The 267510-nt window shown below is 44.5% G+C and overlaps 8 protein-coding genes and 1 pseudogene across 16 annotated transcripts; 4 read left to right on the forward strand and 5 right to left on the reverse strand.

The window, feature by feature from the left end:
• The first annotated feature begins 3940 nt into the window (after positions 1 to 3940).
• On the forward strand, positions 3941 to 7187 carry Commd4 (COMM domain containing 4). 2 transcript variants are annotated; one of them, XM_075965800.1, is made up of 8 exons: positions 3941 to 4034; positions 5117 to 5188; positions 5412 to 5477; positions 5668 to 5707; positions 5941 to 6060; positions 6195 to 6293; positions 6611 to 6787; positions 6918 to 7187. In XM_075965800.1, the coding sequence occupies exons 1-8, from the start codon at positions 4032 to 4034 to the stop codon at positions 6956 to 6958; spliced, it is 618 nt and encodes a 205-aa protein (XP_075821915.1). In that variant the 5' UTR covers positions 3941 to 4031; the 3' UTR covers positions 6959 to 7187. The 2 variants fall into 2 exon arrangements, with proteins under 2 accessions (XP_075821915.1, XP_075821916.1); XM_075965801.1 differs by having other exon boundaries at positions 3942 to 4034; positions 6213 to 6293.
• Positions 7188 to 11985: 4798 nt separating this feature from the next.
• On the forward strand, positions 11986 to 18168 carry Neil1 (nei like DNA glycosylase 1). Of its 5 annotated transcripts, none has more exons than XM_075965805.1 (11): positions 11986 to 12187; positions 12287 to 12426; positions 13444 to 13899; positions 15527 to 15646; positions 15736 to 15808; positions 16004 to 16103; positions 16457 to 16584; positions 16973 to 17000; positions 17149 to 17210; positions 17371 to 17533; positions 17680 to 18168. In XM_075965805.1, exons 3-11 carry the CDS (start codon positions 13466 to 13468, stop codon positions 17751 to 17753), a joined length of 1182 nt encoding a protein of 393 aa, XP_075821920.1. In that variant the 5' UTR covers positions 11986 to 12187; positions 12287 to 12426; positions 13444 to 13465; the 3' UTR covers positions 17754 to 18168. The 5 variants fall into 5 exon arrangements, with proteins under 5 accessions (XP_075821920.1, XP_075821921.1, XP_075821922.1 ...); XM_075965806.1 differs by having other exon boundaries at positions 12292 to 12426; XM_075965807.1 differs by lacking the exons at positions 11986 to 12187; positions 12287 to 12426 and adding an exon at positions 12448 to 12998.
• A 560-nt stretch (positions 18169 to 18728) lies between these two features.
• Positions 18729 to 29556, reverse strand: Man2c1 (mannosidase alpha class 2C member 1). Its single transcript, XM_075965809.1, has 26 exons — positions 29253 to 29556; positions 28847 to 28969; positions 28421 to 28544; positions 27116 to 27186; positions 25898 to 26075; positions 25465 to 25654; positions 24289 to 24395; positions 24004 to 24114; positions 23509 to 23601; positions 23278 to 23394; positions 22990 to 23085; positions 22766 to 22911; positions 22315 to 22438; positions 21861 to 21982; positions 21672 to 21757; positions 21422 to 21577; positions 21122 to 21213; positions 20878 to 20972; positions 20589 to 20693; positions 20348 to 20504; positions 20110 to 20253; positions 19692 to 19801; positions 19521 to 19600; positions 19215 to 19363; positions 19028 to 19137; positions 18729 to 18950 (listed from the first exon to the last, which is right to left on the reverse strand). The coding sequence occupies exons 1-26, from the start codon at positions 29432 to 29434 to the stop codon at positions 18824 to 18826; spliced, it is 3195 nt and encodes a 1064-aa protein (XP_075821924.1). The 5' UTR covers positions 29435 to 29556; the 3' UTR covers positions 18729 to 18823.
• A 2382-nt stretch (positions 29557 to 31938) lies between these two features.
• Sin3a (SIN3 transcription regulator family member A) lies at positions 31939 to 85723 on the reverse strand. The gene is made up of 21 exons (XM_075965808.1): positions 85447 to 85723; positions 72923 to 73143; positions 69610 to 69786; positions 67856 to 67962; positions 66612 to 66894; positions 65121 to 65372; positions 64300 to 64452; positions 64015 to 64173; positions 61622 to 61711; positions 58131 to 58249; positions 57348 to 57558; positions 56420 to 56536; positions 54074 to 54312; positions 52623 to 52806; positions 50977 to 51550; positions 48164 to 48333; positions 42632 to 42805; positions 41356 to 41448; positions 40431 to 40525; positions 34529 to 34736; positions 31939 to 32944 (listed from the first exon to the last, which is right to left on the reverse strand). Exons 2-21 carry the CDS (start codon positions 73109 to 73111, stop codon positions 32714 to 32716), a joined length of 3825 nt encoding a protein of 1274 aa, XP_075821923.1. The 5' UTR covers positions 73112 to 73143; positions 85447 to 85723; the 3' UTR covers positions 31939 to 32713.
• A 14368-nt stretch (positions 85724 to 100091) lies between these two features.
• Ptpn9 (protein tyrosine phosphatase non-receptor type 9) lies at positions 100092 to 180343 on the reverse strand. 2 transcript variants are annotated; one of them, XM_075965811.1, is made up of 14 exons: positions 180148 to 180343; positions 143234 to 143377; positions 140773 to 140862; positions 139966 to 140090; positions 136155 to 136260; positions 130224 to 130334; positions 127126 to 127192; positions 126864 to 127011; positions 120236 to 120329; positions 115946 to 116012; positions 106828 to 106906; positions 105503 to 105653; positions 102807 to 103014; positions 100092 to 101916 (listed from the first exon to the last, which is right to left on the reverse strand). In XM_075965811.1, the coding sequence occupies exons 1-14, from the start codon at positions 180208 to 180210 to the stop codon at positions 101702 to 101704; spliced, it is 1668 nt and encodes a 555-aa protein (XP_075821926.1). In that variant the 5' UTR covers positions 180211 to 180343; the 3' UTR covers positions 100092 to 101701. The 2 variants fall into 2 exon arrangements, with proteins under 2 accessions (XP_075821926.1, XP_075821925.1); XM_075965810.1 differs by having other exon boundaries at positions 126864 to 127192.
• LOC142846021 (protein Spindly pseudogene) lies at positions 130798 to 132588 on the forward strand (annotated as a pseudogene).
• A 14296-nt stretch (positions 180344 to 194639) lies between the features above and the next one.
• Snupn (snurportin 1) lies at positions 194640 to 221524 on the reverse strand. Of its 3 annotated transcripts, none has more exons than XM_075965813.1 (9): positions 221448 to 221524; positions 218481 to 218643; positions 216166 to 216310; positions 210005 to 210109; positions 209675 to 209771; positions 203723 to 203820; positions 199521 to 199598; positions 196802 to 196882; positions 194640 to 195177 (listed from the first exon to the last, which is right to left on the reverse strand). In XM_075965813.1, the coding sequence occupies exons 2-9, from the start codon at positions 218636 to 218638 to the stop codon at positions 194866 to 194868; spliced, it is 1074 nt and encodes a 357-aa protein (XP_075821928.1). In that variant the 5' UTR covers positions 218639 to 218643; positions 221448 to 221524; the 3' UTR covers positions 194640 to 194865. The 3 variants fall into 3 exon arrangements, with proteins under 3 accessions (XP_075821928.1, XP_075821927.1, XP_075821929.1); XM_075965812.1 differs by lacking the exon at positions 221448 to 221524 and adding an exon at positions 221256 to 221276; XM_075965814.1 differs by lacking the exons at positions 196802 to 196882; positions 221448 to 221524 and adding an exon at positions 221256 to 221311.
• A 4909-nt stretch (positions 221525 to 226433) lies between these two features.
• On the reverse strand, positions 226434 to 227447 carry Imp3 (IMP U3 small nucleolar ribonucleoprotein 3). The gene has a single exon (XM_075965815.1). It carries the CDS (start codon positions 227361 to 227363, stop codon positions 226809 to 226811), a length of 555 nt encoding a protein of 184 aa, XP_075821930.1. The 5' UTR covers positions 227364 to 227447; the 3' UTR covers positions 226434 to 226808.
• A 6208-nt stretch (positions 227448 to 233655) lies between these two features.
• On the forward strand, positions 233656 to 245534 carry Snx33 (sorting nexin 33). The gene is made up of 2 exons (XM_075965817.1): positions 233656 to 236781; positions 244106 to 245534. Exons 1-2 carry the CDS (start codon positions 235311 to 235313, stop codon positions 244357 to 244359), a joined length of 1725 nt encoding a protein of 574 aa, XP_075821932.1. The 5' UTR covers positions 233656 to 235310; the 3' UTR covers positions 244360 to 245534.
• The last annotated feature ends 21976 nt before the right edge of the window (positions 245535 to 267510 follow it).

Below are 267510 nucleotides of genomic sequence, written 5' to 3' on the forward strand. Positions count from 1 at the left end.
CAAACAGACAACAAGAAACTTCTAAATCCTGGGCCTACTGTGCTTCTCCAGGGTGCAGCAATGAGACTGCCTGCCCTCAGTCTGTGGTTCAGATGCTGTTGCTCTCTGCCACCTCACAGACTGACCGGCGGGGGGAGCTCTGAGTTTCAGCTATACTGAATTTCTTATATCTGAGTCTTCTTTCATCCTCTACTTTTACTGGGAAATGTCTTTTTTTCTTTCCTATTTTTCATTTATGAGACCTTTTAATTTTTAGGCCTTGATTCAGGATTTTACCCTTTCTTACTGGGAAAATCCTTTATTAAACATTTTTCCTTTTCCATCAATAACTTTTCTTTTATTTCCTTTCCTTTCCTCTTCTCTTTTGAAAAGATTTCCTTTTTTATCTCCTGTCTGTCCTTTTCTCTACTGAGAGGGCCCTTTTCCTTCATTTATTCTCTGTCTCACGAGCCATTCCATTCCTATCTTTAATATTTGCAAAAACTGCGCAGTTACCGCTTTTTCTTTTGACAAGCATTTAGCAACTGTGCCTTTTGTTGCTCCTGAGATGGTGAATTTAAATTCCCCATAATCCTACCAATGCTGGAGTTCTCTTACCCTGAGAGCAAACTTTCCTCCAGTCCTTAAGGAGTCCAAATCCACTGTTGTTCTTCAAGCCCCACATTGGTTGCCAAAGTTGTAGGTCAAGTGTGGATTCACATGGGTCCCTGGATGGAGGGCTCAGGGGGTCTCTAAGAATGAATCTAGCCTTGCCAGCTGCAGGGGGCTCAGTCTCTCACAGACTGAGTCATCTCCCCCTTTTGTCTAAATAAGAGCATTCCAAACCCAACACAAAACTATATACAATAGGAACAGATATCAAGTATAAATTACAACCAATATAAACAATATTATGCAAGGAACACATGACAATTTTTTTAATAAACATTCTATTCTAAAGAGTCTAAGTCTTGCATCAGAAACTGGTTTGGCTAAATCATAAGAGGAAAGTAACTAAGACTATCTAATCTTCAACCCCATTGAAGGCCTGAGAAGGGAGATAATATTACTTGAGTAGTCAGGAAGTACAATCAACCTTGTCGAGCAGACACACAGGGAACAGGCTTGGCAGTACCTCAGCCTCTTTCTGCCATCTGGTGGCAACGAGGCAGAAAGACATGAGCATATGACAAGCAGGGGGACAGAACCTTTGGTTACCATGGGACCCTACGCTACATCAGTCTGAGGGAGTCACCCATTCTGCCCTAAAGCTCTTGATAATGCCTCTCCCTGGGCAAGGTCTCAGTCACTCCCTCCACACTGGCCCTAAGTCACCAAGCTGCAGAGATGGAAGGACTGTGTTAGGCCCACAGTCACAAGGGACACCATGGTACTGCAGAGACCCAGCCTGATCCACCCAGGTGAGTAGGCACGGGCAGAGTGATCCTGAGGAAGGGACAGCTAAGAACCTTCTTCCAACCCTTCCTTGGTCTAGAGAAGACCCCAAAGAACATGTTGGTGTACTGAACAGCGATGGTTAAGCCTACCTTGTTGGGGCTCCCAAGGTTCAGTCTATTATCCTAAAATGCTGGTAACATCAGGTGTCCTCTAAAGGCCTGGAAGGAGACCCTGGAAATGCTGGCAGTAAGATGCCTAAAGGAGACAGAACCAAAATGAAGTCAAAGGGGGGAGGCTTCATCCCCTTTAGTCCTCTGGGGGCCCCGTGAGCAAGTGTAAGAGCAGTTTCTCAATACCTGCTACATAGTCACGGCCAACAGAGTTCCCCTTGTTTCAGACAGGGTCTCATGGAGTCCAGTCTGGCCTTCAACTCTTGGGCATTCTGCCCATCCTCCCTCTTCTAGCATCTAAGAGGTGGGATTCTAGGTGTGCACACCAGATTGCTTTTCTAAGCCAGGTCAAATATTCCCATCTGAACAAATAGCATAGCAGTGCTTGGGGGACTCACTCCCAGAAGCCTCAGGGACAAAGCAAGGGTGATAATATAGCCATAAGTGCTAACTTGTCTGCCTGCCAGGCCTGCCCTGCCTGGCACTGATAGCATTAGGGGCACATGCTCCTTACCTTGTCCATTTCTATCAGCCCAATGCTTGATCATCAGGCCTCCAGTCATCCTTAAAGGTGCTGCATGGGAACAAAGGGCAGGATGGGAGAGCTCAGCACCCAGCTGAGGTCATTTCCCTCCCTCCAGTGTGAGCACCCCTCCCACGCCCAAGTAATTCCAGCCTAATGCCCAATGGCCCCAAGCATCCTAAACAAAGACCTCCACTGGGAACGATCTTTATCCAGGGACCCAGAAAATCCATCAAATGGCTCTTCCACCCCCTATGGGATGTAGGAGGTAAGAACCTACTGGTCAAATGATAAATCTGTAGTTCTTGAGGATGTTCCAGGGGTTTTGGGCCATGAGGACTGACTCCTCCCTTATGAACTGGCTTACCCTACCTCCTGTTACCCTAATAACACCAGAAAGGTAAACAGCAGCTTTGCTACTCACTGGGATGTAAATTACCATACAGGGGCTGGAGAGATGGCTCAAGGGTTAAAGTGAAAAGCACCTGTTGCTTTTCCAGAGGACCAACTTTGGTTCTCAGCAACTACATCAGGTGGCTGTAATTCCACTTCCAGGGGATCTAAAGTCATCTTCAGGCCTCTGCACATGGGGCACATATACACACAGAGGCAAATACGCACCCACACAAATAAGATAAATAATATGCATTTTTAAATTAAAACTAATGTCCGGTGTTAGGAAACCTGCAGGGAATCTTTCCTGGGTAGCTAAAATGCTTTGGCCCTCTGAGCTAAGCACCCAAGAGCATTCACAGAAGTGAGTCAAATGCACAGCCACACTTGGAGATAAGGGGAATGGTACTGTAACGTTCCCTTTCCTTATTTGGGTACTGGTCATGTGATTATGAGGGAGAGTGCAGTTAATATAGATTCTCTTGGCTTAATGCTTATGTATAATTTCCTGTATGTGCATCATATTTTAATAGTCTTATTCATTTTCATTAATATTTTTGTTTCTGTATATGTGGGGTTTGGGGGGCCTTTTGTTTTTTGGGGTATGTGAGACTGCACCAGTGTATACATGGGGGTCAGAGGTCGGCATCTTTTGCCAGAGTCTTCGAGCTCCACTTCCCGCCCCCACCCAAGTTTTTCTGCACTAGGAGCGCACAGATTAGTCAGGCTAAGGGGCTGGTGAGCTCTGGGGATCCACCTGTCTCTATCCACACATACCCGCCCTGCAGTCCAGCGTTTTACATGGGTGCTACCTGAACTTGTTTGGGTCCTCAGGCTTGTCCTGCATACAGTTCATCGACTGGGACTTTTTCCATAACCTGGACTTAGGTTTCCCTCCCTTTACGTTAAAATTTTATTAATTTATTATTGTATGTGTGTGAGGTATGTGTGGGCATATTTGTGCCACGGTACGTATGTGGAGGTAGAGGACAATTTCTGTGCGTCGGTTCTCACGGAAGCCTTTATTCGCAGGTGCCAGGATCGAACTTGGGTGCTTCTCTAAGCCATCTGGGAAGTTTTAAGATTGGGGAAACAAGTTCTCATTCTGTAATCCAGGCTTGCTTGAACCTCTGATCCTCTTGCCTCACAGTCTCTCAAGGTTTGGCACTACCGGTGCGAGCCCTCACTCCCTGGGCATTCCGTAAGATGTTTTTTTTTTTTAAACAAAAAAAAAAACATCCCATGCTCCTTCGCTTTATGTATTGTTCACAGAGGAAATCACGGAACCCACCTGAAATAGCCTGGCTTGTGGGATCCTGACTCCAACCTAATGAAAATTTTCCCACCCCTTTCTTCCTGCCTTGATAATTCCGGTGAAACGCGGGCAGGCTGGTTGTTCTGGGAGGGATCAGGAGGTACACGCGTACGTACTCAGTAGTCTCGATAGTCGGTTTTCGCCTTAACGTTCCGCCCTCTAAGCCTTTACCAGTCGGTGTCACGTGACCGCCGAGTCAGCTGACCTGTGTTGAGCCGGAAGAACCCCTGGAAGGAGTCGGTCTCTTGGCACCATGGTGAGGGATTAGTAGAGATGTGAAGATGGGTTTCGGGCGAGAAGAGGCTTGGTAGGGAGAGACTCTTCACTGGCGCCTCTGGGTGCGGCGGGGCGGCCGAGTCCGCAGGCGCAGCCACGCATCACAGCATGGGCAGGGGACCGCGTTCATCCCTGGGCCTGGAGGGACCCACCCGGATTCTCACGCACTCACCACGGTCCCACGAGGACCTCCCGCGGGAGCCCACTTCCCCAGATGTCGGGTGATCAAGACGAGAATATGCTTAGGATCAGTCCACACCGTTAGGAAACCTCTCCGCTTTCCAGAGCCAGGAAGTGGTTTTTGATTGGATGAGCTTCCTGACTCATACATCCATTCATTCAGCAGATTCATGTTGAGCGTCCAGCCAGCACAGGCACCGCGATTTCAGCTGCAAAAGGAGAGGGCAAGGCAGAAGCAGGGATTGGCAGGCATAGTTCTTTCTCCAACCGCGGAGACTTTTTGAGCCCTCTCGGTGAAGGGTCGTTTGTGTAATCCTTTCGGGAAGCAGCGGCAACAGAAGGGTGTCCTAAGAGAGAACAGTTGTACAGCCTCTGGAAGAGCTAGGCCCCCGGGAGAGTGCACATCTTGTCTCGCTAGAGCTTCGTGAAGATGGGGCAAGATAAGCAAAGATCAAATCTTGCTGGGACTTGGATTACCATTTATCAAACTAGAATTCCCTCCGACCGCCCACAGTGCCTTGTAATAAAGAGGAAATTATGGGAAGTAGGATCTGGTGCTGTAACTCAGTGGTAGACATGCCCGAGGCTCTGATTTTAAGCCCCAGCACTGCCAACAACAAGGCCCCAAAAACCTAGAATCAGGTAGCATCGAGCAAGCTGTTGGGCTGGAGCATAGTGGGCCTGCCACCTGTTGATGCTTGCTGAGCAGATAGAGTAAAAGTCAGAACAAGGTCAGGTGGCATGCGGGCAGGGAGAGCGCAGCACCCAAGACAGTCTGGTGATAAGGAGAACAGGTGACCAGAGAGTGTGCATCCTGAACATGGATCCTGGGCACACCTCAGCCCTTTCTGCAGCCTGACTTCCCACCTTACCCTCTTACAGAGGTTCCGGTTCTGTGGCGATCTGGACTGTCCTGACTGGGTCCTGGCAGAGATCAGCACACTGGCCAAGATTGTTGAGTGCACCAGTTTACTTGGGGTTGGGGGGAGGAGGGAGGAGCTTGAGACTGGGAGCCTGGGGTGGGGGGGAGTTGGGAGTGGGGGGAACGGAGTCTCCCTCGTGGGACCGCCATGCTATGTGACTGTGACTGTGGTCACGTTCTTCTTCAGTCAATCCTCCAGAAATGAGGGGTAAGGTGGGTGGGTCAGTCTGTCTGAAACAGGGTCATCCTTTGCAGTCCTCTGTGAAGCTGCGGCTGCTGTGTAGCCAGGTGCTAAAGGAGCTTCTGGGGCAGGGCATTGATGTGAGTACAGGACCCAACACTCCATTGACCGATAACCTTATGAGCCCCCATAGAAGTCTGTTCTGAAGCCTCTCAGCCCCCTTGGACATCCCCTTCCTTCCCAGAACATTCCTTACCGTAGGATCTGGGCTAGGGGCAAGGGGCTGGAGACAGGGCTCTAGCACCCCCTGAGGACCTCCTTTCCCCACAGTATGAGAAGATCCTGAAGCTTACTGCTGATGCCAAGTTTGGTGAGTACCCCGTTCCGGGAACCACAGCCTTCCTTGACCCTCCTGCTTCAGGGGAGGACAGGAAGGGAAGAACCATATTGCTAGTCCTGTCCCCACCCTCTCCCAGCTTGTGCTGGTCCAGTAGTATTGCCCAGGGTTCAAGAAACTTGGGGTCCAAAGCTGAAGATAACAGGGCAGGGGGGTGGTCGGGGTCACTGTGCCATCCCCTGCCCAACCTGTGTGCCCAACTGTAGAGTCTGGAGATGTAAAGGCCACAGTCGCGGTGCTGAGTTTCATCCTCTCGAGTGCAGCCAAGCACAGTGTGGACAGCGATTCCTTGTCCAGTGAGCTACAGCAGCTGGGGCTGCCCAGAGGTATGCAGGGTGGACAGGCAGGTGGGAAACCTGTGGGGAGGGCTTCCCGGAGGATACACTGAGGCTTCGTGGGCCCTGGATCCTGAGACCCACCCTCTAAGCCCGATGCCAGGCTCCACCTGCCACCTCAACAGAGCTCCGTCTACCTGCAGAGCACGCCACCAGCCTGTGCCGCTGTTATGAAGAGAAGCAGAGCCCCCTACAGGAGCACCTTCGGGCCTGCAGCTTGCGCGGTGAGTAGGAAAACAGCTGGTGGGGGGGGCGGGGCTGGGCTGTACTCTTGAAGGTACAAACACAAGCCAAACGCCTTTGCTCCGGAGGAAGCCTGAACCACTGGTGCACCCAGAGCAGTTGAAGGGTTTAGAACTGGCGAAGGATCTCACGACACTATGGCCTGAGTTTCTTTTCTCTGAGGCCCATGGTTGATACTCAAGTACTTGTCTGTCCTACAGGCCTGGGTTGAAGGGTTGTGAAATGAGCCCCGTCGGGGAGTGAGGTGGGTGACTTCCTGGCTTGCCTGATTGACAGCTGCCTGACTTCTTGCCTGCAGTGAACAAGCTGGCCAATGTGAGCTGGCGGGTGGACTACACCCTGAGCTCCAGCCTGCTGCGTTCTGTCGAGGAGCCCATGGTGCACCTGCAGCTAGAGGTTGTGCCTGCCCCGGGTGCCCTAGCCCAACCTGTTTCCATGTCCCTCTCGGCAGACAAGTTCCAGGTTCTCCTGGCAGGTGAGACTGGACCTACAGGGGGTGGGGACCCACCTGGGTCTGGCTGACTTAGAACTGGCTATAAAGGCCAAGCTGGCCTTAGACTAGCTTCTGTTCCTTGTCACCCTCCGTGTACCCCCTTTCCCTGCAGAACTGAAGCAAGCCCAGACCCTGATGGCGGCTTTGAGCTGAGAAGGGTGTGGGTGTTCCTGGCCTCTGTGGAGCTGCCCTGCCTGCACTGAGTCGCTCCCCTCCACACGTCACTTCCAAGGGTGGCTCTGTTCTCTTGGCCCTCTGGCTGCTGGCTTTCTCCATGGGACTCCTGGGGATCTTCCATAGAATTCCCTTCTTTCCTTTGAAAAAAAAATACTTATCGACCATTTTTTACAGGAAAAAAAGAATAAACTTGTGTACAGAAACACGTATGGGGCTTGCTTGCTTCTGTTGTTTTCGAAAGAAGTCCTGAGGCCAAGTTGGACTCCACCTTGGTATCTAGTTGAGGTCGATCTTAAACTTGTAATCCTTCTGCCTCTACTTCTTGAGATTACAGCCATGCACCGCCACGCCTGGTTTATGTGGCATTGGGAACAAACCCAGGGCTTCATGCGTGTCGGGCAAGCTCTTACGTCCTACCCTGCCCATCACTTATTTCCTCAACCCTGGGACCAAGGACCAGAGTGAACAGCATGTCTACAGCTAGGCAAGTTGGGGTACAAACTCTGACTTGTGAGGCTTTTGGCTCTGCCCCTTCTGCCCTTGTCTTCAGGCTCCCTGCAAGTGAATGACACTGGGGCTGGTGCGTGGGGCAGAAAAAAGAAAGAGCATCTCCTTGCTGTGGTTGCTAGGATGAGAAGACTCCAAGCCTGAACTCCTCCTTAGCAAGAGGTTGGGTGCTGCAAACTGAATGTTCACACACACACACACACACACACATACGTATACACACGCACACATGCACGCACACACACATACACGAACGCGCATACACCATGTCTGAAGCCACCCCTCTGTCCATGTATCTAGAAGGGCCCTGTGAGGGTACAGTGAGTAGGTGGCCTACATGGGGAAGGAAGGATGACTCCAGAAAACTGTCCCTAACCTTCAGACACACTGAAGACACACTGAAGACACACTGACAGTGTACCTAACAGATGTACCCCACCGCTCAGTGTGAGCCCCCACCCACAGAGTGAAAGGCTCTTTGTAAAAGATGGACCTGGAAACTGAGTGGTGGTGGTGTACATTTTTAATCCTAGCACTCAGGAGGCAGAGGCAGGGGAATCTTTATAAGTTCAAGGCCAGCCTGGTCTACAAAGCAAGTTCCAGGACAGCCAGGGCGACACAGAGAAACCCTGTCTTGGAAAACAAAACAAGTTAAGATGAGCATGGTAGTCAATACCATTAATCCAGTCAATGCCTTTAATCCCGCACTCCTGAAGCAGAGGCAGGTGAGTCTCTGTGGGCTCAAAGCCAGACTGGTCTGCACAGCCAGTTCTAGGAAAGCCAGGGCTATATAGTGAAGCCCTATCTTTAAAAACTTTTTTTAAATGTTGATGTGAAAGTGGATATTTGCATGATGCTGAGGAAATAATCAGTCTTACACCCAGCTGCCCCCAGGTAGGAACTGCATAAACAAAGTAGCTTGTCTCACAAGAGAACATTTTGGCTGTCAAGAGGAATGAGCTAGGGAGTATAACAGCACAGGCAAATCTGGGAGTAGACGGCAAAATATATTCCCTATACTGTGATAAGGGCAGTTAACATAGATGGCTCAGGGGTCAAGGTACTTGCTTTTGATTCTGGAAACCCATGTAAAAGAACAGGATGCAGTAGCAAGCATTTACAATCTCAGCACTCTTAAGTCAATCAAGACAAGGAGCGGAGACAGGAGAATTGCCCAGAAGCCCTGGTGATAGCTAGGCTGGGGTACAGCGGCATAAACGAGAGAGGGCTGCTTCAACTGGCAGGAGAGAACTGACTCCTGCAAGTTGACCTCTGACCTCCACATATGCACTGTGGAACACAAATGCCCCCCATCGTATACACGTCACAACAACAACATAATTAACAAAAAGAATACAACATGGGAGCCATCCCATCAACGTTCTGCTGCACAACAGTGCTACCTACAGATCCCAGGCTGCACTTGCTCATCTTGGACAAGGGAAACTTTATTCTTACCATCACCTTCCTCCCTTCTGCAGCCATCCTACTGTCCCTTTGTATGTTTGGTTAATTTAGATGCCCCATGGAAATGGAATCTCAGGGTCCTTCTGGACCCATCTACCACTTGGCATGATGTCCTCAAGGTTATCTATGCTGCTGCCTGTGGCGGGCAGTGAATAACATTCTACTCTGCTTATAACCCTCGTGCTGTTTCTTAAGACTCATCTTTATAACTTGTGCGTGTGCCCAGGTGTATGTACACACGTGCGCTCACTAGTTCATGTTCTCACACACAAGTACAATTGCCTGATGAGACCAGAGGTTTCGGATCCCCCTAGAGCTACAGTTGTGAGCTGTCAGATGTGGGTGCTGAGAACCAAGCTTGGTCACAGTCTTGGCCTTTTGTCACTGCAAGACAAAGGTGACCAAGACCACTATGATTGGCAGAGTATCTGAAGAATAAGTGCTTTAACCACTGAGCTATCTTTCCAGCCCAGTATATATGCCACATGTTTCCCCCCCCCAATGCATTTTTGTTTGTTTTTTTTATGCCACATGTTATAAAAATCTGTGTATCCACAGATAACTAGCACGGTGGTTTCTTCTCTGTAATGCTATATATATATATATATATATATATATATATATATATATATATATATATATATATATATGCTTTTATGGGTCTAATCTCCTGAGTGTGAGGAGCATGTATTGTAAAACTTGAAGACAATTCTGAAGCCATGTTTGAGGCCTCTCAGCAGTAGTGTTCCTCCCTCCCCCTGGGAACCAAGAATGTAACAGCTACACATGCACGTACTGAGATGTTGGGAACTTTCCATCTCCCTGAATAGGGGCAAGATGACCTTCAGGTGTTGACTCAGTTCCTGGTGTTTTGATTGAGTCCCTAGGAAAGGGGCAAAGTGACTCTCAGATGTTCCCCCTTACCTCATCTGATCTGGCAACAGCTCTCCAGGCAATTATTGATAATAGACCTTTTGAATAAGCCAATCAAAATAGTTAATAAACAACCCCCAGACAGCCCCCTTGCTTCTGTGTTTTTTTCCTTTAAAAATAGCCTGTATCAGCCATTCGGGGTCTTTCTAGCCTCTTGAATGCTGAAAGACCCTGTGATGACAGAATTAATAAAATCCTCATGCTTTTACATCAGCTGTGGTGTAAGAGGTGGTCTCTTGGGGTGACTCCTCCTCGGTAATTGGAATTTAGGGTCCAACCGTATAATTATGTATTTGTCACGCTCAGCCAGGTGTGGCAGCATCTTTAATTCCAGCAGGGACAGGTGGATCTCTCTGAGTTTGAGGCCATCCTGGTCTACACAGCAAGTTTCAGGTCAGCTAGGGCTATCTAGTGAGACCCTGTCTCAAAAACACAAAACAAAACAAAATGCGAAACCCCCTCATACTTGATGGTTAGAAAGATGGAGAGCACTTGCTGCTCTTTCAGAGGATCCGGTTTCAGTTCCCCGCACCCTATGGTGGAACAAAACCATCTATAATTCTAGTTACAGGGATCCAATGCCTTCTTCTCACCTCAGAGTGCACCAGACAGGCACACGAAGCACATACATACATATAGATAAACACTTACATACTTAAAATTAAAACAAAGTAAATCTTTTTAAAAGCGCATACTGAAGCCAGGCATAATGGATGTCTTACTTTCCTGTTGCTGCGACAAAACACCATGACCAAAAAATGTCATGATATTTCATTTGTATTTTAGTAAATAAAGCTTGCCTGAAGATCAGAGAGTACAACAGTTCCACTGGGCAGTCTTACAGACCAGGCAGTGGTCACACACACCTTTAATCCCAGCAGCTACACTAGTTCCCCAAAGAAGCCAGCAGTAGTGGTGCACACCTTTAATCCCAGCGCTAGGAATGCAAAACAGGAAGAAACAGCTCTCAGCTCAGTCTTATTCTGAGGATTCATGGAGGCAGGATAGTCATTTCAGCCTGAGGTAGAAGTAAGAGCCAGTAGCTGGCTGCTTTGCTTTTCTGATCTTCAGGTTGAACCCCAATATCTGTTTCTGGGTTTTTATTAATCGTGCTACAAAGGAAGGCGACTTATAGAAGAGTTTGTTGGGGCTTAAAGTTTCAGAGGGTGAGTACGTGGCCATCATGGCCAGGAGCATGACCTCTGGAAGGCAGGCATGGCACTGGACAGTAGCTGAGAGCTTACATGTTAAGACACAAGCAGGAGGCAGAGAGCAGAGGGGGGTGGAGAGGGAGACAGAGACAGACAAAAATGGTGTGGGCTTTTGAAACCTCAAAACCCGCCCCCATTGATACACCTTCTACAAGGCCACACTTCCTAATTCTTCCCAAACAGTTCCTGCACGCGGGACCCAGGTATTCAAAAACATAAGCCTATAGGGGCCATCCTCATTCAAACCACCACACCTAGAACCCCAATTCTTACTGGGGAGGTTGAGGAAGGAGGATTGGAGTAAATTGGAGGCCAGTTTGAGTTCCAGGCCAATCAGGAATAGATAGCAAGACCCTTCTTTAGCCTTCCTCATCTAAAAATAAAAACAAAAAAAAATTGAGAAGTAAATAAACGGAAGGGCAATCATGGTTGTTGGTCAGCGCCGGGTAAATGCAAAACACCCTGCAGAGGCTTTCTTTCTCCGTTACACTTTTTAATCCTTCTGCTTCCACTTCCCAGGGCTTTTTGCTTTTGTTTTTCGAGGCAAGACCCAGGCTTTTTGAGGCTCAGTCCGAATAGTACTTCTCTCTTCTCTTGTGCTCAACCTAGCCCACTCCCTGCCGCAGCTACACACAGGACTTCCTCAGGTTCTGTTCCTGCACTTTGCATTGATCCCTTGTGTTTGTCAAAAAAGTATCTTGTCTACACTTTGTACGTCTGAGGTTGTGACAGTCAGACGAAGCAAACCTTTGGGTCTAAATCCTGACTTTACCTAAGGCTGTCACAGAGCCCCTCCCCTACAGAACTGCGGATTCAATTTAAAAGCCTGTTATTGCCGGAAGCACTTCCTGCTCCGCAGATAGTGATAATGTTGTTTATTGTTAAGCCTGACTGCACTGACAATTACGGTCCTCTCGGGTCCCCAGGGAGTTTATCGTGCACCTGTGTGTGTCTTGCACACAGCTTGCAGGTGGTTCTACACAGTCAGTGCTGTTTCCGGCTGCGGGTGTCAACCCTGGCCAGACTAACTGGTAACTTCAACTGCAGACAGTTGCGACTCCGGGCACCAGTTCTGACCGCGCTCACCGTAAGACGAATTCTTTTGCCACCTCCGGGCCTTGCGACTGCCACAAAGCTTGCCTACCACCCGGGGATCTCCGTAACTAAAGAACTCCATTCCCTTCAGCGCAGCCTGCCAGAGGAACTACACTTCCCAGAAGAAACCAGGGCCGCTACGTCCTCTCCCAGCGTGCTCTAAGGTTCGGCAAGCCGCTGCAATTAACCCCTTAGTAGCAGCAGCCTACTTTTGAAACACAACCAGCACAGGTATCCAGCTTGGATGCGGGCGTTACGGGTCCTCGGTGGAACTGAAGATCTAAATTACCTGGGAGCCTGGGAAGGCAGGAAACCCCAGATTTTGTTGGGGTGGGGAGGGAGTCCCATAGAGAACTCCGCCTGCTCGGAAAACTAGGACCCTAAAGGTTTTCCCCTAACCGAACTTTTCTTTTGCCCTGGATAAACTGCCTGTCCTCTCGACACGTACCTTCTCCTCAAATAGCAAGTAGCAAGTTCTCCTCTTTGCAAGTAGCAAAGAGGGCGTGAGGGCAAAGAACCAGACCCCGGTTCTTTCTTGCACCCCCCCACTACAGCTACCCCACCCCACACCTGGTGTAAGAATAGGGCTGTGCACAAATGAGGCATTCCCTCCTAGTTCTGCTCCCTGCCCAGACTAGAGGGCAGCTGGGAGGGAGCCTCTCCGCCCTGTATTTGTGGTGACAGCAGGCTAGGTCTGCTGCTGCTGGCCCAACATGCAGTTGAGTTTCCACCTCCGTGAATGCTAGAGAAACTCAGGGCCAGTCTAAGCTGTGGTCGAGCAGATAGAGCCAGCTGAACAGATGGTGAGAACCACTGAACTCTGGGAGCTCTGAAGTCAGGATGTGGATGGGGAGAAAGCAAGCCTTCCTCCACTGTTCTACTGTGTGTAGTGGGAGGGACAGGTTTGTGGGTGGGTGGGTGGGTGGGTGGGTGAGCACGGAGGACACAAGGTAACAGGCTTCAGCAAGGATCTGAACTGTATTCTAAAAGCGGGTATGGAAGCCCATGCAAGGAAAGCATTGGTGAGCAAGACAGCCATCCTGCCATCCTGCCTTCCAGCTTTAGCTTCCTGGTCCCCTGGCTTTGCTAGCACTTTGGATGGGAAACAGAATGCAACTAGGTCAGCATTTTCCTGCCTATCCTAGATGGCCATGCGCCTCTCTGCCTCCCCCTCTGTAAAACCTTGGTGACAATTCCTACTCAACAAGATATCTTCTGGCACAACCTGTTGCCCTCTTCCCACTACAGGGGCCGCCATTCCGCCTTCAGAATGCCGGAGGGCCCAGAGCTGCACCTCGCCAGCTGCTTTGTAAATGAGACCTGTAAGGGGCTAGTATTTGGCGGGTGTGTGGAGAAGTCCTCTGTCAGCCGCAACCCTGAGGTGCCCTTTGAGAGCAGTGCCTACCACATCTCAGCCGTAGCCCGAGGCAAGGAGCTGCGCCTGACTTTGAGCCCCCTGCCTGGTGCCCAGCCCCCTCAGGAGCCGCTGTCCCTTGTCTTCCGCTTCGGTATGTCTGGATCCTTCCAGCTGGCACCTGCAGATGCACTGCCGCCCCATGCCCATCTACGCTTTTACACGGCCCCACCTGCCCCCCGGCTTGCCCTCTGTTTCGTGGACATCCGCCGTTTTGGCCACTGGGATCCTGAGGGTGAATGGCAGCCAGGCCGTGGACCCTGTGTCTTGCTGGAGTATGAACGGTTCAGGTAGGACTATGTATTCTAGAATACCATCCAGGCCCCTGAGAGACAAATCCTAGCCCCGAATGAGCCTCAGTCTCCTGTCTATGGATTGAGATGGTGTCAGGGCAGGCCAAAGGAAGGACAGCCAAAGGTCTGAGGACACAGAGACAGCATTAGAGTTGGACTGGGGCCCAGCATCCCACCTTGCTTCCCGGTGGCCCCAGGCCATCAAGGAAGGTGGAGGGCTTTCAAAGCACCCTAAGTAACAACCTGCACAGTGGGGAGAGGGTGGTCTAGTGACTGTTAGTCAGGTTTTGGTGGTCCTCACAGTCTGCCTGGGGCCTCCTCTGATTGTCCCTGTTTTCAGACATTCCTCTAAACAGGCAATAAGAGTCTTTACTCCAAGACAGACCCTGTAGGGTACAGCAGTGGGCAGGGTAAATGTGTCCCTTTGTCCATGGCACTGATATGCAGGTAAGGCATGGGGCCAGGACACCACAAAATAAATTCACAGACTTTTAGCCAAGTGTGGGGAGCATGTCAGGAACAGCCACTCACGGGAAGTGATCTTTGAACTGAGATCTGGCTGGTGGAGGTGAAGCCAACTATGTAAACTCCAGGAGAGTCTTGGCAGGAAATGAAAGTGTCTCTGCAGGTCAGGGGTGGACCTGGCACATTCTCATTTTCCTTCTTGGGAACAGATTGTGCCTCTGTCGAGCCCTAGACTTGGTCACATCTCTGTCACAGAAGCACTTGACTCAGGAAAGCCACTCTCCATAGCCCTCGGTTGTCGTTGTCTGTCTTTCCTTGGGAGGTGAGGGCTATGGACTGTTTGCCAGGAGGTTCTAGTTTATCTCTTGACTGACTTCAAAGCTGTTTCCATGGTCCTCCAGCTGGGTGCTTTGGGCGGGAGGGGGGTTAGAACCACACAGAAGCAGCTACATTTTTTTTTTCTTAGAATGTCTCATCACACTCATGCCCACCACCCAGCCAGTCTTCATACTTTGAGGGAGTAGGGGCAAGTTGAGACAGGATTTCACCCTATCCCAGGACGGCCTGGCATTTGATACATACTCATAGCAGTGGGGTTATTGCCTCACCAAGGTGTGTGTGTGTACAGGGGTACAGGGTCTTATCACGGAGCCCTGCCTGGCCTGGGATTAGCTATGTCAGTAAGGCAGGCCCCAGACTTGCCTCTGTCCTTCTGTCTCAGCCCCTCCAAGTATTGGAACTTCAGGTGTGAACTACCATGCCTAGCTGAACATTTTTGATTCTTTAATAATAAACAGTCCCACTGGGCAGTGGTGGTGCACGCTTTTAATCCCAGCACTCAGGAGGCAGAGGCAGGTAGATCTCTGTGAGTGCGAGGCCAGCCTGGTCTATAAGAGCTAGTTCCAGGACAGGCTCCAAAGCTACAGCGAAACCATCTCCAAAAACCAAAATAATAATAATAATACTAATAAACAATCCCATGTTATTCCCATGTAGCAAATAGGAAAACTGTCCCAATAGTACTGAAACCAGACAGTACTGAGACCGTTCCTCCTTGCATTCAGGAACTGCTCCCCCCCCCCCTTCCCACCGCCCTTTATCCCTATCCTGAGGTGTGGGATGGGTCTCATGCATCCAGCTTGCCACCCCCCTCCCCCAGGGACAACGTACTTCGGAATCTATCAAACAAAGCCTTCGACCGGCCCATTTGTGAGGCCTTGTTGGACCAGAGATTCTTCAATGGCATTGGCAACTATCTGAGGGCAGAGATCTTGTACCGGTCAGCAGGCAGGCTGTGGGAACAATGGCTGGGGTGGGGCATGGGTGATCCTATCCACTACTTAGCCTGGGCCCTCCCCACTGTTCCAGGCTGAAGATCCCCCCTTTTGAGAAGGCCCGCACAGTTCTAGAGGCCCTGCAACAGTCCCGGCCGGTGAGGACGGTGTGCAAGCATGTGTGTGGGTTTGTGTGGCAAGGGTAGAGCCAGGTGTCTCTACCTCAGCTCACCAAGTGTGTGGAGGGTGAGGAGGGGGTGTGAACCACATCAGAGGTCTTGCTGAGTTCAGAGGGCAAGTCCACTGTTTTCAGCGTGAGGTGGGATGTGTTAACACCTTGGTTCTACCCATTCCCCCTTCAGAGCCCAGAGCTGACTCTGAGCCAGAAGATCAAGGCCAAACTGCAGAACCCAGACCTGCTGGAACTGTGTCACTTGGTACCCAAGGAAGTGGTTCAGCTGGGTGAGGCCTGGGAAGCCAAGATGGCCAGTGCTCTCTGCTTTAGCTCTGAGATACTGGGCAGCTAACCTCTTGACCCTGGACAATGGGAGTTTGCTAAACAGACCAGGTCTCTTGGCAAGTTCCCACTTCCTCCCAGCTTCCCATGCAGTAGGAAGGACAAGGATTCATCCTTGCTGATGGAGAGGGGCCAGGAGCCAGAGTGGGAGGATGCCAGCCCAGTCACAGTGGGAGAAGACAGTGTGGCCCTGACTCGGTCCATCAGCTTCTTTAGCTGAGCTCTGAGCCATGGTGAACCTTTGTTCCTCCCACTCCACAATGCTCCCTCACCTCTGACTGGTTCTTCTGTCCCTCAGGGGGCAAAGGCTATGGGCCAGAGCGTGGAGAGGAGGATTTTGCTGCCTTTCGAGCCTGGCTGCAGTGCTATGGCGTGCCAGGCATGAGTTCCCTGCGAGACCGGCACGGCCGTACCATCTGGTTCAAGGTTTGAGCCCTACTGCTCCCATAAGCACATGGAGACCCTAGGGAAGCTGGTGGGGCAACAAGATAGGAGGCAGAGGTCTAGCCAGGTGGAAGTCTGCCAAAGATAACATCATTCCTGAATGTATAGTTCTCCAATGTGATCCTCTTCTCCTTGGAGCCCCAGGGTTCAAGCCAGTAGAACAGCTGAAAGCAGCTGTTTGTGTGTGCGCATGTGTGCTCGCGTATGTACACACACACACACACACACACACACGGTTGGAGGGACTCAAAGGCTTCCTAGACAGGGAACTATACTGATCTGAAAGGATATGTCCTTGCCACTCCAAGGAAAACTGTCCCTTCCTTCACCAGACCAGGTTGATTCCAGAATTATCCTCATTCCATTTTAGGGTGATCCTGGACCCTTGGCACCCAAAGGTAAGCAGTTCTTAATGTAAGAGATAAAGAGCTGGAAGACCAAGGGCTGGCCTTGCACCCCATCCTCCATCCCTCTCCAGCCTTGGAGTCACCCAGCAATAGGAGTCTAGAGAGGGATGCTCTCTAACTCCAGAGCAATGTCCTGCAGGGGGCAGATCCCGGAAAAAGAAGTCAAAGGAGACACAGCTGGGGGCCGAGGTCAGAAAAGAGGTAGGAGAGCCGGCCCTGCCTCTTTTGTGCTTACTCCTGGCCAGCTGTCTCCCCCCTCTCAAGGGTGTGTCAGTGCATGGTGGGGATGTCAGTGGTGGGTCCTAGTGAACCTGTAAACTGCTAGGAGGGAAACCTAGTAAGCACCCCTTTCCTTATCCAGGACCTTCCACTTTCGAGCAAGACCATTTCCAGGACTCGGAGGGACAGGAAACACACCCCTAAGAGTATAGCTCAACAGTCTGAAGGGACCAACCTCCAACAAAACCAGGAAACCACTACAGCCCCCAAGAAAGGAAAGAGAAGGGGGCGACTAGCAGCCACAGGTGGACCTTTTTAAACATCCTCCTGGAGCTGGGAAGGGACCCCTGGGAGTGGCTCTTCAGGGCGGATGGGAGGTAGCACAGGGTGGTGGAGGGAGGGAGGCCTAGTACAGGACACATGGTCACTGCCTTGCCTGCTCTCACCACAGGTCGCCGCAGACCTCCGAAGAAGAGTAAGGCCGATACCCGATCCCAGGAGGCTGGGAAAACTTCAGCCTCATAGAGGGAGGTCTCCTTGCTTGGCATTCCTTTCCCTGCTGCCTTGCTGTGGATCTAGGGGTTTGTCTGATCTCCCGGAAGCAGTATTTGTAGGGCTGTGTGCCCTAGGCCATCTGACTTTTCCTGTGCAGCTGTTTTTTGAAGGAGGGTCTCATATATCTTAGGCTGGCCTTGAGCTGGGATGTACCCGAGGAAGACAATGAACTCCTGACCGATCTTCAAGCCTTCATTTCCATACCATAACTGCTGGGATTACAGGTGTGAGCCACCTGACCCTGCTAACTGATTTTTCTATTGTCTTTTCAAGGGTTTCTCTATGTAGCCCTAGCTGTCCTGGAACTTAATCTGTAGACCAGGCTGGCCTTGAACTCAAGATTGGCCTGCATCTGCCTCCCAAGTACTGGGATTAAAGGTGTATGACATCACCCCGCCTGGTTTGTGATGATTGTAAATATCATCACATTATTTGAAAGCCCACATGAAACCATTACCAGACTAGTAAATTTGAACTTCTTGGTTTGGCTGCATGAGGTATGATGAGGCCAGGTTGGAAAGGCATGCTGCATGGCTCCACCTAATTATAAAAATGTAATTCTGCCTTCCACCTTCCTCACCTACTCAAGACTTACTCAAGAGGACAGTCTGCCTCTGCAGGGCCAGCCCTCTGCAGACCTGGACTCAGGCAGTCCAGGATTCTTCGGGGCCTATGGCCAACACTCGCCGAAAGCCTTCCTCCCAGCTGAGGGTGGTGGGGTGGGAAGATGTGGGGATGTGTGTAGGGGCAATCTTAGCACCTTTGCTGTGGATACAGGAGGAACCCTTTATCTTAAGGTCACCTGAGGTCTCCGGTCTCTCAGATGGGGTCAACAGCCAGACCCTTCATACACAGGTTACCTTAGATCTTGCCCCTGGAAAACACCTCTCTCCATCCTCCTTACAAGCCAAGAAGTGGTCCTAAGAGGAGCAGCAAGGCTCAATCACAGGGCTGCTAATCTAAGCATTTATTGCACAAGATGCTTGTTTTGGGCTGGGGAGGTGGAAATGAGCAGTTCCCAAAGCTTTCCACAACATGACTCAGTTTGGTGGAGGCTGAAGCACCAGCAAAAGGGACCTCACTTGAAAGGGAGAAAAGGTAAGCTTCAGGCGGTTGTCATGAAGGGACAGGTGACCAGTAGGGTCTCGCTGCTCCAGGAGATTACAACTAGATGGAGAAAAGGAGAGGCCATAAGGACCGACAAGGGCAGGGCTCCCACCTCGACCTCTCTTATTCCCACTTACAGGATGGCCTCCTGAATGGGCAAAGATGTGTATAGCCAGCAGTCTACGTGGCTGCCATGGGCCTCATACAGCCTTAGAACCAGTGTGCGGTGTTGATGGCTCTTCTCAGCCTGTGAAAGGAAGGCAGGGCAGTAGGCAGCCAAGAACCTGTGCCTCCCAGGAACCTCCCAGACTATCCTGCCCTTGCCTGCTTGATGGTCTCCAACACTACTGCGGGTGAAGATACAGAAAAGGCACTCCAGGTGGTGGCAGGCGCTGGGCCTGGGGCCGGCAGGGCCAGCAGAGGAAAGTTGAGGTTGTAGGCAGCATGGATAACACCAGCTTCTTGGAAGGAACCTGGGGAATGACCAGAACAAAACACATGTGACCGCTGGGAGCTCCCCACCATGCCTCTGGAGGAGATATAGGGCTAGGCTGCTTCAGTTTACCACAGTGCCTGCTGGAGGTTCAGGAAAGGGCAGAGAAGGGAGGGCCCCATCTCCCTGGTACTTACCCTTGTGAGGCATCAAGGCATAAGTGAATTCATGGCGCCCCATATCAGCAGTAACATCTGGGGCCTTGGGTGCACGCAACCTGGAGTGGGAAATACGGGAGGGCTGGAGTTCCAGCACGGAAAGCCGCAGGCACCCATGCCAGCCCTGCGCCCGACAGGCCCCGCACTCACAGTGAGAGGCTGAGGACATTGCCCTGCACGGATGCTCCGTACTTGCAGTTGTTGAGCAGGGCCAGCCCAAAGTCACACTCAGACAGATCTATCCAGCGCTGGGCCCACACCTGAAGGGCAGACCCACGCCCATGGGTGGCTCTACCCCAAAGCTCTTTGCAGTAGAAGCCCATGGTTGTGCCCTAGCTGACTCTCAAGGAAGCTTTGGGCACGCCATCCCACCTGTGCCTGCTTCCTCATCTGTGAAATAGCAACAGTGGCCATGGCATCAAACCAAAGTAAAGCATTTAGCAGATGCCTGGCCCATGTGAAAATCACGGTGTCAGGCATTTCCCTCCTCTTGCTCACAAACCACACTAGTCTCTCCTCAGTCAGGGGTGAGTAAAAGCCCCCCCGACCCCGATCCCCCATGTCAGACCTCATATCGAGCCCAGTCCCAAGAGGTGTTATAGTGGGTAGGCCTCTGAAGGTGCCCAAACTGGATCTCATAGGTAGCCTGGGGGCTCCGTATGCGAGCAGGGAACTCCACCTTCAGGAACTTGTGGGCCTCATGCCAGTGCACCTGGGAGAGGGATGGAGGGTGGGGACAAGAGAAGGGCATCCGGCCTCCTCACCAGCCCCTTCTGGGAAAGACGGCCACTATCCTGCCCCTCTACCTCAGTGTGGAAGCGGACATAGGGGCAACCAATGTCCAGCACAACTTCCTGGCTGAGCCGACTGCTGGGGCTGATCTGCAGCAGGAACCAGGCACTGCCCCGAAGGCCACCTTCAGTGCCTATTGCCAGGGTCCCTGCCTGGCCCCGCACAGGCTTCCTGTGGGATGAATGTGGGGGGTACTAAGTCAGAGCAGCTTGTATCCACAACCACAATCACCCCTAGGAGCTGCCCAGTGTGTACCGTGTCTCTAGATGATAGTCCATGACATCCCATGCATCCCAGTACAACGGCACATCATCAAACAGCACGAACTGGTTCCCCAAGGCACCCTCTGCAATGGCCTCCCTGAAAGGACACAGGGTCGCTATAACCTTGCTCTCTCCAGGTAGCCCAACCTGCCCTGCCCCGTGCGTGGGTCCCAGCCTAGAGGCACTGCTTGGACAGTGTGGTGGCGAGGGGACAAGAGAAGAGGGCAGAGCTTGGGATCTATCTGCAATGCATGGGGTTAAGAACAAAGAAGGGTTGGCACCTGCCAGAAGCCACCAGGACCAGGGAAGTAAGACAGCCAGTTGGATCCAGTCTCACCCGGATGATGCCATTGTCCAGAGTCACAGAACTATCAGTCTTGGGTGGGAAAGGCCTTAAGCTGAGTTAGCTGTGTTCCCCACCTCCAGTCCAACCCTCTTAAAGCTGTACATTACCCTAGTACCTTGTTCAAGACCAAGGAGCATCCCAGAGTAGGCCCCACCCCATTGGGGGCTGCTAGGACTTACCTCCTGCACCACAAACACAGGCTGCTGGGGCAGTAGGGGCTGCAGTGAGGTGGGAGCAGGAGCATAGCCAACACTAGGCACTGTCACCAGGGCTGGGGACAAGGCCTGGGCATCAGTGTAATCCCTCTGACCTTCTGGAGACCTCACGCAGGTTAAGGATAGGTTGAGTGGGATAGGATGTAGCTACTTCTCTCTAGACTGGGGTAGCCCAAAATAGAGATCCCTGGGGGAGTATCCCTGCCACGCTGCCTAGCTTTGGTTCCTCCTGCTACAGGACTAGCCTTCCCCTCCAGCTCATACCTAGGCTGTGAGCCCCACCGGGCTTGGGCAATGCCAACACTTCAGTGCGCTTCCAGGGCAACGTGTTGACAATAAGGAGGCCCTCAGGACCTGGCTCCCCAGCACACAAGGCCGCGGCTGCAGTACTGAGCAGTGTATTGCCATGGGAACGGATGTCTGAGGAGAGATGGGTTTGATCATGGCTGGGCATGGAAACACTTGGCCCTGGGTGGAGAGCAGCAGGACGGCTATGGACTCAGGCCAGCCTCACCTTCATAGTAGCTCATGGCGTCTTCTGCCACCAGCTGAATGCAGCTTCCGGTCAGCACATCATGGAACTGGTTGAGGAGTAGGAGCCTGCGGGGACCAAAGGCAGAGACAGGGAAGGCTGAGAAGGGCGGCCAATGGGGGGGGGGGGTTGACATGTTAGGTGAGCAGCAGGAAGGGACACCTGACTGACCTCCAGAGGTGCTCCAGCTGGGCAGCTGGGTATAGGAACTGGGCACTGCGGGCTAGGGCCAGGCTGCTCAGCAGTTCCACATCATGAAGGATTTGCTCACATTCCCGGTTCCCCTTCTTGAGCTGTGCCCAGGGTGGGAGAGTCAGGTTGGAGTCTGCTGTGACCCAGGATACCTTCCAAAGCTCTCTCTTGCTCAGAACCCTTGACAGTCGCCCAAGGTCACTTGGACATAGCCTCTCACAGGAAACTAACCTCACGTGGCCTCCCACCAGAACCATCATCCACAGAAGCCCTGTCCCACCCCCTGCCTGTGTGCAGGATTTACCCTGCATTATGCCTTTTTTGAGCCCCTACTTGGAGGAGGCCACTAAGTTCCACCTTTGCCCCTCCCCATCCTTCCCCCACAGTCCCACCCAGACCAAGGCCTCTGCTAGGCTAGTAGCCTGGCCCTGACCTGGGCATGAGTAGTGTAGGTGCCATTGTGCAGTTCCAGGAAGAGTTCCCCAACCCACGTGCACAGCTGTCCCGAATCTCTCTCCAGTGCTGTGAAGAGCTGCTCAGGAGACGACAGCTGCACCCTGAGGAAGACCACAAGCCTGGGCTCCCACTCGGGAGTCCTATAGTTTGCCCTTGGTCTATGGTGCAGACCTGAGGGGCCAGAGAAGACACGCCCTAGAAAACTCCATAGACAGTGCTGCACTCTGGTGGGGTTAAGAACTTCCCTCCACCCTATCCCCAGAGTGGAAGTTTGGAAGATTGGTGGGCCAGGGCTTGAGAGACACAAGGTCCAGGGGAGGGGTTGTGCTTCATATATAAACAAAGAGCAGACTCAAGGCAAGGGCTTAAGGGCAGGGCTACATGAAGGTGTCTTGAGAGCCTAGGACTGATGTTGGCTCAGGCCTGACCTGGGCAGCCCATCGGTATTGCTCAACCGCTTTAAGCGGTCCAGCATGGTCTGTGTGGGGCCACCACCCCCATCCCCGAAGCCGAAGAGGAAGCCACTGTGGTTGGTCCGCCCCTTGTCCCGGTTGTTGGTCACGGTCTTCAGCACCTAGATGGGTAGGGACAGGTCAGCCTAGGCCAGGATACCCAGCCCTCTCTGAATCCCCAGCATTACTGAGCCCCTCACCTCCTCCACAGTGCCCTGCATTCCGTATGAGTCTCCAGGTGGGAAATGGACCAGCACCTGGGAGCCATCCAGCCCCTCCCAGACGAAGGTATGATGCTGCCGGCAGAAACAGGCAGAAGCCAGAGTCAGGTCTGAGGCCGCGTGGGCCATCCACATCCATGTTAGAGGCCTACCACAGCCTAGATAGGGTTTTGGGAGTCTGTCCAGGCCCCCTCAAGAGACTGGACAGGGGTAAATGGATTACGTGGGATCCAAACCCTGCGACCCTGTCTCCTGGGGCTTGCTTACTGGGAAGGAGTTGACCAAGTTCCAGCTCAGTTTCTGTGTCAGGAAGCGCTTGATGCCACAGCCACGCATGATTTGGGGGAGCTGTGCTGAGTATCCAAATGTGTCTGGCAGCCAGAACTGCAGGGAGAAGGCTCTGAGCTCTGGGAGGAGCCACCCCAACCTCAGCCCTCTGTACTGTGGGTCAGGTTCCAGTGGTCTGTGTATAGCCTGGTGTGGCAGCTCTCAGCCTACCTCAGAGCACACCTTCCCAAACTCTTGCAGAAAGAAGTTCTGGCCCTGCAGGAACTGCCTCACCATGGACTCTCCACTGGGAAGGTTCCCATCCTGATGGGGGGCACAGCAAGAGAGCTGGCATTAGCAGCAGACTGAACTCAGGCAGAAGCTTGGGCCAACTTCACTCGGTTGTCACGGTGCAAGGGGTGCTCTAACCCAGGGTTATGACCCCAGAGGAGACCGTCCTGCTCATTTCTCTTTTTTTTTAATTTTTATTTATTAATTATGTATACAATATTCTGTCTGCGTGTATTCCTGCAGGCCAGAAGAGGGCACCAGACCTCATTACAGATGGTTGTGAGTCACCATATGGTTGCTGGGAATTGAACTCAAGACCTTTGGAAGAGCAGGCAATGCTCTTAACCGCTGAGCCATCTCTCCAGCCTCCCGTCCTGCTCATTTCATGCTCAGCTAACTAGCTGCTGGAGGACGGTGCGAGGAATGGACACTTACCATTTCCACCCATGTGCCCCCCACAGGCACAAACTGTCCGCGGCAGGCAAACTCCTGGAGCCGAGCATGCAGGCCAGGGTAGTGGTTCTTCACCCACTGGAGCTGTTGTGCCTGTAGGGAACATGGGGTAGGAGCTGGGCCTGGAGTAAAAAGGACCCTACTTACAGTCCAGCAGCTGTGGCCTTGTGGGTAGCTGAGAGTGAAGAACACTCTTGGCCTTTGAAGTCCCCAGACCATAGGGAACTTCAGGCCCACCCAGCATGCTCCACGTTGCTGCCTTCTGACCTGAGAGCAGACAAAGATGAACTCAGGGTCCTGCTCCATGAGCTTCACAGCTGTTGACCAGCTCCGGGCACATTTCCGCACAGTCTCCTTGAAGGGCCAAAGCCAGGCTAGAAACAAAGGGGGCCAGAGTTGAGAGACAACGAGGCTCCTGTTCTTCACAGTTTTCCAGCCCACCCCCTCTCTTCCCACCTCCAAATCTTTTCAGATCCAGCCTAAGGTTCCAGAGGGTCTGCCAAGCCCTCTTCCCATCCATGTCTACCCTGCTAATCCTTATGGAATCCCTCCTGCAGGGTAGGAAAGGGTGGGAGAAGATGGACTGAGAGCAACTGCCGGGACACAGGCTCCAGGCCATAGACGAACATTAAGGCTCAGATTCCCCAGAGGCAGAGGTACCAGAACACAGCACAGGACCGTCTGTACAAGCTGCGCTATGGGAGGTACCTCGAGTGCCTGCTGACCTCTAGGCCTCAGGTCCAACCTCATTAGCCCAGGACACCACATGGTGGCTCAGCAGACAGAGCCCTTGTTGCATGTTCAGAAATCTTAGCTGAATCAGAATTGATACAGCAAGGATCTTGTTAAAAACATGCATTTCAAGTTCTGATGACTCACCCCTGTAACCCAGCATTCAGGAGGCTGAGGCAGGAGGACTGCTATGAAAACCTGTCAATGCTACATAGCAAAAACCCGAACTTAAGCACAGTAACAATGGGCAAACAAACAAAAACCCAAAGATCTCAGAGATAATACAAACAGAAGTATTCAGTTCAAAGCTGAATACTTGACCCTTCCTGGAAACCTGCCCCTGTGCTTGGGGGATCCCTGTCCCCACTAATTCCATTTTTTTCATTCTCACTAATTCAAACATCAGTTTGCTTACGAAACCCCTCTGGACTTCCTAATCTAGCTAGGGCCTCTTCTGGCCCCAAGTTTCATAAGCAACATCACCATGCCTGGCCACCCTGGGGCCGTCAGCCTCCACAAACTATTCAGTGTCTGTCACAAGGCCTCTTGAAGCCTGTGTTTTTGTTGGAAGAATAAGTAAGCCACAGTTGGCAGAGCCCATGAGCCAATATCCCTGAGTCATTATACACATGAGAAAAAATAAGGTCCAAAGAGGGCAAAACTTACCAAGAATTATGTGTTTGCAGGCACACCTGATACCCAACAACCTACCTGTATCAATATGGCAGTGCCCCATGGCATGGATGGTATGTTGGCTTTCACCTCCATGTTGGCCAAAGAACGTGGAGGCCAGGGCTTTGGCTGCTGAGTAGGTCTCAGGCTGGGCAGGGTCACACACATTCACCATCTGATTGGCTGTGTACAGGGCCTGGAAGCTGCGCTGGTTGTCTTCCCCGAGGCCCTGAGGCAGGGTTCTGGACTTTAATGCCTTCTCAAGCACTACTACAGAACTAGGCTCCAGCTGGTCTCGCAGGGGGTCTCAGCAAAGCTCCCCCACTTCTAATCCTTTATTCCTCCAATCAATACCATCCCTGCTCTGTTTGCACAGGAAAACTCTACTCTGACTCTGAATTCCCAGTGATCCCACGCAAGAAACAATCTTGCTGGAGCAGGGCTCAAGATGAGGGGTGGGAGGCTATGGTACCTTGGCCATGCCCAGTAGCAGCTCCAGGTCCACCAGGAGCTTATGGACATCACGATGGAACACAGCCAGCTCAGCCTGGCTCAGTCGGAACATCTTCTCCGGGTCAGGGGCTGCAATCATGCTTCCTTTCCCAGCCCCCAGAAGCCCATTGCAGGCCACTTCTATGTAGAGGGTCAAGCTATAAATGTAGAGAAGCAGTTTCAGGACAATGGACTGGCAGAGGATTCTGGGAGCCTGAGAAGAGGGCAAGGAGGAGGCATTCAGTTGACACCTTCCCATTCAACGTCATGAGGGAAGACTTTCTGACTCTTCTCCCAGCCCCTCCCCTCCTAAATCAGGTGATTCTCATACGGAGTTCTCAGTACAAAGATTCTTCCAGAATCTTCAGCAGTTTCATAATTCTATGAATACCTGTCCTCCCTTGTTGTCAAGAGCACTTTACCATGGTCCCAGGGTTTGAACGTATCTGAAACAGTGTACAGTTAAATATAAAATACGATAATGTAATCATGCATGGTGGCATCCAACTTTAATGCCAGCACGTGGGAAGCAAGTGGCATGTAGATCTGTGACTTCAAAGCCAATCTGGTCTACATAGTGAGTGCCAGGACAGCCAGGGCTACCCAGGGGGACCCTGTCTCAAACAAAATAAAACAAAAAAACAAACAAACCAATAATGTCTTAGCTTTTGATGGTATCATAGCCGCCCCCTCAATATGAAAAAAGAGGACTATAAAAGCTCTGAGTGCAAAATCCCAAAGATGTGATTCTCAATTAGTAAACGGAGTTTGCTGACAGAAACCTGGAGACTATGGACGCTGAGATGTGAAGGACGGTCATCCCTGGCTGGAAGGATAGTAGAAGTGATTCGTCTCTTGACGTTTATCATAAGAAAGAAGATATTAAGATTTAATTTATGTATCTATGTCTGTGTAAATGAAAGCCACATGCATAGAGGCACCCTCAGAATTTAACTGGAGTTACAGGCAGTTAGGAGCTGCCCGCGTGGGTGCTAAGAACCAAACTCAGGTCCTCTAGAAGAGGAGTAAGTGCTTTTAACTGTTGAGCCATCTCTCTAGCCCTACACAGTAAATATTTTTATAGTCATGGGGGAAAAAAAATCAAGCTTCCTATAACCAAAGGATGTGCTAGGAGGTACTTTTGAGGTCACTCGGCCTCAGCTCCTCCCAGCCTATCAGGCCCCTGGGACTCGCTCACCTCCGAGGGTCTCCTTCTCCCAGCTTATCAGTTAGAACATAACTGGTCTTTTCACCCTCTTTGGTCAAACCCTGGTAAATAAAAGAAAGGCAGGGACTGAGGACTTTGGAAAATTCAGTGGAAGTGTAAAGCCGAAGGAGGCCAGGCTCTGCCGTCCAGTTGCTCAACCCCAAGTCTTCTCTACCAGGAAAAGCTAGGATACACTAATCAGGGACACCTGGTAGCGAGCGCCCCACCTACTGATGACCAGCACACAGCGTAAGTTTGTTAGCTGATGGCCTAATGGAAAGGATCCTTGGCAGGGGTTAGAAGGACCGGAGTGGGTTCTGATGGCCTCTCCCGTGAATATATAAAAGGAAATTCCATGGAATGAGCCAGATATGGTGATACAGGTCTATAATTCTAGCTACTTGGGAGGTGGATGGGGGAGGATAACAAGGTCAAGGCTACTAGCACAGAAACTCTGCAAGACCCTTTTTCAAATTAAATGGTGGGGGAGGGGTGGATTAACAAAGTAGTAAGAACACGTGTGTCTAGCACTTATGAGGTCCTGGGTTCAGCTAACTAAAAAAAAAAAAAAAAACTCAATAAGTTTGAGACAGATTGCTCATCCCTGGTGTTCAATGAGATGGGTCCCAGATGTTCCCAGGTGTTTAGACTATGAAGGGAGGAAAGTTGGGTAGGGTCCTGCTTTCTTTTAGGCCATTCCCACCCCAGATATTGGAATTTGGAATGGAAGTTGTATGAACCATAAACGAAACCTCTTGGTTTTTTTTTTTTCGAGACAGGGTTTCTCTGTGGCTTTGGAGCCTGTCCTGGAACTAGCTCTGTAGACCAGGCTGGTCTCGAACTCACAGAGATCCGCTTGCCTCTGCCTCCCGAGTGCTGGGATTAAAGGCGTGCGCCACCACCGCCCGGCCTAAACCTCTTGGTTTTTATCTCTATAAATGGACATAAAGTTCTATCATATAGGATTACAAAGACTAAACCTGGCATGGCATTTAACATACCATTATATATCTGGGGAATGAGATGTGGAGATAAGAGATACATTACTCATGGGAAGATAATTTAATGCCTTACTTTATACTATTCTAGAATGATCTGAAGTTTCTCCAATAAATATATATTAAATACAATAAAAATAGCTTATGAAAACTGGGACTTCATAACATTCAAATGGCAATCCCCTCAGTTCTGAACTCATGAAACCAGTCCGGAGGCCCGGTAATTCAACCGTGGCTTGTGCAAAAACCAGGGCTAGTCTGCGGTTATGTCTGGGTCTGGGGGGTGGGGGTGCCTCACCTGGGCAGGTTCCCCATCACGCCAGACAAGGCTTTCTCCATCACTTTCCCAGCAAAGATGAACTTCCTGGCCCACCCACGCTTCGGGGATGACCAGTTCTACCCGGAACCAGCAGGTCCACCATCTGTAAGAGAGCTATTGTGATGGACCTAGGAGTGGAAACCCTGTTCTGACGTAGTTCCTTGAATTAAATGTCAGCAGGGCCTGAAGACTTTGTCCATGCATCTGCAACATCACAAGCTTTGAGCCAAAGAACAGAGAAATGAGTGGAGAAAAAAAGAAGCACACTAAAGGATAAAGATGCTTCTCCCAACAGAGGGCGCTACGCTCTGCCACATAGCACTCTAGGGACCAAGAAAATGAGGCGTGGCCTTCGGTGGTGAGGACTTAGAGGGGCAGGGCTTCCCGAAACTGGGTGTTACCCACGTGGGTCCGAAGCTGTCGCCGACCTGCGCAGGGCTGAAGTCCTGCTGCACCGCCTCCTCGTAGGGAAGTCTCTCCGGCGTTAGGAAGCTGGAAAGTGTCACCCGGCACCTGTCCCCGAAGAGCCTGGGCGGGAAGAGCCAATGGGCGCGTGCCTGAAGCCGCCCCCTTTCCACCCGTGAGCCAGCCGACCGGTCGGAAACGCTCTCTCTCAGCCTAAGGCCTTGAGGACTACCAGGCAGCTCAGCAGCACATACCACCCTCTGCTCACTGCTCCCCAGCCCCTGCCTTGTCCGCGGCGGACACTTTCTTCCGCGGCCCGGGGGGCCACAAGCCTGGGTTTCCCTCCGGAAGGGAAGGAAAGAACGCGCGGATGCGGTTTGCAGCCACGCCGAAACAGGGGCCACACCTGCCGCGGAGGTTACAGTCTGTGAAGTAGATCGGGGACACGAACTTCTCCACCCGCTCAAAAGTGGTACGCCAATGCTTCAAAAACGGGGCTACCGCCATGGCGAAGCGCCCACTTCTCTCCCCGGAAAACCCTTGGTGCTGCCGTGTCACTGCACCGCCTGGAACCAAAGGTTCCGGCATTTGACCAGCACCTTTCCTAGCCCGAGCAACTTTTCTTGGGACACCAGCAGCTTTTGCAAGATGCTGACTTTGGGGAGCTATCCTGGTGAAAACCGGAAGCTGCGCCTTCGCGGTTCTCTTCTCATCCCAGCTGTCAGACAGCTGGGTAAATTATCCTTTAATAAAATGGTAAGTTTGAGCTGGTTATGTGGTTCGGTAAGGAGAGTGCTTGCTTAGCATGCACGAAGTCCTGGGTTCGTGGAGGCGGGAGTGTAAATTGAAGGATATCCATGGCGCCATAGGGATTTGAGAACAGCTTGGGCTGTGTAAGACTGAAGAGTGTGGAACCTCTGGAAGGTCCTGAAAAAAAAAATTAGGCCCTGATGTGGGATTCCCCAAATCGAGTTAATTTGCTTCCCTGTGGCTTCACTTCCGGGAGCACTAATATCTGCTTAATATGAAAAGGGCAAGGCTCCCTCGAGTGTGTGGTCAACCTAATCGGCAGTCTAATCGGCAGTGTATTAAGAGTAGGGGAAAGGGGCTTTTACATACATTATATACATCACTGTTGGCCATCACCAAAATGTCTGGAATTTTGACCTGATGCAGCAGGTCAACAAGTGCAAGAAGTTTTAATGTCAAAAGCCGACCCCCAGCTTTAACGTTTACCAGAGTATCTGTAAAACCGCTAGAAGAAAACAGAAGATCAATAGAACTAGCCTGTTCTAATGGAAGTAACTGGGTTTGCATTTCAAATTCAGGTTATTTAGAAAAAAACGACCAAGATCTGGGCGTGGTTGGCGCACGCTCTTAATCCCAGCACTGGGCAGGGAGCAGGGCAACAGAGGCAGACGGATCTCTGAGTTCAAAGCCAGTCTGGTCTACAAAGCGAGTTCCAGGACGGCCAGGACTGTACAGAGAAGCCGTCTGGGAAAAACAACAACCAAAAATACGGCAGTCCAAATGTCATTTAAAGATAACTTTCTGCTTTGTGAAAGCTTGACCAAAGTTATCTGTTTTATTGGTTCCCAAGAACTTTCTCTCCTGAACTGGACCTAAAATCCTATCCTGACCTGCAGGAAGGTGCTGTACATAGTAAGACTAACCATGGGTAGCAACAGGCAAGGCTGCCTCTACTCAGACCCATTTCCTGCCAGGCCAGCATGGTCTTGAGGGAGCAGAGCAAGGGGTGAGCTATGGCTGAGGAAATCAGATTGTCTTCCTGGCATGCTTTTTCATTAGGCTATCACCTTCAAGAGTGACAAAAACACCTGTATTCTAGAACTTGGGAGTCCTGGCTACACACGCCCTGCGTCAGACAAATAAAAGAAGCTCACTTTGTATTTTGAAAACCCAGGAGTCATTTTTTTCCATTATGGTAATGTTGAGAATCTATAAAACGTTGCTATATTTTATTGGGGGGGGGATGGGGACTGCCAACGACACAGTCCCTCCTCCTACCATGTGGGGCCCAGGTACCAGTTATTTCTTTAACTGGAAAATAACATGATACCCAGTTCTAACTATGAGGGCTAGGAAGTCCAGGTCAATCATATTTGAAGATCCTTAATGTTCATGTTTCAACTTATGTAACTTAAAAAGTGGGGTCTAGATAGATGGGTGAAGGTAATAATAGCACAGATTAATACATTTATAGTCAAACCTGACAACCTGAGTTTGATCCCTAGAACTGACTTCAAGTTGTTCTAACTTCCATACACATTCAAGTGTACACACAAAAATAATTTTTTTTTAAAAATTTCATTTTTTGAGGCAGGGTCTCTCTGTAGCCCTAGCCATCCTGAAATTATGTATGTAGTCCAGGCTGGTCCTGAACAGAGACCTGTTTGCTTCTGCCTCTGAGTGCTAAGATTAAAAGCCTATCGCTACACTCTTAAAAATGTTTGATCATTGAAGTTGCTAAGCAAAATATAAAATTCATTCCCTTCCAACTTCTTCCAACTTGACATTTACTTCGGCTTGGTATCTTGAGTTGCTGCCTCATTCCCAATAAGGAAAATTAAAATTCTGAAAGGAAAGTAAAAGCAAAAAACCTGGGTGTGCCTGTGTATGAGTGCATTTTGGGAGTTAGCCCGCCCCTTCCATCATGGGATCCAGAGATCAAACTCAGGTTATCAGGCTTGTGTGACAAGCACATTTACCTACGGAGCCATCTTCTGATAGATGCTGATTTGACAAATTCAAGTACCTATTTATTTAAAGCAAAATCTTATTTGTAACCTAAAAAAGAAACTAAAGCCAATCTCTATAGTAGCTCTTTGGTGAGGACAAGGGACTTGGGTTACTTATTTCCTTAAGAACCAAGCTTTATTTACATTTAAAAAAAAAAAGAAAAAGGGAAAAAAAGAAGAAAAGTTGGAGGGGGAGACAAGTTTTACACAAAAGTACTACAATGGTATCTCCCTTTGGTAAAAAGTGTAATAAATGTCTTGTACATCTCTTTATAGGTACTAAATCTGGAGCCACATAGTACTATGGTACACAAGAAGCTAGAGCACTTATGCTAGCACATCAAAGCATATTTCCTTTAATAAAAAATTGACAGTATGTACATTATTTACAAAAAAAGAAAATCCAAGTTAAAATTGTGTGTGTGAGTGTGTGTGTATGTGTGTGAGTGGGTAAAGCTGGTGGATGGCACTAGGGCAGACTAGTAAAGAAGCAGGTACAAAACAGTCCACAGGAGCTAAAAAGGAGGACTGACTGGAATTTGTTGAGGCTGAGAACCAGAAGAGGGAGGAAGGTGGGCTGCAAGGACTCAGAAATGAAATCCACAAGGTATCAATCCCAAAGCCAAACAGCAGATCTCAGATAAAATCTAACAGGGGATCTTAGATGTGCTCAAGTCAGGGTGTCATCAAATGCAGTCTCCTCGCCACCTTTTGGGGGTAGGGAGAGGAGCAGTGACCATCAGTTACAGTCCATCTGTTTTGTAAATGCGCCTCCATCCATCCAAAGAGTAACAGCATCTGGTTGTTCATCTAAGGTCAGGTCACAGAAGTTCTGGTTTGAGCTCTGCTGGTGTGTGCAAGCAAGCTGCCTGTCTCTGTGCTTGCATGGACTTCACTCCCTCTTGGGCAGGCTAGTACCCTTAGGAAAAGTGCCAGTTCCAGCTTTCTAAGGTATCCGTCCACATTCCTTGTGTATATCCTGCTTGGTGCCAGGTTGCACTGGTGGCTTGAAAGGCATCTTCCTTGATTCTTCAGTGTGTGCATACATATGCACACAGACACACACACACAGACACACCCCTCTGAGCTACCTGCTCTGGCTCTGGAGTTAAGGGCCTTTGAATACTGTGCCGTATTTGACACGATACTTGTTAATGCTCACGAAGTGCAAAGTCTCTGTGTCACAGGTGGTGGTGCAGGGCACCAGGCCCTCTAGCCCCTCACCCATGAGCCACTTGCTGGTCTCTGCTGCCATTTCACGAGGCACATGCTCCTTGGTCCATTTATCTACCCAGGCCTGAAACCGCTGATGCAGACGCTTGCTTACACGTTCATGGGACTAAAAAAGAGAGAGAATATAAAATAGGCAAACAAACCTTTCAAATACAAAAGGCAGTTATTTATTTGTTTGTTCGAGACAGAGTCTCACTATGTAGCGCTCCCTGGCCTCAAACTCAAGGTCTGCCTGCTCATGCTTCCTGGGTGTTGGGATTGAAAAATAATGCCACCACCCCTGGCTAATTTTATTACTTTATGTATATATAGTGGGCAATTCTGCCTGTATGTATGTGCATTGCCATCTATGTGCCTGGTGTTTGAGAAGTCATAAGAGAGCACTGGATCCCCTGGAACTGGAGTTACAGACAGTTGTGAGCTGCCATATGGGTGCTGGGAATTGAACCTGGCTCCTACAGATGAACAGCCATGTTCTTAACCACTGAGCCATCTCTCCAGACCTGCCTGTAGAATGCTATCTTTAAAACAAAACAAAAATAAATAAATAAATAAATAAATAAATAAAGTAAGGTAGGTTGGCAAAATACCTCAGTGGGTAAAGGTACCTGACACTAAGCAAAATGGCCTATACTCCATCCCTGCACCCAAACAGAGGAAACAGCTCATCCTATGACTTCCACACTCACATAAACACAAATGAACACATAAAATAAATGTAAACAAAGGGGTCCCAGTATATTTGAAACAAAATCTGACGCATGACCCATTGAGACAAAAATGTGCCTTCGCCTCCCCTCACAACTGCACAATGTCTCCTTTCTCTATAGCCTTCAACCTGACCCACTGTTTCTATTTTCGTTAATATGCCAATGCCTTCCCTTCTTCCCAGCCTTGCATCTTACATTTCTGTTGCAAAGAAAACACTTCTCCCTTAACTCTACAACTTGTTATTTAGGTCTCAAGTATCCTGGTCTTGAGAAGCCACAACTGAAATCCCAAATGTCAGTTCCTTTGACTTTTTATTTCCTTTATAATGCACAGAAACACTACACACTTGCTTTAGTTTGTGGCTGTACCTGCTGTAACACAAGCTACATAAAAAGTGAGACAGCCCTTGAAAACAGGGTCCACACAAACAAAAGATGAGACACTGAAATGGAAACACTGGGAAATGCTTTTTTAGAAAGTAACACCAGGTGTTTAACAAGCTCTTGTAGGTTAAGCTATAGGCAAAACTCTGAAGCCTTCACCCCACACAGCCATCCTTCCAAATGACATTTCTTTAGACATCCAAGAGAAATCTATGAATGACCCAGGACACTAACACAACACAGCACCAACAGCTCTTCTCCCCCAGGGCCTGAAAGATTCCAACACTTTTGACACATCTTGGGGGTTTTAGGTCTGAGAATCCAAAGATGTTCTAAAGTATGTGTGGGAAACAGGAATTTGGGGACCATGCCAAGACGTTCTACTAAGAAGTGTTCCTCCATGAACTACAGATCCCCAGCAATTTCTATTCTTTAAGCCATGAAGTCTGTGGTTCTATTACAAGATCCTAAACAAACAAACACACCTGCTCACATAAGGACTGTTCCAGAAACAGGCTTTTATAAAAAGGAAATAATTCACACCAGTGCAGCAGGACTGGGGGCAATGTAGAGAAACCCCAACCACCAGTTCTCACCTGATGAGCTCTGAGTAAAGCGGTCCTCCGGTACATGTAGTCCTCTGACTTGATCACATACACCATTTTATAGGAGTTCAGCTTGAACCTACACTCCAGTTTATCTAGGCTCTCTACATTCTCCATGGGCTTCTTGCTGTTTCCTTCTTTTCCTTCTTTCTCCTGTTGCTCTCGACCACGCTGACACTTTCGGATACGCCGCAAATTTCTACGAAGCAGAAAAGCCCTTCAGGTTGAGAAAACATCTCTATACAGATCTCCATGACGCCTACCAAATGCTCTTTCCTTATGTAAGTGCCTCACGATTACTTACTACAATTTTAGCTACACATACATAAAAATGTGCAATGGTCTATATCCTTTTTCAATAATTTATTTATATTTTATGTGCACTGGTGCTCTGCCTGCACGTATCTGTGTGAGGGTGTCAGATCCAGGAGTTATATAGGCAGTTGTGAGCTGCCATGTGGGTGCTGGGAATTGAACCCAGGTCTCTGGAAGAGTAGTCAGTGCTCTTAACTGCCGAGCCATCTCTCTAGCTCTCATCTCCATCATTTTAGTGTCTTGTGATGAAATGGGAACTACCCATAAAGCCCCTTTGTGTACTGAAGGAAAAAAGTATTCTTGAAAGGTACTTGAGCAATTACCAGACTTACAAATGAAAGACAACAGAATAAAAACTTAGCCTTGAGAACATGCAAGATATTTTCTCAAAAGTGCACATTACATCAAGAAAAACAACATATTTATTGTCAATGATAAGATTGGAACTTTTGAATAAAACAGAGCTTTGGAGAAAGTGACAATAACTACCACAAGCTCCATGGCTTCCAGGTACCTGAAAGTTGTCTGTGATAAAAGCACTGGCAGAAACAAAGGTGACTTTTAGAGGGATAATGTAAAGCACATTGATATTTATTTAGCATACTTAGTAGACTTAATGCCTCCCAAATAATTAATCATCTATGAAAACAATTTACTCAAGGCACAAGACAAACCACAGTGTTTGCTAATGTCCTATAAAGCTCATAGACACTGCATATTACCACTTGCAAAGTCTTTTTTAAAAACTTAAAAGCGTGTGTGTGCACACAAATGCTTGCACACATGTGTGGAGTCAGAGGACGAGGTTTGGGAATCTGCTCTCCTTCCACCATGGATTCTGAGTAGGAATTCAGATCTATCAAGCATGTTCAACAAGCATTTTTCTACCATATGGTCCACCCACTTGGAAAATACTTGTCAAAGAACAGGACCCACCACAGTCCAAAAAGCCTGAAAATAATCTACAGCTCTATATACAAGTGAGGCTATAATTTCTTTTTTTTTTTTTTTTTTTTGGTTTTTCGAGACAGGGTTTCTCTGTGGCTTTGGAGCCTGTCCTGGAACTAGCTCTGTAGACCAGGCTGGTCTCGAACTCACAGAGATCCGCTTGCCTCTGCCTCCCGAGTGCTGGGATTAAAGGCGTGCGCCACCACCGCCCGGCTTATAATTTCTTTATTTATATTAAAAAAAGGCTTGTAAACTTTGTTTTAAATTAGCTTTGCAGTAAGATCATTTAGGAAAACATAGTGGGGCTTCATATCTTGCTTTTATGTTTGTTTAAGACAGTGTCTGGCTTCTAAGAATGACATCACTTCTGATCTTCCTGTGTAAGTGCTGGAATTCAGTTATGCACCACCATGCCTGCTTTGTATAGCCTTGGAGCCAAACTCAGAACTCTATGCCTCTAAGCATTGGCTGGGTTTTTGTTTGTTTTGTTTTCAAGACAGGGTTTTTCTGTAGCTTTGGAGACTGTCCCAAAACTCACTCTGTAGACCAAGCTGGCCTCAAACTCATAGAGATCTGCCTGCTTCTCTCTCCCGAGAGCTGGGATTAAAGGCGTGAGCCGTCACCACCACCCAGCCCATCTTTCAGTTTTAATCTCTAATCTGGCAAATGCAATTAGCATGATCACAATGAATAAAAGTGTTTTGGGAACTCAAGCCCTAAGAATGCACAAAGGCCCCAAAGACAAGGAGTCGGGCTGGTGAGCTGGCTTAGCCCTGGCTGGAAGGCACATCAGATGGCATTCAATCCCATGGTGGAAGTAAAGAACCAACTCACACAAGTTAACTGTCCTTTGGCTTCAACAGGTGCTCTACGATACATGCACAAACCAGATCATACCTACCTCCTCAGCTGAAGACAAATCACTGTCAACTAAAACCTGGCTCTTCTAAAAGTCCTACTTTGCTAGGTGTGGTGACACACAGCTTTAATCCCAGCATCTGGAAGGTAGAGACCAGCCTGGTCTACAGAGTGAGTTCCAGGACAACCAGGTCTACATAAGAGACCTGTATCAAAATCCCAAAGTTATGTTTATTCTGCTTTTCTTTGTAAAAGGGTATTGAGACTAAATTCATCAATATTTACTTTGTATTTTAAATTAGAGAAATAAACTAAATTTATTCTTTTGTATTTTTGCCTATATTATATACTTAGAAAAACATTATCTAGTACGTTATGAAGTTCATAAGTAATGGACTATAAACTAATGTTTGTCTAAATCACTTGGTGAGCTTTAAACTTCAAGAGAAAAATGAACAATTACTGTGTTCAATTCAAATATTAATTTTAGATGGAAATATAAACCAGTAGATATAGAAGAAAAAGCTTGAATTAATCTGCTCTTTAGAAAAAAAAAAAGCTAATAAGTTACATGGAAGATGAAGTTGGACCCTTGTTAACTGATTTATATTTGCTGTTTGACCACTAATCAGTTTTCTTAATGTCTTTATTATGTAATTCTTTAAAAAAAAAATCCTGAGATAAAGTCTAACTATATTGCTGAAACTCAGGGTCTTCCCGCCTCTGCTTCTAGAGTACTATATACATATGCCACAAGACCCAGACTCAAGAGGTGAAGTAACCAACTTTAAAATTACTCTCATGGGCCAGTGTGGGGGCTCACACCTTTAATCCCTCTACTCCAGAGACGGAGGCAGGCAGATCTCTGCAGGTTCCAGGCCAGCCTGGTCTAAACAAGTTCTAGGCCAGCCAAGGTTACATAGTGAGACCCGGTCTCAAAATAAATTAAATAAAAATAAAAAATAAAGGGCTAAAGAAATGGCTCAGCAGTTAAGAGCACTTCCTGCTCTTCCAGAGGACCTGAGTTCAACTCTCAGCATTTATGGCAACCAGGGGATCTGACATCTCTGGCTTCCGTGATCACCTGCATTCATGTGAATATACACTATACACATAATTAAAAATAAAAATCTGTAAAATTATTCTACACATCCATTTTCTCTCTTTTTTTTTAAAAAAAATTATTTATTTATTTATTTAGTATGTATATAATATTCTGTCTGTGTGTATGCCTGCAGGCCAGAAGAGGGCACCAGATCCCATTACAGATGATTGTGAGCCACCATGTGGTTGCTGGGAACTGAACTCAGGACCTTTGGAAGAGCAGGCAATGCTCTTAACATCTGAGCCATCTCTCCAGCCCCCATTTTCTCTTTTAAATCAGATTTAAATTAAAATGGCTGTACAATAATGGTTTAATGTTATGTGGTTCTTATATTTGTGAATGAAAACTATTTTGCCTTTAAATGTTAAATAAATCATATTAAGAAAAATTTCTACCAACTATTTCCATTTCCTAACCAGATTAAAGGAAAACATACTTTTAAAATATTTAAAAATTAAAAAGTTGTATGAGGGTTTTGATCCCACGTATGTATGTATGTATGTATGTATGTATGTATGTATGTATGTATGTTAACGCACCATATTAGTACCAGGTGCCTGAGGTCAGAAGAGGACATTCTCTGGAACTCGAGTTATGGATGGTTGTAAACCACCATGTAAATGCTGGGAAGTGAACCCAGGTAGTCTGTAAGAACAAGTGCTTGTAGTAACCACTGAGCCACCTTTCTAGCCCCTGGGAAACAATTTTTATTGTCAAGTATTTGAAAACTGTGGTGCACACCTTTAATCCAAGCACTTGGAGACAAAGGCAGAGAGTTCTGTGAATTTCAGGCCACCAAAACTCTATACTGAGACCCTGTCTGAAAACAGAAACCAACCAAATAAATCTTAAAATGTGACATGACAAGATGATATAGGGTTGATCTCCACCCTGCTGAGAAATGCCTGGCAAATGCTCAAAGCCAGCTACGCAGACCGCTGAGTACAGAACCTGGGAAACCCTTTTCTCTGTGTGCTGAGACGAAGCCGGTCATCCTTGAATACAGTGTTTAGGAATTTGAGGGGTTGGGTTTTATGTCTTTTTTTTGGAGACTTTTTTTGAGGGTTTCACTCTGTGTAGACCTGCCTGTCCTGGAACTTGTTCTGTAGACCAGACTAGCCTTGAAATCCGAGATCCACCTGCCTCTGCCTCCTAAGTGCTGGGATTAAAGGCATAGGCCATCATGGCTGGCTCTAAAATAGAGATTTTGCTCTCAGTTTTAAGAGAAAATAATGGGTATGATGTCCTTGTCAGCTTGACTAATCTGGAATTAACTAAAACCTAAAACACGGAAGATATACCCGCGAGAGACTTTTGCTTAAAGTAGAAAGATTTACTTCTAATCCAGGATCTTTGGGGTGGGAAGACACCCCTTTAATCCAGATCTTTTGAACTGGAAGCTCCATAACTGATCTGGGCCACACTGATGGAGACCTATATGAAATGAAAAGGAAGCTTTTACTCCTTGCCTGCTTTCTATTGCTTTGCTATCAAGTATATTCCTTCACTGGCATTAGAGCCTACTTCTTTGAAATTCTGACTTATACTGAAGACAGCTGAGACACTCAGCCAAGTGGACCAAACAACTACTGGATTCTTGGACCTTCCATTCATAGCCAGCTACTGTTGTATTAACTGGACCACAGCCCAATAGCAATTCTAATAAATCCCCTTTCTAAATACATTTATTCTCTAAGTTCTGTTCCCCTAGAGAATTCTGATTTATATGGAAGGGTTGTATTGTATAGCCCAGGCTAGTCTTGAAATCCCAGCAACCCTTGTGCTAGAATTTTCCAATTCCATGATCACTGGTATAAACCACATAACTGGCTCATCTATCCAATTTCTACTTCTAAAATAGTTTTCAAAATCAGAGGATTAGCATTAAACTTGTATGTATATGGGGAAAAATTTAAAGTTCTAAACAGAAAAGAATTACAGAGCGGCTACAAGAGATTTGGAGGCCCTTTCTATCATCCCCAAAACTACAAAAGTGGTTCAATGAATCTAAAATGTTTATTCTTCTGTCTGGAATTTTGGTACATGTCATGAAGACGGTCTCTATTTTTCCCCCCTTCAAGGTAAAGACAGGGTTTCTGTATGTATCCTTGGCTGTCTTGGAATTTGTTCTATAGACCAGACTTGCCTCGAACCCAGGGATCTGCCTGCCTCTGCCTCCTCTGTGCGGGGATCAATGGTGTGCCTACACGTCAACCTCAATAAAACGCCTGGCATCCAGTCCAATGAGCTTCTCTGGGAGGCAGAGCCCCAAACACAGTGATGGTTTGGAGGTATTATAGGACTTGTCCTATGTGACTCTGCTGGAGAGGACTCTTAGAAGCCTTTTCCTTTTGCTGATTCTGTTCTGTATTTTCTTGTGACAACTGGAGTTCTGAGTATGGCTGCATGCTGAGTCATGCTAGTGAATCACTGATCCATGGACACACACACTCTACCCGACGGAGTGAGGACCACAGGTTCTCTAGTGTTCTCGCCTCTTGAATGTTGGAGATTTTACAGGTAAGGCAGCAAATGCTCTAATACCATCCTCAGCAGACATAACAGATGAACAATTTAGGAAAACAAGACTCTCAATCTGCCCTCCATCTGCCCCCTCCATGCTGTGAACAGTATGTAGCACCACCAGAGGTGACTCTGCAGACTTGCCTTGGGAGAAATACTGGTTTCTGTGCCAGATGTTCTCGAAGTTCAGGAGATGTAGTATCAGAACTCATGTATCGCTCCACGTAGTCTGACCAACGCTAGGAAGACAAATGTAAGAGAAAGATCATAAAAATAGCTACATGAGTCTAATCCTACCACAAACTATCCAAAGACTATAGATTTTAAGAACAAAATAGCCTAGTGTGATAGTATACAAAAGTAATTCTAGCACCTGGGAGACTAACACAGGAGGGACTGCAAACTTGAGGTCAATGAAGGCCCGGGGGGGGGGGGGGGGGGTAATCACTCAGATTATAGCTCAGTGGTAAAGAGTTTGCCTTTGAACCCCAGAACTGTGAAAATAAAAAGTAACACCATTTTCCCTAAAGAACATGCTTATTACTTAAACGCTATTAGCCAACAAGATAGCACATTTGAGATAGTTATCAAAAATAAATCTGTAGAAACTGCAAAACAGTGTCATTGATACATTCCACACTAATAATTGGAATACTGACACCTCTTGAAAAAAAGTAAAGTTCTGACAAACATAAGCCAAATGGTCTCTTCTTATTCTCCCAAACATCATCTATGTGGCCTGGCCCCTACTTATATTACCATTGCGGACCAATGATAATATATTCCCTCAGTTAAAAATTCCTGGGCTCACCAGGCAATAGCGGCGCATACTTTTCATTTCAATACTTGGGGGGCAGAGGCAGGTAGATTTCTGAGTTTGAGGTCAGACTAGTCTACAGAGCAAGTTCTAGGAAAGCCAGGAGTACACAGAGAGACCCTCTCTCAAAAATAAGTAAAATAAAATAAAAAGTAAATCCTAAAAATATAATCACAGAAACCCTACAGAGCTACGGCTCCCAAGAATTCAGAGCAACTAGGCAAGCTCTATGTGAGATATACTTGTCCATACCTCTGCTTCCACAGGGTCATCTGAATTCTCCTCTTCTGTGTCCAAAAGCTCAATGGTCAGTTGAACCTGGCCTTGACTCTGAATGAACATTAGCTGAAAACAGAAGAAGACCGTAAACACATAAAACAAAATTCCCAAGGCTATACACCTAGACTGTCATAATGTCGGTGGAAAGGCATTAAAATGATAAGATTTTATACCAAAGAAAAAGATGAGGCTATTGAAAAGCTGCTGATATATCTCCAATACTTAAGGCTCAGGAAAGAGTAGAGTCACAAAGATTTTAAGAGCCAGAAGACCAAGACATCTGTTTCAAGATAGTGTCTTCTAGACATAACAGGGAAGCCACATCCACGAAATCTCAAAAATAGGGTTATTAAGACCTGCATGACATGAGCTGATATTCCAACGTGGAAGGGAAATTTCACAAAGGCCCACCATTAGATGAAGAGATACAGGTAGTCACTGGCTGCTGAGAGAGGGAGAACCTATTTTCTCCAGTGACAAGCCCCAATAGGTTACCCCAGGTGTCAGTCCTAAATATATGTACATATGAACACCACCAAATGAACTCCGTGGGTTGTATACATACATGACAGTGAACATTAAAGAAGAGGCCATGAATCTGAAAGCAAGTCGGAAGGGAACACAGGAGAAATTTGACGGAGAAAAGAAAGGGGTAGACATGATGTAAACATGGTATTCACGCAAGAAATTTACAAACATTAAAAATGAAAAGAAAAAATTGAAAAGAAATTAAAAAGAATATTCTGTTGGGCTAGCAGGACAATGGTCCATTGATTTTTACACATAAACATTTTCCAAAAAATATTTACAAAGCATTGTAATTTTTTAAAAGCTGAGATTAAGGAAGCTTGTTTTTTGTTTATTTTACTGTTTTGTTTTAAATGCAGTAAAAGTAACTGGGACTCTCAGCTCAGTTGGTAAGATGCTTGGTGCCAAAGAAGCACGGGGATCTGGTTTGATTCCCAATACTTATGCACAACTCTGGCTCATAAGCACAGCACTGGAGAGACAGCCAGCCCAAAAAATAAACTCAGTGAGCTCAAGGCCAATGAGACAGAGTATATAAAAAAGGGGAGGGGCACAAAACCTGTACAGTGTACAGCTCCTGCTGAGCACATACATATACACACACACACATACACACACAAACACACAAACACGAGTGAGCGAATGAATGGCAGGAAAGGATCAAAGTAGACTGTCCAAAGGAGACTTGGTTTTAGAGATCAGCTTCAGTAGCAGCTCCTACCTTAAAGCAGTTCTCATCTGACATAAGCTGCTCTGCTTTCCTCTGGTATGTTGATTCCAGAAGGCTCCTTGATGTCTGACTGTTCAGCTGGCCTCCAGTGGCTCCATTATTGTTTTCTGCCAAGTAAAGGTCAGTAACCTGCACACAGACCTCATCGCTGACAATGTGCTGTAGCTGGAACGAAGAACAGACCAGTGGTGAGCGAGGAAAGCTCTTTTCCTATCCTCTAGCCACCGCCCGGCAGGATTCCTAATCCTTGTACAAAACCTAAAACTGAAAAAGTTGCAGTATGGCCAGGTGGTGGTGGCACACACTTTTAATCCCAGCACGCGGGAAGCGTGATCTCTGTGAATTCAAGGCCAGCATGGTCTACAAGAGCTACAGGACGGGCTCCAAAGCTACAAGAAACACAGTCTCAAAAAAAAGAAAAACAAAACAATAACAAAAAGGTTGCTGTATAAGCCACGTGGGGTGGCCCATGTCTTTGATCCCAGCACTCAGGAGGCAGAGGTATGTGAGGTATGTGGATCACTTTTGAGTTCAAGACCAGTCTGGTCTACAGAGTGAGTTCCAGAACAGGTAGGGCTATGTAGAGACCCTTCTCCTCGCCACCTTCCCCCAGCAGCTCACCTAATGAGCAGAGCTGAAACTAGAAGTCAAGTTCCTAACCCAAGGCCAACTTTCTCACCATCAGTCCACTGGCCAGTCTACACCTGGCAGAAGTATAATCCTTAAATTGTGCATGTTAATTCTTTAATTTTTTTTTACCCCCAAGATTGGGTTAAATTAAACCCAGAACCATAAAAGGTTACACCCTTTGCCTTAATCATGTGGTTGAAAATTGTTAACCTTTCTCTTAACGGAGGATTACAGGAGGCTTACTAGACCTAGTGGCTTATGTTAACAGCCCTAGAAAGTTAATGCACCCTGTGGGCAAACCCTGACCATGACACACGCTAGACAAGTGCTTGCTACAATAATGGGCAACATACCCACCCCACTATTTCTGTTTTGATTTTCCTCACTATTCTTACTATGAAATCAAAATTCTCCTAGATGACTCCAAGGGTAAAGTTGATTGACTTCAAGCTTGATATCCTGAGTTTAACCCCTGAAATCCACATGGTGGAAGAAGAGAACACACACCCATAAGCTATTCCCCTGACCTTCACATATCCACATGACACATAATATACAAAATACTTAAATAAATGTAAAAACAGTAACTCTCACAAGTGAAATGAAACCCTACCCATAAAAATAACAGAGCAAAATATGTTAGGACTGGGGTATATATAGCTTAGTGGTAGAGGGCTTGCCTAACAATACAAGGCCTTGAGTTTAGTCCCTAACACCAAACTGACCAAGCCCTAGAAACAGAAAGCATAAATGATAATTTCAATATTGATTTATCTATTTTACTTAGTCATTCTTATGCTGTCATAGCCACTAAGCCATTCTACTTTTAGGAAGATCTGATTTTTGAAGTATAAACGATCTGGACATTACCATTGAAGTTGACCTGGGAGCACAGTAAAAGCTTCACAAGTTTTAAGTGGGGGAGAAAGAGGAGCAAGGTAAAAGTTTATCTAAGACATGAACTCTCTGTTCCATGAAGACTCACCCTGCTGGCTTAAACCTTGTTTTTGTTTTTTTTTGTTTTTCGAGACAGGGTTTCTCAGTGGTTTTGGAGCCTGTCCTGGAACTAACTCTTGTAGACCACGCTGGTCTCGAACTCACAGAGATCCGCCTGCCTCTGCCCCCCCCCCCCCCCCAGTGCTGGGATTAAAGGCATGCGCCACCACTGCCCGGCTTAAACCTTGTTAAAGTGGACTGAGTCCCTGTTCATATCCTCTTTTAGGTTTCTGGCCTCTCAGAATCTTTGGAAAAGGAAGCACTATAAATCCAGACACAACCGGCAGCAAGTATACTCACACCCACATTAAGACATTCATCTAGTAACCTGAAATGTTGTAGGGATAGTTTTGAGGATTCATTTTTATTTTTAAAAAAGTAATTTTTCTTCTTTTTTAAATAGAGAAACACCTGCATTGAAAAGCTTCAGCACCAAGGCCAGAGGTGCTCAAGTCTCAAGAGGGCTGGAGAAGGCATATGTCCAATGCAGAGAAACACGAGAATGACGATTCAAGGATAAAGGGATGCTTCCCTTGTCAGGCCCTCACATTATGGCATATTTGAGCTCTATCACAAGGGATCTGAGACTGCCTACTTAAGAATTAACCCCTCCTTGTTTTTGAGACAAGGTCTTATGTATCAATCTGGTCTTGAACTTCCTATAATATAGCTGAAGATGACCAACTTTTGGTCTTCCTGCCTCCTCTTTCAAACTGCTGAGATTATAAGCATGTTACCATACCCACTTTATGGAGTGTTGGAGATCCAACCCAGGGCTTCATGTATGCTTGGGAATTAACTCTATCAATTCAGCTAACTAAAGTTCCAACCTGAAAAGGGTAAGACAAATGTATGGCCTGACCTTGAAACTTGTTCAACCAGAATTGAACTCCAGGGGACCAAGAAGTAAAAAAAAAACAAAAAAAAACCTCTCTATTCCCTGAAGAGTTATGACAAGTGGGGTGGTTTGAATAGGAATGGCCCCATAGACTCATGTGCAGGAATGTTTGGCCCATAGGGAGTGGCACTATTAGGTGTGGGTGGCCTTGCTGGAAGAAGTGTGTCACTGTGGAATGAGGCTTTGAGATCTCATTTGCTTAAGCTACACCCAGTATGGAATACAGTCTTCTGCTGCTGCCTGCTGACCAATCTGACCAACTACCTGACCATGTCTGCTTACACGCTGCGATGCTTCTTGCCATGAGGACAATGGACTGAACCTCTGAAACTGTAAGCCAGCCCCAATGAAATGTTTCTTTTATAAGAGTTGCTATGAGTTGGGCGGTGGTGGTGCACGCCTTTAATCCCAGGACACAGAGGCAGGTGGATCTCTGTGAATTCAAGGCCAGCCCGATCTAACAGAACGAAATACAAAACAGCAAAAACTACAGAGAAATCCTGTCTTGAAAAAAATTAAAATAATAGTAATAATAATAAAAAGGCTGGGCAGTGGTGGTGCACGCCTTTAATCCCAGCACTTGGGAGACAGGTGAATTTCTGTGAGTTCGAGGCCAGCCTGATCTATAAGAGTGAGTTCCAGGACAGGCTCCAAAGCTACAGAGAAACCCTGTCACCAAAAAGAATTGCTGTGGTTGTGGTATCTCTTTCACAGCAATAAAACCCTAAGACAAGAAGCTTGAATACACTTTTAAAGACACATGAATTTGGGTTTCTGAAGGAAACTCCTGTTCTCCAGTTTGTAAAAGTATACTGATAGTGTTAACCACACAAATTCATAACCAGATTCTGCTAAGTAAATTAATCCTATTTCAAACATTAACCGAGGGCTTATAAAAAGTTAATTTTATCAGCTTTCTTTCAAAAATACTGGGTTAGTACTATGAAAAACGGTTTGTTCCTAGTTATAGCCAATAGTAAGCTTGGAAGCAGAAATATATATGGGGGAAACAGAGCTGGTAACTTATATACATTTAAGAACTCAATAGGGATTTGTCTCTCAAATTATGAGTATAGCTGACTATCACTCACCAACAAGACAGACCCCTTTAAAGGGAAGGCCGAGGAGCTTTTTCAATTTTCAGAGATGTCTCACTAACAACTTTCAGTAAGACACAAGATTCAGATGCATGCAGCTTTCTTCACCCATCCCAACAAGATTCTGTGAGCATTCAGAGGCCGGTATCCTTCCAAAGCCAAGAAAAAACCAAGGGTTCTTTGCAACAGTTAGTATTTTCCTCAAGGGAACTCTCGGCCTTTTCCTCTACTGAAGCAGTGTGGACTCCTGGGTAGAATTTGCTTTTTCTATCTTTCTAGATCAAAGCATTTATGTCTCTGATCCCCTAGGAGTTCAAATACTAGTACGAAGTCTAACCCTGAAGCAGAAAACCTATGACAGACCTCCCAGTCAGAAGGATAACTCGGTTAGAAGGAATCACATTGGCTGGGTGTGGCATCTCACACCTGTAATCTCAGTATTCAGGAAGCTGACACAGAAATAATACTAGCTCAAGATCAGCCAATGCTATATTGTGAGATCCTATAACAAACAACTCCACATATTTAAAATTCCCAAGAATAAAATGTAAAAGCAACTACAAGCCATACACAGTCTCAGATAATTGAGGTAGGCAGGGCATTATAAAAGACTTCTAATATTAAATAAGGCAAATAGAAGGCAATGTTACATCTATGTTTTCTTCTTAAAAAATGTTAGGTGAACCCCTATGTACTCTATCCATGGCCATTAGGACAGGCTCTAAGGAGGGTCACACTACTACAACACAGAACAATATATGATCCAAATCCAAGGCTGTAAGAGTTGTGTTTTGTTAACAGGAGAAACAGATGTTGTCCAGCTATTTCCTCTGAACAGAAACATCAGACTTGGGAAGAACATAAAACATACAAGGCTCAGTAAGCAAACATAGAATAACACCCCTCAATACACAATGAGGTCTCATGTATCCCAGGTTGGCCTAGAATGTAGCTGAGAAATACCTTGAATTTCTAATCCTCCCATAAAAGTAGTAACAGTATCTGGGGAGAGGACATTCTCTCATAGGTCAAGCTGCCTTCTGGTTGTGCACAAGTAATGTGGGATAGCCGGGTGGTGGTGGCGCACGCCTTTAATCCCAGCACTCGGGTGGCAGAGGCAGAGGCAGGCGGATCTCTGTGAGTTCGAGACCTGCCTGGTCTACAAAGGGAGTTCCAGGACAGGCTCCAAAACCACAGAGAAACCCTGTCTCGAAAAACCAAAAAAAAAAAAAAAAAAAAAAAAAAAAAAAAAAAAAAAGTAATGTGGGTTACCTTTCTATATACTGTGAATAAGTTTTAATTGGTTAATAAAGAAGCTGCTTTGGCTTATGGCAGGACAGAATATAGCTAGATGGAAGATCCAAAGATACAAAGAAAAAGAAGGCAAAGTCTGGGAGACACCAGCAGCTACCAGAGAAGCAAGATGTGAGGTAACAAGTCATAAGCCTCACGGTAAAATATAGAATAATAGAGAGTGGTTATTCAGGAACTGGCAGAATTCAAGAACTTCTATGAATTGTCAGCCATGCTGGAATGCGTATGGTGGGCTTTTGGGCTTTTCAATGATGTGGCTGCCTTTGGGTTACCTATGTTCATTAAGTAACCACCGTAAACATAATAAATAGTTCAGTAAGCTAGACTTGATTAGAACTATTTCTTTGGTTTGTTGTCAGTGCATCATAAGGGGTAAAGAGACGTTTGTTCATTGTCTCCCCAGGAAAAGCCACACAACATACTTCCCTTAAAATTGGTCCTTTCCTTTCAGAGACATAATTTATAAACACGGTTACATGGTTAAGCTGTTTTCCTTTCCCCATAGAAATGTTGCTTTTTGTTTGCCTAACCCACTTTCAGGTAAGGACACCTTCCCTTGGTGGTCTAGGCTCCACCATACCCTCTCACCTGTCTGACGATGCTCTGGATTAGTTTGTCCATAGTAAAAGCAATGTAGGCGTGAATGGTGAACATCTCTCTCAGTGAATCTTCGTACTGTGATGAGTCTATGTTGCCATCAAGCAGGCTCCGCACCATGTCCAGGAAAGCTGGATAATAATCTTCTACATCAACATCCACTATAGGAAAGATGAGATAGGTAAGACCTTACTCTGCTAAGACAAGCTCAAGGACAGAGAGCAGGGAATCCCATAGCTGATCTATACACCATTTGAAAAGACGAATACCAGATACGACTCAACCCAATTCAAACAGAAATGAAATCTGATAGACTGTAATCGCCAGCACTGGCCATCCAAGAACAGTGACTTCCAACACAGACTGACCGCACTGCTGAGTTCTATGTCATCTGAGAGCCAAATATCCCAAGAGGGTCCTTCAAGTTGCTGGCTCCCCCACTTACACAGAATCATTTCTCAAGGGGGATATTTGCACATAAAGCTATTTCAATGAAAAGTAAAGCATAGAAAAGAAAAGGCAGGCATAGTTAGATGCTAGCTAGCATTTCGAAACCTCTTGGCCACAGAACAGTTATTCAAATTAAGACCCCTATGAATGAACTTATCTGATTTTTATAAATGTCTTCTTGTTTAAAAAGGATTTGCAGGAGCTGGAGAGATGGCTCAGTGGTTAAGAGCATTCCCTGCTCTTCCAAAGGTCCTGAGTTCAATTTCCAGCAACCACATGGTGGCTCACAACCATCTGTAATGAGGTCTGGTGCCCTCTTCTGGCTTTCAGGCATACACACAGACAGAATATTGTATACATAATAAATAAATAAATAAATAAATAAATAAATAAATAAATAAATAAATAAATAGGATTTGCAATGCTGTATCTAACTAGTGACATTAAATGATTTGTACTTGTTGCACATGCAGCACTTCAACCAATAGCTGGGATGAATCTTACTAGTAAAGAGACAGCCGCTAGGACAGGGCACAAGGAATGGGGTTGCCTAAACTTACTAATTAGCACCCATTTATGCAGAGTTCAAAAACTAACCTCATCTTGGGCATTGTGGCACATGCCTATACCTGAGGAAGGTTAAGGCAAAAGGATTTCTCAGAGTTTGAAACCAACATAGACTACATAACAAGTTTTTGGACACTGAGCATTTTGAAGCAGGAGGGTCTCAAATAGAGAGGGGGGCGGGCATGAGGTTGTTACTGGGTCTTAGCTTTATCCTCTTCCTTGTTCTCTTTAATGATGAAGTATAGAAAATTTTATAGAGCTGTAAAATTCTATTTGTGGGGCAGGGGACATGGTTCAGTGGGTAAGAACACTTCCGACATAAAAGGAGCCACAGAACCCATATAAAAACCTGGCTATGACCACCTGTACCCTCAGCACTGCGGGGTGGGAAGAAAGGAGAAGCACTAGGGTGTCCTGACCACCAACCCAGCTCCAGGTTCAGTGAGAGCCTGTCTCAAGGAGTAAGGTACAGAATACTAACAGACACTCCCTGTTCTCACTGCACATGCACCACCTCATACAAAAAAATCTTATGTCCTTTTTCATATATGTTGCACTTCAATAAAAAAAATTCATTAAAAATGTTAATCACAAAAGGAACTCTTCTCGTTGATTAACTGGCCACCAAATTTGTAAGGGAAAACAAAGGAAGATCCACTTAAGGAAAACGGGGTGGATCTTATAGACAGGCAAAACGAACAATTGCTGTTTACAACAAGCTACTAGCTGGAGTTCTATCACAGAATATCACTTTCTCTAAGCCCACGAAAGAGACAGACAGCCTCTGAAATATGTAGGATAAAGTGGAGTCCAAACCATAGATTTGTAGCCACAGCTGTAACTGAGATGAGGTCTGGATGATCACTGAAGAGCAGACTATTGCAGTCTAGGTCAGGCTAAGACAGTTATCAAGCCCAGATTTGGCCACTGTATTTGTAATTTCTACCAATACAGAAAGAATCACCACACTTAAGCCCCAAAATTATTACTTTCAAGCTAGATCTAATACAGATAAAGGTTTTTCAAAGAGATTCCTGGTGTCATTAGTTCAAAAGATAAGAAGCTAGGGTTGTACCCAGGATTCCGATTTACTAGTTCATGAAGCTCATGGAAGGGAAGCCTGTGAGGAGACGTCTGGCTCATAGGTTAAATACATAACTGAAGAGTGAAACCGTTATCTGGAAGCATGCAGCACAGCATGCCACAAGGCATATGGTAGCTTCTTTAATGAGCCCTTGGTTTTTTTTTTAATCTTCTTTATTCCTCTGCTGTCTCACACCATTTAGAGTCCCAATTCTTTTTTAGAAAATATCAGAATGAGCCATGAAGCCCATTAAAGAGAAGCTTGCTAACACACATCTAGGAACTTTCCTATTTGCCATAAGCATGAATAATGAGGAATTTATATATTGTTATGGAATGGAATGAACTATGACATTTCTTCTCATCTGAAAGACTACTCATTAACCTGCCAATGAATCACCCATCCCTCACATTCCACAGTGCTAACAATGGACCCATGTGTCCAGAAACTGGGGACTACACAAGGTGCTATGTATACATCCTTCCCTAACCCTCAAGCAACCCCATAAAGTAACAATTACTGCCTCCATTGTATTGGTTCATTTATGGGTTCATGGGTTTAAGGAAGGTTACACAACCAATTAAGTTGCAGAGGTATGATATAAACCCTAGTACCAAACAAAAGCAACTGCAAATTTCATGAGGCCTTGAAGCCAGTCATCCAACCTACATACATTCTGAAAGCCAACAGTCTAAGCACTCACTAGGCTCTTTGAGTCGCAGCTGTATGGCAGGGCTATCACTCTTGTCTCGCTTTATGCCTAGCACCTCCCGTTCCCACTCTCTCTCGCGGTTTTCTTCTTCAATTTGTCGCTCAGCTTGAGAACAAATCCGTAGCAGCCTCAAGCAGAGAATCTGATGCAGTCGCATAAAGATATACCAGTTATTATTAACATAGAAGAGGTTATATACTTCATCCATCCCTCTTAACTTCTGAGCTGCTGTGTTACTAAATAACAACTTGGACTTAGGGGGACTGCCCCCAACACCATTGTGCTTCTTAGGTGCCCCTGTGGCTTCGTCCACATCCATTTCTTCCTCTTCTTCTTCTTCTACATCTGAGAGATCACCTCTCTGAGCAAACAGTAGATCGGGAATGAAATGATGCATAATTTGCTTGATTTTGTACTTGTCCTCTTTCTGAATGCCTGTCTGCCTCTTCACATGATGGATGATCAGAGCAGCAGCATCTTCTAGTATCTGCTTGTCTTCATAGGCAAGGGAAAGGTGTGGGCCAACAGGTACGCCAGCATTCTCTTCTGTAGCCTGTTCTTGTCTCTGGAGGAATAGACACAAAACCATTGTGACATGTATACAGCAACAAGCTTACAAGACTGTATCAGCAATGCCAGGCGGTGGTGGAGCACACCTTTAATCCCAGCACTCAGGAGAATCTAAGCAAGATCAGCCTGGTCTAAAAAGCTAAGAACCAAGTTCTAGGATCACCAGGGCTATACAAAGAAACTCTGTCTTGAAAAACAAAAACAAACAAACAAAAAAGACTGCACCAGCAGCACATTATATTATGAACCATAGTGAGAACTAGGCACACTGGCACTGCCTGTAACTCCAGCCTCTGGATGGCTATGACAGAAAAAGTGAACATGCTAAGCAGTTTGGGCTTATCCAGTGAGATTCCCATCTCAAAACAGAGAGACAGATACGTAATAGTGGCTACCCAATCTGAAATACAGGAACTTAGCTTAATTTTTATCTCTCTTCCAAATATTCATGGGTACTATGGTCATTGTGGCTTGATAAAAAAAGATTGGTACCTTCAGATATTGAAGACTTAAAAGAACAGTCTTTAAAATTTTAGATTAGCACTTATGAGTGATATAAAAATATTAGGGTGGAGTTTGTCACATGGAGGTTAACATGGTCAAACATAGACAATTAAGTGAAAAAGTTCACTTACTATTTTTATTCTATGAAACTCAGATTCACTTTTAGAAAGCCTCCTACCTCCTGAGACAGGTCAACTTCTATTACCCGATTCTTGGCTCCTAGTACTATTTACACTCCCGGTAAGTGTGCAGAGTAACAGGGATTGCCAACACTTTTTAAACTGAGGTAGATAAGAGGGTTTCCACAGACACAAGATATTTGTTGGGAGAAGTGGGGGGAAGGGGACCAAAGGTATAAACTGAAACCAGAATGATAAATTAAGAAACTAGAGGAAGGACTAAGTGTAACAACCAGTCTTAGGTCTAAGATGTAGACTAGGAATCAAAAGTTATGACGGACTCTACTCAAGAAGAAAGAATCAGCAGCTCTCAGTGACTGGAGAGTGAAAGCCAGGCTGAACACAGAGACCAAAGCTGACGGAGATGTAGCTCACCCAGCTTACCTCATCATAGATGCTCTCAATCTCATTAAGTAGGCTCTTAGACCTCAGGACCTTGGTGTCATTCTGTTTGAAGTTAATGCCCTGGTGATCCAAAGACTTCAAGTAGTACTTCTCATTTTGCTCTCGCCACACCTTGTTAAAGCCTCTCTGAGCTTCTCGCCATTCTTCCTCTTTCATCTTCAACCTTAGCAGGGTGGGAAAAATGTAAATAATAATTGAGAATTTAGAGGGTGTAGGAATGGGAAATATGCCAGGCTTATATTATTTGATGTAAACTCGAACCTATGCAAATTCTGATCAATGGTTGATACTAGAGATAATATCCTTGGTATTACGTAAATGAGGTTTTTTGGAAAGTGGGGCGATTTTGTTTTTCTAGATAAGTCTTACTGTGAAGTTTTGGCCTAGAACATGCTATACAGACCACACAAATGGTCAAACTTAAAGTAATTCTGTCTTCCACCTCCTCATTTATGATATTATAGGAACGAGAACCCACATCTGGCTTCCTACCCTGAGTATTGAGAAAGTTGAGTGAAAGTTGGGTGTGGTGGCAGATGCCTTTAATTCCAGACCTTGGGAGGCAGAGGCAGGCAGATCTTTGTGAGTTCAAGGCCAGCCTAGCCTACAAAAGTTCCAGGACAGCCAAGGATACACAGAGAAACCCTGTCTAGGAAAAAAGAAAAAAAAAAAGGTAACATCAATGAGGTCTCCATGAGGGAGCATGGAGAAGTTTCTGAGACAAGGACTCACTTTGAAGCATTGCATGATTTGAAATTGACAATGTAGACCAAGTTAACATCAAATTCAAATTTACAGCAAACTTCTTCCTCCCTAGCATGAGGACTATAAGCATGAGCCACATATGGCTCCGAAAAATCTTCTTGAAAAGTTGCTTCTACGTCATGACTCAGAATGCTTACTGAGCTAATGAAATCCAAAGTCCCAAAGAGGGCATTTGGTGAAGGGGGAAGTTTGCAAGTTCAAAGCCAGTCTGGACAATATAGTGAGATGTTATTCCAAAACAAAGTTCTTAAGTACATACAGATACAGACACAGACGCACACACAGATTGGGATATGGTAAAACATTTGTTTACCAAGCATATTACACAAATGGTCCTAAATTCAATCTCCTCTACTGAGAAACAAAAACTAAAACATAACCCTCAAATATAAAATCAAAGCACACTGTCATACACTAACTCACTCTCTCTCTGGCACAGGAAACAACTCAGGGACTTATGGGTGTTACGCAAACACCTGTCACTGAGGTGCATCTCTCATCCTCATCCGTTCCCTGTCAACATTTATTCCATCTGGAATTAAAACCCTTAACCAAGTTCCACCATTCTACTCTGTCCCCAAAGTAAAACAACCAAGGAAGAAAACTGAAACTCTAATAGGATACTGAACCTCTCAGAAGACACACAAAAGCCGGAAGATACATGCCTTTTAAGAACAATTGGAACGGCAATGGAGGGATTCTTCCTCAGACCATCGATGATATCAGCGGCTTTATCGGCATATATCCTCTGGAGTGCTTTCCGATGGATGATTTCTGAGGTGCCCCCAAGGGTGTTATCCAAGCGAAATTTGGCTTGTTCCTCAGCAGACAAGCGTGAAAGCTTTTTCTGTATTGCTTCCAGAACCCGGATTGTTGCAAGATTGGTCTCTAAAACTACATCAAGCTTAAAACAAAACAAAAGAACAGAACAGAAGAGGGTGCTCAGGCCAAAACCATAACATAGCAGAGCTGGGAGAATAAGGAGAGTGTCAAATCCCTTGAGACTGAAGTCATGGTTTCTATACAAGCCACGTAAGACTCGCTATAGTAACATGTGAACAATGGCACCTACTACTTTCATAAAGCTGTCTTCTAGAAGCACATGAAGTGATCAACAGTCATCACACCTATCACAACTTCCACACACTGTTTAGCACTGCTGACCACAGGCCAGTGGGACCTAAGAGAAGTCTATTCTACTGATATATTTCCTTACACTTTTGTTTGTACTGAGACAAGGCCTTACAATGGATGACCTGGAACTTGCAATATAGACTAGAAGGGCCTTCAACATATGGCAAGTTCTTGCCTCTGCTACTTAAAGGCTGGGATTACAAATGTGAGCCACTATATCTGGTCTAATGTATAAGAAAACAATCCCAAAAGACAGTTATGAGATTAACAAGTTTGGGGGTATTAAATATGTCTAAAAGATTTAAATATTAAGTTACTGCTTCACATCCAATAGCAACAAATTCAGGATTATCCTTTCCTTTTGAAACAGGTTAGCATGTAACCCAGACTGGCATTCAACTGTCCATGCAGGTGAGGATGACCATAAATTCTTAAATCCTTCTGCCTTCCCTTTCCCAGGGATTATAGCTATACTCCATTGCCCTTGCTTAAAAATGATTTTCAGTTGATTAAAAACATACCATAGAGGCTGGAGAGATAGCTCACGGGTTAAGAGCAATGCCTGCTCTTTCAAAGGTCCTGAGTTCAATTCCCAGCAACCACATGGTGGCTTACAACAATCTGTTATGAAATCTGGTGCCCTCTTCTGGCTACAGACATACATGCAATCAGAACACTGTATACATAATAAATAAAACTTTTTAAAAAACAGGAAAAAAAAAACCTTCCCATAGAAGCCAGGTACCCAGGAGGCAGAGGCAGGTAGATCTGAGTTCAAGGCCAGACTGGTATACAGAGAGAGTTCTAGGATAGCCAGGGCTACAGAGAAACCCTGTTGAAAAATGAATGATTGAATGAATGAAACTTCCCATAGAAATTAACAATACAATTTAGTTTTCTGAAATGACTAATTAGGTCATTAATTCCAGGGCTGGGGTGGTTTGAATGAAGATAGCCCCAATAGGCTCATATATTTAAACAGTTAATCCTTAGTTCTAAAACTGTCTAGGAAAAATAAGGAGGTGCAGTGTTATTGGAGGAGGTATATCACTAGGAGGTGAGCCTTTAGGTTTCAAAAGACTAATATGATTCTCAGTGCATTCTCTCTGCCTCCTGGATATGGCTCAGGACCAATATGAGAGCTCTCAGTTGTTGCTTCCCTCCACCACATGGACTCTTACCCTCTGAAGATTTAAACCAAGTCAAACTCTTACAGGTTGTCTCAGTTATGGCATTTTATCACAGTGATAGGAATGTAACTAAGATGGGGGAAAGATGACAACCACCAGTCACCGGGGAGACAGCATGATTGCTCTGCAGAGGGAATGAGCTCTCTCCCACTGATCTGAAGAAGCAGGCCCAGTCAACACAGTGTAATAAATATACTAAGTCAGATACACACATGCAAAACACAATTAACTCCTTTCAGTGTGGTATTAGTAAATGTCATCTGATAATGGAGATGTTTTTTGAGCCTAGTTTCAGAAATTCTTTTCCTACAATAGGAATCTCTGCTAGCCAATTCATTCATTCTAGATCTACCCATCCCAGTGACTACCTTTACGATTTAAGTCTTACCGGCATGTACCACTAGGGTTAATTCTTTAATCTTTTTTTAAAATAATTTATTTCAGTTTATTTTATGTGCATTAGTGTGAAGGTGTCAGATCCCCTGGAACTGGAGTTACAGACAGTTGTAAGCTGCCATGTGGGTGCTGGGGATTGAACCCAGATCTTCCTGAAGATCAGCCAGTGTTCTTAAGCACTAAGCCATCTCTCTAGACCCATCTTTTTTAGTTAATTCATACACAGTATTTAAATACCCCTTCATTTATATCTTCCTTGTTCCCCAAATTTCAAATCACAAAGGAGGATACCTCAAATCGTTCATCTTCACAACGATAAATATGTTCTTCATACTGAGTTTTCTTGGAACTAACAAAAGTGGAGTCTTCAGACCACGATGGGAAGGAAACCCAGGTATCATTTAAAACCTTTGGATAGAAAAAGAGGAGGCAGAAAAGCTTGTAAAAATTTACTGGTAATTAAGCACTCTCAATAAAAAGACAATGCTACAGAGAGGAAAAAACACAGGCTAGCTTTATGTCGATTTGACACAAGCTAGAGTTATCAGAAAGGTGGGGAACCTCAGTTGAGAGAAAATACCTTCATAAGAGGAGTAAAACCTGGCTATATGCAAACCTGTAAGTTATTTTCTTAACTAAAGATTGATGAAGAAGGGCCCAGCCCATTATGGATGGTTCCATCCCTAGACTGCTGGCCTTAGTTCTACAAGAAAGCAGGTGAGTAAGACATGAGAACAAGCCAGTAAGCAGCACCCCTCCCATGGCCTCTGCATTAGCTCCTGCCTCCAGCCCTGTCTGAGTTCTCGCCTGATTTCTTTCAGTGATGAACAGTGATGTGGGAAGCACAAGCCAGACAGTTTTGCCCCCAAGTCATGGTGTTACATTAGAGCAATAGAAACCAAGCTAAGACACCTAGTTGATAAAAGAAAAAAGAAAGTTCTGATTAAAAGTTTTCTTTTGAAAAAAAGAGAAGGTACATGCTTTCACAATTCATATAAATGCTGGCCTTTCTTGTAACAGGGTTAGCAGATAAATAAGAGCACTTGTCATCAGATCAGACCACCTGTGTCTGAACCTGGAAACCCACATGGTAGGAGAAACCCACAGCTGTCATGCTTATACACTTATCAACCAAATAAATGAAAACTTACAAAACTCTGACCCTGGTACTATCATTACGCTCTTTTGAAGAATCTGAAGATCCAATGCTGACCCTTACCTCTTTACACAAAGGAGTCCGTCCTGTACACTTGGGCTGCTGGTAACTTTTTGGTAGGGCTCGGTAGCTAGAGCCCAATCTTTTACAAGAGGCATAGTCGATCTCCATGGCAATGCCTTCTGTAGCTCGTTCCTTGGGAAAACTTTCCAGATGTACAGACTCCTTATAGCCCAGAAAGTTTTTAAACCAATTAAACAATTCAGGGAATTTCCTGAAGAACCAAACAAAAAACTGGTAAGCAATTTGAAGCAGGATGCGGTTATGAGGAACAACATCACAATTGCTACCAGAGACAATTATTTTCTCCCTGAGAAGCATCCTTTAGTTAGTTAGGTTCCACTTTCCTTATATAATAATGCTCTCCAACAAGACAGTAAGAAACTAAGAAGCCATTCTTTGGCTCAATACTGCTTCACTGTTCATATAATCCTCAGGACAGCAAATATAATCAAGATTCTAAAGCCTGGGTGATCAGTGTCTATAAACATCTAGTGCTGGTCAGACAATCGAGAGACCATGACTGTTGCATCATTAGCTGATACGCTGTCAACACATTTCTTCTCTTTGTTTTTGAGACAGGATCTCTCTGTCTAACTCAACTTCCTCTGCCTCCCTGGTGCTGGAATTAAAGGCCTGTGCCACCACACACATCCTGAAAGTTAGAAGACATGAGGCCCCTTCTGGCACTGTCCTTTGTGGCAACTCAAATACCTTTGTCTATTACATGCCTTCACAGTCTCTGTACTGTCATATCAGAAGTGCTAGGCTGTTCACCTCACTTACCCCAGAAAAGGAGAGACCAGCTGTACAAGCTCAGCCCGGGAGATCACCTCCTGGTTAAAGATAACCAGACAGCGCAGAAAGTTTTCATAGGCCTCTGCACTCCGAAGAGCCTTTCGGACCTTACAGAAACAATCAAAAGAAAAATAATTACAAGTAGAATCAGGGTCATCAATTTTTTTAATAGGGTAAATTTAATCTGATATTTACAAAGGAATCAATGTTACTTTGTTTAGATACAATCAGAAAAATCACCCTAAAAAAAAAAAGACACTGTAATATGTCTCTAAACAGCCTAAAATCGATAGGAATACATGTGAACCACTGACACTGGATGGTAAGAACACAAGGGGTCGTTTCACTAGTCTCTTTAATTTTACATGTGTTTAGAATTTTCTATAATTAAATCATGAGATCATGCACAATACCTTCTCAAATGTTTGCTACTCCAGACCATGACAGTTACAAAGCTTCGGTAGCCCGTCCTAACAGATATTTACAGGAATTTTTATTAATACTGTTTTCATATTCTTGTTAATAAATTTTTTTTGATTTTGTTTCAGGCATGATGTCATATAGCAGAGGCAGACCACTAAACTTGCTATATATAGCCAAGGATAGCCTATAAATTCTGGATACTCTTCCTCCTCAATGTGTAGAATCTCAGCATTCTTGAGGTGGGGCAGCAGGAACAATTTCAAGACCAATCTGCTCCTGAGGCCAGCCACAGGTGCAACAAGATCTCGCTTCAAAAACCAAAAATGAGCTGAGGGGGCTAGAAAGATGGCTTAATGGTTAAAAGTGCTCTTCCCATTCTTGCAGAGGACCCAGGGTTGGGTGCCAACAAACATGAGGTAGTTCATAACCACCTATACATGTGTGGCATAGAGGAGTTCATAAAGGCACATATATACACCTAATAATTAAATCTTAAAAGCAACAACAAAAAAAGCCTGAGAATATGGATCAAATGGCTAAGGGATTTTTCCATGAGCAGAGGACCAGAGTTTGTATTCCCAGCACCCACATAAAACATCAGGCAAAGCAGTACAAAACTGTAATCCCAGCTATGGAGAATTAGAGACAGGAAGATCCCCAAGGCTTGCAGACAATCCAGTGTAGCCAATTAGTGAGCTCTAGGTTCGATGAGTCCTTGTCTCAAAAAATAAGGTAGAGATGCAACTGAAGACAATACCTAACACTGACCTCTGACCTCCACACACAGATATGCACACATGCGTATAAACAGACTCACACATGAAAAAGTGTATACACACACCTCAAACAAACAAGGAACTGAGATGGTTCAATGAATAAAGCACCTGGAATGCAAGTTTGAGGAGAGAACTGGGATCTGCAGACCACATAAAGCCAGACGCAGCAGTGTACGATCTGTAATCCCAGCACACCTACAGGAGGCAGACAGGAGATTCCCTAGAACTCCAGGGCCAGCTACCTTAAGCTGTCAATGGTGCTCAGCAAAAGACCCTGCCTCAAAGTAAGGTGAAAGATGAGGACAGACATTTATGTTTTGATTGCACACGCAACCCTCCCCCACACACATACACATATTAGGCTATTATCCTACTTACAGAATTGAAAACTAACATTTTAAAAGCCTCTAAAATTAAAATATTTAGCAGCTTACAAAAAATGTAAAACTACCAAATGAGGTAGTAAGTCTGGAGTGTTAGTTTTAAAAGCCGGTAGTTAGCACTCTGGATCTGCATGCCTAGGACTTGCCAACACACTTGTCTGTTCAGATTCCTCCTCCTTTGTAGCAGGAGGCACAAAACAGGCACTACACAGAACAGACTGGAATTCACAGATGCACAACCTTGATAGGAAAGGCTTTTTACTAAAAAATAATTTTTTTTAAAGATTTATTTATTAATTATGTATACAGCATTCTACTTGCATGTGTTCTGCAGGCCAGAAGAGGGCACCAGATCTTATTACAGATGGTTGTGAGCCATCATGTGGTTGCTGGGAATTGAACTCAGAACCTCTGGAAGAACAGTGAGCGCCCTTAACCTCTGAGCCATCTCTCCAGCCCCTAAAAAATTATTTTTTGAGGCAAGATTTCACTGCATAGCCCAGGCTGGCTGACAATTTGTGGCACGTCTCCTGCCTCTGTCTGTCAGGTGCTAGGATTGAGTGTGCACCACTACACCCAACTTCTGAAATATGAATTTTTAATGTTACAGATGAAAGAAGACTGCACTTTTTGTAGTGTATGCCATTCATTTCCTTTTAATGTATTAGCTTTTAAACTGTCCAACAGGCCCTAATGATAGTCACTCAACCTAAATGATAAATGCACAGTAAATCTTTTGTCATTCGTTAACCATTTCTTTTTCCAGTGAATTAAAAAGAAACTTTGAGATAGTTACTATAAACATACTTTTAATTGTATATATCTATGTATGTATACATACACATATCTACAAAAAATGTACTACTAATACCATTATCCTTCATCAGGAGAGCTCCTGAAGACACAGAGACAGACAACTATCTAGAACTATCATTAATGCAACCATTAAATAATTTGTTTTTTGCCAACACCCAGAGGTCCTGTGAGAAGCCTGTCAACTGCCCACTTTACTGATGGAAACTGCTTGCTAATCATCAGCTCGCTCTAAGGACAGAATCAAATACAGAAATAGTCAAACTAAAATAAAATTCATGGTGTCCACCAGAAACTTCAACTCTAGCTACTGCATAAAAACACTTAAGATCTTTGAAAACATTCAAGTAGTCAAGAGTTCTCAAGCTAAGCATAGTAGTGTGTGCCTATAGCCTATTTAGGAAGCAGAGGAAGAAGAATAGTAGTTAAAACTCATCCCTGGTTTCAGAGCAAGTTTGAGGCAAATCTGGGTGATGATGTAAGAGAATTCTCACTCCTGTACCACCAGGCAGTGGAAGAATAACTAGATTACAAGTCACTTAAAGCACTGCAGCTCAACTGCTGAGAACATGCCTAGTGTGTGTGTCTGAGCCTCTGAGCTCCATAACCAGTCTAGGAAAACAGGGCATGGGGGCATATACCCTTGTTTCCTAGCACTAGGGAAGCAAAGGCAGACATAATTCTATGAATCTGAGGTCAGTCTGTTTTACACAGTAAATCCCAGGCCAGCTAAGACTACATAGTGAGATGTAGTTAAGATCCTCACTTTAAAAAAAAAAAAAGTGTGTGTATAAATAAAAAATAAAAAAAGAACAGGTGGGCTATTATGTGGTGGCACTTGGGTGGCCAAAGAAGGATCAGGAACTGAAGGCCTAGGCTACAAGGTGAGCTTAAGGCCAACTTAAGTTACATATAGAAAAAATTCTGTCTCCAAATAAAACAAAATCAAAGAATTAAATACAATATTTAATTCTTTAATTAAACAATACCAAAAAATCCTCATCAGTTGACATATTTTAAACAAATCCTTGGAGATCAGATGATCGTCCTTAACAACTACTATCAAATGTTACCCATTACTTACCTTATCAAAAAATAATGATTCTGTTCCAACACCATGCTTGCTGGCATCTGCCATTGAAGATTCCTTTAGACTAAGCAGTTTGGGTTTTTTCTGGAATTAAAAAAGAAGAAGAAATAAAACAAAAACAAACACAGAGTGATTTTCTTTAATTTTGCTAGAATAGCTCTACTACTAATAACATGAACAAATGAGAATTCAGCCACAAATTTCTATCATAACCTTTTCTTCTACTTTAGTTTTCTTGACAGTTTCTTTCCATCAAAGGCTTTTAGATCACTCTGCTCACAGACGTTTCCGCTTGTGACCAATGTTTAGAATTAATGTGACCAATGTTTAGAATTAAATTGTGCTGGCTTTAATCTTAGGATACTCCTGCCTCTGTTACCTTCAGAAAATCCTGAATATTCGAAACCATAACTTAAGCCTGGTTTGTGAAGTTCAGAGGTTAAGTTCAAAGACTCTATTGGAGCTATCTGCTGTCCTTAATTAAGACTTTGTGGTTCAGGACAGGGCTACACAGAGAAACCTTGTTTAAAAAAAACGAGAGAGACAGAGACAGAGAAGAGAGCGAGCGCCTGTGAGAGTGAGTGGGCAGATGCACATTCAAGTGAAACCTCTGCGTTACTGACGACTAAGGCTGGTCAGCTGGAGACAAACTGACAGCAATTAAGAGACCAGCCTCACTGAGGTGGTAAAGCTGCTGCTAGAGGCAGCCAAGGTCACACCTTGAAGTGGAAGTCAAATTTGGTCATGTGTCAAAGTCTTCCAGGTGTTACTGGAAAGCATAAGAGAACAGCTGAGGCTTGACACAGGGAGAGGCTACATGAAGGGGCAGCTGAGTAGCAACTAAAGCCCTAAGATTAGAGGGGTCACATAGAGAACCTGAGGCTTAGCAGCACAAAAAGCCTAGGAGAGGCTACTGGTGAAAGGGCAGCCTAGCTACATTATAAGAACCGAGCATTCTAGAGATGTGAGTACCATTAGGAGGACTGCTAAGAACACCAGCAGTGGAGTAGAACCAGCCTGAGCTTCGATGACAATCTGTCTGCTGCAGCGGTTGGAGTCAGAAAAGTGAACCAGACACTTTGGAGGAGCAGAGAAGACTAGAAGAGGATCCCAGACATTGGACACAGTTCTTTAAACAGCTCGGGTTTGGTTTTACTTTAATCAGACTGAGGCTGTGCCCTGGTCCTTCCCACTTAAAGAAAGTAGTTAGCTCATTTTTGATTTTACAGGAGCCCATAATGGAGAGACTCTAAACTTTTAAGGAGAGTTCAGATTTTTAAAATACTGGCTATTTGAAAGAGACTACTTTTTTTGGGGTGGGGGAGAGGTGGAGACAGGGTTTCTCTGTAGTTTTGGAGCCTATCCTGGCACTAGCTATGTAGACCAGGCTGGCCTCGAACTTGGAAATCTGTTTGCCTCTGCCTCGTGAGTGCTGGGATTAAAGGAGTGCACTACAATAACTGGGCTGAGACTGAGCTTTTAATGTGTTTAAATTTGTAAGGACTGTGGGAAGTTTTGAAGTTATTTATGTTTTATTATATTCTGATACTAATGTTAATAGACTATTTGGGGGACAAATGAAAAAGAAAAGGTTCTACTTGAAAACTGATGTTTGAGCCAGGCGGTGGTGGCACACGCCTTTAATCCCAGCACTTGGGAGGCAGAACCAGGTGGATCTCTGTGAGTTCGAGGCCAGCCTGGTCTACAAGAGCTAGTTCTAGGACAGACACCTCTACTCCATATCACACTTTAGAATTCCTAGAGAAATTCAACACTGAATACATACAGCTTCCTTTTTTATCACCAACACACCTAAATCAAAGAGAACAAGCTACGTTTTCTATTGACAGTTACTGTAAGAAGTTACTAACAGGAGGTTAAGATTTCCCTCTAGCACGGCCCAAATTGCTTTCCTGGAAAACTAAGATAAAACAGGTAAGATCTGTCAACCCAAAAAGAACCAAGGAAAGGACAGACCCCTAGTCAAAGTGATTGAACAAAGCCTCTGCCATTACAGGGGCACTATGCTCAAAAGAGTTGAGCTTCCTCAGACACAATTTACTTATTTATGGTTTATCAATTTATCAATTTTATCAATCTTCTTCCTGCAACACAAGGCAAGTTTAACACATTTGATCATGAGAAGAATTAGTAAATCTTGGTTTAAAAAAAAAAAGAGTAGGAGGCTCACAGCAAAAAAGAGATAATATAGGAAAAATGCAAAGACTGAAAAAAAAAAATAACAAAAACCACACTAATCCACACAGTGAGTGGTTCTTCCTACCTACCTTTTGCAAAGCTGCTAAAAAGCTCTGTAGGGAAATTCTGTGACCTATAGTACTTGCTCTGGATATACAGGTTCCGAGCACCTTACTGTGTACTCTCACCTTCACTGGTGGCGTGGCTCCTGTCCCAGAGTGTCTGCGGATCTGGCAGCCATTCTGATTGGGCCTCTGTGGCTTGTTGTTCAGTTGGGGCTTCTTCACAGTACCCCCATGGTCATTTCTCACCGAATCAACCTTCTCAGCAGTTGTTTTGCTTAAAAGCTGATTAAGACATATGAGAAATTAATAATCTGATCAAAGCGTCATCTAAAAAAGTCCACTCTAACTATAGCTTTCAAACTTATGGTGACAATCTTAAATAATATAGTTTGTCTAAATGAGACCTACCACCGAGCTGTTGGCATCTGGCAAGAACTGTCCAAACTCAGAAAGCAGATCCTCCTGGTTTTTGAAGAGACGTGCCACCTGGGCATACACCTCCTGCTCAGTCAAAGCTGGAGTGTAGTTTCCTCCAGCTTCCTTGGCATTCCGCTGTTCTTTCTGAAGAATGACAAAAGAGACAGATGATACATACTGCTCTGAATCCTACACCACACACGGAACAATTGTTTTCTGAAATATGTGATATGTCTAAATTATGTTATCTACTTAAGTTACATTAAAGAAAGTATTTAATTACTATTTTGATTGCAGCCTTTGAAAAAGATGCTGAAAGACGGGTCTTTATAAAACTAAGAACATATAAATGCTGTCAATTAAACTGATAAAACACAAGACATTAGAAAATCTTGTCCATGTTCTCTTGTAAATTAATCATGATATACAAATTACCCTCAGAGACTTGCACCATGAAAAAAGCATCCTCTTAACAAGCTAGTGACCTTAAAAATCCTGACAAGATGCTGCAGAACGAGCAAAGCAGGTGAGTACAAATGACTTCCTAAACACCATTACAGTTCTAATCAGGTGATATTCCCAGTAAGAACTATTGGGCATAATGGATATTCTAGCTCTCCTCAGACTAGATAAATACTCGGAGACTGACAGACATGTATGAGTCTAATTTGACCACAACAAAAACAACCATTTCTGAGCTAGGTGTGCTGGCAACAACCAACATCCCATCTGCTTAGAAGGCTGAGGGAAGAGGATCAGAGTCTAAGAGTATAAGACCTGCTTAAAGGGGGATAAATGAGTAACCCCCTTACCTGGTATGTGTGCAAAATCTCCAAGAATGCTTTGTAGATGTCTGGTTGGCCCTGGAATCTGTTCTTGATCTTATTAACATAGTTGATGGCATGATTAAACTCCACAGGTTGATTGTTCTGCAAAGATGGGGCCGTTCCCAAGGAGATTGTCACTGGTGTGTGAGGCTGGACCGGTGGAGAACGTGGGGATGCATATGGTGGGAGTGGGGGAGTCTGCTGACTGGCTGGAGTATGTGCTTGTAGTTGGGAAGGCTAAAAAGAAAAAAGTCTTTATTTTCCTCAAGAGCATAGGTGGTTTGACACTAGGGAAGAAAATTCAAACCAAAAACCCAAAACAAAAACAAAAACAAAAAAAAAAAAAAAAAAAAAAAATCAAGGTATTTGATCAACCCATATCTTTTTTTTTTTTTAACTCATCTAAGCCATTAAGTACTGATCAATTAAGCCAAGCCATTTTGGTTCAATTCAAATGATAGATAACAGACTTTTAACATTCTGACACTATCTCAACATCAAATTTTCTAAACACAACCTCAAATAAGAAGCTATTTCTAATTATAAATTTTTCACAAGCAAATTTTAAGCTCACTAGCTTAACAGGTGCAAATTGAAAAGAAAAACTCATCCTACACAGATTTTTAATGTCAAGAATAACACCACAATTAATTGTGCCCATAATCCAATATGAAATGTTTTTACACCAGCTCTGTTCAATAGAGCGCTCTAAAATGTCATCAGACACAAGAGCCACCAGCTACATGCTGGTTCTTGAGACATAAAATTTAGCTAATATGACTAAAACGCTGAATTTGCTTGACCTAAAATCCAATCTTATGTAGCTAATGACTATTCTATCTAGATCAAGAGTATCTTCCACTTATTGTGATTATCAGCTGACCTGCCAAATGGAGCAACTTGATTGTGGTTTTTGAGGCAGTATTTTATACAACTCAGGATATCATCAAATTCCTTATCCGACTACCTCCACCTTCCAAGTGCTGAGATTTATAGACATGTCATCATGTCCAGCTCTGCAACGTTTATAAAATGGCAATCATGTAAGTAGAGTCTAATTTAACCATGATAAAAACAATCATTTCTGAGCTAGGTGTGTTTGTAACACCTAGAGTTACAGTTACTCAGGACCACCAAAGCCCAGGATTATAAGACCAGCCTGGGCAACACAGAAAACCCTAGTCAAAAAACAAAGCAAACCACACACATACTTTCATTTCTTCCCACCTGTGGTGTCAAAGGACTACTTACTACAAAGCCAGTTCAGAGGCTAACTAAACAGAAGCGGAGGGCAGAGTCCTACAGTCTGCTGGCATGATGACTTAATGAGTATAAACATGAACCATGTGATTGGGGTGAGATGTCAACATCCTCTCTAACGACATCACTGTTGTAACTTGGATATCTATCTGAGTCTACTACAGGGGAATGTCTGAGAAGTACTGTCTAGGGATGCGGTGTCTTCCCATGACTCACCTTGCTGACTTTGGCAGGTGTGGGCTGAGGAGCTGGCTGAGTGGGAGCTGGAGCTGACTGGGCTGAAGGCTGAGAAGGATGTGGAGGTGGTGGTTGAGGCTGGGGCTGGATGCCATGGGTGGGGATCTGATGCACCTGGCCAGGAGTTGTCACGTTCACCATGTCATTAGTCTGCACCTCAATTTTGTAGCCAGGAGGCAAGAAGGTATTGAAGCCCATGATCAGGTCAGGATGGCCTTTAAATAACTGGGACACACGGCTAATCACACCTGGAGTATCAATGCTGACAAAAACAATTACAAAGAAAGAGAAGTGATAAAAGGCAGGCTTGACAGAAAACCTAGAGGAAAACTAACTTCTATATTTTCTCTAAACAGGAAAACATAATAACCAAGGCCAAAGAACTTAAATTCCAAAGACACTTAGCTTTAGAGTTATAGGTTTGGTCAAAATTTTAAATAAAATATACATTCATGCACACAATTCTATCAAACAGATGTACAGAGAGTACATCTCTGTAATTCCCAAGCTGGGCCCAATCTTTAATATACCAGTATGAACTGTAATGGGTTTTATGTCTAGACTGTTCAGGTGAGTTACTCTCACACAGTCATGCCAGAATAGCAGGGCATCTTACAACAATAAATAAATAAAATCAATTTACCGCTATTACTTCCCTGACTGAAATAAGCACCAAGAAAGATTTTAGTTAAAATTTTCTAGTACACAGGACAGCCAGAACTATTTCACAGAGAAGCCCTGTCTCGAAAAAACAAAAGCCAAACAAACAAAAAGCCTAAAAACTCTGCAATTTCCATCATGAAATCGAAATACAGTGATGCATAGCTGTACATGCCACTTGAGAGGCTGAGGCAATAGGGCTGCCCAAAGTTCAAGGCCAGTCTGAACTACATATAGCAAGACCCTAATCTCAAAAGCATTCCCCAAATGAAAATAATAATCTATAAAAGGGGGTGATGTGTATGTATATATACATTCCCACTAAAAATCCACATGCTGGGTTGGAGAGATAGCTCAGAGGTTAAGAGTACTACTGACTGCTCTTCCTGAGTTCCTGAGTTCAATTCCCAGCAACCATAAGGTAGCTCACAACCATCTGTAATGAGGTCTGGTGCCCTCTTCTGGCGAGTAGGCATATATGCAGACAGAGCACTATATATATAATAAATAAAAATCTTAAAAAAAAAATGCCAAGCACAAACTTCAATGCACAAATTTTTTACCTCTGAGATTTAAATTCCTTCATGATATCAAGGAAATCATTGTAGACCTGAGGCTGACTACCAAACTGCAGCTTCACCTGGTCGAGATAGGACAGGGCATCCTCCACCTGAGGCAGGGATACATTTCAAATAGGTAAGAAGTCAAAACTTCTTAACAACAGATCATCCATATTCAAATCAAGACAGTAAGTGAATTATATATGAAGTACCAGAAATTAGTATGAACACTTAAAATATGATTCAAATTTAAAACAGAAAAAAAAAAACTCAAATTCTGTACCCTTGCCATAAATAATTCTATAGGGAATGATCAGTGATAATAATTATATTACCATAGTATTCACGTAGCCATTTTGTAAGTACGTGCTAAGATACAACACAGCACAACCAACACAGGTGGTGAAGATTCAATAACAAGTTAAAATCGTAACTGCACAGAAACTGCTCTTATCTAGTATAACTCCTAACACAATGGGTGTAAAACAATGACCGAAAGTCATAACAGCACATGGAAACAGCATCACTTTCTCTGTCAAAGCAAGGGAAATCAAAGAGGTGATTTATAAGCTGAAACCTAAAGACAAGTACACATTAGCAAACAAGTACATGAGGCCCTGTGAAGAATGTCAGAAGCAGCAGCAAGGGAATAATCTTATGTAGTCTATCTGCAAAACTAAAACCAGTCAGTCTGCTAAAAAAGGATGATTTATATCCCACTTGGGATGGGGGACTGAATGAGATTTCATCAAAATATTAACCATGATGGCACAGTATTTAAAGTTTATATATTGCTTATTCTGGAAATTTTTTTCCCAGTTTTCAACAAGCTAACTATGGGTAAATGAAAAAGCAGAAAGCAAGCTGTCAGGTAAGAGGAAGGACTACATTAGGGAAAACAAAGATCAGACATTTTTGACACACAGATGCACTTCGGGGCATACTGCTCCTCCCACATGCAAGCCCCTACATAGAATTAAGCTATTATAACCAAATGAAGATAAAACAACTCTCATCACTCCAGTTTTAATTTACATTGTTTTGTATGTGGTTTCAAACTGATTTACCTAAGTGTAAATCAGAAAAATTGAAAACTAAGCAAACGCTACACACACACACACACACACACACACCAACAATACTCAAACAAAAATGGAACAAAAAGGTTAGCCGGAACACAAGCTTCAACCAGTTTTCCCAGATGCTCAAGTACTCCAGAGCACCACTATGCATTCAGCAGGACATATGAAAACACTGACACTTCAGTCACAGCTATTGTCCCCAAACTGCATTATAAAATGTGCCTCAAAAGCAGCATGTTTTACAAAGCACAGATTTAAAGATGCCCACAAATTCAGATGTTCAGAGCATAGAAATATTAAGTCTGAGCTATATTTTATATTATGGTGAAAATTTGTTATTCCCAAATTGGACTGCTCCCAGATATGTATGTACTCAATAAAAATCTTATAATACTAAGAAGTCTTGCTTCTAAAAGAAAGCACCTCAAACCCAGACTTCATTTTCTAAGTGATCCTTCAATTCTGGTGTGTTTGAGTATCATGCATTCATACAGTGAACATTTTCTGAGTGTATGTTTTTCTGGATTAGGCACAGACAAAGGAAAATATACAAAAAAGGAAATACACATAGGATTCAAAAGCAAAACTTCTTGTAATTCAAACCCCACTCTCTTAGGTGAAGGCATTACTTCCTGCCGAAGACACAATGACCCAAGTAAAGAAACAGAATACCACCTTTAGCCTCTGAAACTGCTGCTGTCCCTGCACTGGTGCAACTGGTGGCGCTGGGTGGGCATGGCTCTGGACCACCTGGCCTCCGTGAGGCTGGACAGCTGTGGGGTGATGATGACTGCTATGAACTGCTGCTATGGCGGGCCCATGACTGCCAGAACTCTGTGGCACAGCTGAGACCTGGAGTGAGAAAAATACAGACAAATTCAGGCTTGGGCATTCTTCCTCAAACACATCTGAGAAATAACACAAATCTACAAAGCATGCCTATGTATTTCTTCATGCACAAAGATACTAACAAAACGAAATGTCCCAGAAAAAAAAGGAATTACTGATGTTATAGTCCTCTTATATTTAATGTTTTACAGATGTTAAAAATAATTCAATTTCAGCAATTTCAGCAAGGTGTGGGGCACATATCTTTAACCCCAGCACTAGGGAGGTGGAGGCAGGCAGATACCTCTGAGTTCCAGAACAGCCAACACACACACACACACACACACACACGTGTATATATGTATGTACAGTGAGTATATGTGTGTGTATATAAGTACATACAGTGAGACCCTGTCACAAATAGTAATAATAGTAATAAATCTCCTGAGCACTTCTCCTATTTCAAAACTATTAAAGCCGAAAGTAGGAGCTCATGCCTATAATGCCAGCACTTTAAAGCTAAAGAAGGGGCTGGAGAGATGGCTCAGTGGTTAAGAGCACTGCCTGCTCTTCCAAAAGTCCTGAGTTCAATTCCCAGCAACCCCATGGTAGCTCACAACCATCTGTAATGAGATCTGGTGCCCTCTTCTGGCCTTCAGGCATACACACAGAACATTGTATACATAATAAATAAATAAATAAATAAATATTTTAAAAAATTAAATTAAATTAAAAAAATAAATAAATAAAAAAGCTAAAGAAGGTGGCGCTGCTCTAAGTTTGAGGTCTACTGGATCGATATAGAAAATTTCAGGTCAACCTAAGCTACAGAGGGAGATCCTGTCTCTAAAATGAAGAATAAGTAAATAATGGGGGAAGGACAGTTTTAATGTCAGTAGATCTAACTGTTTCATCTCCAAATGAGGAGACTGAGCGATGTAAAATCTACTTTCTCTATGCAGTATAAACTGTACACCCCAACTTAGAAAACAACAAGGCTTTTCACAAATTCTCACAAGTTTATAAAAATCACTCTGTGCCGGAGAGAGAAAAAACAACTGTGTGTAAAATTACAGATATAAAAGAAAATTATTATATTATTAAGAAAATGGATAAGAAAATATGGAAGGGGCTGGAGATGCAGCTCAGCTGAAAGAGTATGTGCTCAGTGCTCCTGAAGCCTCGGGCTCCACCTCCAGCACTCAGACTTGATGTGCTGGTGCTTGCCTGCAAGCTCAACAGCTGGAAGACAGAGGCCAAAAGTTTAAGTCTTCCTCAGCTACACAACAAATTCAAGGACAGTCTGGGTTGGAAGAGACCTTACCTCAAAGAAGAAAAAAAGGGGGAAAAAGAAAGAAAAAAATTAAATAAATTCTACAAATTCTAATCCATACATGTTTCATAAGGGGTCTCAATCTGAGCTTTTCTATTTCAAATTATGTGTTTTACAGGTTTTCATAAAACTTTAATCATATGGCCAGACAGTGGTGGCACATGCCTTACTCTCAGCCCTTGAGAGGCAGAGGCAGGAGGATCTCTGAGAATTTAAGGTCAGTCTGTTCTACAGAGCTAGTTCCAGGACAGCCAGGACTGTTACACAGAGAAACCTTGTCTCTAAACCCATCCCCCCCAAAAAAGACAAAAAGCAACAAAAAAACTTAGTTATATGGGCTGAAGATCTGAGCTCAGCAGCAGTGCTTGCCCAGCAAGCAAGGGCTGTGGACCAGGTTGATGGAGGAAGGTCATTGGTTAATAAAAAGAAACTGCTTGGCCCTCATTGGTTAGAAGATAGGTGGGAGGAGTAAACAGAACAGAACGCTGGGAGGAAGAGGAAGTGAGCTGAGACTCCACAGCTCTCCTCTCCGGAGCAGACGCCTCAGAGAGAAGCCATGCTCCCGGCTCCTGGGCAGAGACACGCGATGAAGCTCCGACCCAGGATGGACATAGGCTAGAATCTTCCCGGTAAGCGCACCTAGCTGTGCTACATAGAATATTAGAAATGGGCTAGTCCAGGTGCGAAAGTTAGCCTAGAAGGGGCTAGACAGAAATGGGCCAAGCAGTGATTAAAAGAATACAGTTTGTGTGTTGTTATTTCGGGCATAAGCTAGCCAGGCAGCCGGGATGCTGGGGACGCAGCCCTTATTACTACACCAGGTCCCTAGAACTTTGAAGTAACAAGAGAGCACCATTAATTATCCTCTGCTAATATCTGAGACAGCTGCGTTTACTACAAACACACACCACTGAGGATATATACAACTGTATCTAACAGACAAGATAACTATAAATCTATTTGGAAAATAAAAACAACCCCACAAAGCAAAACCCCTTTTCTTCTAGTCCTAAGTTAATAATCATCTGTTACTTACTGCTCCATCAGCCTCGCATGCAAGTATTACACTGCTTCACAGGAGACTCCTGAGAAACTGACACTCAGGTGCTTACTGGCACATGAGGGTCTGAGTTCAATCTCTTATCACTGAAGAATTAAATTAAAATAAAAAAGCCAAGTGAGGTGTAGTAGTATATGCCTTTAATCCAAACACTTGGAGGCAGAGACAGACAGCCTGGTCTAAACCAAGACTTGCAGGTCAGTCACAGCTACACAGTGAGACCCTGCCTAAAGATAAAAAAAAGAAAAAGAAAGAAAGAAAGAAAGGAAGGAAGGAAGGAAGGAAGGAAGGAAGGAAGGAAGGAAGGAAGGAAGGAAAGAAGAAAGAAAAGGTAGTAACAAAGAAGGGTTAGTGGTTACTGATATGCACAAGACCCTGGAATTAACCTCAACTAACACAAAAAAGCAAGGTAAGGTGGCACAAGCCTATAACCCCACAACTGGGAAACTAAAGTAGGAGGACAGAAGTCCAAGGCTAGTCTGGGCTCCATGAGAACAAATTTCACAAAGAGAGAGAGAGAGGCCTTAAGGAGGTGGAAGAAAGATTAAGGGTCAACAAGCAATATGCAGAGAACTTCAGAGGTCATTACATGACTTTTGTTATCTGGTGGTTTTCACACTACCATATGCATATATTCAAAACATCTCCATATGTATTTCACGTCAAGTTTTTCGTGGGTAGCTCTATGCTCTATAAAAACCACTCTCAATGGATGAAACCACCACTCTCACCCCTTATTCCTACTCCCTCCCCTGGCTCTAGCTTACCTGGTAGTTGGGTGCCACTGAGTATTGAATTCCTGTAGCTGACTGCATGGTCTCAGATACTGCTTCATACACAGGAGGGGCGGGGGCAAGTACCCGGTGCTGGTGAGGAAAAGCCTCTGTGCTTCCAGGAATCCTTCGCTGCTGGGCTGCATACACCGGTGACTCCTGGTCATCCAAACGTCGCTTCATTCTGCACTCATGCTCAGGAATGCACTACAAACCTGTAAAATCCAAAAAGTAACAACTAAAATCTCCCTCTAGTATGACGCAGTTCCCCAAGTTTAATGTAAGCCTGACTTTCAGAACTGATCTACTCATCTTAGAAATGATCACCAAATAGTTTACACACACCTCACAGCGAGCAAGTTAGGATTAGGAGAGACGTGGTTCAGAGAGAGTTTTAATCAATCTGGTAACACTAAGCTGAAAATAATCCTACAATTCAAAACTGCAAGAAATTTTAAAAATCTCCTTTTCTAGTCATTCTCCTGTGGTGGTTTCAATGACAGTGGTCCCCTAGGTCATATATTTGAATGCTTGGTTCCTAGTTGATAGACTGTTTAGGAAAAACTAGGAGATGTGACCTTGTTGGAGGAGGTATGTCACTGGGTGTTTCAAAAGCCCACACCATTTCCAGCTATTCCTCCCCCCCTTCCCCCTCCCTCTCTCCCCCCTTCCTAGTTGTGCCTCAACAAATAAGCTCTCAGCTACTGCTCCAACCCCATGCCTGCCCAGCTGCTCCTGGCCACGATAACCCTGACCTGTAAAGAAGCCCCCAATTAAAATGCTTTTCCTCTAAATTGTCCTGCTGATGGTGTTTCTTCACATCAGTAGAACAGTAGCCAAAGGTAGCTCCCAAAACACTATTATAGCTAATACTAGTTATATACTCATATGCTGCAAATACAACTCTCAAAATTTAGTACTGGCACAGAGTATGCACACTATGAAGGTGAAAGGAGGGACTAGTATTAAATGGGTTTCGTTACATAATTATCAATTGTTACAACAAAGCTATCATAGAGTGATGATATGCCAGAAAAATGAGGTCCAAGGTTACGTTAAAAAAATAACGTACAGCCAGGTGGTGGAGCCACACACCTTTAATCCCAGCACTCAGGAGGGAGAGGCAGGCAGATCTCTGAGTTCGAGGCGAGTCTGGTCTATTGAGCAAGTTCCAGGACAGCCAGTGCTACATAGAAAAACTGTCTCAAAAAAAAAAAAAGTACATCTTAAAAAACTCTTGTTTTCAAGTAATTTTTAGCACCTCAAACTAAAAAACTTAAGATAGAATAGATGGCTTCCAAGTTTCCTTCTGGCCCTTTCTCACATTCTTTAAGTACAAGAAGTTTCTTCAGCTTAACAATACCTTTGTAGGGAGTGGCATTCTCATCAAAGGGTACACAAAGTCTAAATGCACTTTGTCCAGGAACCTACTTTTTTCCTGAACATTTCTGACATCAGTATCCTTAACATAAACATAATATACTACAGTTAAGAAGAAATACTTAGAAGCCAGCAAGATAGCTCAGTAAGTAAAGGTGCTTGCTGCCAGGACTGACGGTCTAAATTCAATTCCTGGGACCATAATGGAAAAGAAAAAGCAACTGTAAGTCTCCTCTGACTCTGACACACTCTCTCTCTCCTCTCTCTCTCCTCTCTCTTGCACACATGCACGCACTCCCTGGCACGCATACATACATGCACCCAGAAGAAACACTATGCAAATGAAAGAGGGGCTGGAGAGAGATGCTCCAGGGGCTGAGTGCTTACTCTTCAACCATGAGGACCAAAGTTCCCATCCCAACACCCACACCTCTTAGGTCACAGCTCGCTGTAACCCCGACTAAACAGGATCCAGTCTCTGCAGAAACTTCACTTATGTGCACAAGGACACAGTCCTCCCTCCCTCACCCCTGCCTCTACAACATATACACACACAAACACAATTAAAAATAAAACAAATGAACAGGCAGGCAGACATTCTGTCTACTTGGGCTAGGGAGAAAGCTCAATCAGTAATGTGCTTGCTATGCAAACATGAGGCTCTAAGTGCAATCTCCAGAATTCATAAAACAAATAAAACTGGAACAGGAGAGACAGTTTACTGGTTAAGAGCACTGGTCCTTTCAGAGGACCCAGGTTTGAGTTCTAGCACCCACACATCAGCTTACGACAATAATTCAGCAACTCAGGTTCCAGGGGATCTAACACCTTCTTAGGGCCCCAATGGCAACAACCATGCAAGTAGTGCACCGACAAGCATGCAGGTAAAAACTACCATACACACAACAACTTTTAATGTATAAAAACTTAAAGACATCAACCCTATTTCAAGAAGATAAAAATTATAGTTATGGACAGGCTTGGTATTGGGGGACAGCTTGCAGGAGAATTGCAGTTTCGAAGTTCAAGGGCAGCCTTAGACAACTTAGACTGTTTTTCAGAACCAACTTTATTAAAGGGCTGGGCAGTTAGCATCTGTTAACCCGACAGATGCAGAAGTGGTAGGTGAGCCAGAGAAAGAATCTCCAGAGCTTGCTGGCCAGCGAGTCTGGCCAAGTTGGAGTGCTCCAGGTTGAAGAATATACCTTGCATGCATGTGTGCACATGCATACATACACATATATATACACACACACAGGAAAGGAAAATTCAGTAATGGCTAAGATTTAGTACATTATTCCCCATATCTGAAGACTCTTAATAAATACAATAATTAATCTTTTCAAAAACTTCAAGCTACAGATATACTCTGGTCTATAACTTTAGATCCAAGAATTATTCCCAAGTTTGTATATGATATAGTACATCCGACTTAGTTAACTAGAGTTGAACAGACAGACAGCTCTGAGGGGAAATCATTTAAAATGCCAAAATGCCTTAACTGATTATGATTACCTACTAAAAACTAATTTATTTAGTTCAACATTAAAAAAATTATACACATTAAAGGGTTAAGCATGTTTCTGCATGTTATTTGAGAGCTAGAAGTAACTAAGGAAGTGTTAAGAACACTGATTGTTCATGCAGAAGACCTAGGTTCAGTTTCCAGCACCCGCATAGAGGCTAACATGCTATTTGACAACCAAAGTGTCACAGGTCACTAAACCTCCACCTATTTTGGGAGAGAAACTAGATTAAAAAAAAAAATAAATGGATAAACTACAAATTCCATAAGAACTGCTGGCTGCTACTTCTAGCCACAAATGAAACCAGAGTTTGGCTTAGCTTTTATTGGATTAAAACTTAGATGTTAATCTTTTGAGATTAATCTCTACCAAAATGCCAATATTTTATAAATGATAAATAAACAAATGTGTATGAAGAACATAGCAAAGGAATATGAAAAATAGAATATTTTTAGGGCCGGGCGGTGGTGGCGCACGCCTTTAATCCCAGCACTCGGGAGGCAGAGGCAGGCAGATCTCAAGGCCAGCCTGGTCTACAAGAGCTAGTTCCAAGATAGGAACCAAAAAGGTACGGAAAAACCCTGTCTCGAAGAAAAAAAAAAATATTTGTTAGGAACTAGATTCTAGACAAACTCTCTTGAACTTTTATAGCTTTGGCCCTGGGCCTGTGGGGGTTTTTTGTTTGTTTGTGATACTCAAATGCTAAGTGAGTTTTTCACTGGTTAAGTATTAAAAGCATCTTAATTTATTGTGAGATCATGTTTTAACATTTGTTTTGCTATTTTTTTTAATATTTAAAAATTTTCTTCGAGTATATGGGTGTTTTACCTGCACATATGTCAGTGCATAACATGCATACCTGATGCCTGAGATACAAATAAGTCAAGCTAAGAGGTGGTATTGCACATCTTTAATCCCAGCAATCAGGAGGCAGAGGCAGAAGCAGATGGATCTCTGGGTTTTAAGACCAGACTAGTCTACAGAGTTTTAGGACAGCCAGGGCTACACAGAGAAACCCTGTCTCTCAAACAAACAAACAGAAAGTAAAAGTAACTGTAATTTGTGGGTTTCTGTGCTGGATCAAACCCAGGGCCTTTTGTAGGCTAAGCAACTACCACAAAGTTGCATGCCCAGTCAGAAACTACTTTTATGACATATTTAACCACATTTATTTTCAGAACTTTTCTTCCTGGATCATTTATATAAAACTGAAGAGATGTTATCCAGAGCCTGCGTTTTCTCTTAATTATGCTATTTTGTCAATTTCCTATCTCCCTAACGAATCACTTCCCTTTAAGTAACACACCCACTCCTTTACTCCTCATCAAGACAGCTGACATACTTCCCAAGCATTTCTCGCCCTCTATTCTCTACACCGCTTTCAAAATATCTCTCAAATAGGAATCTGATCTACCACTAGTTTCCCAATACTTTAAATACAACCCATGGGACTGCAAAGATGGCTTGGCAGTTAAGAGTCCAGGATTCGACTCCCGACATCCACATGGCAGCTCACAACCTGTCACTCTACTCCAAGGGGTCCAATACCCTCTTCTCTCCTCTGTAGGCTCCATACCTTCATTCACAAGATGCACAAACATACACTCAGGCAAAATACCCCTACACATAAAAACGTCAAGTTTTTTTTCTGTTTTGTTTTTTGGTTTTTGAGACAGGGTTTCTCTGTGGTTTTGGAGCCTGTCCTGGAACTAGCTCTTGTAGACCAGGCTGGTCTTGAACTCACAGAGATCTGCCTGCCTCTGCCTCCCAAGTGCTGGGATTAAAGGCGTGCGCCACCACCTACTGGGAGCTCACCAAGGCCAGCTGGACTGTGACTGAAAAAGCATGGGATAAAACTGGACTCTCTGAACATGGCGAACAATGAGGGCTGGGCACGGGGTTTTGATCCTACGTAATGTGCTGGTTTTGTGGGAGCCTAGCCAGTTTGGATGTTCACCTTCCTAGATATGGACAGAGGGGGGAGGACCTAGGACTTACCACAGGGCAGGGAACCCTGACTGCTCTTTGGACTGGAGAGGGAGGGGGAAAGGAGTGGGGGGAGGGGGAGAAGTGTGGGAGGAGGGGGAGAAAGGTGGGAGGAGGGGGAGGGAAATGGGAGGCTGGGAGGAGGTGGAAACTTGTTTTTTTTTTCTCCTTTTCTCAATAAAAAAAAACTTAGAATAAAAAAATATGTACACCATGATCTCACGCATATGTACACACAAACCACACACTCAACACATATATTCTATTCTATGTAAATGTTACATCAAAAGGAAAAATGCTGGCTAGCACGATAGCTTGGTGGGTAGGACATCTGCTGCCAAGCCTAACAGTCTAAGCTTGATCCCTAGAATCCACATGCTAGAAGAACAGACTGACAACTTCAAGCTGTCCAATGTCCACTGAAGTGCTGAGGGATATTCACACTATGGAACACACCAAATAAGCAAACAGTCAAGTGAAAAACCACTATAAACAAATACTGTTCTATCAAGTACTTTTTATAAGTGTACTACAATATGACTGAGACATACATCAAGAAATTAGACTTCAGGGGCTGGAGAAATGACTTGGTTAAAAGTGTATACTGCTCTTGCAGAGGACCTGAGTTCAATTCCCATCAGTCATGTTAAGCAGCTCACAAGCAGCTGTAACTCCAGTTCTAGGGAATCCAACTTCTTCTGGCCTCCCTGAGATCCTACATGTCCACATGTCCACACACACACACACACACACACACACACACACACACACTTAGAAATAAATCTAAAAGATAGATGGGGGGGGACTCAGCAAGTAAGAGCACTTGCTCCTAAAGGGAGGACTTCACATAGAGAACTGAATTTCACGATGATGCTATCCTCCATCATCAGGACTACTGTTAAGATACCTAAGGACACTCAACAGCTCAGAGAAGGCACATGGTTTTCTTGTGTCTCTCCTGTAGAGTCTCCTCTTCCTACATATCCAAGTGCCATGTCCCTCCTCTGCACCTCCTACAACAGGTTGCAGTTGATTCTTAAAGCATTTAACGTTCAATGATGTGTGGTAAAAGCATGTCTCTACTTGTCTTTCCTGACAAGAATGTTAAGTTCTTAGTGACAAAGACTGTTCCTCACCAGCCCAGAGCAATTTAAGCAGGTGCTCAATTAAATGGGTGGCGCTTCAATTCACTCTCAGAATTAATTCAAGGCCCAATCCCCCCCTCCCCCTGGTTTTTCCCAGTAGCTATGGAGCCTGTCCTGGAACTTGCCCTGTAGACCAGGTTGGCCTCAAACTCAGAGATCCACCTGCCCTGCGTCCCAAGTGCTGTGATTAAAGATGTGTACCACCACTGCCTGGCTCCAATTCTTTTATTAAAGATATGTTTATTTTAGTCAGGCAGTGGTGGTCTACACCTTTCATACAGGCAAATCTTTGGAGGCCAGTCTGGTCTATACAGAGTGAGTTCCAGGACAGCCGGGGTTACTTATCTCGAAAAACGAACAAAACAAAAAAAAGATGTATTTATTTTGCCTGTATGTCTGCCTGTGTACCACTTTTGTGCCTAGTACCCACTAGACCAGAAGAGGGCATCGGATTACCTGGATCTGGAATTACAGATGGCTGTGAGCGCCATGGTGCTAAGAATTCAACCCTAGGTCATCTGGAAGAGCAGTCAGTGCTCTTAACCACTGAACCATCTCTGCAGTCACCCCACCCCCATCCCAAACCTTTTTTCACAAAGCAAAAACTGATAGCTCCTCAAAATAAATAACACAATTAGCACAATCCTACCTCTAGATCTTGATCCAAGAACTAAAGAACTTGAGAATTATTCATAAAAACACAGAGTAGGAACGACAGCTCAATGGGTAAACACACTAACAGCTCTTCCAGAGGACCCAGGTTCAGTTCCCAGCACCTACACGGAGGTTCACAACAGTCTGTAACTCTAGTTCCAAAGTATCTGATGCCCTCTTCTAGTCTTTTTGGGCACCAAAAATGCACATACATACTTATAGGCAAAACATACAGAGAAAATGAAAATAGACAAACGAATCTATAAGGTAGAAAAAAAAACAAGTTAACTGTGGTATGTTACACAAGAGTACTAACCCTTAACCAGGAAGAAAATTCTGACATATACTACAACATCAGTGAACGGTGAGGACAAACTAGGTAAAAGAAGCCAATCACAAAAGATAAAAGTGAGTGTGCTATGCAGTGGCACAGGACTTTAACTCCAGTGCTCAAGAGGAAGAAGCAGGTAAGAGCTCTGTGAATTCCAGGACAGCCAGTAATACGTGAGACCGTGCCTCAAAAATAAAATAAAAATTAAGGGGTAGGAACTAAAGAGTGAGTTCAGCAGTTCGAAGCACTTGCTATTCTTTCAGAGGACCAGAGATTAATTCCTAGAAACAGTATCAAATAGTTCATAACCACAGCTCCAGGGGATCCCATGTCTCTGGTCTCCAAAGTATTCACATGTATACTTTAAACAATAAACACTTCTGTTAAAGAAGACTTACTGCTTCATGTATATAAAGTTCCTACAGTGGAAGATGAGTAAGTTCTGAAGCTGGACGGTGGTAAATGTTGCACAGAATATGAGTGGGGGGTGTGCATGTGCGCGATGCCTACTTACAGTTTTCTTCTACCACATTGAGTCTTAGGCATCAAACTCAAGGCTATGAGGTGTGGCAACCATTGTTTTTACCTGCTAAGCCAACTTACAGGCCATATTTCTTACTGGCCTCAAGCTCACTATATACAGTTGAAACTGACTTTCAACTTACCTCCCAAGTACTAGGATTGCAGGTTTGTCCCCATACCTGGTCTCATGAGGTTGTGGAGGCTGAAACCAGTGATTGAGACACACAAGGCAAGCACTCTATAAACTGAGCTCATATTCCCCTTACACAACCCATTTTCTTAAGTACACACATTTGTTATGATTAAAACACACACACACATATGCACACACATTTTACATTCTACTCTCTCAGTAAAGCAGAGGCAACTTTACATGGTTGAGGTACTGGAGGCAGACTCCCTGGATTCAGATCCTGTCTTAACCACTGATGTGGTCTAAGCCGCTCTGTGCTATTCTCTCCTCAGTCACTTAGTCTGAGTTTGTGAGGCAGGATCTTATGTAGCCCAGGCTGATTTAAACCCTCTAAGTAGCAAAGGGCTGCCTTGAACACCTGACCTCCTGCCTCCATCTCCCAAGTGCTGGGATTACAGGTACTGTAATCTCTCCTGGCTTTTTTTCTTCCCTTTAAAAAAAATTCCTATTGTATATATGTATGATTTTAAAGTGTGCACTTGTGCAAAGGTCAAAGGACATCTTTGTGCCACTGGTTTTCTCTGCCCACCTTTATGTGGGTTCCAGGGATCACACTCAGGCCTTCAAGCCCTAGTCACAAGAGCTGTACCCACTGTGCCATACTGCTGCCCCTATTTATTTATGTGTGCATGTAGAAGCCAGGTCAACCTCAGCTGTAAGCCCTATAAGTCCATCTTATTTTTCAAACAAGTTCCTTTCTGGTTTGGGGTTGGCCCACACAGGTCGATCCCAAGAGCCTCCCTATCATCTACTGCTCCCCCAGTGTTTGGAGTTCAAGCCTAGGCTACCAAGCATTTAGATTTCGTATATTCCAGGAATAGGACAAGTCCTTTACTTGAACGGCATCTTTGCTGACAGACATTTCCCTGGTCCCATGCCTTGTTTTCTTTGAAATATTTATTATTGTTGGGAAGGTAACTAAGATGTGATGGTCAGAGGACAACTTTCAGCAATCAGTCTCTCCTTCCAAAGTGGATTCCTAGGATCTAATTCAGTCTTAAGAGTTTGCACAGCAAGTGTCTTTACCCACTGAAGCCACCTCATCAGACATCTTCACTTTTAAAACATGTATTTCAAGTCAAAAATGTAATCAGCTGGGGCAAAGTAAGAAAAAAATCAGGTTGAGTTCTAGGCAGCCTGGGCTACAGAGTGCATAGTCCATTTATTTCACCACTCCACAATCCAAAGCTGACATAAAACTTAAATTACATGTGTGTATAGCACTCACACAGATACCTATGCGTATACACACACACACACACACACACACCCTTTAACAAATGTACAGTGCCTCGGGCAGAGTCAATTCAGTAAATGTAAACCCATTTTACCAGAGGGAAGAAGCTATTGTTTGAAATGTACTGTCATTTTTTAAGAACATACAAAAGATATAATTTAACGTACTTTCAGCTGGGGGAGTCATCTGAAACTGGAAAGCACTATGTTTGATTACTAAAGGCCATGAACACAACCTCTGAATTTTAAATAAAAATTCCTAGACTAAAGTTGCCCTGGATAGCTTTTCAGTATATTGGCTGCTCTGTCAAGAGGGCTTTGTTTTTGCCAGAGATCTTGTTAGATCAATACCCATCTTGATTCTTAAAAAAGAAAAAAAATGGTAATATTTAATTTTTAGATATTTTCCTACCATTTTTAATTATGAGTATGGAGATGGAGAATCTATGTACCTGTATTCAGGTGCCCATGGAGGCCCTGGAGCTCCAGTTACAGGTTGACATAGGCACTGAAAATGGAACTCAGGTCTCTGCAAGGGTAATACATATTCTTACAGCTTAGCCACCTGTCCGTGCCCCCAATGCTAATAATTCTAATCTATTTTAACTGTGAACAAAACTAAAGCATATAATACTGATGTATGGAAAAGTACAAAAAAATCCTAACTAGTTTTTACTTGAAATTTTTTTAATTTTATTTTTAAAATTTTTATGTGCATTGGTGTTTTGCCTGCCATTTCTCTGTGAGGGTGTTGGATCCCCTGAAACTAGAGTTATAGTTATGAACTGTCATGTGGGTACTGGGAATTGAACCCAGGTCCTCTGGAAGAGCAGACACTGCTCTTAATCCCAGCACTCGGGAGGCAGAGGCAGGCGGATCTCTGTGAATTCGAGACCAGCCTGGTCTACAAGAACTAGTTCCAGGACAGGCTCCAAAACCACAGAGAAACCCTGTCTCGAAAAACCAAAAAAAAAAAAAAAAAAAACACAAAACACTAAGCGGTCTCTTCAGCATCTCTTACTTGAATTTTTAAAGCCTAGGATTTGTGACTCCAGCATACTATATACTGTACATTCTATAAGAATATATCTTATGCTGGGTGTGTGGCACACGCCTTTAATCCCAGCACTTGAGATGCAGAAGCTGGCTGAGTTCCGAGAGTTCTATGCCAGACTGGTCTACAGTTCCAGGACAGCCAGGGCTAGGAGGAGAAACCCTGTCTCAAAGACCAAAAAAAAAAAAAAAGTCATCAGTATTTCCCAGACTGAACTTCAAATGGCAGAATTAACTATAGGTTGGCCAAACTTTCCTCAAAGGCAAAGTATCATCCACTACCTTTTAAGTTTATACATCTGTAAAACACCCAAGCTCTTAGTTTTTGGCCTCCACATCAATTCTATTACTATTGCTAATTCTTTAGCTGAAAGTGAACACTTCACCTCTTTAAGTATTGCACAGTGCATGGTTTTCAGCCTCTACTGAGCAAAGGACAAATCTAGAACTTGCAGAGATGGCTCAATACAGAGGACCTGAGTTGGGCTCCCAGACCCTTCCCAGGTGGCTCACAACCACCTGTGAACTCCAGCTACCGGGGATCTGACACCCTCTTCTGACCCTTGCGGGTGGGCACACACACTCGTACACACAAACCACATACTATAAATCATTTTTAAAAAGCAGTTTAAACATACTCATTCAGACAGCAGTACCTAAATAAGGATTCAATGTTTACTTTCCATAAAAAGTTATTTTTCTAAGATCTAACAACATCCCATCTAATATATATATATGGTTACCTATGCACTAAATCCATAATGGCCAAAGTAACTTTGCAGCACAGGTTGGTAGGGGTATGCTATACAGAGTCCAACCTACTTTATATCTAAAAAGAGCAACATTAAGCTTTATGGACTAACCATTACATAAAATCAAAAGAATACTAAATTCTAATTTACGTTTGGGGTGCTATGATTATGTAACAAAACCTTTGGTGAGAGTATCAGTCAAGAAATCAGAGTTTTTTAGTTTAAAAAATCTTAGCCAGGTAGGGATACAGAGTGAAACTCCTAACTTTAAAAAAAAAAAAGGAAGAAAGGAAGAAAGGAAGGAAGGAAGGAAGGAAGGAAGGAAGGAAGGAAGGAAGGAAGGAAGGAAGGACTGGCAGTGGCACACACCTTTAATCTTAGCACCGGGGAGGCAGAGACCAATGGATATCTCCAGCCTGGTCTACTGAGCGAGTTCCAGGACTGGCTTAAAACTACACAGAGAAACCCTGTCTCGAATACGCCCCATCTTCCAAAAAAAAAGAAGAAAAAGAAAAAGAATCAAGCCTGAGATACATAGTCTAGTGGTAGAGCAATGACTATGTGCCTCTGATAAATTCCAACATGAACATTTTTTTTAATCACCTTTGTCAAAAACCAGTTGAGACTAAAATTTAAATTCAATCCTTTCTATAAAATTAAAATCTCAGATTTGTGAGCAGCTCGAAGGACAAAACTGAGTCTAAAGTCCTAAGGCACCAAAACTGGTCGCAAATTTTAGCTATCTACCCCGCTGATGCGAAGCTCCGCCCATAAAGCCACACACAGTCGCTGAACAGCAAGAGAACTCCAGGAAAGGTTGGCGCCCTCCACGTTTCCAGCCCCTGATGGCTCTGACCCTCCCCCACCAGTCACTGCCGCGGAAGCATGGGCACAGCATCAGCCGCACCCCGCCGCGGACACTGAGAGGACACTGAGCATCTCCTCCCAATAATTACGACTAAGAGGAGCCGCTGAGCATGCTTCTACTCTCTTAGCTGTTACGGCACCAACCACGATGTTAGGAGCAAAGTAGAGAAGACTACAGCTCAGGGTCCCTATGCCCACGGCAGAATAAACTAAAGAGCCACAGCATAAAGTCCGAACACCTCCACTGCTCCCCGTTGGCGTGAGCCCCTCCCACCCACAGGGACGCAGGGCGGGGCACACACGGAGCCCCAAGTCCCGGCCAGACGCAACAGCGGGCTTTCCCCGGCGCCGCTTCACTGCCAAGGAGGCGGAAACCCCGGCGGGGGCGGGGCGGGGGGGCGTGGCATCGCAGCCCCGAACGCGCCTTCCGGCCAACCGGATCCCACGAAGGCGGGGGAACACGGGTTTCACGCCCCCTTGCCGCCGCGCCCTGAAAGCCGCACGCGGGAGACCCCCCTTCCCGACCCGCAAACCCCGCGGGCCCGAAGCGATGCAGCCCAAGGCCCCACCCACGCGGCGGGGAGGAGGGGCGGGGCCGCAGCCGCAGGCATTTAGCGCGAGTGCGTCCCGCCCCTTTCTCCACCACTGCACGCGCGCCGGCCCCGCCTCTGATCGGCGGGACGAGGGCCCGCCCCTCCGTGCGCACCGGGAGTACGCTCTCCTCCCCCCTCCCGCACGGAGTGCGGCCCCGCTCCGCCTCCCATAGCCACGCACGGGAAGCCGAGGTCAGCCCCCCCGAAAAACACACGCCCTCCAGTCCCAGGTTACCCGCCACCCAGCTGCCGGGCAGACCGCGACGCGGCGTGCTCTTACCGCAAAAGCTCCAGCCACTCAGCCTGCGCGTCGCTCCCGGCGAGAGCCTCGCACCCAGCACGGAGGCCCCGGAACGGCGCGGGCACAGGCCCGCAAGAGCGGACTGGCAACCACCTATGCGCTCACGAAGCGGTCACGGGCCTGAGTGCCCAGACTGGGAAGGAGGGAGGGAGGGAGGGAAACTCTAAGGGGGGAAGGGGAGGGGGGAAGATGGAGAAACCGTCTCTGCCGCCTCTACCGCCGCGGCCGCTTCTCTGTTACCCGGGAAATCCCGCCCACTCTCCCAGCCCGCCCCGCCGAGGGAAGGCTTAACCTCGCTCCGCCACGGGATATACTACCCATCCGTCAAAGATTGAGCCAATCACCGCGCCGTACAGACCTACTCCCGCCTCCTTTCCTCGCTGGGAGGGGAGGGCGAGCCGCTCACCTTCTCCACGCCCCTATTGGCGGGGAGCGTCCCCAACTCAACCCCGCCTATTGGAGACTGATTGCCGGATCCCTCCCCCAGGCTGCAATATTATTGGAGGAAGAAAAGCACCTCCTCACATTTCATTGGAGAGTCCCACATATCCCTCCCCATTACCGCCCCAGCCACAGGCCTAACAAATCGGCTCCCGCCTCCGCCGGTCACCGCATTGGAAGGCTACCTTCGGTTCTCTCACAGCCCCAGGAAGGTAAGTAACCAATGTGGGGTAAAAATGTCTGTAAGTGAAGCAGACTCCACCCACCACACTGCTGGGCCAGGCCCCGCCCCCAGCAATCTGATTGGATTATCTTGGCGCCGGTAGGAGCCGCCATTGGACACGGTGCCGGTCCAGGAAGGAGCCCATTCCGCCCTGCGCGATGCTGAACCTAAGCAGTCCTTTTGTGGAATGTTTACACTAGAGACTGAAGCTCAGAGTTCCAAGGCCCGAACTGGAAATGGCGCGGAGCTCAGGGTTGAAACTCGAGGCTTTAGGACTTTGAGGAAAAGACAGTAGTATTACCACCGTAGAGGACTTACCAAAACAATGACAGAAAATCTTATCCTTCTACCCACTTATTTTTACACTTTTTACTGTCTCCTAAATACAGCCTTCTGGACCATTCAGCAGCTACTTTCAGCAGCAGATTCCCAAATTAAGGTCTGGAGCTTTAAACTGATAAACCCGGAGATTACAAGCCAGTCGCTACGGCTGGCTGCATTCTGTGACACTCCGACAGCCTGAATACGCAGCCCTCAGAGGGCGGAGACAAGCAAGCGGAGGCCTTTAAATGTCACTGCCTGGGCAAGCCTCCGGAAGGCGGAGCATGAGGCAAAATGTATTCCCTATTGGCAGGGTAGATCCAGAGACATTTTAGGCCAGGAGAACTGAGATACAAAATAACTCAAACAGACCACGGTATAAATAAACCTTGAGGATGCATGCATTCATATTCAGAGGATGAGTAAAAATTCCAGTGTGTCTGTGTGAGGGGGTGGTCTTGAAAATGACTGTTCAAAGAAAAGAAACTGCCATCCCAACTCATCGGGAGAACGAGGCAGCAATATTGCTTGAATTTAAGAACTAGAGACCAGCCTCTTAAAAAAAAAAATTGGGGGAGCACCCATAGTCTCTTTGGCAGAATGCGTTAATGGCTGTCTCTAAGTCCTCTGGGTAAGTAATGCGTGAAGCACACGAAGTGCTTTCAAATACCTAGTTCCTTTTATTTATTCACCAATAAAGCGTGGGACCAAAGCCCATGTTGCTTTGGGGGTGCTTTCGCTGCACCATGAGGAACAGTTAGGCAGGACTAGTCTTCCAGGGCTCTACCGACAAAAAAAAAAAAAAAAAAGGAAAATTTCTCCCTAGAGTTGTGTGTCCCCAAGAGATACTGCACGGGGAAACGTTTCATAAACCCAATGCTGCCCTCCTGTAATCCTGAGGAGACTATCATAAGTGTTGGCAACAGGTGGGTTTTGACTCCGAGGACGGCTCCATGCCGCGAGGCCATAGTAATGAGTTGTGAACTACAAGAGTGCAAGACAGGTGGGAGCGGTCACAATGGTAACCAAGCCAAGCCCTAGGCTAGGACAGGGCTCTAAAAATAAGAAAAACACGGGGCCAAACCGTCCAGAGGTTGAGAAAGCAGCACTCTAGAACTGACAGATTCCTACCTTAAAATGAAACGCCTTACCCACTATACTGGGTTCCTACCACGCAGAACTCCCACCATGGTATCAACAAGCCCCCCCCCCAGTCTTTGCCAGAAATAGGTCTCCTGGACTTCCCTTGACCGCAAGAGAACGAAGTATCATAGATCTTGTTCCATCATAAGGTTGTCATCAGATTCCGTAGACTAAGGACCACGACTGTCTTGCCCAGGGAATTAAGGATGCGGCCGGTGTCCAAGCCTTCTCAAACTTAAATTTAAGGAAGTCAAGGGGCACGAAGAAAAACAGCAACGGTTGACCCGAACTCATTCCCTGCCCTCAATGGGGCAGATCCGGAGCTACGCTTTCCAGCGCAAAAGCACAATTGTGAGGCTACTAGATCTCTACACTCGGAAGAATCTTTGTGTGCCTCCAAGGCATTCCCCGCCCCCCTTACTAAGGGCGCGGAGCCTGAGACTTCCGGGCGGGAGGGAAGTTGCAGGGAGCTAGGCGGGCCGCAAACATGTGCCGAGCGCGCTCACGAGAAGGGGGGCAGGGAGCAGGAGGACGTCCCCTCCTAGCTTGTCCTAGAAGGGGGAAGGCCTATGTAATTCGCCAATCAGAAGAAGGGGCGGGGGCTTGCACCTCGCATAAGCCCCAGGAATCCTCCCTCCGCCCTTCAAGAAGAAAAAATCTTAGCAACTTAAACTCCAGTCCAGCCTCCCAATAGGCGGAGCCCTAGAGAATGTCATCCAATCCATACACAAGAAGGGAAAAAGGGACTAGCACCCAACCAGTGGAAGACAAGAGAAGGCGGGGCCTCTGGAGAGCCTGAAGAGGGTAGAAGAGGAACTGGCCCCGCCCCTCTCGGGTCCCCTGCAGGCCGGTTGCACAAGCTCCCCGCAGGAGATAGTAAACAGTCTAGGCCAGGCAGTAGAGGCCGAGGTGGCCACTCTGCCTGCCTCTGAGCCTCCCCTCCCCTCGCTACACCGCCACTGCCCGCACTTTGCGCTGGCGCCCCGCCTCTCGGCCCGCAGCCGCCATCCGGCTGACAGGCGCGCCACTCCCCGCCCGCTGATGCATTTCCTTTTCCCTATTCCAAGCGTGGAGTCTCTTTTCCCAGTTTCCGACCTTCACTGCCCCTTTCAGGCCACCCCCTCGTGAGCGAGCGCGCGCGTGCGCGCACGGCTGCCCCCACCCCGTACGCAGCCCTGTGGCACGCAGCGGCACCTCGCGGAAAGAGGAGCCCAGGCAGCACACTACGCGGGGAGGGGGGGAGCAGTCGCCGCCACCGTGAGGTGGGCGGGGAAGGAGGCAGCTCCATGTTTGCAAGGGGATCAGCTGGGGCCGCGAATTGAATTCGCCGAGTTCCTGGAGCTTTTCGACACCCAGCCAGCGCTCCCCGCCGGATCGCAGCCTATCTGGCTCTGGCGCCGAATACTTGCTAGATTGCCACGGTTCAGGAGTTCGGAGACACCGGCGGCTCCAGGGGTTAGTGGCCAGAACCTCTCCCGCCCCCAATCTCCCGCAAATACAGCACTGCTCCCGCCCCCAGAGTCCCTAACAACCGCGGGCCCATGGTGCCCGCGCCTCCCCAGAGCTCGCCCACCGACCCACCAAGTTTACGGACAGAAACAAACCCTTGGGGCGGCTACTGCACTCGTCCACCCTGGTTAGCGGAGAAAGAACGCCGGCCACGGCTTGCTCTAAACTCCAGCGGTCAACCAACTCCGGACACCGCGAGCTCGGTGGGCCCGACCCACCAGGCTGCGGCCGCCGCCCCCTGCCGAGCCCGCGCGCCGCAGCCCGGGCCCTGTTCCATTCGCTGTACAAAAATACCTCATTTTTTTCTTTATGAGATTTTTTTCTTTTAAAATATTTTTAAAGCATTACAAGAGCAGTTGGTCTCCTGTCGGCCCATTCACCAATGCGCTGCCGAGACCTACCGAAACCGACTGCTTGGTGAAATGAACTGGGCGGCGCGGCCGGCGGAAGGGCGACCCCAGGCCAGGCTGGCCCCCTCCCCACGGCTTCAGTCCGGCTTAGAAACACACTATGAGCGGGCGGCGCCAAGCGCTCTTCTTCCTGGCCTGCCTCTAGCCTACCTCGGCCGCGGGACTCCGAGCCTCCACGCAACTCAGTCTTGGGGACCACGGCACCTACACAGCATTAGGCAAGCCAAAGCAAGCAGCAAAGGAACTAGCCCCCCAAAAGACCGAAATTGGGGAGACCAAATTAAAAGCAGCTGTTTAACATACCTTCGGAACCAGGCGAGGAGTCCTGAATGGGAGGGAACGCCCCCCAGTAGCCATTGGCTCGCCCTCGCATACGTCAGCACTCTGGGTCCACCTCCTCCCTCTCCCCGCCCCTTCCCCTTCATTGATCGCCCCCCTGCTTCCACAAAAATAAAAATAAATAAATTAAACTAGCCACGAGTTGGAGTCGCATCCGAAGTAGAGGCTCCTACATCTCCCACACTGCCACCTGGAATTTTTCGAGGACTTCGGACTAGGCCTTTTGGGATTACGAGTTCTGCAGCGTGGAAGTCAAAGTAGGTGCATCATAACTACCCGGCCCCAATTTCCTTCACACAAACAATCCATTTGGAGCGGGGTCAGAAGCGTGTAGCAGTTTGTGATTTTACCACCTAGACGCGTCAGATCTCAGGAGCGGAGCATAGTCCGTCCTGGTTAGTACTTGGATTAGAGGCAGGCAGCTACAGACTGATTTAACCGTGTGTCCAGCCTACATTGTTAGGTGCCTTTCAGCTATGAAATCTGTAAGCCGGGAAAACTGAGTATCTACTGAGAGATAAATCAGACATTTCACTGTATCTGCTACGGAGTGCAATTGTAAATCTGCTGAGATGTTCACGATACCCTCCAAACACTTCAGATCCAGTTAGGTGCTGCAGGAGGTAAGGCAAGGATGTGTGTATGTGTCTGTCTGTAGATCCAAAGTCACTCCAACATGGGAAATATCGTCTAGCTAGTAGCTGAACAGATTCTGAGAGTAGACTGAACAAAAAGGGGGCCAACAGGCAACAGAGGCAGCCCAGAGGCTGTAATGTGGGTTTACAGGCTTGAGAGGTGTACCTTGGGTAGGGACATAGATTGGGGAAAGCAAAGGCAAATTATCCTCCTCCTCCTCACGCAATCCAGAAAAATTCTCCTCACTTTCAATCGCCCTCTGTTGAAACTCCTTACCTGTCTCACTTGCTATGTATCACTATATGTTCAAGAGCTGAGCAGATAGCCGGGTGGTGGTGGCGCACGCCTTTAATCCCAGCACTCGGGAGGCAGAGGCAGGCGGATCTCTGGGAGTTCGAGACCAGCCTGGTCTACAAGAGCTAGTTCCGGGACAGGCTCCAAAGCTACAGAGAAACCCTGTCTCGAAAAACTAAAAAAAAAAAAAAAACCTGAGCAGAACCATGGCACAGCGGTATGAACAAGAACTATTTTTTCACATAGCAGGGATGATAAAAGAAAAAAAAAGAACTGTTTTTATTGTTGTTTCCTTTTTCTGTTTTGTTTTGCAGACAGGATCTCGTGGAGCCCAGACTGATCCCAAAGTCATAGCAGATGACATTAACTTCTACTGCCTCAACCTCCCTAAGTACTTGGATTACAGCTGAGCACACCATTGGTTTTTCTATGGTGCTGGAAATCAAACCCAGAGCTTCATGCATGCTAGGCAAGCACTCTTCCAAATGAGCTACAGCCCAGCCCCAAGAAACATGTGTTTTGGAAGGCACTGAAGAAAGGGAGTAGTATATGGACAGGAAAGAATGCTCTGCCAGTTAGACAACTTCCAATAGCCTGAGTTCCTCACAAGAACTTTACCAAGTTTGGTATGATGACAAATGGCTGTAATTGCATCAATTAGGAGGCAAAGGAAAGAAGACCTTGAGTCCAAAGCTATCTTAGGCTACCATATTTAGCGGGGTGGTGGTGGCACACGCCTTTATCCCAGCACTCTGGAGAGAAGAGGCAGCCGAACCTCTGTGAGTTCAAGACCAGTCAGGGCTACAGAATGAGCTTGTAGAGAGGATCTACAGAGAAGATCCAAAGCCACAGAGAAACCCTGTCTCAAAAAAAAAAGCCATATTTGAGAAAATCTCAAAGAAGTAGGTTTCAGTGTAGGTAATAGAAGAGGTAGTCAGTGGCCTTTGAGAGAGGGTCACCATAGCCAGTGATTGGTAGTGTTATGCTCAAGAAAATCTCTTCCTAGTTTCAGGGATTCTGTTCCCACGAAAATGAAGGAGATAATGTAAAGATTCTTCTCTTACTCAGAGTCCATGTGGAAAGCTGTCACTGAGGGTGACAGAGCAGGCAGGAAGAAGTACCAATGTGGGAAGGGCGATGGTCATTCCACCTTGTATATGGGGACTGGAACGTGAGTGGTAACTGGAAAGAACCAAGTAAGCGGGGAAAGGCCAGGTGATGAGAACAATGGGTTCAGTGTGAGGCTGACAACCATGGAAGTCAACGTTCATTCTTCCTAGGATGAAGATCAACTTTTGGCTTTAGAGTGTTAATGAGTTGAAACACAGTAGTATTACAGAGAGAACACTACTCAGAAAAGCTAAGTCCCATTTATGTTGGCTCCCATTTAGTCCATGCTTATGTGTGGGTCAGGCTCCTCTAAGGATTACAGTTCTTTTCCTGGTATGATGATCAATACCATTATTGCCTAGTAAGATCCTGAATATCAGGGAAGGCCAGAAGCCAAGGCATTTGACTGTTATCCTGGACAGCAAGTGCCATACTGTAGTTAGTGTGTACACACATGCACAAGCATGCACACCTGTGTGCATGTGTGCTGTATGCAACCAAATATGCCAGTGCATATTTGAAGGATGTCAAGTGTCCTACTATTAACCTCTGCCTTATTCTGTTGAGGCAAAGTTTTTCCAGAATCTAGAGCTAGGTTGGTGGCCAGCAAGCCCCAGTGATTCTCCTGCCACCCTCCAGTCCCCAGCTCTTGGATTACAGATAGGCATGTTAAAAACCATACTAGAAGCTGGGCATGGGTGGCACACACTTTTAATCCCAGCATTTGGGAGGCAGAGACAAATTTCCATGAGTTAGAGGCCAGGCTGGTCTATAGAGCAAGTTCCAGGATATGCTCCAAAGCTAGAAACAAACCCTGTCTTTAAAAAAAAAAAAAAAAAAACCATACTGGGCTTTTGTTTGTTTGTACTCTGTGTAGCCCTGACTATCCTAGAACTGGGATTAAAGGCTTGCCATACTGGACTTTTTACATGGGGGACAGGAAATTTAATTCATGTCCTCCTGCTTGTACAGAAAGTGCTCTTGCCAATGAGACATCTCTCCATCTCTCCGAGACCTTCATTGTGGAGAAAGAAATGGCTGATATTCACACCCTTCTGAACACCCTGTAGACTGAGGTCTTTGAAAAGACAACCACCTTATTTAATTCACGTCTGAGGGGGTCTCAATATTCAATGCAGTCAAGGGGCCCCAGGAAGGGACCCAGTGACTTTCTGACTGAGTACTCTGTGGACATTAACCCCTGAATGTACCAAAGATGCTACTGGTTTCTCACTCCTCTAGTAGAGAATTGAATGATCTGGGTGAGTGTCCTCTTTGGAAAACCACTTTGGGATGTGTTTGTGTGAATACCCTAGAAGTTTTCTGAGTTAGACACCATTATCCTTAATTATAGATGAGGGACTTGCCTACAGGAAGTCGCCAAGGCAAGTTTATCCAAGTCCAAATCCTGAGTCTGTTTACTCCCCCATACACTGTCTCTGCATACATTCAGGGTACCATCCAAGTTAGGCCCTTTAGAGAGAAACCCTGCCTGCTCCCTTGAGAGGATTCTAACAGCACTTTGTCATCAAATAGTTCTAGAAAAACAAGATTTGTCTCCCAGCCACATACAGACATGAGTCTTCAGTTCAAAACATATATATTTAAAACTGTTACCCTCCATCTACTTCATGGACATGAATTACAAACCCTCAGTCAGAAAAAGGAACTCCTTCACACGCCAGTGTCTCTGGCCTACCTTCTCTTCCCTATTGCTGGAATTAAAAGCTTATGCCACCCATGTTGATTTCCATGTGTGCAGGAAATTGAACTTGGCTTCGTTCTTGTGGGAAAAAAACTTGACTGTCTCTCAAGTCCCTCCCCTCCCCACAACACACCTTATTTTTTGAGAAAGGGTTTCACATAGCCCTGCTGGCCTAAAATCCATGATGATCCTACCCAAGCCTCCCAAGTCCTCAGAGCTAGTAATGCAAATGTGAGCACTTGTAACACAGATGTGTTTAGCTCATTCTGTTTCAAAAATGTGAGCTAGGAGCAGGTAGTGGTGGCACGCCTTTAATCCCAGCACTCCAGAGGCAGAGGCAGGTGGATCTCTATGAGTTCGAGGCCAGCCTGGTCTACAAGAACTAGTTCTGGGAAAGGCCCAAAGCTACAGAGCAAAACTAAAAAACAAACAAACAAAAAAGTTTAACCACCTTATAGCTAGATTATTTATTTATTCATTTATTTATTTATTTACTTATTTTGGTTTTTTCGAGACAGGGTTTCTCTGTGGTTTTGGAGCCTGTCCTGGAACTAGCTCTTGTAGACCAGGCTGGTCTCGAACTCCCAGAGATCCGCCTGCCTCTGCCTCCCGAGTGCTGGGATTAAAGGCGTGCGCCACCACCGCCCGGCTAGCTAGATTATTTAAGCAAATCATTTATCTTTGATTAGTAAGGTTCTGTACTACAGTGGGCTGTAGTATTTTAGGAAATTTAAAATAAGTATGTCTAGCCTCCACTATGAGTCCTTCACTTTTTCTTCCTTTTTCAACGTTACAATGCTCCTCTCCTGGTCAATTAACTGTGAAGTCCTTGCATTGCACACCTCAAAGAAAAAACTCTCATCTCTAGCTAGCTAGCCATCTTCAGTGGCATATACTACAGTATTTTTTATTGGAAAGTTGGAATTTCTATTATTTATTATTTATTTTTATGTGCATTGGTGTTTTGCCTACATATATGTCTGTGTGAGGGTATCAGATCTTGGAGCTACAGACAGTTGTTAGATGCCACGTGGGTGCTGGGAACTGAACCCAGGTCCTCTGGAATAGCAGTCAGTGCTCTTAATCACTGAGCCATCTCTCCGGCCCCCGTTGGGATTTCTTAGTGGGTTTAAAAACTGAGGTTACTCACAACCTGGAAATGTCTTCTCTTCACTGAACACGAGTTTACCCAGGGCCACTATGATCCTAAATCAGGAAGGCAGATGTAGTAATAGTATATTCCCCAAGTTTATCTGGCGCTGTTTTATAGACAGATTGGTGGCTGGTACCTTTTTTTATTAAGACAACAGTTTCCTCTGCTCACATAAACTCTGAGAAGCCCACTATAAAAGAAAAAGGTACCCTGAAGTGAAGGCAGCCTGAGCACTATCCATATTCCTTCCCCATTGCCTCAAGTTTCTTCCCAGACAGCCCCTGCAAGGATATGTACTTAAGTCAGGAAGTAAATAAAGAGATGTCACTAGATAAACTGGCTGACCTTTGCTCTGCTCTGTATCTGGCTAGACTTGATGAAGGTTTTAAGACAAAATTCTGCAGTAGATTGGAAAACAAGAATTTAATATGGGGGCTGGAGAGATGGCTCAGAGGTTAAGAGCATTGCCTGCTCTTCCAAAGGTCCTGAGTTCAATTCCCAGCAACCACATGGTGGTTCACAACCATGTGTAATGAGGTCTAGTGCCCTCTTCTGGCCTTCAGACTTACACACAGACAGAATATTGTATACATAATAATAAAACAGCTAAAGTTTAAAAAAAAGAATTTAATATGGTATACAAGCACAGGGAAGTCAGCCTGGAGTGAGGGGGCCTTTAGTGACTATAATCATCAGAGTCCCAGTAACCATCATGAACATATCAACTACTTTAAACTGTTCAGTTTTGTTTTGTTTTGCAAGATAGGGTTTCTCTGTGTAACAGTCCTAGCTGTCTTAGAATTAGCTCTTGTAGACCAGGCTGGACTCGAACACACAGAGATCCATCTGCCTCTATTTCCTGAGTGCTGTGCCTTGTTAAAGAACAACTTAAAAGAGCCGGGTAGAGCCGGGCGGTGGTGGTGCACGCCTTTAATCCCAGCACTAGGGAGGCAGAGGCAGGCGGATCTTTGGGAGTTTGAGGCCAGCCTGGTCTACAAGAGCTAGTTCCAGGAACGGCACCAAAGCTACAGAGAAATGCTGTCTCGAAAAACCCAAAAAAAAAAAAGAGCCCCCGGTGGTGGTGGTGCATGCCTTTACTCCCAGCACTTGGTAGAGGCAGGTGGATCTCTGTGAGTTTGAGACCAGCTTGTCTACAGAGCTAGTTCCGGGACAGGCTCTAAAAGCTACACAGAGAAACCCTGTCTCAAAAAACAAACAAACAAACAAACAAATAAATAAATAGAGGAGGAGAAGGAAGAAGACAGGTACAGTCTAGTATGGTGCTATATCCTCCAGGGCCTTAGCCTGAAAAGCTTGAGTCTGACACTTCAGCATGGCCAGTTTAACTGAAACGGGGAAAGGCACTATAATGGCTATGGCTAAGAAGCAGATGGAGATTCCCTCAGCAATTAAGTACAGATAATGTAATGCAAAAATTGTTTGATGGCTAATTATTGGAACGATAGCTCCCCCCAAAAAGTCTGACTCCCTGGCTGGCAGACCTTCTGCTTTCACCCATGGACCATGACCCAGGCCTAAAACAAATCTAAGAGAGAAATTAGAAGACCTAGGATGGGGCTGGAGAGATGGCTCAGCGGTTAAGAGCATTGCCTGCTCTTCCAAAGGTCCTGAGTTCAATTCCCAGCAACCACATGGTGGCTCACAACCATCTGTAATGAGATCTGGTGCCCTCTTCTGGCAGGCATATACATAGAGAGAATATTGTATACATAATAAATAAATACATACATAAATAAATAAATATTTAAAAAAAACAACAAAAAAAGAAGACCTAGGATGCTTGGCAAGTTAACTCTGGCTCTCAGACATCTGTCATACCACAGGGAGCAACAGGGAAGACAAAAAGACTGGAGATTCAAGGGTATGTCTTCCTCCTCCTCCTTCTTTCCTTCTATGTTTTAAGACAGGGTCTTTGTATGTAACCTTGGTTGTCTAGGAACTTGCAATGCAGACCAGGCAGGCCTCAAACTCAATAGAGATCTGCCTGGCTTTGACTTCTCAGTGCTAGGATTAAAGATACACACCAACATGCCTGGCCCTTAACCTACTTTCTATCCAACTTGGGGGCCAAGTAGAAAAGAACTGAGGGAATGTAAGGAAATGGCAAGAGTTTGAAAGAGGGGTCTTTGGGAATAAGGGAAACTTGGGGAGCTAAAGTGGGGGATCTAGCCTAAGAAAGAGTCTGATAATTCCAACAAACTAGGCCTTTAGGGTCAGTGGACCCATAGTATGTGACTGTCTAAAGTAGTCCCATTTAAAGAAGGATGCTAGGACTTGGTTGGATTGAGGAGGTTAAAACCTTGGAACCACTAAAGATCTCAGTAATTCTAGGAAAACCTTTCTGTCTAATCAATGCATCCACCTTAATCTCACCTCTCACCTCTCTCAGGTCACATTAATTTGCAAGTTCCTGCAGTTGGGGCTGCCCCGGAGACTGGATGCACCCTTTTATGAGCAAAAGTCAATTCTTCTGGGGTTGTGATACTACATAGTCCACTTGCCACACACATCCAACCTCTTCCGCTCCCCCACTCATACCCATTGACTAGTACATTCTAATAGACACTGACAGTAGCAGATCTCCTTAGACTGAAGGTGCTAGGGTCGCTTCAACATCATTCTGACTGTAATGAAAGAAGCAATACAGAGCACAGACATAGAAATGTTGGGGGGGTGGGGTGGGGTAGGGATAATCCAATCAGAAGCAGAAGTCTGCATAAGCCCACAATGTTCATTACTCCGTGGACACATTTCCCTAGCTTTATTCCCTGTCTCCTGTGTGATGACCTTCTGGGCTTCTCTTCCATAAAGGTTCCTTTGATGCACACTCCTTTCAACCCAACATTTGGGAGGCACACAGATGGAGCTGTGTTCCAGGCCAGCATGAGCTCTATAAAGAAACCCTGTCTCAAACAAACAAAACCCAAAAAACAAAAACCCTATCACAGGTAGGCTCACACTGGCAAACGCTACAAACAGCTGGGTGCGGTGGCAAGTCTCCTGAAATCCCAGCATATAGAAGTTCAAGCCGGGCGGTGGTGGCACACACCTTAATCCCAGCACTTGGGAGGCAGAGGCAGGCAGATGGATCTCTGTGAGTTTGTGGCCAGCCTGGTCTACAAGAGCTAGTTCCAGGACAGGCTCCAAAGCTACAGAGAAACCCTGTCCCGAAAAACTGAAAAATAAAAAAAATAAATAAACAAAATTTAAAAACCACCAAAAATTTATTAAAAATTTCAATATTAATAAAGATAGCACTATGCATAATAGCAGTTTGGGAAAACTACTGAACTCTTTTCTCTCAGGAATTTTACCAAATACTCAGGAGATATCATTGGTTGTGCCCAGAATCTGAGACATGAGTTAAATAACAATTCAAAAGCCTAGGTCATCGTGTATTCACTCAACCACCAACTGGGTGGGCCCAGGATCCCCCCCCCAAGGTTTCTCTGTAGCTTTGGTGCCGGTCCCGGAACTAGCTCTTATAGACCAGACTGGCCTCGAACTCCCAGAGATCTGCCTGCCTCTGCCTCCCGAGTGCTGGGATTAAAGGCTTGCGCCACCACCGCCCGGCCACCCAGGAATTTGCACCTAGGAACTAGTGCACAAGCTTGAATTGAGCAATTTACAGGGCAAAGTTACTGCAAGTTTGAACAAATAACAGTTCTAAATTACCTATTCCAGACTTTTTATTGTTAAGGCTTGTTTTCTGTATAGTTCACCAATTCTAAGTATTTCTGTAATCTTTCTGATTTCAATTTCAGAGATTCTGTCTTCGTCTGCTACCATTTTGTTTTTCCTTCGAAGGAGTGTCTCATGTAGCGCAGGCTGGTCTCCTACTACCAGTAGAGCTAAAATTAGCCTTGAATTCTTGATCATCTTGCCTCTGCCTCTCCAATACTGAGATCACAGTCACATTCCACCACATCCAACAGTTTAGTCTTTGGTTAAGATAAAACCATCAAGAAAAATGTGCGGGCATATCAAGAAACAGATCCTTAGAAACTTCTAATGTAAAGGTAGGCTCTCTGAGCTACAGCATAGCAAATTAACTTTCTGGTATTTCATTGTTTTCTTCTATCAGCACCTATCTTCAAGCAGTTGTTGAGAGTGACTGTGTTAGTATCTACAGAGTACTCTGAACAGGATCTAAAATATGTTGGTTTCCATTAAATGTTGTTTGTTATTCCTGTTATTTACAACAACCTAATATTTGCATATTGCAGGCCACACCTGCTCCAAGGGGGCAGGCTGTCACTGGCTAACAGCTAGAAAGCACAGATATGAAGAGTGTCCCTACAAGGCCAATGCTTCTGAGAGAAAGGCTAGCAGGACAGTGTTTGTGGTGACCCCTTTGGTACTGTGCAGATTTCAGGATAGACCAAGATATCCCCATCTGGAAGATGCCAACAATTCTATAATCTTTCAAGTCCACTACAAGGAACTAAGCTCAAGGTCAATTTCCCTAAACTGGGGCTGGAAAGATGGCTCAGAAGTTGCCTGCTCTTCCAAAGGTCCTGAGTTCAATTCCCAGCAACCACATGGTGGCTCACAACCATGTGTAATGAGGTCTGGTAACCTCTTCTGGCCTACAGGCATACACACAGAAGAATATTGTATACATAATAAATAAATAGATTTTTTTAAAAAAATTTCTCTAAACTGAATGAGGCAGTGTAGGCCTTATTAGCCTAGCCCTGGGGAGACAGAGGTAGAATTGCTGTCCTTGAACTTGGTAAGTTCCTGTCTCAAACAAAACAAAATCGTGAACTGTCCTAGAGTTTTAAAAACAATGATACTCTAAAAGGGGAACAACAACAACAACAAAGACAAGCACCATTCCATCTCTGGTAAATCAAGAGACTTCATTCGTTTGGGTTACAGTTTTAAACCAAATCACTGTATTCCTCTGGACCTCACTGTTCTCATTTATGCATTATATTATTATATCATTATACATATATATATATATTTCTCATTTATAACTCAGTGAAAGACTGATGAATTAGCACATGTCCGTAATCCCAATGCTGAAGAAACGGGAGAAGGGTGTGTAGAAGGGACAGAATATTCACTAGAATTATGAAATTTCAGTGAAATAACATACAAGACAAAGCAATTAGCACTAAGATTGCCATACAACAAGCATTCTGTTGGTACTGGTACCTTTGTTGAAAGGTAGGGCCATAGCCACAGACATGGCAGGTGCTTCTCAGAACTGGATCTCAGATGGTGAAGCTTTGGATCCCTCCCTGCCACCCCATCTGTCCAGAACCACCTTCCCAACCCCAGAGTGCTAAATTGATGAAGCTAAAAGGGTTTAATCATGTTGGTATATTTATATGTAAATACAAAACTGTACCACTATAAGATATTGAATATGAACATTACAATTATTTACTGAATCTGACTCAGTCCATTGATGTTAAATACAAAATGAAATGATTGTAAAAAATAAGAATATACACATTCAAAGATCTTATTACAGTATAAAATTATTGGGTCTGACCAGCTGCCAACCTCATCATCTAAAGTAGGGGAAGATTTAGGGGGGTTCAGTGGAGTTTTGTATGAACACTGAGTGTTGAGAACTCTTGATTCTATTCCTGGCGAATCAGACTGAGAAAAGACAGGATCAAGTTGGATGGGCAGGGGACCAGTGATTGCAAGGAACTACCTCATCCAGCCAAGGGGATTATTATACTTTATAAGGACATAGAACACATCTAGTTTGAGGTCTAGGATCTGGCAGGCTAGCAGGCAAGGAGAACTGGGCATCTCAGTCGACTAGGAAGAGTTACACAAAGAAAGGGTTTTTCAATGAAAGAAAAAGGGGCCCCAGCTTGTCCTCCCAGGAAGGGAGTTTCATAGTAGGTTCCTCTTGGTCACTCCAGGATTCTCCTTTAAGATTTCGTACCGATTACTTTTGGCTCTGGCAGCTCTGTAAATTCATCTCTAGCCTTGGACCCCATTGCTGGGGTAAGTAAGACAGAGTCTGGAATCACAGTGGAGGTCTGTTCCCCAAATCAGCAAGGTAAACAGAAAATTTGTTAGATGGAGGACAACCCATGCTAAAGTGAACCAGTGTTACCGTCGTCAGTATTTTTGGCTCCAACAAGCATTGAGTCCAAAGGGAAAGATGTCATTAAGGAAGAGGAGCCTGTGGCTGGGAAAAAAGTATGTGTTGTCTTCTATCACTCTGCTGTCTGACAACATGAACATGATCCCCAATCCCAGCTAGTTCAGACTAGTCAGCAAGGTCCAAGAAGCAAAGAATGCTCAACTGTGAGTTGAAGCCCCAGGAACGTCTACAAAGAGTATCTGTGTGTATATGTATTTATAGAATACAACCATATTATCACATACAGTATATATTATATACACACATACATATGGATCCATACACATAAGTGCACATACGTACACGCGCACACACATAGAAGGACAGAAAAGACTGGAATACACGCCCTATGTATAAACGTGCTTGGCACTCGGGATATTCTCTATAATATGTAACTTGGTCAAGCTCTCTGGGCAGGAAAGTGAATGCTCACCAAACCTCCCTGTCAAATCCTAGCAAAGGGAAGGAGGAGACTTCTAGAAGAATGGCATTGGGAGATGGGGGTTCCTTCCCCACTTACCTCAGGGACCCTGGCAAAAATCAATAGCCACAATTTGGTTTTAGTAAGGCACAGTTCAATAGCAGGTGCTAGGAATTAAGAACACATTGCTGCTGGCCCTTTCTAGTGGCAATTTCACCACATTTATCTAGCCAAAGGAAAAGGCTGCCTTGCGTGCACATGTGCGCTGGGAGACACAAGAAAGAGGTTGATCCATGGCTTCAGCATAGCTGATGGCAACCTATAGGCTCAGCGGTGTCCAGGGTAGTTTAAGGAAGGCTGGCCAGCAGGTGGAAATTCGTGGAACAGCTACTGACCCTCCATGGCCAACAGGCTGTGACCAGAGGGAACCATTCCTTCCTTCTCTGCAAATTCCAGAATGGCCTTGTAGCAAAAGTAGTACTGCTCAGGGGTCTGGATACTGAAGGCCCTCTGTGTCCTCATGCGCGACACTGTCTGGAACACATTAAGGGTGCCAAGCTCCTCCAGCTGTGCCAGGCAGATGTCCAGTGAGCAGAAGGTACCTGAAGAAGGAAGGAAATAGTCATATGAGTGTACTTCCCCATATTCTTCCTTTTACCAAAACAGCTTGCAAAACTGTATGAATGAATTCAAAGGCAAGGGTCTGATGGCAGGAGGACTTAAGTCTAATAGTATCACAGGATGTGCTAAAGGCCAGAGTCTCCTGTCTCTCAGGACATACATGGGAGGAACAAGAAGAGTAAGTAGATAGATGTTGAAGACGAACTTCCGGCTTCAATACCAGACAAAGCAACAGTACTTCCACACCCGATTTCCAGAGCTTGTGCTCTCCAGGGGCCTACCACTAATAGATTTTTCTTGATTTTCCTCTCCAGGGGACCTCTGACCTTATCAAGTCAGCACACATTTTATTAAGCCACAGCTGTTAACCAGATCCATGATGAATAACACAGAAGTCAAGCAAGATGATACAAGCTTAGAATCCCATGATTGGGGAGGCTAAGGCAAAAGGATTGCTGTGAATTCCAGGTCAGACTGGACTTCATAGTAAGATGTGGTCTCAAAGAAACAACAAAAAAGAGGAGGAGGGGGAGGAAGGGAAAGATAAGACCAGCAAAGGGAAAAGCAGCCCCAAGGAGAAGGCCAGCTAATCACTCTGGGAACCATAATCATGGTGATGACAGAGTTGACAAGGTCAGAAGATCACTGATGATAGAATGTATAAAACAACTCTAAGAACGTGGTTCGTAAATTATATATTTTGGCAAGCAGTATCCCCAGCATAAAAAATACAAAAGAACATTGAAGAGTGATTATCAACGCAGTTTGCCACTAAGGGAATGAATGAGTTCTTTCTCCAATCACAGACATGCCCCAGGCTTCTAGTTCCTCCTCTTTACCCCCACTATCAGCAGTGTAAGAGGTACAGTACCTGTCCTACCAATGCCTGCACTGCAATGTACCACAATGGGTGGCTCGGGGCACTGCCCTTTGGACCGTGCTCCCAGGCTGCCAACAGCCAGGCTCTGCTGGTTTCTGACCACTCTCAGAAAGTCAATGAGGGAAGCTGCTGAGGAAGGGACACCATAATCTGGCCAGCTCAGGAACTGGAAGTGGGTCACCTGGCGTTTCTGCCGCTCCTTAAATTAAAAAAAAGAAAAGAAGAAGCAAAAGTTAATGCTATCATCCCTATTTGCTCTGACTATCCTGGGCTTTTCCAGGTTCTTAACACCTTAGCATTCATATCAACAAGGCTCCTGTCTTCTGGTCTCACCTTTCATCACAGCTGCTTCTCTACCCCAAACCCGAAGGAAGGGCTAAATGTTTGGGGAAGGCAGACTGCTATATAGTAGCAGAGTTTATTTTTCTTGTTTATTTTTGTAGTTAAAAAAAAAAAAAGGGCTGGAGAAATGGCTCAGAGGTTTAGAGCACTGACTGCTCTACCAGAGGTGCTGAGTTCAATTCCCAGCAACCACATGGTGGCTCACAACCATCTATACTACATTCTGGTACCCTCTTTTGGACTGCATTGCAGACATACATTCAGGCAGAACACTGTATACATAATAAATAAAATAAACCTTAAAAAAAATAGAAGTATTTTAGGCCAGACAGTGGTGGCACAAGCCTTTAATCCCAGCACTCAGGAGGCAGAGGCAGGTGGATCTCTGTGAGTTCAAGACCAGCCTGGTCTACAAGGTTCCAGGACAGGCTCCAAACCCACAGAGAAACCCTGTCTCGAAAAAACCAAAAAAAAAAAAAAAAAAAAAAAGTCTTCCAGCCAGAGAAGTGCTATTCCCTAGGAAGAGTACACCGACTAGTTGTTCAGTGCCAGTCAGTTCTGCAAAAATAATACAGTAGTTATATGGACTCAACAGGTTATATTTAAGAATATATATATACATATATATATACACATATATATTTACACATACAATATATACATATGTATGTATGCACACACAAATATATATATTCATGCAGTAACAGTAAGAAAAAAAGCTATGCATTTGAAGGAGAACAGGGAAGGTTTGGAGGGAAGAAAGGAAAGGGAGAAATGTAATTAAATTATAGTATCAAAAAAAAAATCTTGGGGGCTGGAGAGATGGCTCAGTGGTTAAGAGCACTGCCTGCTCTTCCAAAGGTCCTGAGTTCAATTCCCAGCAACCACATGGTGGCTCACAGCCATCTGTATTAAGATCTGGTGCCCTCTTCTGGCCTACAAGCAGAGCAATGAGAATACTGTATACGTAATAAATAAATAAATCTTTAAAAAAAAATCTTGCTTAAAAAAAAATTGTCAGGCACAGTAGGACACACCTCTAAATCCCAGAATGTGGGAGACAGAGGCAAGCAGAAGGATTTCTGTGAATTTGAGCCCAGACTGGCCTATCTATATAGTGAGCTCTAGGCCAGCTAAGGTTACATAGTAAGAGACATTGTCTCAAAATAAAACCAACATATTTATCCACTTAATGACTTACTCCATTCCTTCATGAGTATAAATCTATGTGTGAGTGTATGTACATGTGTGCATATGTACACATGCAAGCCCAAGTAGAACATCAGGTGTCCTCCTCTCACTTTCTGCCTGTTCCTTTGAGGAAGAGTTCTTTCTCAACCTGGAGCACATCTATTCTTAGCTAGGCTATAAGCTAGAAAGCCCAGGAATCCTCTTGCCCCCACAGCCATCAGAATTGTTTACAGGTATGCATGGGACTCCCAGCTGATGCATGGGCACCATGATGTGAACTCTCATTCTCATGCTTGAGAAGCAAGGACTCTAACAGCTAAGCCAGCATCGCTCTAGTTCCTTATTGTAGTTTTCTAAGACAAGATCCATATTGTGTAGTCCAGGCTATTTTCAATTTATAATCCTGCCTCAGCCTCCTGCAGGGTAGGATAATAAGCATGGCTTAAGACCCAGATTCCCAACGTTGAAAGTTTAATTTCTCTTTAATGCCACTCTTGTATTGAGATGATGACTATATTAGTTTGGAAGGTGGGTGTGTTTGTGTTCCAAGTACTGGCTTGGAACTTACTATGTAGACCAGGCTGGCCTTAAATTCATAAGAGACCCAGCTGCCCCTGTCTCTGGAGTGTGGGATTAAAAGCATACACCACATAACTGGCTTCTCAGCTGAATATCTTTAACTTTTTTATAAAAAAAAAAAAAAGCAGTTTATAACCTCCTTAAAATCCTGTCTATTCTCTTGAGAAATTTTCTTATTTGTTTTTGTTTTGTTGAGACCGGAACTCAATATGTAGCTCTGGATGGCCCGGAACTCACCGTATAGGCCAGGCTGACTTTTTTTTTTTTTTTTTTTTTTTTGGTTTTTCGAGACAGGTTTCTCTGTGGCTTTTGGAGCCTATCCTGGAACTAGCTCTGTAGACCAGGCTGGTCTCAAACTCACAGAGATCCGCCTGCCTCTGCCTCCCGAGTGCTGGGATTAAAGGCATGCGCCACCATCGCCCGGCTAGGCCAGGCTGACTTTGAACTCACAGCTATCCATCTGCCTTTTCTTGCCAAGTGTTGATTAAAAGTATGCATCATCACCCTCAACAAGAAGCTCTTTAAAGGAGCTTCCCTAGTTTTACGAAAGTGAGAAAAGAGAAAGCTTCATTTACCTCTGTGTTGTGAATTTCTAGAGTTGTTTTCTTATAATGGTTCATGTTCTCCACTCCTAGATTAGTCACCGTGAGGAATCCAAATCGGATCCGAGAGTCTTTTTCTAAAGGCCAGTACTGTCCACATTTTCTCCTTCCGCCTTCCTCGAAGCTGAAGACAGACAGAGCAAGTTAAGTTTCACTCTTCAACTAGCAAAAAGCTTCTTCCTACCACAAACTGCTGAGCTCCTAGGCAGCAATGTCATGTGATCTGCAAAGCTCCTGAAGTCTGCCACTGATGCTCGGCAGAAAAAGAATTAAATCTCTCCATTCTAAACAGATGATAAACAGCTAAAGTCCCTACACATGTCCGGTTGGCAGACATGCATGGTGCATTAACTATATCATCTCACTTACCTGGGATAAAGAGAAGCAAAAACAGAGTGAGGACCAGGCCTAAGCCACTGCTCAGTTTCTTCTCCACTAAGGAGGGGCCCTTGGCTGACACAGCACTGGGGAAGACAAGTCCTGGATGTGACTAGGAGGTCCACAGACTTCACCTCACCATTTCTCAGTGGCCTCAGAATACTCTGAGGTGATACTTCTCTTAACTACAGGTGGCTATTAGCAGGGCCCTGAGGAAGGGAACTGAGCAAACATCTTTTCCTTTTCCTTCCTTCCTTCCTTCCTTCCTTCCTTCCTTCCTTCCTTCCTTCCTTCCTTCCTTCCTTTCTCTATTTGAGAATGGGTCTCTCTGTGTAGCTCTGGCCATCCTGGAACTCTCTTTGTAGACCAGGCTGACCTTAAATACAGCGACTTGCCGCCCTAGGCCTCACAAATGCTGGAATTAAAGGCATACCGCCCAGCCATCATCTTTTTGTTCTTCCCCATCTAAAATAGGTTATAACTAATGATGAAACTAATAAAATATTAAATTCTTTAAATCTGGCAGAATAGCCAAATTTCAAGAACAACTCTTGATTCAGAACTTCCTGCCTCATGTTCCCCTCCCTCCTGTTTCCTCTTGAATGAAGAGAAATGAAGGAAGAGGAAGCAATTGAAGAAAGCAGGAAATGAAAAGCAAAGGGACTGGGGATCCAGCAGCCAGAAGCATCTTCCCTCTTGAGGAGCCTTCTGCTTGACAGCGCTTCCTCCAGTGAATAAGGCCAGGACCCCAGGGCGGCTATAGCGAGCACTGGGTCCCTAGAATTAGGGATTAAATATCTGCAAGGCTATCTCTTTCTCCACCAGACCTCAGCATGTCAACAAGTAATATGCCATGGCTTTCCTAGTCACTCAGGGTCAGGGTAAAGGCAGGGAGGGTATGGAAAAAAAGACTAACTTACCGGGTGGTCATTACAATCACCAAAACTTTTTGCTCCCAAACCATGAGCCAGAAGTCACGATAGGTATTCTCCAAAGGGCCTGGAATGAAAGGAGAAGATGAAGAACAGACTCTTCAGAAATGCATCTGTCTTTCTTCCAAATAGTAACTCCAAAGCACAGATGTAAGCTCCCTGCTTTTCTTTCCGTTGTTGCTGTTTTTCTGAGAGAGGGTCTCTCCTAGACTCAGACTCACTCTGTACTCCAGCATGACCCAGAACTCCTGTTCCTCTGGCCTCCCCTCCCAAGTGCTGCAATTACAAGTATTCATGAGCCACCACAGACTTCCTACTTTTATCTCTGATTATTTTCAGAGAGGTTCTCACACCAACCATAACATCTCAGTATGAGTATTAGAGACATAGAATGACAGGGCTGGAGAGATGGCTCAGCAGTTGAAAACTCATGCTGTTCTTTTTTTTTTAATATTTATTTATTTATTTATTATGTATACAATATTCTGTCTGTGTGTATGCCTGCAGGCCAGAAGAGGGCACCAGACCTCATTACAGATTGCTGTGAACCACCATGTGGTTGTCAGGAATTGAACTCAGAACCTTTGGAAGAGCAGGCAATGCTCTTAACCATTAAGCCATCTCTCCGGCCCCTCATGATGTTCTTGCAGAAGTCCTAAATTCAGTTCCCAGAACGTACATCAGGTATCTCAGTGTGTAACTCCACCTCCAAGGGATCCACAGGAACCTGCATTCACATGCACACATCCACATACAAACATACATATACATAATTAAAAGTAAAATAAATCAGGGCTAGAGAGACCAGTGGTTAAGACCAGTTGTTGATCTTGCAAAGGAACTGGGTTGAATTCCAAGCACCCACATGGCAGCTAAGAGCATTTGTAATGTAAATTCCAGAGGATCTGATGCCTTCTTCTGGTCTCTGTGGGTACTGCATGCATGTGGTGCTAGACATGCAAACAGGCAAAACACCTACACATATAAAAATAAAATTTTAAAGATGAATAAAAATGAATCTTCACCAAAAATAAAAGGGAACAGAATGTTCACAAGTGAGCCATATGCAGAGAGCACTGTTAAGACCTCTCAGAGCCTGAGCCACAGCGCCTCAGCAACCTGATGGACCAGTGCCACTGACCTGTCTCACCCCACCTGACCCTCAGTCTCAGAACAATTAACTTCAAACCACTGGCTCAAGTCCCTCAGGACTGGGACCTAGTCTTCTTCAAAAGTCATTTCATCCCTCAACTTACACACGTACCCTCCCTCAGTTCCTTTCCCTTTTTCGACAGGGTCTTACTGTAGAGCTTAGACAGACCTGGAACTTGGGACCCTGCTGCCCCGGCTGCCAGTGTGCAGGAATTAGGCATGTGCCGCCATGCCCAGCTTTCTTTCTCGACTTTCTTATCACTATATAAGACTTCTAGTAGTCTTTGTTAAAATGATTATCACTATTGTTTTTGTTAGTAAGTATGGGAGCAGGTGTGCCACGTGAACAAGTGGATCCATGCTAAGAACTTGTATTTTGGGCTGGAGAGATGGCTCAGAGGTAAGATTAAGAGCACTGGCTGTTCTTCCAGAGGTCCTAAATTCAATTCCCAGAAACTACATGGTGGCTCACAACCATCTATGAGATCTGGTGCCCTCTTCTGGTGGGCAGATATACATGCAGACAGAACATTGTATGCGTAATAAATAAATAATTTTTTTTAAAAATCACCAAAAAAAAAAAAAAAAGAACTTGTATTTTAAGTCTGTTTTCTCCCACCAGGCCAGGACCACAAGCACCTTTACTGTATGAGCCATCTCACCCACCCCAATTCTGATATTTTTAAATCATTAATTCTTCAAAAAAGTTAAAGTGAACATTTTTTTTTTTTCGAGACAGGGTTTTTCTGTAACTTTGAAGCCTGTTCTGAGACTCACTTTGTAAACCAGGCTGACCTTGAACTCACAGAGGTCCGCCTGTATCTGCCTGCCTCCCGCGTGCTGGGATTAAATGTGTGCACCACCACCGCCCACCTAAATTGAAGTCAACACACCTATTTACATCATCTCCAGAAGTTGCCAAGTGAATTCTCACAATTTTTTCCCCTTGGAATATTTTTGCTTTTATCTTTTAACTCCTGCCATCTCCCCTGTTTTTTTTTTTTTTTTTTTTTTCCCACCTGAGACAGGGCTTCTCTGTGTAACAGCCCTAGCTGTCCTGAAACTAGCTCTAGTAAACCAGGCTGGCCTCAAACTCACAGATCCACTTGCCTCTTCTTCCCTAGTGCTGGGATTAAGTGTGCCACCACTGCCAGGCTCCCCTGTTCTATATACTAATTTTCACAGCCACGAAGATTTTATTATTTTTTTCTAAGTTGCTAATACCATTCTAAAGTGTTTTTCCTGAATATCTTTCTCCTTACAACTTAATCCTAAAGTTGCTTCGTCATAATGCAGCACTGAATCTCTGACTCTGTTCCTTTGTACTGCCTCCCTCATCTATAAAACCATACCATTTTTATCCAGTTTTTAAAATTTATTTTATGTTTACTTTTGTGCATGTGTGTGCTTGTCTGTAGGAGTGCATTCCAAACGTGTATGCATAACCGCAGAGGTCAGAAGAAGGTGCTGAGTGCCTAGACCTAGAGTTACAGGCAGTCATGAGCCTCTCTATGCAGTTACTAGGAACTGAACTCTGGTCCTCTGGAAAAGCAGCAGGTGCTGAGCCATCTCTCCAACCCTCTATTTTTAAGTGCTGAATCTTCCTCCAGGCTCTCTATGAGCAGGACACTAAAGGGATTTCCTCTCTCCTAAGCTCTGGATGATATGGCTGGTCCTAAATACTTTAACCATTTAATTTATAGCATCTTACATCAGACATTTAAGAAAATCACAATTTCGGTAAATAGAATGTGAAGGACAAACGCCGTTTGGGAAACTGACCTTTTCTATTTAGAATCTGCTCAATGGTGAGCACACTGCAATAACTCCTCAAGACGATTCTTTATGCCTTCCAAGTGTTTTCCCTCTCCATTTTCAGAAAAGCAGGGTAACATCAAGGGTTAATTTAGACCCAAAAGCCCATTGGTTCTACTACTTCTCTTAAAGTCTTTTAGTAAGCACCAACATTTGTGTGTGAAATTTTAAAAAAGAGTATGTCTGTGTTCAAATAGCCATTCATGTATGCGCATTGAAACCACTGCTATCCACCTTGTTTTGGGTTTAGTAGTATTTTGTTTTGAGACAGGTTCTCTCATTGAGACCTGCCAATTAGGGTAGGTTGGATAGCCCCTGAGCCCCAGAAATCCTCCTATCTCTGCCACCTAGTGCTGGGATAACAAGTGCCTGACAACAGTACCCACTTGGTGACTCACTACCATCCATCCCTCTAGTTTCAGGGGATCTGACAACTGCCTTCTGGCATCCATGGTCACAGCATGCATGCACATACAAGCATGCAGGCAAAACACTCATACATGTAAAACAAAAACAAAACAAACCTTTAAAAACAAAAACAGAGCCGAGCGATGGTGGCGCACGCCTTTAATCCCAGCACTCGGGAGGCAGAGGCAGGTGGATCTCTGTGAGTTCGAGACTAGCCTGGTCTACAAAGCTAGTTCCAGGACAGGCTCCAAAGCCACAGAGAAACCCTGTCTTGAAAAGGCAAAAAAAAAAAAAAAAAAAAAAAAACCACAGAGAAAAGAGGTGGGAGGAGCACCAGCCTAGTCTACAAAGCCAGACTCAGATAGATAGATAGCTGGATGGATGGATGATTGTTGGGTAGGTAGTTGGGAGAGAAAAGAGGGAGGGTAGAAGAGGGAGGGAGGGAGGGAAATGGACAAAATGCTATTATTTCACTGGAGAGATGGCTCAGTGGTTAAGAACACTAACTCTTCTTTCAGAGGATCCAGGATCAGTTCCTGGCACCCACATTGGCTCACAACCACTCCAATTTCAGAGGATCTGATGGCCTCTTCTGACTTCTTTAGTCAATGCATATATGTAGTACACAGGCACAAATGCAGGTAAAATACATACATCACATGCACACACACACAATAAAAATAAGAAGGAAAGGAATTTCAAATGATCTCATCTCAGGATAGAGAGAAGGCAGTAGTATAGCTTAGTGGTAGAGCTTATGCTTAGTATGCTCAAAGCTCTGGGTTCAATTACCAGATTCAAAAGTATGAAGGGAAGCTGGGTGGTGGTGGCGCACGCCTTTAATCCCAGCACTCGGGAGGCAGAGGCAGTGGATCTCTGTGAGTTTGAGGCCAGCCTGGTCTACAGAGTGAGTTCCAGGCCAGGCTCTAAAACTACAGTGAAACCCTGTCTGGAAAAAACAAGTATGTGGGAGATCCTAATTTGGGTAACTTACCTTTTTCTTCTAAATCTTTTTCTTGTGCCTTTAAGAAAGTTTAGTCCCTCTATCTACCTACCTTGGATTTTATATCTGGTTTATCAGATATTCTGACTGCTCAGATGTCCCAGTTCCAACAATAGTTTTGGTTTTAGGGTCTTTTGTCTCATTGTGCAGCACAGGCTGTTCCTGAACGTAGAATCCTACGCCTGTCTCCAGTTGGTATCACCCTTACTTAGCCACTGCTCACGGTCTGAATGTGGGAAACCAAGTGTACGAGAGTGCATGTGGGTCAGAGGGAGAACACCTGCTGGTCCATGTGAAGCCCTAGGCTTGACCACCAGCAGTGGGGAAGAGCTGGGAGATCAAATGTGTGAGAAGCACAAGTAGGAGCATTTAGAAAAGGCTGGGGTTGGGAGATGCGGAAAAGTGTTTTATTGCCTTCTTGATGTTCATATTATAGTAATGCATATCTGTTGTGATATATTTAGAAAGTGAAGATAAAAATCATTAACTCCTAGATCCAGCGAGAACACTAACATTTTGCAGCATCTCTAAGACCTTTTCTATGTAGGCTTAAAGATACAGGCAAATAAAATAGTTAACAACATACTCTCCCCCCATGCATAGTAAATCTTGTTTTACGTGACAAAAACCACACCTGTTGAGACTGGAGAGATAGCTCAATAGTTATGAGTGCTGGCTGCTCTTCCATAGGACCTGGGTTTGACTCCCAGTACCACCATGGTGGCTCACAACCATCTGTAACTACAGTTTCAAAGGCTCCAACAGCTCATCTGGCTTCCACTGGCACCAGACATGCAAATGTCATACAGACATACCTATAAGCACACAACCATACACATAAAATAAAATTTAAAATAATTTCCCCCCCAAGATAGGGTTTCTCTGTGTAACAGCTCTGGCTATACCAGAACTCACTTTGTAGACCAGGTTGGCCTCGAACACAAGAAATCTACCTGCCTCTGCCTCCTATGTGTTAGAATTAAGGAGTGCGCCACCGCCGCCTGGCCTAAAATTGTTTCAAAATACAGCTCTTATAATTGCATTTGCTGGGTGTATGAACTGTGAGTATGCTGTACTTTATTTTTATTTTCATTTATTTATTTGTTTGTTTATTTATTTATTTATGTTTTTCGAGACAGGGTTTCTCTGTAGCTTTGGAGCCTGTCCTGGAACTATCTCTTTTAGACCAGGCTGGCCTCGAACTCACAGAGATCCGCCTGCCTCTGCCTCCCGAGTGCTGGGATTAAAGGCGTGCGCCACCACTGCCTGGCTAGTATGCTGTGCTTTAGTAGATAGTCTGTTCTTGGATATTTAGAATCATTCTAAAACCTTAAATATTTTTGTCAGTGTTTGCTTTTGCAAAGAAGAAATTCTTTGTTTTATTGTTTTTTTCGAGACAGGGTTTTTCTGTAGCTCTGGAGCCTATCCTGGAACCAGCTCTTGTAGACCATGCTGGCCTGCCTCTGCCTCCTGAGTGTTCCTGAGTGCTGGTGATTAATCCGCCTGGCTAGAAATTCTTTTTTTTAAATACTAGGTTTTTTTGTTTTATGTTTTTTAAAATTAATTTATTTTTGATGTATGAGGGCTCTGCCTGCATGTACACATGCACACCAGAAGAGGGAATTAGATCCTATTTTAAATGGTTGTAAACCACCCTGTGGATACTGGGAATTGAATTCAGAACCTCTGGAAGAGCCACCAGTGTTCTTAACTTCTGAGCCATCTCTTCAGCCCTGCAAAGAAGAAATTCTAAGATCATAAGATGTCAGTACAAACTGAACACACCTATAATCCCAGTTCTTAGAAGGAGGAGGAGGCAACATCAGGAATTCAAATTCATCCTAAACTATATAGGGCGTTCTAGTCAAGCCTAGGTTACATAAGACCCCTTTTCAAACCAGAAAATCAAAATAAAAGATGTTAGTGAAGCTGGTTATCATGCCTATAATCTCCAGAAGGAGATTATAATTAGGATTTGGGAGACTGGGGCAGGAGGATCATGGTGAGTTACAGGCCAGCCTGAGCACTATCTCAAAACAAACAAAGAACAACAAAAGCCCCAAGGAGCTGGGGACTGACTAATTGGCAATGTGCCTGCTGTGTGAGTACCTGAGCTGATCCCTAGCACCCAGGCTCTCTACAGTCCATGTTCTGCTGGAGCCACAGAGGTGTGACACCACACTCAGCAAACTCCAAACCAACAAGGGCTTTGCAGCTAAACCCTCTGAAAAAGACAAAGAAATGGGCTCAGGTAAAAGTTTTTGCCACACAAGCATAAAGCCCTCAAATCAAATCCAGGAACTCACATAAAAAAGACAGGCATGGATGTACATGCTTATAACTCCAGCACTTGGAAGGAAAGAAAGGCTCTCTAGAGCTTGTTGACCACTAGCCTAGCTCCAAGTTCAGTGAGAGACCCATCTCAAAGGAACAGGGTGAAGGACGACAGAACAGGTCACCTGACATCCTCCTCTAGATCTGTCCCCACACATAAATAAGCATACTCACGTGTCCATATACCACACACATACAAGGGGACGTCTATAGATATAAAGTTAGTGGTTTACTTTGACACAGAAGAACCAATTCATAGAGATGGTTTCTAAGAACTTCTGACCTGGACAGAGATTCAAATTCTGGTTCTGCTACTAGCTTTATGTTCAAAGTCACCTAACCAACTGGGCCTCAGTTTGCTTAAATAAACACACATACACACTAAAATTAAAAAGAAAAACCTTCACAGACTTACTTTAATAATCAGAGATTATGCACCTGAAATATAATACATATTCTTAACAGATGACTTATTAGAAATATTACTAGTATGCATATATGGGTATATAAGAACCATTCCACTAGAGTTCATGCATGTAATCCCAGAAATTAAAAGGAAGAGGCAGAAGGATCAGGAATTCAAAGTAATCATTAACTACACAGCAAGTATGAAAAGAGCCTAAGGTAGATGAGACCTTGTCCAACTAGCGTGTGTGTGTGTGTGTGTGTGTGTGTGTGTGTGTGCGATTATTGTGCATATATATGCATTTGTTCATTCCCTTTATATATCATTATAAAGCATTATAGTATCACCCAATGGAATACAGATATAACCTTAACTGATAGCAAGTCTACACTTGTCCCAGTAATTTGTCCTTAATGCCACTTTCTCCCTATAGAGGACACATTATAAGCCCCACATTACCTTTAGTTCTTTCCTTAGTAATCTACAACAGTTCTCTTCCTGTTCTTGTTTTTCATGACATTAACTTTAAAGAATTGGATCCACTTATTTATTTATTTATATATTTATTGGTTTTTCAAGACAGGATTTTTCTGTGGCTTTGGAGCCTGTCCTGGAACTAGCTCTGTAGAACAGGCTGCTCTCGAACTCACAGAGATCCGCCTGCCTCTGCCTCCTGAGTGCTGGGATTAAAGGCGTGGGCCACCATCACCCGGCTACCACTAACTTTTTTTTTCAACATAGTCTTGCTGTGTAACAGAGGCTTGACTACAATTAACTATGTAAAACAGACAGGCTTTGAACTTAGAATCCCGAGTAGTGGGATTATAAGCAAGTACATACCAACATGCCGACCTAGACTCAACATGTTTTCTTGTACTATGCTAAACAATCTGAATGACTGATTTGTTACTTAAAACTAGATTCAGATTTCTTTTGATTATTATTACTACTTTCTTGAGATGGTAGAGATCACATACAAACCTAGACATGTGCTATATCACTAAATTACATTCCCGGCCTGAATCAGATCTTTATTGTGTGTGTGCGTGACGGCTATGGGCCACTACTCAAAGCTCTGATGCCTTACACTTTATATACTAAAACACAGTCCCAAAAACGGGCGGGCAAGCAAGATTTAAATCTCTAGATTTTCTCTTTGTCATAAGTTTCCATGCATGTCTGGAACTGAAACTACAAACTTATCTGTTCTCTTCACTACTAAACTTAATGAAAGACCAGGATTTTAGTGGTCACAATACACTTCCTTTAAAAATTATGCCATCTGAATTGGGTGTGGTGGTACACACCTTTAATCCCAGTACTGGCAAGGCAGACAGAGGCAGGTAGATCTCTGAGTTCAAAGCCAGTCTCATCTACAGAGCAAATTCAAGAAATTCCAAGACAACTATGACTGTACAGTGAAACACCAAAAAGAAAAGAAAAAGAAAAAAGCTGGGCGGTGGTGGCGCACGCCTTTAATCCCAGCACTCGGGAGGCAGAGGCAGGCGGATCTCTGTGAGTTCAAGACCAGCCTGGTCTACAAGAGCTAGTTCCAGGACACGCTCCAAAACCACAAAGAAACCCTGTCTCAAAAAACCAAAAAAGAAAGAAAAGAAAAGAAAAAATCTGGAGGCTGGAAAGAGGGCTCAATAGATAAGAATGATTGCTGCTCAATCCTGACTTTGGAACTTTGCACCTACATAAAAGCTGGACACGGGCTAGAAAGAGAGCTCAGTGGTGAAGAACACTTGCTGCCTTCCCCAGGTTTGAATCCTGCACCCATACTGTGCAGCATACAACCATCCATAACTCCAGATCCAGGTCCAGGAGATCTGACACCCTCTTCTGATCTCTGTATACACCAGGTATACACAGACTGACACGCATACCAAACATACATGTACAATTAATTAAAATAAAAAATCACCTGAATTGAAAAACCATGTGTAAGGGATACGAAATCAACATGTAAGGCTAAAATAGCTTACCTTGTGTACCAATATAGGCATTCTTCTGCTTGTAGCCATCCATGAAACTGGCATTGATGTAATCTGTCTAATAATAAAAGGGAGCATTATTGCAAGTGCATGAAAACACCACTTGGCTCACAAAATAATGTATGTGTTGGGCAAGTTCAGTTCAAGGTGTGGCTAGTCTCTTCCTGTCAAGCAGAAAATGAAAAACAAGAGGGCCAATTTAGTACTGGGGGAAAAAATGTGAGTTTTACCTTTATTGGTAAGGAAAGGGAGTAAAGAAGAGGAAGGGGTAGAGCTGAGTGGAACAGTTCTTCTGTGGGCTATTGGCTCCACTCCAGCAAATATCGATAGATAGATAGATAGATAGATAGATAGATAGATAGATAGATAGATAGATAGATAGATAGATAGATGGATGGATGGATGGATGGATGGATGGATGGATGGATGGATGGATGGGTGGGTGGGTGGGTGGGTGGGTGGGTGGGTGGGTGGGTGGGTGGGTAGGTAGGTAGGTGGACAGACAGACATTACAGCGTTCCTTACATCAAATTATACACAAAAGTGAAGTCCTACATAATGTCATGCCTGTAATTCCAGCACTCTAGAGGCAGAGGCTGGAGGATGACTTTAAATTCAAAGGCCACCCTTGTCTAGAATTAAGTTCTAAGCCAACAGAGCTACATAGTGAGATCCTCTCTTTAAAAATGAACTTATAGACAAAAACAAAATACCTCAAAACAGAATAAAGACCCAAAGAAATGTGTTAAAATGATTAAGCTCTCAGAAAAAAATCAAGCTGAACAAGCCATAGAGAACAAACTAGTACGGAGCACCCTCATGGTCTCTGCTTCAGTTCCTGCACCCAGGTTCCTGCCTTGGCTTCCCCTGATGATGGATTATAAGTCAAATAAATTCTTTCCTCTTCAAGTTCTTTTAAGCTAGTGTTTATCATAGCAACAGAAGAACAAATTAATAATATACCCCTAAAATCCAAAAAAAAAAAAAAAAGGTGGAGGGACAATTTTTGAAAATATAAGTCTAGTTGCTCTAACTCAGGGTTAGAGAGCTTCCTAGCAGGCATGAAGCCCTGGATTCAGTCCTCAGCATCAGAAAATGTTGGAGAAGGGCTGGCTAGCTCAGTCGGTAGAGCATGAGACTCTTAAACTCAGGGTCCTGGGTTAGGGTCCCACATTGGGCACCAATCTGTTGGAGAAGGGCCGCTTGTTGGTTTTTAGCTGGTTAGCCCAAAAATAATTACATAGAAACTGTATTAATTAAATCACTGCTTGGCCCATTAGCTATAGCTTTTTATTGGCTAATGCATATAGATGAATTTGACTCATTTTTATTAATCTGTGTATTGCCACGTAGCCGTGGCTCACTGGCTAAAGTTTTGGTGTCTGTCTCCGACAGGGCTATATGGCATCTCTCTGAATTAGAAATTCTGTAGGAGAAATTCTGGAAGGCAATATGACTAGAATATAATTAAGATTTGGATTTACCCTATTCACATGTGCTTCCTGTAATTTTTTTTAACAATTGGTTTTGGTTTTGTTTTTGTTTTTGTTTTGTTTTGTTTTGTTTTGTTTTGTTTTGCTTAAGCTGTTAATTCTCTGGGACTATTTAAGTTTTATCACCATTTAAGGTTTTGTTTAAATGAACTATTAGGCCAGGTGTTATTTCAACAATAAGACAAACAAACAAAAAAAAAAAAACCTGCCTATTCCGGTGTATGCAGGTAATCCTAGCCCTTGGAAGTGAGAGGCAGAGGATCAGAGTTAAAGTCATCCTGTGTTACATGGTAAATTTGAGGACAGTCTGGCATACAGGAGCATTGTCAATAAACAAGTAAGTCAATAATCAAATCTGGTATTGTGATAAATGCCTCTGAACCAAAATTCTAGAGACTAAGACAGGAGGCCAGCCTGGCTATATAACAACATCCTATTTCAAAAACAAACAAATAAAAAACAAAATGAAAACACAAAACTCAAGGGCTGGACATAAATTTCCATTTACTGTGAGAACAGCTGCTGGCATTGGTTTTTTTTTTTTTTGGTTTTTCTTTTTTTTTAAGTATGTATATATTTGGCGCATGCCTTTAATCCCAGCACTCGGGAGGCAGAGGCAGGCGGATCTCTAGGAGTTCGAGGCCAGCCTGGTCTACAAGAGCTAGTGCCAGGAGAGAGAAACCCTGTCTCGAAAAACTAAAATAAATAAATAAATACATATAAATATACATATTTATTTATTACATATACAATATACCTCTATGCCAGAAGAGGGCACCAGACCTCATTACAGATAGTTATGAGCCATTATGTGGTTGCTGGGAATTGAACTCAGGACCTCTGGAAGAACAGCCAGTGTTCTTAACCTCTGAGCCATCTCTCCAGCCCCCTTTCTTTTGGTTTTTCGAGACAGGGTTTCTTTGTAGCTTTGGTTCCTGTCCTGGCACTAGCTCTTGTAGACCAGGCTGGCCTCGAACTCCCTGAGATCCACCTGCCTCTGCCTCCCGAGTGCTGGGATTAAAGGCATGCACCACCACCGCCTGGCTGCTGGCATTGTTTGTAGCAATGGAATTACAAGTCAGATGATGATCTTCAGATTAACTCCAGGATGATTAGAATCACCTGTTACACTGGGATTTACTCCTCTGTAAATACACCCACTCATAAATATATTCCCAATACCTGCATATGTATACCAGGCACTAATCCTCAGATTTATTATAAGATAGCTAGACTGATCTCCTGTAACACTGGGATTTACTCAAAATATTTCTTTTTTTTTTTGGTTTTTTTCGAGACAGGTTTCTCTGTGGTTTTGGAGCCTGTCCTGGAACTAGCTCTTGTAGACCAGGCTGGTCTCGAACTCACAGAGATCCGCCTGCCTCTGCCTCCCGAGTGCTGGGATTAAAGGCGTGCGCCACCACCGCCCGGCACAAATATTTCTTAAAACCTGCCAAGCACTGTTCTATGCACATGTGACAGAGCAGTGTATACAAAACGGATTAAAAGCGGTGGCACACACCTTTAATTCCAGCACTCAGGAGGCAGAGGCAGGCAGACCTCTGTGAGTTCGAGGCCAGCCTGATCTACAGAGTGAGTTCCAAAACAGACAACAAAGCTACAGAGAAACCTTGCCTTGAAAAAAAAAAGTATTTTGGACTCAAGAGACCCAACTCAATCAGTGTACTTCACTTCTGAAGAGAATGAACTAGGACAATTTCGAAAGTACTATGAGCAAGCAGCTTCACTAACTCTCAGTGAAGAAGGATAAAAAAATATGCAAGAATCATATGCAGGACTATAAGTGCCTAAAAGAGAGGGGTCAAAAAGGTCTGAAACCATGACCATGGTTTTTCTCAAAATTATCCACAAGCAAAATAAGGGCTAAAACACCAAGCCTTTATATGGTAAATGATGTTAACCCAGAAGGTGGTGGTGCACGCCTTTAATCCCAGCACTCAGAAGGACAGAGGCAGGTGGATCTCTGTGAGATGGAGACCAGCTAGGACTACACAATGAGTTCCATGACAGTCAGGGCTGTTACACAGAGAAACCCTGTCTCGAAAAGCCCCCCTCCCCCAAAAGTAAGTCATGTTACATAGATGCTCTGAATTTCCTTTACTTTGAAAGGAAAACTATAATCAGGAGTTGTTTGCTTATGTTTTTCTCCTACATTTATTGTGTGTGTGTGTGTGTGTGCAGATACATGCAAGAACTTGTGGGCCACAGCACATATATGAAGGTTAAATGACAACTCAAAAGCAGTCATTTTTCTCCTACCATGTGGTTCTGGGCATCGAAGTGAGGTTGCCAGGCTTAGCAACAAATGCTTTGCCCTGCTGAGCTATCTAACCAGCCCAGGCTCTGGCTGACTTTACTCTATACTTTATTTTACTTTAGAGGGTCTTGCTATGTAGCCTAAGTTGGCTACAAACTCTTTTTTTTTATTTTATTTTATGGCTTCATTGGAATCTTAAAGTCTCTTTTTTTAAATATTTATTTATTACGTATACAACAATCTGCCTCCATGTATGCCTGCACGTCAGAAGAGGGCACCAGATCTCATTACAGATGGTTGTGAGCCACCATGTGGTTGCTCTTCAGGATGGTGAGATGAGCATTACAGAACGTCTTTAGTCACACACTACTACATAGCAAAACCAGAACCAAAACTCATCTCTCTGGCTTTGGAGTCCATTTCAACCACCTGGAGCACAGTACAAGTTTCACCTTGGAAGAGTTTTAATATCCTAGGATGCCGAGAGAAAAATGGCATCAATCTATCTACCTGAGTGTGGCCACTTCGTTTTGTCAGCTTCACTCTTGTTTGGTCCAGGCAGGGTACATCTCCATATCGGTTTTTCTCTAGGTTTCCGGGAGACCTGAAGAAAATAAGAGGCAAGTTAAAATAAGGAGACGTGAGGATCAGGTGTTCAAGGTCATTCTTAGCTACAAAGAGAACTTCAAGACAGTCAGAACTACACAAGACTCCTCTAAAAATAAACTGTAGCTCAGTAAAAGGGTGCTTGCATATCCTCAACCCTCACTGCTTTTTGCTTTGTACTATTTGGCTCTGAAAAAAATGATTTAGATATATTACTGATTAAAAACCTACCAAGACCTCCCACATATAATGAATAATAATATCCTATACTGTTGGAGCACTGGGGATGTTGCTCTGGAATAGCGCTTGCTTCCCATGCACAAAACACTGGCTTGATCTTCAGTCACGGCCTGAGCTGGGTGTGGAAGGATGTGCCTGTAAGGCCAACACTCATGTGGTAGAGTGAGGAGGATCGGAAGTTCAATGTCAAACTTAGGTCATACAGAGTACAAGATCAGCCAGGATTACACAATACCCTGAGTCAAAAGAATAAAGTATTCTATACTGTTGGGCACATATGAATACATAATAGTATAATCAAAATGGCTAGAAAGACACCATATTTATACAAGGTGTAACTGCTTGTAAAAAGAAGGAACTAAGGGTAAGGACTGGGAGTGATTCAGCTTCAAATGAATTCATTCATGTAAAAATAAATTAAAATACAGATACGACTGAACAGTAACAAGTATTGCCTCTGGTCACAGGAACTGGGGATTTATACTTTTTACTTTTTTACATATATATATATATATATATATTTTTTTTTTTTTTTGGGTTTTTCGAGACAGGGTTTCTCTGTGGCTTTGGAGCCTGTCCTGGAACTAGCTCTGTAGACCAGGCTGGTCTCGAACTCTCAGAGATCCGCCTGTCTCTGCCTCCCGAGTGCTGGGATTAAAGGCGTGCGCCACCATCGCCCGGATTTACATATATTTTTCCTTCACCTTTTTAATTTAAATTTGTATTTACTTGGTGTGTTGGGGTACATGTAGAAGTCAAAGAGACAGGAATTGCAGAAGTTAGTTCTCTCCTTCCACAAAGTGAGTTCCAAGGATCAAATTCAGGTCTTTAGGCTTAGAAGCAAGAGGATTTATCCAATGAACAATCTCCTTATTGGTTTTTTGTTTTTTGTTTTTTGAAATATTTATTTATTATGTATACAATATTCTGTCTGTGTGTATATCTGCAGGCCAGAAGAGGGCACCAGACCTCATTACAGATGGTTGTGAGCCACCATGTGGTTGCTGGGAATTGAACTCAGGACCTTTGGAAGAGCAGGCAATGCTCTTAACCACTGAGCCATCTCTCCAGCCCCCTCCTTACTGTTTTTTTGTTTTGTTTTGTTTTGAGATAGGTTCTCACACTATAGCCAGGCTGGCCTCAACTCTCCTGTAGACTCCCAAGTAACGGGATTACATTTCAATTCACTATACCTGGCTCTTTACTACATCTTGTTGTTGTTGTTGTTTGTTTTTCAAGACAAAGTTTCTCTGTAGCTTTAGAGACTGTCCTGGAATTAGCTCTTGTAGACCAGCCTGGCCTCGAACTCAGAGATCCGCCTACCTCTGCCTCACAAGTGCTGGGATTAAAGCTATGCATCATCACTGCCTGGCTCTTTTCTACACCTTAAAAACTCCCCTTTGAGGCTAGAAAGACAGTTTGGCAGTTAAGAACACTTAGAACCACCTGTGATTCCAACTCTACTATCTACAAACTGCTCACTATATCTTCAAACACAAGCCTATGAATGTAGACAGAAGTTTCTGTCCTGCCTGGTTCCACAGCTGTTCAGTCCCAAAGAAACACACAGAGGCTTATATTAATTATAAACTGTTTGGCCTATTACCTCAAGTTTATTATTAACTACTTCTTACAACTTAAATTAACCCATAATTCTTGTCTATGTTTAGCCACATGGCTTGGTACCTTTTCTCAGTGCAGAATTCTCATCCTGCTTCCTCTGAGTCTGGTTGATGACTGCATCTCTGCCTTTCCTCTTCCCAGAATTCTCCTAGTCTGGCTGCCCCACCTATACTTCCTGCCTGGCTACTGGTGAATCAGCGTTTTATTGAACTAATACAAGTGACAAATCTTTACAGTGTATAAGGGCATTATCACATATCCTCAAGCAAGGCCACACCTCCTAATCCTTCCCAAACAGTTTCACAAACTGCACACTAAGTCTTCAAATACAAGCCTTATAAAGAATATTCTCAGTAAGACAATCACACAGTCTTTAAAAAAAATAAAATAAGCTGGGCAATGGTGGCACACTCTTTTAATCCTAGCACTCAGGAGGCAGAGACGGGCAGATATCAGTGAGTTTGAGGCCAGCATGGTCTACAAAGAGAGTCCCAGGACAGTCAGAACTGTTACACAGAGAAACCCTGCCTCGCAAAACCAAATATTTATTAATTAGTTAGTTAATTAATTAAAATTTGGGGGAGTTAAATTTTAAGTAAAATTTTTAAAAATTAAGTGTTTTTAATTTAAAAATTCTCTGGAAAATTTGAGCAATTGTGAACACTCTGATATTACTTTACAATCCAGAATTCCAATAAAGATATAGTTTGCTATCTGTAGGTAGTAGGTAGTTTTAATAGAAACTGGTTAAAGAACGGAAATTCAGGAGCTAATAAGGCTTATGGGTTCTAGATAATCAAGCAAGGGCTCCACAGTTCAATAAAAAAGGCAAGATTTGCCGGGTGATAGTGGCGCACACCTTTAATCCCAGCACTCGGGAGGCAGAGACAGGTGGATCTTTGTGAGTTTGAGGCTAGCCTGGTCTACAAGAGCTAGTTCCAGATTCTAAAATAGCAGCTAGTCTGAATGGTACACGCACACAACCAAAACCCACCCTTTCAAGGCAATTACTTGAGGCAATAAATAACTACAGGGGCACCTACATCAAAATCTTAAATCCCAAAAAGTATCTTACACTTCCCTGGTCCCAGACTGTGTCCTTGATTCCCACTGAGGAAACTGAAGACAGTAGTGCACAGCTGTATCCAGCATACAGGAAGAAGAGGCAGGAATATCAAAAGGTCAGGGTTATCCTTAGCTACAGAGTCAAGTCTTAGAGCAGCCTGGGCTAGATGAGATCCCATGGAGTAGGAAGAGAATCAATAGGGTGGAGGGTAGCAACTTTGGGGAAAGCATGCGTGGTGGTTTTTAAGAGGGGTTCAGCACTTGGGAGATTAAGACAGGAGAATCACCATTTTAGGCTAGCCTGGAATATGTATGTTCAAGGATGGCTAGGGAAAAACAAAAACAAAAACTGTTCTGCTTTGGAAGGAGATTCAGTGTAAAAAGAGATCTTGAATACATAGAAAGGAAAAGAAGTTGACAGATAAAATAGGATTTCCCCTCTTGATACACACCCTGCTTTGCCTTTCTTCACTCTCGGCCTCTTTACAGGGTGCGAGGAATCAAACCCAAGGCCGTACCAATTCCAGACAGAGCTCAACCATGAAACTACAGCCCCGGCTTCTCTTTCTCATTCTTTTCCATTCATTTTATCTATTATTGATATTATTGCAGGGTGGGGAAAGAAAGAGAGAGGACACACACATGCCACAGTACATTGGGTGCATGTGTGGAGGTCAGAGGGCAACTGTAGGGTCACTTTCTCCTTCTACCATGTGGGTCCCAGGAATCAAACTCAGGTCATCGGGCTTGGCGGCAAGCACCTTTACCTGCTGAGCCATCCCACTAGTCTTTCACGAGTTCTTTTTTTTTTTTTAATTTTTTTTGCACAATATTTTTGCTCTGCTTACTGGCTTCTTTCTCAATGGCCTCTCCTCAGTTTACTAACTTGTGATTTTCCCTCTTTCTCTGGCATTTTCTTCACAGACCATGACTAAACTAAACAAGAATTTTGAGGGGACTCATGGATTCCTAAGACATTTAAGGGAAGGTAAACATGCAACAGTCACATATTAGGCACAGAAAAACTAAGGTATAGAGAGAAGGAAAATAACTGTCATTTGCAGAAGGGACTTCTAGCTAACTTGGAATTTAAACTAAGAGCTCAATGAAACAACATGATTAGTAGTCAATAAACAGAGCTCACTAGTGGGAGAAAAACAGCCAATTAAAGCATTGCAAGAAAGCAAGAGAGATAGTTCAGCCATTAAGACCACTAGTTGCTTTTCCAGAGAACCCAGGTTCAAACAGCACACACATGGGGGCTCACATTCTCCTTTAACTTCAGTCCCAGGGGATTTGATGCCCTCTACTTCCCTCTGTGAGCACTTCATGCATGAGGTGTTTAGACACACAAATAGGCAAAACACTCATATACATAAAATACAATAACTAAAAGAAATTAAAACATGGGAAGACTACATAGGTGTGGTGGTGCACACCTTTAATCCTAGCATTAGAGAGTCAGAGTTAAAGGAATCAATGGCTCCCTGTTTTGGTGAGTTCCAGGCCAGTCAAGGCTACATACTAGGATCTTGTCTCAAAACAAAATAACAACAACAAAAAGTCTGATTATTTAAAATAAATAAATAAGGTAGAGAACAACTGAGAAGAGAACCCAGTATCAATTTTTGGCCTCCACAGATACATAGGTACACATATAAACATGTATACAAACACGCCCCAAAACAAAAGGTAGGAAATGCCCTATGCTGCAACTGTAGTCACCAAATCATTATCAATCAGAGTGATAAACTCACAAGATGATTTTATGGTAGAATTTGGGTAGAAGCAAAGTCCTAAGAGGTTAAATTCCTAAGAAGCAACACTTCTCTCTTTCTGACGTGGAATTCTTTCAATACACAGTCCCAGCTCCTAACAAGATCTAGCATTTTATTACATTTTCATTCCTTTTTTGTGTTTTGTTTTGTTTTGTTGTGAAACAGGGTTTCTTTGTAGCTTTAGAGCCTGTCCTGGTACTCCCTCTGTACACCAGACGGGTCTCAAACTCACAGGGATCCCCCTGTCTCTGCCTCCCTAATGCTGAGATTATAGGTGTGTGCCACCACCACCCAGGTACATTTTCAGCCTTTCTTAAACAGCATTTTCATTTCAAAAAAACATTCAAGCTTGCCATAGTGGTACACGCCCATAAGACCAGCACTCTGGAGGCAGAGACATGAGGACCTACCTCTGTGAGTTCAAGACCAGTCCAGTCTACAAAGTAAGTTTCAGGCCAGTCAGAGCTACACTGTTTCAAATGATGGATGGATGGGTGGGTGAGTGGGTGGATAGATAGATAGATAGATAGATAGATAGATAGATAGATAGATAGATAGGAAGGATAAAAGAAAAAGTAAGAAATATATTGCCAGGCACTGGTGGCACATACCTTTAATCCCAACACTCAGGAGGCAGAAGCAGGCGGATCTCTGTGAGTTTAAGGCCAGCCTGGTCTACAAGAGCTAGTTCGTGGTCAATATATATTTATACACACACACATATAAAGATATATCCATCATTACAAGGTTTCTCCATTGGTAACAAAGACCACCAGAAGTTTTGAAACAGAAGACATCAACAACAAGGCCAAAGCAGGAGATAACAACTATAGGCAAAACTATAAAGTGACTGAGAAGCTTTTTGCGTTAGTACATATGCATTGTGTGAACCTGAGCGTAGAAGTGCACATGCCTATGTATACGCATGCAGAAGGCAAAGCAGGACATCAGGTGTCTTTATCTTCATCTGCTGTTCTTCACCTGTGAATGCTCAGGACCTGCCTGTGACTGTCCCAACAATGGTATATACAAGCACAGCCACGCCTTGCTTTGTATATGAGTGCTGGAGATTCGAACTAAGATCCTCATGTTGCAGAGCAAGTGCTCTTACTCACGTATCCATATCCCCAAGAAGCTTTTTTTAAATAACTAATTTACTTATTTATTTTAAACGTTGCCCTGGTGATGTGGGAGTGTCATATATCAATCTGTTGATTTCATTGGCTAAGCAATAAAGGAACTGCCTCGGCCCATTTCATTGGTTAGAAGATAGGTAGGAGGAGTAGACAGAACAGAATGCCAGGAGGAAGAGGAAGTGAGGTCAGACTCCGCAGCTCTCCTCTCCAGAGCAGACACCTCAGAGAGCGACGCCATGCTACCTGCTCCAGGGAAGACGCACGCTATGAAGCTCTGACCCAGGATGGACTTAGGCTAGAATCTTCCCGGTAAGCGCACCTAGGGGCGCTACACAGATGATTAGAAATGGGCCAGAGCAGTGTTTAAAAGAATGCAGTGTCCGTGTAATTATTTCGGGGCATAAGCCGAGCCGGGCAGGCGGCTGGGGTGTTTGGGGACGCAGCCCCGCCGCTCCCCCTATTACTACACCCTGGCTGGCCTGGAGTTCACTATGTAGACCAGATTGGGTTCCAACTGAGATTCACTTTTATATGTCTTCCAAATACTGGGATTAAAGGAACGAACTACCACGTTTGGTCTTCCCATGAAGCATTTTAACACCAGTAAAACCCTCTATAAAGGAACTGAGGCACTGAAGTAGCCAGAAGCTCCTTGGTAACTAATTGTTGACCCAAACCTCTCCTACTTACATGGAACAGTGAAAAGTGCCAACAGGGTTCTCACGACGGATGTCTTCATATTCCTCGTATATGCCCCGCTTTTGCCTGGTATTAACATAGTCTACCAACTCTTGGATGGTCATGGCATGGGGACCTGGAACATGTACTGAGTCCCAGTCTAAGGCAGGAGGTAGGGAAAACAGAATGATCTCATCGAAGGGATCTGGGTGGCCATTCACTTGGGGCAGGAACTGGAAATTCCAAGTGGCAAGGTCAATTTTGACGAACCCACCCAGATTTTCTGGAAGGCACTCCCTGGGCAGATGCTGGGTAACTTCAGACGTCTTTAATATCTGAATCTGTAAGGACACAAAGAACTGCACTGAGTACTGGGGCTATAGGTCAGAAAGCATATAGACAGAAAAAACAAATGTGTTGATGCTGGATTTGAAAATCAGATGGGATTTGCTTGAAACACTGTGTATTTGAAAAGAAGCAGAGTGAATTTTATCTGCTTTGGATTAAAATCCCATAAATTTTTCAGAGAGCTAAGTCCCCAGAATGTCCTTCAAATTCACTCCTGGAATTAGAGTCAAGCTATTTTTCTTCTGGAATGAAGGGATAGTAAATAAAGGCTTCACACTGTACACAAGGCTTTTCAGCACCATTTCTTACTGGTCCTTTTTTTTTTTTTCAGAAGCTAAGACTATAGTTAATGATTACTTTTGTCAACCACATACTAACTCAACCTATTCTAAGTCTCTTAGCTTATATTTTACTGACTGCTTGGTATGGATGTCCTCAAAGAAAGATTTCTATGAAAGACAAAGCCACCTAGAAATGGTAATCCAGGAAAAAGCCTAAATAGTCATATTTGATTCTGCTACACACTAAAATATAGCCATGATAAGCCAAGATCTTTGTAGCACAGAAATGCTATTCTTTTTTTTTTTAAGATTTATTTATTTATTTATTAGGTATACAGTATTCTGCCTGCATGTGTGCCTGCATGCATCTCATTACAGATAGTTGTGAGCCCACCACGTGGAAGCTGGGAATTGAACTCAGGTCCTCTGGAAGGGCAGCCAGTACTCTTAACCTCCGAGCCATCTCTCCAGCCCCCGAGAAATGCTATTCTTAAAAGACTGTCCCTTGCCAGTGCCTCTTCCCTTTTTTTATTTTTAAAGCATAGGCATCTTTATTTTTTTTCATTTTTTAAATTAACTATACCTTTTATGTATATTGTTGTTTTGCCTACGTGCATGTCTGTATGAAGGCATTGGGTACCCTGAAACAGGAGTTGTGACATACAGTTGTGAGCTGCCATGTGGGCACTGAGAACTGAACCTGGGCCCTCTTGAAGGGCAGTCAGTGCTCTTAACCACTGAGTCATCACTCCAGACCCTGCCTCTTCTTTAAAAAAAAAATTGTTTCTTTATCATATATAGTGTCCTACCTGTATGACTACATGTATACTACATGTATACCTGTATACTACATGCCAGAAGAGGAAGCCAGATGTCATTATAGATGGTTGTGAGGCACCATGTACTTGCTGGAAATTGAGCTCAGGTCCTCTGGAAGAGCAGCCAGCACTCTTAACCTCTCAGCCATCTCTCCAACTTCCCACTGTTTCTTTTGGATTATTTTTTTTAAATTGTGTGTGTGTGTGTGTACCACGTACAGATGAGGAGAGGCTAGAGGAGGGCACTGGATCCCTGGAATTGCAGTTATAGTGAGGAGTCAATCAACTTGGGTGGTGGAAACCTAACTCGGGTACACGCTCTAACCACTGAGGCACCACTATAGTACCCCACCGCAGCCTCTTCTTAAAAAACTGTCCCCTTTCCTCTTCTACCTCTTAAAGAACCAGCTCATATGAGTTGGAGAGACGTTAAGTAGTTAAGAGTCAGTTCAATTCCCAGCATCCACATGGCTTAACTCCAGAACCACGGGATCCAACGCCCTCTTCTGAGGCAGAGGCAGGCGTATCTCTGTGAGTTGGAGGCCAGCCTGGTCTACAGAGTAAGTTCCAGGACAGCCAGGCATACACAGAGAAACCTGTCTCGGGGAAAATTAAAAATTAGTAGTAGTAGTAATATAAACATTTTAAAAATGAAAACAATAAGAAAGTGCCTTAAGAAAAACCAATACAGGCTGGAGAGATGGCTTAGCAATTAAGAGCACAGGCTGTTCTTCAAGAGATCCCGAATTCAATTCCCAGTAACCACATGGTGGCTCACAACCATCTGTAATGAGAGCTGGTGCCCTCTTCTGGCCTACAAGGATACATGCAGGCAGAACATTATACATAATAAATAATTTTAAAAAGAAAAGAAAAATAAAAAGCAATACCCAGAGATGCTCACAGTAGGTGGTACACTCCTCCTATCCCAGTACTTGATAGGCTGAGACAGGAAGACTGCCATGAAAGTCTGCTAGAACACAGTGAGTAGCTATTAGCTGGCCTCAACTATAGAATGAAACCCTATCTCAAATAATAAACCAAAAGACAAAAAAAAAAGGAACAACTAAACTCAGGAGAGACCTCCCCACCACTCTGAAGGTCACAGGGACCTAACAGTACTTTCCAGTAAATAAACCTCTCTGTCTCTCTGTCTGTCTCTCTCTGTAAGGTAGAGACAGACTCTAGGAACTTTTATAAGCTAGTTAAGTACTCTTTCACTAAGCTACATACATGCTCAGCCCCAAATAAATTCTAATACCAGTTCAATAACATAATTATATTAAATGTCAATTTTTGGTCTTGGTTTTGGTTTGGGGTATTAGGGACTATACCCAGACCCTTGAGCAATGCTGACATTGAGTTACACCCCCAACCTTTAAATACTGCTAAATATTAATAGTGCCTTATGCAGTACTGAATCAACTTTGGAAATTATATAATCCTTAATATACTTCTGCGGGAGATAGAGAAATGGCTCAGTGGCTGGAAGCACTGGCTGTTCTTCCAGAGGTTCAATTCCCAGCACCCACAAGGCAGCTTACAACTGTCTATAGCTCCAGTTCCAGGAGATCTGATACCGTCACACTAATGCACATAAAATAACGTTAAATAAATTGTTAAAAAAATTAATAAATAAAAATAAAATACTTCTGGGACACGCTGGTTCAATACTGTTTACTCAAGGTGTTGTGAAGAAAGAGTTGGATAAACCATAACCACAACAAATGTGTGGACAGTGAAGGGGTATTCTGTCCCAAGCAAAGGACTACATGGAGTGTGTGAACGAATACAGGAGCAGAAAACATTCTGGGGGAATAAACAGGAGGATTCTTTGAAGGCAGAAGAGTAACTGGCAAGAGTTCATCTGCAGAAACTAGAATCTACTTATCTACCTCCAATAAGAAAAGGCTGGCTTGCCTTACCCTCTCCCGGACTTTGTCCTTCAGGAGCAGGCTGATGATAGAATACGGCACTCGGAACCATATGGGTGCTCCTACAATCAGCACCTTCTTTAAACGAGCCGGAAATGCTCCCTGCAGAGAAAATGGATGAGTTAAAACCCATGATACTTGTATGGCCTAAAGCATGGCTTCTTTTCACTCTTTTTCATTCACAGTCAACACAGAAACTTGACAGCGCAATTCAGACAAATTGGTAAGCAGGCATTGATTAAAAGAAAAAAAGTAGAAGGACGGGTTGCTTTTTGTTTTTGTTTTTTTTTTTTGTGCTGCGGTGGATGTACCGACACGAATCCGGGCGCCTGGTGCTTTCTGGACAAGTCTCTGGTTGAGGCACTGGGAAGCGTGAGCAGGGAGTAGGCTGAAAACAGAAAGGAGAGAGAGAGAGAGAGAGAGAGAGAGAGAGAGAGAGAGAGAGAGAGAGATATCACAGATCTTCCAAGCAAACTCGAAGAGTGAAAAGGAGTGATTGAAAGCTGCAGAGTACGGCTTACAGCTCTTTGAGGGGCAAACTGAACTGCAGAATCGACTGGATAAATGTCATGAAGAAATGATGACTGTTACTCAGAGTTATAACCAGAAGTATGCCCTTCAAAGAGAAGCTGAGATCAAGGATCTGATGTTAGAAAGTTTGAGCTGTGAACGTGAAGCTGTGAAACAACAACAGAAAACGCAGCTGGAGCAGCTAGAAATGCAGCTAAACAGAAGCCACAGGCAGGAAGTGAACGACCTGAAAAATAAGTTTGAGAAACCGAAAGTGGAATTAGATGAAGCGAGGTTAAGTGAGAAGCAGCTGAAGCAGAAGCTGGACCACCAGGAGGAAGTTCTCGCCCACAAATCAGAAGAGCTCCGGCTAATGACTGAGCAGCGCATGCTCAATAGCATGTCTTCGGAGGTGCTGGCTCTTCAGATTGAGCTAAATAAAATGGATGGTGTGAAGATTGCTCTCCAAGAAGAGGTAAACGAGCTGCAGTACAAACAAGAACAACTAGAATGTTTCAATGCTTCCTTAATGCACCGGATAGACCGGCTTCAAGAAGAAAAAGAAGAGCGAGAGAAGGAAGTGGTGTCGTATTATAACGCCTTAGAGAAAGCTCACATAGAAAATCAAGATCTCCAAGTGCAGTGGGGTCACGTGCTTCAGCAAGTCTTGGATCCCAATAGTAAAGGCAACTCCCTGTTGGCAGAGGTGGATGATCGAAGGGTGGCTATGGAACGCCAGCTCAACTCGATGAAAGTCAAATATCAGTCACTGAAGAAGCACAATGCATTCACCAGAGAGCAGAATGAAGTTACAAATCTCCACACTGCTGAGGATGTGGGATCTCAAACTGAGTTGGAACAGCAGGAACGGTTGGTTGCCATGTTAGAACAAAAGAATGGTGAAATAAAACTCCTTTTAGGTGAAATAAAAAATCTGGAGAAATTTAAGACTTTATATGAAAGTATGGAATCTAAGCCGTCCACATCAGCCAGCCCTTGTTCTCTAGAAGACAGCACCTATTATGCAGATTTACTTCAACTAAAGCTTGAGAAGTTAAACAAAGAAAGCGAAAGCACAAAAGGGGAGCTATCCATACAGAGAATGAAGGTGTTGTCTGAGAGGGGCGGCCCTGGATATTGAGTGGAAACTGAATGAAAGACGCCTGCAGCTTTCAGAAAGTGAGAATATAAAACTGTGAGCTAAGTCAGATGAATTAAAGCTGAAGTACGAACCTGAAGAGAAAATTGAAGTACCTGTGCTCAAAAAGAGGTGTGAGGTGCTACCATTGGATGTAACCGCCCCAGAAGAAACACCTGCTGCCAGTATCATGGGGAAGTTTCTAGACTGCCACTTCAGAGAGAGAGAGAGTCCTGCCTTAATAGCTTAAATGATAGCACTGTGCAGAGGGGACCTCCGGCCTCTTGGGCCACTCAGTCAGCTAGCCTCTCTCCTCACAGGAGTCCGCCTCAGGAGATGCAGCAGCAGACGGAGGAGAAATGTGTAAAGCTCATGGACAATCCAGGCAGTGCTGAGGCCGTACGTGAACAAAGTGGGAACAACCCCAGCTCTCGCGGGTTATCTGTGGAATCAAAGCTTTCAACAGAGGAGAAAGAAAGGAAAGAAACTACAAGCAAACCAGAAAAAGGAGTTTGTAAGAAATCACACACCATCATGTATGCGTCCTCAAAGTCAACCCAGGAGATGCAGTGCCCACAGCAGGAGGAGGGTGTTGCTCTGCGAGGCTTGCAGAAGATTGTGCCTGTGTGCAGGATACCCTTGTGGAACATTTGCATACACCAGTGCTAAGACCTCTGTGACCAAAAATTCAGCTATCCTGTGATTCTAACCCAAAGCTTCCGTAAGTGATGCAGTGAACAAGCCATTACCAGAGGAAATGTTTCTATTGAAACCTGTTTGCTGCGCTGGACCAGATTTTGAAAGTTATGTGATAAATAATGTTCCTTAAAAATTGAAAATTGGACAGTACAGCATTGAAGTTATTATGTTTTCCTATGTACAGTTTCATGGGTAAATAAAATTTTATTTTCCCTGTCTTGTAAAAGAAAGAAAGAAACTAGAAGCTGATCTACTCTAAATGCGTGTTACACTCATGTCAACCATACACTTTAGAGATCACAAATTATTCTTGGGGGCAGGGTTCCCATGTAATAAGAAATCAGGGGGCTGGAGGGATGGCTCAATCTGTAAAGTGCATACCATCTAAGTATAGAGGACCTGAATTCAACCTCCAGTGCCAACATAAAAACCCAGGCATGTAATACCAGCATAAGTGAGACAAAGAGATGGATCCCCAAGGCCCACTAGCCAGCAGCCTAGCCTAATAATCAATGAGCCCCAAGTCCCTGGGAAAGACCCAATCTCAAAAAACAAAAAATATGGCTTGGCAGTGGTGGCACATGCCTTTAATCCTAGCACTCAGGAGCCAAAGGCAGGAGAATCTCTGCGAGTTCAAGGCCAGCCTGGTCTAAAAAAAAAAGGCTGGGTGTTGGCACACATCTTTAATTCCAGCACTCACTCCTACCCTAATTTTTCTTCCATTTTGAATAAACCACTCTCAATTTCATTTGTTACTCTCTGTCTTTTTAGTTAAGTCTTTGCTTGCTTCTTTGTCTCAGTGTAGCCCCAGCTGTCCTGGGCATGTGACACCATCACTGGGCTCCAGTTAGTTTTGGCTCTACTAAATTTGAGAAATTTACAATCACTCCCTACACGGACTATACAACAAAATTCGTCAAAGGCTTTTTCATTTTCTTTTTTAATTTATTTATTATGTGTATAGTGTTCTGGGCACCAGATCTCATTACAGATGGTTGTGAGCCATCATGTGGTTGCTGGGAATTGAAATCAGGACCTCCGGAACAGCAGTCAGTTCTCTTAACCTCTGAGCCATCTCTCCAGCCCCTTCAAAGGCTTTTTCATTCAGACTTGGTAGACCTGCTCATTGATGATGTCTTTAGGAGGCAATTTCCATTATATATCCTTTTATTTTAATTAAAATTTTTTTATGTTATGTGCATTGCTGTGAGGATGCTGGATACCTGGAGAGCTAAAACCACAGACAGTTGTGAGCTGCCATGGTTTGATGGGATATGAACCTGGTTCTCTGGGAGCCTCTTAACCATTAAGCCATCTCTTCCTCTTTTTTTCTTTTTTGAGAAAGGTTTCTCTGTAGCTTTGGAACATGCCCTGGAACTAGCTCTTGTAGACAAGGCCGGCCTCTAACTCACAGAGATCCTCCTGCCTCTGCCTCCCAAGTACTGGAACTAAAGGCATGCGTCACCACCACCCGGCCCATTATATATTCTTTAAAATGTACATATACCCTTTAGTCAATTCAATTTCTGAAATGTTATTCTAGAAATACAAATGCTCCTCCACCCCCACACCCCACCAAGAAAGGGCCTCAATATATAGTTTTGACTGGTTTGGAACTTGCTAAGGAGTCTAGGCTGGCCTTGAACTCACAGAGATCCATCTGCCTCTGCTTTTCTCCTGTGCTAGGACAACCTGGCACAAATATTTTTGTTTTATTTTGTTCTTTTACCTTAGTTGAAGACAGGGTATTGCCTACAGTCAGCCTGGGTTGAGCTGGCACTCATATGTAGCCCATTCTGGCCCTAAATCTTTGACAAACTTTCTGTCTAAGCTTCCCAAGTGCTAGTATTATAAGCCCATGACAATACACATCACAAATGTCAAGTGCATACTCTCCAACTGAGCTACACTCCCAACTTCTGAACAGTTATTTCACTTGCATATTTTTTTTAAATATCTATTTATTATGTATACAATATATGCCTGCAGGCCAGAAGGGGGCACCAGACCTCATTACAGATGGTTGTGAGCCACCATGTGGTTGCTGGGAATTGAACTCAGGGCCTTTGGAAGAGCAGGCAATGCTCTTAACCGCTGAGCCATCTCTCCAGCCCCATCACTTGCATATTTTTATTTTTGTTTTCTGAGACAAAGGATCTGGTTATGTAGTCCAGGGTGATCTTGAACTCCTACCATGAGTGCTGAGATTATAGGCATGTATCACCATAGCTGGCTTGCACAATTTATTTTATGTCATTCAACCTTCCTTAATCATATTAAATAGTTATACATTATAATGAAGTTTGTGTATGTGGAGGTGCAGTTATTTGAGACATGGTCCCATGCAGCCCACTCTAGTAGAATGAATGAGAATGGCTCCCATAGGCCCATATTTGAGTAATTGTTTCCATGTTGGTGGAAGTGTTTGGGAAGAATTAGGAAGTGTGGCCTTGTTAGAGAAGGTGTATTACTGAGGGCAAGCTCTGACGTTTCAAAAGACTAGTACAAATCCCAGTGTGTTCTCCCTCCAAGCTATAGATCAAGATGTGAGTCCTTAACCGTTACTATGACCAGATTTTTGTTCCAGCATAATGGGGTCTAACCCCCTGAAACCATAAGACCAATTAAACGCTGTCTTTTATACATGCTTTAGTCGTGGTATTTTTGTCACAGCAACAGAAAAACAAGCTATGCTGGCAGAGAACTTGCTACGTAGCCAAGGATGACCATGAGCTCCTCATCCCCCTGCTCTAGGTACTTGGAATCAAATGCAAGGCCTCTGAATGCTACCAGTTTAACTGTATCTTCAGCCCTGCCACATCACCTTTTAAAATAAAAAGCAAAAATACCTTTATGGCTGGGGAAGTTAACTAAGTGGGTAGTATGTTTACCCCATAAGCACAAGGATTTGAATTCGTTTTCTAGAACTAAGGCAAAATGGCTAAGTGTAGTGTTATACATTTGTAACCCAAGGATCCCTGGGGCATGTTAGCCAGCCAGTCTAGCCTGACTGGTGTGAACTGTAGGTCAATGACAGACTATGTCTCAAAAAAGTAGATGACATGCTTGAGGATGACACCTAAGGTTGTCTGCTCTCCTCCACATAAACAAGCACACAAGTGCACCTGTACACACACACATACATGTATACATACATTTACAAAACAAGTCACTAGGCCTAGGACTTAGGGATAAGGAACCATGAAGCTACGTGTATAGGACTTATACATATCTGTATGTGCGTAATTCTACATGAACATGAGTAGACCAAATGAACCCACATGCACTGAAGTGAACACACTGAAGTGTAGTGCAAAACACACTTCACCCTGAGTCGACCAGCACATGTCTAGAAAGTTCCTGCTAGCTGGCATTTCTCACAGTTCCCATGGGTAGGCCTTTATGAGTTATTGTTCCACAAAACTCTGGAAAAAGACACTTTTATAACTAAGAATTTCCCTGAGATTGTTCATTTTCATTATTTCCTTTTCAGTTTTTTATTCATTTTATGTTGTTATTATTTTGGTTTGAGAGTAAGAGCGAGACTTAAAAGGATTTCCCCTTTACAACCTTACCTTCAGCAGGTTTAGGACTTTCTTGCCAAGATCTAGCTCGAAGTTGGCATAATTGGAACCACACATGTCATAGATAAACACCAATCCATTCCTTTGAGTTTCAAAGCTGTAAACCAATTAAACAAACATTTAATTCAATACAAATATTTCATTCAAAGTTAAGTGAGATCCTTAGATGCTTTTATGACTCAGAAGGTTATTAGAATTATCATCATCATGGGTAGGGAGGAGAGGCGTGTGCCAGGAAGTGTGGGATCAGAACACAACTCCTAAAAGTCAGCTCTCTCCTTTCCTTCCAGGTCCCCAAGCTTATATGAAAAGTGCTTTGAGATACTAAGCAATCTTGCCAATCTAGAAATAAATCATTTAATCGTACTATTTCTAGATAACAAGTTTTACACTTATTTGTTTTAGTTTTTTCCAAAGAGGGTTTCATGTAGTCCAGGCTAGCTTTACTATGTAAATCAGGCTTGCCTCAAACTCAAAGCAATCCCCCTAATTCACTCTCCTTAGTGCTAGGATTACAGGTATGAGCCATCCCAAGGTTATTATTTTGCATCCTCATCTTTGCCTCCCTCCTATAGCCTCCATACCATCATACTTCTACAACATTGAAGAGGGAAGTACCAACTCAGAAGTAACCTGCCGATTATGTGTGTATGAAAATACTTCAAAATTCACTAGTTTCAGGATAGGCTCCAAAGCTACAGAGAAACCCTGTCTCGAGAGAAAAAAAAAGGAAATACTTCAAAATTCACTAGTTCCAGGATAGGCTCCAAAGCTACAGAGAAACCCTGTCTCGAGAGAAAAAAAAAGGAAATACTTCAAAATTCACTAGTTCCAGGATAGGCTCCAAAGCTACAGAGAAACCCTGTCTCGAGAGAAAAAAAAAGGAAATACTTCAAAATTCAGTTCATGTATGTAAATTTAAAATTTGTTGTATATCTAATATATCTCAGGATCAGTGAATTAACTTTCTAAAAAGCAAGAAAGAAAACATTTCTTTCTAAAATGCACAGAAGTTTTTCTGGCAGAATTTATTTCTATTAGCCCCTAATGTATTAATATTAATCTTGATTCCTTTTTCATAACCACACAGAAACTATCATTCAGGAAGATCACAGATGCTGTCAATTGAGGCATAATTACCAAGTAGATTATCTAGGTCTAGAGTTTCCATTTCTCCACAAGCTCAACTAGGGACATTTAAAAGAATTACAAACTTTCTTCTCAAGATAGGGGCCTAAAACAAGTCAGTGATGGGAAAGAAATGAATTAAGAAGGAACTACAGGGCATAATGATCCAGGTTCTACAGTCTATATGGAATTTCTCATCCTCTGAAAACAGGGAATGCTATAGAACATAAAGTGCTTTCTTGTGCGCACTATGCAGTGTCACAATGATAGCCAATTGCTTCCCTAGGAAGTTTGACTCGAGCTACATGCTACAGGAGATATCTCTATGAAACTCAAGCTAGCCTCAAACTCACACTCCTACCACATCAGGCTTTAAGGTAATACTGTGTCTGACCCCCATAGGCTGTGGTCAGAGTTTTTGTTTTGTTTTTTGCTCCCTTTTGGAGACAGTCTCTTCTCACAACCTAAGCTGGCCTCAAAATTATAGCATCTTCCCCCACTTAAGCGCTGACATTAAAGGGATAATAGGTCAACAAACCAATGGTTATTTTTTTATCTTTTTTTTAAAACTTATTTATTAATTATGTATATAGGGTTCTTTCTGCACATATCCCTGCAGGCCAGAAGAGGGCACCAGATCTCATTACAGATGGGTGTGAGCCACCATGCGGTTGCTGGGAATTGAACTAAGAACCTCTGGAAGAACAGTCAGTGCTCTTAACCTCTGAGCCATCTCTCCAGCCCCTCCAATAGTTATTTTTAACTTCCTTCATATGTATGAGCGTTTTGCCTCTATACATGTATGTGCACTACATGTCTAGTAACCACAGAAATAAAAGATGGTGTCAGATGCTCTTGGAATTGGAGCTATCAATAGTTGTTGGGAATAGAGATCCAGTCCTATGAATGATTAGCCAGTACTCAAAACTGCTAAGTCATCTCCCGGCACCCCAACCCCCGACACATTCTTTTTGTGAGGTAGGAAATCACTTTATAGCTCTGGATAGCCTGGAACTCACTATGTAGATCAAGCTAACCTTAAACTCACAAAGACCCACCAGTCTCTGCTTCCAGAATGCTGGGATTAAAGGCATGCACCAACCCAGCTGGCTAATTATTTTTGTAGTACTGGGAACACAGGGCAATAAGCAAGCTAGGCAAGCACTCCACCAGCAAGCCACATAACCCCAGCTTCCAGATTAGCTTGTTGTTTTGGTTTAGTTTTTATCAAGACAGATTTTTCTCTATGTAGCCTTAGCTAGCCTGGAACTTACTATATAGACCTTGCAAACATCAAATTTGTGGTGATCCTCCTGCCTCTGATTCTTGAATGCTAAGATTGTGGATACCACTAGGCCTGGCTTGGTTTTTGTTTGTTTGTTTGTTTGTTTGTTTGGTTGGTTGGTTGGTTGGTTGGTGGGTTTTTTTGTTTTCAAGACAGGGTTTCTCTGTGTAGCCTTGCTGTTCTTGTTTATAAACTTTTTTTTTTTTTTTTTGGTTTTTTTGAGACAGGCTTTCTCTGTAGCTTTGGAGCCTGTCCTGGAACTAGCTCTTGTAGACCAGTCTGGCCTCGAACTCACAAAGATCTTCCTGCCTCTGCCTCCTGAGTGCTGGGATTAAAGGCATGCGCCACCACGGCCCAGCTAGCTTTGCTGTTCTTGAACAAGCTCTGTAAAGCAGGCTGGCCTCAAAACCAGAGATCTGCCTGGGCATAGCTTGTTTTATCTTTGTTTCTCCATACTAGAGAAAGAACTTAGGGTCTTCCACATGCTAGAGAAGTAGCTACCCCTGTACATCCTCAGGTTATCCCAGAGGGTTGGTGGTGGTGGTGGTGGTATTATTATTATTATTATATTTCATGTGTGTGTTTTGCCTATATGTACATGGAATGTACTAGGACTGGAGTTGTAGATTGTTATTAGCCACCACATGGGTGCTGGGAATTGAACCTGGGTCCTCTAGAAGAGCATCCAGTGTTCTTAATTTCTGAGCCATATCTCTAGCACCCAGAGGGTATTAATATGAACAAAAACCAACAAACAGATGACCTAGATCTGGTGATACAGGTCTATAATCTCTGTTATTTGAGATGCTGAAGCAGAAGGACAGCAAATTCATATCTGGACTAAGCTAAAGAATGATTTCAAGCCTAGCCTGGGCAACTAAGTCAGACTATATCTCAAAGTAAAAGGTTAATAATATTTTCGAGCTGATGAGGGAGGGGGACTTGATCAGGGGCGGGGGAGAGAAATGGGAGGTGGTGGCGGGGAGAAGGCAGAAATCTTTAATAAATAAATAAATAAAAATTTAAAAAAAAGACAAATTAGGATATAGCCTAATGATAGCATATGGATGCCTTATATTAATACACACACACACACACACACACACACACACACACAAGGAATCAACAGAGTCTCTTTCCTCTATCCTCAATGTATTAACAACTGTTAGGAATTGTCTTTCTCAGCTTCTGTTAATCCTAAAATAGGCAAGGGGATGAAAACAAAGAGTATCCAGCATCAGGATGGTGCTAAGAATAAACACTCATAACAACATGAGGAATTTTCTACTCAGAGGCTGTCTAGGCTGTATCCTAGGGACATGGTAGGAGCACTTCTGAATTTCATCAATTTAAAACTGTCACTTTCCTAATGAGGTAGATAGTGCTCACCTGTCCACAGCTCTGTCCAGCAAGTAAAACAAGGCCTGAAGTACCACGTGTTGGACGGACTTGTGAGGATGATGTAGCCTGGCAGTGAAAAGGGCAATGGAGGCTCCAGTTGGATCTCGAACATTCTAAAGCAAATAAACAAAAAATATTTAGAAATCAAATAATAATTTTTAAAAAATCACAGCAATCTTTTAGACTTATTATCCTGGATAAAGAGTTGACATATGATGAGAACAGCTACTAACAAAACTCCTTGATTCGTGTCTGTTCTTCCGCAAAGGGAAAAATGTTATCATCACCCATGTCTGATCCTATCAGCATTTCCTAGAACCATATTCTCGTAGCTCTGGAAAAAAAAAATCACATTTTCTTCAATTGCAGAGCAATCCAAGGATAATTCTGCACTGGATTTGTAACTAATTTCCCAGGCAGGATGGAGAAAAACAGATCAAGATAATGGTTTCCGTGCTACCTTAAACATATTATTACATATTCATCTGAGAGACCAAGAGATCTCTATAAACGAGAGCCTCCATTAAGTAAGGGTATGCTATGCTCTGACACACTGTTAGCCTTCCCAAGATGCTGACCAACAACTTAGATGGATCAATGAAGAAAAATGTTTACGTCTATACTCCAAAGCTCAATAATTCAACTATTATTAATAACTAGTAATTTTCAATTAGTAATTATTCAACTATTATTAGAATAATTTAGTAGCAAAATGTTTTGATAAGGAACCTAGGCACAAAAATCCAAATAGGACAAGAGAAAGTAACAAAGCCAAGACAGGCTCTAAAGACTCACCAAGATGGTAAATTTTCCACTGAGGATCTCAGAACGGAGAGGTTCCTCATGAGGTTTCAGCTTCACAATGCCTTCCTTCCTTCTTGTTTCCTAAAAAGGAAATAATAAAGAGATGAATTAATATGGAAATACGATATATCCAGAACAACTTTACATAGCTCGGAGCTAAGGCATGTTAGAAATATAAATGAATTGTGAATTCCTTTGTAACATGCCTGCACTCCAGGGCAGTTAACTGTTCCCACACTTCTGTCCAAAGCTACCTTACTGGGAACTCTTCTGATGCCTCCAATAGTCGCTCTAGTTGGTCATTTAGAAATCTCTGTTTCTAGTGCAGATTTCTTTTCTGCAGCCCATGCTCATATTCTATCTGCTTAAAGGACAGACATGTCTATTTGGATATCCCACAGGCACAGCAAATTAAAATTATGTCCTTCTTTCTACCATGAACCCACCCCACTTTCCTGTCTCCTAAATTAATGAATGCCAGCATGATCTTAACTCACTCGTCCCAATCCAGATACCCAACTCCTCTCCTCACACACTAGTTTAAGCAGCTCTGTCCTACTTTTCTCTACCTCCCCTGACATTATGTGCTTAATAATACTGCCATTCTCTCTCCTTGTAAATTTAACAGTCCTTAAACTGACCTTCTGGCTCCAGGGTAACAGCTGAGACACACTCTCCAAAAACTACTATGTCAAAATCTTTCTGGAATGCAAATATGGAAACCCCTACCATGTTGTTTGTATTACTAATGGATTTCTGAGGCCTTAACGACCTGGCTTTATTGATCTGCGCTCTCAGTCTTTTACCATACCTTGACTCCTACTAAACATTCTGGCTTCGCTAAATTTTACTTTCCAGCACTGGGCATCTGAACTTACAGTTTCTTGTATTTTGGTTGTAAACCTTTAACAGCTAAGTTATCTCTCCAGCCCACACTGCTTTCTTTACTATACTTCACCAGGGCTTGATTCCTACCCATCCTTTAGATGTGGTTTTTTGGTTTGGTTTGGTTTTTAAAACAAGGTGCCACTATTCAGCCCTGGCTGACCTAGACCTCAATATATAAAACAGGCTTGGCCTGGAATTCACAGAGATCAACTGCCCCTGCCTCCTGAAAGCTAGGATTAAAGGAGTGACCCACTATGTCCAGCTAGAAGTTATTTCTTTTAGGAATGCTTCCTTTGCTTAGCTAAATGCTCTTCCAGAGTACTACTCTCTTATCAGAACACATCTGTAAGTGTATTTACTCCCTCTTCTAGGTAGCAACCACGGCACTGTTGTAGTAGTATGGGCAGCGGGGCTGCGTCCCCAGCACCCCAGCCGCCTGCTTGGCTAGCTTATGCCCGAAATAACAACACACAAACTGTATTCATTTAAACACTGCTTGGCCCTCTAACTCTAGCCCTTACTGGCTAATTCTGATATCCCGATCAACCCATCTCTAATAATCAGCACCGGTCTTACCGGGATGATTCTAGCCTATGTCCATCCTGGGTTGGAGCTTCATCGCGTGTCTGCCCAGGAGCCGGGAGCATGGCGTCTCTACTGAGGCGTCTGCTCCCGAGAGGAGAGCTGTGGAGTCTGACCTCACTTCCTCTTCCTCCCGGCATTCTGTTCTGTTTACTCCACCTACCTATGTCCTAACCAATAAAATGGGCCAAGGCAGTTCCTTTATTAGCCAATGACCTTCCTCTATCACACTGTTAGTATTGTAGCTATGTAGTCAGGCATGATGGTGCACGCCTTTGGTCCAGCACTCAGGAGACAGAGAAACTCCATGAGTTTGAGGCCATCCTGGTCTACTTAGTGAATTCCAGGAAATAGAGAAACCTTGCGTCAAAAAAAAAAAAAAAAAGAAAGAAAGAAACAAGGGGTCTGGAGAGACGGTCAGCAGTTAGGAGTACTGGTTATTCTCCCAGTGGATACAGGTTCAATTCCCAGCACCCACATGACAGCTTACAAATGTCTGTTACTCCAAGTCTGACACCCTCACATAGACATCAATGCACATAAAATAAAAAAATATATTTTAAAAATTTTAAAAAAGTAACTTCTAAGAACAGAACTTAGCTAATATCTGTTTTTCTTTTCTAGAGTTAACACCCCCCCCTTTCTTGAACAGCTCTCTCTAAGGTCTTCAGTCATCAGAACGGCAGCTTCGTAAAACTTCAAAGGACCTCAAACACCTGTGAAGTGTACCAAATAGGTCAGCCAGGAGGCAGAGAAGAGCAAAGACTCAGACTCCGAGCAGGAGTTGTCACAGGCTGATACCAAGGAATTTCCTTAGCCTCCACCATCACAGCAAACTCTGGGTACATACAGAGTGTTTCCAGGAGCTGGCCAGTCCAACCTCAGCTCTCCCAGCTGCTGGACGCTGATCCAGTGTGTGTGAGGAGAGCACAAAGAACAGCAATACTTAGCTCAACTGCTACAGACCACATGACCCACGTACTCTGTAGGAGTGAAACAACTCTACGGCACGAAGCACATCGAACTTTCTGGCCATGAGGAACTTGACAGCCACATTCCAAGAGAGTGGAGAAACATTGTACTGAACTGTCCACTTGTTGATCTCCTCAAGAAACTGCTTGGTAGCCTGTTTAATAAACAAAGAAAGAATAATTAGTAAGAAGAGAACATATTTTGGAAATATAAGAGAGACAGCAGGCAAAGATTATTATTTGTTCCCCAAACAAGACTCAGGTACATATGAAGTTTTAGACCAGTCTGGGCTACACGAGACTCTGTCTCAAAAATAAAAAAAAGATGGTTTAGCATGTAAAAACATCTGCCACTAGTTCAATCACCAGGTCCCACATGGGAGAAGGAAAAGAAAATCCCTGCAAATTGTCCTCTGACCTCCACATGCTCGAATGAGTACACATACAAATAAATAAAAGGAATTTTAAATTTTAATGTAAAAAATATTTTAAGAGGCTGGAGAAATGGCTCAGAGGTTAAAAGCACTGGTTGCTCTTCCAAAGGTCCTAAGTTCAATTCCCAGCAACGACATGGTGGTTCACAACCACCTGTAATGAGATCCAGTGCCCTCTTCTAGCATACAGCAGAACACTACACATATAATAAACCAATAAAGCGTTAAAAATATTTTAAAAGGGTTAAAATTTGTGTAATTTTATTCTTTACATTTTAGGCCAGAAAGTAGAATCAAATCAGAGAGAGGAAACAGGTCTGGGACCCATGAAGAAATAATGAGAAATAACTCCTCCTAAGAGTTGGGAATAGAGCATTCACACACCTCAAGCAGGGTTTCTCGGTAGCTTTGACCTGTCCTGGAAATAGGTTTTTGTTTTTTTGTTTAAAAAAAAAAAAGATGGCTGGAGAGACAGCCATGGATGCTGGGAACCAAACTCTTATATTTTTGGTTGTGACCCTAGCCTTTAACGGCTGAGCCATCTCTCCAGCCCAAAAATAGCTCTTGTAGACCAAGCTGGCCTCCAACTCACAGAGATCTGTCTGCCTCTGCGCATGCTGGGATTAAAGGCATGCGCCACCACCACTCGGCCATTTTAGAATTATTTAAATTGGGATTTTTGTGCACGTATATTTTGAATGGCTAGAAGATTACTGTGTTGTGATTCTGTTCTACCCATCTAGAAACTTTTCTTGGTTATTAGTTCAAAAATTAAAAAATTTCTTAATTTTAACTATACCCATATTACCTGTCCATCAACTCACAATTATGATGTACCTACTCAGTTGGGCATAGTAGCACATGCCTTTAATCCCAGCACTCAAGAAGCAGAGGCAGAGCCGGGCGGTGGTGGCGCACGCCTTTAATCCCAGCACTCGGGAGGCAGAGGCAGGCGGATCTCTGTGAGTTCGAGGCCAGCCTGGTCTATAAGAGCTAGTGCCAGGACAGGCTCCAAAGCTACAGAGAAACCCTGTCTCGAAAAACTAAAAAAAAAAAAAAAAAAAAAAAAAGAAGCAGAGGCAGGAGGATCTCTGTTAGTTCAAGGCCAGCTAAAGTTGTTTAGTGAGACCCAGACTCAAAAAAATAACAACAAAAAGATGTATCTACTCATATTAAACCATACTTTTTTCTTCAACTACCACCAATGCACCGAGGAAAAAATACTAAACTTGAAGCTGCTCCAAAGGCATGACACCCAGCCTACTATGTGAGCATGGACTAGGGAAATCTCTCTTCACTAACTTATGATGAAAAATAAGGGGGCGAGGCTAGGCACGATGGCACACGGCCTTCATCCCATCATAGAGACAGGCAGATCTTTGGGAGTTTGAGGCTACCCTGTTTTACATATTAAGTAAGACAGGCAGTACTATATAATTGAGACCTTTCCTCAAAAGAGGAGAGGGTCGCGAAATAAGGGATATATATGCCTGAAATTTCAGCACTAAAGAAGCAAAGAAGAATTGGTCCTAAATTCTAGGCCACCCTGGTTACACAGCCAATCAAAGGCTACATAGCAAAATCCCATCTCAAAGACAGGGTGGGAAAGCAAAGGAGACTTGGGTGTTGTGGCACATATCCATAATCCCAGCATTTGGGAAGGGGTGATAGGAGGATCAGGAACTGGCCAAAGCCATCCTTTGCTACACAGATGTCAAGCCTGGGCCATATGAGACCGGGTCAAACAAACAAAAGGAAAATAAGGGGGAAAGGATAGGGTCAATGGCCTAGTTCAGAGAATTGGCAACAATCCTCCCTCCCAAATCCAATCCAAATTGCTACATCCTGTTTAAACAACTATCAAACTAGAACCCTACAAGGATCAGCATACCTTACCACATAGCACCCGATTCATCCCCAATTTTCTAGGAAAACCACAAAAGACCTTTCTAAACCAGGGGAAAGTCCAAGGCCTGGAGCACAGCTGAGTCTTAGAGCTTGGCAAGTGAGGCAATGCCATACACCACTGGGAAAGAGAAGCAGAAAACTACTAAGCACAGGGCATGGGGTCAAGAAGCAGACCACCAAAAAAAAGCTTCCAGAAGAGCAGCACAATGTTCCTCAGCCACCCAAAGCCAGACCACAGCACTGAATCTCAGAGAAGATAAGAGAACAAATTTAGAATGTTCCCCAAGGAAAGCATTTGTGTTCCACCTGTAGAGTTGCACCGTCTAGTGAGTGGCCAGCATCAAAATGAGGAAAAAAAGAAGAAAAGCAGGCACAGAAGCCCAAACAAAGCCCTAGTAGGCCAGAAAGGACACAAATGGGGTGTGTTTTTTTTTTTTGATGAACCAATAACCTTTTACACTTTTCTTGAAAGGGTTTCACTGTGTAGCTCTGGCAGGCCTGGAACTCACTATGTAAACCAACCAGACGGGCATGGTACTCACAGAGATCCTGCTATGCCTGCATCCCAAATAATGAATTAAAGGCATGTGCAACCATGCCCAATTTAACAAATCACCTTTTAAATCTACTTTTATAATGGATTTCTGATGTTTGTAAATAAAACACTAGAGTAAGAGAACACACCTTTCTTGTTGCTTAGCTGTGAGAACACCTATCAAACTTTGTATAGATAGAAAGGGGATATGATCAACACATACCCAATTGGTAAGATGACCTTTCACTGTGAAAAACCTAGCCTAACCCTAACAGTAAGGTGAGGCTTACTATGGAGATGAAAACTGATGTCTACTCATCCTGGATAAGTAACCAACTCCAGACGAAAGTGACAATTACACGAAGAGCAATTTGGAAAACCAATTAGCTTACTGCGATTAATCACAGGAGCAGGGACAGTTGTTAATTCAAAAGCAACTGCATCAACCACAACCTGAGTGATGATGCTGGAAAGCTGCATTGGTAGAGCTCTCTGCACAACTTGAGGTAGCACAACAGATCAGAAAGCCCCCTCCAAACAGCTCTCAGCTCTGCCTCCTCTCTTACCTCTAACAACTGTTCCTATTTCTTTAAGAGGGAAAAGGGGAGGGGGGGGAGGCTGTAAATGAGGAAGGAGGAGAGTCCCTGTGTATCTTGTTAAAGAATTTCTTGAGACTTGTGAGTTGTTTACTTTGGAAGAAATGTTTCAATTTAGTACTTGGAACTTTCTGAGCTTTAAAGAACCTTCCTCTAGAAGACTGGTTCTCAACCATCCTAATGCTGCAATTCTTTTTTTTTTTTTAAGATTTATTTATTTATTATGTATACAACATTCTGCCTCTATGTATGCCGGCACGCCAGAGGAGGGCGCCAGATCTCAGTACAGATGGTTGTGAGCCACCATGTGGTTGCTGGGAATTGAACTCAGGACCTCTGGAAGAGCAGTCAGTGCTCTTAACCTCTGAGCCATCTCTCCAGCCCCTAATGCTGCAATTCTTTAATATAATTCCTTATGTTATGGTGAGCCCAACCATAAAAATCTTCCACTGCTATTTCATAACTGTAATTTTACTAGTTATGAATTGTAAATATCTGATATGCAGGATATGTGGCATGCAAACCTAAAGGAGCTGTGAGCCACCAGTTGAAAACTGCTGCTCTAGAATGAAATGTTTCAACTCCCAGGCAACTGCTACAAAACAAGGCCAGATGTAATGTCTCACATCTGTAACACTAATGCTCAAGAGGCAAAGGCAGAGGCAGAAGGATCTCCACAAGTTCCAAGCCAGCCTGGTCTACGTATCAAGTAACAGGACAACCAGAGTGGCAGCTGCACATGGTTTTCATATACTTCCTTTGAAGTACATCTTACCGTTTTTCTCTTCTTGTTTTTGGTTGGGAACTCTTTGCAGACCAGGCTAGCTTTAAATCCATATAGATCCACCTGCCTCTGCTCCACTCCTCCTCACTCCCCCTCTCCCTGCCACTGCTAAGATTAAAGACATGGATAACCACACACAGGGTATAGCTTTTATTTGTTTGCTTGGTTGTTTGAGACAGGGTTTCTCAGTGTAGCTTTGGCTGTCCTAGAACTCTCTGTACACTAGGCTGGCCTTCAATTCCTGAGTGCTGGGATTAAAGGTGTCACTCACTGCAGAGACGTTTCATGTTTTTAGTTTGTATTGTTTTCATGTGTACTACAAATGATATGTTTATGGGGAACAGCATATTTTTATACCTACATATATACACACATACTTACACAGCGTAGAATGATTAAATCAAGCAAATTACCTATCTACTAATTGAAATAATTATTTTTTTGTGATGTAAACATTTGAAATGCGTTCTTAAAAATTTTTAAGTAGATGTATAGGGGTGGGGAGTGTGTATGTGTGTGTAGACAGCAGAGGTCAACCTTAGGTGTTGTCTTACGGTCACTGCCCACCTTATTTTGAGATAAGGTCTTTACTTGACCTGCGGCTTGGTAACTGGCTAATGTGGCTGATCAAGCTGCTGGGGCCCGAAAGTCTCAACTTCTCATGTACTGGAATTCCAAATCTGTCCCACCACAGCCGCTATACTACATGGGCCCTAAGGATCTAGATGAGGTGTTGATGCTCGCATGGCAAGCATTTTACCAACTGAAATATCTCCTCAGCCCCTGTCAATTAAGCTTTAATGAAGCAGTTAAAAATGCTTAAGGCATGGTAGAATGATAAGCTAAATTGTAGCTATAATATCAGCAATTCATCAGTCTGGTGAGATTAAAAACATAATTACAGTGAAATACATAAAGCAATTGACATTTATAGAAGGCTTCTAGAGGCCAGCACCTTGTGTTAGGCTTACTAAGCCAGCCTTTCTCTGTGCCCTTATACTAACTTAAAAAAAAGAAAGAAATCGTAAAGTATGCAGCACCTTACTATTATCTATAATTACCCCCTATGCAGATGTAACTGAAACTTTGCACATTTTGGCTATCATCTATCTCTCCACTCTTGTCACATTCCAGTTCTGGTGCCCACCCCATTCTACTGACTGTGAATATTCTAAACTCTAAAAATACATGGTGTAGTGTTGGCCCTTCTCTTATCAGTCTTCAGCCACTTGGCTAAGATCAAGTGTTCTTTTCTATACTTTGTCTTTTTTTTAATAAACTCAGTTCCAAAGTTCTTTTTTTTTTTTTTTGGATTTTCTCTTTGCAAAAATCCTCCAATAGCTGTTGCCTTGAGCTGACCTCTGTCCCCTGCTGGTCAGGATGTTGTTCTTGGCTTTAAGCACGGGAACAATTCCTCCTGGTTTGGCTAGTACAAGGCCCTGCCCGAAGAGAGACCAATGTACTGTAAACAGTGATGTGATATTTACAGATTCAAACACATCCACACCACCTGTTTTATTCAGCCTCAACCTCCTGCATCTCCATCCCTCTGGTGAAACAGATGAACCCATGAAAGAAGTCAAAAAGGATGGTCTTATCTTCACATCTTCCAAGACAGACTTACATATCTTCTTACACATGGATTATGTACAGCCAATGAGCACATATACACTCACTGGTGGCCTGTGGATTACCACAAAAGCATGTCCTAGCAACTCTGACAAGCAACATACTCATTAAGAGGGATAACTGAAATTCTTCAAATTAATACTCAGTGCATTTCCTGGTGAAAAAAAGAACAAACCAAAAGATGAGTCACAATTTAGAAATGATTCCAGCTCAAGGTCTGTGTTGGACTTCATCTAGGGTTCTGAGCAGCTGCAAGGATTGGGAAAAGGCCTAAATTACTGTACTGAAAACTAGCACCATCATTCACAAAGCCCTCCGGCTAACTCTTCCAGTAAAAGTAAGATTTGTTCCAATACAATCAAAAGATTGCGAGTTTAATTACACTCCCCAAACCATGTTTATTTGGGTTTTGGGACTTATTTTGACGTGGGTTTTTTGCTTGAGAGTCTCAATACATAGCCCTAACTAGCCTACAATGCCTGTGTAGATCAGGCTGATCTTGAACTCTTAAAGATCCCCCTGCCTCTGCTTCCCAGGGCTGGTATTAAAGGCCACAATCATATTTAGATTAAAAAGCAACAACAAGGGGCTGGAGAGATGGCTCAGCGGTTAAGAGCATTGCCTGCTCTTCCAGAGGTCCTGAGTTCAATTCCCAGCAACCACATGGTGGCTCACAACCATCTGTAATGAGATCTGGTGCCCTCTTCTGGCCTTCAGGCATACACACATTGTATACATAATAAATAAATAAATATTAAAAAAAAAAAAAAGCAACAACAATAAAGTTCCTGACTATGGCAACAAGGCCACAGGTACTTGAGAACCTGCCATAAAAGAGCAAGGAAATCTAGACATTAAGTAGGTAACATACTGGACGTCATCCACATGCGGCTGAAATAATGGTGTCAGAGAGAAAACCAACAGGATTGGAAGTGAGTGGCATACACTTATAATCCTGACACTTAGGAGGCTAAAGCAGGAGGATTACCATGAGTTCAAGATGAGTCAGAGGACAGCGATTTCAAAGCCAGCCTTAAATGTGTGAGGTCCTATCTCAATAAATAAGGCTGGAGTGGTAGCTCGGTTGGTAAAGTAGCTGCACATAAACTGGGTATGGGAGGACATGCCTACAATCCTACCACTCAGAGAATTCCAGGCCAACTCAGATACATGAGCCCTTCCATTTCAAAAATAAATAAACAATTAAAACTAATTTTTTAAAGATTTATTTTTATTTTATGTATATAGGTATTTTGCCTACATGCATGTCTATGCATCACATGTGTGCAGTGCCCAAGAGGGCCAGAAGAGCATGTCAGATCCCCCAGAACCAGAGTTACAGAGAGTTATGAGCTAATATATAGGTGCTAGGAATTGACCCCTTGTTCTCAGTGCTCTTGACTGCTGAGCCATCTCTCCAGTCCCATAATAAAATTCTTTAAATGTGAAATGCTGAAAATTCCTCCCGTGGAAGCCCTCCTAGAGTTGGGAGTTGTTTCTCACTTTTTCTTAATAAACATATATTCTAAGGTTAGCAACATGCTTCCACAAGTAAAAGCATTTCCTGTGCAAGAATAATAATATGAATTTGATCACTGGAACCCACATTAAAAAAAAAAAATCCAGCCGGGCGGTGGTGGCACATGCCTTTAATCCCAGCACTCGGGAGACAGAGGCAAGCAGATCTCTGTGAGTTCGAGGCCAGCCTGGTCTCCAAGAGCTGGTTCCAGACCAGGCTCCGAAAGCTACAGAGACACCCTGCCTCGAAAAAACTAAATAAAAAAAAATCCAATACAGTGCCTGTACTAGACTGCTTTCTAATGCTATGATAAACACCATGACACGCCAGGCAGTGGTGGCGCACACCTTTAATCCCACTTTAATCCCAGCATTTGGGAGGCAGAGGCAGGCAAATCTCTGAGTTCGAGGCCAGCCTGGTCTACAAAAGCTAGTTCCAGGACAGGTTCCAAAGCTACAGAGAAACCCTGTCTCAGGAAAAAAAATTTAAAAAAAAATAACCCACGACAAAAAGCAATTTCTTATGAAACTTGTGCCCTCAGGACCTACCCAGGCCACTTCACTTGATGATGGACTACTGCTGTGTACATCCAACTTTACGGCTTGGTGCATCAGCTAATACCCAGGTCATAATGAGCCACTCGGATCACACAGTAATCTGGTTGACCTTTACCATCGATTTCTACTTAGCTGGGCAGTGGTGGCACACACCCTTAATCCCAGCAGTCAATAAGTCCCAAGTCCCTGTGAGAGACCCTATCTTAAACCTCACAGAACTGGAGAGATAGCTCTATGGGTAATCATTTTTGCTGCACATAGGCAACTTCAACACCCAAATTAAACCACGTAAAAGCATGTGTGCCCATTAATTCCAGTACTGGGGATGGAGGGCAGACAGGAGAATCACTGGGGCTCCAGGCTACCAGCTTAGCCAATTGGTGAGCTCCAGGTCTAGTGAGAGATCCTGTCTCAAAAAAGGAAGATAGAGAAGTGACTGAGGAAGACATCTGACGGAAGGCCTCTACAAGCGTGCACACATACAAACGCACAGAATAACAATAATCCTAAAGCATAGCCTGTTTGTTGGGATAGCACCCATGCAGCCATCAAGGAACAACGGAGAGTGGGTCTGGGAGTAAAACATTCACCCTCTCGCTCACTCAGTGTGTTATTTGAAGACGTCACTGACCCTCTCTAAGCCTTAGTTTTCTCTTCTGAAAAGATAAGGGGAAACGGAGCAATGGATGAGAAATCTCTAAATAAATGATTGTTTCTTTTTTTCTTTAATCCAGCTGTTTTCACACAACAATTTCTTTCAGTAGAGACAGAGTTCCTTAGAACTGGGTTTCCTGTTATGTGCCTTCAGCCTACAACAGTTCAGAAGTTCTAATCCATTTTACCCAACAGCATAAACCTACAATATGTATCCATCTGAAAAAAAAAAGGAGGAAGAGGAGGAGAAAAAGCCCATAAAGGGGCAATTCCTCATCTGCAGCTCTGTGAATAGTATTTTTACATCTGCTCCCTTCTCTAAGTCCTTTCTCTCTGAAAAGGACTAACACTGCCATCATAAGCACAAACAGTTTTCTCCTATATTCCCAGCCCTCGATTTATTCCTTCTATTCTGAGATACATATTCCCCCAGCCTGCACAAATTGGCCTTGGTAGTCCAGGCAGGCACTGAACTTGTTATTCTTCTACCTCAGTCTCCATTGAGCTGGGCTTACAGGCCTTGTGGTGGTTTGACTAAGAATGGCCCCCACAGGTCAGATAGTGGAACTCTTGATAGAGTTAAAGGATCAAGAGGTATGGCCTTGTTGAAGAAGTGTGTCACTGGAGGTGGGCTTTGAGGTTTCTCTCTCTGCCTCAGATCAAGATGTAAAGGTCTCAGTTATGGCTCCAACAACTGTCCGTGTGCTACCATGGTCCCAGTCATGATAATAATGGAATAAGCCTCTAAAACATAAGCCGCCCTCCAATTAAATGCTTCTTTTTCTTTTTGTCTTTCTTTCTTCCTTCCTTTCTTTGGTTTTCACTCTGTAGCCCTGGCTGTCTGGAAACTAACTTTGTAGATCAGGCTGGCCTCAAACTCACAGAGATCTGCCTGCCTCTACCTCCTGAATACCGGGATTAAAGATGTGCACCACCATCTGATATTAAATGCTTCCTTTTATAAGATTTGTCTTGGCCATGTCTATTCACAGCAATATAACAGTGACTAAGTAAGCCCTCGATTCAATGTTCCCTTTGTAAGAGTGGCCTTGGTCATGCTCTCTCTACACAGCAGCAGGACAGTGACTATAGCAAAGGCTTCTAAGACATACATGGGGGAAAAACTGTAACCAAATAAACTGGGGGGGGGTGCCCACCTTTAATCCCAGCACTCAGGAGGCAGAGGCAGGCGGATCTCTGCAAGTTCGAGGCCTGTCTGGTCTACAAGAGCGAGTTCCAGAACAGCCAGGACTGTTACACAGAGAAACCGTCTCAGAAAAAAAAAATGTAACCAGACACTCTAGATTGAACACCTAAATAAGTAAAAGACTCAAGGTCTAGTTTTTTTAGAAGCGACCTGTGATGGTCTGAATAGGAATGGCCCCCATAGACTCATGCATTGGAATGCTTGGCCCATAGGGAGTGGCACTTCTAGGAGGTATGGCCCTGTCGGAGAAAGTATGTGACTATGGAGACTGACTTTGAGGTCTCAAATGCTCAAGCTAGGCCTAGTGTAGCCGTCTCTTTCTGCTGCCTACGGATCTAAATGTAGAACTCTCAGTTCCTTCTCCAGCATGTCTGCCTGCATGCTGCCATGTTTCTCACCATGATGATAATGGACTCTGAAACTGTAAGCCAGCCCTAATCAAACGTCTTTTATAAGAGTTGCTGTGGTCATGGTGTTTCTTCACAGCAATGTGAAGCAAAACCCAAATGAAGACAATACCTCTATATCTCAGGTCCCATTATCCTGTGACAGATGCTTGTAGTAAGCTACTTTCACTTTGTGCCTGTTTCCCATCTTTCCTTTGCTGTGAATTTTGCCCTTTTTATGTCTATTAATCACTGAGTCCACATCAATCTTTGAGGAAACAGAAACAGGATCTAAACAAACACAAATTTGCAACACTGCTACAATTGTACTGAATTTCTAAACTGAAACGACATTTCTTTCATTAACGTTGTACCAAACTGTGCACGCAGCATAAATCTATATTCCTAGCATTTTAGAGGTGGAAACAGGGTGACCAGAAGTCACCTAGATTTGATGTCCATCTGGTGGAACTAGTCTCTTGGTCTCCTGGCTCGCTCCTGGGCCCCTCTCCTGCCCTCTCTCCTTTCTCTTTCTCTTCTTCTTGAACTCTCTCCCCCTCTCTATCTTCTCCTGGCCCAGTTCAGTCTGGGCCACTCTAGATGCCTCTGGCTATACTCCCCCTCACATCTACAACAAACCTCTTCAACCACACCTAAGAGCCCTCTTGTACTCATCACCTGCTTCAAAAGAGGGAATTCAGGTCTGGTACTGTAAACCTGACCAAAAGCTCATGGTTCTGGAGGCCTTAGACCCTCAGAGGGAATCTACTACTAGTACCCCACTTAATAGGTTTGTTGACAAACTGGCTCCTAAATAGTTGTGTTTACAACCACAGATCAGTGCAGCCCTCAATCTTGACCAGAGGCACTTTTCCCCACAAAGAGCAAGAGTCGTGCAAGAGTGCAGAGTGCAGAGACTTCAAACTGAGCAGTGTGAACACTCAGCCCTAAATGGGCTCTGTCAACTCCACAAAGGCGGGGACTTCTAGAAGAGATGACGGGCTGCCTTCTGCATGGCATAGCCACTGCGCTCATGAACTCACATGAACCTGCAACAGCGTCCCGACAGGCAGCACTCACAGGACTGAGAGAGCTGCTGAGGGTAGAAATGAACAAAACACATTGTTGACAAGTATTACACTGTCAAAGAATAAACAAATAAATAAACAGAAATACAGCAGGCATATTAATTATTTTTTAGAAAATATATAGTCTAGCTGATTTCTACTCAGTTTCCCTCCAAGGTATTTACTTGCTCTATTTCCGTGGACTTAAAACTGTTTTTTATTTTAGCTTTATTGTTTCAACCAGAGTCTTGATATGCTCCGTCCTCTTGTCTTGATCTCTAAAGTGCTATAATTACAAGTGTACACCCTCTTGATCAAACTATTTTTAAAAGTCAGTTTCAGTTGTTTTTTGTTTTTTTTTTTTAATTGCTGATGCTCTTCTTCAAAAGAAGAGAAACTATAATATTTCAATGTGTGGTGTTTGGTTTAGGGGTGTCTGTTTGTTTGGAGACGGAGTTCCTCTGTATAGCTTTGGGACCTGTCCTGAAACTCTCTCTGTAGACCAAGCTGGTCTCAAACTCAAAGAGATCCACCTGCCTCTGCCTCCCAAGTGCTGGGACTAAAGACATACACCACCACTAGACAGCTCAATGTGTGTATTTTTTAAAATGATGCCTTCTTCAGGATTTAGCTACAAGAAATTTTATGCTTCATAATTCACAGAAAATAAAGCAGGATATGTCAGGCGGTAGTGGCACACGGAAGGAAGGAAGGAAGGAAGGAAGGAAGGAAGGAAGGAAGGAAGGAAGGAAGGAAGGGAGGGCATATAATTTATCACAATTTCATCTATCCAAACAGGATATATTCTTTCCTTTCCCAGTTAAGTCTTCTGTGTTCAAATAGCAAATCCTGTCAGAAAGACCATGGCAAATAGAATTGATTTATAAATCAGTAATGAGACTACTCTCAGCAATCTAGACAATAACATTTCTAGAACTCAGAATCAACTATGTGAAACTAGGTCTTGGTGAGTAACAGCCTTACTCACAAGACTGATAAGGACCTGAGTTCAATCCCTGGAACCCACATCAAGAACCAAAGGTAACAGCGAGCATCTGTAACCCCAGCACTTCTAAGGTGAGAGGCAAAGACAGAATGCCCAGAAACTTGAGGTCAGATAGCTTGATGTACAAACTACAAAAACAAAAGACATTTGCCTCAGATACAAGGAGGAAGAAGAGGACAGACTTCTAATTTCCACATGGGCACAATGGCACATGTTTGCCTGTACTCAGCAGAGTCACAGACACACAAAAACAATAAATAAGAACATCTAGCACACAGAATCTTACATAGTGAGTATTCACATTTTTTTCTTTGCCTAGAAGGAGTTCCTGGGTTTAATTCCCAGTACCAAAACAAACAAACAAACTTATTTTTGTCTTTCTTTAGAAGATGTCAGCCTGTAGAGGCACATGGATGATGAGGCAATCAAGACCAGTGTGGGCTACAAAGTAAGTTACTGAAGGCCACACTGTGTTACACAAAAACAAAAACAAAAGACAGCAGTAACTTACTTAACAGGTATTCTATTCTGATATCAATGGGTTGTATGATGGAAAATCTTTCTTCTACCCACTAAAAAAAATAATAATAAACTTCAAACTCAAAGCCCTACAAATCTTAAGGCCAACTAACGATGAAGAAAAGCTTAATATTCATTTACCCTCTCAAAGAAAATAAGTGGAATGGTTCTGAAATTCAGGACTCTCTCATCTATTACATCAAACACTGTACAAGGACCAAAGGGGAAAAAAAGCTAAGTACAATTAAAAGATTACATCACACTGAGAACTGAACAATAGGAAACCAAGGCTGAACAAGGAAAGCTCCCCAAAGCTTCATAGGACAAGGAAAGGCCAGAGTTAATTAGGCTATTAAACATAGAAAGCTCTTTAGTGTTAATGACTTCCTTCCAGTGGAAGGAAAGGAGTAAGGCTTATCAACACTCCAACAGCCAAGTGTTAAAGGCCCAATGAATCTCCAAGAGCTGACAAACAGAAAATGTTCTATTCCCTTTAGAAAGACTCAGTGGTAGAGTGTCTGTGGCGTGTGCAAAGTCCTAGATTTAACTCCCAGTACCACCCATCCCTGTCCAACCTATCCTACCCACAAAATACACAAAAATGTCTTCTTTTTGAGACAAGAGTTAGACAGATGCTCTGGTAGGCAAATAAATAGGGAGAGGGGCCATGGGACAAAGGAGTAAGTTTCCAAGACTGCCAGCATCTTCCTCTTGACTTGAAACAAAAGCCTGGCATCTTTGGTCTCCACCAGCAGGTCCCCTACTGATGGACTGGCTCTATAAGTTCAAAGCCTGCTCAGGGCAGGCCACACAACAGCTGCTGACCAATCAACCATCCATCTTCAAACCTACCAACCCTAAAATAGGGCAGGAGGCTCTTGAGAGGTTTTAAACCCCAACCCTCGAGAAGACACTGGATTTCTTGGCTTGCCAAGTCCTTCTATTTGCAGAGGGTCTTTTTCTCTGTCTGTCTCTGCAGGTGTGAGTTTCCTTACCCTCAATAAACACCTTCGGTCAGCTGCTGGCTCTGTCTGTGGTACCTGAGATTTCTCTGCTGTGATCTGTTGCAGTTCAGATTTTTCCTGCCTTTTAATTCTTTAACTGGCAAAGAAAATGAACCTGATTCTGAGAGGCACTACACGCCTTTAATCCCAGAACTTGAGAGGCAGAGGAAGGCAGATCTCTGAGTTTGAGGCCAGCTTAGTCTAAAAAGTCAGTTTCAGAACAGCTAGGAAACCCTGCCTCAAAAAAGTAAAAAAACCCAAGCCAAAAACAACAACAAAAAGCAAACAAACACACAAACAAAAAACCCAATCCCTAGATTGCATTATTTGTGGAATTCATCTGGGATTTCTTTTGAGGACTGTAGATTCATCGAGTCAAAAAATTAGGCCAAACTCTAAAAGGTATGTCCACTAAGATGCATGCACCCTCCCCTACCCTGGAACTGTGATGCTAATTTAATTTCTTCTAATTAGAAGGTCCACTCAGACCTTCTAACTTTAATGTCGATATACTCTAAGAAGCCAGTTAAAATGTTTGGTGATGAACAGGGTAGATGGTTCAGTAGTTAAGAGCACTGACTGCTCTTCCAGGACCCAGGTTCAATTCCCAGCACCCACATGACAGCTCACAACTGTCTGTAACTCCAGTTCCAGGGGACCCATCACCCTTGCACAGACATACACAGGCAAAATAACAATGCACATAAAATAAAAAATTTTAAAAATATATATTTGGTGATAGCTGGACAGTGATGGCACACGCCTTTGATTCCAAAACTCAGGAGGCAGAAGCAGGAGAATCTCTGAGTAAGAAGCCAGCTCTGATCTATAGAGCAAGTTCCAGAATAGCCAGGGTTACACAGAGAAACCCTGTCTCAGGAAGAAAAGAAAGAAAGGAAGGGAGGGAAGGAGGGAGGGAGGGAGGGAGTTTGGTGACTAGAAATCGGTAAACAGGCACTGACCGGCACTACTGACCTGCAGTCTACAGTGTTCTCACGGTGCTACCGCGAGGTGACCTGACCCCATGGTCTAAAGGACAGACGCTTTTCGGGAAATTTTAGAAGTTTCTCTTTACCCGGAGACAGACAGACCTCTAGATTTTTCAGTGTGCTTGTATCTGTGGCCCTGTCTCTGCTGAGATGCAAAGGCTGAGAGCCCAACTACTGCTTCAAACTAAAACTGGATGATGGTAAATTTCTTCCCTCCCTCTCCCTAAAAGTTATCCGAGAAGCTTCAAACTGATTATAGTTACTCTAGCTGAAACTATAAGCTTCTTTCCTCTATTTTAAAAAATTATTTAACTTTATGTGTATTGGTGTGAGGGTGTTAGGTCCCCTGGAACTGGAGTTATAGAGTTGTGAGCTGTCTGTCATGGGGGTGCTGGGAACTGAACCTGAGGGCTCTAGAAGAGCGGCTATGTTCTTAAGCACTAAGCCATCTCTCCAGTCCCTTTCCCCGGATTTACTTTGCTAATTGCAGCCTACCTCCTTTATCCATGCTAACTAATGAGTCTGTTTAAACAAAAGGGTACAGAATTCCATATTTAATCTGTGAAACTGGTAGATCCCATAGGGACTCCTGCCTGACAGGAGCTGGGCTCACCTTGAGAAAAAAGTAACCATGTAGCTTAGCACTCTCTTTGCTGGTGACTTCATCAAGATAGCGGGAGTCATGTTACTAGGCCACCATCTTGGTTAAGGTATAACTGCATGACATAAACCAAGGATGGTGGCACCCAAAAATCTTCTTAGCCCTGACAGACGGTGGTGGCAGACACCTTTAATCCCAGCAATCAGGAAGCAGAAGCAGGTGGATCTCTGTGAGTTCGAGGCCAGCCTGGTCTACAAGAGCTAGTTCCAGAACAGCTAGGACAGCTAGCTCAGTTACACAGAGAAACTCTGCATCATAAAACCAAAAATAAATAAATAAATAACCTAATATGAACACTATCCGTGTTCTTTTAAATGTCACTTGTTCTGCTTTGTTTTCTATCCTATATTACAGGGTCTTATACCCAATTTACATATGATAAATTGTAAAAAGACTCATTTAGGCACTATTCTTTAAATTTAAAAAAAAATCATGAGTGGTTAACATGCTTCCTATCTGAAAAAAAATTATACTTACAGCTTTAAAAAATTTAAAAATGGGGTAGGCGGTGGTGACTCATGCCTTTAACCCCAGCACTCAGGAGGCAGAAAGAGGAGGAGCTCTGAGTAAAAAGCCAGTTGGTCTATAGAGTTAGCTCCAAGATAGTCTGGGATACACAGAGAAACTTTGTCTTGACAAACAAAATATAAAAAATCGACATGACATCAAGGGGACCCTACAGCAGAGCAACTGATCCTCTTTTTCTTTAGGCTACTAGTTGAGATCACTGAAGTCCTAAACCCTCTGCAGGAGTTAAAGGCTGCTTGAGTTTACATTTTTCCTGCCTTTTAATTATTTAACTGGCAAAGAAAACCAACTCAATCAGACTCCTAGACTGTGTCACTTAGTTCAAGGTTGGCTTCCAGCCACATATTACACTAACGACAGTTTGAGGCCAGGCATGATGACTCATGACTGTAATCCCAGGACTCGGGAAAAAGATACGCAAGGACTGTTTTAGTAACCATTTGTGAAGCACTTCAGATGTGACAAACACGCAACCGTACTCTCAGTACACTCAACAGGACGGTAAACTGGGTATTATTGAGCATAAAGGCTCAGCAATGACTTCTTCCTTAGCTTGCACCAGGCCCTAAGACTGATCCTTAGCAGAACAACAAAATAGGTCAGGAGGAAAAGAGGAAGAAAAAAAATTCACAGAAGCCTGGTCTACAGAGTGAGATCCAGGACAGCCAGAGCTATTACACAGAGAAACCCTGTCTCAAGAAACAAAAACAAAACAAAAATTCACAGAAGGTAAAGTGTCCAAGGTAACTTAATTAATAAATGGTTAAGTTTGAATCCAAATGTTTTCAATTTTTTTTTTTTTTTGGTTTTTTCGAGACAGGGTTTCTCTGTGGTTTTGGAGCCTGTCCTGGAACTAGCTCTTGTAGACCAGGCTGGTCTCGAACTCACAGAGATCCGCCTGCCTCTGCCTCCCGAGTGCTGGGATTAAAGGCGTGCGCCACCACTGCCCGGCTAATGTTTTCAAATTTTATAACAGTCTCTCCACTCCACAGAGCAGTCTGGAGACCTACTAGACATACAGTGGCCATCAACGAAGGACATATTAGGGTCTGTCTCGGCACACAATTATTGTGGAAGCATGCACAAGAAATTGGTAAGATTTACTATGTCAGAGGAGAACTGGTGGCTGGGAGACCATGAGACAAAGCAGTATTTTCTTTCTTCTCTCCTATACCTTTATTTCTCTCTGGCCTCCAAATCCCTGGTTTAAGGATCCTCTAGAGTCGTTGGAGTACATATGAAACCATACCCAGCTTGTTCTTGTACTTTTTTCTAAGTTAAAAAAGCCATGAGATGAGCCGGGCAGTGGTAGCTCACGCCTTTAATCCCAGCACTCGGGAGGCAGAGGCGGGCACATCTCTTTGAGTTCGAGGCCAGCCTGGTCTACAAGAGCTAGTTCCAGGACAGGAACCAAAAAGCTACGGAGAAACCCTGTCTCGAAAATTAAAAAAAAAAAAAAGCCATGAGATCTACTCAAAAAGTAAAACTAAAGGCCGGGCGATGGTGGCGCACGCCTTTAATCCCAGCACTCGGGAGGCAGAGGCAGGCGGATCTCTGTGAGTTCGAGACCAGCCTGGTCTACAGAGCTAGTTCCAGGACAGGCTCCAAAGCCACAGAGAAACCCTGTCTCGAAAAACCAAAAAAAAAAAAAAAAAAAAAAGTAAAACTAAAGAGTATTACTTTTTGATAACTTTTAACTCAGAATTCCTGGAGATAACTGTTAATTGTATTATGGTGCACGTACATGACTGAGGGAAGCATGTCTCAGCACACATAAAGAGGCTGGAAGAAAACTGCGGAGTTGGCTCTTTCAGCTTTACATAGGATTCTCAGGATCAAATTCAGGTCTGCAAGCTTACAAGGCAAGTGCCTTCTACCCAGAGTCACCTTGTCAGTCTCATTATTTATCTGTTTGTTTGTTTGTTTTGAGGCGCTGTCTCATTACGCAGCTTAGCTGGCTTATAACTTTCTGAGATCTTCCTCTAGCTCACCTAAGTGCCTGGGCCACCATACCCAACTGAGCAGAATATTTTTTTTAATATTTATTTATTTATTATGTATACAATATTCTGTCTGTGTGTATGCCTGAAGGCCAGAAGAGTGCGCCAGACCTCTTTACAGATGGTTGTGAGCCACCATGTGGTTGCTGGGAATTGAACTCAGGACCTTTGGAAGAGCAGGCAATGCTCTTAACCATTGAGCCATCTCTCCAGCCCTGAGCAGAATATTTTAAAAGAATTCCAGAGGTTGAAGAGACAGCTCAATAAATCAGGAACTCACTGCACAAACATGAGGACCCAAGTTTGTGCCCCAAGCACCCAGATAAAAAGTCAAGCACAGGTCTGACAGTGGCAGCACACATTTAACTCCAGCACTCGTAAGGCAAAGGCAGGCAGATTCTATGAGTTCGAGGTCACTCTGTAGACTGGTCTACAGAGCTAGTTCCAGAACAGCAAGGGCTACACAAATAAACCTTGTCTCAAAATACAAAAAAAGTCAAGCACAGCAGCAAACACCATACTCTCAGCACTGGAAGGTAGAGACACAGGGTGGGTAGCACATGCCTACACCCAAGACTTCACATCAGTGAAGAAAGATAAGGAGTTCATGTTTATCTTACCTACTTAGAGAGTTTAAGCACAATCTAGGTTGAGAACTCAGAAAAAAACTTTCTCTTTTAAAACTATTTAGCTGGGCGGTGGTGGTGCACACCTTTAATTCAAGCACTTGGGAGGCAGAAGCCTAAGAATCTCTGTGAGTTCAAGGCCAGCCTGGTCTGCAAGAGCTAGTTCCAGGATAGGCTTGAAAAGCTACACAGAGAAACCCTGTCTGGAGTAGGGGTTGTTATTCTTCTACTGGGCTGGAGAGATGGCTGCTCTTCCAGAGGACAAGGGTTCAATTCCCAGCACCCCCATGGCAGCTCACAGCTGTCTGTAATTCCGACTCCAGGAGTTACCTACACATAGTTACACATGTAGGCAAAACAACAATGCACATAAAATGAAAAAAAAAAGAAATTTTAAAAATAAATAGATAAGAAAAATCAGAAAACAAACTATCCTACCAACTAATAATGTCTTTTAACAGTCTTTCCAGCACAACCAAGAGACCTTGCCCCTCAGGCCTCAGACAGGACTTCCACAGGCACCTTACTCACTTTCCACCTAGGGCATTGCTACTGTTTACTAAACATCCCTGGTGTCCCTTCCTGCCAGCCTTTAAAAGTACTCTCTCACTCAGGTTTAGGCACAGGTCTGCAATTACAGCTACTCAGAAGGCTAAGGCAGGAGAATCGTATTTTGAAGGCTAACCTGGGCAACTTAAGAGAAAGCTTTGCATCAAAAAAAAAAATTAAGGCCAGGCGATGGTGGCGCACGCCTTTAATCCCAGCACTCGGGAGGCAGAGGCAGGCGGATCTCTGTGAGTTCGAGACCAGCCTGGTCTACAGAGCTAGTTCCAGGACAGGCTCCAAAGCCACAAAGAAACCCTGTCTCGAAAAACAAAAAACAAACAAACAAAAAAATAAGTAAAATAAGTGGGATGTGGTGGCGCTAAAGCCCATTGATAGAAGGCACAAGGCCTTAGCCTACCACAAGAAAAACAAACAAAAAAACTCTCCAACAAAGGTTGTCAAAGTGCATAAAAATCTTCCAGAGACAACAGAAAAAAATTAACAACAAAAACTTTAAATTGTCTTAAAAATTTCATGTCAAGAGGCTATAGGTCAAAGACTGTAACACAGAAGAGAAGCACAAAAGAAACAAACATCTGAAGAACAGGAAGCTCCTAACCATTCTCCAAGGGCAAAGTCGCTGGTCACTGCACACAAGGAAAAAACTTGTAGGCAGCTTCCAACTGCTATACATTGTTGCTAGCTGGGGGTGAATCACACAACCAAAGGAAACCTGGAAAATCATTCTCATAGGAGAAAAGGGGCTCAAAAGCTAGACTATGGGGTAAGAGGAGCCTTAAGTAGCAATTTTTCTCCCTGAGACAGGGTTTCTCTGTCCTGGAACTCACTCTGTAGACCAGGCTGGCCTTGAACTCACAGAGATCCGCCAGCCTCTGCCTCCCAAGAGTTGAGATCAAAGTGTGCGCCACCACCGGCCCAGCTAAATTTTTTTTTCCCCAGCTAAATTTTTAAAGTTACTTTATTTCATGTATGTGAGGTTTTGCCTACATGCATGTCTGTGTATTCTGGTAAGTAAATGTGAAAATGATGATGGTCTCTTGGACTTGGATTTGGCTTAGGTTATGCAAACCCCCACTCCTTCTTACAATAATGCACTTGGCAGTCCAGCTCCTGTGTCTGACTAAGCGCTGTGCATACATGCCCCTCTTCAATGCACCTAAACAACTCCAGAACCCCTTGAACCTCCACATTCACAGGACTATATATACACCTCTGTCTCTGAACAAAAGTATCAATTTCTTCACCCCTAGCAATAACCGAATTCAGATAGTTTCCTTAAAAGCAAAAGGGAGCCGGGCAGTGGTGGTGCACGCCTTTAATCCCAGCACTCGGGAGGCAGAGGCAGGCGGATCTTTGTGAGTTCGAGGCCAGCCTGGTCTACAACAGCTAGTTCCAGGACAGGAACCAAAAAGCTACAGAGAAACCCTGTCTCGAAAATCAAAAAACAAAAAAAACAAAAAAAAGGGGATTTTATTTTTAATGAGTGTACATGTGTGTGTCTGTGTGAGGCATGTACAGGTGAATGTAGTCATCTGTGAGTCCAGAAGAGGGCATGGGAGCCCCCTAGAGCTAGAGTTACAGACTGTTTTAAGTCTCCTGCTGAGGGAGCACCAAACTGACCTTGCTCATTATCACTGAGCCAATTCTCTAGCCCAAATTCAGGTAGTTTCTACTCAAATACATTCCCAGTGTAACCAGTACAAGAACTGAAGAGCTGCTACAGCTCAAAGTAGTTTGGGATTCATGAACACTAAGGCAAGCTGTGTCCTTCAAGTGAGCTTTTAGGGCATTTATCATCTTGTGCTTATGCATATTAATCAGCTGCATCATGGGAATGGACATTTGCAGCAGGAAAAGTTAATGCATGACCTAACCTATTTAACAATGCCCATAGTGTACCCTCACTATGCCCATAGTAACCAAAGTCTTCCTTAACTCCATAAAACAAAGCCACCAACAATAATCATAGCTAGCTGAAACATGGTGGTATCTACCTTTAATCCCAGCACTTGGGAGGTGTATCACTGGAAGGAGGGGGGCATTGAGGTTTCAAAAGCTCACACCAGGCTCATTTCATCTGTGCCCATGTGTGCATATAGCCATGCACAATTTTAAATTATTTTTTTGAGTAGGGCTGCAGGGGCCAGAGAGATGGCACAGCAGTTAAGAGCATTGGCTGCTGACAGAGTAGTCAAGTTTGGTTCCCAGCACTTTCACAACGGCTTACGGCTTATAACAGTCTATACCTCCAGTTCCAGGGGATCTGATGCTCTCTCTGACCTCCATAGACAATGCAAGTACACAGTACACAGACATACATTTCAGCAAAGACAGACATAAAAATAAAATATAAAAACAAGAAAGAGGACTAGAGAAATTGGGTTCAGTGGTTAAGAGCCTATACTGCTCTTCCAGAGAGATCCTGAGTTTAATTCACATCAGGTGGCTCACAATCATCTGAAATTCCAGCTCCAGGAAAACCCAAATGCTCTGGTTTCTGCACTCATGTGTGCCTACATGTCTGTGTGTAACTTACACACTGACACACAGACAGACACACACACACACATGCAGAATTTTTAAAAAATAAAAATAAAAAAAATAAGAAGAGATGTCTTCACCCTTTTTCTTTGAATTTCTAAGACAGGGTTTCAATATTTACTCCAGACTGGCCTAGGACTTCCTAAGGAGTCCAAACTGCTCCTCCCTCAAGACCCCTAGTGTTGGAATTACAAGTGTGTATGAGCCACCACACCTTGCTGAGAATGTAGAGTTTTCTTGACTCAGATTCCAAAATTGGCACAGTTACAATATAGAGGTAGGTTTGCCTCAAATTCAAGGCAGCCCTCTTGCCTTGGTCTCTGGAACACTAGCATTATGAGTGCAAGCCCACAGTCAACTAACTCCTCTCAAACGCCTGAGTGCTGCTACAAAGGGGCTCGTCAACTAGCTGAGGTGATGAGCAGTCTTTCCAGTTCATGTGAACAGAAATGGTTTTTAAAAGGCAGGGTCAGGGTCTCAAGTCGCCCAGGCTGGTAAGGATGACTCCTCTCATCCTCCTGTGTCTCCTATGAGTACTATAATCACAAACGTGGCCACAGAGAAGCCATTTTTTAAAGACCATGATAAGTAAACTGGGAGTAATGGGTCATGTGAAGGCTAGAGCCAACATTTAGGAAACTTACCTGAATAAATGCAAAGACTTATATTTGACTTAAAGTCAGAAACGACAACAGTCCTAACTACAAAATTCTTCAGTGATAAATCATGACTGTCTATCATTAGACTACTAACATCTTCAGCCAGAGTTCTTTCTGACAGGATCTGCCCTGTGCAAAAGAGGAAGCTCAGCAGCATGTGCAATCTTTGCCAGCTAGATGCCAGCAGCATCCTCAAGCTCTGACCATCAAAAATACCTCTCGATATTGACAAACATAGCTTGAAAAATTAAGTCACCCAAGTTGGGAATAATTAAGATAATGGAATCCAAGTCTACCTCACTTATCTGTGAAAGGATACAAATGCCATTCATTAACAGTATGTTCTGAATAACTCTTGTCATCAGATGACCTTTGTAGAGTCTTACATGCGCTGGGGTAGAACTCAGTGGCAGAACATGTCCTATCACTGCTGAGCCTGGGTTCAATCCCAGCACTTAGACAGTGACTAAGTTAAAGTCAGTTTTGCCTAATAAGCAGCAGAAGACCACCACCCACCACCACCACGGACCTAGGCAATCTATAAGGAAACACACCAAAGGACAGCCCAAATGTACTCTGAGTAGACAAAAGGTACAAGTAGCCCCTCTGTCATTGTCATCTTCTATGTACATTACTAACGCACTATACGGTACAGAGATGTTTTTTCCACGGTTATAGAAAAAGAACCCATAGCCACACTCATGCCAGGTAAGTGCTCTTATCACTGAGCTACATCCCCAGTCCAGTGAATGTTAGAATTTTTTAAGGGGTAGAGGTGGGAAAAGGAGAGAAGACAGTGTCTCTACACCAAGCTAGTCTTCAGCTCACTATGTAGCCCAGGAAAACTCTGAGCTTCTGATCTTCCTGCCTGTGTCCATCTCACAAGTGCTGAAAATTTAGGCTTCTATCACCGTGTCCCCTTAAATTAGTCTCAAATCCCAAGATCTGTGTACTGAGTGCTATAATCCTAAATGGATCTACAGTACACAGTACTTTTTATCAGATTTTTCAATTCTAAAAGAAACTTATGGTCATTCTAAAACAATGTTAACTAAGGGCCAGACAGATGGCTCAGCCGACAAGTCAGTCCTGGAACCCACAGTGAAAGGAGAGAACCAACTGCCTGCAAAGTGGCCCTCTGACTTCACATGTACATATACCCATATTCACACACATCATATACACACACAACAATAAAATATAAAGTGGGAGTGAAGAGATCCCTCAGTGATCAGGAGCACTTACTGTTCTTATACAAGACTTGGCTTTTGTTGCCAGCGCCCACACAGCAGCTCACGACCATCTATAACCTCAGTTCAGGAGCTCCAACACCCTCTTCTGGTTCCCGTGGGCACCAGACATGTAAGGGGTACAACAGATGTACATGCAGGCAAAACATCCATTCACACAAAAAATTGCAATTATTTATTTACTTTTATTTTGTTTTATTTATTCATTTCGGATTTTCCAAGACAGGGTTTCTCTATGTAGCCCTGGCTGTTGTGTAACTAGCTCGGTAACCAAGCTGGCCTCGAACTCAGAGATCCACCTGCCTCTGCCTCCCAAGTACTGGGATTAAAGGCATGAGCTATCACTTCCTGTCCCTTATTTTGTTTTTTGTTTTTTTTTTTTTAAACAGAGAGTCTATCTAGCCCAGGCTGGCCTCAAGTATAGCCTTTCTCACGCAAGGCAATGCTCTGCTCCTATGAGCTAGCCCCCAGTTTTTCTGAGTTCTTACATGAATGTGCGCAGTGGGAAAATATTATAGTAATTAGTCCAGAAAAGTAAAATATGTTATCACCTGAAATTTCAAAACAAGGTGTTCAAAACAGAAAATGTAAAACTGTTGATAAAATACTAGAGTTAGGGCTCAGAACCAGAGTGTTGAGACTGTAATGAGCCAGCCTTTCCGATATGAAATGAGGCCTATACCTTTTCTACGAAAATAAAGCCATAGGTAGAAAAGCTTACTCTAAAACAGTAATCCTGCCAGGTGTGGAAACTCACAAATGTAAATGCAGCTCTAGGAACGAATAAATAATAGGTCACATTCTGGGAAAACGCCTGTGCATCTTCATATTTACAAAACTAATTCCAGCACTCATACTCCAAAATTTTAGAGTAAAATTTTTACTTTATTCTTATACCCAAATTTACTTAAACCCAAATAACACCTCACCCAGTTGTTAATTACATGTTTAGTAATTGCAGTAATGAAACTGAGAATTCTTCACCTTTCCTTTCCTCCCATTTCTCTCCTTCTCTGGTCTACAGAGTAGATTTCTCAGGAAAGTCTCAACTTAACATCATGAATCATTTGGTTCTTGACATCTGGTTCCTTCCAGGGGGACAGATGACATTTAGCACAGGACATAAAAGACTGTGGGAAAGAAAAGTTCTTAGCCACAAGAAAGAACAAACCCCTGCCCTAGGGAAAAGGACCAAAAATCTTTTTCACAGCAGTTAAATATTAAACTTTAGCCAGACAGTAGTGATGCAGCATTCAGGAGGCCGAGGCAGGTGGATCTCTATGCGTTTGAGGCCAGCCTGGTCTACAGAATGAGTTCCAGGACAGCTGTTACAGAAAAACCCTGTCTTAACACAAAAGAAAAAATTAATCAAACCACTGCTAGTTGAAAATGAACAGAACTGCAAATACTTAGGAGAATTACTGTATTGTCTGCCACATCAACCGCTACTGGGATAACCACAGAAGACCCTAAACAGCTATAATCGTTGAATTTAAATATCATTATAGAGTTGTAGTTGAGTCACTGTTTATGGTTTATTCCTCTGTGTGTGTGTTTGTGTGTGTGCACGCGCATGCACGCGTGCGCACCTATGTTTTGTTGATCACAGACTCAACAATTAGACCAGGCTGTCTGGCCATGGAGCCCCCAGGGATCCTCCTGTCTCCTCCACCTCCCTAGCTCTGTGATTAAAAGGGAGCACAGCCTCACTCAGCATTTCTTAGTGAGTTCTGGGGAATCAAATGAAGCCCTCATGCTTGCAAGGCAAGTGTTTACTAAAGAGCTAACTTCTCAGCCTCATTCCCTTTGTGAGACAGAATCTCACTACTTAGCTTAGTTTGGCCTCAACCTTGTGGCAATCCTCCAGCTTCAACTTTCCAGGTGCCAGCCTTACAGTGTGAGCCACCATGACGTTCACAGTTTATTTCAAAGAAGACAGTCTAACAACATGCCCTTACAAACAAAAACTGTAAATTACTAAACCAAGCCCACTTAACTTCTGCAGCTTACACAAAATGAGAATAAAGGTTAACAGTGATATATAGAAATAACCCTTTAGGGGCTGGTGAGATGACCCAGCAGGTAAGAGCACTTACTGCTCTTGTAGAAGACCTGTTAGAGACCAGGCAGTGGTGGCACATGACTTTAATGCCAGCACTCAGGAGACACAGGCAAGGCAATCTCTGTGAGTTTGAGGTCATCCTGGTCTATAGAGTGAGTTCCAGGGCAGGCAAGGCTACACAGAGAAACCCTGTCTTGTAAAAACAAACAAATACCAGAGGACCTGTTAGGTTCCCTGCATCCACATTACAACTGTCACTTTATTTCCAGGGGATCTGACACCTTGACACCTTGGCCAGGCCAACCTGGTCTACATAGGGAGCTCTAGGGCAAGCAGTGAGACCCTCTCTCAAAAAAAGGGGGAGAGATAGCACAGTGGTTAAGAGCACTGGCCACTCTCCTAAAGAACCTGGATTCAATTCCCAGCGCCCACAAGCCAGCTCACACCAGTCTGTAACTCTAATTCCAAGGGATCCAAAATCCTCACACAGATATACTAGCTAGCAAAACCCCAATGCACATAAACAAAAATAAATCATTTTAATAACAAAAGGGAAAAAAGAAATTATCCTTTCATACCAACAAATCACAAGCCTATTAATTGTGCCTTATACATTTATACAGAAGCATATCTAAAAAATGGCTATTAACACAAAAATACAACTTGACTTTTAATTTGAAGAGATCATATTCATTATATTAGGCTCAAAGAACAGCTATTTCTATCGTGTTAAAGACACAAAGAAAGCCAAACTTGGTTGTGATCAAGGCCACAACTAACATGCAGAGTGTCACCTCCACCTTGAAGAGCAATCCTGTCCAAGAGTAATGGCATCAGTTTCTCAACAGAGCACAGTGCTCTGCTGCAATCCACGGTTCTCTCTCTCTCTCTCTTTCTCTCTCTCTCTCTCTCATTCTCTTTCTTTCTGTCTTTCTTTCGGGCTTTATGTTATCTGTGTTTATGTGTGTTTTGCCTGCATGTATGTCTATATATCACCAGTGAACCTTGTGCCTGACAAGACCAGAGAGGGAGAACACTGGTTCTCCCGGAACTGGATTGCAGATGTCTGGGAACAGTCATGTGGGTGATGGGAATCAAACACAGGTCCTCTGGAAGGGCAGCCAGTGCTCCTAACTGCTGAGCTATATCCCCAACCTTTTAAAAAAAAAAATAGTTTCCCACCATGTTGCTCAAGATGATCTCAAGCAATTTTTCCACCTTAGCCTGTCATGTACTAGGCTTATAGGTATGCGCTCCCACACCCAGTCCAATGTCTGAACGTTATAAACTTTACAGACAGGGTCTAGTTATATAGCCTACGTTGGCCTTGAACTCATGGCAGAACTTCTACCTCAGTCTCCCAAGTTCTGAGATCACAGGCAGGTGCTACTGTGATCAATTTTACAACCTATTTTTTCTTTCTTCCTTTTTTTGGGGTGGGGTGGTGGTAGACAAAAGTCTCACTATATAACTTTAGCTGGCCTAGAGCTTTTATGTAGACCAGCCTGGCCTCATCTTACAGAGACTTGCCTGCTTCTTCTATCTCTCCAACACTGCGATTAAAGATATGGAGCATCTGGGCTGGAGAGATGGCTCAGCAGTTAAGAGCATTGCCTGCTCTTCCAAAGGTCCTGAGTTCAATCCCCGGCAACCACATGGTGGCTCACAACCATCTGTAATGAGGTCTGGTGCCCTCTTCTGGCCTGCAGGCACACATGTAGAAAGAATATTGTATACATAATAAATAAATAAATAAATATTAAAAAAAAAAAGATATGGAGCATCACAGGCCAAAATAAAACCAGTCTGGACATTATTTGTTTGTTTTGAGATGGGGACTCTGTATGTAGTCCTGGCTGTCCTGGAGCCTCTGCTTCCCAAGTGCTGAGAGTAACCGTGTGCTACCAGCACCCAGAAGCATTATCAATGGGGCTGGAAAAGGCTTAATGAGTAATAACACTGGTTACTCTAGTCTGAGAACCTGAGTTTGGATCCTGACACATAAAAACCTGGTCATGGGGGCTGGAGAGATGGCTCAGAGGTTAAGAGCATTGCCTGCTCTTCCAAAGGTCCTGAGTTCAATTCCCAGCAACCACATGGTGCCTCACAACCATCTGTAATGGGGTCTGGTGCCCTCTTCTGGCCTGCAGGCATACACACAGACAGAATATTGTATACATAATAAATAAATAAATATATATTTTAAAAAAAAAAAAAAAAAAACCTGGTCATGGCTACACAGACGCTGCTACCTTGGCACTGAGAAAAGTGGGGGAGTGAGAAGACAGAAGAATCAGTGGAGACTACTGGATAGCAGACTAGGTCCAGGCTCAGGAAGTGATCCTGTCTTGAAGGAATAAATGAAGAGTGACAGAGCAGGATACCCTCCTCTAGCTTCCCCATGTGTGCATTCAAGCATGTACATACATACATACACACACGTACATTTCACACACATATACTCACACATGTATGCACATGTACACAGACACATACGCATTATCAAAACCAAACAAGTATATCATAAATTCCCCAAATTACCTGTTTTATATATGGCCCACTGTGGTAGCTGAATAAACAAGCCACTTGCTTCCTAAGAAATAATGAAGTTAAATAGAACACAGGCAATGGAGACAAAATAACATAGTCATGGATAGAAATTATAGTTCATCATTTGCTAGTCAACTGCTCCGGGGCAATTTGCCTCTTTCAATTTGAATTTTGTGTGCAAAATGACAAGGTTTAATTCCAGTTTCCACTGGTAGGATTAACTGCATGCGAACCGTCCACCACACATAGCTTTTCTGCCTTTCAGCTAAGACCAAGCAGAGAAATAGCCAAGAGTCTGATTCAAAGCAGGAGCTAAGAGACAGTAACTTTTATTATTTTGCTGTTACTCTCATCAACTCCTTAAAGATTTGTTTTCCTTATGACCTCACTATAGGGTCATTATTGAGGAGCTAAAAACAATGAATGCAAGAAATAGAGGCAGGGAAGTAGCTCAGGAACAGGCCCCAAACCCCACCTGTGGGCAGCAAACACAAAGTGCCAAGGAGAGGTTGCAAGGTGAAGCCACTCACTGCCAAGCCTGACAACCTGAGTTCAGGTTCCCAGGCTCACAGAAAAGCCAGATGGCAGGAAGTGGGCTATAATACCTGTGAAATAAAGAAAATTGAAGGTAGAGACAGGAGAATCCTCAGGAATTCAGGCGACAGCTAGCCAGGCTATGCAGTTTGCTGTCAAGTAGCTCTGCCTCAAACACACCGAGAAAGTGAGATATGGTGACTTGTTTCTGGCCTCCATGTGAGTGCCATGCACACACCCCATGGTACACACATATCCTTACTCACATATACACCCTCACTACACATACACAATATAAAATTCACACAGAATAAAATTTTTTCTAGACAGAATTTCTCTGTGTAACCCTGGCTGTCTTAGAACTTGCTCTGTAGAACAGGCCTCGAACTCAGAGCTCCACCTACCTCTGCCTCCCAAGTGCTGGGATTAAAGGTGGTGTATGTCACCACTGCCCAGCTACAAATAAAATTTTAAATAAATAAAATAATGAAATAAAATGAAGGCAAAAATACGATAATTACAAATGAGGATTTATATCAAGTCAACGTATGTCTAGAAAGGACAATAGAATTATAAAATATTAATGGCTTTCTTTTTTGTCTTTTGAGACAGAGTCTCATGTTGTCCAGGCTGGCCTCAGTTTGATATATTGTTAGGGTCAAGGTTGAACTCCTGATCCATCTGCCTGTTTCCCAAGTGTTGAAATTGCAGGCCTGTGTATCACACCCAACAATAATGATTATCTTCAAAAAATTTATAAAAATTCGAAAAACTGAAAATGTCCGGGCTGGAGAAATGGCTTGGTGATTAAAAGCAGGTATTGTTCTTGTAGCAGTTCAGATCCCAAAACCCACTTTGGATAACTCACAACCCCCTGTAACTCCAGCTCTAGGGGGATCTGATGCCTCTGTTCTCTTTCAGCATCTGCTCGTTCTCACGCGTTCTCTCTCTCTCTCTCTCTCTCTCTCTCACACACACACACACACACACACTTAAAACTAGAAGGGGGGTAGGAGAGGTGGCTAGGAGGTTAAGAGCACTGGCTACTCTTCCAGAGGACCTAGGTTCGATTCCCATGACCTATATGGGGTCTGTCAGTACCTCCAGTTCCAAAGAATCTGTTGCCCTCCTCTGACCTCTGCAGACATCAAGCATGCACACAGTACATACGTACAGGCAGATAAAACACACACAAAATAAAGTGAAAAAAAAATCTAATAAAAGGTATTTTTAAAACTTAAAACATAAATCTTTAAAAGAATATATAAATAAGTAAATACTTTTAATATGTAATTAAAATCATCAGAGGATATAGCTCAGTTAGTAGCATTTGCCTAGCATGCAAAAGCCCTGGGTTGGATTGCCAGCATCAAATAAAATCAGGCGGCAAGACTGAGAAAGTAGAGGCAAGCAGGAAGGTCAGAAACTCAAGGTCATCCATGTAGAGGCCAGACCACTTGAAACCTCATTTCAAAAAAAAAAAAAAAGACAAAAGACAGTGGGGGAGGGGATGGCTCAGTTGGTCCTGAGCCTTCCTGGCAAGCACAAGGTCCTGAATTTCATGGTCAGAACCCAAGTAAAACTCCCCGACCCAGAGCGAGGAGCACACAATTATAATCCCTGTGCTAGGAAGGCAGAGATGAGAAAGCCCTTAGGGCTCACTGGCCAACTAGTCAGGTCTAATGGGTGAGCACCAAGCTAGCAAGAGACCTTGTCTCAAAGAAATGGATGGGGGAAAAAATAGCCAGACAGTGGTTGCCAGGTTACTCATTTTTCCCGGTCGCCCAGACATGAATAAATCACACAGAAACTATATTAATTACAGCACTGTTTGGCCAATAGCTTAGGCGTATTCCTAGCTAGCTCTTATATCCTAAACTAACCCATCTCCATTAATCTGTGCATCACGAGGTCATGGCCTATCAGCAAAGTTTCAACGGCTCTGGTGGAGGCGGCTGTCTCCTGTGTGGCTACATGGCTTCTCCCCAACTTGGCCTACTCTCTCTCTACATCTCTGTTTGGATTTCCTGCCCGGCTTTACTCTGCTAAGCCATTGGCTGAAAGCAGCTTTATTCATTAACCAATAAAACAACACATAGACAGAAGGACTTCTTACATCAGACAGAAGTGGCTCACACTTAATCACAGCACTTGGGAGACACAGACAGGAGGATCTCAGTGATTTCAAAGCCAGCCTGGTCTACAAAGTGAGTTGCAGGACAGTCAAGACTGTTACACAGAGAAACCCTGTCATGAAAAACCAATGGAAAAAAAAAAGAACATGAGTGGTGTGGTTGTTTGAATGATAAAGTCGCACAAATGTGCATATATTTGAATATGCAGGGGCTGGAGAGATGGCTCAGAGGTTAGGAGCATTGCCTGCTCTTCCAAAGGTCCTAAGTTCAATTCCCAGCAACCACATGGTGGCTCACAACCATCTGTAATGAGGTCTGGCGCCCTCTTCTGGCATGTGGGCATACACACAGACAGAATATTGTTTACATAATAAATAAATAAATATTTTTTTAAAAAAAGAATATGCAGTTCCCAGATGGTGGCACTGTTTTGGGAATAATTAGGAGATATGGCCTTCATGAAGGAGATGTGGCATGGGAGTGGGCTTTGAGAGATTTCAAGAGACTTTTATTTTTTTTTTGGTTTTTCAAAACTGGGTTTCACTGTGGCTGTTCTAGAACTCATTCCCTAGACCAACCTGGTCTAAGACTCAGAGATCAACCTGCCTCTGCCTCCCGAGCAGTAGAATTAAAGGCATGTTCTATATCATACCTGGTTTAAGTTTATAAAAACAAACAAAGTCTTATCAAAATACGTACTAAAAATTTTATTTTCTTGTTTGTTTTTGTAGACAGGGTCACTACCTAAGCCAGGCTTGCCTCAACTCAATCTTCCTGCCTCAGCTTCCACAGCGCTGGGATTATAGGTCTGTACCACCATCCTTGATGGACAATTGTTGTTTAAGAAAAAAAAAAAGGAAAAAAAAGAAAAACAAACAAAAAAATGAGTTTAATATGATGGTGAGCAAAAGCAAAATGTTCAACTCTTCTGAAGTTCATAGTCACGAAATGAAGGAAGTATAAACTCATGATAAATCAAGGACAGAGAGGTAAGCAAGAGCCAGGGAAGGGGTTTAACCTAACTGAGACAGATCTAAGACTATCTTCCACAAGGAGGTACAAACTGAAAGATAAAGAATTAGGACTGAGGTCAAAAGGAGAGGTGTTCCCAGAAGTGGAGCTCAGCTTGTACAGACTCCATGGCAGGAGGAAGCACAGCGAGACAGGAGGATGCTGTGACTATTTTCTCAGGTAGAAAAGCATTAAGAGCCTTAGAGATGCTCTCTAAGCATTTAACATTTAACAGTGCTTCCTGTTCTTGCAGAGGACCTGAGCTTAGGCCTCAGCATCTGCACTGGACAGATAGCTCATAGCCACCCAGAACGCCAGCTCCAGGGCATCTGACTTCCTCTCCGAACCTCTGAGAGTACATGTACACACAGCATACAAACATACTCAGAAATGAAAACCTCTTAAAAGGAAGGCTACAGTATATGCTTTTCCCTCACAAGGCCGTGGACTCAATCACCAGAGCCATCAAAACAAAACAAAATACTCCCTTCAGCGCTTATCTGGAAGGCAGGCAGGCTGAGGGGAAGATGTGATCAGACCTATAGTCTGGATTTAGCTTCTCAAATATAGATGGAGCTGAGGGGAAAATAAACGTTAAAAAAATTTAAACAGACTCTTATTAGGATAGGCAGTAGTTTGGACAGGGGATTGTGATCAAGTGAGGGTGACAAACTGAAGCTGACAAATTCAAGAGATACTAAAGAAAACCTAATGATACATTTTCTATGATACATTTTATACAAGGAATAAAAGCAACAAAGTATCCAAGATTTTGATTGACATGACTGCAGAAAGACATGCCCAGGAGGCAGGAGTCCTCAAGGAGCTGTAAAGCAGTTAAAACATTTCAAAAGGACGATTACCCCCCTCCTATCCCACCTCCGGAGTATATTCTAATCTAGTGTAATATCCTATTTCCTTACAGAACAGGATTTCATGACAAGAGGATGGCTCAACAAAGGCTCTGGGTTCTTTCCCCCTTCCCCCCCCAAAAAAAAAAGGAAAACAAACAGAAATAAAAAATAAGGACCAAGTCACCCAAGCAATATTAGCAATTTTTTTAAATCCCTCTTTCTTTATTAGAATATGGTCTCACTATGATCTGGAAGTCATTATGAAAATCAAGCTGGCCCTCAAACTCAGAAATCCTGTCTATACCTCCCCAGTGCTGAGTGTCACCAAGACTGGTCTTAAAAATACCTTAAAAGTGGTGGTGGTGGTACATGCCTTTAATCCAAGTACTCAGGAGGCAGAGGCAGGAAAAACCAGTTCAAGGGCAATGTAGTATAAAAAGTAAGTTCCAGGATAGGACTACACAGAGAAACCCTATCTCCAAAAACAACTAAAAGGAATTCCTTTTATGTTAGTGGAACAAGCCTATAATCCCAACACTCCAGATGGATACTGTGATGTGGCCAGGCATGGTAGTACACACCTTTAATCTCAGTACGTGGGAGGCATAAGCAGGTGGATCTCAGTGAGATTAAGGCCAACCTGCTCTACAGAGCAAATTCCACACCAGGCAGGACTAAATTGGGAGACCTTGCCTTAAAATTAATTAACTAATTAATTTAAAACCTCAAGCTTTATTGAGCTAAAATAAGACTAGGCTGGGCAGAGGTGGCACATGCCTTTAATGCCAGCATTTAGGAGGCAGAGGCAAGGGGATTGAACTGAAGGCCAGCCTGGTCTACAAAGGAGTTCCAGGACAGTTAGGACTATACAGAGAAACCCTGTCTCAGAAAACCAAAAAGAAAAAGAAAATAATAAAGCTCCATTTGTATTTCGACATTCTGGAATGACTAGAAAGTACGTCCTTGGGAATCAGGCATAACTGTTTGTTTTGTCAGGGTTTTCTTTTAGGTCACAGTTACTTAATTTTATTTTATTTTTCTCTTATGAAGTAAAAAAAGGAACCTACAGGTACAATACTAATTCTATGAATTGAATGTTTTTATTCAATGCTTTAAGTATCTACTTCCTTAGATTTTTAAATTTTCTAATGACACTGATGCCTCTTTTTTTTGGTATGGGGGGGGGGGGTCTCACTACATAGCTCTAGAGTTCACCATATAGAACAGGCTGGCTTTAAACTCACAGAGATCTGCCTACCTGTTCTTCCCCAGTGCTGGCTTAAAGGTGTGTACAACCAGGCCCAGCATAATGACCAGGCTGGCCTCAAAATCACTACACAGAGGTTAGAAGATGGCTCAGTGCTTTAGAGTATATACTGCTCTTCCAGAGAACCCAAGTTCAGGTCCCAGCACCTACAACATCAGGCAGCTCATAACTGCCTAGATTTGCAGGGCATTCAACTGTCCTCTTCTGAACTTTGTGGGCAACTGCATTCAAGTGCACATGCATACATATAAAAATAAGAATTAATGACAAATCACTAAATAAACTGGGGATGACCTTGGACTGCTGGTACTGCCCCTTCGTGCCAAGTGCTGGGGTTACAGGTGTAACAACACCACACCTTGCTGAGGCCTCGTAACTTCAGAACTAATGAACCCCAAAGAAAATAAGAAAGGAAAATGTCCCTCTGAAACTAATCAAAAAGAAAAAAAAAAGAACAATAGAAAGAGAGAAAGTTTTTAGTTCAGAGTGAGAATGTGTCTCAAGAAGCTAAAAGAAGTTAACTCTGATAAAGACAACCCACTGTTAGCTCTTGTTTCTGCTTTCTTCTGCTCTCCTCAGCCCAGGGTCACATTTATTCTATTTTATGAATGAAGAGTTGTCTGATTATAAAATCAGTAGTAAAACTAATTAAAAACTAGAAAGGAAAAAAATGGTTCTCTCTGGGTTTCTTTAAAGATAATCAGTATTATCAGTTTAAAAAATGCTTCTATTCTATGATCAACAGGATTTTCTTTCTTTTTTTAAATCAAGAATGGAAAGATAACAAAAATGGGTGTGGGATTTTCAGCCTTTCCTGAATATACTGTGTGGCTAACAATATATTTAGCCCTCATTACCATGTACATACACAGGTATCAGAAAGACAAAGACACAGGCCCACCCTCAATGAGTCTACAATCTTGTGAGTGCAGGAGAATGTGAAATAAAAACTGCTAAACCGCTTTGAGCCGGGCGGGCGGTGCCACAAGCCTCTAACCCCGGCACCCAGGAGGCCAGGACAGGAATCTCTGTTAGTTCAAGGCCAGTCTGGTCAACAAATCAAATTCCAGAACAGTCACAGTTACTACACAGTGAAACCTGTCCAGAGAGAGAGAGAGACAGACAGACAGACAGACAGACAGACAGACAGACAGACAGACAGAACACAGAGACAGCCGGGCGGTGGTGGCGCACGCCTTTAATCCCAGCACTTGGGAGGCAGAGGCAGGCGGATCTCTGTGAGTTCGAGACCAGCCTGGTCTACAAGAGCTAGTTCCAGGACAGGCTCCAAAACCACAGAGAAACCCTGTCTCGAAAAACCAAAAAAAAAAAAAAAAAAGAACACAGAGACAGAGACAGAACACAGAGACAGACAGACACACACACACACACACACACACAGAGAGAGAGAGAGAGAGAGAGAGAGAGAGAGAGAGAGAGAGAAGACCCAGTTGCAGTTACCAAGATTGTTATCATTGTTTTTTAAAATGTATCTCTTTTAAGTTTTCTACTCATGCTGAATTTATCTAAGAATATGGTCTGAGACCAAATACAAAAAAACATCATTCCCACAAAAGAAAAGAAAAATCATGGGCTTTTAAGAAATCAGGTCCTAGCCATCCGGTGGTCGTGCACACTTTTAAATCCCAGCACTCAGGAAGCAGAGGCAGGGGGATCTCTGAGAATTCCAGGACAGCCTGGTCTACAGAGCGAGTTCCAGAATACCCAAGAAGCTAAGGCTACACAGAATAACCCTGTCTAAACCCTGCTCCACCCCACCCCCAAAAACTCAGTTCTTCAATAAGCCCATTAAACCAAATATCTCTCCTCTACAGACTGCTAACAAATGTGGGCCTCGTGAACAAAGGTTACAGAGCGTGAAATGGGTAGCCAGCATGTCTCACCTTTTCCTCTTCCATTTATTTTATTTATTTTTTTAAGGTACAACCAGACCATGGCCATATTTGAGCACAGCTATGTTTGGGTATGAGCAGCGCTAAGGAGAGAAGCAAGAGCCAATCTCATCCTAGCCTGTTTTCCTATCTTCCTCAGAAGTAGTCTGTGCTTCCACAGCTAAAATATGGGGGTGGAAAGTTACAAGAGCGCCAGGCTTCTCCCTTACTAAACCCCCCTCAAATGATAATGCAGCCAACCACTCCTTTCTGGGAACTTAAGGTCATGAGCTTTAAAAATGGACAATGGAACTCCAATATGGGCTTCAGAAAGATGGAGACAGTCAGATGAGGTGGGGGCAGGGAAGTGGGGGATGAGGGGGGAAGAGCCCAGCCTGGGAAAGCAGAATGGGGAGGTCAAGGCCAGGGTATTGGGGAGCCGGAGAAGAGGCAGATCTTTCAGGATCTGTCTAAGTAGGCCCGTCACAGCAGTCTGGAAAGCATGAAGGGTTCATTTGAGAAAGTGGGGCACCCATTTACCAGCGCTGCTACCTCCCCTCTTCTTGGGAACGGAGATAACCACCTAAGAATCCGCCCCCCCCCCACCATGGCTTTTCTTGCCCTTGAAAACTGACCCTCAAGAAAAGAAACAAAACCTTTATAAGAGAGAAGGACCGGGGGCAAGGTGTTCTGCAATCATCCCGTGGGGAGCCTACCCCAGTTCGGGAACTTTAATATTCATTGGAATAGAGCGGCGGGAGGGGGAGGGGAGCGGAAGCCTCGAATCATAAGAATCTCAGGGCGAGGGGTCCCGCGGCTCCCGGGCTGGGCGGGCGGCGGCCTGGGGCGCGGTCTCCGGCCGGGAAGGCCAGCCCGCAGGCCAGAAACGTGAGCAGGAGCGCGGAGGGCCCGGGGCGACGAGCGCAGCCCGGCGAGCAGACGGCGGCCTAGGCCTCGGAGGCTCGGACACACCCACCGCGGCGGCCGCGCTTACCTGCTCCTCCTCGGGGGTCAGCTCCGGCGCCATGTCCGGCCGGGGCGCGGTCACCGGCTCCATCCCGCCGCCGCCGCCGTCGCCCGCCGAGGGACAGCACTGGTCCGCGAGCGCCGGAGCCAGCCGCCCGCCCTCCAACTCCGCGTCTGCGGCCCGGCGCCTCAGCAGCTCTCGGCCGGCTCACGCATGGTGGGACCGGCGCGGCCCGGCGCCCGCGGCGGCTGCCAACGCCGCTCCTGCTGGCTGGAGAATCGGCTGTCGCTCCCGCGGGGAGGAAATGCCTCTTATTTTCTTCACTCCTTTCCTCGCGCTACCCCGCCTCTCCAGAGGAGGAAAAAAGTCAGCCGAGGAACTAACAGCAGCGCGGGGTGGTTATTATTTTTTTTTTCTTTAAAGGAAATAATGAGAGCGACAACTTTTAAAGCCCCCCGCGAAGGCCGCCGGCCTCCGGGGCGTCTTCACTCGCGTGCAGAGCTCGCTGGCCCTGAAAGCGCCGGCACCGCGAGCGGCTCAGCCGGGGCGTCCTCGGGGATGCGGGCCCTGCGACCTGCGCGGCGGCCTCGCGGCCCAGTTCCTCAAAAGCCGCGGCGGCGAGAGGGAGGGCGGGCGCGAGCGAGCGAGGAAAAGGCGTCCCCCTCCCGGCTCAGGGCCAGCGCTGCGGCCTGCGCCGCGTCCGCCCGAGCCCCCCGCGGCTCCATTGAGAAACTGAGCGTCTCATTCACAAACAGGCGCCGGGGAGGGCCGGGCCGAAAGCTGTCCGAGAGGGGGAGACAGAGAGGAGCTGGGAGGAGGGGAGGCCGAGCGGAGTGGCGGGGAGGGGCTGCGGGAGACGAGGCAACTCCCCTACCGGAGGGAGAGGAAGACGCGACTGAGTTAAAAGAATCCAAAATTATGGTAAGACGGCACCCTTCCCCGCATTCACAGGCGGCTACCACCTATTCTTGAGGAACCCACATCTTAGGGTCTTAAAAGGTTGCCTCCGAGGTCTAAGAAGCTCAGATGCCAAGAATCTGACAGATAAGCAAGGGTCAGATTTCTTTGCTCAAAGTATCCTGTATTCTAGCATCATTGTAGCTAGTTTTAATAGCGTACGAGAAAAAGACATTTTATGTCAGAATTCATTCAAAAACACACAGCCTTTGCAAATGCTTCATTTTCCTGTAGGGCAAGCGCACCAGAGTTTGGGCCTCTCAGGATAGGGGCATTGTGAAGGGCAGGCTGACTGAGCCTACTGTGGTTTTTCATCATTTTAGACCAAAGATAAGTATTCCAGAGGATTTCAACAAACCAGAGTGCCACAGCTAGTCCCCCCAGGACTGGAGCGCGCAGAAAGAACCAGGGGAAGAGTCTTCAGAAAAGAAAATGCTGTCGGTTTTTGATGCTCATCTTGGAGAACTTTTTAAAGGCAGGATGGAGTCTGGTCTCCCTCTTTTCTCAGGCGGCTTTTGACCTATTCCTATTGGTTTCAAGTGGTCCAGGAAACTGGGACTCCAGTACATGCCCTTGCAACAACTATAGGACTTGAAAAGTAATGCCCGACCTCACTTGATTTTAAAATATATGTGTGTGTGTGTGTGTGTGTGCTTGTTTGTTTTTGAAAGATGGTTTCTCTATGTATCTCTGGCTGCCATAGAACGTAGAACTCAACCATACTGGGTTCAAACTTGCAGAGATCCTCCTGAGTGCTGGGATTAAATGCACCAGCAAACCTAACTTTAGATATTTTTTAATTGAAAATAATTTTTTTTCTTACAATATAGTCTTAACCTCATTTTTGCACCGGTGCAGTAGCAACGTCAGCTAAGTGTTTTTTGTTTTTTGGGTTGTTTTTTTTTTTGAAGGGGGAAGTGTTTTTGAGAAATGACCTCTCCATATAGCCCTAGCTGTACACGTCCTGGCTGAGTAAATCGGTCTGGCCTTGAACTCACAGAGATCTGCATCTTAAGTGATAGAATTAAAAGCATGACCCCTTCATGCTTGTGACCCCTTCAACTAGGTTAGTTCGTCTTTTGCCACCAGTAAGATGGACTCTAGGTTGAACTCAGGAACCCACACAAGAGCTGGTTTCAGTACTGTAACTGGAAGACAGCCTGTGTAACAAGTATATTTACATGCCGGGCTGTTGTGGGATATTAACTGGGCAAAGATGTGTTACATTCGTTTATGCTGCAGAATATTATTTTGACTGTGTAAAGGTGTGTTACTTTTGTTTATGCTGCACTTGTTGAATTATGTAAAGATGTGTTGCACCCTTTTCACCTTGCCTGCCTAAGGCACCAGATTGGTCTAAGAAAGCTGAATGGCCGATAGCCAGGCAGGGAAAGGACAGATGGGGCCAGCAGGCATAGAGAATACATAAGAGGAGAAATCTAGGCTCAGGAAGGAAAATAGGAGGAGAGAATAAGGCAGCCACTAGCCAGCTACACTGAGAAGCAGTGAAAGTAAAGTATATAGAAGAGGGGCTAGAGAGATGACTCAGCGGTTAAGAGCCCTGGCTGCTCTTGCAGAGGACCCAGGTTCAATTCCCAACAACCACATGACAGCTCACAACTGTCTGTAACTCAAATTCCAGGAGATCTGACACCCTTACATCAATGCACATAAAATAAGATTAAATAAATTTAAAAAATAAAACTATTACAAAAAAAGAAGAGAGGTAAAAGTGTCTTTGTCATGATTTGGGAGCTGGTTAGTGGCCTAAAAGAAAAAGCCTGGTACACTAGGCACTGTAAGTATGCAGTAAGTACTGGAGTTAAAATAAGACAGTATACAATTATGAAAATATAACAGGAAGTAAAAAATGAAACATTCAGGGGCTGAAATGATGATGGGTCAAAGGGTGAGAATACTGTTTATGTCAGGCAGTAGTGGCGCATGCCTTTAATCCCAGCACTTGGGAGGCAGAGGCAGGTGGATCTCTGAGTTCAAAGCAAGCCTGGCTGTAGAGAGAGTTCCAGGACAAGCTCCAAAGCTACAGAAAAACTCTGTCTTGAAAAAACTAAATAAATACATTAATTAATTAAATTTAAAAAGAAGAATGCTGGGCTGACCTTAGGACCTGGGTTCAATTCTAGGCCATCATGGTCTACAGAGTTTCAGGACAGGCTCCAAACCTACAGAGAAACCCTGTCCTGAAAAACCTAAATTAAGTAAATAAATAAATAAAATTTAAAAAGAAGAATACTGGGCTGACCCTAGGACCTGGGTTCAATTCTAGGCCAGCATGGTCTACAGAGTTTCAGGACAGGCTCCAAACCTACAGAGAAACCCTGTCCTGAAAAACCTAAATTAAATAAATAAATAAAAATTAAAAAGAAGAATACTGGGCTGACCCTAGGACCTGGGTTCAATTCTAGTACCCACATGGTAACTCCAGTCGCAGGGGACTCTGAGGGAGCATATGATGAATAGACATACATGGCAGAGAAAAACAACCATACACATTAAAAAAATATATAGAGAGAAAACATTAAAAATGCAAGACTTCAAGTAGTATACATAACAAGCTATCATTTATATAAAGAAAAAATGGGGCTGGAGAGATGACTCAGAGGTTAAGAGCACTGACTGCTCTTCCAGAGGTCCTGAGTTCAATTCCCAGCAATCACATGGTGGCTTACAACCATCTGTAATTTGATCGGGTTCCCTCCTCTGGCATGCAGACAGAACACTGTATACATAATAAATAAAAGAAAAAAGAAACAGTACTATTTGTAAGCTCATTTATACATACAAAAGCTTTGGAAGAATACACAGAAAGGTAACTGGTTTTCTCTTCAGAGAGAGAAACTGGGAATCTAGGAAGCAAAACTGAAGGGAAGATGCATTTTGCTTATTTTTTTTTATTAATGTATAATATACACAGAAAAATGTGAAAACGTAGATATACAGCCACATGATTTTTTTATAAACTGTAAAGTATTAAAATCAATAAATCAAAAAAATAAACTTGGAGCCCAGCAGTGGTGACACAGGCCTTGAATCCCAGCACTCTGGAGGTAGAGACAGGCGGATCTCTGAGTTCAAGGCCACTCTGGTCTACAAAGGGAATTCCAGGACAGACAGGACTACACAGTTACAAAAAGAAAGAAAGGAGGTGGGGAGGTGGTGGGGAGAAAAAAAAGAAACAACGAGAAAGAAAGAAGAAAGGGAGGGAGGGAGAGACGAAGGAAGGAAGGAAGGAAGGAAGGAAGGAAGGAAGGAAGGAAGGAAGGAAGGAAGGAAAGAGAAATTGGATTTGGAGAGGATGACTCAGCAGTTAAGAGCACTTGCTGCTCTTTCATTGCATTTGGTTCCCAGCACTCACATCAGGCAGCTCACAACTATCTAAATTTTCAGCTCCAGGGTATCCAACACCCTCTTCTGGCCTCTTTAGGTACCTGTGAACCCATATGCAGACACACACATAAATAAAAATAATAAAAATAAATCTTAGGCCAGGCAGTAGTGGTGGTGATGGTGGTGGTATACACCTTTAATGCCAGCACTCAGGAGGCAGAGGCAGATGGATCTGACTTCAATAGAGCCCAGTCTGATCTAAAGAGTTCCACAACAGCCAGGGCTCCACAAAGAAACCCTGGCTCAAAAACTAACTAAATAAATAAAATCTATTTTATTTTATTGATATTTATTGAGCTCTACATTTTTCTCTGTTCCCCTCCCTGCCTCTCCCCTCCCCCACTTAACCCTCCCCCAAGGTCCCCATGCTCCCAATTTACTCAGGAGGTTTTGTCTTTTTCTACTTCCCATGTAGATTATATCTATGTAAATCTCTCAGTGTCTGCATTGTTGTCTGAGTTCTCTGGGATTGTGGTTTGTAGGCTTTCTTTGCTTTGTGTTTAAAAACCACCTATAATGGGGGCTGGAGAGATGGCTCAGAGGTTAAGAGCATTGCCTGCTCTTCCAAAGGTCCTGAGTTCAATTCCCAGCAACCACATGGTGGCTCACAACCATCTGTAATGAGGTCTGGTGCCCTCTTCTGGCCTTCAGGCATACATGCAGACAGAATATTGCATAATAAATAAATAAATAAATATTTAAAATAATAATAATAATAAAAACCACCTATGAGTGAGTACATGTTATAATTGTCTTTCTGTGTCTAGATTACCTCACTCAAAATAATGTTTTCTAGCTCCATTCATTTTCCTACAAAATTCATGCTGTTAACATTTTTTTCTGCTGTGTAGTACTCCATTGTGTAAATTACCACATTTTTCTTATCTATTATTCGATCAAGGGGCATTTAGGTTGTTTCCAGGTTGGTTCTGGCTATGACAAACAAAGCTGCTATGAACATAGCTGAGCACATGTCCTTGTGATATGATTGAGCATCCTTTGGATATATGCTCAAAAGTGGTATTACTGGGTCTTGAGGAAAGTTGTTTCATAATTTTCTGAGAAATTGCCACACTGACATCCAAAGGGGTTGTATCAGCTTGCATTCCCTTTTCCCCACAACCTCTCCAGCATAAGCTGTTATCAGTGTTTTTGATCTTGGCCCATTCTTACAGGTGTAAGGTGGAATCTCAGAGTTGTTTTGATTTGCATTTCTCTGATGACTAAGGGTGTTGAACATTTCCTTAAGTGTCTTTCAGCCATTTTAGATTCCTCTGTTGAGGGTTCTCTGTTTAGGTCTGTACTCCATTTTTTTTTATTGGATTATGTGATCTTTTGGTGTCCAATTTCTTGAGTTCTTTGTATATTTTGGAGATCAGACCTCTGTCTAATGTGAGGTTAGTTAAGATCTTTTCCCATTCTGTAGGCTGTCATTTTGTCTTGTTGACCATGTCCTTTACTTTACAGAAGCTTTTCAGTTTCAGGAGGTCCCATTTATTTGTTGTTTCTCTCACTGTCTGTGCTGATGGGGTTATATTTAGGAAGTGGTTCCCTGTGCCATTACTGTTCAAGTGTACTTCCCACTTTCTCTTCTATAAGGTTCAGTGTGGCTGGCTTTATGTTGAGGTCTTTGATCTATTTAGATTTGAGTTTTGTGCATGGTGATAGATATGGGTCTATTTCATTCTTCTGCATGTTGATATCCCATTATGCCAGCACCACTTATTAAATATGCTTTCTTTTTTCCATTTGATTTTTTAAATATTTGTTTATTTATTATGTTTACAATATTCTATCTGTGTGTATGCCTGCAAGCCAGAAGAGGGCACCAGATCTCATTACAGATGGTTGTGAGCCACCATGTGGTTGCTGGGAATTGAACTCAGGAGCTCTGGAAGAGCAGTCAGTGCTCTTAACCTCTGAGCCATCTCTCCAGCCCCCTCCATTTGATATTTTTTGCTTCTTTATCAAAGATTAGGTATTCAAAGGTGTGTGGATTGATATCTGGGTCTTCTATTGGGTTCCATTGGTCCTCCTGTCTGTTCTTATGCCAGTACCAGGCTGTTTTCAGTACTGTAGCTCTGTTTTTGTTTTTTGTTTTTTTGTTTTTTTTTTAAATATTTATTTATTTATTATGTATACAATATTCTGTCTGTGTGTATGTCTGCAGGCCAGAAGAGGGCGCCAGACCTCTTTACAGATGGTTGTGAGCCACCATGTGGTTGCTGGGAATTGAACTCATGACCTTTGGAAGAGCAGGCAATGCTCTTAACCACTGAGCCATCTCTCCAGCCCTTGTTTTTTGTTTTTTTGAGACAGGGTTTCTCTGTGGCTTTGGAGCCTGTCCTGGAACTAGCTCTGTAGACCAGGCTGGTCTCGAACTCACAGAGATCCGCCTGCCTCTGCCTCCTGAGTGCTGGGATTAAAGGCATGCGCCACCATCGCCCGGCAGTACTGTAGCTCTGTAGCAGAGTTTGAAGTCAGGGATTGTGATGCCTCCAGAAGTTCTTTTATTGTGTAGGATTGTTTTGGCTATCCTGAGTTTTTTACTTTTCTAAATGAAGTTGAGTACCATTCTTTCGAGGTCTTTGAAGAATTTTGCTGGGATTTTGATGGGCAAAAATATTTTTTAAAAAATAGAATTTTCCTAAAACAGAGTCTTATTTTGTTCCCTCCCATTCAATTTCTGCTTTAAAGGGTAACTACTGTCTTAGCTCCAAGACTATAGCTTTACTTGTGTATGTTTAAATAGTCATTTAGGCAGGGCATTTGTGGTACATACCTTTAATCTCAGTAGTCAGGAGGCAGAAAAAGGCAGATACTCCTCTGTGGTTTTGTGTCCAACCAGGTTCATACAACCCAGGCCAACCAGGGTTAAATAGTGAAACCCTCTCTCCAAAATCAAACAAACAAACAACAAATAAATAATTTAAAAAAAACAGTCATTTAAACAAATTCGTGTTTTCTCCCTAATAAGAAAAATGCTCTAGAACAAAGTTCAGGAGTTACGAAGATACAACGAAACAAAGCAGAGTAAGAAATTACAGGACAGAGAGAGACAAACAAGACCACAGACTGATGGAGGCATCTGCTCTTGTGTGCCAAGGTGAGATAAAGAGATGATCCTTCCCTGCTGCCAGTGTGTACTGGAACCTACTAACAGTCCCAATCAAGATGGTGCTTGAAATGTGTATATATTTCATTATCCTATAGATTCCTCTTAAACAACCAATGAATTTTTCATCTAAATATTAACATAATGGTAGCATTTATATCAGTATTATGATTCATAGTGGTTTCCTGCTTTAACTATTTCTAAAGTTTTTCTTTCTTTCTTTCTTTTTTTTTTTTTTTTTGAGATAGAGTTTCTCTGTGTAGCTTGTCTAGCCTGAAACTCTGTAGACCAGGCTGGCCTCAAACTCAGAGATCTATCTGCTCTGCTTCCTGAGTGCTGGGACTAAAGGCGTGCACCACCATGATGGATTCTAAAGGTCTTTTTGTTGTTTGGCTTTCATTTTTTAACATTTTCCCTCTGTAGCCTTGGCTGACCGGGAACTCCCTATAAAGAACAGGGTGGCACCAGCAAACTTTTCAATCTTTCTGCTTCTGCCTCCTCAGTGCTGGCATTAAAAGTGTCCCCAACACACCTAGCTTCTTTTGGTTTTGATTTTTTGAAATAGGGTCTCCTATAGCCCAGACTGGCTTTGGACTTACTTTGTAGCCAAGGATGCAAACCTGTCTTTAAACTCCTGGTAGTCCAAATGCTGGGATGACCGGCATGCTCCACTACATCTGGACCATCTGTCCATTGTGACATAAGCCAAACTCAGATGACCCTTCCGTGTCTGCCTGACATTTAGTGTCACCATAAATAACTGAGGCAGTTGTCAGTGGATGAGTGATCACCAGGAGCCTTGCTAGTAATTCTTCTCAGTAACGCTGCATAAACCAATGTGGAAAAAAGAAAAGGAATGCCGTTACATTACAAGAAATTACAAATGACCGGAAACAGAAAGCCAGCCTGTCTCCACCTACTACTGATATTACTTTTGCACTTCTTTTGCCCAGTGATCCTAGGGAACCTTGCAGTCAGCGATTCAACCAGCCACAAAATTTCTAGTGAGGTGAAACCTGAACCCAGGCTGAAGAACTAAATCTATGGATGTGGAAAGGAAAATAATAAAGGATGCAACTTAGATGAATAAAAAGAGCTTAGGGGGTTCAGAGGTGCAAATGTGTGTAGGGGCAATGCAGTAAATAAAGGAAGCTTGCCAGAATTGTACCTATTGCAAGCTCAATAGGACGATGTTCAGAAAGGAATGAGACACAAAAACAAAGCACCAAGATTTTGGGTGGCTAGCTTTGCTCTTAGAAAAAATTCATAGAACCAGAGTACAAGTGCCAGTATCTAGCTTGAGTTTATTTATTCATCTGTTTTCTTGGAGTTTTTTTGGTGGGGAGAGGGGTATTTTTTTTTTTTTTTGTCCGAAGATCTCACTCTGTAGCCCATGCTGGCTGGAATTCAAGGCAATTCTCCTGCCTTAACAACCTAAGTGCTAGGATTGCAAGCATAGTTTGCCATGTACTTCTAGGATTGCCTTGAACTACATAGTCTTTTCTGTTTTGTCTGGTTTTTTTTTTTGTTTATTATTGTTGTCCTTTTGAACTGGGCCTCCTGTAGTTCAGAACTCCATATTTAGCTGAGGACGACCTTCAAATTCTGATTTTCTTTCCTCAGCTCTCTAGGGCTGGGATTATATGTGTTTATGGGTGTCACCACACCTAGTTAACTACAATCTAGTTTTGTTTGGTTGCTTTTGGATTTTTAAATTACAATTATATATTTAACATGTGTGTCACACATGCCTGTGTGTATATCATTGCATGTGAAAGACAATGTCAGGAGCCAGTTCACTCAGGCCTACACGTGGAACTCAGGTTGTTAGGTTTGATGGCCGCCACCTAATTTACTGACCCCAAACTATCTATCTATCTATCTATCTATCTATCTATCTATCTATCTATCTATCTATCTATCATGTATACAATATTCTGTCTACATGTATGCCTCCAGGCCAGAAGAGGGCACCAGACCTCATTGCAGATGGCTGTGAGCCACCATGTGGTTGCTGGGATTTGAACTCAGGACCTTTGGAAGAGCAGGCTATGTTCTTAACCGCTGAGCCATCTCTCCAACCCCCCAAACTATCTTTTTTAAAAAATATTTATTTATTTATTATGTATACAGTGTTCTGTCTGTGTGTATGCCTGCAGGCCAGAAGAGGGCACCAGACCCCATCACAGATGGTTGTGAGCCACCATGTGGTTGCTGGGAATTGAACTCAGAACCTGTGGAAGAGCAGGCAATGCTCTTAACCACTGAGCCATCTCTCCAGCCCCCCCAAACTATCTTTTTTGAAACAGGGTCTTACTATGTAGCTGTAGCTAGTCTAGAATTCTCTATGTAGACCAGGCTAGGCCTTGAGTTCACAGAGATCCACCTACCTATGGCCCCTAAGTGCTGAGATCAAAAATGTGTCACCAAACCTGGCCCAAACTACATTCCTGAACTAACAAAACCAGGCACGATATAGCTATCCTGCTGAGACAGATCTTAGACTACAGAATAGATCAAAGTGCAGAATATTGGAAGCAACATAACGATCCTCAATCGACTTAGTAATAAATCGTACTGTACATACACTGGAATATATGTACACAACTGGAATTTATGTACACAGCATTGCTCGTGTCCTTATCATAGTTCCCTTAGACACTGCCCTACATTATTCTCAGCGGTTGTGGTAGCATACCATTCAGAAGGCAAAGGCAGGCAGAATTTTGTCAATTCAAAGCCAGTCTGGTCTACATAGTGATTTTGAATTGTAGGTCAGCCAGGATTACATAGAGAGACCCTGTCTCAAGAAACCAAAAACTAAAAAATTAAAATAAGTAAATAATTTTTTCATCTAATCTAACCATACTGCTATAAGAAAGGAAAATCATAAATTTTGCTTTACAAAAGACATCTATTGGGGCTGGAGAGATGGCTCAGCGGTTAAGAGCATTGCCTGCTCTTCCAAAGGTCCTGAGTTCAATTCCCAGCAACCACATGGTGGCTCACAACCATCTGTAATAAGGTCTGGTGCCCTCTTCTGGCCTGCAGGAATACATGCAGACAGAATATTGTATACATAATAAACAAATAAATATTAAAAAAAAACCAAAAGACATCTATGGTTGTCTGTGTGTATACACACACATGTGGCTACACATACATATAAACATATATTAGAAGACCCATATTACCAATATAGACCTCCTATCTAAAACATAAGATGGAAACCCATTGAAGAAGATACCTTTTGTCTCCAGATGCCTGCACATACATGCACACCTGCACACACACACACACACACACACACACACGCACGCACATGCACACAAACACATGCGCGCACACGCACACACACAAAGTCACCAGTACCAAACATGTTGGTGCACATCTGAAGACCCAACACAAGATGAATCCAAGTTTGATTCTCATCCCCCCCAGCAAAAAAGGAGGGTAGAGAAGCTAGGTACGTGCCTCGGCTGGTAGAATGCTTGCCCAGCATATATAGTGTCCCAGAGTTAGATTCTGATCCCCAGCACTGCATGAAACCTTGTAGCAGAGTTCAGGAATGGAGGCAGAAGTACCAAAAATTCAAGGTTGAGATTGGTATAGTCTCCTCCACAGCCTTCAATCCCAGCAGAGGCAGGCAGACCTTTACAAGTTCAAGGCCAATCTGGTCTATATGGTGAGTTCCAGAACAGCCAGGGCTACATAGAGAGATCCTGTCTCAAAGAAACAGCAAAAAAAAAAAAAAAAAAAAATTCATAACTGCTTTAAAAATTCTAGCATTTTGGGCTGGAGAGATGACTCAGCAGTTGAGAGCACTGGCTACTCTTCCAGAGAACCTAGGTTCAATTTCCAGCAGCAACATGGTAGCTCACAACTGTCTGCAACTCCAATCCCAGCAAATCTGGCATTTTCACACTGACATACATGCAGGCAAAATACCAATGCACTTAAAAAGAAAGAAAAGCTTAAAAAAAAACTTAGCATTTCAACTCATTTAAAATATTTTATGGGGGCTGGAGAGATGGCTCAGAGGTTAAGAGCATTGCCTGCTCTTCCAAAGGTTCTGAGTTCAATTCCCGGCAACCACATGGTGGCTCACAACCATCTGTAATGAGGTCTGGTGCCCTCTTCTGGCCTGCAGGCATACACACAGACAGACTATTGTATACATAATAAATATTTTTTAAAAAATAAATAAAATAAAATATTTTATTACATACATACTGTTATTACATGTGTTTTTATATATAAAACATATTTATTGGGAGGAGCATATGTGCCATGGCACACATATGGAAATCAGAATACTTCATGGAAGTTTATTCTCTGCTACATGTGAGTTCTAGGACTCAAACTCGGGTCCTCAGGCTTTGGCAGAAACTACCTTAAGCCACTGAACCATCACATAGCTCTTGACTCATTTCTGTATTACTAATTTATAGATAGGAAGGTTGTTTCTTACCAAAATACATGTTTTTTTTTGTAGTTTTAAAGATTTTATTATTTTTTAATTATGTGCATATGTGCTTATCTCTTTGGGGGATAGTACACGTGGGTGTACATGCTCATGGAGTCCAGAAGAAGGTGCTGGATCACCTGGAGTTACAGGGGATTCCCAACAGGAGTGCTGGGAACTGAACTCCTATCCTCTGTAAGAGCAATATACACTCTTAGCTACTAAACCATCTCTTTAGCACCTATTTTTAAAAAAAAAAATACTTTATATGTGTGACTGTATGTCTGTATGTCCACCATGTGCATGCAGATGCCTGTGGAAGTCACAAGAATCTGAATTGCCCAGAACTGTAGTTGTGGATGGTCATTAGCTATCATGTGAGTGCCAGAAGTCCAACCTGGTTCTCTTCAGCAACAGCAAGTGCTCTTCACCACTGAGCATCTCTCCACCACCCCTAGGCTGTCCTGACTGTCTAGGAGCTATGTCTCCACCACCCCCCCTAGGCTGTCCTGACTGTCTAGGAGCTATGTCTCCACCACCAACCCTAGGCTGTCCTGATTGTCTTGGGTTTTTTTGTGATAGAGTCTCAGGCAGTCCAGGCCGACTATGAATTCCTAGTTTTCCTGCCTTTACTTTCCAAATGCTGGGAAAACAGGTATGCATTCTACCCCAGTCCAATCAAATTCACAGGACCAAATAAAGTACTTATTCTTAAGATCTACCACATATTCAACCACCCATCAAACCATTTTTTAAATAAATGGTAAGAAGTGGTTTTATAATTCCCAAAGAAATATGACCAGGAGATATACTGTTATGTATGATCAACCAAACCAGTTTCTTGGTTAAAGATATTAGGAAATATTTATTTTAACGATACCAAATTGTGCTTGTGGTTAAATTTAGTTGATAGATGTTTTGACTTACTCATGCATCTGTCTCCAGAGTAGGTAATTTGAGAAAGTAATCCTTCCACATTTATTTTGGGGTTTACTTATTTAATTATTTTTGAGATAGTGTCTCACACTATAGCCCATGTTGGCCTCAAATCCATTGCAATTCTCCTGTCTCAGTTTCCTAAAAGTGTTGGGATTATGAACATAAGCCACCATCCCCAAAGCCCAGGCTTATTTCTAAGCCAAGTCTGGCTAAATTGCTGACACTGGCATGCACAGTCCCAAGACTGATAAAACAGAAGAATTCAGAAGCCTCTCAAACAAGTCAGGAACGGTGGCAAAGGCATATACTCCCAGCGATTTGGGAAGCTGAGACTTGTTTGAAAATTCAAGGCTTTGCCTGGGCAGAAAGCAAGTTCAAGGCCAGCCTACAGAAATATTCTTTAATATAAGGAACACTGCTACATTAATATAGCGAATCTGACCTAAATACAGGAAAGAACTTATAGGCAAATGCCTAAATCTATAGTCAGCGAGAGTAAAGCAGAGTTTCTTCCTGCCTGATCAGAAGGCAGCTTACGCCCTGTAAGAGCAGATGCTTCGACGAGTTTCACTGGATGTGCTGATCTGGGTAACCACTACTTCTGGCCAGAACCACCAGTTCTCAGAACTAATTAACTCAAAGGGAGTTAACTCAAGATCTGACCTGGATCCCTTTGAGCAGTTTTCCAAGGTGAGGCTATTTCTGTTGAAGGGAATAATGATGCCCAGTTTGTCCAATAAGAGAAGTCCTAACAATGTGGGAAGCAGATTGGGCTGCAGATTGAAGCCATAGGACCTGGAATATACTTTCTGAACGGAGTGGAAAACTAATTGGTTAATCTTAAGCACCATCTTCTGCTTCCACAGCTGATGAAGGCTTTGCTTCCCATGGAATCTTGCCCCAGGGCTTTTCCTTAACCCCCTTTCACTAGGACAAAAATCTAAAGCCCCCTGTGCCTTCCAGCTTTCTCTCCCTAACTCTCCACTCCTATTTTGTACTTGAGCCATGCTGAACCTGTTTAGGTGAGTGCAGCTACATAACATCTAAATCTTTGAGGACCTGCTTTCTTCCTGGTCTGCAAAATACACTAGGTCCCTCCCCATAGCCTTAGCCCAGCTCCATCCTCTTCTGTGAAATCTCATGCTCTTCCTTTCCCTCTAAACTAGGTACTTCTCTGCACTAAAGCAATCATATCACCACACTCTACACACTATGAGGTTATTTCCTCACTGTAGGGCACACCCCTCAAGGTCTTGTCTACCTTTATAGCCCATATCTCAGGCATAGCGCAGGGTTTATCTCTTAATAGGGGCTCTACCATTTCTTAAAGTAAATGAACCCATTAGCATTTTATCTCTGGGAAGGTCTAAACCGTAGAAAAATCACACTTCTTTTCTTAGAAGAAGGAACATATTCAAATACCAAGAACTGCAGTTCCTGGTAAGACCTTTCAGAAAATGGCATTACCAACAGCAGCAACTGGAAACTCAGCAGAATGTTTAAGTGCTAAGAAAAGTGAAATGGGTCAAGATTTGAATAGCCATGCCATAAGTATCCTAGGGAGTAAGGGGAAGGGGGAGGAGATAGCTAAATCTTAATAATTACAAAAATAAAACAAAATAATCACAAGCAACCTTTTTCTTAAGAATCACATATATTTAAATTGTGGACCTGGGATGTACATACCACAGCAAAGAGATATTAAGATCTACCTGGATTCTAACTCCATCCAATAGGGATTCATCCCCAACAGTCTGAGCCAACTTTCCAGCAGGGTGGGTTTGGAAAGTACACTCTGAAATAAGATCACCTATTGCCATTACCACTGTCCTCCTCCCCAGTCTTTCATGGGCTGTCCTCTTTAGTTGTCCATGAGGTTCCCAGGGCTGTGGGGAGGACTTTTCAGCTTGGGAGTAGACAGGTGCTCCAGCTCATAGTGCCCATTCTCAGAAGTCTTGTGTGTGAGTTTATCCTTCATGTCCTCATGGCTCCTCTTGTGCTCAATAATCTGTTGGAGTTGGTGCCCAGCATATTCTGGCTTGGTGGTCAGTGGGCCAGCTGGCACAGCTACACCTAGAATATCTGACACCATGTAGGGGCGCAGCCAGCCCACCAAGGGAGTACTCCCAGGGCTATAGTGGGTCTGTTTATGGTAGAAGAGGAGTCCATCTACCTATAAGAGGAAAAATCATGAATCAGAATGACTGTAGGCCACATATTTCAAAGACAACTACACAGAGGCAGCTCTTCTGGGTCCTTTTGTTGTTGCTGGAAAACTAGGTCTTGTCTATTACAAAGCCCATCTCTGTAGACCAGTCTGGCCTTGAACTCACAAAGATCCACCAGCCTCTGCCTTCTAAGTGATGGGATTAAAGGAACGTGCAGCCAGGCCCAGGCAATTTTTCTTTCTTTCTTCTTTCTTTTTCTAAGCAACTGCCAGTGGAAAAAAAACTCCTTTGCTTCTCATATGAAGCTTCTTAAAGAAAGGGCTGGGGCTAGAATTGGCAGTACATACCTATAACCCCAGGACTCTGCAGGTTGAAGTAGGGATCAAGTTGAAGATCAAACAAACTGAGCTATATAGTGAAACCATCTCCCCCCACCCCCCCCCAAAAAAAAGGGAAAGGGGAGATCTAAACAAAAACAAAACAAAAATTAAAAAAAGAACACTGTTCCACTTACAAAATGCTTTCCACCCATTGTTTTACTTTTTTAGAGATGGGGTTTTTCAATATAGAAAGTTCTAGGCACCTCTGTAAAGATGCAAAGTATGAAGCAGGAATTCAACCTGAGTCCATGTCTTCTCTCCCCACATTCTGGGTTCTTTCTACCACCACAAAGTCTCAATAGTAAGGCTGAGCTCCTCATATGGGATAAGAGCAAGAGATCTAGGTAGCTCCATCAATGCACAGACTGACACAGGAACAATCCTGTTCAGAGACTCTGCTGCCCAAGCTGTTGTTGGGCCTCCCCCTAGACTGCCAGGAGCCACATTCTGGGAAACTCCATTCTTCTAGACGGGAAAACCTCCTGCAGCCCATCTTTCTCCTTTGTGACTCACCCCTAAAAAGCTCCAAGAGTTACAAATAAAGAGAGTGCTCCTACCACCTTCTTAATTGACCCCAGAAATGAAGCATTTCCTTATCCGGGAAGCTGGGATCCTTCACAGATTAAATACATTTGACTATGACTGGGCAGAATTTTAAAAAGGATGATAGCAAAGAAAACTTTGCTTGTTAAGCCAAGAGAGTAACTGCAGGTTCTGAGGATGATAAAAGACTGTCCCAGGAGTTCCTGGGGACAGGAGAGTTTCAGTGCTAATACATGGAAGTATGGACAAAGTAAGGGAGCTGGCCTTCCCACCATACCACGGATTAGTAAACACCGTTATCCTTGGAGCCATCGGTGGTCTGATCAAAAAAGAATCAGGGGTTCAAACATCTGTGGGGGTCAGTCAGTCACATATGCCCATATGCCTTTACAACCTGCTATGGCCGTCAAACAAGGCACACAATGATGACTCAGGATGGAGGGATCCTCTGCTCTTCTCTAGGCCCGTTTCCTGGGGTGCTGGGGACTATTCAATGCTGGTGTTGACTTTAGTGGAGGTAAGGCTGCGGCTCTGGAGAGCAGCAACAACACTTACTTAGAATTCATTTTCAGCAAAAAAAAAAGTATTTTTCAGCCCTGTTTTGATGCTTAGACAGAGCAAAATCAGAGGCTCTGTTAAGATTCATGTACCCCGGTCTCCTTGTGTCCTATAATCATGTCAGAGCAATAGACAATGGTTTCATTACCTCAAAAGGAAAATCCATAGACAGCACTTTACACAGGCTCTCGGGGGTACATGGGAAATTCTTTAGCCCCACAAATTTAAACTGAAATATAAATGAGATCAAAGAGTTAGTACATGTTTCAGATGATACTAGCTCTAATGACTGAAAACTTGATCAAATAACTTTTGCTTCCCAGTACTCAGGAAGCTGAGGCAGGAAAATCACTGTGAGTTTGGAGTTTCAAGGTCAACCTAAGCTATCAATCCAGTCTTTAAAAAGGGGGGAAGGAATAGAAAGAAATTCAAATGCTTAGACCCCACTTCCAGCACCCTAAGAACAGTCTAGAAGTATGTGTTTCACCAAGTCCTAGGTACTACTCACAGAGATCTAAGCTAGTCTGGTTTACATAACAAGCTCCAGGCCAGCCTGGGCTATACAGTGAAATCCTTGTCTCTAAAAAATGCTAATAGGTTGCTGTATATTGAAATATTCCATCACACAGGGAAGCTCCGTAAATGGGTAAACAACTCAGGGCGTCCCTAAAGTTGACCAGATGAACTAGGCCCTGTTATGCTGACAGAGTAAACAATAAATGCTGAGCATCTCTCTCAGATCAAAAGTGCAAACTTTGCAAAGAAGGCTCTGAGACCAGGCAGCGCCTAGAAGAGGCAGAAACCAGCTGAGTATCCTGAAAAAGGCTTAGAAAAGAATCACCCAGAGCCAGGCGGTGGTGGCGCATGCCTTTAATCCAAGCATGTGGGAGGCAGAGACAGGCGGATCTCTGTGAGTTTGAGACCAGCCTGGCCTACAAGAGCTAGTTCCAAGACAGGCTCTAAAACTACAGAGAAACCCTGTCTCAGAAAAAAAAAAAAAGTGTCACTCAGCTAGGACACTCTCCAACCTGCTGAGCTACCTGCAGGTACTCAGATTTCCCAGCTTTTGTGAGCTGTCACTCATGCTGGGGTGGGCTTTGATGATATAGTCATTTCTGTTCCCATAAGTAACCCCTTACCCGTATTCCTATAACTAATCCCAACAGAATTCATTGGTTCACCATGTGGGACTGTGGGGAGTACTGTACCTTGTTCTATAGGGGGTTCCCTATCTGAAGTGGGTAAATGTGTTATTGTGTCTCCCCAAGAAAAGTTTGCCACACAACATAGGTACAGCTCAGTGAACATAGGTGAGGCTGTGGATTCAGTTACTACACACACACACACATACAGTGGCAAAATGCTCACTGAGCATGCGTGAGGCTCTCTGTTCAATCACTACACATACACAAACACACATGCACACACACACACACACAGAGAAAGTGGTAAAATGCTTACTGAGAGCATGGGTGAGGCCCTGGATTCAATTACTACACACACAGACACACACACAGCATTTTATAACAAGCATCATTTACTAAGTGCCTTACCATAAGGATTAAGCTATGAAGAGCTGCATGTGTGTGTGTGTAATTTGGTTCCTACAATAACTCTTGATAGTACCCTTTATTTTTAGAGATGGGCTCTCACTCTATAGCTATATTGTCCAGGCTAATGTCAAAATTGAGCTCCTCCTTCCTCAGCCTCCTGTGTGCTAGGATTAGGATTATAAGTATGTACTACCCCTCCTGGCTTATTAGTGCAATTTGCAGATAAAACACACACACACACACACACACACACACACACACACACACACCACTAAAGTAAGTGAGGCTATTATTCTAATAATTACCATTATTATTTTTAATGGTCCTAGGGATTGAACCTAGGTCTTTACATATTCTAAACAAGTTCTATAAACTGAGCCTCACCTCTAGCCCTACACTAGTAGTTATTAAACTGAAACAATTCAAACCTGGATGCCTATTAAACTCACGGTCATCCCATTGCACTATTATATGCTGCCTCAAAAGATAAACTCATCAATCAAAATTGGTGACTCTGGGGTTGGAGGGATGGCTCAGTGGTTAAGAGCACTGGTTGCTCTTCCAGAGGACCTGGCTTTGGATTTCTAGCAGTCACGTGGCTGTTCCAACCACTCTGAGGAGATCGATGCCTTCTTCTGGCCTCTGTGGGCTCCAGGTAGTGCAGATATACAGGTAGGCAAAACACATATACAGATATAATTAAATATAAAATAATTTTGGGTCAGGCATGGTGACACACACCTTTAGTCTCAGCACTCAGGAGTCAGAGGCAGACAGATGTCTGTGAGTTTGAGACTAGCCTGGTCTATAAGACAGCCAGGACTATGAACAGAAACTCTGTTTAAAAAGAAAGGAGGGGGGTTGCTGGAGAGATGGCTCAGCAGTTAAGAGCACTGGTTGCTCTTCCAGAGGTCCTGAGTTCAATTCCCAGCAACCAGACGGTGGCGGTGACTCGCAAACATCTGTAATGAGATCTGGTGCCCTCTTCTGGCCTGTAGGCATACATGCAGACAGAACACTGTGTACGTAATCAACCTTGGGCAGGGGAGGAAGGAAGGAAGGAGGGAAGGAAGGAGGGAGGGAGGGAGGGAGGGAGGAAGGAAGGAAGGAAGGAAGGAAGGAAGGAAGGAAGGAAGGAAGGAAGGAAGGAGAATTGTAGCTCATGCCTGTAATCCCAACAGTTAGGAAGCTGAGGCAAGAAGATCAGGGCTCTAAGGCCATAGAAGCAAAGCCAGCTTGGGCCGTATGAAGCCTTGTCTCTAAACCAAACAATAATAATGATAAAGAACTGTGTAATATTAACAGTAGCCTTACAGGATTAATCTTGGTTTTCTCTCCGAGTCCTTCTTCTTCTGGTAACTTTGAGTGCATCCAGTAGAATCGGAAATCAGTCTGCCACACAGAAGGTTGAGAAAAAAAGATAAAATATTGTTCATCTCAAATGCTTATATGAATAAAATACCTCATTCTCACAGCCATGTGACTTAAAAAGCCCTAAGTCCTAGTGTTGCTATCCCCATTTCCATTAATAACCATAAATTTATCAAAAATTTCAAGATTTTAATTGTGTGTGTGGCAGGTGTTTCTGATGGGAAGATGGATCAGTGGCTGAGAACACCTGCTATGCAAACTTGTAACCTGGATTTATCTTTATAACCCACACTTGGAAGATGAAAACCTTCACCCAAAAGATATCCTTTGACCTCCATGTACTTGCCTTCATTCATTCAAACACATCACACACAATAAAGATAAATAAAATTCTAAAATAGATTTTCACTGTTTATGTTATACAAAATATTATATAAAGCATTTTCAGACAAGTATATGTTGTAGAGATTTTTTTCTTTTAAAATTTAGCAAAGCTGCCAGTCATAGTGACTCAAACCTGCACAAATCCCAACATTCGGGAGACAGAGGCAGATATCCTTGACTACATAGTGAAATCAGCCTATGATATATAAAATCTGTCTTGACTCCACTCTCCTTAGGGTGCCAGTGGCTCACACTTGCAATCCCCACAATCAGAAGGACCACGAGTTGGAGGTTATCCTGGACTATACAGCAACATCTAGTATTTATTTATTTAGGTTTGGTGGACATTTGTTTGTTTGTTTTTGAAATAGAATCTCCCCCTTCCCCCCCCTCCCCCCACATATGACTGTCTTGGAATCTTGGAATCTTCTGTGTAGACCAAGCTAGCCTCAAACTAACAGAGACCTGCTTGCTTGCCTCTAAAAACTCAGAGACATCTACTTGCCTCCTGAGGGCTGGGATGAAGGGCACATACCACCACACCTGGCTATATTTATTTTTTAAAGACAAAGTCTCACTATGTAGTCTGAGCTGGGCTCAAACTCATAAAGCACCCCTTGCCTCCCCAGGTGCTGGAATCAAAGGCTACCAGGCCCAGCCAACACCTATAATCTAATTAATTAATCTTTCACCTCTTTTTTTTTCTTTTTTAAAAACTTTTATTTATTTATATTTTATGTGTGAGTGTTCTGCATATAACCCTGCATTCCAGAAAAGGGCATCAGATCCTATGAATAATTGTGAGCCACCATGTGGTTGAAAGGAACTGAATTCACAACCTCTAGAAAAACAGCTAGCTCTTAATTGCTAAGTCATCTCTTCAGTCCTTGGTCTGGTTTTTCGAGACAAGGTTTCTCTGTGTAACAGCCCTGGCTGTCTTGGAACTCACTTTGTAGACCAGGCTGGCCTCGAATTCAGAGATGCTCCTGTCTCTGCCTCCCCAGTGATCAAAGGTGTGCACCACCACTATCTAGCAATCTTCAGCCTCTTAAATAGGGTAGCCTGCTTCAAACAATAAGAACAATACAATCTTTACTCAGATATAGTGGGTCCTGCCTGTAAACCCAGCATTTGGAAAGCCACAGCAGGATTGCCCACAAGATTTAGGCCAGGGGCTGGAGAGATGGCTCAGAGGATAAGAGCACTGGCTGCTCTTCCAGAGGTCCTGAGTTCAATTCCCAGCAACCACATGGTGGCTCACAACCATCTGTAATGAGATCTGCTGCCCTCTTCTGGCCCACAGGGATACATGCAGACAGAATATTGTATATATAATAAATAAATAAATCTTAAAAAAAAAAGATTTAGGCCAACCAAGGCTACATAGTTAGATCTATGCCAACTTCAACTATAGAATGAGACTCTGTCTTTAAATACATACACAGCTGGGCTATGGTGACACACACCTTTAATACCAGTACTCCGGAGGGAGAGGCAGGTGTATCTCTGTGAGTATGAGGCCAGCCTGATCTTATAGAGCAAGTTCCAGGTCAGTCAGAACTGCACAGAGAAACCCTGACTGGAAAAACAAACAAATAAATAAACAGATGAATAATTAATGAATTAATGAATAATTAAGTAACTTCAACTACTTGCTATAACTTCAACCAACCACTATTTTATCATTATTGTTATTTTACATTTTGAGGACTCTGAGAATCAAAAGAGTAAAGTCACTATCCTGGGTAAACAAAGAAAATGTGTGAGACGTAGATTCTTCTATGCTTCATTCCTCCTTGTTCATTTTAATCTGGCTATTAAAAAACACTATACTGCTGAATCTTTTCCTAAGCACTTGATTCTCTGAATTATTAATATGCATCTTTCTATGAGACACTCCTTGTTCTTTTACTTTACTTCTGGAAATTTGAAACAATAAAAGTGATTTTCTTTTTCTTCTGTGTATATGTGTGTTTTTTAAAAAATTTATTTACTTATTATGTATACAGCATTCTGCCTGCATGTATTCCTGCACACCAGAAGAGGTCACCAGATCTTATTACAGATGGTTGTGAGCCACCATGTGGGTGCTGGGAATTGAACTCAGGACCTCTGGAAGAACAGTCAGTGCTCTTAACCTCTGAGCCACCTCTCTAGCCCCATGTTCTTATTCAGACAGGGTTTTGTGTAGCTCAGGCTGGCCTCAAACTTGCTATATATCAGAGGGTGGCTTTGAACTTCTGATCCTCTGTGGAGGCTGCAGGCATGTACCAGTTTATGAGGTGCTGGGAACTGAATGCAGAGTTTTGTGTGCAGTATGTAAGCATTTTACTAACTGAGTTGCACCCTCAGTCTCCTGATCTGTTTTGTTGAGACAGGAATGGTCTTGCTACATAGCTCAGGCTGGGCTTGAGATTCATGACATTCTTTTAGCTTCAGCCTGTAATAAATGGACCACAGTCATGAGCTACCACGCTGAACTTGTGTTTTCCTTATAGTATAACTATATATGTGGAAATATATATGTGGTTTTAATTACCAAATCTGTAAGTTATGAATATATGTGGTGAACATCCTTTAACAAAACTAAAGGGAGACCCAGGTGGTGGTGGCATACATCTTTAATCCCAGTACTAGGAAAGCAGAGAGAGGCAGGAGGATCTCTGTAAATTCAAGGCCAGTCTGGTCTACAGAGCAAGTTCCAGGACAGCCTGGACTACACAGAGAAAGCCTGCCTTGGAAAATAAAAAACAAACAAGCAAACAATACCAAAAATGAAAAACTAAAGGGAAACTTGGGGCAGGAATGAAGACAAAACCTATACTCTCAACCGCTTGGGGAGAAAGAAGCAGGAGGATGTCGGTAGGTTTGGGACTGTTTTAGGCTAAATAATGACTTCTTGTTTCAAAAACAAAGCAGGGTGTGGCTACTTAATGAGTTCCAGGTTGCCCAGGGCTAAATAGCAAGATTCTACCCCAGACAAACTGAGCCATCACTAGCTGGCATTAATGAAATCCACCATAAGGTAACAGAATAGAAAGAAACAGTCTAGTGGGCTATCCCAGTGTAGGGGTGCATGCTTTGGATCCCAGCACTCAGGAGGCAGAGGGAGGTGCATCTCTGAGTTTCAGGCCAGCCAAGGCTGCACAGTGGGACTTTGTCTCACAAAAAGAAAAAAAGAAAGAAGGAAGGAAGGAAGGAAGGAAGGAAGGAAGGAAGGAAGGAAAGAAGGCAGGAAGGCAGGAAGGCAGGAAGGAAGGAAGGAAGTCAATCTGGAGCTAGGCACAATGGATCATGTCTGTAATCTCTTCCTAGAGCAAGCTTTGAGATGAGGCTCTGTATCATACCAAAGATGACCTGGCATTTTCAGGGTCAGGATGTGGTAGGTGAAAGACAGAAGGTACAGGAGTTAATTTGATGGTGTTGTTTGCATAACTTCTTACCCTTCAATTGTCCCTACAACAATCCTCCCATTCTCTAGAGCGAGGCAAGGGGTGGCCACAACTGCTAGCATAGCCCCAGCCCGCAGCTCTGCTGTTTTTTTCTCCCTAAGAACTGTCATACTTCCCTTAGTTCCTCCTACTTATTTTTAAAAGTAAGCTAATTCAGACACCCTTGAAGATGCAGGGAGCACTAGATAATGTTCTTGATTACCACATCCTGTATCTACCAAGAAGTTGGTCACGTACCAAACCCACACGCTGACCCACCTTCCCAGGAGGAAAGAAGACAGGAAAGACGAGGAGATTATCAATCCTTACCTGGCAGTCATAAAAAGGGTGTCCCCGCCAGCACATCACATCCAAAACATAGTAGGTCTGGTTCACTTCACTGTAAATGCAGTCCAGGATGGTGTAGTCTACAGATACAAGGAAGAAAGTCAACAGAGAACTCAAAGATAGTGTTCCATCCACCATGATGGGAGGAGCCCCATCTTAACAATCCTTAGGACTTATGGCAACTGTCAGTACTAAAGATGATGGGCTCATCAAGGAGAGAATCCTACATAGCCCTTTCTAGACCTGGCATAGCAGAAGTCTTTAGAGATCACACTTTAGCCAAGTGGGAATTCTAAACAAGTTGGGACATTTATTTACTTCTAAAGAAGCTCAGATTTTATTTTGCTTTTTTTTTTTTTTAAAGATAAGCTACCCGGGAATTCATTATGGACCCAAAGATGACTTTGAACTCCTGATCTTCTTGCTTCCGTCTTCCAAGTGCTAGGACTACAGGCAGGCACCATCAAACCTGCTCTTTTACTGTTTTAAGACAGGACTGCACTCTGTAGCCCAGACTGGCCTCAAGCTTACAGCAGTCCGACTGTCCCCGACTTCCTTGCAGCCACTCTAGGCTATTTTTATTGTGTGTGTTTGTGAAAGGCTTTGCTGTTACCCAAGCTTTCGCTGACTTTCTGAGGGACTGGACACAGCCACATCTGGCTTACCATTACTTTTCATGTTCTTACTGTAAGTGCTGTGCTATGTGAGGAATATCAAGTAGAACTCATCACTTTCTTCAAGGAAATAGATATAAGATGATCATAGAAAGAGACAAGAGCTAAGTCATCGACATAAACTATCAACAATAGGAGTTGGCAGGCTACATTGCCTCTTGCCTGTACTCCCTGCCCTTGGTAAGCTGAAGCAAGAGGATGAGGAACGTTTTTCTTTCTTTTTTTTTTTGCTTTATTTATTTAATTTGTGTGTCTGTGTGTGTGTGGTTTTTTGAGACAGGGTTTATCTGTGTAGCCCTGGCTGCCCCGGACCTCACTCTGTAGACCAGACAGCCTCCAACTCACAGAGATCTGCCTGCCTCTGCCTCCTGAGTGCTGGGATTAAAGGCATGCACCCCCACCACCCGGTGAGGATCAGGAATTAATGTCATCCTTAGTACATGATCAACCTGATCCTTACATGAACCTCCACCATAAAAAAAAAAAAGAAAAAAAAGAGGAAAAACAAAACAAAACAGAGAAGGCTACCCTTACTAGAGAAAACAGAAGAAATCTTCAATGAGTCTGAGCAGGAAGAGAATAGAGCAGGGTTTGGGCCTCAGCTTTGCCAGTTCCACTCAAAACAACCAATACATTATTTAATCCTAGTCCACTTACTAGGGCCAGGTAGGAGAATAGTTAAGTAGGAAAATGACAAAGAAGAGAGAGAATTGGACTGGGAAACCTCAGCAACAGCTCACTGTGTCATTACAATTGACAGTCTCTCAGGGACCTTTACAGGAGAAAGAACTGTAATAATGGGCCAAGGCATGATCTTCATTCAGAGATTACTACATAGAGGGCCTCACAGGGCTGCATTTTATCATGGAATTGAGGAGACCTGACCCTGAGGGGAGGAAGCGTTCAAAGTGGGTCATTAAAACAACTAACCAGAAGTCTGCTTTGTACTTTCACACAGAAAGCTGTGGATGCTCTGATGGTGAGGCCTCAGGAGAGGGTTTTTCCCTGTCTCCTAAAGCCCAAGTCCTTTCCCTATGGCTCTCCAGCATTAACCAGGGCGCGAGAGTAGGAATGGTGTCGTGGCCTCGTCCTTGGAGAGTAACAGGGATCAACGGGAAAACCAACAGCAGCTGTCCCTGAGACTATCAAAATCAATGACAGCTGGGCCATGGTAGTACATGCTTTTAATCCCAGCACTCAGAAGGCAGAGGCAGGCAGATCTCTGTGAGTTTGAAGACAATCTAGTCTTCAGAGCTAGTGTTGTAGGACAGCCAAGGCTACACAAAGAAACCCTATCTTTAAAAAAAAAAAAGTCAGTTCATATATTATAGAAAATCACCTAGAATTTTACAAATGTAAACTCTGCCTGATTCTATACAATAAAGAAGGGACCTACCTCACCCATACCTAAGGGCAAGAGCATTAGACAACTTGACCCAGGGAATACCCATGAAAGTCAAAGAGGCCTTGTCCTGCCAACTTCCAGAAGGGTCAAAGTGGAAAGAAAGAAAGTTGTGACTATCAGCAGCCTGGGATACAAAGCAGCAGAGGTGCACAGAGATGGGCTAACAGAACCTCCTGCTCTAGATGGACAACCTTGAGATCACCAGGGCCAACAGGCCCTTCCACTATGTTCTGCCTGCCTATAACTAGAGGACTGAGTACCTCTATCCTCAATAGAGATAAGTGTAACTGCTTATGAATCAAGTCCTACAGACCATTGTCTTCTAGGTGTGGAGAAGAGAGACTAACAAAGACAAAGACAAGTTTTTGGATTCACTGGAACTGGAAACCAATTAGTAGCTTTTACTCCAGTTCTACATTAGATTCAGGAGCAGCCAGCCCCACCCAGTGCCTCTGCAAGACTCAGCTGAGTGTGAATCAACCCTGGCTCTCACTTTGCTTGGTCTGCTTCTAACCCGATGCCCTCCACCTCTCCAGCTGGCTTGGCTGGCTCCTAGGGTCCCACTTTAACATTCATGTATCCACCCACTATCCCAGGCATTCACTCATTTCATCGCCTGACCTTCAGACCCAGGATGTCCACACATCTGCTCCTGAAATCCATCTCTAGGCTCCAAGGGTGCATTCATTAACCCTGGGAATCCACCCAAACATGTCAGAGGTCCACCCCCAACTTCCTTGGGTTCACTCAAAACTCATGGCCCCCACACTGAAGCATCAGAAACATCCCACTCTTCCCACCATCGACTGAAATGCTAATTTCAGCATTTGGTTTGCTTTCTGCTTTTTCCCATGGAGAATATTTGCAAAGTTTTAAATTTTGTTCTATCCCAGAGCCTGTTGAACAGACCACCTGTTAAAAACAAACAATAGTAAAACATGGAGTCAAAGGATGTAACTTCATTGTTAAAGTGTTTGTCTGGAAAGCACAAAGCTATGGGTTCAATACTCAACAATATTCAACATTCAATAAAGCAATATCATTCTTAGCCACAGAGCAATTTGAAGTCCAGCCTGTGCACCATGATATTGTTTCATAAACAAAACCATGGTGCTGGAGCAATGACGCAGAAGTTAAAAACAGTGATTTCTTTTTCAGAGAACCCCAGTTCAAGTTCCAGCATCCACATAGCAAGTCACAGTAGTTTATAGATTTAGTGTTAGGGGGTCTGACAAACTCTTTTGGCTTCCAGAGCCACTGTATGCAAGTGGTACACAGATACACACACAGGCGAAATATCCACACACACAAAATAATAAAATATAAAAAAATTAATAGAAAAAAAATACCCAAACAAAAAATACCTAGCCAGGCAAGAAACTATCTTATACTAGTAAAAAAAATTGCAAATGAACGGCACATAATGACGCATGCTTATAATCTACTGCTTGGGAAATAGATCAAAGGTTTAGAGTTCAAGTCTTGATTACACAGCAAGTTTGAAGATAGCCTGGGCTATACAAGACCTTCCTTTTTTCTTTAAATGACAAAAACTTAGTAAATAACTACACATAATGGTACATTCTTATAATATCAGTTTGTAATCTTAGCACTAGGGAGGCTAAGGCAGGGAGATTAGGAGGTTCGGGCCAGCCTCAGTTACATGGTGTGCTGGGTAGTTTTATGTCAACTTGACATAAGCTAAAGTCATCTTTGAGGAAGGAACCTCAATTTTAAAAATGCTTCCTCACCCTGTCTCGAAAAACCAAAAAAAAAAAAAAAAAAAAAAAAAAACTTCCTTGGGCTGGAGAGATGGCTCAGAGGTTAAGAGCACTGGATGCTCTTCCAGAGATCCTGAGTTCAGTACCCAGCAACTACATGGTGGCTCACAACCATCTGTAATGAGATCTGATGCCCTCTTTTGGTGTGAAGGCATGCATGCAGACAGAATACTGTATACATAATTTTTTTTTTTTTTTTTTTGGTTTTTCCAGACAGGGTTTCTCTGTGGCTTTGGAGCCTGTCCTGGAACTAGCTCTTGTAGACCAGGCTGGCCTCGAATTCACAGAGATCCGCCTGTCTCTGCCTCCCAAGTGCTGGGATTAAAGGCGTGCGCCACCCCCCCACCCCCCACATAATAAATCTTAAAAAAAAAATGCTTACTGCCCGGAGGTGGTAGTACACTGCCTTTAACTTCCTTTGTAGACCATGCTGGCCTTGAAAAATACACCTGCTTCTGCCTCCCAAGTGCTGGGATTAAAGAGGCAGGGGGATCTCTGTGAGTTCGAGACCAGCCTGGTCTACAGAGCTAGTTCCAGGACAGGCTCCAAGACCACAGAGAAACCCTGTCTCGAAAAACCAAAAAAAAAAAAAAAAAAAAGGAAGTTAAAGGATATTCAGGGCTATACAGGGAAACCCTGTCGCAAAATTCCAAATAAGCCAGACAGTGGTGGTGCACGCTTTCAATTCCCACACTTGGGAGGTAGAGGCAGGTGAATCTCAGTGATTTCAAGACCTGCCTGTTGAACTCTACAAAGTGAGTTCCAAGCGAGTTCCAGGATAGCCGGGACTGTTACACAGAGAAATTCATCACGAAAAACTGAAGAAGAAGAAAAAAAAGGAAGGAAGGAAAGGAGGGAGGGAGAAAGGGGGGGAAGAGAGAGAGAGAGAGAGAGAGAGAGAGAGAGAGAGAGAGAGAGAGAGAATGCTTCTATAAGATTGGGTTATAGGCAAATCTTTAGAGCATTTTCTTAATTAGTTTTTGATGGGTGAGTGGTGCTACCCCTAGGCTGGTGGTCCTGGGTTCTATGAGAAGGCAGGCCGAGCATGCCAGTAAGCAGCACCCCTCTACGGCCTCTACATCAGCTCCTGCCTGCAGGTTCCTGCCCTGTCTGAGCTCCTGTCCTGGCTCCCTTAAATGATGAGCTACAATACACAAGTGTAAGACAAATCAGCTCTTCCTCTCAACCTTGCTTTAGACCTAGTGTTGCATTTTAATTGTAAGTTTTATTATTATGTGTGTTGCATGTACACGGGCATTTAATTGTAAGTTTTATTATTATGTATGTCGCATGTACACGGGCATTTTAATTGTAAGTTTTATTATTATGTATGTCGCATGTACGCGGGCATTTAATTGTAAGTTTTATTATTATGTGTGTCGCATGTACACGGGCATTTAATTGTAAGGTTTTTTTTTTTTTTTTTTTTTATTTTTTTTGGTTTTTCGAGACAGGGTTTCTCTGTGGCTTTGGAGCCTGTCCTGGAACTAGCTCTGTAGACCAGGCTGGTCTTGAACTCACAGAGATCCGAGTAAGTTTTATTATTATGTATGTCGCATGTACATGGGTATTTAATTGTAAGTTTTATTATTATGTATGTCGCATGTACATGGGCATTTTAATTGTAAGTTTTTTTTTTTTTTTTTTTTGGTTTTTCGAGACAGGGTTTCTCTGTGGCTTTGGAGCCTGTCCTGGAACTAGCTCTGTAGACCAGGCTGGTCTCGAACTCACAGAGATCCGCCTGCCTCTGCCTCCCGAGTGCTGGGATTAAAGGCGTGCGCCACCACCGCCCGGCTTAATTGTAAGTTTTATTATTATGTATGTTGCATGTACACGGGCATGTCCTACAGCACATGTGTGAAGCTCACAAGACAACTCTTAGGAGTTAACTTTCTAACTTTCACTGTGGGCTCAATCTCAGGTTACGAGGAGTTGGCAAAAAGCCCTTTTACCTACGGAATTGGCTGGCTAGCCCCTGAAGCCTCAGAGGTCCTTTGTGATTGAGCCCCAGCACCAAAGAGATAGTGGGAGAGAAAGACCAAAAAACCAGTAAATACATATCATACGTAGGTACCTTTGGCTGTTGTTGAGTTTCTCCTGTTGCCTCCTGGCAGAAGGGAAGAAAACCTATTGACACAGTAGCCACTCTTGGTGTAGGCGCTGGTTGAACCCTGTAGGGAGAAAGCTGCCATTCTCATTAGGCATTCACAGATGGCCTTGACTCTCGCTTTTTACTACAGGGCTGTCATCAGCGCAAAGATGGTCAGAAAAAAATCTCTTCCAGCAGGAAAGCACTCTGAGGCCAACGCCAGGCACAGAGGTGTGGCCGATGAAAATGGGAAGCAAATATACATTTGTCACATAGTAGGCTTGCTGGTGTTAGAGGCAAGAAGCAGTTACTCACCCTGGAGGCCACGATAAGGGCTCTTTTCCCAACAGGACACACAACCACAATCCATTCTTGCCCCAAATCTGAAGGGACGTCAATTAACCACTCAGAAAGCATCAACTAGGAACACAAAAATGGTGTTAAAAGATCAGCAAGAGTATGTAATTCAAACATCACAAGAACAAAGCATTAACATCTTACATATGTAATACAAATACAGCTAAAAGCTGAGGGCAGAGGTATTTCCATGCCAGGTGCTCTAAGAAGCAAGCTGATCTCCAGCATAACCGACAGATGGAAGGCATTTATTGGTGACTTGGCATCTGCCCTTACTATCACCATCTGCATCCTACTTACTGCCTTACCTCAAGGCCTAAAAGTCTATAACTATTATATTCTGGGTTTGCACATCAGTTTCTTGGGAAGCTCAGGTGAGAGGATTGTCAAATTCACAGCTTGCCTGGACAACTTAATGACATGTTTCAAATTTTTAAAGTTGGCCTTAACTCATTATGTAGGTGAACACGACTCTGAACTTTTATGATCCTCCTGGCTCCACCTCCTAAATGTCAAAGTTGCAATCCTGAACTGGCAGTGGTGGCTTACATCTTTAATCCCAGCACTCAGGAGGCAGAGACATGTGGATCTCTGGTCTACAGAGCTAGTTCCAGGACAATCAGGGCTACAGAGAAACCCAGTGTGTGTGTGTTGGGGGGGGGGGGAATTCCAGCATATTACATGCGTGTAGTACACAAAACTCATGCAGGCATAGACATAGTCATAGTTTACAAAAATGATTTGAGCTGGGCGGTGGTGTCACATGCTTTTAATCTCAGCACTTGGACAGAGGTAGGCGTATCTCAGTAAACTTGAGACTAGCCTGGTCTACAAAGCGAGTTCCAGGACATCTAGGACTATTACACAGAGAAACTCTGCCTCGAAAAAACAAATAATAATATAATAATTCGAGCATGATTGCCAGTATTTGCTGAAAGAGCTATTAACTCAATAGAAAATACTTTAAAAACCAGGTGTGGTGGTATATGCCTTTAATACCAGCACTAGGGAGGCAGAGGCAGAAGAATCTCTGAGTTTGAGGCAAGTCTGGTCTACAGAGTGAGTTCCAGAAGAGAGATATATACAGAGAAACCCTGTTTTGAAAAACCAAAGGAAAAAAATTTAGAAAGATAAAAGGTATTTTCATATAAGAAAGTTAACAATAGACCAAGCTACTGCCTAAGTGTATACCTAGGCTATGACGCTATCCTTCTTCTGAGTATTTTCTGGGACTCTCACAAAGAAGGCTATTAAGTTTTATTTATAGTGGCAATATCCTAACTTTCTGTATTTCTGTGATCTACAGTTCTGTTTACAAAGCGTAATCCTGTTCCACATGCCTTAGGAATTATCCTGTTGGGGCTGGAGAGATGGTTTAAAGGTTAAGAGCACAGGCTGCTCTCCCAGAGGACCTGGGTTCAATTCCCAGCACCCACATGGCAGTTCACTGCTGTCTGTAACTCCACTCTAGGGAATCTGGCTCCTTCGCATGGACATACCTGTAAGTAAAACACCAATGCACATAAAATAATAATAAATTATAAAAAAAAAGGAAACATCCTGTGATCCCGTTTAACTTTCCCACAACTGGTATTTACTCTACTTTATATGAATATTTATTTGCATGTATGTCTGTGCTTCACATCCACGCCTGATGCTCAAGAATGCCAGAAATGGGTATAAATAAGACTAGAGTTACAAACTGTCGTGAACTATCATGTGGGTGCTAGGAATTGAATTCAGATCCACCGGAAAAGCAGCTAGTGTCTTAACTGCTGAGCATTCTCTCCAGCTCCTCCTAGCAATTTCTTAAAAAACATCAAAACCCATCAAAATCCTATGTATGGCTAACATAAAGGAAATGAAAGGCAACTCTGTTCTGCGCAGTCCATGTCTAGGCTCTTGGTGTGCCATACACTTTCCTGTAGTTCCTACATATCTGTTTCCTTTCCAAGTTTTAAGAGGAAGCCTCTATTTCTCTTAAAGGCCCTATCATGCTGCCTCTGATCTGACAGATTGTCCTTTTGATGGTTTTCAACCTCACAGCCCAGTCACAGCCCCCAGAGTCTTCAGTATCTCTTTCCTAATAAAGCTCATTTCTGAAGGGTCTCAGCTTCTTCTTCTACCAAGCCTGCTATTCTTCAGTTCCTCCTAACACCTACAATACCAACCTGCCCATCTGTGCAATAGTGGTATGACTGCTACAGGAGTAACCAACTTAATCACATTTGAGGTATGGGCTACAGGAGGGAATCTATGCATGGTATATAAACCTCAGAGACAAATGGCCACAGAAGTCATAGGCTCTGGGGAAGAGACTTATTACTCTTTTTTTTTTTAAGCTAAACTAACATCATGTCAAACTGCCTTCTAACTCTCAATAGTTATACAAACAAACACTACTTTTAGTCTTTTTGTTTGTTTGGTTTCTGCTTTTTTGGTTTTTGTTTTTTTCCAAGAAAGGATTTCTTTGTGTAGTCCTGGCTGTCCTGGAACTAGGTATGTAAACTAGGCTGGCCTCAAACTCACGGAGATCTGTCTGCCTCTGCCACCCAGTACTGGAATTAAAGGTGTGCCACCACCACCTGGCAACTACTTTTAATCTTAATCGGAGAAGCCTCTTTGAATGATGGTTGGCCGTTAAAGGTGTTGAGAATAAGTGACAGTTGAATGTTCAGTTCTAAAACAGACATTTATACCTCCCTTCTAAGGCTTAGGGAACATCTTGGAAGAGGAAACAGAAAGAATGGAAGACTGGAAGATATGGAGAAGGGCTATGAAATGCTATCTTCCCAATTTTATGGGCATGAATAACCACTACAATCATGAACTCACAGAACCTGCCGTTTCTTTGCACAAGGCCAACAAAAGACTGGCCTTGGCAACAAGGTCTACACACACACACACACACACACACACACACACACACACAGAACTAGAGGCTATGGATAGATTCTGGGAATGGGGAATCAATGTCTTCAGATACAAACCCACTAGTAAGCCCACCAGGTTCTAATGCATATCATAGTTCCAAATATAGATACGGGGATGACTTTGGTTAAATGCAGCAGGTCACAAAACAGAAAGGCATAAACCTGGGGGAAGGATTTGTAGGGAGGAGGGGAGTTGAAGAAGTGAGAGGGGTATGAGAAAGGATGAAGGGCAAGCAGAAAGCATTATATATCCATATGAAATTATAAACAAATAAATAAATATAGCTAATAAAAATACTTCAAAAGAGAAAATTAATGTCTTAGAATTGGATAATGGTGATAGCTGCCCAGTCTTGTGACTATACTAAAAAAAAAAAAAAACATTATTGTAGTATTCTTTTCTTTTCTGTCTCTCTCTTGAAATTGAATTTCATACTGTAGATCTGGCTGATCTGTCATTTATTATATAGCCTAGGCTGACCTTCAACCTCTGGCAATCCTTGGCTAAGGTCTTAACCTTTCAACTAAATGCTAAAATTTACAGATAAGAGCTACCGTACCTGGATCAAGAATTTTATTTTCGTATAGCAAACTTACTTATAGCTACACTTACTCTAAGAGTATAGGAACACTGGGTAGTGATGGTGTATGCCTTTAATTCCAGAACCCAGGAGGCACAGGCAGGCAGATCTCTTGAATTTGAGGCCAGCCTGTCTACAGAGTGAGTTCCAGGATAGCCAGGGATACTCAGAGAAACCCTGTCTCAAAACAAACAAAAAGAATTTTCTTTCTTTTTTTTTTTTAATTTATTTATTTTATGCACATTGGTGTTTTTGCCTTTGTATATGTCTGTGTGAGGGTGTTGGATTGCGTGGAACTGGAGTCACAGACAGTTGTGAGCTGCCATGTGGGTGCTGGGAATCGAACCCTGGTCCTCTGGAAGAACAGTCAGTACTCTTAACCTCTGGGCCATCCCTCAGCCCAACAAAAAGAATTTTCAAGACAGGGGTGGCGCATGCCTTCAATCCCAGGGCTCAAGTGGCAGAGGCAGGTGCATCTCTGAATTCAAGGTCAGCCTGGTCTACAGATAAAGTTCCAGAACAGCCAAGGCTACACAGAGAAACCTTGTCTCCAAAAACAAAAAAAATAAAATAAAAATAAAAAATAAGGGTATAGAGGCTATTTATGGTCCATGTCTATCACACAGCAAAGCCTGATTGCATATAACAAGTTTTTCATTTTTCCCGAACAAAATTGTATGTATGAGGCAGAAGAATCATGAGTGCAAGGCCAACTTTAGTTACATAGCCAAACCTTGTCACAAATAAACAAAAACTGAAGAATACTTTGTCTGTATTATCTGTACTATATTTGGAGGAGAGAAACAGGTAGGTGGGTATTCCCAAGAAGTGTATTCTAAAGGCAAGAGGATTCTACAAAGTAGTATATTACATCAAGGAAGACCCCTGCTTTAACTCAGACCTACACCCTTTCTTCTGGAACACCACGACTGTGTGGGACAGTCCTTTCCTGTTTCCCCTGTAGCACCACCAGCTATAATAAGGCATTTAGTTGAGTGTGGCAAAGTGATTGGTTGTTTTATGGTTCAACATTACCGTGGTCAACTGGATGTCCCACTCTGGATCTCTTTAGGGGCAGATGCACTTCCTCCTACTTGATACCACCCCAATGTACAATGCCAAGACTGGCCTCGTAGTACTCCAGCAGGGAAAAACTACCAACCAAGGAAGGGATGAGGACACTGGGATTGTGGGTAGGCCCCATCCAAACCAACAATCATGGTGATACTTTGTTTATGTTTTAACAAATAAAGCTTGCCTGAAGATCAGAGTGCAGAATTAAACCACTAGAAGCCAAACAGTGGTGGCAGACACCTGTTATCCCAGGACTCAGGAGACAGAGGCAGAGGGATCTCCGTTAGTTCAAGGCTACCCTGGGCTACCTGAAATTGATCCAGTCTAAAGGGGAACAGAGCTCACACAAAGGTGGTCTTAGCACTAGAGATCACACACCTTTAATCCCGGCACTAGGGAGGTGGAGACAGGAATGTGATACAGCTGGGAGGAGCTCAGTGCAGCCTGGGCAATCAGTCTGAGAAAGCAGTCTGGACAGGATCACTCTTTGGTCTGAGCATTGATAGAGGTAAGAAATCTAGTGTCTGGTCATTGTGCTTCTCTGATCCTTCCGCTTTCACCCCCTGATAGCTGACTCCAAGATTTATTATTAAGAATGGTTAGAGCTGGGCGGTGGTGGCACACACCTTTAATCCTAGCACTCAGGAAGCAGAGGCAGGCTGATCTCTGTGAGTTTGAGGCCAGCCTGGTCTACAAGAGTTAGTTCCAGGACAGACTCCAAAACTACAGAGAAACCCTGTCTCGAAAAACAAAAAAACAACAACAACAACAAAAAAAGAGGCTGGGTTTCTCCATCAATAGTGACAGAACATTTGCCTAGAATACACAAAGCCCTGGGTTATAATCCCTGTTCAAAAGAAAGAGGATGTGGATCTGTTACTGGAGTAGTTCAGGAGCTCTCTGTATGAGCTGGCAGCCTCTGGCTAACAGTGTGGGGCCAGATGGACTAGTCACCAGCCACAGACTTCATCAGTCTCTCTACATAGTCCTGGCTGTCCTGGAACTCACTATGTAGATCAGGCTGGCCTCGAACTCACAGAAATCCACCTGCCTCTACCTCCTAAGTGCTGGATAAAAGGCGTGCGCCACTACATCTAGCTTCATCAGTGTCTCCAGTCAGCCAGCAGAACTTTAAGCCAGCTCTGCTACCATCATTCTCTCTACAAATACACCAGCAATTCCTATTCATTAGCCTTGCCCATTCCCATTTTTAGTTTGTTTTTGTTTTCAAGACAATTTTTCTGTGTATCAGCCTTGGCTGTCCTGGAACTCGCTTTGTAGACCAGGCTGGCCTAGATCAAACTCATAGCCACCTGCCTCTGCCCACCAAGTGCTCGAATTAAAGACATGTATCACCACCCAATGCCCATCCTTTTTTTTTCCTTTGGTTTTTTGAGACAGGGTTTCTGTGCGTAGCTTTGGAGCCTGTCCTGGCACTTGCTCTGTAGACTGCACCCCCCCCCTTTTATAGCAGCATTTATTTGGTGGGTTTTGACTACATGTGGAGAGTGTAAACCTTTGGAACACTCACTTGATTAGCATAGCGTTTTGGTAACTTCTTGCCAGGGTCAATGTCCATTTCCTCATCATCTTTCTTATCTTCTTCCCCACTCTCCATCCCCGTCCAGTCATCTTCAGCCAGTCTTCTGGCATGGTTCACATAGTCCAACCGCTTGCTGGAGGAGAAGATAAGGTCAGGTCTATGCATACTATACAAAGATATCCTACAGCATACAGATGTCATTCAATTAAAGGATGACAAATTTGGAAGTGACTAGGGAAATCTGGTGGGGGTAAGAAATAGCAAAACTTCTTTTGTAAGGTTAAACTAGTGACTGTCACCTCACAGTTCCTAAGCAGGGAACACCCTCTGAACAGTCTTCCTCGGTTTCTAAAGAATGTTCAAAGTAGGGGCAGGAAAAGTGGCTCAGCGGTTGGGAGCATGACTGCTATTCCAGAGGACCTGGGTTCAATCCCCAGAGCCCACATGGCAGGTCAGAGCTGTCTGCAATCCAGGATCGGACACCCTCACATAGACATACATGTAAATGGAATACCAGTGCACATAAAATAAAAATAAATTATTTAAAAAATGTTCAAAGTAAACCATCCTTAGAGGAATTTCCAAGACTCACTAGCTGAATAAGCTAAACCCACATTACCCCACTGCACTCTAGATGAGAAACATTTCCTGCCTGGCAGACTCATCAAAAGACCAGAGATGGGAAGGAGGAAACACTAAAGGCAGTGAGAAGTTCAAAGCAAGAGACACTTCTGGGGCATTCCACTTCAGACAGCATGTTGATCTTGTTTGACTTTCAAAAGAAGCTACTTGGCTTACGACTTGACATCTTTGCTGGTACACATTTTTTATCCCAGTACCCCAGAGACAGAGGCAGGTGGATCTCTGGGAGTACAGGAAACCTCGTCTATATAAGTGAGTTCCAGAATAGCTACATAGTGAGACCTTGTCTAAAAAAAAAAAAGCAAAGCACCAAGAGCCTGGTTTGTCCCAGCAGTGATGGGATACACCTTTAATTTTAATCCCAGCACTCAGGGGCAGAGGCAGGCAGATCTTTGAGTTCGAGGCCAACCTGGTCTACAGAGCAAGTTCTAGGACGTCCAGGGCCACACAGAGAAACCCTGTCTCAAAAATGCCAAAAAGAAAACAGGGAAGGAAAGGAGTGAGTGGGGCTGCAATCAGCAAACAACTCAGAATTTATCAGGGACTGCCTGTGTTAAGCCCATCTACTGGCAGTGCTGTGCAAAATGCAGACACTATGCAAGTGGTACAGCTGTGGCTAGTTCCTTCCAATTCGCTTTTCTTTATGTTAGGACTCCAAAGAGGCCAAAGATGCACTGAGAACAAAGGACAGGCCTTCACCTCAGAGAGCACAGCCTAACACACACCTATCTTGCCCTTTTCCTGTTTGTTCATTTTGGCATTTAGAATTAAATGTAGGGAAAACATTTCCACCAATTCTCTGTAGAATTAACTTGAACTTCCAAGGGCACTACAGAAACATTTGGACTGAAGGCAGATGAGAAGGCCATACCAAGTCCATCATCAGAATGAGTGAGAAGCCACACATAAGCAATACAGGGAATGTGGGAGCAGAAGTCTAAATTGCAAAGTTCAGTAGTATTGCCAGGAAAAACAGAAAAATGTAATCAAATAAGTGAGCTTTTGCTTCAAAAGTTCAGTTTTTTTTTTTAAAGATTTATTTATTGTGTACACAGTGTTCAGCCTCCTTGTACGCCTGCAGGCCAGAAGAGGGCACAAGATCTCATTACGGATGGTTGTGAATCACCATGTGGTTGCTGGGAATTGAACTCAGGACCTCCGGAAGATCAGCCAGTGATCTTAACCTCTGAGCCATCTCTCTAGCCCAAAAGTTCAGTTTTTCCTTCTTTTTTTATATGCAGAAAATGTATGGATAAAAGATAAATACCTGTGACAGAATTTACCCACCCAACCTTGTGGACAGGAAATAACCTTCTTCTGTGCAGGGGTTCTATGGAGACCAGCCTAGTAGACAGGAATACCCGTCTGTGCAGGAGTTCTACGAAGAGAAGCCTAGTGGACAGGAATACCCTTCTTCTGTGCAAGGGTTCTACGGAGAGAAGCCTAGCTGACAGGAATAACCTTCTTCTGTGCAGGGGTTCTACAGAGAGAAGCCTAGCAGACAGGAATAACCTTCTTCTGTGCAGGGGTCCTATGGAGAGAAGCCTAGCAGACAGGAATACCCTTCTTCTGTGCAGGGGTCCTATGGAAAGAAGTCCAGTGGCCTGTGAATGATTCACAGCTCCCAGCATAAAGAAGCCAAGGAGTTGAAGCACCCTTACGATTTCTGTAGTTCTAGCAACTGGCGGCGCCGCTCACTTTGCTCCAAGGAACTGTACTTGGACTTGTATTGGGATAGACGAGGGTGTGGGGCAGCCGTGCTGTTCAGTTCTTGAGACACAGAAAAGCTACCAGCTAGGGCCTGACTCAGTTCTTCCATCTTCCCTAGAAAGGAAAACATAAAACGGTTCATTTATTTATTCCATATTTTGATAATAAGGCAGTTATTATTTAAAAGAAAAATCTCACTTAACCAAAATTAGTTATTTCTGTGGAGGGAGACAAAAGATAAATGAGTTATATATTAGTAATAGTAATGTTATTTTCTATTAGTACGTCAATAACAGAAAGTTTAATAGCTGAGGGAATAAATCTAAACACCAATCATTAAATAAAGTTCCTTTATTGCCTTTTTTCTGCTTCTCATCACAATAAGCTACCTCTAACATCCAGTGATGTGAAAGAGCATCTTAACTTGGTTTCTAAATAGTTCTAAGTATATTTCTGATGATATTTTTGTTTATTTTTCACCATGTAATCCTGGCTGGCTTCAAATTTACAAAGACTTGCCTCTGCCCCCAGGTGCTGAGATTAAAGACATAGCCTACCGAGAAGCTTAGAAAGAAGGAAAGAAAGAAAGAAAACAAGTAAGCAAGCCAGGAGGTGCTGGTGCACGCCTTTAATCCCAGCACTCGGGAGGCAGAGGCAGTCAGATCTCTATGAGTTCGAGGCCAGCCTGGTCTACAAGAGCTAGTTCCAGGACAGGTTCTAAAAGCTACAGAGAAACCCTGTCTCGAAAAACAAAACAAAACAAAAGTGCACACAGCACCACTGCACCCAGGATACTGCAAATCAAATTCAAGGTCAGGCTGGTCTATATATTGAGTTCCAAGCCAGACAGGAAAACATTAAGGAGGCCCTGTTCCAAAATAAAAACAGAACTGTGGTGAGTCATGCCTGTAATCTCACAATCTCATCTACTCCCCAGGGTAAGGAAGAGGATGACAAATTAAAGGCCTGGCTGGGCTACAGAATAAGCTCACAACCAGCCTGGGTAATCTAGCACAACCCTATTTTAGGAAAAAGAAAGGAGAGGAAAGAAAAGGAAAAGTGAAAATTAGGTGGGACCGGGCTCACTAATGCCTAAAATCCCAGCACAAGGGGATGAAGGCCGGAAAGGAGGATCAGTAGTTCAAGGCCAGCCACGAATACAAAGGGAATTCTAGATAAGTATGGGACTATTGAGACCCCCGCCTCAAAAAACAAATGGGCTGTAGAGATGACTCAGGGGGTAGGGGCACTTGTCATTCCTGCAGAGGAACTGGATTCAATTCCTGGCACCGATACAGTGGCTCACAACGAATTTGAGGCTGTCTTTTGGCCTCTCCAGGCAAGCACATGGTGCATACATATAGTTACAAATCTTTTTAAAAAGGGGGTAGCTGGAATTATAGCTCAATAGAGAAGTGTTTCCATTGCATGCAATGCTCCTGGTTCAATTCACAGTTCTTCAATCCCAGCTGGCTTTGGAGCTCAGTGTCAAGTGTTTGTCTTTGATTGGCTGGGAGGGTGGAGTGAGGTTAATACACATGGATTCACAACTTTAACCATTTAAGAACACAGTTCTGCAGTGAGGAATAACTTTACATTGTCACCAACTGTTTCCAGCTTGCAAAATTAACCTTCTAGCTGGTTGTGGTAGCGTGCCCACGTTATCCAAAAACTGGAAGGTTGAGACAGGAGGATTTCACCAAGTTTCAATCAGCCTGAGCTACAGAATAAAACTATCTCATTAAAAGGGAGGAAGGAGAGACCGGATGTAGGGTGGGAGAGGACTGGAGAGATGGCTCAGCTTTTCAGCTATTAGGTTAAGAGTACTGGCTGCTCTTCCAGAGGGCCCGGGTTCCACATAGTGGTTAATGAGCATCTGTAAAGCAGTTCCGGGGAACTGGAGCCCTTTTCTTTCCCCCCAGCAGTGCACCCATGTGGCGCACAGACATGCAAGCAAAACACCCATACACGCTTTCTTTTAAATGTGCATACATGACACATACAAATAAACGGGGAGGGCTGGAGAGATGGCTCAGTGGTTAAGAGCATTGCCTGCTCTTCCAAAGGTCCTGAGTTCAATTCCCAGCAACCACATGGTGGCTCACAACCATCTGTAATGAGGTCTAGTGCCCTCTTCTGGCCTGCAGGCATACATGTAGACAGAATATTGTATACCTAATAAATAAATATTTAAAAAAAATAAACGGGGAAAAAAGGATGGGAATATACTTCCATTGGTAGAGCATTTGCCCAGTATGCACCGAATTTGGACCAAGCTTTGGGTTTGAAACCCAGGAGGAAAAAAGAAAAAGACAGCAGCAAGCTGCTTTTATATATCCTTAAGACATTAAGAGTGCTTCTTTTAGAAAATGTGTTAAGTGAAATGAATTTAAGGTTGTGTATCAAAGTATTTGTAATACAACTGGGAATATTACTGGGAATACAACTGGGATAATTACTGAGCTCCCCCCCCCCCCCCCGCGCAAGGTATCCTCAATAGTATGCCACTGAAACCGACCCTAACGGTACACTAGAGGGTGGCACACGCCTGCAATGGCAGTAAGACTGAGGAAGGAAACGAACTCCCGAATGTAAGGCCCACGGAAGCCTCTTCCCTAGTCTGACATATGCTCCCTCAAGGCAGCAGTGCATTCTGCCGTCCTCCCTGTCACTACTCCCTCCCGACTGTCTCTCTCTATTGATGGGGTCATCTATCTCTAGCTCACCCTGCCACACAATAATATTCCTCATGAGTTCAGGTCAGATTCCCTTGCATACAACGGCAGAAATATGGCCAAACCCGACATCCTAGACTGGTGGGCCTCTCCACGTAGCGACTGGAAAGGCAAAGTATTGGGCCATCGGAAGAAGTTACAGCTAAGTCGCAGGAAGCGGACAGGGCCAAACTCAAGACTTACCGCACCGAGGAGTCAGTCGCGCACGCAGCTTCCGCCTCCACGAACTGACCAATTAGCCGCCCTAGCGGAGTTAGACCCGCCCCCTTAGGAGTGGCACACCAAACTTCCGGTTCCGCCTACCGTGGTGCATCGCGGGAGTTGAGTGGCGACTGGCCATTACTTCCGCCCTGAGTACGGGATTGGTGTTTATGCGCCGGGAAGGGCTGACAGATTTGGTTTGGTGTTTGTTCCGAACTCTGCGTAGATGGTTAGCGAGGCAGAGGCTTCACTCCTGAGCACAAACTTGTCCCGGGTCCTTGGGCCAACAAAGCCCTGACTTCGTGGCCGTCACCTCTCCTGGTCTGCCCAAGCTCTAGCATTGCGCCCACAGCTTGCCTTTGTCTTGCTTGTGTGGTTTTCTGAATGGCATTCAAGTTTCGAACTAAAAGATGTTCTTTTCCCATTCTCCCTTCTAACTGCGTGGAAAGGAACCTGGCTTGGATCTTGTTAGTTAGCGTTCACAGATCCTAGAAAAACCAATAAACAGTGTCTGCACGATAAGATTATTGCTAGGGTGTAAAATAAAAACTCCTTTGGAGTTCCGAGGCCAGCCGGGTCTACAGAGCGAGTTCCAGCTCCAAAGCTAGAGAAACCCTGTCTCGAAAAACCAGAACCAAACCAAAAAAACAAACAAACAAACAAACAAAAAAGCCCGTCACCATTGCTTTACTCAATTTACTCTTAAGTGAACAGGAGTCTGCCTCTGGGGATGTATCTCCGTAGGGTGTTTTCTAGCATGCACTAACGCCTGCATTCTACCCCCAAGACCACATAAATTTGTAGTGGCACCTACCTGTAATCCCAGCATCAGGAGGTAGGCAGATAGAAAGAAGCAGGAAGGACAGAAGTTTAAGTTCATCCTCCACTACATAGCGATCTAGAAGCCAGTCTGGGCTACATAATACCCACTCTCTGTAGGTTTGGGGGTTTGTTTTGCTTTGTTTTTTGTTTTTCAAGACAGGGTTTCTCTATGTAAAAGCCCTGGCTGTCCTTGGACTTTCTTTGTAGACCAGGCTGGCCTCAAATTCAGAGATGCCCCTCCCTCTGCCTCCCAAAAGCTGGGATTAAGGGTGTGCGCCACTACACAGCTCTTGATAACGTTTTAATTTGCTGAATGTTTGGCTGTCACAGAACTAAGTTACCCATTACTATCATAACTATACAATAGAAACAAGCTATCAAAAGTTGGTACATGTTGAGTCATGACAAATTCAGGATGAGGACTGGAGAGATGACTCAGCTGTTAAGAGCAATTGTTGCTCTTGCAAAGAAGACTCAGATTTAATTCCTAGCACTTACAAGGCAGCTCACATTGCCAGCAAAACACTCAAAATTAGAAAAAGAAAACACAAAAAAAATCAAGATGCCTATCTCTTGGATATATAACACCATCCACTTGCATGGGAGCTCCAGGCACCCAAAAAAAAGAAAAAGGTGATAAAATATACACGTATAAAAATATAAAAATAAACCAGGAATCAGGTTGTGGTGACCCTGGACTGTAACCCTAGCACTTGGGAGGTGGAGGCAGGAGGATAGGCATTCAACCTGGGCCACATGGGATTCTGTCTCAAAGTAAACTGACAAAAATTCTAAGCGAAAGTGCTTGGACCCACCCAGCTTTAGACTTTGGCTTTTATTTTGAGATAGGGTCTAGTTCTATAGCCTAGACTCCCCTCAAAAGTGAGTTCGAGGCCAGCCTGGTCTATAGAGGGTCCAGCCTCTATATGAGTTCGTACGCTCCAGGGTAGGGACATGTGGGTTAGAAATGTTATTAGGCAAGAAGAACAGATATGAAAGAAATACAGAGACATAGGATAGTACCAGGAGGGCAACCCAGTGAATACTGAATCCAGAATACGCCACGTTTATTTTGCATTTGCTTGACCACGACAGATGTCACCCCATGTGGCTATGACAATAGAGTTCCAGGATACCCAGGAATATTACACAGAGAAACCCTGTCTCAAAAAGCAAACAAACAAAAAAGCAAAAGAACTAGGCTATAACTTAGTGATACAGTGTTTGTATAGCAAGCATGAATAAAGACAAGGACTACTGTTGCTAAGAGATGCCATAAATACCTCTGGGCAAAGTGGCCACAGCTATTGTTTTTTTAGATTTATTTATTCTCATTTTATGTGTATGAGTGTCTGCCTGAATATATGTACGTGTACCGTATGTATGGCTGATGCTCACATAGGTCGGAAGGAGGAATCAAATCCTTGGAACTGGCATTACTGATGGTTATAAGCTACCGTATGGGTGCTAGGAACCAAACCTTAAGTTTCTCGGCAAGAAAAACAAGTGCTCTGAACTGCTGAACTCTCTCTCTCTATGCCATATTTATGTAACAGGGTCATATACCTCAGCACAACTGACTTCATAGTGGAAGTGCAATTCATGCTATAAAACAGCACATAGCACCACCAGTCAAAGTAAAAACAAAGACGTAATCCATCAAAGTCCATCGTTCCATCTCTAAGTGAAATAACCTTGTTTTATTTGCTTCTATAGTACTGCTTCTGGCTGTTCTTTTTAACTGAAGTGTGTCAAGTTGGAACATGGTTTTTGTGTTCAAAAGTTCACCCTGAGAGCCGGGCAGTGGTGGCGCACGCCTTTAATCCCAGCACTCGGGAGGCAGAGACAGGCGGATCTCTGTGAGTTCGAGGCCAGCCTGGTCTACAAGAGCTAGTTCCAGGACAGGAACCAAAAGCTACAGAGAAACCCTGTCTCGAAAAATCCAAAACAAAAAACAAAAAAAAAAACAAAACAAAAGTTCACCTTGAGAAAGGTCTGGGGGCTACACCAGGATCCCAAGTACCCAATGTAGTCGCTGGTAGGCTAATAAATACTTTCTATTGGCTTAAACCTATGTCTGAGCGGTCTTCTCTGGTGAATACCCAAGTTATTTATAACAACCAAACATCCTAGCTGGGCCATCCAGATCATTCTTCATTCTTTAAGAAGTATTTATTTTATGTGTGTGTGGGTATACACAAGTAAGTGCGGATGCCTGAAGAGACAAGAGGTATTTCATGCCCCTGGAGCTAGATTTATGGATAGTTAAGTCTGACAAACTGGTCCTCTGTAAGAGTAGAATAGGCTCCTAGTATCTGAGCCATTTCTCTGTTCTTTCAGCAGCGGTGAGAGTTGAGACAGGGTTTCTCTGTGTAACCCTACCTGTCCTGGAACTCGCTCTGTAGATCAGACTGGCCTCGAACCGAACCAAAGGACCGAGCCACCACCACACAGCTCCAGTTCTGTTCCTACCACTGTTTACCTTGAGTATCACCTTGTTATCCACTCCCCAGAGGCGCGTTCTCTTTTTGACACTTGATCTTACCTCTACCACTCTTCTGAAATGGTCTGTAACCCAGTCTGGGCTCAAATTTCTGATCCTTCAGCCTCCACTTCCCAGGTGGTGGTATTAAAGGCACACAACACCACATTAACCTTTTTGTGTGTTTGTGTGGGGAGGCATTTTGCTTGCAAGTATGTCTATGTGCCATGTGCATGCCTGGAGGAGGACACTGGAGCCCTTGGAACTGTTGTAGTTTCTGGGAAAACAGCTAGTACTCCTGACTGCTGAGTCATCTCTTCAGCCTTTTGTTTTGCTTTTTAGACAGTCTAGCTGAGTAGCCTTGGCTGACCCCAAACTTACAGTGTTCCTCCTGTCATTACCTCCCAGATACTTAGTGGACACCACACCAGCTTTAACTTTTTATATAGCATTCTGTTGAGACCAGTCATTGCCTACTATTGCTACTGGTTTGGAAACTCAAGCTGAGACTCTCACATACCTTTTAAAAGCTGGCTGTGCTGACATTGGCAGTCTCTTAAAAGGGAGTAGCCTAATTCATTTATTATGCAATCAAATACTCTGACCCATCTTCCATTATCATCTGAAAGGCAGAGAGTAACTGGTCTATTTAAGTGGGTTGTTGGAAGGGTTATATAGGTTAATACATATTACCTACTTAAAACTGGGTCTAATATTTGGAAGCATCTCATGGTACCTTCCCTGTTTATTGTTTGCTTGTTTTAACTTATTTTGTGTGAATACACACGACACACCACACATGTGGATTCTAGGAATAAACTCAGGTTGTCAGGCTGAGCAGCAAGAATTCTCCCATTGAGCCATCTTACCTGGCACCTTAATGCCTCCACCTAGTGAAGTAGAGAAAACACATAAAACCTAAGCCTTGTCAGGCAGTGGTGGTACACACCTTTAATCCCAGCACTCAGGGCCTCCAGGGATATTCAGTGTGACCCCGTCTCAAAAAACAAACAAAAAAATCCTTATCAGTGCACACTGTAATCCCAGCACTGGAGAAGCTGAGGCAGGAGGATCACTTCAAGTTCCAGACCTGCCTGAGTTGTATATCAAAACCTGTGAAAAATAAAAGCACTCTCACCCCAAAAATGAACTTAATAGGCTGGTCTGTGTATTCTATTTTGTCTGGGCTAAAACTTGATTCTCTCTTCACCAATTCTATTGTTTTTTTTTGCTTCGTTTTTGCAGTTGGGGTTAACATCAAACCTATGACCTTGCACATAAGACTAAACACACATTTTACCACTCCTAAGAACATCTGTTTTCAGGAACCTCCCAGATCACTTCTAACCACTAGCTGGCCAAGCTACAGGGTGATCATTTCCTTAGGCAAGCAAACACTCCAGGCCTTTAATATGGTATTTCCTGGGGCTGGACTATCAACAGGAAGTCTTGTGGATAAAAACTCTGCCAAAACATTCATTCCGGGAAAAGGGCTGGTGACAAATCTGCTCAGCTTGCCCAACACCGTGCAGCCTCCACGTGAGGCTCCCGCTGCAGACCTCAAGCCTACAATCCCATCCCCATTCTTAGGGTTCATGAGCTTGTACGATCAATAGATATGGCTAGATAGAAACCTAGGTAAGAAGACAAATATTTACACTTAACAAGGTGGTAGGGGCATTTATTGGCATAAGTTAAAGATTTCTTTAAATGAGTGAACACTTAACATTCAAGTTGCACCACTTTATATATAAAAACAAAACAACAAAAAAAAACTTAACCCCAATTCTCCATCTGTTCAGTCCTATTTCAAGACGATAAAGCAAAGGAGGAAAGGGGTAACGTCCTGCTTCTGCACCACCAACTTTAAGGCACTAGCAGCTAACAATCCCCAGTGCAATACAAAACTGCTTCTCACTGACTTCTAAGACAGTCATTTAATTATCAGCTCAAATTCGAAGAAAATTTCCAGGAACACAAAGGGCGATTCCTCCCATCCCCGGGTCAGTGACCTGTAGTTGCCACGGGGAGAATCCTCGCTAGGCATCCAGATCAAAGTCATCGCGTTCCTCATTGTACTCCAGCACGTGCCGCTTAATCTTGGACGAGTCCACCCAAGTGACAAAGTCCTCCATGCTGCGAGTGACGAGAAAGGCGGGATCGGTGACCACGTCAGGGCCGACGCGGACGTGACCCTGTTCCACAAAGGCCACAGCAGCCTGGAGGTGCTGAGCCATGCGGAGCTTGAGGAGCAAAGTGGGCAGGCGGCGGCGGCAGAAGGACGAGGCTGTGACGGAGTCGCAGAGTTCGAGCGAGCCGCGCGTGGGCACCAGGCCGATGGCGTAGAGCTTGTCCAACAGCGCCGCCGTGGCGCGCACGCGGAACGGGTCGCGTTCGGGGAGGTCGCGCAGGCGCCGCGCCAGCTCGCGCACGGCGCGGCTCAGCTGGTTGTAGCGCGTGTACTCCTCGCGCCGCTGGAGCCCGTACCGCCGCAGCACGCGCAGCTCGTGAAGGTTGTGGTCGGTGACCTCCCAGTTCAGGAAGTCCACCTGCTTCAGCAGCTTCTGCTCGTGGAACTTGAGCTTCCGCACCATCGTGGAAAGAGCCCGAGAAAGCAGAAAGCACGCAGAGAACGCAGCACAACTTCCGCCTCGGCGCGGGAAGACCCCCCGCCGCCCACTCCTCTGAGCCAATAAAAAGAAAGCTAAACACCACGCCCCCATTCAATTTTTTAATTGGTCCAACTTGGAACTTCCTGTCGGGGGAAAGGCCAGAGGGAGGTCGGGAGGGCGTGTCCTGCGAAGGCGGTTGCGCCTCGTAGCCGCGGGTGGGGAGGGGCGGGGAACGGGGCTGTCACGTCGCCTAGTTCTTCAACAATTTTATCTCAGGTACCGGTCTTTGGTGACTCCCAAGAGAGTTTCCTTCAAGAGCTGCAAACGTCAGTTTCGGGAGAGCGGAGTGACTGCTTTTGAGGGAATTTACTCTGCTAAAAGATGGGTTAGAACTGTGCGAACTTCTCCGCGCCAGCGGTCCCTAGGACTGGCCAAAAGTCCACCCCTGCCAGCATCGAGTCTATCACTGATCTGGGAAAGGAATTCTCTCCTTGACAAATAGTACTGAGCAGCGCCAAACCTATGGCATGCCCGTTTCCTGGTCGTTTCCTAGACGCATGGAATCAGGGTGGGAAGCAGCCCTGACATCTAGCTTTTACTTTTTTGAGACAGTGTGTCTCTCCCTAGGTAACCCAGGCCAGTCACGAAATCGCCATAATCCAACCGGCCTCAGTCTTCCAGAACGCTGAGATTACGAGCATGAGCCACTACGGTCATCATATTTATTTTTATTTTATTGAGAGACAGGGTCTTTCTATGCAGCCCTGCCTGTCCTGGTACTCTTCAGGTACACCAGGCTGGTCTCGAACCCAGAGATCCCACCCACTTCTGCCTCCCGAATGGTACGATAAAAGGCTTGCTTCACTACTCCCGGTTCTTATTTTACAGGCTATGTTATTCAGGTAGGTCCGGAGGTTCTGTGTTTCTGACAGTCCTTAGTAGTGAATGATGCCCACCGAATATGAGAAACTAGGTGTAAATATAAGTCCTAGTCCTTTCATGTGAAAATACCTTGTCTGGCAAGTTTGCTTGACACCCCCAAGCTCCAGAAGATCTTCCAGCACAGTTCCTGTCTGAAATCACAGAAGCAGAATTAAGATAAAAAATTTCTACTGAACTCCCATCCTGACAGGTCCTTTCCCCTTCAAGCCCCACCAAATCTCAAGCTCTGATGCCATCCCCACCCTGATAGGTCCTTCCCCCTTCAAATCCCACCAAACCTCACACTTTGATGCCATGGCACACAATCCCCATTTCCCAGCTGAGGTTGTTGTCCCTCATCTTTATCAAAGAATAGTCTGCATCGGTTAAGGTTTGGTTTCCAGGTCTGCACAGATCTAGCATCTCTGGTACAGAAACCTCAAAGAGGTTTCATTGGGGTTGCAATGTCAGCCCTTTCCCTGGTCTCTCTCCTCTCCTGTCTTCTCCTTCTCCAAATCCCTGAACTTGCAACCAGCCTAACAGTCAATGGATGGACTCTGTTTGATATCGGTCTAAGCAAGAAAGTTCCAGGGGGCTGGAGAGATGGCTCAGTGGTTAAGAGCATTGCCTGCTCTTCCAAAGGTCCTGAGTTCAATTCCCAGCAACCACATGGTGGTCTGTATTGAGGTCTGGTGCCCTCTTCTGGCTAACTCCGTACAAAATAAATAAATAAATATTTTTTTAAAAAAAGTTCAAATAGGGAGGCAGGGGCAGGCGGATCTCTGTAAGTTCAAGGCCAGCCTGGTCTACAGAGCAAGTGCCAGGACAGGCTCCAAAACTCTGTCACGAAAAACCAAAAAGTTCAAATAGAGCTGAATGACTTTAATTCCAGCACTGGGGAGGTAAGGGCAGGTGAATATCTCTGTGAGTTCAAGACTAGCTTGACCTATATAGAGTTCTAGGACAGCCAGGGCTGTATAGAGAAGCCCTGTTTTCTTTGTGTGTGTATGTATGTGTGTATTTTTTTTGGTTGTTGTTTTTAGGGTAGGAGAGTTTATATCTTTAATCCTAAGATTTGGGAGGCAAAGGCAGGTGAATCTCCTTGAGTCTGAGAATAACCTAGTTTACATAGTGAGTTCCAGGTTAGCAAGGGCTACATAGTGAGACTCTGTTAAAAAAAAAAAAAAGGCTGGCGGTGGTGGCGCACGCCTTTAATCCCAGCACTCAGGAAGCAGAGGCTGGCAGATCTCTGTGAGTTCAAGATCAGCCTGGTCTACAAAAGCTAGTTCCAGGATAAGCTCCAAAGCTACAGTGAAACCCTGTCTCGAAAAACCAAAAATAAGTACATAGAATAAAATAAAATAAAATAAAAGGTTCTAGGGTGATTGGCAGTATTAAGAGATAACTTGGTTTGTAAAGGTGCTAAGCCTGACCATTCATCTCTGGAACCCCATGTTGGAGGGAAAGAACAGACTCCCTTGTTCTCTGGCCTACATACACACACCAAATAAATGTAATAAGAAATATTCCAATTTCCTAAATGGCTTTCAGAGCCGCATTTTCAGGCAGGAACGATGAGGCTGGGAGATAAAGATGGGACAGGCAGTTTAGAGACAGGACCTCAGTCAATATCTGTATCCTCAGTCATGAGCTAAAAATGTCCTAACTGTAAAAACAAAACAAAACATATACATACACATAAAGATAGAAAAGACAAAGACAGAGAGAGGAAAGAAGAAGAAAAAAATTTTTTTTTAAAAAAAAATGTCCTAACTGGAGGCTAAAGAAATGCCAAAACTGTTTGTAGGCTTTAATCCCTGGTCTGGTTCCTAAATGATTTTAGCATTGTTACTTCAAAGGAGGGAATGATGAGAACAGATAAAACTTTGTCAGATGGAAAAAGAGCCCAAAGCAGCCCCTCATAAAATGTCCTCATTGGAGGCCACAAATATCAGAAGAGTTCTATTTTTTTGTTTTTATTGTCTTTTAAGTAGTACATCTACCTAAAGGTTTTAGGGACTGTTCCCTCCCCATTCCTCATGCTTGTTTCTGTCATTTTACCTCCTGTTTGCTTGTTTGCTTATTTATTTGTTTTGAGACAGGTTCTCATTCCATAGTCCTGGCAGGCCTTGAACTTAATCTGTAGAGTAGACTGGCTTCAAATATACAGAGACCTGCCTGTCTCTGCCCCCAGAGTGTTGGAATTAAAGGCACATGCTCCCAAGCCTGGTCATTTTAGCTCTCTCTTTTTTTAAAAAAAAAACATTTATTTATTTATTTTGTTATATATACAAAATATAACAAAATGTATATGTGTGTATGTCTGCAGGCCAGAAGAGGGCACCAGATCTCATTACAGATGGTTGTGAGCCACCATGTGGTTGCCGGGAATTGAACTCAGGACCTTTGGAAGAGCAGGCAATGCTCTTAACCACTAAGCCATCTCTCCAGCCCCTCCGCCCATTTTAGCACTCTTGATACTGCTTCCTCAGCCTCCCAAATTTAGAATTACAGGCATTTACCACCATGTCCAGCTTCTGAGAATATATCTTCAAATATGTGATCATCATTCTAGTCTAGTCTGCCTCCAAAGGTCTCCCAGGTTTCCTTTGCCCCAGTCTTTGTCCCACCACTGTTGTGGAATATTAATTTAAGGTGTGTTACATTTCTTTGCTGTGGAACGTTTGTTGAATGATGCAAAGATGTGCTGCATTCTTTTATGTTGCATTTGTTTAACTCTGTGTTACTGTACCCATCTACTAATAAAGAGCTGAACAGCCAATAGCTAGGCAGGAGAAAGGACAGGCAGGGCTGGCAGCAGAGAGAATAAATAGAAAGAGAAATCTGGGAAGAAAAAAATCTAGGAGCAAGAACGAGGAGAGAGGAGAGGAGGACTCCAGGGGCCAGTCACCCAGCCACTCAGCCAGACACGGAAAAGAAGGAAAGAAAAGATATCCAGAAATAGAGAAAGGGGCAAAAGATAGATGGGATAATTTAAGAAAATCTGGCTAGAAACAAGCCAAGCTAAGATTGGGCATTTATAAGAAAGGGTAAGACCCCATGTACGATTTATTTGGGAACTGGGTGGTGGGCCTCCAAAAGAGTCAAAAGAGTAAAGAGTTTTTAAAAAAAAAAAAACAAAACAATATTTTGACACCCAACAAGGGGCCATATTTCCATGTAGGGCCTGAGAAAGCTGAAAGAAAAAAGAAAAAGGACAGGGCTCCTTTAAGAGGTACTGCCGGTCAGGTGGTGTGATAGCAGTAAATAAAAAAAAGGCAAGTTTGTAGCAGCCCAGGTACTGGCTTTCTCACCTAGGAAGGCTGGATGCAGTTCCTGGCCATGCACTTGCAACCTGGCTGTGAGCTTTAGGCTTGTCTTTCACAACTGGAGGGGGGTAGGGAACAGCCGAGGGTCTTGCAAAGGATCTAGGTGTAGCTTAGCAGTCTAAAGTTTGCTTGTGCTGTTAAAAAAGACTAGACTACAACAGCTGGTTCCCGGACAGGCACCAAAGCTACAGAGAAACCCTGTCTCGAAAAACCAAAAAAAAAAAAAAAAAAAAAAGACTAGAGATACGAAGCAAAAGAGGTCAGACAGCAAAACCACTAAACAGGTTTCAGTTCCCTTTACAATGTGTATAGGCTTAAGAAAGAAGGGAAAAAAAAGATACGGACAATATGGAAAGAAATAGTTTAAAAATAATAAAGTCTTTAAATAGAGAAGTAAAGTAATAAAAAGAATAATCCACGTAGAGATGAAAAATACACAGGGAATCTGGATCCTGAATGTTATTGTGTTGATTTTGAATTTTTCAATGCTAGATAAGCAAACAACGGCTGCTTAGAGACATGGGATTGAAAGAGGGACTGATGAAATAAACCAGCCTAGATATTTTAAGAACGACTTAATTTAAAAATGGAAGTAAAAAAAATGTATTTGTAAAATGGAACTTAAAAGATGCATTAATTTGGAGGAGCTGTTTTGCTTTAGTTCCCACTGTGATGGCCACAAACTTAGGATCCTCCTGCTTCAGTCCTGCAAGTGTGTCGCCACCACCAGCTATGTATTCATCTTCACAGGGAGTCAAATCCAGATTGTATCAATGAAAATGAGTTTTGAAGCCAGAGGTCTGAGAATCACATCCCTTAAAACAGCCAAAGGTCCCATTTTATTTTAAAGTTATAACCACCACCACCACCCCACCCCCGCCCCACAGGGTTTCTCTGTGTATCTTTGGCTGTTCTGGAACTCTCTCCGTAGACCAGGCTGACCTCCAACTCACAGAAATCCGCCTGTGAGTGCTGGGATTAAAGGAGCTCACCACCACTGCCCGACTCAAAGGTACCAATCTTTAGCAGCACGAATTTATCCTAGTAACTCTGCAAGGAGCGCGACTAGAATGGGGAGGTAGGAAGCTCTAGCTGGGGGTGGGGTAGGGGAGTAAACAAGGCTCCAGGACTCAGCCTAGAAAGAGGTGTGGGCTACAGTCTTTGTTGTAACCTCAGATGTAGGCAAGAAAAAGAGAAGGTCCCTGATTGGTGTCCCACTCAGGCTGAGGCAGTGCCCTCCCATGCATTTTCCACAGTCCTAGCCACATTAGACAGAAACATCTTGTCTACCTGTGAAGATACTACACAGGTCCAAAAGATAAGCAGTTTCTTACTTTGTTGTCTTTCCAGGGGGTTGGCAAATTATCGGTACTCGGTTAATTTATTGTTTGGAATATATAATTTAATGAATGAGGCAGTTTGGGTGAATTAAAGAGCAGAGGGGCGGGGCAGGAATCCAACCATTGTGCTATTCGCTCCAGAGTTTAGCACATTTCCTTCTTAATCAGTTCACCGCGTTATGCATAAACTAGAGGGTCAAATCCTGAAAGTCTAGAGGCTATCTACCAGAATACGCCTTCTCCTTGGTGTTGCTGGCCAGAATGGAAGATCCAGTTTCCGCGAAAGGACAAAGAAACCCAGAACTCGCCTAAACTTATTCCTTGCCACTGCAGAAGTATAGTCTCCCCCCCCACCCCAACCCAAGGCAGAGGTGCTCCCGGCACAATCAGGCTCGCAGCACCGGGTATCCCCTGCGGGACACCAGAGTTGCACAGTCCCCTGCCTCGCCTCTGAGAACAATCCCGTTGTGCTAATCCCTAGACTCCTAGGGGCAAGCGAGACGGGAAAGGAAGCTGAAAAAGTGTAATCCACAGCTCTGCTCCCTGACAGCCTGCGCGGCTCTCCCAGCCCTTAACTCCCTCTTTGCCACTCAGCGTTCGGCAAACTTTGGAGTTGTCCTGCACTTGCGTCACGGAAAAGGCAGGCCGGTGATCGAGTCCAGGAGAAGCCCCGCGGCGGCTGGCGAGCTCCCCCGCGCGGTGCTCCAACCCGGGCGAGAGGTGGCTCTCGACACCGGCTACTCCGCTGCTGAAAGCTTGCAGCTCCCGACTCCCGAGTCCACTTCCCAGATCCCCGCCACCCGGACAGAACTCGAGGGAGGGAGGGCGCCCGTCAGAAGGAAAGAGGACGGAAAGCCGGCGGTGGCATCCTGGCCTCGGAGGGCGGAGCCGCGCGATCCCTGCTCCGCCAGGACGCGCGGAAGTGCTGTGGAGTTTGCTCAATTCCCTAGCCTGCTTTCCCTCCCTCTTACCTCCCTCCCGCTCTCCCCACCCTTCACCTCCCCTTACTGCCTTCCCCTCCTTCCTCGGGACGCCACCTCCTGGACTCTTTTTCCTTTTTTTCTTTTTTTAATTTTTGTTTTGTTTTGGACCTGACTTCCCTCAGGCAGCCCTGAGGGGCTGCAAGTGCGGGGTGAGAAGGAGGCAGGAGGCTGCGGCTCAGCTTATCCTTCTCGGGCGGCATCAACAAGGCGTCGCAGAGAACGAACTGCTGGACGGACGAACAAACAGCCGGCCGCGCCATCTATTCGATGGAACTTCATCTACCAACTACTGTTGAGTGTTGAGTGTTTGCTGGCACGACAGTGGTGAGGGTGGTGATGGTGGAGGATTCCATTAGTGTTACTTCTGGACAGGGGATTTGGGACCCCGATTGGGGTCAGCTTAGTACTCCGAAACTGCTGAGGAATTAGGCAAACAAAAGAGAGAGAGAGAGAGAGAGAGAGAGAGAGAGAGAGAGAGAGAGAGAGAGAGAGAGAGAGAGAGAGAGAGAGAGAGAGATCCTCTGAGCGGATTGTCGCGCCCCTTGTTCTCTGGGGGTAGGGGCTAGCCACTTGCAGGGCGGGAAGAGGGCACCAGAGCAGGCGAGGCGGGGTCGCGCCCCCTAGGTCGTGTAGTTACCCGCCGGTTGTGCAAGCTTTGGCCCTTGTTTTCCCGGCCTGGCTCGTTTGGAGGCTGGACGACACATCCACCCTTGGAATTGGCTCAGGACTCTGCTGTTATTCTTCTTGCCCCTCTTGGATTTTCTGGATTCCTGAAGACGCGGTGGCGCGGGAGGAGAAAGGAAGGAGGAAGGAACTGATCTTCAGAGGAATGTGAGAGCCTCCCAAAGCCGGAGCAGCCAGAAGGAGCTGGGAGCCGGGGAGGCAGAAAGAACCCTGCTTGTGTCCTGGGACCGTGGTCTGCGGCTGGATTTTGTTGTTGTTGTTGTTGTCGTTGTACAACATTGTTCTAGTGCAAAGTGTCTGCCGCATTCTTATTCTAGCAGAGCTCGTTTCTCCAGGCCATTTGACTTTTCTACTTGGTGTGAGAGGAGGGAGAGACTCCCCCCATCTCAGGGGCTGCTAGGGGAGAGATAAAAGGCTGTGGCCATGTCTAACACCTCCCTGCTTACAGGTAGATAACGCCAGGACTGGATAAGGCGGTTTCTGGACCATGGACATTTCTTTGAAGAGAAGGCAGCTAGACAGCATCTTGTGCATACTGAGATCCTGCCTGAGGGTCTGAGTAAGTTGTACTGGACTTTGAGCTGCAAGTACATTTTTTGGACACCCTGCTGACCATCTTGGGTCTGGGCAAGGCATTTCCCTTCCAATCTTGACTTGTCCGGTAGCCTAGCCATGGCACTGAAAGGCCGAGCCCTCTATGATTTCCACAGTGAGAACAAGGAGGAAATCAGCATCCAGCAGGATGAAGACCTGGTTATCTTCAGTGAGACCTCACTGGATGGCTGGCTGCAGGGGCAGAACAGCCGTGGGGAGAGAGGGCTCTTTCCTGCTTCTTATGTTGAGATTGTCCGTCCTGGCATCAGCACCAACCGTGTGGACTATGCCAACAGCTCTGCAGTCTCCCTGGACACCGAAGTGAGTTTGTATACCAACCCTAGTATGACCAACACAGTCAAGAGTGGGGGCAGTGATGTCCTCCCAAATCAACAAGGAAACTTTGAAGAGGATGATGATGATGACTGGGATGACTGGGATGATGGATGCACAGTGGTAGATGAGCCAAGGGCTGGTGGTCTAGGTACCAATGGGCACCCTCCACTTAACCTTTCCTACCCAGGTGCCTACCCCAGCCAGCATATGGCTTTCCGACCGAAGGCACCCTTGGAAAGACAGGACAGTTTGGCATCTTCCAAGCGGGGCAGTGTGGTGGGACGTAACCTCAATCGTTTCTCGTGTTTTGTGCGCTCTGGAGTAGAGGCTTTTATTCTTGGTGATGTGCCCATGATGGCCAAGATTGCTGAGACGTACTCCATTGTGATGGGCCCTCGTGGCCCTCAGTGGAAGGCCAACCCCCATCCATTTGCCTGCTCCGTAGAGGAGCCCACCAAACAGACCAAGTTCAAAGGCATCAAAACTTACATCTCCTATAAGCTCACACCCACCCATGCTGACTCACCTGTTTACCGGCGCTACAAACACTTCGACTGGCTCTATAACCGCCTTCTACACAAGTTCACTGTAATCTCTGTGCCCCACTTGCCCGAGAAGCAGGCCACTGGGCGCTTTGAGGAGGACTTCATTGAGAAACGCAAGCGGAGACTCATCCTCTGGATGGACCACATGACTAGCCACCCTGTGCTCTCTCAGTATGAGGGCTTCCAGCATTTCCTCAGCTGTCTAGATGACAAGCAGTGGAAGATGGGTAAACGTCGGGCAGAAAGGGATGAGATGGTGGGGGCCAGCTTTCTGCTCACCTTCCAGATCCCCACAGAGCACCAGGATCTGCAAGACGTAGAGGACCGGGTGGATACATTCAAGACTTTCAGTAGGAAGATGGACGAATGCGTCCTACAACTTAGCACCGTGGCCTCGGAGATGGTGCGGAAGCACGTGGGAGGCTTCCGCAAGGAATTCCAGAAGCTAGGAAATGCCTTCCAGGCCATTAGCCTTGCCTTCCAGATGGATCCTCCCTTTAGCTCTGAGGCCCTCAACAATGCCATTTCTCATACCGGCCGGACCTATGAAACTGTTGGTGAGATGTTTGCTGAACAGCCCAAGAATGACCTCTTCCAAATGCTTGACACACTGTCTCTCTACCAGGGCCTGCTCTCCAACTTTCCTGACATTATCCATCTGCAAAAAGGTAAGCCCTTCCTGAATGTGGTGTTCTGCTGGTCCCTGGGAATATGGGCACCTCCTGTACTACGATGAACAGCTCATCACATTTTCCTGTCTCCATCTCCATCGCGGGCTCAACAAATATATTGAGACGATTCTCTAGTAGGCGGAAGGATGGTGTGGACAGGGTTGGTCTTTGTTCTCACTGAGCTCTGTGCATACTTTCCTGTTCGCTCTGTTCTTCCTGTGTCTCATTTACCCAATCATGCATGGGACCCCAAGGTAGCACCCTGGGTTCTGGGAACACAGAGATCCCAGATCCCAGATTTTGCCGTGTACGAACCCACGGGTTTAAGAAGGACCAAGACACAGACACAGGTAAGAGCGGACTGCAGCTTGTCTTACCCTCACATAGGCTCAACTCCTACCTTAGAAGCATTTGAGCCTAGACTCCCGCTCTGCCCTGTCTGTTAGCCCCTATCTGTGCAGGAGGATTTCACACAAGTCTGTGTCCACAGCAGAGTAGTTGTGGCTCAGCTGGGACTATTCCTTCCTCCTTCCAGATCCCCAAGGACATATCTATATTGGCTGCCTCCCAGGCCCGTTGTGTTTTCAGTTCTCATGGTCCCCTGTGTGGGGGAGGGGCAGGATGAGCCCCTGCCTGTTGCTGCTGTTAAGGAACTGCCAGCGAAGTGACTCATGCTGAGTCACGTGGGGCACTAAGCTGGGCAGGGGGCAATAGAACTGGGGGTCCAAGGCTCTGCACGTGGGTCAGTCTGTCTTCCCTGCCCAAGCTGGGCTTCTCTTGCGTAAGAATTGAGTCAGGGGCTGACCTAGCAGGTGACTGAGTTCAGAAACTTAGGGAACTTGCCAAGAGAGAGGTGTGGTTCTCCCTGGGGCTGGTAACTCTGGAAGACTAGATGCAGGGCGTGGGGCTGGCTCCCAGGACCCTAGGCCCTGAGGTCAAGGAGTTTTACTCTGGGCAGCCCTCTGGTTTGAATGTAGGGAACAGCATATACATTACCCCCGCTCTCAAGCCCCTGTCCTCACCGTGAAGATGGTTGTCAGAGCTCTAGCTGCCAGGCAGCTTTCCCCCTTCACCTTTCTCTTTTCTTCTTTTGTTTGTTGAACTCTTGCATCTCCACCTAACTTTCTCTTCCTTTCAGCCCTAGGGATTCAGAGCCTGAGTTCCAGCCCAACTTTGCTCCCAGTTTGCCTGTGTCCCTGGTTGGGAGGGGCCTTTGCTTTCCAGGACCTTAGTCTTTTAGGCCTTTGGGGTAGAGTCTTCTGGGGAAGGCCTGCCTGGTACCTTAGGCTGGTTCCGCGGATCTGGCTTTGCACTCAGAGCAAGGGCCCGGCCTGGCAGGGGCAGGTGCCTCCCTGTGCGGAAGTGGAACCACACACGGTGCTGGGCCTGGGAAAGCTGGTTCAACCAGCTCCTTGGATGGCATGTTTTTGTGTGGGCAGCAAAGGGCTGGGCACCATGATTAAACAGCTACCCCGACGCAATGGCTGGAAACTCTCACTTAGGGCATAGTTGGAGCAAGAAGGCAACCACGTGTGCACACACCAAGTGTTCCCAGGCTCGTCAAAGAAGGGGAAAAAAGCTATATTGTTCTTTCTACCTCAGATAGGCAGACAGGAGAGCCGTGTCTCACTCTCCCCTTGAGATGTTTCTTCTGCTGCCTGTATCTGCCCCATGCTGTGTAAGCCCTGCTTCTGAGTGCTGAGTTCTGTCCTTAGTCTGGAGTGAGTATGAGGAGGGATTGGAGCTGGTCTGAGACAGACTGCGCACAGGCTTTGGAAGCTGCAACTGGAGAACATCCTGTACTGGCCTCGTAGATAGAGGCTTTCCTCAGAGAAGTAACGGGACGTTTAGTCCTAGGTCACGGGATTCTGTCTGTCACATCTAGACAGTTGAACAAATGGTGAGCATGAGAGGGACAAGTTTGGGGAAGCCCAGGTTGGAGAGTCAGGATACGGGGCTTGGAGGGAGCTCATCTATGGGGTGATCTTGGAGACTTCTCTCCCCTGTCTCCATTGATTTGATGTGGAGTCTGCCTGGAGCTGAGCTGAGCTCTCCGGTATATTCTGTTAACTTGAGCATTTGGGGGGAAGAAAAACCTAGTAATTGCTATCCTGTCACAGAAAGGATAATTGACTGCTCAGAGCGAACAGGCTCAGGGATCGATCCTACGCAGTCGCACTAAGTAGCTGGTGCAGCCCCTTCAGTTTCACAGATAAGCAGCGTTGAGGAGATTTGGAGGCAGAGTCGGTATAGGGGCCAAGTATGTTGGGATTTCCCGAGTCAGGCAGATGGAGGAGAGAACTGCCCAAGGCGTGGACAACTGGTCAATGGTGCGAAAGGAAAAGGAGGAAGAAAGGAGGCTTGGGCTTTCTAGTCTAGCACCGCCTCAGTTTGTGTACTTTGTGTATCCCCGCAGGTCTGGGACTATAGAGCATCCTTGAGGGACCATGGAGCTCGTGGCTTAGCTAAAGCAGAGGCAGTTCCTGTCGGTGCAAGCTCTTGACTAGGGGACAGATAGGTTGAGCCTTATGCAATCCTTTCTTCACCTAAGCAGTGCTTGCTGCTGCTGCTCTCCTCCTCCTCCAACTTTGTTTTTAATTATGTGTATCAGCTTGTTTCTGTGTTTGGAGATAGATACATGAATATGAGTGAGGGTACCCATAGAGGCCAGAAGCTAGTGTTGCATCCCCTGGAGTTGGAGCTACAGGCAGTCGTGAGCTGCCAACTGATCTCTGGTTTTTTGCAAGAGCAACAAGTGTGCTTGACCATCTTTCCAGCACCAGGAGCAGCAACAACTGCAGTTCCATTTTTGGGACAGGTTCTTGCTTTGTGCCTCAAGCTAGTCTTAACTCTTTATTCTATTTATTTGTTTATTTGTTTTGTTTTGTTTTGTTGAGACAGGGTTTCTCTGTGTAGTCCTAGCTGTTTTGAAACTCACTCTGGAGATCAGGCTGATCTCAAACTCACAGAGACCTGCCTGCCACTGCCTCCTGAGTGCCGGGGATTAAAGGTGTGCGCTACCACCGCCCGGCTTGTATGCTTTTTCATTTTGTTTTTACACAGCTTTGACTGACCTGGAACTTGACCTGGCCTCCAGCTTCTAGAAATCCATTTGTCTCTGCCTCCTGAGTGTTGGAATTAAAGGTGTGTGCTGCCACACCTGGATCTTCAAAACTTTTATAACAGAGAATTATGTTGCCGTGAGTCACCATGGGCTGGTAATTGCTGTGAGTCCTTGGGTAGAAAAACAGTTCGCAACCTGGAGAGATGTCTCAATGGGTAAAGCAATTGCTGTGCAAGTCTGAGGAACTGAGCTTAAATTCCGCACAAAAGCCAGGCTCAGCAGTTAAACATAGTGTTTCTTTGATGCAAAGGAAAGTGAAGACAGGGGATCACCCAGAAGTTTGTGCTTGGCATACACAGCAGCGAACAAATTTTCGAGACAGGGTTTCTCTGTTTGGTGCCTGTCCTGGAACTAGCTCTTGTAGACCAGGCTGCCCTCGAACACCCACAGATCCGCCTCCTCTGCCTCCCGAGTGCTGGTGTTAAAAGTGTGCGTGTGCCACCACCGCCAGGCACCTCGACTCTGTCTTAAGCAGACTAGAAGGTGATGACTGACACCCAAGATCGCCCTCTGACTGCCACATGTGTACCGTGGCGCATGCATTCCTCCACCCACACGAATATGCATGCACACATACATGTGTAAATACACACATCATGCGCACATACTCGGAGGCAGTTTGCATATTAAAGCATTCCGAATCCTTGTTTATGGCAGGTGCAGGCTTTGGCATTTTATGCGTATTGGTTGAATTAAACCTCAGTTGCTGTCAAGCTCGTCCTGTCATTGTCACTTTTTACAGATGTGGAAACTCTTGAGGCTCGTTGTTATAAGAGGTCTTCAGCAGCTTCAGCTCTGTCCCATTTACCAGAGGAGACACTTGCCGTCCAGCCAACCAGCATTTTCCTGCAGGTGGAACAGCTGATCCTAGGACTCAGATCTTCTGCCCCCAAATTTAGATAAATGGGGGAGGGTGGGTACTGTGCTTGGAACCTTTGGGCTCTGCAGCAGATAGACTCCTAGTCCTCGCTCCTCATTCCTGGGATCTAGTGTGCCGGGGCAGGAGGCAACCCTGAAGGAATCTCAGACTGAGTCCTGGTGTTCTTAACAGGCATAATAGCCCTGCCTGCTCCGGTGGATTCCTTAGCTGTCCCCTGGTCTCAGTTACCAGGTGGGGAAATGATGGTGTTAGAGTTATTTTTCTATTGCTGTGAAGAGACACCAAGACCAGGACAACTTATCAAAGAATTTATTGGGACTCACAGTTTCAGAGGGTTACAGGTTATGATCGTCATGACGGAGAGCCTGGCAGCAGGCAGACAGACATGGTGCTGGAGCAGGAGTTGAGAGCTTCCGTCTCATCCGAGAGAGTGAAGCCCACGCAGGTGACACACTTCCTACAATGAGGCCACAGCTCCTAGTCTTTCCCAAACAGCTCCACCAACTGGAGGTGAGGCATTCCAGGAGTGAGCCTAGGGGACTATTCTCATTCAACTGGAGATGAGGCTTTCCTAGACGCGAGCTTGTGAGACCATTCTCATTCAAACCACCACAGGTGAAGAGCACAGTTGGAGCCTTTGCCTCTCTTTCTTTCCCCAGCCCTCCCTGTCTCTGGATACTTAGTGATTGTAGTAGGCTCATTCTTGCCACTTGGGCCATTATCTCATCAACAAAAGGGGCTTTAATCTCCCATCAAGGCTGTGTGCATAACATCTTTCTTTAATTTTTTTAACTTATTTTATGTGTATGGGTGTTTTGCCTGCATATGTGTCTGTGTACCACATACATGCCTGATACCTGTGGAGGTCAGAAGAAGGTATTCAATCATTTGGGGCTGTTATGAGCTGTCATATGGGCGCTGGGAATCAAGCCCAGGACCATGCTGGACTGTCAGTATGGAGCGGGAGGCCTGTGATAACAGAGGGAAGGTGTCAGAGGCCTGAGTGAGCTGAAAGCTGAGAGCTTTTGGTACCATGGAAGCATCTTTCTCCAAAATTGAGGCATTGTATAAAATGCCACTAATAACCATTTAGCCCCGCTCTTGCTAGTTGATAGAGATGTTGCCTCTGATAAAGGTATCTGGAGTTACTTCCAGCATGCAGAGCCCTAGCATATAGGAAGTGCCAAGGAAGCGCATTTTGAATGTTTCTGACAACTTGAGTGAGAACTGGCTGGCAATGTATCTTATTTGGTGGAGATTTTTCCGAGTGCTTGCCAAGCATGCACGAGACCCTTGACTCAGTCTTCATAAACCAAATATAGTAATACATGTGTTTGAGGTCAGTTTGGTCTACAAGAGACCCTGTCTCCAACAAAACAAAAACAAAACAAAAGAAGGGCTGGAGAGATAGCTCAGAAATTCAGAGTATTGACTGCTCTTCCAGAGGATTCAGGTACAACTCCCAGCACCTACATGGTGCCTCACAACTACCTATAACTCCAGGGGATCTGATGTTCTCTTCTAGCCTCCATGGGTACCAGGCACACACATGATCCACAGGCATGCATGTAGGCAAACATTCATACACACAAAATAATAAAATAAATTTTAATCAAATTAAAGTAGGATTGGAAAGATGGGTGGTGTTGGTGCATGCCTTTAATCCCAGCACTGGAGAGGCAGAGGCAGGTGGACTTCTGTGAGTTAGAGGCTAGCCTGGTCTACAGAGTGTGTTGCAGGACAGCCAGGACTGATTCACAGAGAAACCCTGTCTCAAAAAGAAAAAAAAAGAAGGGCTGGAGAAATGGCTCCATTAGTGGTTAAAAGTGTGCGCTGCACTTACAGAGTCCCCAAGTCCAGTTTCCAGCACCCATGTAAGGCAGTTCACCATTGCTTGTAACTCTGAGGGGCTAGGGTGCTCTAGAGGGATCTGACGTCTCTGGCCTCCACTGCGACTCATGTGCACGAACTCTTCTTCCCAACATACAAACAAATAGAAATGAAATAACTCTTTTTTTAAAAAAGCCAGTCAACTAAAGAAAAAAATGGGATGAGGGCTCCCTTGCACTAAGGACTCCCTTTTGTCCTTTGAGAGTGAGTGCTGTGTATGGACCCACTACCTCCTCTTCTCTGCAACTGGCTTAAAGGCAAAGTTAGTCACCTGCCTTTTATTCAAAACTGAATCCATTAACTGTTGATTCAGTTCAGTTCTTCCGGATTAAGGCTCCTGCCCAGGTTTACCCCTTTCTCTCTTTTTTTTTTAAATATTTATTTATTTAGTATACAGTATTCTGTCTGCTTGTATGCCTGCAGGCCAGAAGAGGACACCAGACCTCATTACAGATGGTTGTGAGCCACCATGTGGTTGCTGGGAATTGAACTCAGGACCTTTGGAAGAGCAGGCAATGCTCTTAACTGCTGAGCCATCTCTCCAGCCCCTTACCCCTTTCTCTTACCATCTGTCACCTGTTTATCATCACAGTCTCCTCTGGTTCTATGGGGACAGGGGTGAGGAGTGGACGGGGTTTGTGTGTAACAGAGCCTTACCAGGTGGCTTCTGAAGTGCTGTGCAGGATCAGCTGTGTGATAGCAGGCCGGGGACAGGTGCATTGGGAGGCATTCTGCCTGGGGCGCCAGGGAGACTTTGGTGTAGAAGTAGAACCTGATCCAGCCCTTGAATTATGGATAGAGATCCAGCAGGCAGAGGTAAGATAGGAAAGGACTGGGAGGAATGGTTGGACATGGTGTCACTGTGGAAGTCACATCTGCAAGATCCAACTCCCGGAGGCCTCCTAGGCAGGGGAATGGGGGTGGACTGCCATCCGCAGGCGGTGTAGAGCCAGACACAGCATCCAGCTCAGGGAGCGTCTTTGGATGCTGTGAGATAGACTCTGAAATTAAGGAGGATGTCACTGTCCTAGCAGCCCCAGGATGAGATGAGTCAGTTCAGCAGATGTGTCTACATCTGCCTGGCCAGACCTTGTGGGACCTGGGGAACAGATGAACATGACAGTCCCTAAACTCACTCAGCTCACACCTCAGGGAAGCCAGCCAGCTAGAGTGTGATAGCTGAGATACAGAAGGTTGGAAAGTCTCTGACATCACAGGGTACATGGAAGAGAGAGGCTAAAGCTGAAATAGGAGATGTTGAGGCCTGTGATGTCCTGAGGGAGACAGTTACGGGGGTTCAGGAGGAAGTCTGGGTGGAGCCATCTGGGGTGTCCTTCGCCTTTGGGAGACTAGAGGGATGTACAGGGAGTGAGTGAATAGGAGGGGTCCAAGCCCTAACCTGCCTGTCCTGTGCTCTGTCCTGCCAGGTGCCTTTGCCAAGGTGAAGGAAAGCCAGCGCATGAGTGATGAGGGCCGCATGGCTCAGGAAGAGGCAGATGGCATTCGCAGGCGCTGCCGTGTGGTAGGCTTCGCCCTGCAGGCCGAGATGAACCACTTCCACCAGCGCCGTGAGCTTGACTTCAAGCATATGATGCAAAGCTACCTGCGCCAGCAGATCCTTTTCTACCAGCGGGTGGGCCAGCAGCTGGAGAAGACGCTGCGCATGTATGACTATCTCTGACCTTTCTGGCTGCTGCGGTCCACCCCATTCCAGGCTCCTGTGCCCCTAGCAGTGGGTGTTGAGGAGTGGGTGAGGAGTGGCCTGTTAGAAGAGAAGGGACTTTTGAGAAGTCCTGGTACCCCTGGAGAAGTCTTCCCTCACTTTAAGATGGGTAACTGGAGGTAGGAGTCCTCTGAGCCAAAGTCTGGGCTGCTGGTCAGTCCCTGGAGAGCAGACTTCTTTGGAGCCTATAGTGCATGCTCACCTGGCCACCACACCTTGTTCATTCCCTGGGCTCCATGAACTGCTGTGGCCATGGCTGAGACATTGGTGACCAAGGCTGGAACATGCTTGTCCTGGAGGAGCCCCTGGATATCAGTCAGCGCAGTGTGACAATGCCACTTAAGAATTCATGGAAATTCCTTCAAGGGACCACAGAACTCTGCTGGTCAGGGGGCATTCCATGGAGTAGGTGACATACTAGAAATCTCTTGAAGAATTACAAGGACCTACAAGACAGTAAATGGGGTGGAGGACATTTTGGGGAGAGGACCGGTGTTGAGTCTCCTCTTCCTTACCTTTTCCATGGGTTGTGATCTGCATGACAGAGAGAGGGATCATCCTTGCTCCTTGGTCCCTGGCTTTCCCTGCCCCACCCATGCTTCTGCAGGAGGGACTGCAGGCCAACTCCCTCCTATAAGTCTTAACCAGGTCCCCCATCCTGGTTGGGGGACCCCCCCTCACTGATTAGGGCACTATGCAGCAACTTTCCCTTCTGTGGGCTCAAGATGCTCAAGCCACAGAGCACTGAGCCCTGGTGGTGCCTTCCTGGAGGGAACTCTCGAAAGTTACTAGCAGTAATTCCCCATTCTCCTAGCAGGTCCCTGCTGTCCCCAGTTCCCAGGGGCCTTTGCTTCTGTGGGCTGGTCTTCTTAAATCCTTCTCATTGCACAGTGGAAAATCTGAGAGAAAAAAATCTGGGGACTTTAGACCCCCTGCTCCTGGGCAGGCTCACCTATGTTTACATCCTCCAGGAGATACTGCCCCTTTCCCCTTGGGCCAGGATGTGGCCCAGCAGCATGCTGTTGGGAAGTGACCCTGTGCCCCCTTGCCTTCCTGGGAAGTCATGCTCTGCTCCTGGGTCCTGCTGCTTGACTCTCTTTTCTTGATAAACGTTTTACAGTTTCTGTAACGAAGTGCAGCCTTTTCTTTCTGAGTCCTGGAAACAGTGAGGGTTGCAGGGAGAACAGAACCCAAAACGCCCCCACTGGACTGGATTCAGTGATCTTGATGGGTCTAAAAATTAATTCATAACTTCAAAACAAAGGAGCAAGGCTATGAAGGTCAGAGGCAGTAGAAGGCCCTATATCCCCAGCTGGCTACATGGCTTCCTCAGACTTGGGCCTCTTTGTTGTTTGCCTGTGCCTCAGGGTGTGTGTGTGTTTGTGCCTCGGTGTGTGTATTTGCCTATGTGTGTGTGTGTGTATTTGCCTGTGCCTCAGTGTGTGTGTATTTGCCTGTGCCTTGCGGTGTGTGTGTGTGGATGTGTATTTGCCTTTGCCTTGGTGTGTATGTATTTGGGGGGAGGTGCTCATAGTGGCCAGAGATCAACACTGGGTGTCTCCAGTTGCTTTCTACCTTACTTTTGAGCTTCTCATGGGTCTGAAACCTACTAACTGGGCTAGGCTAGCCGGCCAGTGGACTCTAGGGTTCCTCCTGTTTTTGCCTACCCAGTGCTGGGATTACAGGAAAACGGCGTGTGTGTAGTCTTGGCTGGCCTGGAAGGCACAGAGAGATTCACTTGCCTCTGCCTTCCAGTGCTGTGATTAAAAACATGTGCGGTCATGCCTGAGTTCTGGATTTTTACTTATGCCGATGGTAGGGATTTGAACTCAGGTCCTCGTGCTCTTGCTACAAGCACTTTACTGACTAAGCTATATTGCCAGCCCCTCCTCTATCTCCAAAATGGGTGGAGTTCTGTACAGGGGTTCCTGGTGTCATAGTCTTTGTGCTAAAGATTGTAGGAGAAGACTATGAGACTGCCCTGCATAGTCCCAGGTGATGCCTGTCCCAGGGAGCTGTCCCTAGAAAGCTCGGGTCCAGCACAGGACAGGCAGAGACTCTCATCAGTCTCAGGTTCCCAACCCTGCAGCAGCTCCCATTTTAGAGCTTGAAGTGCCCTGGTGACAGGGAAGATTTTTCCCTCACATACGGAAAGAGCACAGACGAGCTGGTCCTCTTTCAGAGGCAGAGGGGATTTTTCCAGGGTGAGGTTCACTGGGGAAGGCTTTTGGTCAGGTCAGAGTCTGAGGAGCTCATGGCAGGGAGTGAGGAATGGGCCGGCCTCATTTAGGCCATAGTGTCCTTACAGGAACTTTTGGAATGGAGCCCCTTGGCGCTGGATCAGAATTAGGTCAGATGTGGGACTTTCTGAGGAATTCTCCCCTCCCTGCCTGCCTTCATCTTCCTACAAGTAAAGGAGCTAACTTCTTGTTTGTAGGCTCAGCTCAGCTTTGACCTCCATGAAGTTTTCTGTAGAGAAGGCTCTGAGCATGCATGGGGGTAGGGCTCCTTCCTGAGGCCTTCTGGAATGTTCCTCTTAACCCACTATGCCTGGAAAGCACCCTGCTAACACTTCCTGCCCTATGAAATAGTATTGCCCTGTGTCCCTCTGCTGAGAAGGAACCACCTCCAATTCCTGTAATCAAAATGATCTGTTCTCAAAGGGCTTGGGCCTAGGAGAAGAATCACAAAGTGAAAACTAAGTCTGACATAGTGGCACACACCTTTAACCCCAGCAGATGCAGGTGGATCTCTGAGTTCAGGGCCAGCCTGGTCTACCCAGTGAAATAGTGTCTCAACAAGAAAAGAAAGAAGAAAAAAAATAAAGGCTAGAGATAAACCTCCTGTTCCAAGTAGCACCAAGGTCTCTGGCTAGTAACAGGTATATGGAGAATGGGGGTGTCACAACCCTTGTTCTGGTTTTTTTTCTATCTGTATGCATTGGAGAAATCTGTGCTCATTCTGAGCTGGGCAGAACGTCCCCCAGCAGGAGACGGGGGGAGTATGGAGGGGGGGCAATGCTGTGGTGACAGGGCTTGTTGGCCTTAGTCACATGCTAGGCAGATGTTCCAGACTGAGCTGGGCCCAGCTGCCTCTAGTTTCCTCTCTCGCTTTGCTCTGAGGGGGTTGGAAAACAAGGCCTCTTTTTCTGTCCTGGGCAGCTACCAGAACCTGGGATGGGGGTTGGGACTCCTGGGTTCCCAATCTTGGCCCAGCCCTGGAAAAGGAGTCTGCTTTGTGCTTATGTAAAGATGGGGATGGAGGCAGACCTGAGATTGCACATCCTGTCTCCTTAGGCTACAGGAGAGCTGTGAGCGTCCGTGCCATAGCCGTGGTACTACAGCCTCAGACACGGTCCCTGGGTTGTAGATGCACAATCACAGACACAAACGCACAGTCCTGTACTTTTCAAAGGCTGCAGTGGCCACTCACACTTGAGCCCCTCACAGAGTTGCACCTTGGTCACACCATGCTGTGTCGTGTATCCACAGCTATGACCACACGTGTTACCATCTGTTAGCAGATATGTCCCAGCCACTTTGCTATGTCATCACAACAGTCCTTGGCACACAATAATAACCTTACATAGCCAGAATCATATGATCTGAAACAAAGGTGTTCCATAGGTATATGCCACTGGTACCACATCTATCACTTCATAGACCCCCTGAAGATTCTTTAGATGAGATTCAAGAGAACTTTGAGGAACAAGCAATCCAGAGGGCCCATGTCCCAGATGAGATGCAGAGTAAGTTACAGGTACCACATATAGGCTTGTGCTCTAGGGGGTCTGGGTGTCCAGACAGGATGGACCCACAGCACCAAGTTCAACTTTACTGTTCAGAATAGTGACCCTGAATCTTAATGAAGATGGTACCTGGCCACCTCACCCAGCAGGGCGAGGGCTCTGATCAGGCTGGCCTGGCCTTGTTCACCCTGAGCCAGTCCTGAGGACCAGGCTGTTCTCTCTTTTTTTTTTTTCTTCGAGACAGGGTTTCTCTGTGGTTTTGGAGCCTGTCCTGGAACTAGCTCTTGTAGACCAGGCTGGTCTCGAACTCACAGAGATCCGCCTGCCTCTGCCTCCCAAGTGCTGGGATTAAAGGCATGCGCCACCACTGCCCAGCGACCAGGCTGTTCTTGAAGGCCCCTGGCTGAACCCACCAGCCACAGTTCCAGGCTTTGGAGCATCCCCGTCTGCAGCTGAGTTGCGGTGTCTAAGGGAGAAGGACATGATGCCAGGATGCGGTGGGCAGGGCCCTCCCTTGGATGGTAGGAACATTCCTATACTCGGGCCTTCCCACAGCATGCGTGGACCGGGCACGCCCTGCCTGCCCCGCTGACTCAGACCTCTGGGAGCCAAGCCTGACAGACTGCTCCCTCACCCACACCAACCTGCTTCCTTACCACTGCCCTCCGGCTGCCCTCTCTACCACTGGGGCAGGAGAAGACTATGGGGTAAGGTCAAAACTTATCACTGCCAGATAAAGAGGCTGATTGCGAAACCCAGCCCTGGGGATCTACATAGTTGAACATAAACATTTTTCTTTCGGGTTTGTTTTGTTAGTTAAACCCTAGTGCAGTCCAGTCTGTTTAAAAAGCAGTGTCTGTCACATAGCTGTGGCCTCCCTATTCCACCCACGGGTCCTGCTCAGCCTCGCAGTTTCATTCCAGAGACAGACTTGGCCAGACGGAAGGTGGATTTGCCCAGGCAGGGCTGGTCTTGAACCCAACTCTGGCTCCATTCCTTGAAGCTGTGCTGATGAATTCATTTGAGGTCTAAAGAAAACAGGGAGCAGACCTCTGCTTCACAAGTGTGGTTGGTTTGAGGATGGGTGAGGCCCTGCAGGCCCTCTTTACCACCCCCACTCCCCCATGGGAAACGGAAGACAGCACTACACGGTGAATCTTACCGCGTTGGGCTGTTTACGGATGGAAGTACGTGAGGAAGCTAACCTCACGTTTTTGTCTCGAGATCGTCAACTTGAACCACTCAGCCATCCTCCATTCTCTGTGTTCTGCGTGCTGGGTTTACAGTCGTGAACCATCACACCTGTCGTAGCCTGCCTTGGATTCCCCTCTATTCTCCCATGTGGTAGAAAAATAATCTCGAATAACTTGGGGGAAGCAACTTTTCCCGGGGGCTGTATGTAAGTTTTGGGGTTGACCTTTTGCCGGCCGCTGTCAGACTGGCTTTCAAAGGCTGGGTCCCACATATTCTAATTTGTTCCACTCTAAATGACTGGGTTTACTCTTTGACAGTGCTTCTACCTGTAGAGATCTAATTTAAAAGTCCACTGACTTTGATTTTGTTTTTATTTCTTTTTTTCTCTTCCTGCTGTTTTTTTTCTTTACCCCTACCCTGAATGTAGAGCTGTTGTTTCCTGTAGAGCTGACCCTGGCACTATGCTTGTAGCTATCTCTGATGGCAGTGGGCGCTCCTTGTCCCCCTTTTGCCTCCTACCACCTGTCCCCAGATACCCAACCCAGACTCCATGGGTTTGGTCCTTTCTCTTCCTCTGTTGCTCTGTGCCAGGTCCCTTCTGTATTTTGTAGGTCATCATCCCACAGCACAGAAGGCTCTGGAGACTGCTGACATTCCAGGCCACTTCCTCGCTGGTCTCCCTGAGAAAGGGCTGTAAGTCCCAGTCCCTCAAACCTCACCCAACCTGAGGCCTCTACCCTTGCCCAGTGCAGCCTGTGGTGGACACTGAAAGGTCATTATTTCACTAGATGATCACCCTATTTTACAGAGGAGGGAAGGGGCGCTGCCGGAGCAGCCAGGGCCAAAGAGACAGTACCTAGCTGCTCCCCAGGTGGCCAGGCTCTGGCTGCTTTTCCTCTAGAGGCAGAGCTGCGACCTCATGAACCAACTACAAGTCCTGCCCAGGTGTACTCGCTATGCGGATATTCTTAGTTGCTTCAGGCTTCCGATTCTCTTTCATGCTACGGAGTTCCAGATGGCTGTAGGGAGAGTTCCCCGAGCAAACATATCCATATCAGCTGGGCAGAGACAGCACAGCAAACTTCTGTGAGGAGTGACTGAGATTATTGACTTTGGGTGGAGCCAAAGAAGCCCTGGAGAGGGACAGTGCCAAGAATTCCGACATCCTGCTTCCTAGGTGAGAAGACAAATTGAGCAAGCCCTTTGTGGCCCACGCACCATAGATATAGCCTGGCTGTACCAGGGGCCAAGTCTCGCCCCCAACCCCAGGCCTTGGGTCCTGACCCTTTGCCACATTGTTCGTATAGTGAGCTATTTCCAGACATCATGGTAACCATCAGTCTGGGAGGGAGGGTCTTTGAGGCCACTGGCCAGAGTGCAATACGGAGTTAAGATACTCAGTGTCATATCCAGGTCTCTCATAGATAAATTCAGGGGTGACCACAGACAAGGTCACCTTTCAGTTTCAGCTCCTTCCTCATCCCCCACATTAGTCCAACAATGGCTATGGTTAAAAGGACCACAAGGCCAGAAATGTGGACACTATTAATATCCCAGGTGTGCTGTGTTTCAGACAGACAGCTAAGGCAGGCCTGAGCGCATACCTGTGACTCCATACTGCGTGCTATGCTTACTGTGTGCCTTAGGCTAAATCCTGCTGTGTTGCCTAGACAGTCCGCTAACACACTCCAGTGGACAGAGGCTTAGGGTCACTGAGTTACTTGTATGGGCATATAACCGCCCTGTATGCTGAGGCTCTGCCTTCATGTCAGAAGGGGGAAGGGCAGAGAGTTTGACCCACAAACAGCACTGGACAAATATTTGTTGAATGATCATTTTCTACCGGGCTTCAGGCTGGAGTGTGGGAGGGAGGCCTGTCGGTGGAGAGAAGCAGCCAGGAGAAACAAACTGGAGGCAGGGACAGGCCTCCATCAAGACCTGTCAGAGCCAGGTGAATCCTGGGAGGCAAAGGCATTTCCCGGGCACAGGGTACACAGAACGCTAAGGCAGAAGGACTATTATGAGCTTGAATACAATCTGAGTGATATAGATAGTTCCGGGGCACCAGCTTGGGTTCCGTGGCAACAAACCCAAAAATAAACGAGTAATTGTGAAAAGTTTACAATACAAGGGCAGCGAGAGCTAGCAAGGAAAGGGTGAAATAGGTCTTGTTAGTGCTGGCTAAGCTGGAGAGACGGCAAGTGACTCTGGCGATCATCCATGAGGAAAAGTGAGGCAAGGAAGGCAGGTTCCAGATACACGGATATGTGTGGTGTTCATCTGTGTGGTTTGTGCCATGTCCTGATAGTGGCGTTCAGTGACCTTTGTCACAAAACTTAAGCCACAAAGCTCCTTGTTTCCCAGCCTAGACAGAGCAATCCCTGACCTTGGAACTCAGATCTAGACCCGGAATGGTACTTTGCTCTGTTTTTGCCGTCATACTTTACACCACGTCCATGAGCAAAGCCTAAAAAAAAATCCCAAACTGACGCTCTCACTCCCTCATTATTGGTTGCCTGGACAGACACAGTACTCTGCAAACACTAACAGGGGCCACAGTGATCTCTGGAGTTGTATTCCAGATCACACCATGTCTCTTCATGCTCCGGATAGATGGTAGCTTCCCTGTCAGGGTCCCCCGTGGTCTCATCTTGGGCGCCCCCCTTCATTTTTGGAACTCTAGACTTATCATCTTATGTTCCCTCGTCCATGTTTGCTATGATCCTAGGGCCTTTGTGTTGCTTTCCGTGTCTAGAGTGGTCTTCCCCGAGATATATATATATATGTGTGTGTGCATGTGATTTGCACTTGTTAATTCAGCTTTGTTGTTGTTTTATTTAGAGATGGGGTCTTATGTAGCCCAGGCTGGTCTCAGTATAGCCAAGGCTGGCCTTGAATTCCTGATCCTGTCTCTACTTCCTAAGGGCTGGGATTACATGTGCACCGTCATGGCTAAATGCTACCTCCTCAGAGAAATCTTCCTTGACCACCCACTCTAAGGAGACTTCCTAGTGTTTCTGTCCCCTTATAACACCTTTAAAAATTTGTCTCATGCTGGGTTGGAGGTGGTGGTGCACACCTTTAATCCCAGCACTTGGGAGGCAGAGGCAGGTGAATCTCTGTGAGTTTGAGGCCAACCTGGTCTACAGAGTGAATTCCAGGACAGCCAGGACTACACAGAGACGCCCTGTCTCAAAAAAAAAAAAAAAAACCAACAAAAATCTCATTTATTACCAGCTGTAATTGTAGTATTTAGCCTTTTATTTTATTTATTTATTTATCTATTTATTTATTTATTAAAGATTTCTGTCTCTTCCCCGCCACCGCCTCCCATTTCCCTCCCCTCCCCCAAACAAGTCCCCCTCCCTCATCAGCCCAAAGAGCAATCAGTGTTCCCTGCCCTGTGGGAAGTCCAAGGAACCCCCACCTCCATCCAGGTCTAGTAAGGTGAGCATCCAAACTGCCTAGGCTCCCACAAAGCCAGTACGTGCAGTAGGATCATGGGATGTACTCACTCATATTTGGTTTCTAGCCATAAATAAAGGACATTGAGCCTATAATTAGTGATCCTAGAGAAGCTAAATAAGAAGGAGAACCCGAAGAAAAACATATAGGCATCGTCCTGAATATTAACCTCCATCAGGCGATGAACGGAGACAGAGACAGAGACCCACATTGGAGCACCGGACAGAATTCTCAAGGTCCAAATCGGGAGTATTTAGCCTTTTATATTATGGACCATTTCAAACATGTATAAGAATAGAGAAGCTTGTCTGACAGGTTGCACGAGTCCGTCCCTCAGCTCATAATCATCACCAGCAGGCAGGTCTTACTTTCCCCTCCAGACATCTTATCTGCAAACACTTCTATGCAAAGGTTGATATTTATTGCTTATTCTTCATCTTTTCCAATGTAATATTTTTCTATTTGGGGATTTCACATAAGGCACTCACTCCTCAGTCCTTCCAGCTCTGCCTCCCCACCCTTGTGAACTCCTCCCCAAAAAAGAAAGGCAGAGGAGGAAGAGGAGGAGGAAGAAAAAACATACCCAATTTGTGTTACCCATATACTCACTGGAACATGGTCAAACCCCCAGTGGCCAGCCCCTTAAAGGAACCGAGTCCTTTCCCACCCCGCCCCCACCAGAAGCCACAATCTGTGGAGATCTACACTTAGCATCCTCTTCATGCTTTTTAAGAGTTCTCTTTGATGGCTTTCTGTCTAGGTTGTTATCTTCTTGGGAGGTAGGGTTGTGGGGAGGTAAGGTGAGTCTGCACTACTCATAGCCACGACTGCAGAAGTAGCTTCCTTGTCCGTAACAGTCAGCGTTAGCATGGATTATGGACTTCCACGTGTTTTTTTCCCCCGAGACAGGGTTTCTCTGTGTAACAGTCCTAGCTGTCCTGAAACTAACTCTGTGGACTAGGCTGGGCTTGAACTCACAGAGATCCACCTTCTTCTGCTTCCCAAGTACTGGGATTAAAGGCATGCACCATCACTACCCGGCTTCCAAATGGTTTTTGCTGGCCATGAACATCCATATGGTCTTCGGTTGTCAGCATGCGCCACAGACCTCAGCATGGTCTCTGGTGTCAGTAAAGATGATGAACATCTAGATGGCTCTTGGTTGCAGCATAAGAAGTCATCAACATGACTTCCAGGTCAACATGAGCCACGAACATCAATATGGTCTCCAGCAGGAGCCCAGCCATGGACATCAACATGGCCTTAGGCAGCAGCACAGACCACGGACACCCACACGGCCTTTAGTGGAAATATGACCCACAGATATCAATTATCTTTTATTTATCCTTTTTTCTCTTTTCTTTTTCTTTATTTCCTTCCTTCATTTTATTTTATTTTATTTTTCTGAAACAGGGTCTCTCAATGTAGCCTAGGCTGGAACTGGCTATGGCTATGTAGATCAGGCTGGGCTCCAACTCAGAGATCTGCCTGCCTCTGCCTCCCAAGTTCCGGGATTAAGGACATGAGCCACTACACCAGGCTTTATTTTTTTTGAGTCAAGATCTTTCTTTGTAGCCCAGACTGGTCTGGAATTCACTATGTAGCCCAAGCTGGTCTGGAATTCACTATGTAGCCCAGGCTGGTCTGGAATTCACTATGTAGCCCAGGCTGGTCTGGAAGTCACTATGTAGCCCAGGCTGGTCTGGAAGTCACTATGTAGCCCAGGCTGGTCTGGAATTCACTATGTAGCCCAGGCTGGTCTGGAAGTCACTATGTAGCACAGGCTGGTCTCAAACTCATTACAATCCTGCTTTAGTCTCCCAAGTTCTAGGATTATAAACTCAACTTTGTTTTACTAAACTTTAACTTATTTTTGACCAGAAATGGAAGGCTAGCTGTATACTGAGCACACTGTAAGAAAGTGATATTGTAGTACCTGCAGCTGTTTTTGTGTAGCACAGGCTGGCTTTGGGCTCCCATTTCCCTTGCTTCAGTTTTCTAAATATGGTGGCATTAAAGGTATGAATCATGAGGCCCAACTGGTAAGGTTATTGTCTCTGTTTATATTTTATCTTGTTGATACAATGTCACATGGAGCCCAGACAAGCCTCACACTAACTATGCGGTCAATGATAACTTTAAATTCTTTGCCTCTACCTCCCAAAGTGCTAGAATTCCTGGCGAAAGCTGTTTGCATAGATGCGAAGCGGTGTTCCAGGCAGCCGGGTTTGTCCGGCTTATTCCCCTCTACACCTCATATCTAACGTAGCCTTGCTCAGAGCAAGTGACTCTGGACATCTGCAGGGATGTCAGCTGTTCTCCTGTGGTTTTGTGTCCCTTGTAGTGCCAGTGAGATTCAGCGCATGCGTGTGCACGGAAGCATGTGGCAGTCCTCTGGGTACGTGTTCATGAGCTTGTGCGTGTGTTCCTGAGCTTGTGTGTGCTGCCGTCATCACAGCTGGTGGTGGAGAGCATGCCTTCTCCCTGACATCATCTCCCACACCTCCAAGGCCTCGTGACTCACGCGGGTGTATTTCCCTCTTAGTCAGGCATGAGGAGGGAGGGAGGTGTGCCCTGGCTTTCCCCAGTCTCTCTGAGAGCTCCTTCTTGTCCTATCTTGTCCTGTCCTGTCGTCATTCTTTGGCTAACTGCCAGCCCCACCCTGCAGAACTACAGGTTCCCCCTTCTCTTCAGCCTTGAAGCCCAGTCTCGCCAGGCCAGCATCAGCCGAGTGGGATTTAGGGTGTATTTGTAGGAAGGGTGGCCGTGTCCCATCCTGCTGGTTCTTAGCGTGGCTGCTGAATAGCTGAGCAAAAGCCTCGAAGGTGGGGTGACTGAGAGCAGAGATCTGCCCTGGGGACTCAGCCGCACCCCAGCTACACCAGTTTTTTCATTTTGTTTTTTTTCTGGGACAGAGTTTTTCTGGGTAGTTCTGACTGTCCTGGAACTAGCTCTGCAGACCAGGCTGGCTTCAAACTCAAAGATCTCCTGCCTCTGCCTCTTGAGTGCTGGGATTAAAGGTGTGTGCCACCACCACTCAGCTTCAGTTTGTATCTTAAAGATTTTTCTTTTTTCTCTGAGAGGTTGGCAATACCCAAGATCCAGTCCATCACCAGTGTCTTCCAGGGACTACACCCTGTCAGTCCAAGGACTACTCACAGATTTTCAGTTTGGTATCCAAAGTTCCTATTAAGACTCAGCCTTGTTGGGCTGTGGTGGTGCATGCCTTTAGTCCCAGCACTCAAGAGGCAGAGGCAGGTGAATCTCTGTGAGTTGGAGGCCAGTCTGGTCTGCAAAGTGAGTTCCAAGACAGCTAGGGCTGTTACACAAAGAAACCCTGTCTCAAAACAAAACAAAACAAAACAAACAAAAAAACCCCACAGCCTTAGGTCACACAGCAACTCATTGGCAGAGCTGGGCAGAGCTTAAATGCTTGAAGCCTTTCTACCTGCCAAGAGTGTGCCCTCAGCACGGGATTCCCAGCACAGGCAGGAACAGCAGCATGACATACATGATGGGCCAGAGCGTCTGACCTGTGGCTCAGAGCACAGACCTCCAGGATCCCGGATAACTCAGGAGCTGGTGGGAGCTGGGGGTAGCTGGTGGGAGCTGGGGGTAGCTGGTGGGAGCTGGGGGAAGCTGGGGGTAGCTGGTGGGAGCTGGGGGTAGCTGGTGGGAGCTGGGGGTAGCTGGTGGGAGCTGGGGGTAGCTGGTGGGAGCTGGGGGAAGCTGGGGGGAGCTGGAGGGAGCTAGGGGGAGCTGGGGGGGGGAGCTGGTGGGAGCCCTCTCATGTGGATACTAGTAGAGACAGGAAATAGGACTGAAGTGAAAGCCAGTGTAGGACTCTAGGCAGAAAGCTGGCAATGAATTCCCCTAGACGTGGCTCCATACTCTCTGGGCCCAGTTATCACATCTGAGTTAGAATAGGCCAGTGACCTTGTACAAATTCTTCAGGTAGAAGGCATTGTCTCCACCTTCCCTCTTTTCATTTATGGATTCAGTCTCCTGACACCGAGGTAATCGTTGAAAAAATACTGCAGCTTTTATTCCTGTGTGTGTGGCCGGGACAACTTGCAAGAACAGTTCTCTCTGCTATGTGGGTCCCAGAGATTGACCTGAGGGTGTGTTTGTGTGTGTGTGTGTGGGGGGGGTGGCTGTGTGGTGTGTGTGTGCTTGCGGGTGTGTGTGTGACAACCTCAGGTTGTCTGACTGGATGGTGAGCATCTTTACCAGTAGAGCCATCTTGCTCTCTGGGCAAACTTGAACAGAAGAGGAGAAGCCCTCTGAGGGTGTAGGAACTTCTTGGGGTGTCTAGGCCTAGCCATGCTCACAGGCAGAGTCAAGAGCAGTCCTTCCAGCCTGAGTCTTGCCTTCTAAGGAAAGTTCCACTTTCTCTGACAGGTATTATCAGGACTCTGGGGTTCTCTTACTGTGCTTGGTCTTTGAAGGTCTCTGGTGTGTCCGTTGTCTATGAAGTATGCCCAGGTGCCTCTCCACCAGGAAGTCAACTGCTAAAAATGAGATTCTGGCAGTGTTTACAGCCCAGCTCTGTTACAGAGGCCCAGCTCTGTCAGTGAGTCATGTGTGGGTATGGACAAGACACTCTTCTCTGGGCAGAAGGGTGAATGCAGGGCCCTCTGGGTGGGAGGGGTAAGGCCACCCTGGATTCGCTCTTCACCCGAGGTTGGCTTCAGTGAGCCCTTCAAATGCTCAGCCTTGCTGCGTCAGCGGCTCACAGAACATTGAGGTTCTGCACAAATACTGTCAGAGTATGGGAGGAGTTTGAGGAGGTCCTGGCTTGTATGCACTGCTTGCATCTATCTCTTAATGGCCCTTGTCTCAATGTGATGAGCGCCCATGAAAGCTTTGTAAGCAAGTTTTGTCCATGGAGTTCAGAGAAGATACACAGTGGGTAGGAGAGAGCCACAGTGAGTACGGGTGTGTGTGTGTGTGTGTGTGTGTGTTAAGACACAAACTCTGCAGAGAAATGCAAACTGTAGTGTTCTGTCTGCCTGGGTGTTAGCAGAGCTCTGGTAACAAAGTAGCTGTTGAAAAAAAAAACAAAGTAGCTGTTGGATACCCCTATGGAGTCAGAGGAACCAAAATTGCTCCATTTTATCAGGTGTGGGTTCACGAAAATAAGACACATAGGCACTCTAAGGATGATTTTTAGCCTTTTCCAGCTGCAGGGAGGCAGGGAGGGCCAGATGAGCCTCTGGAGGACTGACTCACTGCTGTTTAGCAAAAAGGCAAAAAGCCTTTTTATTATTATACAATTCACACCAATAGCAAGTCAATTTTCATCCACCAACACCTCTTATCTAAGCTCTCCAAAGACACAATGCCAATGCAGATTTTCAGATAGGAGACATCTAGGTTTGCTGAGTCCTCCCCCAACCACTTTCTGCATTTGCACCCTTAGGAGCTTCCCAGACAAGATCGACATATTTCAAACAGAAGGTACTGGAGTCAAAATAGCAGTCACAAAAGATGATAAAGCTAGGTGCTAACCCTGGCAGAATCAAATCAGCTGCAGCTCTGCAGGGGCTCTCCTTACAACTCCCAAAGTGGGAGCCTGGGACATCTTGGCGTTAAAGGCCTCTTGGCTTGAGGGTATCTCTGTGGGAAGGCAATAACTGTTACTGCAAACCACTATGTACCTAGAGCTGGGTATACCAGTGACTGGGGCGGGCTGGACTCTACCTGGAATGGACAGAACTAAACAATGTTTACTACAAGATGAGAAGGTTTGGGTGCTGGAAGCAAAGACCTGTATTTTGAGATCCGCATTTTGCGGGATAGATGGCGCCCAACTTAGGGCCTGAGGAACATCACTGCACACGGAGGACAGGCCTGTACACACACTTCCACCACCACGACCAGTGGGCAAAGCACTGGTCCAGCAAGAATCGCCATGGTAACCCAACCATGAGACAGATTCAACCCCTCATCAGTGATGCATCAGTGATGCAAGGTAAAAAAATTTTTGCCATGGTGCAAGCATTTTGTAAATAGGATATATTTACTCATGGACTCAAAGAGTCTCTCAAGAAGCGAGAAGTAAGGGTACGGATCCACACAGCTATGGCTGCCAGGCCTAGAGAGCCTATGTCTTAACCCCTGCCATATGGAGCAGAAGCTGCCAGGCAGGTTTGCAAAAAGGGAACTAGCCTCAGAAAACTACAGCGTCAGGACAGTAAAAGGAAGTTAAATATGCTTCTTTTCCATTTTATAATTTTGCTTCTTGGTCAAAAATCTTTAGTTTGTAGGCATATAAATTTATATCCAAGGTAGATTAATTTCAGTACTGTGGTTCTGTAGGAAAATTTTAAAATCAAAGATTGTGATACATTCAAAGTTTCCTTAATTGCATAGGATTTTTAAATTGTTTAGTCTATCCTGAGTTTTTATATTTTCTTATAAAGTTGAAGATTGTTCTTTCGAGTTCTGTAAAAACATTTGCTATAATTTTAATAAACATTTACATTAAATCTGTAGGCAAGTTCTGTAAGAAATGTTGCTATAACTTAATGGACATTTACACTGAATCTGTAGATCGCTTCCAGTGAGATTGTCATTTTTGCTGTGTTTCTTCTACTTTCCCAAGAAAATAGGAGATCTTTCCACTTTCTAATGTCTTAAATTTCTTAAAAGATTTAAAGTTCTTATCATACAAGTTTTTCGATTTGTACGGTCTGCTCTTGGGTGGGAGTCGAGTTGTCTCAGCTTGTGGTCCTTTCCTGCTGCCAGGTGTTGCTTCAGGGTCGACTGCTGAGACTCAGGCCTCTTACTAAATTTATCAAGGACCAGAGTTCTAATCTGGCAGATAATAATGGTTAAAAATGAAAAACATTTCCCCCTTCACAAGCAGAGATGACAGGACCCAACCTTCTGTCCTGCTTGCTTAGAGTTACTCCAAGATATTTTGTGGTATTTATGGCTATTTAAAAAGATGATGTCTCATTTATCCTAGGTGTAAAAGAGGTACATTTTGGGTTTTCAGGTTCTGGCTATGATAAAGTAATTCTGCTGTAAACATAGCTGAGCACATGTCCTTATGATACGGTTGAACAACTTTTGTATTTAGGCCCAAAAGGGGTATTGTTGAGTTTTAAGGTAAAAGGTTGCCTAATTTTTAAAAATAGCCATACTATGAATTATCCAAAACGACTGTGCCAGTTTGCACTTCCAGCAATGGAGTTTTTATTTACCCACATTTTCTTAAGTATATGTTGTGAGCAGTAATTTTTAATCTTGGTCATTTTTACAAGGATAAGATGAAATCTCAGAGTTTTGATTTGCATTTCTCTGATGGCTAAAGGATGTTATGTTTAAGCATTTTTTAAGTGTCTCTCAGTCATTTTTAAGTTCGTCTGTAGAGAGTTTTCAGTTTAGGTCTGTAACATATTTTTTTTGGATTAATTTTTTGATGACTAATTTTCTGAGTTCTTCATATGTTTTTGGAGTGGGTTTATGATAAGTAAAGATCGTTTTCCATTCTATAGGCTGATATTATGTTTATTATACAAAAGTTTCTCAATTCAGGAGATCTAATTTATTGATCTCTCAATGTTTATGCCACTGAGGCTATGTTTAAGATGTGGCAAAGTGTACTTCTAATTTTTTCTCTGTGAGGTTCAATGTAATTTTTATATGTTGAGGCCTTTGACTCATTTAAACTTGAGTTTTGTGCATAGAGATGGATGTGGATCTATTTTCATTCTTCTACATGTTGATGTCTAATGAGGCCAACATCATTAGTTAAAATGCTTCCTTTTTCCATTTTCCTATCAGCTAATCAGCTAGGCAGACTTGCAATTTAAGAAGAGAATAGCTGCCGGGGGATGGTGGCGCACGCCTTTAATCCCAGCACTCGGGAGTAGAGGCAGGCGGATCTCTGTGAGTTCGAGACCAGCCTGGTCTACAGAGCTAGTTCCAGGACAGACTCCAAAGCCACAGAGAAACCCTGTCTCTAAAAACAAAAAAAAAAAAAAAAGAAGAGAATAGCTTACAAACTTTTAATTAGATATACCATGGTTAAAGCCCTAGTTATAATATTCTTATGGGAGATATTGAGCCAATAGGTAAAATTCTTTCAGAAAACAATGAGCCAATTTCCAATAGAGAGCTTAAAGAAGCTGCCTAACAGGTACTCAAGCAGGTAAGTATAGATCAACAGGTAAAGTATACAATAATGTACAAGTACAGATTATTAATAATGATTCAGCTATGGCGAGTGCGTGTATTAAGTACAAACTTATTCTACAACAGTTTTATGAAAAAGCAAAATGTTTTTTATGGCTACACCTTCCCAGTTTTGTCAGTTAAGATATTAAAGTCTTAATTTAGAGCAGTAGCTTGTCTGGTACAAAAGAGCAGGATGATCTGGGAGATGGTTTAGCAGAATATTGACTATGATCAATGTTTCTTATGTGAAGCAACAGATTCATTGATAATTTTAAGATTGATTCCTGGACAATTGTGTTTGCTTAATTCAAAGGCCAGAGTAATAATCTTTTCCCAGATGATCATTGCTACAATTCACACAACTGTATTATGCTAATGCTACAGCTAAAAATCCCTTAAAGGATTTTATAATAAATTTTACAATGGCTCTTCCAATGGAAAAACTGCATATATGGTTAGTAATAAAAAGAAATTGTGGAGCATACCATGGCTCCTTGAAAACAACTTATTAAAGTTACAGACAGATCCTGATGCAAACAGATCTGGCATGAAGACACCAAGCTGACCTTTACTAAGGCAAGGTAAAAAAGCCCTTGCAAGCTGGGCGATGGTGGCGCAAGCCTTTAATCCCAGCACTCGGGAGGCAGAGGCAGGCTGATCTCTGTGAGTTCGAGACCAGCCTGGTCTACAAGAGCTAGTTCCAGGACAGGCTCCAAAGCCACAGAGAAACCCTGTCTCGAAAAACCAAAAAAAAAAAAAAAAAAAAAAAAAGCCCTTGCAAGGCATTATGAAAAGACCCGACCTATATATATTTGAGGTCGAGGATATGTTTGTGTTTTTTTCACAGAGAGAAAATAAAGCTGGGCCTGATGATGTCATAGCACCCCATAAAGGAGTTTGAGAAACGCTTGGAAAGGAATCCTTGATCCAGTCTTCCCTGCCCCCACGGAGAAAAATGCCTGATAGCAGTACCTGCTAAGCCACCCTACACATCCTGCCTCCAGGAGTCCTCACAAAGAGACCCCGCTGAGATAATCGCCAAGCTGTGCTTTAGGTAGCTGAATCCCAGGAATCCCACCTGCCCCAAAGCACAAATGCTGAGCTGCTTCCAGACCTGGGACACAGACCACAGACACAGATGCCCTGCTGAGATGACCTGACCGTGGCGACTACAGTTTTCTGCAGTTTGAATCCTGTTTGCTTTGGAGCTAATATGCAGACTAAACACCTGAATTTTTTAATCTTTTGGGACGCAGAACTCATTTTGATTAAAATATTAACCCCTCTTCACTTAAGAAGGGGGCAGACTTGGGGTTTGACTGTTGCTCAGAGACTGGAATTCGTGTTTAATAACAACAGTGTCTGTCATTGTACTGGAATTGACCTAATGATATTTGTAACTTATAGATGTTGAGAAAAGTTTGACACACCCTGTAAAATCTTTAGGTTTAATGCATATGTTAAGAATTTTAGATTTTTGAGCCCTTTGCACTGCCCTAAAAGAGAAATATTGTTTCTATACTGATCTACTGGGATAGTTAGAGACAGTTTTGCTAAGGTCACAAAAGGATTAGAGCATAGAAAAAAAGCAGAGAGAGCAAGAAGAGGGATGGTGCCGGGCGGTGGTGGCACACGCCTTTAATCCCAGTACTCGGGAGGCAGAGGCAGGCAGATCTCTGTGAGTTCGGGACCAGCCTGGTCTACAAGAGCTAGTTCCAGGACAGGCTCCAAAACCACAGAGAAACCCTGTCTCTAAAAACCAAAAAAAAAAAAAAAAAAGAGGAATGGTTTTCCCTGGGTCACCACCCTTTTATGTTTCTTTTTGGGACCCCCTTTTAGGATTTTTATTATTGATGGCTTTTGAACCATAGGCCCTTAATAGGCTAAGTTTATTTGCTAACAGGTTGCATTCAAGCCCATTCAGGTCCATTATCACCGGCTGATCAAGGGCTAGAAGAGCCCCTTGAGAGCGAGTCTCCTATAGGAGCCATATAAAACCCAGAGATATTTGTGCCTTTCCACAACAGACATGGGCACCAGCAAGGGGTGCAGGGCAAAGCACTGCAAGGAGAAGACCATGCATTCTGTCTCTGGGTCTCCTGAGGAACATGCCTGATTGCACGGGGTTGATGTCCAGGGGTATTGACATAAAAACCTAGACCCTCTCCTCCCCAAAAAGACTCTTAAAAGAAAATTCTTCCACCAAGTTGGAAAGAATTTTCCCCCACTAATTAAACATGGGAGGATCGGGCCTCTGTTCCGCCCCCCCCGCCCTCCCCCCACTGGTTAATGCCCGCTCATTGACCAGATGAGCTTTAACTCGCCTCATTCTAATACTTAAAAAGGGCGGACATGCCGGATGCAAAGACCTGAATTTTGAGATCTGCATTTTGTTTACAGCCATCTTAAGCTCACAAATTAAGAAAAATATTTACCTCTATCCCCTCTGCAGGGTCTAGGAAATCAACCTGGCATCTTTTCTCCTAGCAGAGACCTGCAAGCACCAGGCTCCGGAATCAGTTAGCATTTTCCTTTATTAGTCAACAATCACAGGCCCTCAGTATTTACTTATTAGCTGGGGACATCTCCGGACCTGAATTCCAGCAGACCAGAGTTTCCAGACACCCTTCCCTCCCCCGCTGACACCCTTCCCTTCCCCCCTTTGCTCGTTTGCTATATAACAGCTTCTGAGGAAATAATAAACTGGACAGCTTGATCCTGTTTTGCCGTCATTTCTCGTGTGTCTTGTCCCTTTCATTCCTCTCTACTAAATTTATCAAGGACCCCCGTTGATATCCCGCTGGTCGGGATAGTTGGGCCTTTTCCCAGGCCAGTCACTCAGCAATCGGGGAGTGGGGTGGGGGTGGGGGAATGGGAAGGACGGAGTCTCCTTCTACAGCAGACGTACTTCCACCCAGACAGCCCCCAGGTTGGAGTCACACCGTTTGATATTCCCTCTCAGGGAAGAAAAGGACAGTGAGACAGCGTTAGTTCCAATGTCTGGTTTTTGTTGTTGATTTTGAGATGGTTATCTCACTGGGTAGTCTAGGCTGGCCTGGAATTTGAGATTTTCTTTCCTTGGTCGCATAAGTGCTGGGATTACAGAATATGCCATTATGCCTGGCTACCCACTGTGTATGTATGGAGAACTCCTTCCTGATAAGTTTTATCCTCCACCTCTGCTGGCAACTGTTGCTCTTCCAGAAAGAGGCCTTTCCAGGTGAGCATGGAGCGGTGACTTTGGCCAGACACTCCTGTCCTTTTCATTGGCAAGTAGGACTAACTTCTCTGTAGAAGGCAGTGAGTTTGGGGCTGCTGCACTAATCAGGGACTGGCCTTTGGGAGACAAGGGTAGGAGTGGACTGTTTCCTGTAATATTAAGTTGGGGGCCTTATCCCAACCTTGGCCATCCCTCTTTGGAAGTCCCCTCCCCTGGGAGTTGCCTTGCTCTTGACTCCACCTCTGGGAAAGCCTGTCAAAAACTGACCCCTCCCTAGGGAGGGTCAGGACCACTCCCACAGGCTATTTAGGCTGCTGCTCAGGTTCCCTGTGGTCTTGCTGGCTCTCTCCCCCTTGCCATGCTGTTCCGGCCACACGGGAGCATCTTTTATTCAGTCTAATTTGGTCTGATTGGAATTATTTGCATCAGCAGAGAGGATTGTCTTAAGAATATTCCTAACCGTTCCCTCTACCCGATTAGACCTGGTTGCTGTAGGGCCCAGCCATGACAAGCTCAATAGAGGCCCAAGAGTCTCAGGAGTTTACTCTAAGGCAATACCTGGTTCCAAGAAAGACCACACATTGAGACCACCAGGCGCTACCCAGAACAGAGCATGCAAAGGAAATTTATAACGTTCTGACCGTTGTAGACAGGATCATCTGACAGCATACACCCATGGCTTTTCACCAGGACACCCCTAGACAAATGTCAGCCAATTAGGGTTCCTAAACCTTAGAAATCCCTCACCTCAACCTCTGCTATGATAAAAATCCCCATCCTAACTGAGCTGGGACTCTCTGATTGTGCCAATGTGTCGGACACACGGAAAGTCCGAATTCGGACTTGAACAAGAATAAACGCTCTTTGCTTTTATATACAGGACCTGTTCTCCTAGTTGGTTTTTGGAGGACTCCATGATCTGGACATAACAGTTGTCCACCAGCAATCTCTACTCAACTTCCTTCTCTTGACGGTGGTGGAATGCCCTGTAGTTAGCAGACATTTCGGAACCCTACCGTAAGGCATTACCCATGTAGGGGAATTTATAAACGTGGAACATGAAGTGAAAGTCCTGGACAGGTTTGTATGGTCTGACGCCTTCCAGCCCAGCTACTAATGGCGTGGCTGTAACCGGCCTTGTCCTGCCACCCCCTCAGTATAATGAGCTAGCTCCAGGTTGTGGAGATGTCTTTAACGCACCATAAACGGCTGTGCAGTGTGAATTCCAATCGCCCCTAGCCTTGTTAAGATAGAATCTCACTCAGCCATCTGGGGAAAGGCCTGGGAATCTCTGGTTCCTTTTTGCAGTGTTAATGATTGGGCCCAGAGCTTTATAAGCCAGCTTAGGTGAGGGCTCCTTCATTGAGCTGCAGCCCAACCTGGTTCTTCATGTCTTTCCTTTATTTATATGAGATAGGTTCTCATACAGCCCAGGCTAGCCTTGGACTGGAAGCTGGTATGTAAAAAGACTGGCCTCGATCTTCAGATCCTCCTTTCTCTACCATCCAAATGCTTTATTTTTTAACAAGTTCATAGATAATGCTGCTAGCCCACAGAGCTCTTTAGCAGCAAAGAAGACAACCTCTTTTATTTGAGCTGAAGGACCCAGAGGTGGGGGGGGGCCACATGACCCCCTCTGCAAACCACCCCTGACAGAGCTTCAGAAAGTTATCTTGGAATTAGTTTCAGTCTCTGGCTGACAGTGCTCAGGTTTGGGGGACAGGAGAACTTGAGTACCAGCCACACTTCTGCTTGTCTAGAAAAGTCCTTTCTTAGGCCGGGCGGTGGTGGCGCACGCCTTTAATCCCAGCACTCGGGAGGCAGAGGCAGGCGGATCTCTGTGAGTTCAAGACCAGCCTGGTCTACAAGAGCTAGTTCCAGGACAGGCTCCAAAACCATAGAGAAACCCTGTCTCGAAAAACCAAAAAAAAAAAAAAAAAAAGAAAAGAAAAGTCCTTTCTTGATCACTGCTTGACTTAGCTAAAGGTTGTTTCACATCTGAAATGGAAAGGAACACAGTTCAACCCATTCATTATCTTGGTGGCCACAGGAGGCCCTCTGAGGAGGTGACGCCCTTCATGAGGACAGCAGCCATCAGTTAAAGACTATGATTCAGTACACCGAGGATGGAAACAGCCTCAGTTCCTGTGGCTGCCTGCTGTTTCTTCAATGGAAATGCCCAGAAGTTTGTGAGGAGAGAAGGGAGCAGACAGAGCCAGCCAGCTCCCCCTTCTTTCTGGGCTTCTCCTAACTGGCTTGGGGCACACATTGTGGTTTGTTAGTTATTGGAATGTCTGGGACTCTTCAGGAAGGGCTAAGTGGACTCCTATTCGCATCTACCACAGCAATTGTGGTTCGTTGTGCCAAGACCTGAGTCATCTTTGGCGTAACTTCAAAGTACATAGGAACTGCTAGCGCTTACTGTGAGGGGCCCCAGGACAAGATGGACGTCAGGCCAGTTTTACCTACTCGCCATGTTGTGGACAGGAAAGGGACCCAATCAGAGACTCTGAAGGTCTGCCTTGGGACCATCACTCCTTTAAGATTTGTAACTTCTGGGAAGTGAGGAAGATGCCAGCCGCTCTAGCAGTTTTTATTGGTCAGAGGGAGGTTAGGTAGGAGTTAGAGGGAGCACTTCTCTGGCTTCTTATTGGAAGATGAGTGTTCTAATTCAGTGAGCTGCACAATTGCCATAGCAACCACACTTAAAGGGCCAGTTTAGAGGGCTCCCTTCTTTACACTTTAAGAGACTCTAAAGCAATAGGCAGTGTTTCCAAGCTGGGGACCTAGAGATCTGGGCCCCCGTGGCAAGCCCTCCCTATATCCATGGGTTCTCTTTTCAGTGATGTTGGCATAGGTCCTTAAATGGGCAGGATGTCCTGACTCCCTTAGCTCCTAGGCATTTGAGAGGGCCACAGGCAAAGGGTCCATGCTTCCAAAGCTTGTGAGCATCCTTCGTGGATTGTATATTATGTTGACAGATACTGATCTCTGTGCTGTGTGTCCAAATATTACAAGAAACCCATGTTCAAATATATAGCCATGTGTGATTGTGTACAAAAGAGAGGGTTAAGTTTTCAACATCTTAAACATGGGGCACAGGTCCGTTCCTATTTATAGCCACAGCCTAGAAGAAACAAATCCTTAAGGATGGGAGAGGATGGATGGTGTGGTAATCCTCCCTCCCCTTAGTCTTACAAAACATTGAACTTAGGCCCTTATTCTAGTCAAAGTTTTGTTTGTGGTTTTTTGTTTTTCTTTTATCTTTAAGATTTAATATTTTTTAAGTGTATGA

Source organism: Microtus pennsylvanicus, chromosome 3, assembly GCF_037038515.1.
Source record: "Microtus pennsylvanicus isolate mMicPen1 chromosome 3, mMicPen1.hap1, whole genome shotgun sequence".
NCBI classification, from domain to species: domain Eukaryota; kingdom Metazoa; phylum Chordata; class Mammalia; order Rodentia; family Cricetidae; genus Microtus; species Microtus pennsylvanicus.

Coding starts and splice junctions, on each gene's coding strand:
- Man2c1 (XM_075965809.1), bottom strand. CDS start 29,434: ATGCCGGAACCTTTGGTTCCAGGCGGTGCAGTGACACGGCAGCACCAA. Junction 22,439..22,765: donor AATACCGATGGGCTGCCCAG/GTCAGGCCTGAG, acceptor GGTCTTCCTCAG/GGTGCAGCTGTCGTCTCCTG. Junction 19,601..19,691: donor AATGTCCTCAGCCTCTCACT/GTGAGTGCGGGG, acceptor TTCCCACTCCAG/GTTGCGTGCACCCAAGGCCC.
- Imp3 (XM_075965815.1), bottom strand. CDS start 227,363: ATGGTGCGGAAGCTCAAGTTCCACGAGCAGAAGCTGCTGAAGCAGGTG.
- Commd4 (XM_075965800.1), top strand. Junction 5,478..5,667: donor TTCTGGGGCAGGGCATTGAT/GTGAGTACAGGA, acceptor CTTTCCCCACAG/TATGAGAAGATCCTGAAGCT. Junction 5,708..5,940: donor TACTGCTGATGCCAAGTTTG/GTGAGTACCCCG, acceptor GCCCAACTGTAG/AGTCTGGAGATGTAAAGGCC.
- Snupn (XM_075965813.1), bottom strand. CDS start 218,638: ATGGAAGAACTGAGTCAGGCCCTAGCTGGTAGCTTTTCTGTGTCTCAA. Junction 209,772..210,004: donor CCCTTATCGTGGCCTCCAGG/GTGAGTAACTGC, acceptor TTCTCCCTACAG/GGTTCAACCAGCGCCTACAC. Junction 196,883..199,520: donor AGAAAACCAAGATTAATCCT/GTAAGGCTACTG, acceptor TTTATATTTCAG/TTTAAATTTGTGGGGCTAAA.
- Ptpn9 (XM_075965810.1), bottom strand. CDS start 180,210: ATGGAGCCGGTGACCGCGCCCCGGCCGGACATGGCGCCGGAGCTGACC. Junction 120,330..126,863: donor GGCACTTTTCACTGTTCCAT/GTAAGTAGGAGA, acceptor TATTTTCTTCAG/GTCTCCCGGAAACCTAGAGA. Junction 116,013..120,235: donor AACGAAGTGGCCACACTCAG/GTAGATAGATTG, acceptor TTTTATTATTAG/ACAGATTACATCAATGCCAG.
- Snx33 (XM_075965817.1), top strand. CDS start 235,311: ATGGCACTGAAAGGCCGAGCCCTCTATGATTTCCACAGTGAGAACAAG. Junction 236,782..244,105: donor CATTATCCATCTGCAAAAAG/GTAAGCCCTTCC, acceptor CTGTCCTGCCAG/GTGCCTTTGCCAAGGTGAAG.
- Sin3a (XM_075965808.1), bottom strand. CDS start 73,111: ATGAAGCGACGTTTGGATGACCAGGAGTCACCGGTGTATGCAGCCCAG. Junction 69,787..72,922: donor CAGTGGCACCCAACTACCAG/GTAAGCTAGAGC, acceptor TTCTCACTCCAG/GTCTCAGCTGTGCCACAGAG. Junction 34,737..40,430: donor AAACCAGTATTTCTCCCAAG/GCAAGTCTGCAG, acceptor TCTGCTTCGTAG/AAATTTGCGGCGTATCCGAA.
- Neil1 (XM_075965802.1), top strand. Junction 16,104..16,456: donor CAAGGAAGTGGTTCAGCTGG/GTGAGGCCTGGG, acceptor TCTGTCCCTCAG/GGGGCAAAGGCTATGGGCCA. Junction 17,001..17,148: donor TGGACCCTTGGCACCCAAAG/GTAAGCAGTTCT, acceptor AATGTCCTGCAG/GGGGCAGATCCCGGAAAAAG.